The 288,358-nt window shown below is 37.3% G+C and overlaps 4 protein-coding genes and 1 long non-coding RNA gene across 18 annotated transcripts; 2 read left to right on the forward strand and 3 right to left on the reverse strand.

The window, feature by feature from the left end:
• The first annotated feature begins 1,458 nt into the window (after positions 1–1,458).
• Positions 1,459–10,829, forward strand: LOC307153792 (putative ferric-chelate reductase 1). Its single transcript, XM_079863467.1, has 16 exons — positions 1,459–1,546; positions 1,655–1,838; positions 2,427–2,563; positions 2,725–2,822; positions 2,913–3,012; positions 3,118–3,309; positions 3,706–3,807; positions 3,903–4,047; positions 4,872–4,985; positions 5,071–5,186; positions 7,808–7,894; positions 8,444–8,535; positions 8,626–8,684; positions 8,766–8,906; positions 9,645–9,670; positions 9,793–10,829. Exons 2-16 carry the CDS (start codon positions 1,655–1,657, stop codon positions 9,880–9,882), a joined length of 1,683 nt encoding a protein of 560 aa, XP_079719593.1. The 5' UTR covers positions 1,459–1,546; the 3' UTR covers positions 9,883–10,829.
• A 14,076-nt stretch (positions 10,830–24,905) lies between these two features.
• Positions 24,906–92,766, forward strand: vav3 (vav guanine nucleotide exchange factor 3). Of its 2 annotated transcripts, XM_079863529.1 has the most exons (28): positions 24,906–25,305; positions 39,709–39,825; positions 58,281–58,339; positions 58,435–58,500; positions 60,255–60,363; positions 60,439–60,531; positions 61,625–61,693; positions 61,790–61,893; positions 61,977–62,076; positions 62,386–62,481; positions 65,682–65,750; positions 66,666–66,752; positions 69,367–69,452; positions 69,599–69,731; positions 71,134–71,243; positions 73,306–73,407; positions 73,814–73,911; positions 75,307–75,329; positions 75,919–75,952; positions 79,726–79,856; positions 82,963–83,028; positions 83,556–83,590; positions 84,106–84,222; positions 85,376–85,463; positions 85,943–86,045; positions 89,216–89,296; positions 90,271–90,422; positions 92,211–92,379. In XM_079863529.1, the coding sequence occupies exons 1-28, from the start codon at positions 25,102–25,104 to the stop codon at positions 92,253–92,255; spliced, it is 2,577 nt and encodes an 858-aa protein (XP_079719655.1). In that variant the 5' UTR covers positions 24,906–25,101; the 3' UTR covers positions 92,256–92,379. The 2 variants fall into 2 exon arrangements, with proteins under 2 accessions (XP_079719655.1, XP_079719656.1); XM_079863530.1 differs by lacking the exon at positions 89,216–89,296 and having other exon boundaries at positions 92,211–92,766.
• A 22,312-nt stretch (positions 92,767–115,078) lies between these two features.
• On the reverse strand, positions 115,079–204,449 carry ntng1a (netrin g1a). 13 transcript variants are annotated; one of them, XM_079863374.1, is made up of 9 exons: positions 201,731–202,577; positions 194,548–195,275; positions 159,851–160,494; positions 137,252–137,424; positions 128,614–128,640; positions 125,742–125,786; positions 123,049–123,216; positions 120,622–120,756; positions 115,079–116,699 (listed from the first exon to the last, which is right to left on the reverse strand). In XM_079863374.1, exons 2-9 carry the CDS (start codon positions 194,791–194,793, stop codon positions 116,446–116,448), a joined length of 1,692 nt encoding a protein of 563 aa, XP_079719500.1. In that variant the 5' UTR covers positions 194,794–195,275; positions 201,731–202,577; the 3' UTR covers positions 115,079–116,445. The 13 variants fall into 13 exon arrangements, with proteins under 13 accessions (XP_079719500.1, XP_079719501.1, XP_079719508.1 ...); XM_079863375.1 differs by lacking the exons at positions 125,742–125,786; positions 201,731–202,577 and adding an exon at positions 204,159–204,449; XM_079863382.1 differs by lacking the exons at positions 120,622–120,756; positions 123,049–123,216; positions 201,731–202,577 and adding exons at positions 124,739–124,798; positions 204,159–204,449.
• A 3,198-nt stretch (positions 204,450–207,647) lies between these two features.
• On the reverse strand, positions 207,648–209,651 carry prmt6 (protein arginine methyltransferase 6). The gene has a single exon (XM_079863188.1). It carries the CDS (start codon positions 209,614–209,616, stop codon positions 208,549–208,551), a length of 1,068 nt encoding a protein of 355 aa, XP_079719314.1. The 5' UTR covers positions 209,617–209,651; the 3' UTR covers positions 207,648–208,548.
• Positions 209,652–223,154: 13,503 nt separating this feature from the next.
• On the reverse strand, positions 223,155–235,997 carry LOC307153852. Its single transcript, XR_013820218.1, has 3 exons — positions 235,960–235,997; positions 225,383–225,568; positions 223,155–223,185 (listed from the first exon to the last, which is right to left on the reverse strand). It is a non-coding gene; the product is annotated as an uncharacterized lncRNA (long non-coding RNA).
• Between the last annotated feature and the right edge of the window lie 52,361 nt (positions 235,998–288,358).

Consider the following 288,358-nt stretch of genomic DNA (forward strand, 5'->3'; position numbering starts at 1 on the left):
ATTTGTGATAATCTTAGCACTTCATTATTATTGTCTAACCAGTATTATGACTGATATTTGACGAATTGCTTTGTTCCTTTTTTGTAAGTTTTGGACAAAAGCGTCTTCTAAATATGTAGCCTGTAGGCATAATTAAAAATAATAATAATATAATAATAATAATAATTATTATTATTATTATTATTATTTGAGTTTATAACTATAAATGAGTTAACTTAGAAATACAGTAATATGTTTTTCATAAAATAATTGATCAATGCTTTATTTGTATAGGCTATAAACTAACCTTTTACAGTTTTGGATAAAATAGGCCTACATTTTTTGCATAATTTTTGCTTAAAAATAAAGCATTCATAAATTATTTCATGATAAATGTCTGTCTTATTACTGTCTTAAGTGAACTTATTTATAGTTATAAACTCAAATAATAATAGGCTAATAATAATAATAATAATTATTATTATTATTACATTTTAGGCTACATATTTAGAAGACGCTTTTGTCCGAAACTTACAAAAAAAGGAACAAAGCAATTTGACAAATTTCAGTCATATACAGGTTAGACAATAATAATAAAGTGCTTATTATCACAAATAAACAAAATATTTTGATGCACGTCATTCATATAGGCCTACCCACTAAAATTGCGAATCACTTTAAACATGCAGACGCAAGACAATTTGATGTGTTCCACTTAATATTCAATAAAACAATATAAAATATGATTCGTTAACAACGGTCTCCTGGTGTTCTTCTAAAATGAGGGCGAGCCTAAATCCGTGAGTAGGCTACAGATTACAAACCCGTGGGAACGGATTGCGAAAGCGTGGGCACGGTTTATGAATTTGTGGGTACAGATTGCAAAAACTGAAGGCACGGTTTACAAATCTGTGAGCGCGGATTAGAAACTCGTGGGTACGGTTTATTAACCCGTGAGCACGATTTGTTAAACCGAGGGAACAGTTTGAGAATTCGTGAGTATACGGTTTATAAACTGAGCGGACGGATTGCAAAACCGTCGCCACGGATTGTTTTTTTTTACTCACACAGGTGACCGTACTTTCCAGGCTCCGTAGTACGGCGTCTGGCGTGAGAGCAGCGATTAAATATTGCACCAATTTTGTAATTGGCTGTTATGTAATGTGGTGTGGGGCCAAAGTGGGCCAAGCTTCTGATTGGGTGGGCCAGGCCCACTCTGGTCCCCCCGTGGAGCCCCCGAGCCGGACCTGCTGAGGCATGATGCCATGTCTTCCTATGTCTGAGGTCTGAGGATGTCCTGAAATGTACACCGTACTAGCATTGTATATTTATTTATTTATTTAAGTATGATTAAGTGAGTTCATGTCATGAGAAACTCAGGATCTCATGATCGCCCACTGTTGGATTACATCATCATTTACCTCTCCAGGTAAAGCCCTGCCCACAATGACAAACACTATTTGCAGAGAAGTGGTGCCTGGAGTCTTGAGCGCGAGCACACACACAAGCACACACACGGTTTCAGCCAAAACAAAAACTATACCCTCGGCCGCCAAATTTTCCGAAGGTTGTTTTTTTTATCCATTTATTTTATTTCTCTCCTCTCTTCCCCGTCGCTGTTTATTGATACTCTCGACGAATTTATTACTTATAGTGAGTTTTTAAATCTCCTCAGATGTTCCTGTATGTTCTCCTGGCGTGTGTTGGGATCGTGCAGTGTTTTCCTACTGGACTGGTCAGCGGATCGTGTGGATCTTTGATGCCTGTTCACGGGGCTAACGCTCAGACCAGCAATTCTCCGTTCACCGTTAACGTTACTGCTGGCAATACCACCTTTAAAGAGGGAGATGAAATCACAGGTGAGGCTGTTCTTCTGCAACTGCTATGAGTTGTGTAGGACATGCTTTAGCATTTAAACGCTTGTACAGCTTTTAGGGGATTCATATGTTGAGTGTTAATGAACAGTTTATTTTATTTTGTACACCTTAATATGTGTTATAGAAAGTTTTTGTAGTTTGTAGTAGTTTAAAGTAGTTTTGATGAAGTGCACACTGTACTCTTTATAAAATAAAGAAGGAATATATCGTCTACTAGACTACTTACTAAGTATACTATTGTATATTTAGCCTGACATTTAAAAAAATATTATTACAACATTTATAACACTTACACTAACATTTGAATTGTTAACTTTAGTTAACTGCATTACTTAAATCGCCTAATGCATTCACAATGGTTACACTATAATTATACTATACTACACAATACTATACTATACTATTCATTAATTAATGACTGCCAATCAGGTTTTTACAAGGTCAATTTTGAACTATTTTAATAATCAGAATTTTTTTTATTGTATCATAATCATACATCAGTTTATCTATGCTAGTTCAGGGTCTGTCTGTATCTAAAGAAATTCCACTGAACTGTTTCTTCTTTCTCAGTATCTCTAAGCGCACAATCAGGAGATAATTTCAAAGGGTTTATGTTACAAGCAAATCTAGTTGGATCGGTAGATCCCATTGGCACTTTTAATGTGACGGACAGTGAAGCACAGGTCATCTCCTGCAGTAGCGTGGCTGTGAGTTTTTCTACATTGTATTTTTATTACATTACTTGCTTCCATTACTAATGGGATGACATTGATGTATTTTTTGTTTTAAAAATAACAGCATTGACATATATTATATTATATTATATTATATTATATTATATTATATTATATTATATTATATTATCCAGAATGGAGCAGTTTCTCACAAAACAAGCACTGTAAAGACTTCAATGCAAGCTAAATGGACGGCTCCTACATCTGGACAGCTTGGCAATATAGAGTTCAGGTATACATTTTCCTGTGTCATTAAATGTATTGATTTATAATTTGTATGATGGTATTAGTTAGTGTGATTTTTAATGGATTTTTTTTTCAGAGCAACATTTGTTAGAAGTAAAGAAATCTTTTGGGTTGGTGTCAAGAGCTCTACTGTTGTGTATAATGGTACAGGAACAACTGCTACTGTAGCTCCGACTGTACGTTTTACACCTACATCTACAAAAACATGAAATCTAGGAATATGTCGATCTGTTCTCGTATGTTTTTTTTATATTCAGCACAAATTGCTCTGTTCATTTCAGGTTCCATCAAATCTTGATTGTGGGAAAACCAAAGTCTGCTTCAGTCAGCCTAACAACTGTGACCCAACTACCAGCACATCCTGTTACTTCATGGCAGTTCAGACATCATCTAACCAATCTGAAATGACCATCGAAATGTTTGGCCAGTCTGATGGATATGTCGCCATTGGGTTTTCAGATGACCAGAGAATGGTACATGCTCTTATACTTGCTCATGAGATATCAGCAGGCCCAAAGGGAATCTGCTGACCTTTTCTACTTAATTTATCTAAAAACATTTAACAAACAAACCTTCATGAAATGTGGAATGTGTAGAACTTTGGGAGTGATGGGTGTGGGACTGGTATGTGTCCATACACTGTAAACATCCAAGTCGGTGTCACCATTTTGGACATATTATATTTCACCTGAAACATGAGATCTATCTGCTGAATCTTTTCTGGAGGACTACCTCCGTCAGCACTGACTCATTATTGTGCAATTCTCAACAAACATCAGCAAAACCCATGTGTGATTTTGTTTTTCCAGGGACAATGAGACAACATTATGTTTATATGGGTTTAAGAAGTGTTTTGTTTGTATTTCCAGGGCAATGACGACATCTACATTTGTATAAAGAACAGCGTTGGCGTCCTCGAAGTGCAACACGCTTATTCCACAGGAAGACAGACTCCAAATATTCTCGAACTGGTACAGTTCGCTTCCATTCCTCTAGTGTGCCACCATTTCTAACTGTTGTTTCATAAAATATCATCACTCACATACATATTCTACATTGTTTACAGGGGAATGTGACTAATATCAAGACAGAGTTGATGAATGGAAATATCAATTGTTCTTTTACTTCTCGTAATGCCATTAGCACAGCAAGTAGAGCAACGTCCACTAGCCAGTACTTCCTCATGATTGCTTCCGGACCCTCCAATCAAGGTCAGTGGTTTATCCAGCCTGATTTAAAATGTATATCAAATGTAAAATTGTAGATTTTGAACAAAAACTGTCAAATGTAATGCAGTGTTATTTTAGTATAATTCTATACTATTGTAGTATTTATTAATAATTTCACTTTTATTTGATATTTTCCGTTTAATTTTTACATTTATTTTTAATTTTTAATAATGTTATGTGCTTTTGTAATTTTGTTAGTTTTTTAAATGTTTCTTTGGCTTTATTTTTATATGGTAACACTTTAATTTAGGGGTCCAATTTTCACTATTAACTAGTTGCTTATTAGCATGCATATTACTAGGATACTGGCTGTTTATTAGTACTTATAAAGCAGATATTAATGACTTATTCTTCATGACCTTATTCTACATCCCTAATCCTACCCAATACCTAAACGTTACAATAAGCAGCAAAAGTAATAGTTAATAGTTAGTTAATAGTGAGAATTGGACCTTACCCCTAAAGTGTGACCTTTTATTTTATTTATTTGAGTAATTTTCAGTCATTTTAGCTCTTATTTCAGTTGCCAATGCAACATTTCTAATTTTCATTTTTCATCTAATGTTTATATTCTATTTTAGTTCAGCTTTAAAGAAAGGAAAATTATTTTTAAAAATTAATAAACTCCCTTTGCACTTTATACTAGTCAACGTATGCTTTCATTGTATGCATAAGAAGAGTGGCATAAACATCTTCTTTTGTGTTTTCTGGGAGAAAAAAATGTCAGTGGTTTGGAACAGCATGATGGAGAGTAAATGATGAAAGCATCTTATGTCCTTTAACTTAAGAATTACCTTAATTTGTAGGTAACATCCAGTTTCACACAACCCGATACGTCAGCAGCACCAAGGCTGATTTACTGAATCCATCACAGGTCACCACAAACAATGAACAATTCCCAGCAATCGTTAAAGCCCATGGTGAGTACATAATGAAACACATTGGATCCACATTAGAGCCTCACATCAGTGTTACTGTGGTCCTAATGCTACTGATCTGGTTCAGGTGCCCTGATGTTAATCGCCTGGATGACCACGGGCAGTATAGGGATGATGATAGCACGATATTTAAAGGGAGTAGCCAAGGGCCAAGGTTTAGGCGGTAAAGATTTCTGGTTTCTGGTAAGTTTTTATCTGTTTCTACATTGGTTTCCATATTAATCACCTACACAATCATCAACAACGCCAAGAGGCAAAAAACAGAAGTACAGCTCTCAGTGTGTAAAGAGAATAGTAGTAGAAAAAAATGCACATTTTACCCATAATTCAAATCGCATGTATGCATTTGGCTTTTATCCAACTGCATGCAAGGTATCTTTTTTTTAAAGCTCATGCATTCCCTGGGAATCAAACCCATGACCTTGGCGTTGTTAGCACCGTGCCCAACTCTTGGACCTACTGTATTATGCACTTTTTCAAAGTCTTGATTTTGGTGTCTACTAGAACAGGTTTTAATTTCATATTTTAAATTGTTGCAGCAGTGTTCTCTGATTGGTCACCTGGACCAGTGTGTTGTGATTGGTCAACCACATATAGCGTGTTTCGTAAATGTCACACCCATTACCATAACAGCGAGTTTTAAAGGTCCCGTTCTTCGTGATCCCATGTTTCAAACTTTAGTTAGTGTGTAATGTTGTTGTTTGAGTATAAATAATATCTGTAAAATTATAAAGCTCAAAGTTCAATGCCAAGCGAGATATTTTATTTAACAGAAGTTGACTACAACGAACGGCTGGATTGGACTACACCCCTCTACTTCCTTCTTTAATGACGTCACTAGAACCGTGTTTTGACTAACCTCTGCCCACAGGAACACAGGCGTATTGATGGCGAAATGTCAACAGGCGTGGTTGATGTTTATCTATAATCGGATACCGCAAAAGTTTAATTCGAAGTTGTTAGTTTGCTCTGTCCATTTCACCACGGACTGTTTTTCTAACCTGGGATAATATCAAGCAGGCTTCTCTCAGCGTTTCATACTGACGAAGGGGGCAATTTCAACTATATTCCAGCAAGCGGTAAGTAGTGATTTAATATGGAAGTAGCGATCAACTTCACATCGTTTCTCTTAGTAGGATGAAAATAATCTTACTTAAACTGTGATTAATATACAGAAAGCGATCAAAGAACAATCCCTTTCCAATCGCCCAAGCTGTCAATCACACAGCGCGAGTTTATCTGGACACTTGCCAAAACTCATTATGAAATCAATGACGCTGTTACACTGCACAACGAAGCTCTTACTGTATTTATATACCTCATGTTTGCATTGGTGAAATCATTAGTGAGAGTGCAGAAACTGCGTTGCAATGATAAGATCTTTCACGCGATCAACAGGCTGTCATCTGCTCAATGCTCATCACTGCAACCTTTTATGTGATTGAAATAGATCTAAATACTTAAAAAACTTCTCACGATTCGTTAATCCCGATAGCTGTAATAGTAAAAACGTATAATAGCTGTAATAGTAAACGTTTTCCAGATAGTTCTACATGTAATGCCAGATATTTCATATGCAAGGCAAGCATGTCAGCCAATCACAGCAGAGGGCGTTTACACTGAAGTCTCACAGCAGACACGCCCCTTCAAACAGAGTGTTCTATTCAGGGGATGAAATCAGGCTAGGAAATATGCCTTTTATTTCTAAATTATAACAATTTTTGATCTAAAAAACATACTAACATTATAAGGGCACCCTAGGAAACATTATAAAATAATAAAATAATCCATGGAATGGGACCTTTAACACGGTACCTACCAAAACTTGACCAGGCCTCGCCCTTTTTTTTTTGTGACTTGTACATTCCCAGGAGAAAACCCAAGACTACAATCGAGTTGTTTCAGGGAGTTCAGAATCAGTGCGCACTGATGTAGAGAATAACTCCCTTTGGAGTGACTCTGTGCTTTGTGCAGACCTTTTCATCCTCAAACAGCAACATTACACACTAAAGAAAGTTGAAAAGTTGAAAAAGCGTTTTAAAAAATCAGACCTTAATGTCAACTGGATCAAGTTTGTAAAAATATGGATTTTAATTTTTTTGCTGTTTAGACTATACATGCCAAGAAAAAAACCTAAACAAAGCCAGTATCCTGCCCATGTGGGCCCCTTTATCTAACTCGTCATCTCATTTGTAAAGTGAATTACATGTCATGTTGACATATCTGTTTCATCAGCATGACAGTGGGAAAAATTCTTTGATAAATGCTTTGCAGTAATACGTATGTGTGCAGTTAGTGCAAGTAAGATAAGATAAGAAGTTATGGTGTGTGAACATCACTTGCCATTAACAATCTTTATTGCATTATATAACGCTTAACAGTTTATAGCAATTTTACCTTTATACAACCAATCTATAAATGCATAGATAATATTGAGTAACTTGCGTTTCAGCACAATATCAGCACTAGAATAAATGGACTGGATCTAGCTAATGTACATTCAAAACATTTTCATTTTGAATGCTTTCCTGTAGCTCAAACGGTAGAGCGCTGTCGCTTGCAACGCCAAGGTCATGGGTTCGATTCCCAGGGAAAGCAAGAATTGATAAGAACTGATAAGAATGTAAATGTGTACCTTGAAATGCAATGTAAGTCGCTTTGGATAAAAGTGTCTGCCAAATGCATAAATGTAAATGAATGTTCATAGGCTGGTTTTATGCATAATGTAATGCTGTTAAAAACATACAGTAAGTTTAACCAAATGATTAAAAATGACTCAATATGATTTGTTTGTTGATCCACAGGCCCACGTGTCTCTGATGGTCCTGTCGGTCATAGCCACAGCCATTGCATTTATACTGGTGTTTTCTTATGCGCAGGATTGGGCTGGGGTAAATCAAAATAAATTGAATTTTACACACACATACACACACACACGTTCATTTTTTTATGTTTTTGAAAGAAGTGTCTTATGCTCACCAAGGCTGCGTTTATTTGATAAACAATACAGTAAAAACAGCAAAATTGTGAAATATTATTACAATTAAAAACAAAACTATTTTCTATATTAATATTTTTTCAAATGTAATTTATTTCTGTAGTGCAAAGCTGAATTTTCAGCACCGTTTCTCCAGTCTTCAGGGTCACATGATCCTTTAGAAATCACTCTAATATGCTGATTTGCTGCTGAGCCAAATTGTTATAGGAATAGTGGAATATATATATACTATAGCAACACAGCAACATGATGACAGACACTATTGTTCAATGTTCAGTAAATGAAATAATATTCAATTTGAATAATTGGCAGTAAAAACATGCAGTGAAAACACTTCCACACAGTTACAGTATATCCATATATCCATATAAAGACATTGTGTTTTAAATTGATGTTTGAAGTGAAGTGTTTTGTGCTGACGTACTGTGATCTGTGTGTGTAGGGAGCTCATCCTGTCCTGGGCTGTTTGGTGATGATCCTCAGTCTCATTCAGCCCATAGTCGCTGCTTTCCGCTGTGAGCCGCAGGATGAGCGGTGAGAAACTTCACTTCTCTTATGCAGAAAGGACATGGAAAGGCAAGGGGTCACGCATTATTATTATTAATCTAATGGTTTTCTTTGCAGGAGGTTTATTTTCAACTGGGCCCATTCCTTTATTGCTTTAGCTATCAAAGCCCTCGCAGGTATGACAACAACTTTATTATCTTCATCAAAATCTTCCATTTCCTCAGATGAAAACAATATCTCTTTTTATTCTGTGACAGTTGCTGCAATTTTCACTGGTCTGGAGCTGTTTGAAGCATATAAGACGGATGGATGGATGTTGAAAGTTATGGGAGGTTTTATTACCTGGGAGGCCCTGACGTACATTCTTCAAGATCTTAACTTTCGTGCCAAGAAAAAAGGTAACGCTGCATTCACACTGGGAAAGTTACTTGAAAATACCAATGCTGTAATTTGTAAGAAGCATAACACCCTTTTTATTTATTTACTTATTTTTTATGCATTTTATACACTACACTACCTTTTAAAAGTTTGGGGTTGGTAACATTTTTGAAAGAAGTCTCTTCTGCTCACCAAGGCTGCATTTATTTGATCAAAATTACAGTAAAAACAGTAATATTGTGAAAAATTATTACAATTTCAAATAACTGTTTTCTATTTTAATATAGTTTTAAAATGTAATTTATTTCTGTGATGCAAAGCTGAATTTTCAGCATCATTACTTTCAGTCTTCAGTGTCACATGATCCTTCAGAAATCAATCTAATATGCTGATTTGATGCTCAAGAAACATTTCTTATTATTATCAATGTTAAAAACAGTGCAATTCTTTGATGAATAGAAAGTTCAAAATAACTGAAATCTTGAAATTTTGTAACATTATAAATATTTTTACTGCCACTTTTGATAACTTTAATGTATCCTTGCTGAATAAAATTAATTTCTTTAAAAAAAGAAAATCTTACTGACCCCAAACTGTTTGAACAGTAGTGTATATTTATATTTGTATATCATATTATTATTATTATTGATTTCCACTTTTTCTTGGAATTACACTTTTGGAAATTATTATCTGAAAATGTATTATTTAAACAATCCAATGCATAAAAGGTTTATTTCACCCTTGTCATTTTATTTTAGATTCTGATATTTTCAGCTGTGGATCGGTAAGTCCAACTTCAAGACATATGGGTTTAGTCTCATTACAGTATATAGATAATTTAGTAGACTACATAAATAAAAGGCGATTTCATGTTTTAAAGTAATATGTTTGTTTTATTTTTGTTAGGCGAAACCTGAAATAGTCCTGCTTCTGGTGTTTTTGTTGGGAAACCTGGCCTTCTTGATAGCACTTCTTGTTGGAATAGGCACTACTTAAGTACACCCAATATGCATCGGCCTTCCTCACTGGTTGAAGCAACACACTATCATTGTACAAGTATAGTTTATATATATATATATATCATATGATCCCAGAAGTATCTCTACACAATTTTTTTTTTTTTTTCATTTTTAGTTAATATTGCATTCTTTCTGTGCTAATACCAATGATAGATTCACCATTGTGCCTTTGAGTGTAATGAATGTAAGTGCGAGTTGCTGTTGGGAGACCGTTCTTGCAATAACTGTACTGTCAGTTGCTCACTGAGATGGAAGAACAATAGTGTAATCATCTCGGTCTCTAATTACAGAGGTCAGAAAACAAGTCATCCAAATGTGTTTTATTTAAAAACTTTACAAATGTTAATTAAAGCATTTAAGGAGAATATTTTAACTAAGTGTTTTTATAAATTTGTATGTATATAGACATTATACTGTGATTGTAACTTAAGTGTACATGTCAACAGCTTTTATCCACTAGATGGCAGTGTCATGACAGGTATTTTTAAACAACAATGTGACATTTTGTTGTACAGGCTATTGAAGGAATAAATACGAACTCTCTGATATATATTTCGATTAATAAATGAACCATTTTGTTTACTTTTTGGATTAATAATTGCTGATTTGCTCACGCTAAGATGTATGAATGAATGATGAATATTAACTGAATGACTAGTTAAACTGTATGATAGAAATCAGGAAAATATATTTTATAAGTGTTGACAGTTTTTTAATTGTTTTATTGCATGTTTAATTGAATTAAATTAATTAAGTGTCTAAAGAGCACTTAAAATGATTTAAGCCTCTAGTATGTGGAATATTTCTGAGTAAAACAGGATAAGAAAAAAGAAAGAAAAACAACTGAAAAAGATTTGAACCATTAGGAATAAAGTGTTAAAAGTGAGGACTTGATGATGTCTGCAAAAATAAAGATAATTTCAGAGACGGAGAAAGTTGTTACATTTTCATGAAAGATTATGAAAACAATTTAATTTGGAAAAACATGCACAGATAAATGGTTTGCATTAAGAGCGGAAATGTGTGTTGTAAACTGTAAACAGTATCAATTTTGAATACTTCACTTTACCTCCCTGTCTTGATAAAACATTACACAAAGAAGGGAAAGAAAACTCTTAGTTAGGCTACAGTATGTGGGTGTTCATCTAGTCTTTACACACAGAGCGCTGTGGTGTTCTGGTGTTGATTTAGCAGCTTGTGTGAAGTCAGCTGGTTGGCTTTTATCTTTTACAGTGTTGTGCCTCATGGTTCTTGCTGTTTCAGCACAGGCCTCCTGGTGTTTGACTGGTAAACGTGGAGGACAGTCGTGGCACTGAGGAAACACACAGGAAAAAAGCACAATACTAGCAGTCTGCTGTGTGCCCGATTCACAGGCCGACTGAGTCGGGGTCAGGGGCCGTCCTTTCAACTTGCTTTGATTCAGAGTCTCCTCTTTCAAAGTCACCACAACAATATTTCATATTGGTCACTTTCTCAGTTGAAAAAAAGACTATTTTATGACAGTTTTGTCTGAATCAAGAAGTGATATTATTGACTTCTGAATTGTCATTTTCAGGTGGGACGCAGTTGCCAGTGTTATTTTAGTGTTATTTGTATACTTTTATATATATTTTTTAGTAATATTTTAGCTTTAATTTTTACAGTATGTTTTAATTTGTTTAATGTTTAGTAGTTTAATTTTTGTCTTGTTTATTCATTTCCAGTTTTTAGTGCTTCAACTTAAACTTATTAAGTTTAACTTTATTAACTTAATTTAAATTTGACAATTTCCTCGTCTTCTAGCGTTATATTTAACATAACGTGTTTAATGTGCTTTCTGATTTTTTGCGTGATGAAAATCATTTGAAATAATTTATCACTAAACAAAAATAACACATCTCAGCGAGTTAGCCGACTCGTGTTATCATTTTGTTTGCCTGTCTCCCGCCCTTGAAAAGCGGTGGACGTGGTTAAGTTAGGTAAATTTTGAACTTTTGTCCACAATTTTTTTCCGTAAATTTCATTAAAACGATATGACAGAATATTGACTAAATTTAAAGGATATTTTCATCAATAGACAAAACCTGTAAAAAAAAAAACACTGCAAGGAGTGCATATCTTGTTATGAATATAGTGGTATATTGTGAGTTAAAGGAGACATATCATGCTTTTAAATCGTTCCTTTTTACATATAAATCATACATTTGTAGTCTATATAAAGCGGAACTGCAATGCTTGGGTCTGAATTCCTCATTATTATAGCTCCACGGGCCCCTTTTCAACCCCTTTTCTGATGTGCGTCTGAGAGCAACTCGTTTTGGTGCAGTCTCTTTAAATACAATTGAGACACTTCATACCCCGCCCCCTCTCCAGGATGCAGACGTGACACTCGGTTCAACTCCACCCCGTTCGGCCATTTTTGTAGTTTGATAGCAGAGATACGATTATCTAGCGGCACAGAAACTTTTTATTCACACGTTATTAACAAAATGTCAACAACGGAAGACTTGTCCAGCCAGCCTTACATGTTCGAGCCAGAGTCGGAGCCGGAGCGAGATGAAAATGAAGACGACGAACCTGCAGAACAACGTCTTCATATGGATGTATCGCAATGGTGTGTTACTGTATTTACACATGAAACTTTGGTCTTCCGACCTTTTACCACCGTGTCGATTTATTTTGATTAAAATGTGCGAGGGAGAGAGAGCAAGACAGCGTCTAGTTTGGAGACGGTGTCTTGTTTACACTTTCGCCTGGCTCCGAAGAGAGAGAGAGAGTGCGTGCGCGCGACCGGGTCTCTCTCTCTCTGCTCGTTCTTTCAGTTAAACATGCGTCCTGTCACAAGCGCGGCAGTTTATCTACATTAGACGGTGTAATGAAGCGTGTGGGTTACTACATCCAACAACCGAACATTTTAACTTACCCTCTCGTAACTTCTGCATCTTTTAGCTTGGACTACAAAATTGCAGCGAGAAATAAAAATGGTGGATTGCTCGAAGTGTTGGGCTGGAAGTCAATGTCCTTATTTGGCAGTTCCGCTGCAAATACTGTGACGTAATAGTTCACAAAACGTCATAGATAACAGAAAAATCGGAACAGGTTGAAAAATAAGGCCAAAACAGAATATAAAGATATCAACGAAGCACCTGAAGAGAATAATTTCAACTTTTCTGTACTTCTAAACACTCCAAATATACAACAAAATGCTTTTAAGGGCTAAAAAAAGTGGATTTAGCATGATATGCCCCCTTTAAGGTTAGGAAAAGTCAGCTTATCTACACGGACCCAAGATAGACATGTGCTTTGGTTTTTCATTAAATGGGAGCGGGTGACCATGCAGGATCTGGATTTGGAAGCACACAGGCTGGACAGCAGTCAGACAAAGTGGGCGTTTGGTATATTTGGGACGTCGCACCCCAGCCTGAGGTAAAGTTAACAGCCTTGACATCAATTGAAAAACCAGAGCGAAACTTAGGCCCTGCCGCATAAAACAAGACGTCAAAACACCACAAATTCTACAGGTAAATTATTTATCTTTACGCAATGGTTTGTTGGAGTTCCTCAATTCTCATTTGAATCCCTTACTGCTTTGAACTTGCCTTGATGATGCAGTGAACTGCAGAGTGAATCATGGGAGACTGTCTGAATGATGTTCATTAGCATGAAGGGTCAGTGATCCGGAGATGCCCTCAGCAGAACTGCCCCGGGCCCCGGGCCCCGGGCCCCTGGACTTGAATAGAGGCATGTTTCTGAAATGCTCACTATGACTTGTTGGATGTATTTCCCTAAACAGGGGATGTTTTTAAGCTGTTTTGGAGGATTACATCCTGCTGGTTTTCATTCATCCAAATGCAACTTGATGAAAACCATATTAGATTCAATGTATATTTCATCTATGTTCCAAAAGATATTAATTAATAATCACAACATTAATCTGATATGAAATGCACTTCTGTTCAGATATATATATTTCTGGCTTTTAGTGGAAATCATTTTCTGGGCTGCACAGATTAAACCAGTATCTGAAGTTTATCTTTGAAAATGTCTTGTTGGAGACTGGGAAAGTTGAAGCAAAAAATAATCTGTTCTCTACAGGAATTCTGCTTGTAAACACAATTATTTTAGCAAAGAAATTTTCTTCAGGATGTTTCCATCAAAAAAAAAAAAAAAAAAAAAAAAAAAATCAGATATTAGGACATTTAGTTCACCCCTAAAATGTATATTAATTTACCGTTTGAACGTTTATATACAGTTAAATGTTTGATTTTTTTCATACAATGACTGTGAGCAGAGAGATTTAGGCCTACATAACGTATGTGAGGTAATTTTATGATACTTAAATGATGGTTTTTGATCAACAGCTGCGTGAACATAACGTCTGTTTTTGTGTTTGACAGAAGAAAGTTGGAATCAAAATAACAGAAATTTCATTTTGGGGTGAACACTCTCTACAGTTCATTACATTTCTTAATGCGTTTAGTTAATTTTTTTAAACATTTTTTGCCGAATCATTTACTGAAAACCAGTAAGTGTTTTAGACTCACTACAGAATAACTAGAGTATGAGTCTCTGTGTGTCTGTGGTTTCGCGAGAGCCGTTCGTTCTGATGTAATGTCTGTAGCATTAGGTGTGTCTTCCCATTACTGCTGATATATGTAGACACGAGCAGCACAGCTTTCCCCCACTCTGAGATTTCAAAGATTTGGTTTCATCCTTGCTAAAAGAAACAATCTCCTGATACTATTTACAAAGTATCTACATTCAAATCGGTGATCAATTTAGACTGTAAAACTGACCCTATTTTGAATCTATTTTGTTTTCCATCAAACTGTAAATCATTAAACGGTTGTTTTTCGCCATGGCAACTACAGCATACAGTATGTGCCCAAATGAGATGCATGTTGAAACTTCCTCTTGCACAAAATAAGTTTCTGTTCCTTTAACATGATGTTATCTCTCCATATCCTCTTGTTTAGGTGAAGTTATTTAAATTCACATCATTAAACTCGCAGCCCAGTCGAAACTACAGCCGGTCACACGAGTGACTACTTTAAAAGTTAAAACGTTTGGCTTTACAGTGATTAAAATAATTTAATCTTTAAGTGTTTCATTTTTCCTTGACTTATTTTTAATAAATGCTCACATGCAAATACAAGTTCCCTCCCACAAACTTTAAAATGTTCCCGTCAACTGTTCCATTATAGTGGACATTTTAAATACTTTAACATTAAACAAGAGCACCAATGCAATATTCAGCACTCAAGCCATTAATGTTGCTACATGGAAAGTCAATTTGGCCAGACCTTGCTGAGGCTTTACGGATACAATTAAGCTGTCTGCTGATTCACAATCATCTCGCCAAATTAAGCAATAAGGGGTAACCAAATGTACTGCTCCTCCAAGACTCCCGGATTCCTTGCAGTACCATCTAAATCACACTAAATTAGACATTTAACCTGAATTTGAAATAAGGGAGGCACATTAAAGTAATTGTTTATATCACTAATGACCCAGACGCAATCTGGAATATTTAAAACTGACATAATATTTAATTTACACAATTTTGAAAGACTTTCCAAGTTGAGACATAACTCTTTAAGTAACTGTACTTCTAGAGTTACAGGTCTAGACTAGTCTCTCAGCCGCAGAGTTGCACCCACGGACCATTGGCCGAACATTTGATGCATAAGGCATGCGAAATGGGAAACACTTTGGGAATTTCGAAGTCCTCATCTGATTGGTTGGATTCTGCCGGATTTCTGGGAGACGTGTTTGTCGGGTTCTTTAACAGTTCGCCTGGAAACAAAGCTGTCGTGATGCCAAACCCCCTCATGGAAAAAGAGAGTCGTCGTGTTTACAACTGTGGCAATGACGCTTATCAGGATCAGCTCTATGCTGGACTTTCTAAAGCATGTGAAGTTCACGGCATAAACTCTTTAAAAATGTTCAAGAGTTTTTTCTTGAGGCATTTAGGCACTGTCCCAAATGGCACCCTAAAAACTTGTGGTCTTCCAACGAGTCCGTACTTTCGTGACGTAACGTCGCTTTGACTGACTCGAAGAATTCTTTTGAGGAGCTTGCTTCAGTGGCTCAGCAAAAGTGAAAATCATCAATGACAGAATGTTTTTGGCAGAATATTGTGTGTAGAGTGATGAATTACAATGAAACACGAGTTGCATGGTGATGCTCCAGAGCGGTGTCTTGGAAAATCCAGTGAGAACTATAATAATATATGCATCTCTTCCACAGTGAAGCATGGAGGAAGAGGCGCCATTGTGTGGGGAGCCTTTTTAGATCCTGGTATTGGTGAGTTGCTTCACTGTGAAAAGTCATTTAATGCTTTGGAGTACAGGAGAATATTGCCGAATGGCTTACTTCCCACAAATGAAAAGAGAAAATCAGATGTTATTTTTCAACAAGACAATGCTCCTGCCCAAATTACAACGACAACTAAGAAGTGGCTCGAGAACAAGTCCATCAGGCTCGTGTTTTGGCCTGGCCAGAGTCCATATCAGTGAATATTTGTTCTCATATTAAACTCAATCTAACTGGGAGACAGTTAGACTCTACTCATGAACTGTTTGAAGCCATTAACATTGAGTGGAACAACACTGACTCTTTTTCCTGTAAAGTTGTCTGTAAGTTTGGGAAGGCTATTCCGTGCTGTTACTTTATCTACAGCATTTGTGCAATTCTTGCTAATTTCCTGACCAATAATTTCTAGTTAAAATGGTTAAGACCATTAAAAGACAACTAATTATTTTGCCATTTTTGCCCAGGAGTGTATAAGGACACCGACTTTACATTTTCACACCCCTGGTTGACCCCAGGCCACTGGTTCCCCTCATTTTGAACCCTCTGTTATTTTGGCCCCTGCACCCAAAACCTTCAATTTCATCTCAGGTTTAACACATAAACAAGTGTCGTTGTGTTTCTTTCTTCTTCAGAGGATAATAGAGGATTACAGGTGAGGGATCTTCCCTAGAGCCGAGCTGCACTGAGAGGCAGGTGGACCAGGGCTCTCTTCTGGTGGTGAGGAGTTGGCACTCACAGTGATTTTTGCCAAGTAAGAAATGTTCCTGAATCAACATATTTAGTTGATCCTGGAACAACAATCTTGTCTGGAAAATTGAGTCCTAACCCCATTCATAACTTTTCACTAAAATCAGAAGTGAATAACACTGATGTAGAAACACCTAACCCTGGTTGTAAGCCTAAACTTGACATAAACTGTAAACTTGTCCCTCAAATCTAATTGGTTGATTGGAATGTTGTTCCAGGACCAACAAAGATGTCGATCCAGAAACATGTACTTGGTGAAATCACATATACACCGGTGAGAAGTTGGCACTGCGGCCCACCTCATGTGTTTGAGGACACAGCAGGTATCACCTGGAGTGTCTTGGCTAAGTTCTTCTTTTCCTGGTTCAGATGCCCTACAAAAGGAGTATGAAAGAACAACGGTTTGATTGGACACTGGTTTTATGTCTCTGAGGTATTTTTCCCTTAAACAAACTATAGTAACATATGCCAGACAAGCTGTTACACATTTCAGCACATCTGTTTGTTTGATTTCATATTTTACACATAATTTAACACATTAGTGATATTTCCTTTTAAAAATAAGGTTCCAAAATGGGGTTTTCACAATGATGCCGTAAAATAACCATTTTGGGTTCCCCAAAGAACCTTTAAAGGTCCCGTATTATGCCCCTTTTCACAAGATGTAAAATAAGTCTCTGATGTCCCCAGAGTGTGTATGTGAAGTTTCAGCTCAAAATACCCAACAGATAATTTTTTACAGCATGTTTAAATTGTCATTTTTTGGGGCTCAGAAAAACGCGCTGTTTTAGTGTGTGCCCTTTAAATGCAAATAAGCTGCTGCTGCACGGCATAGGGGGCGGAGCTTCATGAGCTCGCGCTCAGTCTCTCAGTCAGACAATTTCATCTCACGGAATGATGATAATATCAGAAACTCTCAGTAACGGTGTTCATTTCGAGTCGGACAATAATGCCTACAGAGTCAGAGTGCTGTATAGAGATGGAACAGGTATAGTTTAGTAGTTTAATTACGGTTATAACGTATTTGTCATCTGCTTGTATGTATCCATTATTAATAGCCTACAAGTCTGCTGTTTTGGACCAGGTCCGAATGATGATCAAACATATACTGATGAGTTTAATAAAGTTTATTGTACATCACACAAAAGATGAAGCGTCAGTTTTACTTCAGAAAATCACCGTAAGAGCTGAGTAAACAGTAAGTTATAAGAAGTGCGCAAGTAGCCAGTAGAGTTGAGGGAGCATTCCTGTGGGCGGAGGTTAGTCAAAAAACTGTTCTACTGACGTCATTAAAGAAGGAAGTAGAGGGATGTAGTCCAAACGGGCCGTTCGATGTAGGCGACTTTCTGTTAAATAAAATATCTCGCTTGGCATTGAACTTTGAGCTTTATAATTTTACAGATATTATTTATGCTCTAACAGCAACATTACACACTAACTAAAGTTTGAAACATGGGATCACGAAGAACGGGACCTTTAAATGGTAGGCAATTTTCAGAGAGGCTAGCAATAGCAAGCTTTGAAAGCATAAGATCCTAACTGGTTTGGAACAAATGAGCGTAAATTCGAGTCACGAACCGCTCAGAGTATTACGTCACGGGTTTCCATTTCCAAATTACAGAAGTTATGGCGTGTATGCGGCACAAGCTCATTGTTTTTGGTTCTGGAGGAACTGTAAAAGGTGGCTGCTGTTCGATGACTGACGTCTGTTTAACTCTGCATAGCATGAATCGCGCTGATGACGTGTGATGTGATCCTACGCCTACTACAGAAGATATATATTCATATAAAATGTACATTTAAACCACTAAACTTAGTGATTGCTATCAGGATGTGAAGAGACATCCACCCAGCATTACAAAAAATGTTTCTGAAATTCTGTATAGTGGATACATTTTTTGTAATGTGTTTTTTTTTTTTTTTTTGAATGTTAAGAACATTTTTAGCATTTAAAGAACCCTTTTTCTACTATAATTTTTTTCTACTAGAGCACTGGCATAAATGCTACTCTAAATGAAGTGCTTTAAGACCCTTAAGAAAATGAGTTACAACGCAGTTTGCATACGACACCAAAAAAAAGTTTTACTGTTTATACTTTGCATTTTAGTTAATGATTTCCTGTCTGTGCAATAAGAGCAGACACCTGAATGATTCTGAGGGTACCCGGCTACAGCAAGAGTTACGGCCACAGACAATGCTGTCTCCTCTCCAATATCTCCCACCTTCCAGTGTACAGCACGACTACTGTACCATAGCCAGTTTAGATCTACATCACATCCTGTTTAAGGTATCCATTTGAGGACATAATTAGGCTTACAGTACATAAATTAGGCTAAAGGCTAGATTCCATGTTCCATATGAAAGCTTTTAGACTTCAAATTCTTTATGGCCTGTTAATTAGGAGTGTGATCTTCAGGGCCTCTGATGCTCAATTTCAGTAAACAGAAACTCAAAATTTGGACTGTAAGTATTTTTAATGAGTAGAACTAAATTGATCAAGGAAGGAAAAATTCGAGTATTGTGGAAAAAGAGATGCAATATGCCACAACATGAAAAAAATGTCATGTTAGGCTGCAGGGAAGCGCACAACACAGGAGATTTGGTGATTTAATAATACAGCAATGGAGAATACTCAGTAGAACACAACCATTAAACATTGACCAGACCGGATAAAAAACGAAGGAAAACTCTGGTTCTATGAAGCAGGGAGATAGTGAGTAGCACAGAAACAGGTGTGGGAACTAATTAACAGCCAGGGGAACTAAAGGGAACACAGGAAAATGGGAAATGATCAAACAGAGTGAAAACAAAACTAAAACAGGACATAACTGAGCAAAACCGTTACAGTGTGTGTAGGCTACTAAAACATCTACACATCCCTGTTAAATTGTAGCTTTTTGAGATGTAAAATCATGTCAGATCTTTCTCCACCTTTAATGTGATATTTAAACCAACAAAATTCAAGTAACAAACAGATAGAAAAAGAAAAAACAGAAAAAAACAGGTTGAAACACATTTTACTTTAACAACAGAAGCCAGTCTTTTTGAAGAAGAATTTTTCAAAGAATTGTTCCCTTGGCACCATGTTAGCCTGTGCTCCCGGGTGCAGGCCATCTGCGACACCAAGACCAAAAACAGACTCTCATAACCTGATTCATCAGATGCATATGCTTTCAGAACACAGACATGATTCATGAGCACAAATTAAAAAAAAATGTCTTACTGTATTTGAATGCATGATAAAATTATACCTCGCTGCGGTCTCTCACACTGTCACCCCACACTCTCTCTCTCCTGTAATATTGCTATTAATGTTGTCATGTCACGTTATCCACACCCCTGACCCCATAGCATGATGTAATGTATGAAATGAATGGTTATTTCCTATCGGTATCAACCATAGTTTACTTGCTGCAGAGACTCAGAACAAAAATTATAATGGATGTTTTTGGCCCTTAATGGTTAGTAAATCATTTTGTAGGTACTCAAGGCTGTGACTGTTTTAGTTGTGAAGTTATATTAATCCGCCAATAGAGGGAGCACCTCTAAACTCTACTTTTTTTTTCTTTTCTTTTTTTACCTGACACCCAAAATTGTGGAGATAAAATTTTCACAGATTCCAACAGTACTATATAAAAATATTTGAAATAAATGCTGTACTTTGAACTTTCTATTCTTGAAAGAATCTTGAAAAATTTATGTTTCCACAAAAAAAATGCAGCACAACTGTTTTCAACATTATAATAAGAAATATTTCTTGAGCAGCAAATCAGAATATTAGAATATTTCTGAAGGATCATGCTCTGCTTTGTCATCACAGGAATAAATTACATTTAAAAATCTAATAAAATAAAATACAATTATTTAAAATTGTAATAGTATTGCAATATTACTGTTTTAGCCTACTGTATTTTTGATCAAATAAATGCAACCTGTGTGAGCATGAGAGACTTCTTTCCAAAACATTTTAAAAAATCCCAAACTTTTGAACGGTGTGTTCAGGGCAGCTCTTTTATTTACTTGCCTTGTGGCTCACGATTACAGACCTGTGACCCTTGTGACTTTAGCTGTCTCTATTATATGCTCCTCTTTGTTTATCGTCCGGTGCTTTGCCCCTGTCCTTGCACAGCTGACAGCTCTATGCCCGAGAAACCCTATCAGATGTCTGGCTCTGTTCCTCCTGGGGTCTCTGGTTATTGATTTCTGCTGTGGACTCTGTGCACTGCACATGGATCAATACTTCTACAAATGGGTTTTAACTAAAATTGTTTCATCTAGATATTAGTAAAGGGCCATTACCTTTTCTCTCAGAATACAATTTGCTGTTAAATTGTGCGTATCATTGAAATATTAACTCTGTCGAAATTATTTGACTTCATAAAAGCCTAAATGTGATGCTTATAATTTTATAAACATTAATATTTTGTTAAAACATTTGTATTATTACATACGTTATACAGCTGTTTAAATAATCATTTATACAGTTGTTTAAATGTTTATTTAAATACTCACCCTCATGTCGTTCTGAACCTTTAGGTGAATTACTTTCTTCTGTGAAAGACAAAAGAAGATATTTTGAAGAATGTTTGAACTAAACAGTTTTGGGTTTCCATTGACTTCCATTGTATGGACAAAATATGTTTCCATTAACTTCCATTGTATGGACAAAAAATACAATGGATGTCAATGTGAATGGAAACTGTTTGGTTATCTTATTTTGTGTTCAGCAGAAGACAGAAATGCATACATGTTTGGAACGACATGAGGGTGAGTAAAGGATGACACAATTTTTATTTTTGGTTGAACTATCCCTTTAACTTATATTGAACCCGTAACATACTTTTACCAATTGTTTTTTTCAAAGTAACTATTGACTGTGTAATCTTAGTTCGTATTCAATTTCGAACACAACCTTGATCTTTGCTTGTGAAATATAATCATGATGCTAGTCATCAGGTATTGTCACCATATGCAGTGTCATTAGCACGCCGCGTCTGGCTATAAATTACCTACACAATGCAGGTCATGCAAGGATGGCAGTTATTGGAATTGCAGCAATGTGGCAGAGCGCTAGTCTCTCTGAGCATTTGGCAAGTGTGTGACGCTTTGATCATCTGTCAGCTCAGAGGGGGCTATCTGCCGTGTGCCAAGTCTCTAAAATTGTGGAGGGAAACAGAGATAGACATTGGCTCCAAACATCCTGCATTCTCCACTTCCTTCCTGCACTGGCCCACATTGTCATGCTTCCTGTTTCTCTTCTCCAGCCAATCACAAAGCATTGCTTTACAGATAAACCCCTCCCACCATGTGGAAACGGTCACAATAAGGCTGATTCGCGTTATTACTCAGTCTGATAGTCTCTCTGGGGATTGATATGTGATTGATGGAGGTGTCCAGCCCTTCCAAACCAGTGTTAAATGGGATAGAAACACAACCTGGGTGATGAGTGAAGCAGCATGGGTTCAGGAAATCTGGTACGCTGTAGCATCCTGCGTCACACCAGCCGAGCTCCCCTCAGTCAACCCTAAAACAGAAGGAAAATAAATAAAGAATTCCACCCAGAGCTTATTAGGCTCCTTACACACCTTGGTTATGACAGACAGATGGTTTAATTTACTGTCACGGCACGCTCAAGACTCCCTGGTCCACCGTCTCTCTCACTGCGGCCTTCTACAACATGTACACATCTTAGCTGGTGTCTGTTGAACATGCAAAGAAGTCAATTCAAACACATTAAAGTCGGCACGAAAAGGAAGTTCTACCAGAAAGATTCGGAAGGCGAGATGATATCACAATGACGTTTATAAGTTAATAGACCAGAAAATGAAAACAGAAATATTGGATGGTAAAGTTCTTCCCGTCCGTAGTTCACATTCGGAGGGAAACGGACTCTGCATATCCTGCCTGAAGATTAAGGCAGGGGCGCAGCCGACCCCCGGGGAGGTATGGACAGGGACCAATCTGGTGGTGGTGGGGAGGATGGAGGTGGATGTTCGCATCATCAAAAGCAAATATTACAAATTTACTGTATCGTAGATTTGATTTTAGTTCTATTGAAACAGCTGACTTGAGTGCCAAAGCGTGACCGTGCATTTTCATTTCATGATTTCTAATGCTGAAGTGAAAATGCACATTCTTAGTTGGCAGTGTTGAATAAAGACCGCCTTGAGTTCATCATGACCGCTAGGAGCAGAGAGACAGATACAGGATATCCATGACTATGCATCATCCTGTTTCACTACTGCTTATCTGGAGAATGCTCTCTTCAGCCAACACTCATTCAAACTTCTTTACTGAATGTAAAAAACTGCAGATGAGGTGAACAAATAGGCCTGTTATTATGATGCAAGTTTGAAAAGGTTAGACTGTGGATATGGACTGATTAAATCATCATACAGTGTCACCCAAAATGTATTTTGACATGCTTAAAGAGATAGTTCACTTAAAAATTCTGTCATCATTTACTCGCCCTCAAATTGTTTCAAACCTGTATGAATTTCTTTCTTCTGCTAAACACAAAAGAAGATATTTTGAAGAATATGTGTAACCAAACATGATGGGCCCCATTGACTTCCATAGTATGGAAAAAAATTCTATGGAAGTCAAGCTGTTTGGTTACCAGCATTCTTAAAAAATAGTTAGTAATAGTTAATGGATTACCTACTATTAACTATCAATGATAAATAGGCCGACATTTGTTACAGTAAAAAACGTTTTAATATGCTTGGGATATGTAAATGTGGAAGTGATATGGTAAATAATGACAGAACTTCGTTATAGGCCTGCCGTCCAATGTACACATCTCAAATGACACACTACGCACTGCACTTTTTCTATGTACTTGTGCACTATGTACTTATCCGTGGAGTGAATGAATTTTATAAGTTTATTTTGTCATTGAACATCTGAGTCTGATGCCCCTCCCTCTCCGCTAAGTGGCGACCTTCGATTGCATGGTGTCCAAAATGTAGGCTGCATCCGAAATTGCATACTCTCTTGAGTAGGTACTTATTTTGAGTAAGTAATTACTTCACTATCGCTAAAAAAGTAAGTTCTATGTAGTATGAAAGTGTGTAATATGTAATCTGGATGTACTACTACATTTGCCATGTTGCCCTTATCACATGACCTACCAGCGTCAGTTGCGTCGCTTCACTGCCTTTCATAAATCCTCTCCCGTGGCCTCATGGGATAGTAAAGTGTCCATCGTATGAACACTTAAGAATCTCGCTGGAAGAAATAGGTCATCTGGGTAGGCTACTTTTTGCCTACTCTTAGGGTAGGCCTACTGTGAATTCATACTTCTTTTGGCACTTACTGTTTTTTCACCTACTATATGGTATGCGATTTCCGATGCAGCCAATGTCTATATTTGTTCAATATTTTTTATACTAGGCCTATATGTTGACTATTGCCATATTTTTTATACTATATGTTGACTATTGTCATTGTTCATTGTTTGTAATGTGACTCACTGGCATCAAAAAAAAAAAAAAATAATACATAAATAAATGAAATGAAGTGTCCAACATTCCACACTTCGTTTGTCCGTTAATTTAGTGCATCATCCGGGTATTGAAAGTGAATTTTTTCTTTTTGGAATTTTCAGTGTGAACACACTAAGCGCACGAAGCGAAGCAACGTAGTTAGTGAACTCTGGCTAGCTTGAAAATCTAGTTTATTGGTCACTGAAATGCTTTTAAAAAACTATTGAAATATATTAACTTATTTGTAAAAGAATAGCCTACTTAGTTGAGAACCCCTCTACTTTTTTGTTTTGATATTCCCCCTCAATTCGCACCCTGACGTAGCTAAAATGCTACATTTTGCGGCCACTATATATTACGTCCTCTGGGTGTTCCGGGTGTCAAGTCAGCAGCGCAACATACGGAACATCTAAAGCAGGAAGACACAGTGAGAGAGAGAGAGAGAGCGAGAGGGAGGGCGCGGGGAGGGGAGAAAGAAGAGGTGAAAGAGCGAATGAGGAGAGCAGCAGCACACGGATCAGTCACTCTCCGCTGGTGCTCCAACCCTGGAAACACCATCCATTCATTATATCGCCCGTGATTCTGCTATGCGCATCGGATGAGGAGACGCCACTTGCGCTTTGGTTTTGGATTTGTGTTTAATCTTGTACTGTGCATCGCTGGACAGGATGGAGCATTGGAGACAGTGTGCGTTATGGCTGATCAATTGTAAGGTGCTGCCACCGAACCATCGGGTGACATGGGAGTCCGCTCAGGTGTTCGACCTGGCGCAGACCCTGCGGGATGGGGTCCTCCTGTGCCAGCTCCTAAACAACCTAAGACCCCAGTCCCTCAACCTGAGGGAGATCAACCTGAGACCACAGATGTCACAGGTAAGGGATGCACGAAGGCAAGAAGTTGTATGTTTACAGTAAGAATAGAATAGACTCAATAATAACAGAGTTAAACGTATTTTTCTTTTGGAAACATACGGTGTCATGTGTATGAAAAAGGCGATGTTACTGCTTTATAGCTACTTGCACGTGAAATATTTTGCAACAAAAAGTTGATATTTTGCCAATGCTTTACCGTTATTTGTGTGCTGAATTCTGTCCCCTATCGGTGAATGTGAGCAACGCAGTAACACTGTGAAGAGAGATTCTGATTTAAGGTGCACTCAGTCATTTTTCTTCATTTGAAACGTTTTACAAAGGAAACAGTACTTTTTAAAATATGATTAAAATAATAATAAAATTCCAATCACATAATAAAATAAAAATGTTAAGTCTGGGCGGCTTCTCATTGACACCAACATGTTGAGGGCACATGACTAGCTGGGTCACGCAATTGCTACAGTTAATAATGACAACAACAACATCAATAATAATAATATGTTTAATATATGTAGTAAGCCTACTTTCAGCCAGGGTTTAAGATGATTTTCAAAACATAACAATACAATTATAAAGTAAAAAACAACAACAACTATTATGTTAGTACAAATAAGAGCTGGCTAAACACAAACAGAAAATTACTGAGTGCACCTTTAACATAAGGAGATTTTTTCCTTTGTAGTCTAAATAGCCGTCTATGAAAGAAAATGTATGTGAAATGATTCCAGCTAGCACAGCATGAAAAAAGTAATAGGGCTGGCATCGATAAATCGCCATTAATCGCATCTCACGTAAAAGTTTGCGTTTATATAATATATAACATATATATGTATGTATCAGGGCTGCCAACTTTTGAGTTTAGCTTGGAGTGAGATTTTTTTTTGGGGGGGGGGGGGGGGGGGGGGCTGGGGTAAAAACAAATATTGCATCACAATAAGTGTAATTGTGATTGTCAAAACATTTGGTAACTAAATAGAATTTTATGAAGTTTAGTGACAACATGTTACAATGTTTACATTGTACAATGACTGGTAGGATACAGTTTTTATTATTGCTTGACAAAAATTTCAGGATTTCAATTCCATTCTTGTGATTCGATTCCAATTTTGATTCAATATTGACTAATTTGGATACATGTTTATTTTAAATTTTATTTAAAAAAATAATCTCACCTAATGCTGTAAACATAGAGGGCCCAATCTGCTGGTATTATTAAAGGTCGAAAATAACAAATTAAATTAAATGTAATGCAGTTTTTGTTATAATAAATTAAAATCATTTAATGACATAAGTAAAAATATAATAAATATGTAATATAGTGCTCAGCAAAATGTCCTCTCTAGCTATTTTTTCTATTCAATTAACATGCTATGGTCATTAAATGGCTTTCCTGAGCTAAATGTAACGTTATGTGTTCTCCTGCTGTTATATTGACCTCTTTCCGTGGTTGAAAAGCACTAATTTCGATATTATGTATACTTTCGGTAAGTTGTACTGCATCTTTAAATAAAAAAGTAACAGATGATCGGTTCACGTGCACTTGAACTGAGGCGCTCAGCGATCTGTCACATCACATTTACAAGCGCCAAACGTATTTTTGTCTGAATTTCGTAATAAAATTGACGGAATCTAAGAGCTGAGAATTAGTTTAATATTAAAAGTAAGTTACCTCTTTGCTCCGCAATTTTTCTGTGCGTGAGAAAATGGATGTGTGGCGTGAGAGTGTGTGAAAAGTGTCAATTGCTTGAGTCTCACGCTCAATGAGTGAGAGTTGGCAGCCCTGATGTATATTATTATATTTATATATAAACATGTGTTTGTTTGTGCATGTCTTGTGTGTGTGTGTGTGTGTGTGTGTATTGTGTAACAGTATATATACACACATATTCATAATAAATACAGGATAAATATAAATATAATAATATACATGCACACATTTATATTATGCAAACACAAACTTTTAAGTTAGATGCGATAAATCGCGATTAATCGATTTGACAGCCCTGAATTGAACCTAATAAGGCATAATGCTTTTTGATGCATTGTTTGACCAAAACCATGAATCTACAGCTTTTTGGTTCCGGTCAGGATCAGGGTCAGATGAAAGCTGTTTTAGTCTGGTCTCGTTCGCTGTACCCTGTCAGGTGAGAGCAGGATTAGTTTCAGTGTCTGCGGGAAGCTGCTTTATTGAAAACAGCGGCCTCTGAAATATGTCTCGTTCTGTGTTTTCTCACACCATCTGCTCAAAGTCTGGACTTGATTTCATGTTGATGAATCATTTCACATGAGGTGAAAGCTGCCATCAACACAGTGACATTTCATAGAACTGATAAATATAGCATTCACAGTCACCTTAAACAAACTTTTTTTTCAAGCATGCGGATGCAGGCACACATACACTTTGCGTTACATTTGTCAATGTGGTGCAGTCACAGTGAGCGGATTCCAAGAAGCATTTACAAAAAGTCAATCGAACTTTAGTCAATAGCTTTTAGTTTTCAAAACACAGGCCTTGTTCGGTTTACTGGTTTACTGACAATTAGAAGAAACACAATGTTATATACATTATATAAATATTCTGTGGAAGTTTGACATCTGATCAAATTGACGTCATTCTGGCTTTGAGGCATCCCCTTGCTTCTGGTTACATCAGATAGGCTGCTTTGTTTTCACTTGGTTTGTTATATCACAGTTTCTTTTTTTGAGTACATGATTTTCATCTGCACTGACATACGTAGATGTGTCTCCATTCACCAAAGGAAGAACTCCACAGAGGACTAACGTATGCAAAAAAGGGACAGAAAATGAGCAAATGGTCTGTGTAAACCAGTGTTTTGAGCGTGGAGGTGAAATTTCCATCTCTAAAGGGCAACATCTGAATCCTTGCATGAATTATTCATGACGTTTTTGGCAGCTATTTTATCAAAGACTCATTACAGCACATGGGACACAGACGCAGCCGTCCCAGGGGAACAGCTCAGACAAAAGCAGTGATGAGACCAAACTAAAAGCTGGAGTCCCCACCTCATCAGAGCACCTCCAGGGGCCCAATGGGCACTTTGGGTTTCCCTTCACCCCACGATAGGCGTGTAATTAAAATATAATGGCGAATTCGTCTCTGAAATTTCTGCATTAATGTTGATATTCGGGGAAAGAAAGGGGATGTTTTTGTGTGGGAAGGAGGGGTTGCACTATTTTACAGTTGCATTTAGACAGGCAATTTTGAGGAAGATACCTTAAAACTAATTAAATATGTACATATATGTAATTGTACTGCCATTCTAAAGTCAGGGGTCGTAAGATTTCTTTTTAGATACTAAATACTTTTTAGACTTAGACTGTTTACATTGTTAAAACAAATATTTTAAATAAATTCTATTCTTTTGAACTTTCTATTCATCAAAGATATATAAAACTGCACAACTGTTTTCAACATTGATAATTTAAGTAATGTTTCTTGAGCAGCAAATCAGCATATTAGAATGATTTCTGAAGGATCATGTGACAATAGCTTTATTGACAAGACTTTAATAGCTGTTCAACTTAAATTTTGCCATCATATATATATATATATATATATATACAGTGAGGAAAATAAGTATTTGAACACCCTGCTATTTTGCAAGTTCTCCCACTTGGAAATCATGGAGGGGTCTGAAATTGTCATCGTAGGTGCATGTCCACTGTGAGAGACATAATAAATAAAAAAAATCCAGAAATCACAATGTATGATTTTTTAACTATTTATTTGTATGATACAGCTGCAAATAAGTATTTGAACACCTGAGAAAATCAATGTTAATATTTGGTACAGTAGCCTTTGTTTGCAATTACAGAGGTCAAACGTTTCCTGTAGTTTTTCACCAGGTTTGCACACACTGCAGGAGGGATTTTGGCCCACTCCTCCACACAGATCTTCTCTAGATCAGTCAGGTTTCTGGGCTGTCGCTGAGAAACACAGAGTTTGAGCTCCCTCCAAAGATTCTCTATTGGGTTTAGGTCTGGAGACTGGCTAGGCCACGCCAGAACCTTGATATGCTTCTTACAGAGCCACTCCTTGGTTATCCTGGCTGTGTGCTTCGGGTCATTGTCATGTTGGAAGACCCAGCTGGCTCTAACTGAGGGAAGGAGGTTGTTCCCCAAAATCTCGCAATACATGGCCCCGGTCATCCTCTCCTTAATACAGTGCAGTCGCCCTGTCCCATGTGCAGAAAAACACCCCCAAAGCATGATGCTACCACCCCCATGCTTCACAGTAGGGATGGTGTTCTTGGGATGGTACTCATCATTCTTCTTCCTCCAAACACGTTTAGTGGAATTATGACCAAAAAGTTATATTTTGGTCTCATCTGACCATATGACTTTCTCCCATGACTCCTCTGGATCATCCAAATGGTCATTGGCAAACTTAAGACGGGCCTTGACATGTGCTGGTTTAAGCAGAGGAACCTTCCGTGCCATGCATGATTTCAAACCATGACGTCTTAGTGTATTACCAACAGTAACCTTGGAAACGGTGGTCCCAGCTCTTTTCAGGTCATTGACCAGCTCCTTCCGTGTAGTTCTGGGCTGATTTCTCACCTTTCTTAGGATCATTGAGACCCCACGAGGTGAGATCTTGCATGGAGCCCCAGTCCGAGGGAGATTGACAGTCATGTTTAGCTTCTTCCATTTTCTAATGATTGCTCCAACAGTGGACCTTTTTTCACCAAGCTGCTTGGCAATTTCCCTGTAGCCCTTTCCAGCCTTGTGGAGGTGTACAATTTTGTCTCTAGTGTCTTTGGACAGCTCTTTGGTCTTGGCCATGTTAGTAGTTGGATTCTTACTGATTGTATGTGGAGGTGGACATTTTAAAGGCAGACTAACAGGTCTTTGAGGGTCAGAATTCTAGCTGATAGACAGGTGTTCAAATACTTATTTGCAGCTGTATCATACAAATAAATAGTTAAAAAATCATATATTGTGATTTCTGGATTTTTTTTTTTGATTATGTCTCTCACAGTGGACATGCACCTACAATGACAATTTCAGACCCCTCCATGATTTCCAAGTGGGAGAACTTGCAAAATAGCCGGGTGTTCAAATACTTATTTTCCTCACTGTATATAATTATATACTGTTGTTCAAATTTTTGGGCTCAGTAAGATTTTGAGTGTACAGTCAAAGTAGTAATATTTATTTTTCTTTTGATTTCTATTTTCATTTATTTTACAATTTATTTATATGATTTATATAATTTAATATATTTAATGAACAATTTATTATTTAATATTATATTATATAGGTAATCAGCATAGAAAATGAAACGGCAGTCTGTGGATTATATCTGGGCCTGCATATATTACAGTTTCAGAACACAGGCATGTTTGAAACGTGGAAGTGCAAGTTTGAGGAAGCCACAAAGCCAAGTGCCTTTCTCACGCACTGCGTTGATCAGACAGTGGCTGGGTTATGGGTTTCTTCCGTTTAACATGCGCACTTTTGTGAAGAGTGGAAGGAAATGGCAACAGGTGTTTGGCAGGCCATCAGAACTTTATTTAGATATCAACAGATGTCAGTGAGAGTAAAGTCTGTAAGGTTTCATCATTAAACATTAAAAGTTATCTACAGTCAGTACATATGCAAATACTGTACGTAACCCCTTTCATTCCCAGTTGTGCAAAACATAGATTAAAAAAAATGCCCGGCGAGTGAGTATTTCACACGGTCATTGTAATGCCGGATAGTCACTGTCTCATCTCTAGGTTGGAGGGGGAAACACGAATGCCGACGCCCACTCGTTGGGCAGATAGTTTCCGAGCATTGACGCTCGCTGGGGAAATGAGGAAATGGGATGGAGGAAGGAAATGAAACTTAACGTCCTCTAAAGACCCTTGACTGAGCCACGGTGAAACATCAGAACCTCTAGTGGCTCAGTTCTGTCTCTTTTTTCACTGAAACAGTTGAGCAACACGCTCCTGTCTGAACACTGTCTCAGTTTTTCAATTTTCGCTGTAATACGATGTGATTTACAAAATGTACATGACAGATTCTGGGCCGTTTTTCAAATATATTCTTTATTTTTTTATGTCTAGTGTCCATGGAGAATCTGCCCTCCTTGAATAACACATATACTGTACTTTACATAGACAGTGTGTTAAAAGCTAAAGGGGTCAGAGACTGGTCAAAGCATCATATGTGTGTGTTTGAATGTTTGAAAAAGCTCCAGGGTTGTTTTAGTAATTCTCAGTGTCAGACTGTGGATTTGTACATTTCAGACGGGGACTAGATGCATTGGTTTCCAGCAAACCAAAGTTTTGATATAGTGTACAATAGGAATAACTAGACATTTACATTTTCTGAAAAAAAAAGAAAAAATGATTGTGGTTGCTCATGCAAAAGTTGCATCATGATGTCAGGGCCTTACTGTGCAGTTTTGGATGTGTGAGTGGTTGTCAGTATCCTGCACAATCTAAATTACAGGCACTCAATGTCCTGTTTGGTTTATGGATGGAAATTGCTTCTGAAAGATAAGAATGTGCTTGATTATTAAGAGAGTTAGAATTTTAAAAATAATTCTGAATTCAACCGGTAGCCAGTTTAGCGAGACGATAATGGGTGTAATCTGCCTGTCAACAACCTTGCAACAGCATTTTGAGGATTGGCTTACACACCATAGTATAAAGAGTTACAGTAGCCTAGACGAGATCAAATAAATAGATGATTGATCTGTTAAAAATGTTTTGCATAGTGAAGCACTGCACTGTGTTCTATTACACAGTCTACACAAACAGTCTTGTGCTCTACACAAATTAATCTCTGCATGTACTGAGTTTGGCGCTTATAATGTGTTATTATTATTATTAATTTGTAGGAATATTGATATATTATCACAGAAGATTTGTTTTAATCCACTCTGCAACTGCAGAAAAATCACAATTCGATTTTTCCCCCCAAATAATGTTGCTCTAAAGGCCCGTTCACACCAAGGATAACGATATAGTTACAAAAATCATTCTAAATATAAAAGAATATAAAGAGTCCACACCACAAGTATAACAACAATGGCACAGATAAATTATATTGTTGGTTAAATCAAAAAAAAATTCCAGCTGATGAATGATAAAAACTTTGACAATCAATCAGAATCCATCCTGCTTTAAAGACCTCAAGCATTTAAAGTGGAAGACGACAAAACTTATCTTAATAAAGTTGGTGTGAACGGGCCTTGTCAGCCCTTTACTGACTGTTGGTTCATTTCTAGGTGGTTTCTAAGGTTCTCTGTGTGGTTATGTACTGGTAAGCGCATTAGTACATTATTTGAAGCCTTATTCGTGTCAGTAGCACAAATAGTGCAGTGTTACATGCCATAATTTAATACATAGGCTTCTAGGTTTGTTCAGATCCCTAGCCTAAAGAATGTTCAGTAGTAACACTGAAAGTCACTACATCACGCTACACGAATAAAACTATGCACAAACAGCATGTCATCATGCATATTAATGCACATTTTCAGAAGGCACAAATCTTTGCAAGGTCTAGTAAGTCCAGTCTATCTCTCTTTCTCTCTCTCTCTTTGAAACTGACCTTTCCTTCTGTCACCAAGGTAACAGGCTCTACTGTAAATGGTTGGGGATCAGGATGAATAAAGATACTCTCCATAGACAGTGTGAATCACACATTTGCAGTTCAGATTGGAACTGCACAAATGGATTTTTGCACAGTAATGTGTGAATTATGCTGGTCACCAAGGGACACATGCACGCATTAGGATTTGTAAATGAAGGCAGACATTTCCATTCTCAGGCAGAGCTCTTTTGTTGCAGAAAATCCATGATTATTATGTTTGGAAAACCTACCCAGCGCTCTTATGAGATTTGAATTGTATTCAGAACATTGTAAAAGCATTTACCGTCTGCGCTGCTGCCATTAAAGTGAACAGAGATGGTCATTAATAAGGAGATTTAATTGTAGTATCCAATTGTGCATCCATTTAAGTGGCCAATAAAACGGCAATATCCTATTTTGTGCTCATATGGCAGAATGACCTTTTTGATGATGACTACATGTAGAAAGTGATCAGTCAGCGGTGCTCACGTAAATGCACGCACACATCCTGCAGCTGTACTGCAACCTTTACTTTAGAGTAGATCCTCAGCGGAGCAATGACATCACAGCGCACAATGAAATGGGCATTATCTTGTCTCAGTCAGGGTAAAAATAGCCCATAAACGGGAGCTGTAAAAATGCAGTGGCACTAGAAGAATTTCACCAGGATGTCAGTGAAGCACTAATATCAAATTTCATTTCAAAGTGCTGATGCATCTGTAAATTGAAGCTCCTGAGATAAAATAAGAGAAATGACATTTTGAGTGCAGTTAAAGTGCATTCAGACACAATCTGCCAAACGTATCACATGGATTGTCATACAGTAGATGACAATTTTAAGCTCTTTGTGAATGGAACAGTCCTACTGCTTCCTTTAGAAGTACAGGCATGTACATAACCTGGCATGTGCCCTACAGCATGGATCAGATTTGTAGTCTGGCTTCTGGAGGAAAAACGCTGTAATTTTTGTTGTTGTAATTTTAGTGGAAAAAGAGGGTGCCACAGTAAAATCAATAAATACTACTACTATTAGCTCCACCAATAATTAGAATTATAATAATTGGCTATCTGTAAATTTACTATGGTAAATTTTATGGGACAATACATTATGTACCTTATATACCAGTTAAATTACTTTGACAATACCTGAACTTTTATAGTAAATATTGTTGAAATAGTAAGTAAACTTAATTTAAATGAAATATAATCAAATATGTATTATATTAAAATTATAGTAATGTATAATTCCATTTACAGTAAAACTATAATTGCTATAATAAAAAATAAAATAATTCATGCATGTATGCGATGCATGTACTTTTACATTAAAATATTGTTGAAAGTTTTCTTTGCAAGTAAAAAAGTCACCTTGAAAATGACGACACCAAATTTGATTATATTTAATTTAGTCTTTTTTACTGTAAATGGAACTACATGCACACACATATCATAGTACATACTCAAAATAAAATAAAAAGCATGTTGTTTGGTTAGACTTTGTTTAATTTAGAGAGTGGTGTCTAGATGTGTCTACTTTGTGTGAAAAAAATTCTTTTCCTGTCTATGTTGTGTGAAATTTCAATTTCTTGTAGTGTGTTCTGTTGTATACATGACATTTTTTGCGCTGTTCTTCTGTTTGTGGTAGCACAGGCTGTGTGATACTGACCATCTCTCACATTGCCCTGACGGTTCACTTCTCCCAGTGTGGTGTGCAGTAACCCGTGTGCACTGCCCTGTGAAGGGCAATTCACCACGGATCTGCCAGTGATGACAATTTAGCCACCAGCCAGTGTTTATCCTCTGCCTCTCCTGTCCGTTTTACAAAATGCGATGCCATGTGCGGTTCAGAGCAAGTATCCATACTTGATACGAACAATCAGTTGTTGCATCGGAAATATGCTAAGAAAATCTATAGGATGGTTGTATCCAAGATCAACATCGATTTCTTAGGGGTTAGAATATTGCTTTGTTAAACACCAAACTGCTATGAGAAAATGCTACGCACAGCTGAAATATTTGATATATAATCCCATAAGATGCTAACAAAAATGTAAGTTAGGTAAATAGATTGTCTGACATAGATGTTTAGCTGAAGCTTTTATCCAAAGTGACAAGTGACTCCAGTTTCCCTGGAGCGCTGAAGGGTATGATGGGATGGTGATAGATCATACAGTCGATCAGTCTGAACCTGTGCCTTTTCAGCTGCTAGTTTAGATCTGTAACCACCAGGGTTGTGCTACATTTTGAACGGAAGAATTGACTCCCTTTGAAATCATGAGTGTGAATTTGAACTGAACTGGCCACACCCCATATAAAGTTTAATTGAAATTTGAATGACAGGGAGAGTATCTATCTATCTATCTATCTATCTATCTATCTATCTATCTATCTATCTATCTATCTATCTATCTATCTATCTATCTATCTATCTATCTATCTATCTATCTATCTATCTATCTATCTATCTATCTGTTTCTTTTCATTTTAATATTTTTGTTTACTTCATTACATTCAAATTCAAAGTGCAATTCTGTATGCTGTTTACTACCTCAGTCCAAATTCATAAATTTAATTACAACATAAAAGGCATTCCCAGTTGAATTCTGAATGGCGCATAACTCTACCACTACACCACACCATTGTTGTTAGCATCGATAGTGCTAAATGGAGATTCTATCATTTGTTAAATGGCTTTGGAGAGCATTTACAGACTACATTTACAATTCATAAAACCATTGCAATCCATATAAAAGATGTCAGATATATAGAGCTCATAAATGTATTGAACAAAGCATATTTTGTTGAGAACATTTCAGTGCTAGAATGCCCTGCTGAGTGTCAAGTTGATGCTCTGGGTCACTTTCTACCCACAGTGCTGTCTTGCACGCAGTTTTAATAAAGCATCTTTGCTGACGGATGCTTCATTGTTTTGACAAGAAAGCTTGTTTAGCTGTCTGCTTGGTTAAACCAAGGGTAAAAGCTGCACACGGCTCACAGCTGGTGCTCTCCACACAGGACGGAACCCTGTAAAAGTGCCCGAAGCAAGTGATTTACAACACCTTTGACTTCCTTATTCTTCTGAATGAGATTTTTTGTGCTGTTGGAACCATCGCTGTTAAGAGGATGTCAGGACTTTTCTAGAATCAATTTCAGTGAATAATTTTAAAGCTTCAGCCTTCATCTGGAAAGCCTTACTGGTGTGAGCACTTCACTCTGCCCTTGGACTTTAAAGGAGCCATATAATCCACGTTTTATTATAAGTTCAGGTTTCTTGCACTAAATGAGTTGCAATGTGCTGTAGTTTCATTGTCTTTCAGACACATGTTGTGTTTGCCACTGTACCTTTAAGACTTCTGCATGTGAAATAGCTCTGTTATGATTAGCTAACCTCTTTGCATTTGGAAACTGCCAGCATAGTTTACACTTCTTTAAATCGAATACTTCCCTACTATTTAGCATGCGAAAAACAGTACGCCAACAGAGTAGTATGTCCGAATGCATAGTATTCGAAAAACAGTATAGGCGAAACGTCCAGGATGACCTGCTACTTCAGGCAAGGGCATTGGGGGCCCGCAGTAAAACAACCGGAACGAGATTTCAACTGAGGGGGTTTGACTTTTTGCTGTCGCAGACAAAACCTCCCTATCGCGGGCAAATCGGCTTGTTGCGGTAACACTGAAAAAAAAAGAAAAAAAGTTGAGCTAACTTTAAACAATAAGGCTACTTATCACATTTTTTTAGTTGGCTCAACTTGTTTTTTTTTGTTGTCTTGACAAGAAGTTTAAAAGAATACCTGGTACTCATGAAGTATTTAAGTTGATTTTAACTGAAGCGAATTAGTTGAGTTAACTTAAAAAGTTGAATGCGATAGGTTGCCTTATTTTTTTAAGTTAACTCAACTTTATTTATTTATTAAACCCCAACCCTAATCGTTAAGTATGAACAGTTCAACAACTTGATCTGAGCCTGTCTCAAGCAGTCATTAGCTTTGCAGAAAACAATATGTCATGCAATACAATTGCAAAATAAGAACCAGCTCTCAATTCCCAAATACTTTTACTTAATCCATACATTTTTTATGGTATGTCCCCTTTAAAACTGAATCGGTATCTTCAAAGCCATCTAGCTTTCTGTTTCACACATGGTATTTATTATGGATGAAATGCTATCCATTTAGTATTAGTCTCAGCGCCCTTCAGGAGAAGTAGGAAAAGACATCTCCTGAGTTTCCTGCAGAGATCTGACTGTGCAGTAGTAGATGGAAGAGCAGTTTTCCACCAGGATAGATTTAAAAGCCATGTTTGGTTGAGCAGGACGGGTCCGAGGCAGCTGTAATGCCGAAAACAGCTATTCATTCAGTTCATAGTTCATTGAAAGTGTCTAGGCACATCATGTGTTAAATGTTTGTCTTTATTTTCCTCTCGCTCTCTTTTCCTCTTCCTCTCTGTTACTATCTAGCTTCCTTCAGACCCTGCAGGACTCCTAAAGACTTCAGGGCAACCACGAGATGTGCCTTTCTGATAATGTGTTGAAACCAAACAAGTGTAAACAGTCAAATAGATTTGCTCGCTGAACACTTGCTTGTCTTATCTGTGCATAAGTGCAGCCCTAGGCCTCTGGTTAAGTCATCTGTAGAGGGGGAATGGGAACTGAGAGGCGGTGCATGTGTCGCTCGCTTTTGATCTGCAAGCTTCTCGCAGATAAGACTTATTAGTTTGTATGCAAGAAAAAGCTTTCCTTATGAATTATTCCAGACTGATGTTTTCTGCACATTAAATGCCAGAGGACGAAGGTTGAGGGTTGAGCGTCATTGCTCTCAGAGGTTATAGTTTTACATAGTAATGTGAGCACTTTGTGTTTCAAGAAATCACAGGTGCAGCTGCCACACAAAACATAGAGACTCTTGATGTATTCACTTCCTCTTTGTTGCTTAAGATAGAAACTTGGCATTGAAGCAAGATGTCAAACTCTTTTACAAGAGCTTGACAGGCGACGCACGGCCAACGGCAGATGGCGGGTGAAAATCTAACTGGTAGAAACAGACACATTCTTGTGAACGTGCCCAGCGAGAGGGTAAAGGTGCTGATCTGCAGACCATGACAGGACATCCATTAAGATTATAATCAGTGTTTTCTGGGTTATTGTGAGGACACATTGCTGCACTCTTGATGAAAATTTCCTGTGTCTGATGTCACTTAGGCATTTTGCATATACTGGGAAAGGAAATTACAGATCATAAATTTACAAAACTGTAAAACTAACTTTTTTTGTGCAATATGTGTGTACTAACTACTGTACCGATTGGTGTGTTGATTTATTAATTATGTTTTTTTTTTTACAAACAAACAAAACTATAAATATTTTTTTAATTATGTATTAAAATTGCATTAAACCGATTAATTGTTTGTTTTGGTAACACTACAATAAGGTTCCATTGGTTAATATTAATGTATTATCTAACGAACAATGAGCAATAGATACGTTACAGTATTTATTACTCTTTGTTAGTTAATAAAAACAGTTAAGTAAATAAAGTTAGTTGATTATATACAACTGTTCATTGGTAGTTCAATTATATTAACAGATACATCTTTTGATTTTAAGAATTTATTAGTAAATGTTGAAGTATTCATCATTGTTAGTTCATGTAGTTAACTAATGATAACAAATGGAACCTTATTGTAAAGTGCTACCTTAGTTTTTTAATTAATGTTTTATTAATACTTCAAAAATATACATTTGATTTTTTATTATTGTTTTTAATAATAAATATAACATTAATAAGGGATCATTTAAATAAATCATTATTAGTTATAAATTAATAACTGGTAAGCAGGTGTGGGTATATCCGATGGTTAATATTTTATATTTTAACTACGTTTTTTTTTAATGCAATAATGAACAATGACAGTATTGCTAACATAATGCAAAAAAATAAAATAAAAATAAAATACTGTAGACTTGTAAGCCAATACTTTCACTAGTAATACTGACTTATATAACATCACTGTAATATTTTTCACTCAAAAGACCACAAGAACTCAAATCTTTAGTATGATTCAGTGAATTAGCCAATGGTTTTTGATAGCTTGCAGTTACCGTGGAGTTTTGTGGTCAGACGATGAGAATCTGGATCTAGAGTTCTGATAAAGTATCCGTTTTGTAACAGAGCTGTGGTCATGAGTCAACACAGGTGTCAGCTTAATGCAACAGCTTGTGTTTGAGACTCATCTCATTTCACTTTATAAATGAATGTGTTTGGATGTTCGCCAGTCATTTGCTGTTTGGTAAACTCATTAGTCATGATTCAGAGCAGGTATCACATGAAATAAAAATGGAGAATTAAATAAAAAAAACTCTGTGGTTAGTCTTGTTCTCCAATGTGGTTTTGTAGTTATAGTTCTCATATGCCTTCATTTTTAATTGAATTTAGGAATGTTTGACAAAAATATGACTTTGATTAAAAAACGAATGTTTTTTATATAAATATGAATAGAATGTATGCATGTAAAAATAGAATATTTAACTTTATAATGGGATAGTTTAAAAAAATCTCAAATTTTCAGTTTGAGATCAGTTTCAGCTATATGATCATGTAAATTCATATTAAAATGTTCATTAACAATATACTATCTTCAAATAATATTTTTGTTAGATTAAGTTCATAATCATTTGAAATAAAAATATAGTTAGAACAGGCTTGTAAAAAAGGCACTTCATCAGATGTTGATGCAAAATGATACTTCAAAACATTAAGGTCATTTAAAAATGAAATATTCCTCTTTAATATAACATATGCCTTTCATTTCTGTCTAGTTTCTCTGCTTGAAGAACATCAGGACATTTTTGCACGCCTGCTCAGAGATATTCGGGATGAAGAAGAGCGAGCTGTTTGAGGCTTTCGATTTGTTCGACGTTCGAGATTTCGGAAAGGTAAGATACAATTTCTCTTTCAAATCTCTTGTTTGAAACACGTAGTCACACAATCATTCTGCACTCGTCCCACAATGCACTGACATATTTGCTTGTTCTGTTTCCAAGCATCATCAAAGTGGCATGATTTACATTTTTCTTGTGCGACAGTCATCCGTCACAGTTTATGATATAGCTTCAGCCTCGGTCACAGATGTGGTAAAGACAGCAGGGTTGTGTTTGATTTTCCTGACATTAGCCTGTGCGTTGGCTGTGTTTTTTGTGGTGTTGTGTCTCAGTTGATTATGTTCTGAGATGCTGGGCTATTGGCTGTCTGCTGTAATAAATAGAGTGTCTGCGTCTCATCCTGCTTCTTATTTAGTCCACTCTTCAGTATGTTAAATTAAAGATCAGTGAATGACGGCAGGGGATGTGGCACGATTGTCTTGATGTATTACATCTTCAGATTAGTTAACATGCTTGTTGGACTGACTGTATGTGTGCATAACCGTGTTCCAGTTTTAACTGTGCATTATTACTGTGTATTAGTGAGCATATTGGCCCTGGCAGATGTTTTGCCCTAAGCTTGTTACTGCACTGATCAATATAGTCAAGAGCCCCTAAACCCCAAAGGGTCTCCTAATGCAAACTCAGCGACCTCTCAGTTCTCTCTCACCTGCTGTGAAACATGAGCAGCAGACTTTAAATGAGTGTTGTGTGATATTGAGAGTAATATTTCTCCTCAGGGAAGTAAACATGTAAACAGCATGCCTTCAGTTATACTGTAGCTGATTTTGATATGGATTTTGTTAAAGGTTAAAGTTTTTAGTTTTTAGTATGAATATGTTAGCCTTAAGGTTATGAATAAGCTGGTGCGTTGCAGAACAATGACAAAATTCGCATTTAGGAGATATAAGCATTCAAAACTTACAGTGTTTCACTTCCGCTAAAATGGATCACGAATTTTTATGACATTACCGCGGACTTCAGCTTCTCATCACATCTTCTGTCCAATCAAATGCTCTCTAGAATCTAAAGCGTCCCTCCCTCTATGCTATATACCACCTGGCCAAAGCGACCGGCATTGACATGTCACAGAGCAGTATGGGTTGGAGATGTGTGTTCGCTCGAGTTTTATTCCATTTTCCAACTGTACGATGGTTAAAGCTACACTGTGTAATTTTTTTAGTTGATTCTTAGCAAAAAACACTTAGTTCTTTCAAAAATATATGTGCTCATTAATGTATATTTACTTATACATTTTATTCTCGTTAGTTTATAATCTGCCATTGAAAGTACATATGGGTGAGGGGTTCGAATGCCAGTCGCCATGTTGCCCCTCCATCTTGAAACTACATTAGCCAAAGAGGGACATACCTGTAAATTCAAGCTTCGCCTTTCACGCTTTACACTGAGTGACACAGAGACGAGTGCGAGGGGGAGATTACTCGCGACTGCCGGCAGATTTGAAAGATTGCTGATGGAGGATCACGCCTATTTTTGAGGACATGTAGCAGAGTCGCCAAGGAAGCGAAAGAGAGAATTAAAACGTCAACGCGACAGGCAAATCAGCAAGACCAAAGTCAATATTGGAGTAACTTTTCCCAGATGGAAAGAGCTCATGAGGAGCAAAGATTTTAAAACGGACGCCGAAGTTGCCTGCTTTCTTCTCGACAGGTAATCCAGCCTATTTGTGTAAATTCAAAGTTTTATAGTTGCTTGTCTAACCATAGCATGGTTGTGCATAACGCCAGAACGACCTCTAGTATAACTTGCGTTACTTTTCCTCACGTCAATGGTGAAAAAGTATTGTTTACCTTGTAACATAAATCTGTGCTGCGACGGATCAAGCCATGTTAATCTTGGAATAATACGGCCACCGTAGGAGTTAAAACGCCCTCGAAATTGAAAGGAACAGAAACTAATATTCACTGGGTAGTCATATACAATTTCACCGCTAGATGGGGGAAATTATCACACAGTGTAGCTTTAAGAATGAAATGGCTAGAATTTATTCACACCTCTACTATTGAATCCAATCAATCATCAAGTACGAATTGAAGTCTGTGAGGTAAACCAAACGCTATTGGCTATTTGAAAAGGGTATTCAATATGTCTTGCCTTAGCTTCCTGTTTCAGTGGAAATTACGTCAACGGATCATACAAAGCTGCGCGTTCCAAGACACTTCAGTGGGCCTTTAAATAAGATGGAAATGGACAAAACTAACCTATTCTATAAAAACAAATCATTGTGCTTTTGTAAAATAAAGAAAACAAACAGGATGCCGCTTTCTGCCGTCCTGGTTTCCTTTCAGTGAAGCTTGTGGAGCGCGTCACAAAAATTAATCGAAACTCAGCTATAGGCTACTACCAAGCTCTTGCGTGCCATCTGAACTCTTGTTTTGGGTTGGTGCATAGATTGTCTCTTCTTCTTCTGTTCTTTTTTCTGTTATGGTGGTTAGCAAGCAGCGTTGCATTACCTCGCGTGCCCCCTTCTGGATTGGAGTGTTGATCGCCTGTGACTGACTGTATTCTTCGTCTGACTGTATGCACCGAACCGTGACATCCGTACTGTGACGGTTTGGGATGAATACGTGTACCGTTACACCCCTAATATATATATATATATATAGCCTAAATATACAGTGGTGTGAAAAAGTGTTTGCCCCCTTGGTAATATGATCAAATATGGCTGTAAAAAATAAATCTGCATTTTTAATCCTTTTGATATTTTATTTAAAAAATGTGCAAAAATCTAACCTTTCATTGAAGTAAAATAATTGAAAGTGGGGGGAAAATCACATTATGAAATAAGTGTTTTTCTCCAAAACACGTTGGGAACAATTGTTTGCCCCCTTTTATTAAATACTTTTTGCAACCTCTTTTTTCCAAGATAACAGCTCTGAGTGTTCTCCTATAATGCCTGATGAGTTTGGAGAACACCTGACAAGAGATCAGAGACCATTCCTCCATACAGAATCTCTCCATCCTGTTCTCCGTTATAAGATTTCTAGCACAGGCTGTCAGGTTTAGATTTTTTATCTGTTGGTATTTGATCGAATCCGTGATGCCATGTATCAGAACAAGATGTCCAGGACCTCTGGCAGAAAATTAGGCCCACAGCATTAAAGATACAGCAGAGTATTTCATTTTACACATGGGGCACTTTTTTATCCCTGTGTGCACCAAACCCATAATAAGTGTTTGAAAAGTAACTGACTCTACTGGAACTTCAAACGGGATGGGTTCTATGGTCAGATGAAACAAAAACATTAGCTTTTTTGGCAGCAAACACTTAAGATGGGTTTATTTTTTAAATAAAATATCAAAAGGATTAAAAATGTAGATTTATTTTTTACAGCCATATTTGTTCATATTTACCAAGGGGGCATACACTTTTTCACACCACTGTATATTGTTGGTGCGATAATTTTTTGAAAGTGCTATAAAATGCAACCCTTGCTGCGTCCGGACTCATTGCAGCTAATGGAGTGACAAAATCGACCATTTGAGTGAACGTCGATCATTTGACATGTTACACCTCCCCATTTATCCTAGTATGCTTTAAAAATAGATGTGGCTTCAAAGTTAAACTAAATGTTTCCAAAAGCTTTTTGCAAAGCTGTAGTTAGAGCTAATGTGTATTTTGGCAAATAAATATTGTTTGTCTTTGTTGTGCATGCAAGGGGCTCATGTACACTTGACCCTGCTATGCAATGTTTAGACGGTTTGACACCATTTAGTTCACTATCAGACATGTACAGTAGTAGAGCTTATGTCATCTGATCTTGTCCACAGCAGCATCCCGTACATGCACATCTATTCTCTTATCTCATATAGTCTCTGTGTATGTATTTATTAGCACAGTCTTCACACACACATTTAGACACTCTGTAAGACATCACCAATTTTTTCCACATGACTGACAAAACATCTGTCTCATTCTTCTGACACTCGCTCTGGGCAAATCTGCCAACACTTGTTTTATCACAAGTGTAGCACAAATATTGTTGGAAATGAAGTTTGTAATAAAGCAACATAGATACAGTACTAGGTCACTGTAAAATAGCTTCTAAAATTACAGAAATAAAAAGGTTAAAAAATAAATATATTTATTCATTAACATTTTTAATGTATTTTTCATTAAATGTTTTTGTAAATATATAAATGTAAATATATTTTAATTTATTAATAAAAATACATATATTAGCCTATGTATTAAATAAATGAGTAAATACTGTAAGGAAACGGTTTATCACAGTAAGCAAGCAGTTTTATTAAATCTGTATCAAGTTTGCATGAGCGAATTAGAATGTTCACTGAAATTTAAATAGATCTCCACTTAAAATTCTTTCACATTTTTTTGTTTTCTTTTAAATCAATTTTTTTTTTCATCTTTGTGCTGTCGGGGTTGCCTGGTGTGATGACGTGTTTTCTCACTGACTGATAGATCGTAGCGATTGATCTCCAGTAATAAGCTTTTGCGCTGCAGGGCTGTAAGCTTGATCGATGTTTGTCTGTATGTTTACAGCCACAGTGACAGCTCGACTAAACTCCTCCTTTCTCATTTATCCATCTGTCTCATCTATTCATCCACTGATTCTTATCCTCCAATCAATTCAATTCAATTCAAATTTATTTGTATAGCGCTTTTCACAATACATATTGTTTCAAAGCAGCTTTACAGAAAGTGCACTTCAGAAATGTACATAGAGAAATACAGTTAGTTAATCATGTATTGATTTAGGGCATAAACATCGCCAGTGTCGAGTCGTCTCTTCACAGGCGCCGAGTCGTCTCTGCACGGGTGTTGGAGAATCTGTAGTTTCCATGAGAGGCTGGATACAAACTGGAGCTGACGATCTGTATTTACCTCGGGACTAGCGTCCCGAGATAACAACAAAAAAGCAGATGGGAAATAATTAGCGTAGCTGCTGTTCGCAATATTAATGCATTCAATATCTGATTCAACTGTAGTATAAAATGTAAGTATTATGTGAATGCCTGGCTGAAGAGATGCGTCTTTAATCTAGTTTTAAACTGGGACAGCGAGTCTGAGCCTCGAACAATATCAGGAAGGCCATTCCACAGTTTAGGAGCTAAATGTGAAAAAGCTCTCCCTCCTTTAGTGGACTTAGATATCCTAGGAACGACCAGAAGCCTCGAATTTAGTGATCTTAAAGAGCGCGATGGATTGTAGGGCGATAGAAGTTCCGTTAAATACACGGGAGCTAAACCATTTAGGGCTTTATAGGTCAGTAGCAATACTTTGTAATTGATACGGAACTTTATAGGTAACCAATGTAGAGACGACAGAATTGGTGTTATATGATCGTATTTTCTTGATCTAGTAAGAACTCTAGCGGCGGCATTTTGGACTAACTGTAGCTTGTTTATTGAGGATGCAGGACAACCAGCTAATAGAGCATTACAGTAATCTAGTCTCAAGGTCATGAATGCATGAACTAACTTTTCTGCATCAGAAACCGATAGCATGTTACGTAGCTTAGCAATGTTTCTAAAGTGGAAAAAGGCTGTTCTTGTAACATATGAAATATGATTTTCGAAAGACAAGTTGCGGTCTAATATAACAGAGCAGAAACAAAAACAATCAGAGCAGAAACGTAATCTCTCTTTGCTAAATGGCTAATTAGGACTCATTATTTCAATGATATGAAATGGATTTGTTGCAAGTACTATTTAGCAGGTGCATTTCATGGAAAGTCCCCCTGGAGCTTCATGGGGAAAAATTGACCTTATTTTTTTAATACATGCTATTTTTTATTATTGTGAACAATTCACTAGACCCATCTTTTTTTTTTCTCTGTAAATGTTCTATTGCGCACAGAAATTCGAATGCAACTAGTGTTTTTTACAGTAGTTTTTATTAAAAATTGTATTTTTATTATTTTAGTTTAATTTGATTTTGCGTTTTATTATTATTGTTTTTAAATAGTCCTATTGAAGTTTTTTTTTAAAAAGGTATTTACTTTTACTTTTATTTCAGATTAAGTTTTAGTCATTTTAGTGCTTAACCAGTTATTTGCCAATACAACATTTATCATTTTTCTTCTAGTATTTATATTTTATTTTATTTCAGCTTTATTTCAATGAACAAAAATGAACTTAATAGTTTCAGTATTAGTTAATAACCCTAATATTATATTACCCATATTACATAATAACCCTAAATGCAACCCATGGTGACTTTAACTATTTTGCTGCTACTGCTACCATTTATTTAGCTCAGAAAAGTTAGAACATTTGTGTTTTATTTCATGAAGAAAATCATTTGGAGTCTTAAACAAGCAGCTGTTTTAGACACTTACATTTGATGTCATAACTGAGAACTTTGCTTACAAGCTTTATGTGACATATCCCATGATGTTATTGAAACATCAGTCATGTGATCCCATCATCAGCACTTCTGTTCTATTCTGAGCCACATGCTGCTGACAAATGAATGGAAATAAGTTCAAATATGACGTATTTGCTTCTGCATTTTCATTGCACTCAGGCTGACTTTGCAAGTTGGAACCGATGAGTACAGATGGGTGAAGTTCTCCTTAATTTCAGTTAGTTCGGTGAACCTTGCGCTGAAATGGTGAAGTCACAGAATTTCCTGAGGAATTGTGTTGAAATTAGTCTCCAGTAAATCTAGTGTGTTCTTGTAAATGCCGTTTCTCAAACTGTCACTGTTGCTGAGTGATCAGGTCTGTGTGTTTGTACATATGTCGAATGCTTGTGGGTTTTGGAGGAGATAGAACAAGAACAGAAGACAAGAAAACCACTCATGCTTTAGAAATGTAACAAATGTAGAGTAAGAGACAAAGTGAGCATCTGTGCTGCTATTGGATTTCCATAGTTAAATATATCACTGCCACCAAGTAGAAAAACTATAATCAATTGCTGCTCTCACTTTGCCAGCTTGCCTCTCTCTTTATTTGTCTCAGTCTTTACTACTTTTAGTCACTATATTATGGACATTGAATGAACAAGTAAGCCTATAAATATGCAGACGTATACTCCTGAGGGTGAAGTGTCCTTCAAGGCTCTTGTTCATGAGCGGATGTGTGGAGCTTATTGAGTATCGAGTGACAAGGTTTTTCAATAATGGATGCAGAGTGGTTGTTGTTGCAGAAAATCATTTGAGGGGGTTTGTGGTGGTCGATCTGTAAAAACCTAGTGAGCTGCCTACCTAGACAGCATGTTTAGGCTACATAGGCACATTTTTGATGTGTAGGATGCTCCAAAAATTGAAAATGTCCTTGCTGTGGAAAAACCTGAGAGAAATGGAGATTATATTATATTTCATTCAATGCTGATAAGTATAAAAAAAACTTGTTCCATCTAATTAAAACAGACTAATACAGTTTAGAGTAACATATTAGCGTAGCAACATATGCTAACAGCAAGCAGTATTTTAAATAGGTGTTATTCAAGTCATGTAATCTCGTTATAGAATGTAAGACACGTTACGCTGGATGATAGTATCCAGGAATCATCGTTTTGTTGAGTGTTAGAAGCAGTTCAGGCCTGAGGGCTACAACGTCTGGATGTGAACTACAGCACCTGACATCTGCTATTAGTCAAGAGTGTGTGGTGAAGTGTTAGGCTCTCAGAATGAGAACACACACCACACACATATGGAGGCGTGTGTGTCAAGTGCTCTGATTGTCCTCGAGGACACGCATTGATGATACCCATGCTCTCACTGAACTGAGCACAGGCGAATTCTAGCAGTTTTCCAATTTCTCCAGCTCTGTTATTATATTTTATCCCTTATTGAGATCCCATAAGGCATTACTTGTTGTTGTACTTGTAGGCTAGTTGTATACCTGTGTGACGTGTGCACACTTATGTATGCAGAAGATTTAAATGTCAGGAGTCGATGATTAGATGCAGGGGTTTCATCAGGCTTCTGGCAGAAGGGTTGCGTGTGTCTCTCTCTCTCTCTCTCTCTCTCTCTCTCTCTCTCTCTCTCTCTGTATGTCTGTCTGTCTGTGCTTCTGTCTGCTTGGCTATCTAACTCCAGTCACAGAGTCACATGCCCTCGAGCAGAAAGCTGTAAACTGCTGGAAAGCATTCACACTTCCTCTTTCCTGACTCGTCGACCTCTTACTACTACGTGGCGTTCCCTGAAGGTTGAGTTGCGAGCTTACTCACGCTTCCTGTGCTCGACTCATGGGGCCCCACGACGGAGGGGGATGGGGTGTGTGTTTAGACGAGGTGTGTGTGTAGACACCAAACCCTTCCTGAGATCAAGACCCTTGAACACATCTGAAGTCATTGGGAGAACTGGGCCCTCAAAAAAATTACATTAGGTTACTCTGTCACTTTGCAACATGCTAACAGTATTGAAATTGTGAACCCTGTAAAGTCTGTCAGTGAGGCATGCAGAGCTGCTGCTTTTGTGTTTGAAATTGGTCATATTTGTGGTTCAATTACAGCAAAAATTGATTAGGATCAGGGTTATTAGTAAACTAAAACTAAAACCATTAAAAAAATGATAATTGAAATGAAATAAACATTAACTGAAATAAAATAACATAAAATAAAATAAAACGTATTTTATTTAATCTAGTTGCCAAAGCAGTAGTTTAGCATTTAGTTTAACTTGTAAGTTAAAATTATAAAAATGTAGACACATGAAAAAAAAAAAAAAAAAAGAATAAAAAATTTCAAAAAATACTAAAACTTCAACTAAAATGAAAATAAAATATAAAATACAAAAAATAATAATAATAAAAATGATAATAGTGTCTCTGTGATACTAAATAACACTGGTTAGGATATAGGCAGCAGTTTTTGAAACAAAGCTTTTATGTATAGGTCATTGTGCCATGTCATATTTTAAGAGGAACTACCTAAATTATCATACATTTCCTGAAATGTATTGAAAAATCAGAACAACTGCTAAAGCTGCTTGCTTCCTCTACAGTGTTTCTCACTGAGAAGATGAAAGGCAGGTGTGTGTTTTGGTGTGCATGGTTCCTTGCTGTGGTCAGTGCCATCACAGATGGGGCTTTTTGCAGAGCCCGTTTAACCCTTCCATCATAACCACTAAGGGTCCTGTGTAAAGAACTGCAAACATCAAACACTCTGTACCACCCGAGTGTCCTATTTACACATCATGTTCAAGCTGCATATCTCTTCAAAGTGGGCTGCAAAGACGGATTTTTTTCAGTCTGTAGTGGGCGCTTGGTGCGAAAACACAAAAGCCGAATCGCGCTTGAATCCGTTATAAGCTGTTTGATCCTTGGAAGCGTGGCATTGCGAGGCTTTATACTGAAGGTGTCATTTTTAAAGCCAATTAGAGATATTTTTGCTTGCAGATTTGAGATTTTTTTGATTCCAGCGCACCCTCAAGCCATCTGTTTGGATCCAAGTCAGCTCCAGCGAAGCTCAAAGCCGTGTGCTTTAGAAAAGATGTCCTTCCAAATGCAGCCAGGAACAGATTTTTAGGAACTGTTTTGAGTCCACAGTACATGGATGATAATACATACACACAATATTTTAGCATAACTTCATCATAAAAATGTCACAGAGGAACTTCAGCCAGACAGTATTGTTTATGTGTTGAGGGGCAGGACATAACCGTAATGTAGTTGCCGGTAATATTTAATAAAATATACACTATAGTGTAAATTACAAGAAATAGTAAAATCAACTTTCAGTCAAATATTGTTTCTGGAGGTTACATCCGTACGTTAGTAGTTGGCGACAAGTCTTTATGAGTGACTCATTGAATCATTAATTCAACAGATTTTTCAAAACGCTGATTCATTCAGGATCGGAAAGTTATAAGTTATTGAATGATTCATTCAATTGATTTGTAAAAAATCGGTGATTCATTCAGGATTGAAACTAGTTATAAATGAGTAGGCTAAGTGAATCATTTATTCAACCAATCATTCATAAATATTCAATAATATGCTTTGCAATAATTTTGTTTATGGGCTTCTCAGCAAAAATGTATATACAGTATGCGATTATTTGTGTTTGATAATCAGCCTAATGTGTTAATTACTTTTTTTAATCAACTGCATATAAAACATGCTTATTATTCGAGAGATAGATATCAGTCAGCGACTGTGGACCAGTAATTCACACTGGCTGAAGAAGTTTAGAGCTAATGTTTATTGAAAGCAGTGATGCCATAAAAACAGAAGTGAAAACATGACAGATTGTACACCACTGTTATGATTCCATCTCGTCATCACGATATTCACTTGAAATTCCACTTGCTCTGCATACTTAAATAATGGTCCTATTTTGTTCCTGAAGGATGATGCCTCAGAGCTGTGTGGGCAGTGTGTGGGTGCGGGAGAAGCTGTGTGGAGTTTCATTTGGTTGTGAAACAGAAATGCAGAAAATGCTGTTTTATCATTTTCATTTTGTGATAAAGATCTTGGGTTCATGAGGTTCCCTATTATATACTGTCTCATATAATAGTGTGCTGTTTAAATTAGATTTATTCACATTACAAGGAAATTATCATTTTTCATAAAAAGAAAGACAGCAATGAGCTGAGATCATTATGTAGGTCATAATAGCAGCTGTTTCCTCTCGAGTCGGATCCACCTGGCTCAGATCAGTGTTAGCGTTGGGGTTTTCAGCGAAATATTACTCAGGACTTGTTGTGAATATGTTGCCACGTGAGCACCGGTTCTGTCTGTGCAGTGTTGTTTTCACCTCCTAGAACATTGGCGTAGAGTTTAGGATGGACTTGCCAAAAATGGTGATATTGCAAACACAGTTGCAAAGGCCAGAAAGTAAATTTCATCCTGTTCATGAAGTTTATGTGTTTGTCCTGCTAAAGAATCGATCTGCAGATGTTCTATTCTGAACTGTTGGGTATAGTATCAGTATGAAAAAGCAGACAAACACCGTTTTTATTTCTTCTGTGGAACAAAAAGTAAAAAAAAAAAAAAAGACTGTTAAGCTGTGACAAAAACAAACCAAAAAAATCTGGATAGAAGTAGTCCACATGATTTGAATGAAAAAATCTAAAGATATTATTCACCAATAATGTTCCCCTTCAGTGACCTAATCATTGAGTCAGTAAGAACTCAAATTTGTGAACATATCAGTCAGATTTGTGAATCATTTGTTCAGTCCAATGTCTGAACTGGATCAACTGGTTCACTGAAAAAAAAAAAAAAGGTTCAAAAGAAGCCAGTGGCTGCACCCGAGATTTCATACTTCCCTACTATATAGTAGGTGAAAAACAGAATGTGAAAAAAGAAGTATGTCTGAATTCACAGTACTCATAAAAGAATAGGAAAAAAGTACCTGGATGAACTACTTCTGGTGAGATACTGAAGTGTGCATATGCATACGATGGACACTTTACTGTCCCATGAGGCCACGGGAGAGGATTTGTGAATGGCAGTGAAGCGACGTAACTGATGCTGGTACAGTATGTCTCATGATAATGTCAACGTGTTGTACGTACAGATTGCATTCATATTACACACACACATACTATATTCAAAGAAATTACCTACTCAAGAGAGTATGCAATTTCAGATGCAGCCAGTGAGTTAAACTAAAGACTATAGAATTACACAAGATGCATCACTCACATTGTTTTGAATGGGGAAAAGAGCAACGCTTGATATGGCGGAATAAGTCCCGCCTTCTAAATAAGAGCCAATCACAGATTGGTAAACTCATCACGTCACTGCAGTTGCCATTAAAGGAGAACTCCGGTCAATTTGAACATTGAGCTCATTTTTTGTAAATTTGGAGTGCTGTCAGTACAGAGAACAACGACAAAAATCGGTGTTGCCTACACCGAGTTATCCTCTTTTTAAAATTTGCACCCTGTTGACTTCAATCGATTGTCGAGTTCACACGCATAGGTTTAGTACGTACGATCATGTGCCCGAACTCGACAATCGACTACTGTGGGTTTCAACCGAAAACTGGATGTAAATACAGGTATGTGCGCTGGCTGAAATAACATCATTTTTATTCATATCTTTCACATCTACTGCAGTCAGATTCACCGTGTTCACTCTGAAGGAATCACTCACATGGCTGGGCACTTGTAATGACACATCAAGGATGTTAAGAGGCTAAAAGCAGGTTTAAAACTTGCCCCATTGAAGTCAACAGGGTGCAAATTTTAAAAAGAGGATAACACGGTATAGGCAACACCGATTTTTGTCGTTGTTCTCTGTACTGACAGCACTCCAAATGTACAAAAAAATGAGCTCAATGTTAAAATTGACCGGAGTTCTCCTTTAAAAGCTCCGGAGTCAGTCAGGCGCGCGCTTCCACTGAGCATGTGCATTAGCTTGATCCAGCCTGAAAGATTTCGTTTTCTGTCATGATTTGAGAATTTAGACACAAAATTTATGAGACAGTTGTCAGATTTCATCTGTGATTTCAAATATGAAATTTAATTGTAGCATGGCGAACAGTTTTGGAGAATTTGATGTTTCCCCATTCAAAAAGATTGCACTTGTCTTGCACACCCGAGAGGCGTTTCAAAGATGGCTGCAGAGTGAAATGACTTGTCTTAAAGGGACTTTGGTTAAACTCTAGTTTGTGAACAAATCAGTCAGATATGTCAATCATATGTCAATCAACTGGTTCAACATATGATAGCTGAATCTGTTTATGGTCTGAAGAGCTACACATGAAAGAGTTAAACAAAGGAGTGTTTTTAAATGTGCAAATGGAAGCTGTTCATTTTAAGTCATCTCTCATTCTGGCTGATCATGTCATTCTTCAGGTTAAAACATCTGTAAGTGTATTCTACTTTCACTTGCTTTCATGGCTGTGGTTTTATTTATAAGGCAGTATTGTACTGTTTCTGAGCTCTGCTTTAATTATAGGGAACATCCATAAAAGCACAGATGAGTAAAATGAATAATTAATCTGCATAAAAATGGAAAAATGTAACTGAATTAAAAATTCATTTCATTGTCATATTAGATACGACCTTGCCAGTCATGGGACCCATTAAACAGCTTCTGTACCAATGTCAGTCACATGCCCTCTGAGATCTGTGAATGACATTATATTAAGCTCCAGTGATCCATAATCACTGATCTGGAATCTGAAAGTAAGGAGCGCTTCAGGAACGTGCCTGCTGGAAAGCCACAAAGAGAGAGATAAGAGAGTGGATATAAATGTCTACAAGCCGTAATGGTCTTTACGAGACAACGCTTGTCTGCTTTTAGACAGAGGTACAGAAATAGACCACACAGGCTTCTGGGGGATTGATGTCTGATTGAGGCTCATAATTAAACATTCACTCTTACTGAGTGCAAAATTACAGTACAGCGTTATTATGGAGAATATCAACAGGGATTAGACAGAGATGTTTTTACAGCACCATTTTTACAATCAGATTGATGTGAGTTTTGGAGACTTCTCTGTGGCCTGTGTCTTATGTGGAAGACAAAACCGTTATGAAAAGCTTTAATACATCATTTTACATCATTAATACAATCATTTGGTGTACTGTAAATGAATACGACTAAGTTGTCATATTTCATAATTCATCATAATTTATGGTGTTGGTTATTGAAGTGTGAAAGTATTGGACTGGATTATGAAATCAGATACTTGTCCCGTAACATGGTGAATGTAGAAACCGGTTGCGGTAAATATTAATGAGGAAAAGCAGAGAATATATCATATATAACATTTCAAGCCTCTGTGAAGTCACAATAACTGCAAAATCCAAGAGTGATTCAAATAATTATGCTTATAAAAATGCATTCTGTAATCATATAAAACTACATTACAAACTGTAAACAGACAGAACATCCTCATGCAGGTCTCTTTCTTTTAGTCTTTTATTTATTGCAAATAAACACGTTTGTCTGTTTGTATATTAATTGTATCACTGTTCTGTTGTAAGTAAAGCATCCACAGTTTTATGCTCACTCAGATGCCCATGTGTGGATGCTTCTTATGCTTTGTAGCTATAAGAAGTTAAACTTTTGTAATATTTGCATATTATTTGAATGTCTAGTAAATATGAAACCGTTTGTACTTGTGAATTCGGTGTGTGCGTGTACACCTGCATTGGTATACGTGTATTTGAATAGATCTTGCCAAAGACCTTGCATGTGCACTGTTGATGCCATCTATCTGATTTATCTGTGTCATGCTCTGTACTTGAGACATTAAAGGACAGCGGATAGATTGAGACAGATAAAGACAAGATGAGACAGCAGGAAACATGCTCTTGCAGTTTGATGATAGATGGGAGATGATATGGGTGGCACTTACCACTAATAGGGTAAAATTTGCATTTGAAATGAAAAACTAGCTAGTTTTAAACATACTAACTTTGTTTTAAATAGATGTTTATTTAATTTTTAAAATAGCAGTCACACAAATCAAACTGTATTTAGACATGTCCCGAATAATGTCCTAATATAATAGCATAACATTTAGACTTTCTAATGTCGACAATCCAAGTTTTCTGAAGGTTAAGCACCTCCTTTCATGGAAAAAGAGGCTGACGTATGTAAGTTTTAATCAGATGGATCCTCCTGAAGTCCCTGGACCTGGTGCCGGTGATTCTACAGCAGAGACTGTATTTCCTTAATGTGCGTTAATTATAGTTGAAATGTTCTTAAACTTTCAGTCCACTTTGTTTAACTTGCATCAGCAAATCTGGCATTGTGAGGAAGATTTTCCAATAACTATTTTCCAACTACTATATATCAGTGGTGTTCTGAAATGAGGAGGCAAAGTCCTCACAGTTTTTTTTTTTTTTTATGATTTTGTTTTTAATAAATCAAATGTAAATTCATGTCCCAGTTGCATAATGTCATCACATGTTCCATCAAAAAAGAGAAACCAAATTCAATTCTAATGTTGTATTTTTACATTAATTAAGTAATTAATGTTCTGTTTATTAAAACCAAGTATAAATCTCATCAATTAGTATATAAATATATATAAATAAATTCATTACATATATAAAATATAATGCGTGTATAGATAATACAAACTGTATTATCTTTATATTTATAACTGATTTTTAATCTATAGTTGTTTTGAGTCGAGCTGAGAAGTCAATGCCTTATTTTTTCTCATTTCACTGTTCTTGTGTAATTTTTATGTGTTAAATTATGAATAGGAGAAAGGCCACAATGTTTTTTGAGAATATGAAACTAGACTCGAGCAGATTCACTGAGCACACTTAAGAGTCATACCGAAATCTTACTGCTGTCACTTCAGTGAATATGCATCTACAAACCAACCTGCAAACTTCTCTGCACACTTTTTTGGAGAAACAGAAACAATTTTCTTCAGAGACAAGCCTCTCAGCATTCACAGAGAGAAACATTCCCATTGTTTTTGGAATCGGAAGCAGTCTAAAGTCACGGATCCACTCAGGTGGTTTTACAGGGGGTCTTTGAAGCACGCTACCTGTTAGAGACGGTTCCCACACTTTCCTCTCCTTCAGCCTGTTATGTAAGCCCTTACGACGCAATCAGATCCTGGAAATAAAGGGGCTTTTCTTACTATGTTTTGTAAATCTTTTTCCAGTTGTCTTTAACTCTCAATGCACCTTCCCTTTTCTAAATGCAATTTTCCCTAGAACACTTAGAAAGGTTTTCATTTTGTGTCATGTATAAAAAGCTCTGTGCTATTTTTGCAGTGATGAGGCATGGCCTGATGGTCTATTACCTCTTGAAAGTGAAAGTAACCTTTGCTTAGTTTGCACTAGCTCCATTTTTGGTCTTCCTGTTCTGTGCTGTGCCGGTTTTTATGAGAGACATCCCTGTACAGAATGAACACTTGCACCTTTGAGATTTTCGTAGTGTACAGCTCCTCGTCTGAACAGGAAGCCAGACAAACCATTCGTCTCTTTTAACTGTATTATAATTTCCAGTGTTTGCATGTGTGTCTTTTATCAGCGCTGATGTGTCTGAATGTTTGAAAAGCATAAAACACTACATTTGCAGCATGTTTACTACCAAACTAGGTGGAACTTACTGTGACAGGCCTGAATACAAATCATGTAATTTCCGTTTGGAAGTGTTACAATAGCGAGGTGGTGATATGAGGGTGGGAGGGTGGAAATCCCAGCTGAGATTTCCCAAACGCAGCGTGTGGTATAATAACCAACAGATAGCCAGCTTCATACTCCGCCAACGTGTACTTTTGGGTTAGTGAGGTTACAGAAAATCAAGAGTTTCTGTTTGAAGAAAAACACATTTATCATTTAATTGTTCAAATCCTGTACGATTTTTACCCAAGTAAACACAAAAAGAAATGTTAGACAGGATGTTCGTGCTGCTCTTTTTCATGCAATGAAACGAGGGGCTGTCATTCACCGAAAATAACAAGAAATCACCATTAAATACCATAAAAGTATAGTCCGTATGACTTAAAAGCTATTGCATGATTTCAGAAGACTTGTGGACTTTTATGGTACTTTTTGTCTTTTTTTTTTAGCTTGAAAGTTTGGTCACCAACTCCCCATTCACTTTCATTCTAAACAAAAGAACAGTTTCTGCATTCTGTTAAACTTCTCCTTTTGTGTTCCACTGAAGAAAGAACATCATACAGGTTTAGAACCTTTAAAACATTGACAATATCATTTAGTGCCTTCCTCTTAGCATCTGCTTATGGGAACCACCGAGTAAGTGCTTACATCAAGGTTTTTAGGTTGCCCCCAAAAAATTGCATACCCAACACATTGATTCACAAAAGGCCAAACTGACTGAACCGTTCTACCTCCAACAATGCAGATGAATTATTTCCCTTCAGCATGTCAGACTGGTTGCATATTAGATGCATTGGATCAGATCTCTTTGCAAGACTGAATCTTAGACAGGATGAGCATCTTTCTCTCTTTCTCTCAGTAAAAGGGGTCAGAGTAGTGTGCATGGATTGACAGTTGCTTGACTCGGTGTGTGCTCTGTATTCATGATGTAATTCGGTTGTCATGCACACAGCAGAGTTCAGCTGAGCTGGTGTGATTGCAATTGATTTCTGAACACGTCTTTCCCAGACGCTACGGGTTCGAAAGCTCAAACCACACATGCGCTCATCATGGAAATCTCCTTAAATACATCTGGAAATTATGCATTAGTTTTACTATTAATTAATTGTGCATATATTTGTTTGACCATGTTTGTGTTTGTTTGCATTTGAATGGACTCCTGTGCAAATATTGTTCATGACTTGACTGTAAAATCTGGCATTGATGTGTTGATTATTCATAAGCAGCTCCGTGGAAGATCAGAGAGGTGAACACTCTTGGTGAACGTGTAGAGCACAAAAGATTATGATGAATCTTTCATACTTTTCATGTCAGAGGCTGATGTGCACGTAAACCTGAACGGCATTGAAATGTTGATGCACACTGACCCCTACTGGTACTAATGTTGCGGTGCTGTTATTTCTGTTTTGAAGATTATGTGTTCTTTGTGGGTAACACTATCTTTCATAAAGAACATTTACAAACATATTTCATTATATAATACTTGACAGGGTTTTAATAATAATAAGGTTTTAAATAAAAGGCCTGTTCACATTAAAGCACACACACACACACACACACACACACACACACACACACACACACACACACACACACACACACGTCTGGTTCACTATCTTTGTGGGGACTCTCCATAGACTTAATGGTTTTTATACAGTACAAACTGTATATTCTGTCCCCTTACCCTAACCCTACCCCTAAACCTACCCATCACAGAACACTTTCTGCATTTTTAAATTTTCAAAAAAATACAATTTAGTATGTTTATTTACCCATTCCCCTCATGGGGACCGCTGACTGGTCCCCACAATGGAGGTGATCTCAGGTTTTACTATCCTTGTGGGGACATTTGGTTCCCACAATGTAATATAAATCAAACGCACACACACACACACACACACACACACACACACACACACACACACACACACACACACACACATTCTTGTACATCTATCTTCATGAGGACTTTCATTGACACAATGCAATCTCTAGCCGCTTACCCTAACCTTACCCATCACAACTAAGTGCCTAACCCGAACCCTTACCCTAAACCGACCCTTAACCTAATTATAACCTTATCCCTAAAACCAAGTCTTGACCTTCAAACAGGCCTTTAAAGGGGTCTCAGAAAGTGAGGACTGGCCAAAATATCTTCACTTTACTCTCTTTGTCTTCACTCCAATGGTCTAAAACTCAAACTGATCCTCACAAAGATAGTTGTACAAGTACACACACACACACACACACACACACACACACACACACACACACACACACACACACACACACACACACACACACACACACACACACACACACACACACACACACACACACACACACACACACACACAATGACCCCTAAACTTTCCTCTCTTGTAATAAAATAATTTAAGCTCAAATCAATAAAATAATTGAAGTTCAAATCAATATTTCATGTTTTTTAGGTAACAGTTATCTTTTTCTTGTATCTTTCTCTTAGGTTATGGACACACTGTCCAAACTCTCTCATACACACATTGCACAGCAGACTGGAATAAGGTACAGTACATTATAAAAAAAAAGAAGAAATGAAAATTTCTATTTTACGAGTGCTGATGAAAATGCATATTTCTCTCTCTCTCTTTCTATTCTAGGCCATTTCCCACAGAAGAGAGTGTTGAGGATGAAGACATTTATAACCATCTAGAGGATCTGATAGAGTGAGTCATTTTTTGGCTTACATTGCTTGTCTTCCTCTGCAGAAACAAGATGATATTTTAACCTTCAGCTCACTGTATGGTATCGGTTAGGAGAGATATAGGAGCCTCAGGCTGGAGCACACAGGAGGTTAATGTTAATATGTTGAGTCATGGCATAATGTGTGCCACACACATACTGTACTCCTGTAGATATCCTGTAAAATATGACTTTTGCCAACTTTTACTAAGTGTTGTCAACACATAAAGAGATCTTTTTTTAGTTAGGATCTTTATCATATATAATTATGGGAGAAAAAAAAAGTTAATTGTGTTTATATCTCACAATTCGGACTTCGTAACTTGCAATTGTGAGTTTATATCTCAAAATTCAGAGAAAAAAAATTCAGAATTGCAAGTTATAAACTCGCAGTTGCAAGAAAAAAATGGTGATATAATTGTGATATAAACTCAAAATTGCATGGAAAAAGTCAGTAAAAAGTCATAAAAGTTTATTTCTCACAATTCTGACTTTTTTCCTCTCAATTCCTAGTTTATATCTCACAAAAAAAAGTCATAATTGCAAGAAATAAAGTCAGATTTGCGAGATACAAACTCGCAATTGCGAGAAAAAAGTCAGAATTGTAAGAAATAAAGTCAGAATATAAACTTAGAATTGCAAGAATAGCCAGAATTGCAAGACACAAATTTGCAATTGCGAGTTATAAAGTTGACATTGTGAGATATAGGCCTAAACTCCCAATTCTGACTTTTTTTGTCGCAATGGCAAGTTTATAATTTGCAATTCTGACTTTTTTTCTCAGAGTTGTGAGATATAAACTCGCAATTGCCAGTTATAAAGTCTGAATTGTGAGATGTAGACATAATTACATTTTATGTTTTATTCAGTGGTGGAAATAAGCTTCAATAATGTAGTCTTTAAATGTCAGATTTGTCAGAAGGTGAAATTATATTCAGTTGTTACCGTAACTATGTATGGGATTTTAGTTTTTTCTAAAAATGTAATCTGTCTGCTAGTTTTAGTTTTAGTTAATGATAACATCACTGCTTCTGACGAAATAACAGATTCCACTGAGTAACGGTGCCGTAGTTTGTCAGGCTGTTGGCAACACGAAGCCTCAGCAGAAACGTCTGCTCTCCTCATACGACATGCTTGAGGATTTGATAGAATGCGTAGCAAATATTGATGTTGCTGTCACTATGTTTTGGCTCCACCTCATCACATCTGCTTCTTAACCACACATTCACACACGAGGCCCTCTAGCAGAGGGTTGTTTTCCTCATGTGATGGTTTGTTCATATGAAACGTGTTTGCTGAGTGCTTTTCCCTGGAGGGCGATGTGCCAGTACGGTTTTGTCCCTGTCAGAAAGAGACTTTTCCTTGAAGGCGTTTCGTAATAGATTCAAACTACAGACATGGTTAGGAAAAGACATCAACACTGTTTTGTGCCCATCTGGAGAACATATCTGAGTGATCTTAAGGCCTGACTCAGCTCTAATGTCTCTTTTGCTGTAGCTGAAAACATGTGTTTCATTTAGACGAGGGAAACATTATGGTTTTAAACCCCTCATGAGCAATTGCGAGAAGAGGTCTTTTTCTCCATACATCGGATATGCGGAAGCATTTGAACACATTGTGCTGTCCTCTTTGTGCTGTCCATCGTCCATCCTCCATGCTTGGTTTGCAGCCTAAAAGTTTATGTACTAAACTAAACCCTTTGGAGAATCACTGAATGTTGATGGTCTGTGTGTCTCAGTGAAAATGGTGTTGAAGATGAGGAAGATCTCTACGACTGCGTGTATGATGATGATGAGGGTGGAGAGGTGTATGAAGACCTGATGAAGGTCGAGTTGGTACAACCACAGGTGAGCTAACAGAAATGGTTTTACAAGTAAACAGGTTTAGGTTTGCGAGTCATAAAATGCCCCGTCTTGTTACAGAAACAGGCCGAGACGGACATCAGGAGCTGCTGTCTAATGGAAATCAAACAGACTGAGGAGAAATACACAGAGACGCTGGACTCCATAGAGAAAGTGAGCACAGTCAGACCCATTAATGTAATGTGTGACATCTGCCAAGTGTCTGCTAAATGAAGTGGAACGCATTATTAGCTTTGGCGTTTTTATTAAGACCATAGTAACCACAGGTAAAACAATGGATGATTTAGTTATTTTATTTTTTTACCACGTTAAGATCAATGTAATTTTTCATGCAAAATTTTAGCTAGTTGCTGCCACTACAGTTATTGTTACAATTTCCCTCTGATGACTTGCTGTAAGCCACCATTATCATCAAATTAAAGACATTAAAATGACTGAAAAATTCTATAACTATAAACTATAACTAATGCTAACATAGTTTAAATAAAAAAGTATTTCATATATTATAAAATGCTATTTATATTATTTATTTATTTATTAAAATATCTGGGGGGAAAAAAAATCTGAAAATAACCTATGCTTTTGAACTATTGGAAATATAGGCAAACACATTTTTACTATTGATCTTATAAACTCTAATAAAACGTTTTTTTTTTTGTTTTTTTTTAAATGTGTAATTTATTTAATTAGTTAAACCATGGTTTTCATTCCATTTATTTCATTTAATTTATTTTACATCTTAGTATGAAAATACGCATTTCAGTTGTAGTTACTATAATAAAACCAATGTAAACTTCCACATTGATTCAAAGAATCATTATGTTCCAATATAGTTTTTTGTTGTTGTTTTATTGATTATTTGATTGATTGATTGATTTTAAATCTTTGTATGAATATACAATATCTCCACTGTAGTTACTGCAGTATAATAAAATCATGGTAAATTTCCAATTATTTTAAATCTCAGTATGAAAATACACATTTCTGTTATATTTAATATAGTAAAACCATGGTAAATTTCCACAATGGTTCAAATAGTCACTATATTGCAATATAGTTTTATTGTTTTTATTTTTTTTATTTACAATGAATATACAACATTTCCATTGTAGTTACTACAGTATAATACAACCATGGTACATTTCCATGATGGGTCAAATATTTATTATATTGCAATATATATTTATTGTGTATTAGCTTTGCCCACTTCAGCTTCTTGATCTTTATATTTGATTATTATTTTCAGTTCTTTATGAAGCCTCTGGGACAGTCGCTGTCTGGTGTGGATATTGAAAAAGTGTTCATCAATATACCAGTGAGTCACAAAACCTTCTCTAATGGAGAACAGATTTGAGCTTGAATCTGTGTGTCATCGCCCCATACTGTATTTTCATGTTCTATATTCCAACAGGATCTTGTGAAAGTGCACACAAGTCTTCTGAGGGAGATTCAGGATTCAGTGCTTATGCATAACGCCAGTAACCTGCACCAGATCTTTATAAAATACAAAGAAAGGTGATCAGTTTATTCTCTTTTGCTGTTTTAGAAACGAAACCCTGCTTCCTCTTCTCACACGTGTCTGTTTTCCTGTGTTTTAGATTAGTCCTGTATGGGAAATACTGCAGTCACGTAGAAACAGCCATTGCGTGTTTGGATGACATCTGTAAGAACAGAGAGGACGTCAGGCAGATGTTAGAGGTATGTTCATGAAACATCTCTCTGGCACTTTCCATGACTACGGTAGCACAAATCTTTGTCAACTATTATCTTATAACTTAAAATTAACTGACTGTATATAACACTCAGTAGGTGACATAATTTAGAGCCTTTGTACAGCATAGTGGGAAGAAATTCATCTGTCATGAAATGATTTATGAAAGTAGTTTTTATTTTACACTACCAAAACTTAACTCGTAGAATGTATTTGCTGCTAGACACTGCCACCTGGTGGTTCAAAATAGTATAAAACATTTTATTTGAATAATTTGTTCTTTTCATTGTTTTCAGTTATGTTCCAAACGAGCCAACAATGGGAAGTTTACTCTGAGAGATCTTCTAGTTGTTCCGATGCAGAGAGTTCTGAAGTATCATCTACTTCTACAGGTTTGAAATGATTTTTGCTGTATTTCTGCTCCTACACCTACATGTTTTACCTGTGTCTCCAATAAGTACTTTAAAGAGAGCATAAAATGCATAATGTCTATACTGTGACATATTTTATTATTATGTAGTAATGCTAATAATGTAGTGTGACTTGATTTTATTCTTTTGCATATGATTAGAACAATTAAACGTTAAGCTATGAAATTATTTACACACACACACACACACACACACACACACACACACACACACGTATAGAGCTGTCATTTTAGTACTTCAAGTAAAATTAAATAAAAATGGGAAAACTAGCTGAAATAAAATAACATAATAAGTAATAAGTTTCAAATAATATATAAATAATAAAATAATAAAATAAAATAAAATAATAAGTTTTTTAATGTATACTTTATTTAATTTCAGTTAATGTATATTTTATTTAAAATATATATAAAACTAAAACCATAAAAACATGTTTGCTGCTTTAATTTATATATAAATACATAAATATAAACAAATTTAATAAAGCTTTAACTAAACTAAAATAAATATGGAAATATATAAATAAAAACTGTATTATTAACAATATAGTTTAATATTTTTATATTTTGGCATAGTTTAAGAATAGTACTATATATAATAATAAATATGTTACTTGTAATAGTTTCTTAGCCCATCAGATATAAGTTTTGATAGAGGGACAGTAATTTCAGAGGTGGAGAAAGATATTAATATTATTGTATTTTGATGAAAGAGTCTAAAACCTTTATCATATGCTCTGATTAATGTGCTCTGATCGAAGACAGGGTCAGATCTTCTTTCATGTTGTCTTTAAATGACTGCATTACTGCTAATGTCCACTAGTGGCAGTGGTGTCTGTCTTCACAGAATAGCTGCATAATCCATGTATGAAATCTACCAGTAGAGGCAGCGCAGGGTAATATATTCCACTGTCCTCCAGTAGAGGCAGTATAATCCACAGAATGGAGAAGCAGCGTGCTTCACCCCAGTCCTGTATGTTTGGTCTGGCCCTATTCCATAAACATCTCACGCACGCACCCTGCCATGAATATTTCATAGTGTGTCTCTGTCCATCACACGTTAGGTCTACTGCATGATCCAGCTATGAGGGGATTTAGAGAGAAATGTGAATAAAAGCGAAAGAGAAAAAGAAAAGTAGAGAGAGAGGTGCATAGCGTGTGTAGACTGGAGCCACCACAATCCTCCTGCTGTTGCAGGAACCTTTTGGCTCTCAGCGGACAGAACAGCGAAGGTGTTTTCTGTGTGTGTGTGTGTAAGCGTCTACTTAGCATGCCTGCATGGCTGTCCACAGCTCAGTTCACCTCCCTGCCCATCTGGCCAGCTGTTGGTTTAGGGAACGTGTGTGTGTGTGTGTGTGTGTGTGCAGATAGAGCGTCTGTCTGTCTGCTGCCCCTCTGGAGAGCAGGCTAGCGTGTGACAGACTGTCTTTCTCTGCTCTTTGCTCTGCTGGAGAAAGCCTTGGTCAATGAGAGAAAGAGCAAACCAGCTTTACAGAATGAGTTATATTAAAAAATAATTCATATATAATCTATTATTAAATATTCTAATATTTAACTATTCAAATTAAATACATAATTATTCTTCATTTACTCCAAATGATTATTTTTTTTTTTTTCAAACTCTAAAATGTTGGCTTCGTAAGATAATTTTTTTTAAAGAAATGAATACTTTTCAACAAGGATGCATTAAATTGATCAAATGTGAGTGTACATTTTTCACATAGCTACAAAAAGATTCTATTTCAAATAAATGCTGTTGAACGTTCTGTTTAAAGTTGATCAAAGAATCCTGAAAAAATATCGACAAATATATAAAGCAGCACAACTGTTTTCAACATTGATATTAATAAAAAGGACCTCTTCCAAAAACATTAAAAATCTTACCAAACCCAAACTTTTAGTTTCACTCTATGTTCAGGTTTAAATTTGATTTAGAAAATCAGATTTTTACTGTAACCGTGTAAAGAAGTCAAAGTAATGTTCATAAATCAGGAAGTAAGAATATGCATATACATTATATTTACATAAAAAGTTAAGATATTTACATATTTTAAAGTGGTAATATTTTTTTGCATTGGTTTACAGAATCAAAGCAACCAGAAGATGGTGATGAGCGAATGTTAGTGATGCGACAAATTTTGCTCATAATTTGGGCAATAGTTTGACATAAAAAGGTGCAAGACTTTACAAAACTGCGATGCTGCTCTGTGAAATCACGTTTGAATGATATTCACCTAGAATTCTGCAAACGTTTGGATAAGAGAATGGCTGCATTTTATTTCTGCTGTAATCTCTGTGTTAGTGTCATACCTCCTTTCTGTCTCTATCTCTCTCTTTCGCTGTGTGAGGGCAGAAGGAAGTGAGAATGAAAAATAAGGTGATGTCCGTCTTTCTGCTGATAATAATGCGCAGGTTCAGCTTGACTGACGCAGGGGATTTGGCTTGTGCTGGATGGCAATATATCTCTTAGGCCAAAAGGAAGCCATTTATCAGACCCGAGTAAAGGACATTCATAGCACCCTCCCTTATCCTACAGACTGGCCCAGATGTCTTGTTTACTTCATCCCGGAGCAGGAAGGCAATTTCAACCCCACAAAAACCTTTTGCTTCTCATTTCAATTCTTGAACCTGCGATGCCGGTTGGGATATTATTTCAGCTTGTGTGTGTGTGTGTGTATGAGGGGGGAAAAGAGAAAGTAAGATAAAAATACACGCCACGCTGTATGTGTTTGGATTATCATTGTATTCTAATGCTTGCCACATAATCACCTTGTATAATCTTGTAATACATTTTTTTTGTTGGTGTCTTTGTATCAGGGTCACCCGCCTTTTTTTTTTTTTTTTTACGGAGCAGGGATTGATGAACACGCACGTAAAATCAAATAATGAAAAAATGAATTCTGCTTCAGTGCCTGAAGTGTTACCGAATGTTGTTACATTTTAGATGACTTATAGCTATATGTTCTTTCTATAATGTTGGTAAACAATTTGCACGGTTATTAAGTAGGAGTTATGAGAGCGTGTGAAAGTGACAGATGTCCTCCGGCTCGGCTTCGCTCCTGTACATCTGACTGTCTGCTGTGTTCATCATCATCTGGTGATAATAAGACACTGAGACACGGGCCGTGAACACAATCTCATATCTCTCTTCCTTCCTGACAGGAACTGGTGAAACACACCCATGACGCCTCAGACAAGAGTAATTTACGGCAAGCGCTGGACGCCATGAAGGTGGGTTGAGTGTATAAATGTCCTTTTCATAAGCCGCCTGTTGCCTTGACTTCTGGGTAGTGGTCCAGTGAGAAGTGTGCACTGCAGCAGTGTGAGAGCTCATTTGAACCATAAAATGACAAATGACAAATGAGGCTTCCTACAGTCTTCACTCAACGGTTAGACCTTGTTATCTGCTCTCATACACGCATTTAGCTCCCCATCATTGCATCATTTACACAAACAGGCTTTTAATCACCTATCTTTCTGTGATATTAGAGGCCTTGTTCAATTTGAAATCACAACAGTGACAAATTTCACTCTCTTAAAGCTATTTATTTTGCATGGGCATACATCAAATTTTTCGTACGAAAAGCTTTGGTTGAAAATCAATGTGGCCCACTTGACTCAGACATGATCAAGATGGTGCCGAATGCATCTTGACAGGTAACCGTCCGTTAATTGAGGCAAATCAAGCTGAGAAGATTGCGCAGATTGCACCGAGGGCTGTGATGATTTCATTTGGATAAATTAGCCACTTAGCATTGATTGGGGTATCGGGCTAACGCGGTTAACCTCCTCAAGTGCTCCCCTTTAAGATCCTCACGGTGGGCGAGCAGCCCCCCCACTCTCTGATTATTCTAGATACGCCATGATGAATGAGTCGCTAAACTCCACTCACGGGAACGGCGGGCACTGTGTTCGCAATGAGATTTGTCAAATAACCCTCGCCTTTCAGACGCTAAATCTTATTTAGCATTTTTAGACAGAAATGAGTGCCTTGAAAACATCACATGGGGTGATGTTGTCAATAAGGAAGCTGGCGAGGAAATGTGGTTATTTTTAGGTCACGGATAGAAAGATTTCCTTGTTTATATGCAGGTCAAAGTCTAAGCATGATGAATGTTAAGGTGTTTTGTTTGCGTTTCTCCTCAGGATCTGGCCCAGTACGTCAACGAGGTGAAGAGAGACATCGAGACTCTACGAGACATCGACCAGTACCAGAAATCTATAGAAAACCTTGTGAGCTAAATAACACACTTCATATAAATCACAGAGTATCATTTAAAAAGCAGTGCTACTGTAGTCAAACTACACTTTTGATAAAGTATCTAGCTACATTATAAGCTTAATAAAAATGTTCCACCTCAGTATTCACTGGGATCAGATAAAGAGAAGAAGATCCCCATTGTATGGCACTGCCTCTGAAACAACATTTTATTTCACTGAGGTTATCTTATTTGCTTTTTTTTAAACAAAAATAATATATTTAACAAAATTAATTCAGATTCCTTTATAGAAGTTTTATCCAAGTTTGATTGAAATTAATCACTTGGATAATTAACTAAGTTATTTCAGACATATTATTTTCACATATATTATTATTCCAAATTGTTTAGTATTACATAATATAATTTATTTAAAATGCATCTACAGTTGAAACCAGACATTTACATACACTTCAGAAAAAAACACAAAAACTTTTATTTCTTTACTGTCATACATTAAATCAGAGTAAACTTTTTCTGTTTTAGATCAATAAATATTAACATATTTTTTGCATTTGTTAAATGTCAGAATCGAGCGAGGGAGAATTTTTATATATATTTTTTTATCACTTTCATCAAAGTCAGAAGTATACATACACTAAGTTTATTGTGTCTTTAAACAAAAAGAAAACTCCAGATGATTCCATTCTGAGCTTAAGAAGCTTCTGATAGGTTAATTGATTCCATTTGAGTTAATTGGTGGCACACCTGTGGATGCATATAAAGGCACACCTCAAACACAGAGCCTCTTTCTTTGACATCATGGGAAAATCAAGAGAAATCAACCAAGACATCAGGAAAAGAATTGTGGACCTCCACAAGTGTGGCTCATCCTTAGGTGCAATTTCCAGATGCTTGAAGGTCCCACGTTCATCTGTTCAGACAATAATACGCAAGTATACAAAACATGGGAATGTACAACCATCATACCGCTCAGGAAGGAGACGGATTCTGAGTCCCAGGGAGGAACGTTTTTTGGTGCGAAATGTGCGAATCAATCCCAGGACAACAGCAAAAGACCTTGTGAAGATGCTAGCTGAAACTGGTAAGACAGTGTCATTATCCACAGTAAAACGAGTCCTGTACCACCATGAGCTAAAAGGTTACTCTGGGAGAAGAAAGCCATTACTTCAAAACCACCATAAAAAAGCCAGACTACAGTTTGCAACTGCACATGGGGACAAAAATCTTAATTTCCGGAGACATGTCCTGTGGTCTGACGAAACAAAAATTGAACTGTTTGGCCATAATGATAAACGGTATATTTGGAGGAAAAAGGGGGAAGCTTTGAAGCCTCAGAACACCATCCCAACTGTGAAGTATGGGGGTGGTAGTATAATGTTGTGGGGCTGCTTTGCTGCAGAAGGGACTGGTGCACTTCACAAAATAGATGGCATCATGAGAAAAGAACATTTTGTGGATATATTGAAGCAACATCTGAAGACATCAGCCAGGAAGTTAAAGCTTGGGTGCAAATGGGTCTTCCAAATGGACAATGACCCCAAGCATACCTCCAAATTAGTTACAAAGTGGCTTAAGGACAACAAAGTCAAGGTATTGGAGTGGCCATCACAAAGCCCTGATCTCAATCCCATAGAAAATTTGTGGGCGGCACTGAAAAGGCGAGTGCGAGCAAGAAGGCCTACAAACCTGACCCAGTTACACCAGTTCTGTCAAGAGGAGTGGGCCAAAATTCCAGCAAACTATTGTAGAAAGCGTGTGGAAGGATACCCAAAACGTTTGGCCCAAGTGAAACCGTTTTGGGGCAATTCTACCAAATACTAAGGAAGTGTATGTATACTTCTGACTTTGATGAAAGTGATAAAAAAAAATATAAAAATTCTCCCTCGCTCGATTCTGACATTTAACAAATGCAAAAAATATGTTAATATTTATTGATCTAAAACAGAAAAAGTTTACTCTGATTTAATGTATGACAGTAAAGAAATAAAAGTTTTTGTGGTTTTTTCTGAAGTGTATGTAAATATCTGGTTTCAACTGTATTTACTATATATATATATATATATAGAATTTATAATAATTAACAATAATTTATAATAAAAAAACAGCTAAATAAACAACACAAAAAATGTATTTATAAAAGCCTTTCACCAATGTAGCAAAGTTGCTATCAAAAAATGCATGAAATGTATGCAATCAATTTCTGGTAACACTATTAAGATCATTCAAATGAATCAGCGAATCCTTAACCATTGAAACAAAACAATTTGCTATCATGATTCACACACTTCTCAATGCAACTTGAGAGTGAGAAGTTTTTAGGAAAGCGCATTGGAATGTTTCTTCAGCTCACTCTGTTGAAAGGCTGTGTGCTTCTTTATTCACGCTACACTAACTTGGTGGAAAAAAAGCTACTGTATGTTACCGGAAAAGCTGAACTATTTTAAAAACAGCAGAGATTGTGTCAGACTAATAAAAACAGCACTGATTTGCATGCTACTTTTAGTAGGTTACTCCCCAGCAGAGACAGTATGAACTGTTTTGTGGAGAAAGAAACATCTAACTCAAAAACATTGACCCCTAGCAGTGTACAAGCATTGAGTTTGCTTCATTTCTGTGTTCTGCAGAATCAGTCTCTCCGTAACTATGGGAGACCTAAAGGTGACAGCGAAGTGCGAGTAGCTTCAGTCGACAAACGAGCTAAACAAGACAGGTGAGATGATTAAAGTGTGGAATACTGCTCAGCCTGAAACTCCACAAGTCCTTACTAAGGCCTAAGGGTTATGAAGGTATCACCGTCAGGCACTACTCTTTTATTTTCTCTTTCTCTTTTTGATGTCTGCCTTTTTTCTGCTGCAGGCACATCTTTCTGTTCGACGCCGCCGTGATCGTATGCAAACGACGAGGAGATAACTATGAGATGAAGGAGGTGATTGACCTCCACTCCTTCAAGATCACCAACAACCCGACCTCAGAAAGAGAAAACCGAAAGGTGTGCAGCCGGTCTCCTAATTGCCTCCAAAGTTCGCTGCTCCAAAGCCGAGGGCAGCAAATGTGCTGTTATGCTGTCGTGCCATGATCAGTTACTGCAGTAGAGCAGCTTTCATTCGCACAGATGGTGTTTTCTATTACAAACTGTCTAGCGAATGCTAACGAACGCAGCCGACACCAGACACGGCTAAATTAGAAAACATGATGTCGTTTGTTACTATACATTACATGCTGCTGTGCCAGGACAATTATTGGTTAGATGATTCTGTAGATATTACATGTACAAGAGTTTCACTGAGAAATGGAGCTGCAGTTTTAAACATGCAATGTAAACATCACTATTACTTTTTCTCATGCTTGCAGTTAGCGATTTAAACAATCTTTGTGCTACAGACATGAGTCATGCCTCAAATTATCTGGGTTTTTAAGGAAAGGTGTTTTTGTTCATTTAAGTTCATTTAATATACATAAATGTTTATTTATTTATGTATATCTATTTCAAATCAACGCTATTCTTTTAAACTTTCTATCCATTAAAGACTTAAGCAGCACAACCGTTTTCAACATTGATAATAATAAGAAATGTTTGTTGAGCAGCAAATCAGCATATTAGAATGATTTCTGAAGGATCATGTGACACTGAAGACTGGAGTAATGATGCTTTACAATCACAGGAATAACTTACATTATAAAATATTATAAAGTCACTCTAAGTTGTTATTTTAATTATAGTAATATATGCAAAATGTAAAAATCTTACCAACCTATCTTTTGAATAGTACTGTACATAATATCTGAATATGAAAAGCATGATAATGCCACACCATAGAGGCTCTTTTTACTTGGGCAATCACCCTAAACACCTTAGCAACGCCCTAGAAACCAAACAGAACACCTTAGCAACCACTTAGCAACACACTAAAAGCCCCCCCCCCCCCCCAAAAAAAAAAACAATTTTTTATTTATTTCATAACACCAAATCAATGAAATAATTGAAGACAGAGAGGCCTAGTGTCCAGATACGTAACTGCTTATTGAACTGCATTATACATGTTCACACTGCAAATAAACAAAAGATTTGTATTTTGAACCTGACTGTCCACACTGTCATTTCTTTCAAGTGATGAAATCTGTTCCATTTGTTCTACATCACTTGCGATATGATGTAATTGTCAGCACAATGCCTGCAGACGATAACAGGATGATCCAGCTAGATTTGACTGTAGTGTTTCGTCAGTCTTGCATAAACAACAGTGACCCCCCTCACACCATCATGCTTTGTACTCTCATCCTTGTTAGAGCACCTTTGATGTTTTGAATCAAACAGCTTTCGCTTTATCTCTGTGTATGTGTGTGTTTTGCATTTATAACATGGATGTTCTTGCATTCTCTGTCTCTTCCAGTGGTGCCACGGATTCTACCTCACACACAACCAGGGTCAGAACGGCTTTGAGTTCTTCTTCAAAACCAAGGAGCTAAAGAAGAAATGGCTGGAGCAGTTTGGCATGGCATTGTGAGTGTGTGTGTGTGTGTTACAGTATGAACTCTGAAGGTCTGCACTGTGCTGTTTTTCAGGTTTGTTATCTGCTTTGACAACAGACACAGAGACATGATTTAGCTATGACAGTATGTCCTGGCCCTGATTCAGGACTAAAACACCATTAGTGTATATTTTTACTACAGAACAAACACAGTAATGAGGACAGACTTGCTTACCCAAGCATTTTTTGCAGTGGTGTACCTTATGAAACATAATGTGACCCAAAGGGTTTTCATTCTCTCAGAGTGGTTGGTTCAGTTTTGCAGATAGGCTGAAGTAATATGCCAGGTATTTTTTCCTTTTCTTTTTGTAAGTTTAGTCTGCATTATTTTAGATATAGTAATATACCAGATATAGCTGGTATTTTAGTGCTTCTTGCATTAAAACCTGTCCTAATTTTGCTTTGCATGACCATTTTTTTCTCTGATGCTTACAGGAATAGCTCACTGACAATATTTCATTCAGTTATTTACTCACTGTCATGTCAACAGCGTCTTCTTGACATGTTGACAACATGAACCAAACTTTTTTAGGCCTCAGCTACAACTACAGTGTTTGAGGGCGGGTCAAAGTAGATGTTGGTCACAGGCAGCCAATGAAGACCATTTTAAACTTGCACTTTAAACAAGCTATTTTTGTTAAAGTACTGTACTTTAAAGGTATAGTTCACCCACAAATGAAAATTCTGACATAATTTCTTTAAGATATTTTAAAGAATGCTGGCAACCAAACAGTTGATGATAGCCATTGACTTCCATAGTATGGAAACAAACTATGGCAGTCAATGGCTATCGTCAACTCTTTTGTTACCCACATTTTTCAAAATATCTTTTGTCTGGGTAATAATGATTCTGTTTTGATATTTAAACATGGGTGGTTTCTGGTGGTTTCCGCCATATTACACATTCGAATATTTCTAGTACATCAAACTGTTTTATTTCAAAGAAGCAAGATAAATCCTGTTTTCTATGAAAAAAAAAAAAACAGAGGCTTTTTATCTTCCTTTACTTTAATTTGATTCCATTCACTATTCTCATGAGAATCAGAGATTCAAGTAAATCTTTGTATTATGAAATACTAAGGCTGTATTATTTTGTATAACTGATCAAACAGCATACCTATGAGAAAAAAAGAGTGAGAGAAAATATATTTATAATCCCTGGCAGATGATCTGTAAAATGCAGATGAAAAACTCAATAAACCATGTGACAAGTGATCTACTGTACCAAATTTCAAACGTCATACTGTACATATCCAAAAAAAAACCCATTTGAATAAGAGAGGAGAAAAAAGTGTAAAGCACCAAAGATAGGAGACAGGGCTCTGATTAATTAGATAACACGTTTTTAACAGATTTATCTGAAGGGCTCATTAATTCTGGCGAACAGTGGTGAGTCAGTGCTCTCTTTCTCTCTGTCATGTGTCATCAGATCAGTCGGCAGCTGAAAGCTGATTGGATATCAGTGCTGTTACATACTCGAGCCTAATGACATGACATCAGCAAGCAAAGACAGCTCTCTCATCTGTCCGTCATCCATTAATGCCTTTATTATGAGGGCACTCACCACTCAAGGGTTATTCAAGATGGATCGAGCGAGAGAAACAGAAAGCGGGTGGCGGGTCTTGGACTATAAAACAGTAATAGAGCCACAGACGACATGATGACTCCTGCCCTGCTGATGCTGTAATTAGTGGTGCACGCTAAGACAGCAACACTATTGCTTTAGCTCATACTACATAATAATATAAAACAGATCATTAGTTAGAATATAATTTTGTTTTGTTTGTCAATATTGTCTGGTTAAAAAGCTTTGTGGTATTGAGTTTTACATGGTCGTCATTAAAAAAACGAATTCTCCTGAAAATACAAATATCTAGTTACCCCTATGTGTTTTAAGAGGCGATCACAGCTGATTGGATGGAGGGAGAAGACTACAGGTGGAAACAAGCAGCTCTGTGTTCACGAGTTACGTTATGCAGTCTCCAGTCTTGTCTTTAACATCCGCTTTATCTCTCTATTTTTCTCTCTCAACAGATCGAACATCTGTCCAGAGAGCGGGAAAAGTAATTTCCATGAGTTCCGCATGCACACCTTTGAGACGACCACATCCTGCAGCTCGTGTGAAATGCTGCTGAGGTGAGCTCACCGTTGAAGCTTTGTGAAATGACACAGTATACCCACAATGCACCTTAATGAGATCGATATCGCACATAGAGTGAGTGAGAGAGGGAAAGACAGCGGTAAATCAAAGGTGTTCGTGGGTAATCATAAATTCGATGATTTCAGAGTTAATGAATTGGCAGATAATGGGCCAATCAGAGCAGAGTATGTGGGCGTGGCCCAATCACATGTAGATCATTCCTGAATAGTTTTGTAATTGAATGGAAATAATGGGAGATGTTAATGCATCTATCTATCTATCTATCTATCTATCTATCTATCTATCTATCTATCTATCTATCTATCTATCTATCTATCTATCTATCTATCTATCTATCTATCTATCTATCTATCTATCTATCTATCTATCTATCTATCTCAGAGGAGTCTTCTATCAAGGCTACCGCTGCTCCAAATGTGGTGCTGGCGCTCATAAGGAGTGTCTTGGCAGGGTGGACGTCTGTGTCAAAAGCAGTGCCGGTGAGCCCCGCATTCAACACAAACAAACACTTTCTAGAAATTTCTGTGCATGCACATTATGAATCATCTATTTACAGAGCTGCGATGGAGCCTCTGGCTCATGTTTCAGTGTTATGTGATGTCGTCTTACCTCGCTGCACACTAATGATTGACCTACAGTACACTGTAGTGTAACTGACAGGGCAATAAAAGCTGTCAACATGCAGAGATTCCTAATAATCGAACCTAGGCCACATAGATAAGCGTGATGTCTGATGACAAACAGACAAACAGGCTTGGTTGGGTTCCTGAACTCGTGATGTATGCATGTGTGTGTGCGCCTGCCAACAGTGCCACTTCTTATTGTTTTAGGCATTAGTCAGGCTTCCATAGAATTTCCTTGTTCACGCTTTTAGGCACAGCTGAGCTCTCTCTAAACTCCCATCAGTTCTGCACATCCCATGTCCTATTAGCTAATTTGATTGTGATTTAAGCTAGCAATAAAAATAAAACAAAATACGCACAGAAAATGAAAAACAAAACAAAAACAAAAAGGATTCTGGTAGATTCACATTTGACTAGGCCACAGATCAGATTATTTTATGTAGAAATGTTCTATCTTTACCACAACAGATATATCATCTTAATTTTTTTATTTTCTATATGATTGGTTGCCGTTTTTTATTAAATCTTTGTTTTTCCACATGCAAGCAGGGATGGTGGAATTTATTCAATTAATTTATTAATTTAGTCAATATATTAAAGCATTTCATACATCCAAGAGTAACACACACAGAGGCGTAGACGCAGGCATGCACATACAAACACGGAGTTGAATCTGGTGGAACAAAACAACAAAGAGGCCAGACTTGACAAACACACACCCTCTGCATGTAACTTTTCAAACTAATTTAATTTTCATTGTCTGGAATTTTCCAGTGAAAATGAATTGTTTATTTTTTACACTCTTAATGTAAACAACTTTTTAGATTTTTGTGGTTGAACAATGTTGAGACTGTAGAATTCTTGAGAACTTAATATGTGTGTTTGTCAAGTCTTGCCTCTTTGTTGTTTTGTACACAAGATTCCACTCTGTGTTTTTATGTGCACACCTGCGTGTCTATGCCTCTGTGTGTGTGTGCAACAGGACAAAGTTCACAATGTACACTCCAAGCACAGGCCCAGCCTCTCCCTCGGGAGCCAATGAGACTTGCTCCTGGTGCATAACTCTGTCTAGTCCGGCCCCTCACGTCAATTTAGCTCGGGCAGCTGTTAAGTACCTGCAGCGTAGCAAAACAAATCGTAAATGCTCACAGCACACCGTGTTCCACACAGCCTAATGACAGCGTCTGTACAGTGTGTTTATCTGAATGTGTAAATTCACTCTAACCATGCCTGTCTTCAACATGCTTGCAGATTCCAGCTCTTTTGGATCACAGGTGAGGTTTTTTGTTCAAATAATTCCTTTGATGTAGTTCTTCCCTGCAGGGCCTCATTTACTCCTATTAGTACTATTAGAAAATTCTCTTTTACAATGCACTTTAGAGTTGCCGCAGCATTATTCATGGAATTGTTATTGAAGTGATATTACTTTATTAAAGTTTGATGCACTAGTTATAGGGAAACTATGCAATTGTGTCTAGCCCAGAGTTCATTGCAGTTTAGAATGATATATATGTTATGGATTGTGCATTTATTTAATTGCACACCAGTTTTATTAATTGTATCGCTTGCAACACAACACCACGGTCATCATTTTGCAATAACAAACCCAATGTAATTTATATAGCATGTAATAAGGATATTGACATGCAATTTGTCCAGAGTGCAGTTCAAAACACTGATGGAAAAATTCTCCATTCTTTGTGCATATGTTACAGGATGAACGTGTTTTGTGCAGTGGTGTGACAAACAGTGTTTACTTGTCCAAATTAATGATGAGATTAATTATTATCAAATCATTAATGCATTGCAATGTCTGTGAGTGGCAACAGTATGAATCATGTGATTTATTTACTGTCATTACAGATCGGAAAAAAACCCTGTCGTGGAGAAGATGCAGGTAAATCACAAACACATACAATAAGTCACATTTTGCATTCTTTAAGGAAAACGTATTTCAACCAAACATGACAAACCAGAATGTTATTATTTCTGTCAGTGGATCACAAAAGGATGTTTTTTGAAGCTATTTTAAATACAAGATGTGGTCACTATGGACACCAAGATTCTTCAAAATTCTCCTTTTGTGATTTACTAAAAAAAAGAGAACAGCATTTAGGTTTGGAATGACACATTAAAGTGATATGTCACCCAAAAATGAAAATTCTGTCATCATTTACTCAATCTCATGTTGTTCCAAACCTGTATGAGTTTCTTTTTTCTGTTGATCACAAAAGAAGATGTTTCGAAGAATATTGGTAACCAGACAGTTGACTGTAGCCATTGACTTCCATTCAATACTATGGAAGTCAATGGCTACCGTCAACTGTCTGGTTACCAATATTCTTCAAAAAATCTTCTTTTGTGTTGACAACACAAAAGAAATGATGACAACATTTTCATTTTTGGGTGAGCTATCCCCTTAAATGTTAATGCATATAATGATTGAATTTTAGGTGAACAGTCACAGTTTGGCATGTCTTGCATTGAAATTTTTAAGTTCGTCATTGCTATGGCTTTGGGGTTTCATAAGCGATCATGCTTACAAAACATGCATAGTCTTGTACATTAATACTTACCTCTTCAATCTGAGCCAGATTGTAGATTCTTAGTGGTCATTGAGCCGTAGTGTTGTCGTTTGTTGTAAAGGCAAGCTCATACACGTAACTAGGGTTTAGTGTCAGTTGTAAATCAGATATAAGCGGGAAAAACAATATGCGAAGACATTTAACCACTGTTGCTCCATTTGCTAGCATAGATAGGCCCAATACTTAACCCACTTCTCCCAGTAAATGTTCACTCAGTTTAATTGTATTATGTAGGCGTCTTAAGCTGTGGAGAGCTTCTTCAGTTCAGAAGTGTGAGCTTCCCTGACCCTCAGTCTAAACTATGTTCGCATAAGTAGTTTAGGCCTAAAGAATCTCTTCTTTTATTCATATGATTTGAGTAACCTCCTCACTCTTTCATGAACTAATAACCGCTCCCAAATACATCATGGTCTGGTGATTGGTTTGGACCATTATAATCTGAATTAACTGACACTTGATAATAGGTGTTTTAACGTTTTTACAGAAACTTTGTTTTTACAAAGCCTTTGCAACATCTTTCATTCACGTCTTTCAAAATAAAAGTCTCGCGTCAGAAAAACATTTTGAAATACGGTTTTGTTGTTGTTGTTTCTTTGACTACACACGCGACCCACTCAAAACGGTCTTGCGACCCGCCAGTTGAGAAGCACTGGGATAGACGACTTTCACCACCTCAACTACATGTTCGATCTCACATCGCTAGTGTTCAGCAGCAGTCGTTCCACCCATTAGTATGCCGTAAAGAGGGCCACATTATCTTTAATTATGTTTTCACAGCATCATTGATAGTTTGATCGATACCCAAGAGGTGATAAATGTCCACCTGGGATACAGGTTCAGATATCAGGGGAGTGACTGCTGATAGAGCGACGTACTTCCCTCGCCCTCATTTTTAATAGCTTCATGAATATTTGAAATAAACGGGTGAAGCTAAATTGCAAGTCGTTGTTTCTCACCCCCACAATCACGATACACCCTCTCCTGAGTTCATTATATCTCTTTAAAGTCACCCTGTCTGCGTGGAGCCGTGAGAGGCCTCCTGATCCCACACAATATTGGGGTCGGTAGATTCATTAAAGTTATGGTGAGAAAAGCTCTCTGTGTAGTATTTGCTGTCATGGGAATCTTTCCGTTTGAATTAAAGTAGTTCCTTCCTGCCTGTTCAGCGCTGCTAGATTTGTCTTCATCAGAAGCAGCCTTCCTAAAAAACAATTCTTTTTCACTTTGGCTGAATTTGTTATTTCATGTGCAGTCATTTCATATCTTTGTGCATAAATGATATTTCGAAATAGTGCTGGTTTTTGAGAAGAGGTGTGTTGTTACTAAGTGAGCTCTTTTGTATTGCAAACACTTTTGTTTTCATTTGGCACATTCAGGCAACCTTTTGTGAGCTGTTTTGATGCAAAAATGCATTTTAGTGTTTATTGGTGCTGACTCTTTGCCCTTGTGCTCAAAGGTTCTTAGCTTAGCATGGCAGCAAGACGCTTCTCTACAGAGAAGCACAAGCTCACGCTGTTCTTTAAAGCGTCTTCAAAGACAGCCCGCCGCGCTTGGAGGCTCAGGGCCTTGGGTGATCTGCTGGGCTGGAAGGCTTCAGCCACAGCTGGTTGCATTAAGAGAGTCTACACTCGCCTCTCATCATCAGAACGGCAGAATATATAGAGCTGCAGCAACCAGCTGAGACCATCACTATTGACCCTTCAGCAAACCAGCCCTGTGCACACAAACACACTCATTCATAGCTCACTGGAGCGTCTGAACGACTGTCCGCTCGGCACAGTTTCCCCGCGGCACACACGAGACCTGTGCGTGCAATTACTTGAACGAATAAAACTGTGTTTTAATGCTAATTAGGGTAATAGCCAGACTGTACAGCTGATGTTTGTGGTCAGCTTCTCTTCGTACACACTCTGGGGGGAATTTGCTAAAGGCTGTGACACACCAAGCCGACGACAAAGAACAAGCGGCGACGAAAGCTGATTATGTTGTCACCTCGCGGCCAACAAGCTGCGCTTGAACACACAGCAAAGACCACAGCTGACTGTTAGGCACCTACCTGTGTGCAGGTATTATAGCTGTCTATATCCGCAAGTATCAATAGTCTATTTTTGTCATTCAAAAAGAGAAACCGAAACTAGGACCGCATATATACAAACCGTAAACAAAGCAGCTTGCTTACCATTTTTGAATATCAATAATGCAGATCACTTTCTTCTTTCGAGGCGGCTTATGTTGTTATGAAAATATTAGCATATTGGAATGCTAAGGTAAGATGGTGTAAAATTAGAACAGCATTCTGAGTGCGCCGTCTTGAGTTCTTTGTTCGTTTTCATCACTTCGCTGTTATTGGACTCGTTCACTAAACTGAACAGCCAATCAGAGCGATCTCTCCAAGACGGCGATTCAACATGCTGAATGCCTGACAACAGCCGACGTGTGGAACACACCAAAACTAGCCTGACAGGCGCTCACAGATGGTGTTTCATGGCCCTAAGAATGAATTGCATCCACTGATAGCACTGTTTATTAACATTTTTGCTTTGGTATTCAATTCACAAAAAAAATCAAAGAATGGCAGAAAAAAGGCCAGCTATGCTTTTAAATGCTAGTTTGTGGAGAGATATTTTATTAACATTTTGAATTAGCTTTTATTTTCAGTGCTTTTTTTATATATTTATATTACACTTTAATTTTATATTTATTTCAGTTTTACTTTTAGTAATATTAATACTTAAATGTTTTTTATTTTGTATCCGACACACTAAAGTGATCAAGGAATAGCATAGACATGACCAGCTACGGTTTTAAATGCATGATGCTACCACACCGCATGCATGACAGCACGAACGCTCGAGACAAAACATTAGCTCACTGACATTTTTATGATGGATTGACTTGATTTTTCTGTCACCTGTTGTGATTTACGATCACCGCGTCACGTAAATAAACCTGTTCTTTATGTGCCGGAATGTCAAAGCATGCAGTAATGACACTCTGTCAAAGTTCAGCATGCTCGTTGGCAATATAGATGAACACACAAATGCATTATTTTAACAATTTTTCTGTTTTTTTTTTTACCCCCCAGATCTACCTAAGATGCAGGTCATCCGTAATTATTTTTGTGTTCCGAGCCCCCCATTTGGCCCACCGCTTAAAATCAACGTTGGTGACGTTGTTGAGGTGATGGAGGCGAACATCCGCAGCTCTTGGTGGAAGGTGAGACAGTTTTACTCACTCATCATAAACTTTTCAAGTCATGCAGCCCTGCAGGAACGGCGCTAGCATGTGTTCAGCTGCTAATTGATTGCCTCTCGTGTTTGTGGCAAAGGCCGAGCGACTGTGTTGTTATGCTTTGCTGAGCATGACTGACTGTGAAATGCTAACTAATCCAACCCTTATTCAACACAAGAAAGCTGTTGTGGGTTAGGTTTCATAGCCGAACAAAAACAAAACAGACCAGCACAACGCCCAGAGAGCAGACACGCGCTTCACAACAGGTTTAATTTGTCATGTTTTAATTGTATAGGTGTTTCTGCACATGCAGTGCTCTGACTTGAGACACACAAAAGAAAATCACACAAATAGATTTAGATTAATGATTAACTCTTTCTTGGAGTGCAATGCTAATCACTTTCCTATGAACCTTTTCCCCTATTGTGCTTTTAAACTTTTAGAAGAAGCCTTGTAAAAGTTGTAACCTTTTATTTTTGTTTTAATAAAAAAAAATTAAAAACGTTTTTTATAGCCAGCAAAACTGGGCTAATGTCACCCCAAATGTCCACACATTGATGACATAATGCTGCATAGACCAAAAAGTGTGAAGCCTAAAATAACAAATGTGAACTTTAAGGGCACATAGTAATCATCGCAAGACTGAAAATGTGCCATTTGGGATGGGGTCCAAGTCTCCTGCTGCTTTTTCTCATGAGAAACAGACCCAGTAAGTCTTGCCAAGTAAGACATGTTCCTGGATCAACATGTTTTGTTGACCCTGGAACAACATTCCTGTCTGAAAATTTAGTCCTAACCCTGTCCCTACCCCTACACCTAACCCTACCCATAACTTATCCCTAAAATCAGATTGAAATGATAGGTGGATAACACTGATGTAGAAGTAATGTTGTAAGCCTAAACTTGACAAACTGTAAACATGTCCCTTAAATCTGAGTGGTTGATTGGAATGTTGTTCCAGGATCAACAAAGATGTCGATCCAGGAACATGTTGTACTTGGTGAAATCACGTTCTCCGTAAGCCTCCAGTGTCACACACTGTGCTCAGATTTGCCAAAATGCCAAAGTCCAGATATTAAAAGTCAGAGATTTGAGCATTTGTTATCTAATTCTATAAAGACCAGTATAAAGTTCTTATATTTCTTAATATATATTATATAAGTTCTTAGAAGTTATTATGTTTTCTTAAACTATGAAAGAGCAACTTTTGAGCAGTAAAATGTTCTTCTGGGATGGGACACAAAAGAACACGCAGTTCATCTTGATGCCCACTCTTCTTGCTCTGGTTATTTATGTGCCAAGGCAATGAGGAAACCAGCCAATGATTGTCTAGAGAGCGAGAGAATTGGCAGAGCCTGGCACACACTCGAATGCCCCTACATCCCTCTCCGTCAGACGGGTCCAGCTGTCCAGGACGCTTCTCCACAGCTCTGTTTTAACATGTTAATCTCGTTCTGCCTCATTCTAAGACCGCCATCCGCTGCAGGCTCCGAACGCCCAGCTGTCCCGTGCACCCGGAAGTTGTTTGATTTATTCAATTTGAGCTCATGCAAAATTACACCGCCCGTGTCACCTGAGACCTCGTAATATCCAGCATCCCGCGGCAGCTCCGGACGGAGCAAAGGACGATCAGAGCCCTCGTAGCTGTGGTAACCCGGAGACAATTATTGCCGCTCTGGTGCCTAGACAAACGCAATCATTCACTGTAATTCCATTTGGGCCTTTGGTTGCCATCTGTTTGATCTAACAGGGTTATGAGTTTAATCATTATTAGGCCCTTATCTGAGCAACAACCAATAGTGGGGCGGCATCATGAGAGTGCTGATAAAATGTCAATGCGCTAAATGCATTGGGGAGGGGAGGGGGTGTGCTTAAGGATCCACTTACAAATCAAATTTGTTCAAGGAAGAAATGCACTTTCTACATCTCCCTGGAAGACTGTCTGAGGAGGAGGAGGAGGAGGAGGAAGGGAAAGATCCGAGCGTTACCGGCAGGAGAACCATCATTTGTGGTTACATCAGCGACAGCTGTATCGGTTGATCATTTTATTTGAGGTCATTCTTGAAGTGTCTGTATATAAATTATTTGTCAATTAGATCAAACTAAACTAAACTAAACTAAACAAAAACTTAAACCATAAAAAAGTTGAAATAAAATAAAATAAAATATTTCATTTAGTTCAACATTTCTCATTTTCATTTAGTTTAAGTTAAGATACTAAATAAATAAAAACATCATTACTCCAGTCTTCAGTGTCACATGATCCTTCAGAAATCATTCTAATATGCTGATTTGCTGTAGTGATGGGAAGTTCAGATCATTTTACTGACTCTCTTGTTCGATCTCGTTCATCAAAATGAACGAATCTTTTTTCGAGTCATTTCGTTCATTTAAGGGGCTTTAAATGTTATACTTTTAACAGGCAAATTCCCCGAACACATCCACCTACGCAATCTTGATCATATTCTGAATTAAGAAATCATTATAATGCAGTCAAAAATAATTTACAGGGAACATAAATAATTACTTTACCTTCCGAGTCTTTCATTCATTTTTCACGTGACAGACGCAATGAACGGATCATGAACGACTCATCACTAATTTGCTGCTTTAAGAGACATTTCTTATTATGTTGAAAACAGTTGTGCTGCTTAACATTTTTTGTAGAAATTGTGATACTTTTCTCAGGATTCTTTGAATATAGTTCAATGAACAGCATTTATTAAAGCATTTATTAAATAGAAATCTTTTGTTGACATTGTAAATGTCTTCACTGTCACTTTTAATCAATTTAATGCATCTTTGTATAAAAATATTAACTTCTCTCTTTTTTTTAAATCTTACCACAAATGTTTGAATGGTATCATTGTTTCCACAAAAAGGTTGAGCAGTGAAAACAGTTTTCAACACTGCTGGATGTATTATACTGTTTGCTCATTCTCCTGGATTCTCCCAAGACTTTTTCAGCTCTGATGAACTCTGCTGTAAATTTGTAGCGTGTCGTGACTCGTGTTAAGTACTAATTGTTACTGAATTATTGAGGAGGAGTTGCCCAGCTGAACGTAATGTAATTATCTTGCCATGGTTTCAGGGTAAAGTCCTGGCAACTAAGGATGTTGGCTTCTTTCCAAGCGACGCAGTGAAGCCTTGCCCATGTGTGAGTACAAATACCAGATTATAGTATAATGCTAAAAACATTTTTTATTCTCTGCCAAACAAAAACAAATGTGATCTAGGCAAGGGAGGCTTGTCCTTGTGTGCATGTTGTGTTCGCATGGTTTAGGTATGCAAGCACCTCTTCATTATTGTTTTTGAATGACAGGTGCATTGTAGGTGATTGTCTGTAATGCTGGTTTGTCATGTAAATAGCAGGAATGTGGACAGAATGCGATAACACTATCAGAAAGATGATTTACAGTCATAATGATGTACAAGTCATATGTTAAGAAAAATATGTCAGGTTATCTTTATGAGTGCATTTAGAAAAGCAATTGTGGTTGTTAAAAGATAGAATAAGTGGGGCAGGTTTTAGCGCTAATACGAGCTGTATTGTCCCAGACTTGAGCTGCAAGTTAAAAATACTGTATGAAAATCAGGTTGAGTGGAATTTCAAGAACAAAAGCGCACATGTGTGCTCTACTTTTTTCTTTCTCACCTCCTTTTTTATCTCTTTATCTTTTTTAGGTACCCAAACCTATTGACTACTCTTCCCAGCCTTGGTACGATCTTTATTCTCACTACCAGAATATAATTTTGTACCCGAATATAAGCATTTAATTTTTGAATTTTTATTATTACCATCTTTAATTTTTTTTTCTTCTATTTATCATGTATTAAAATATTCTGATATTTCATTATTATATAAATAATGTAGTACTTTTTATTCATTATAATAATTAGAATATTTTACAAACTACATTACAGGTATTACAAATAACTGGGAGAATCTCATAAAATATCCATATTATATATTGCCATACATTTTACTATAAAATAAACATTTTGCAAAATGACATTTTATATTACCATAATTTTTTTTTTTTTTTATTTCCTGTAATTTTCGTAATTCTATTTCCCCTCTAATTTTTCATTAATCTAAACAGTAAATACAATTGTTAATTCATGTGACTTTTTTTGCAACTACAGGTCAGCACTATAACTTTTTAATATTGTGTGTTGCCCAGAAGCCCTTCAACTCTGACCTCTGACCTTTGACCTCTGACCTTTGGTTTAGGTTTGCAGGCTCAATTGAGAGGGTGCAGGCTGAGGCTGCGCTGCTCAACCGGAGGAGCAGCACTTACCTGGTCCGTCACAGAAGCCGAGAGTTTCACGAGTACGCCATCAGCATCAAGTGAGTTACTACAGCACACTTAGTTATTTACTGTAAAAAAAAAAAAAAAAATTGTAAAAACTAGCTGAGAAAAAGTTTCATAACTGCAATATTCCACCCACTACGGTATGGAAGCTTGTTTTTTAAAAGTTCTCTTCAGCTTTTTATCTCACAATTCTGACTTTATTTCTTCACAATTTACATTTTAGAATTGCGAAACTTTATCTTGAAATTCTGACTTTATTTCTCAGAATTGCGAGTTTATATCTTGCAATTCTGACTGTATAACACACGATTACAACTGTAGAATTGTAGAATTGTGAGATAAAAAGTCGCAATTACCTGTTTTATTTTTGATTCAGTGGCCAAAACAAGCTTCCAAACTACAGAGCCCGGGACAAAAATATGTATATTAGTGAGTTCAACGTGGCCATGATTTACTAAAACGAGGGAACAAATTAATAAAACATGGGAACGAATTCTTAATTCGTGGCCACGATTTAATAAAATTGAGTAAACTAATTAGTTCAATGTGGCCACGATTTACTAAACGAAGGGAAACGAATTAATAGATTGTGGAAACAAATTCTTAAAGGTATAGCGGAGGATTTTTTACTTCCGGGTGGATCACCTATACTATTGGTCCTCCTAATTGTCAATCATTCTGGTGAATCAATCAAACTTTTCAAAAAGTGGAGAGGGCGGGTCTTATCTAAAATTCGGAAAGATCCTCCACTATACCTTTAATTCATGGCCACAACATTTTTTTTTTGTCTGCATGTCATGTGCGGGGCTCCGTAACCCACAACAATATTAATAATAAAAATAAAATAAAAATTATTATTATTTTTTATTCACACACTCCAACAACGATAGGACAACTCTACGCCGTGTGTGTGTTTGAGTGCGAGGCCGAAAGACAAAAGCTGCCCCATTTTATCAGTATTTCTTGTTTGCAGACAGTCCTGTGCACTTTCGCTCTAAAAAATGTGAGCTCGTAACTTTTAATCCAAGGACTAATGGAGACGCCCCACCCCTCGCTATCGACCCCTTCTCCCTGCATGAAAAGCTCTTTGCCCCATGCATTACTATGGCAGCTTCCCATAGGGGATAGGCAGCATCGATCGCAATGATCACCAGAAAATTACTCTCATCATTTATTCATGGCCCACAGGTACAACAACGACGTGAAACACATCAAGATCTTAACAAAGGAGGGACTCTTCTACATTGCAGAAAACAGGAAGTTCAGAAGCATTTTGGTAAGTGCTAATGTTTTGTACTAGTTTTCAGCAAAGAGTATTATTAAAACGTCTTCATCATATAGAGTGAAAAGTAAATGTTATGCTCATATGTTTTTAAGGTCGGTGGAATCGGTGCAATAAAGATAAATGTTTGCATTATACCAGCTTATTACATTTGAAATCTCTTTGTATCATTTATACAATCCCTTTTGTTTTGTCATCTGTTTGCCTTCTAAAGGGCATTAGGAAATCATGCTGCTTAATGTCTCTATTCTGTAGAAAAATCAAATGTCTTTTGTCAGCTTTTTTTTTTTGAAAGCGCTTTTAGATTCGATCTCGCAAATGCCAGTTAAATAACATTATTGGATTGTGAATGCTGGAGTCATATTGAATCCGTTCATATATTTATTTTTTTATTTTCCCTTTTAATGGCTGTAGATATTTACCCTTTTATGTGAACTGACATCACGTTGAGCGTATGTGTGTGTTTAATGCAGGAGCTGATCGAGTATTACAAACATCACTCTCTGCGGGAAGGATTCAGGACACTTGATACCACACTGCAGTTCCCCTACCGAGAGCCGGAGAACGGAGCCAACAGTACGTCCTGTGCACAAACACACTAGTTCCAGATTCACGCGAACACGACTCACAAATAACAAAATGTACGCTTGTTCTATTTAAAGGGGTCATCGGATGCAAAATTCACTTTTATATGGTGTTTGCATATAAATGTGTCTTTGCAGTGTGTGGACACAACCACCATGCAATGAAAAAAATTCATTCACTCCTTTTTTTTAATCCTCAAAAAGCCTAAACACTCTCAAACAATCAAGTTTGAGTATAAACAATGATTCATTCTTTAATAGTTCAAAACATGTGACATTGTTGTGATGGGCAGGAGCTATGGTCACCAGGGTGGCTGCTATGGCAGCAGTGTTTGAGACCAAATCTTCTCGCGTGTGCCCAGGTGTCTCGATGTTTAAGGATACGTTTCTCTTAGTGTTTGTCATAACCAGAAGGTGCATTTTTATACTACGGTATGTAAGATTATAAAGCATGAAGCATGAATATATAACGAGTATAACGCAAATGCTTCTAACTATAGTAGCTGAATTTCACATTATGTTTGGAAATATCAGAATGCAAATACTGGCACAAGGGACGCTATAATGTGTTTCTCAACCTTGTTTCTATGCCTTATATATGGCATATTTTTTAAATATTTCAATAATTTACTATATTTATTTGTATATATACAATTAAAAATGTTTGGGCCAGTAAGATTCCCCCCCTTAAAATTTTCAGTATGTGACAGTAAAGACTTTTTTAAGAAAGAAATTTACAAAGAAATTATATTTCAAATTGCTGTTCATTTGAATTTTCTATTCATCAAAGAATCAGTCAAAAAATTTGCATTTCCATCTTAGGACTAAATTACATTTTAAAATACTTTAAAATAGTAAACAGTTGTAATCATTTTGTTATAATGTTTTTGTTGTATTTTTGATCAAATAAATAAAGCCTTGGTGAGCATGAGTCTTTAAAAAATTCTTACTGACCCCAAACATTTAAATGGTAGTGTATGTATAATTATTTTTTATATTAAATATTTTAATTTAATTATTTTAATTATAAATAAACATATATATAGCTCATACAAAACGTGTAGGTTCATGCAGGACTCATTTTTTAGTTAAAAACTAGACTCGCATACTTGCAGCATTCACGTCAGCATTTGCATACTTGTTTTTGGCCAAATAAGTTTTAGAGATCTTCTGTCTGTTCATGGCTTTGTGGTTGCAAAAGCTCCTAAGACATCTGTGTTGTTTTCCAGCTGTGGGAGAGGAGCGAGTTAAAAATGTCAAACAGGGGCTGTTACTGAGCTGTGCTTACAGCCTGATCTGAGAGTTTATGGCGCATTGCAATCAACACTTAGATCTGAGAGTTTATTGTAGCTCCATATGTCACAGTGAGGGTTTGCTGCAATTGGGAAATGTTGGCAGATTGAGAAGCTGGGGGATGTCACTCAAACGCTTCACTGCTTTAACAAAGAGGACGAAAGCGATTCGAAAGCGACTCTGACCGAAGAATGGATCTCCCAGCATGCATTGCTGCTGTTTTTCTCTTCTCTTCCCCAAGCTCTATTCCCATGCAGCACAGCTTCTTTTTTTTAGTTTTTTTTCCATCTCAGCGTCTGCTTATGTGCCAATACATGCAAATCATATGCGATTGTTTTTTAGATGTCTGCCAGAGGCGCACAAGTCTTTCATGTAAACAGGACGTAAGGAGCAACAGGGGCATCTACTCTAAGTGGTAACTTGACCCTGTGTAGGCAGCATACAGCAAGAGAGTTTCAACCGGAAAAAATCAGCATTGCAGAATGGAAACAGTTGTACAGGGTTACCTCTATTGTTCGTTTTGGACACCAAAATATTCGTGACTTTAATTCACAAGTGAAGACGGAACAAATTGCTTGATAGTTGCCCTTTCCATCCTCATTTTTATTTATATCCAAGAAGCTCTGGAGATGCTGTCAGCTATGTTGCGTTTCTACTTATATTCCATCGAATGTTAAGCGAGCCATACAGGTTGGACGGCAAATCCATAACCCTGAATATTCACATTATGGGTAACGGCGTGCTGAAGGTTTGAGCCTCGCAGACTTTGCAGAATAGTGGGCGAATGGCCCGGCTTTTCTGGAGTGACGTGGGTGGAATCTCAAGTGCCCATCAGCAGCTGGTCTGAGTGGTCACAGGTTGGATAGTGGTCTGAGACAAGGCCTTTTGGAGACACAGCATGTGCTCCTGCATAAATTCATGAGCTCAGTTAGCCTCAGCTTGGGTTGTCCCTTCAAAACTCTGAACAGATGTTTAAGAAAGACATTAAATGCTTCTGAAACCAGTCAGAGTTGAACTGCTTGCCAGAGAACGGACAGAGTGAGAAATTAAATGAAACGAAGAGAGATATTGAGAGATATTGTCAGGTAATTAGATTTCAAAGAAGTTCAAAAACGGTCAAAACATTTAAAATGGACCCTATTTATATTCTTAGTACATTTCTGGTCTTACTGTGGATGCTCTATCTATCTATCTATCTATCTATCTATCTATCTATCTATCTATCTATCTATCTATCTATCTATCTATCTATCTATTAGATAAATGAAGATGGTTCTGGTGGTGCTGCTTTTAGCCATTATGCTCCAAAAATATGGAACATTTGACCAATTGAGATTAGGCAAGCTCCAAACATTCACATTTATAAAAAAAGTAGGTGAAGACACATCTTTTTAAAAGATATGACACACTCCCACTCATCAGATTGTTCAATGTTTATCGACGTCTCGTTAGTTACGCTTTGTGCAGGATGGCTTTGGCCGCCTTCCACAGAAGAGTGGGTGAGGAAACATATTGTGTTGCTGACACACTGGGGGTCCGAGACGCTCTGGGCCGAGCTGGTCAGATGGAGCATCAGATGGCGAGGGGAACTCGCCTCACTGCCTCAGACGCTCCTGGAGTTTTACTAGTAAACCCAGACCTCGTCGATAGTTCTCGGTGGATTGGGACGTGAATAGAAATATTCCACCGTGTAAAACCGGTTTGAAGAACTTAGAATAAGGCCAAGTGTTTACAATCTGCTCTGTTTGCTTGCAAATGTTACGTTTCAATTAAACATGCTTTTTCTTTTGCTTTTCTTCTCTTTACCCTCGCCGCACCCCTACCTCACCCGCCTCGCCCCACTGCGCCCATGCCTCTACCACACCTCAGCCCCGTTGCTCTGCGGCCTGTCTTTTCTAACTCCCGCCGGCTACAGCTTTGTCCCCCCCTCTACCGCCCCATTCTGGTCAGGTACAGGTACATGTTTTCTTATCCATTGGTGTCATTTTGTCAAGGTCGTACGAGATCTGAGGCTGCCATGCCCTGCGTTTAACCCCGCCTCCCATCTCATTGTGCGTGTCTGTTTATAGGGCATTCCATAGCCACTATCATCTCCTTTAATGCATGCACCATATGTCCTTTGTCAGACTGGGAGACACTATGACTCATCATTATCTCATTTCAGGTAGTTAGCTTATTAGATCCGTCATTACGGGCGGTTTTTGTCAAGGGAGCTGTGATGAAAAGGAAGGAGTCGGCCTAACTTTGTGACATCTCTCTCTCTCTCCCTCCTTTACAAACTTCTCGCTTTGAGCATGGCGGCAGCTAACTGGCAGCCAGTTCTCTGTCTGTACAAGTCTTGCTCACTTTAAAACAGCTGAAGAGAAAGCACCCTGGCACCGAGGCGGATCTCATCAACACACGTCTGGCGGAGGGCCTAGCTTCTCTGGCTGCCGTTCACAAAGTCTTCAGAGCCTCTGAAGTCCGATAAAAACAAAGGCTCATTTGAATCCGCCACCACGTATTTCCCTCGGCCCACCGCATTTAGAGAGAACTGCGAAACAGTCCAACAAAACGTCTAATAGTCAGTGAGCTTTTAGAAGGAACATGATGTGTTTTTGAGGGAAAAGTCGCCTGAAATGTAATTAACCCAGCGGATTATGCTGTTGACACATCTCAAGACATAATCAAAACAGCCACTTCAGCTGTGATTGGACCCGTCCCAGATTCGCGAGAATCATTTATTTAGAGTGGATGTGCTAAGGCAGGCAAACACATGAAGGAGTGCGGTGATTACAAGAGTCCTCAGGGAAACTATACAGCCTGACTCTGCTGCATCCATCCTCTCGCTGTTTGTCTGCATCATTTTGTCTGATTCTCATCTTCATTTTTTTGTCCTGTGATGTTTGCTGCTAAATGTTCACTCTTGTCTCTTGTCTCTACAGTGTTCACTCCCAAGGTGATGGGTGTGGCGATAGCCCGCTATGACTTCAGCTCCCGGGACACGCGGGAACTGTCTCTGCAGGAGGGCGACGTGGTGAGGATCTACAGCAAAACTGGAGCCAATGGCTGGTGGAGAGGCGAAGTCAACGGGCGGGTGAGTGTGTGCGTGTGTAGATGTGTTTGAAAGTATACTAGCTCACTGCATACTTCATATTACACACTGCATAAATGAACATGTGAAACTCATTATGGAACAATAAAAGTTTTAAATAGTTTTAGTTAAAATAGTTAAAAGGTTTTGCGGCACGTTGAATTCTTTGTGTAGTATCAAGTTAACATCATGGAAAAAAGGATTATTTTCATTTGTAAATACAATTTGTAAAATAAAATTTAAAACAAAACAAAACAACCCTTATATATTAAGTAATATAACCTAACGGTCAAAAGGTACAGTTTTTTGTTTTTTTTAAGAAATTAATACTTTTATTCAGCAAGGATGCATTAAATTGATCAAAAGTGACAGTAGACATTTATAATGTTACAAAAGATTTCTATTTCAAATCAATGCTGCTCTTTTGAACGTTTATCAAAAATTCTGTTTGTCAAAAAATCCTGAAAAAAAACTATTTACAAAATTATTAAGCGACTGTTTTCAACATTGATAAAAATTTTTTTTTGCTTGAGCAGCAAATCAGCATATTAAAATGATTTCTGAATGATCATGTGACACTGAAGACTGAAATAATGGCTTCCAGTCCTTATCATTATGGTATACAGTATTTCTTGTAGTATGTTCCAGTTTACACTGGACATTTTGACACATAGTTAATCGCTAAATACAATTTGCTTTATTATATAACAATATAAGCTGGTAAAATATAACAATATAATAATCTCAATTTTAAAATACAAAGTGTGTTTAGTGCAGTCATAGAGCACCTTCATACCCTACATAAATGTGAAAGTATACTGTCTGTTTAAACTGTCTCTTCATAACATGCTTCTCTTCTCTGATCTAAGATGACAGACATCCTTGCTAAGAGCGTCAGAAAACTGAAACCGCACAGAAAATGTGGCCTCGCTATTGAATTAAGCGGCATTATTTCATACTGAGCCAAGAAGCTTATTTGTACTTAAAGCGCATCGAACTGTCAAATGTTTTTTTGAGCCTCTTGAGCTGTCTTATAATGGTTTCATCAGGAAGGCTGTAATTTAGTGAATAAAACGTTCAGGGCTGTTTTATGGATGGCAGTTATAGATTCTGGGATCAGTGCTTTGAACAGTTCCCCTGCCTCCTCCTGAAATGGACAGAACTGCTAGTGTCCCTTTTGTATTCATGTTGTATTCGAGGTGTGACACGATCAAACGTCAACCAACAAATCACATCTCTCCATTGTTTTGTCCTAATCAGCTGTGATTGTCAACAGTGTTTTCCGTGATGTACAGTATTCTACATTGTTGTTGCAAATTATGCCGATTTGTTACCAGTATAAAGTTTATCCAGCTTGCTAAGATACAGTTTTGTTAAGTTTGCAAAATGACCAATGTAGTCTTGGAAGCATCTGTAAGAAGGTTTTTGAAAACGGCTGTCATTGAGTATAGAAAAATTATGTGACACCCAAAGCTTGTTGCATCACAAAATAGCCATAGTAGATGGTCACAGGCACAGCACAGCCATTCCTCTCTCTCCCTCCTTGATTTGGCCAATCAAAAGAAAAAACAGCTGTCATACTGTCCCTTTGGATATTATTGCTCAGGCCTGTGTGCAGCCACCAGAATTGCTTAAACAATCCAGCTCCGACTCTCCTCCTCTCCTCCCCTCCTCTTGCAGCAGGCGCATCCTCAAGGTTATCCAGGCAATGAAGTGACGCAAATCCTCTGTAATACCCCCCGCAACCTTCTCTTCCAATCACTCATTCCTTCTGTTCTGTCTCATCCACAGGTGGGCTGGTTCCCCTCCACGTACGTAGAAGAGGGCGAGGAGTGAACGGCTCAACGAAGGAAATAAAAGGAAAGAAAGCAGATGGACTGCGTTCGACTGGACTACACTGAGCTGAGTCACGGAGTCAGCTGATTGGCTGATGCTCTCGCTCACTCTCTGTCTTATTTGTCTATCCTGGAGGAAGTGCACTGGGTTTGATGGATGAAGGACTGTCTCTCAGGGAGCAGATTATCAAACACAACCCCTAACCCTCAGCCAGATCTTAAAAGACCCTTCCGGGCACCTGGACGGAGTGTCGCGAGTGAATCCGGGCCTGAGATGGAACGCACGGAAACGGACTGAGGTTACACCGTGAGCTAATTCTGTATGTGTCTGTCGGCTCACAGGGAAACATGTTTGTCCTGACCTTGCCCGAGTCCTCCTTTCCTCCACTATTATTGATGATGCCCCCTCCCCGTGTATACACTGCCCTGGAGGTGTTCTCACTCGCGGAAGACCCTCCCACCCTGCTATTCGTCTCAGATTAAGATCATAGCTCCCTGCCATGTATGCCACGGTAATTGATTGCTGTCTCTTCCCTTTTTCCTTCCTACGAAATCTCTCTTATTTTCAGATTTCCACTTAAAGGGAACGACCGGTTGTTTTGTGCGTCGTGTTTCTCGCACGCTTATCTCGAGAGATATATTGTGAGGCTGTCACGGCATGTTTATCTGATCCGCGCAGCGAGACGTTGACAGGAAACAAAAGGGATCGCGGTGACAGGCCTGTAAACAGCTTTTTCAGCAGGGGCCCATGGCCCCGAAAGCATTGTGTCACCTCATGCAGAAAGGATCCTGGTAGATAGTGCAGAGTGCCTTCTCTATCAGCTAATGAGGGGGATTTACATTTACATTTGCAGGAAGAACTGACACATTGAAAAACAATGAGGCAGATCCAGTGAATCAGAACTCTTGAAAGTCTCGATATGTGTAAATTAGTGGTTGACTGATATGGATTTTTCGGAGTCTGACGCCGATATCTAAATTGTAGGGTGGCCAATATAATATATGTATTAAAATATAAAATGATTTATATATATTATAATAAAGGTATTATATGAATTTTTGTGTATGTATATATAAAATGAATATAATAGATTTATTATAATATATATGATTAATATTGATCAATAAAATATAATGCTTATTTCTACTCAGACAGCAACATAGTGTCGGCCCAGATCCGGGTACACAAAATTCCCTAAATTTGTTATTTTTTCCCACAGTTATTTTTCAGATGTCAGTCAATTAGTTTACCATTAGTGTGTTGTTGATAACCTTCTTGGCCAAGGGTTATTAAGTAAGTCTTTTATTCATTAAATCTAAATGTAAATGTACTGTTGGACAGGATACTGGATGTGTTTTCACTTCCTGCAGTATTTCCCTTTGGGACTCTTTCTTCCCAGATTTTCCAGTGTTGTAATGCACTAGATGGATGCTTTACCTGTCTGCAGCTACATGTAGATCTGTGCAATCTGAACTTCCTCTAAACTGTGATGAAATGAAAGTTTTCAGAGTGTTTAGACTGTGTTGAGGTGACAGACTCTATAATCGGAGAAAGGTCATATCAGGAAACACTGCTGGTTTCTCAAATGGTTAGACAGAAGTGCACTCACAAAGTATTATTTATTTATTTGTGATCTAAGAAGAGACTTTGACAGGAAAAGACATTTAAAGGAATACCGTCAAATGACTGAAAAGCTTCAACCGATAAAAAGCCAGTAGAGAGAAACTAAACGCATAAACAGAAATACACTCTTATGTGCCTATAAAAAAGTCCAATGTAAAGCATTTCCATTTCTTCTTCACATTAGTCTTTGATTGAACACAAGGACAGATCTTTTATCATTTTATTTTTGTCTTCCCAAAGAGCTACATAATGTATGTAACAAAAAAAGTTTTTTTTTTCATTCCTGTAAACTGAGAAGACGTGTAGAGTAAAAAGGGTAAATATTTATTGATTTATATATCTTTATCTGTGTTATAAAGATAATGTCTTTTAAATGTATATATGAATAAGGCATTGATCAGTCATCTCATTGTGTGATCTTTGTCTCAATGTAGCACAATGTAACACCACTAAGTGGCGGCATCATTACCAGGTGCTTCTCTTTCTTCATTCTCACCCTCATCTGATGAGCTTATAGTTTCTCCTTCCTCCTCTTTGGTTCTCTCCTTGAATTTTCCCAATCATCATGCCTTGAAGTCCAGGAAAGTCTGTACTTATGAGTTTAAAAGACGTACTTGCATTCAATTGATTTCGTGTTTTTTTTTTTTTTTCACTTTCCAACAAAGAACGCTAAATAAGTAAATAAATAATAATTCATTCCTGTCAAGAATCAAAGATGGCATTGCTGTGAATAAGGTCTATACTAATCAGCTTCCGCCAGGATTCATCCCAGACAGCAACATAGTGTCACTTCTGGTACATGTGGATTCCATGCGTACCAGATGTGGTACGCATTCATGTTTCTTCTCAACTCATAAATACCATCATTCTGACACGATTTAAAGGCAGCATAATGAAGAGATTCATTATTTTTCTGTCATGCTGTATCAGTTCTCTCCTCACTGACAGGAAGTGTTGTTATGTCACAGAGGATTTGAGTAGATTAACTTCTCATTAGGAAAATCACATTTACCAGCTGTTTATGGCACGGCCATACCTCTCTCTCCCTTTATTTCTAAAGGTTAAAGGTCGGTTTTAGAATTGCCAATTTTTTTTTTTCTTTCGGGCTTTGACTGAAAGAGGATTTTTGGTCTGGCACCGAAATCTGGGGCGAAATCCATGCCCGAGGCAGATTATGGTCTTCTCCTGGGTTCGCTGTTCCCTTACACTCCAACTGTGAGCAGTAGAATTGGTTTTTCTAAGCTTTCTCACCGGTAATCTGTTCCCACTCCTCTCTCCCCAGAGATGAACCCTGACAGGACGGATTTAACAGGCTTCCACACATCGTTATATATTTATATACGGCTGTTTCTACACAGAGTTTTGGGCCACTAATCACCCAGCGATCTCTAACCTCGAAGGAAAGGGATTTCTGTCTCTATTTCCACTTTTGCGGCATCTCTCTATGTTTTCTCCACTCACACCCTCATAATCATATTCTCCACTCTTTATCTAGATGTCCTTCAAACTTTTTTATGTAATGCTAAGGGAATCCTACGGGCATAAAATAGAAGTGAACGCAAATTTGAAGGCTGGTTTGTTGTTTTTGTGTGTGTAATAATTGCTATTGTGGCATGCTTCAACAATTTTGGGGGCTATTAACCAAGCAAAAAGCCATATTTACATAAGCAACCTTGAGTAACAACAGAATGATGGTACTATGAGGGGCTCATGGTTAATGATCTGCTGTCCACTGAAGCCAAAGACATACACAAGCCTGGGCGCCATGTAAACCGCCGCAGTGGCCTAACCTGTAGCAGTGCAATGCGAGTGTCCTGCAGCGCCACCTAGCTGCTGTATCACACTTGAACTGTATATATGTTTATAAAGTTACAATAAAAATGTATATTGCTTCTTTTTGCAAACTGCATTGCAGTCTTTTGTGTCTGTTTTTTTTTTTTTGTGGGAAATCTGTTCAATGAAGTGAGAAGCCAGTGCAAGTGGTTGGTTTCAGGGCAGGTTAATCTGACTAATTAAATTATAGAGAAAAAAACAATTAAGTCAAAAACAGAAGGAATTGGGGAAAGAAAATGAGCTGGACAGTTTGCTTTTAATAATATGATCAAAGGTGTCCAGTGATTTCAGTTAAAATCACCCTTAAATATTTTTTTCTATTGATGTACAGAGCGATATACTAAAATTATTTTCTATAACAATTAAAACCAATATTTTATGACTTTCTTTTTTAAATCTTATATAAAACCTCCACATGGGAGCAGTGTTATTGTGTTATATATTTTACATTTTTTATGTTCTTTTGTCATTTTATTAGTATTTCAAATATACGTGAAGTTCGAAATACGTGGGCAGCGGTATTCTGTTAGCGAACATCCAACACCGTCCACACTGCTGAGAACGACATTAGATGAACGTAATTATGTGCAGCACGCTTTCCTCTCAGTAACAAAATAATAACACAACAAAATGAGAAAACGGCAAGCATTTTCTTTTAAAAATAAAGCATTAGAATCTGATCATAGCAAAGAGGACATGTTTGCACAAGTTCTGCAATTCGGTGCTCTAGTGAAGTTTCGTGAAGCCACATTTATCTATATAGCCCTTAATATATTGCTTTAAAGCAAGCAGCTTTACAGTTTTAAAATTTAAAAGCAGTGCCAGTGTCTCATTTCATTAGAATTACAACCTCATTTTCTACTATAAAGCAGCTTTCCAGTGTGTTGTTCATGTTTCACACACGGATGTCTGACCTCGATAGACTAAACAGAAAAAATTAACGCCAAAGAAGGCGGAGCCTCAGAGCGCACCCACCTTATACATAATCGCCATGGACCAATGGTAGTGCGCAGAGGTGGGTAGTAACGAAGTACATTTACTTCGTTACATTTACTTGAGTACTTTTTTAGAAAAATTGTACTTTTAAGAGTAGATTTGAATGTGGGTACTTTTTACTTTAACTCGAGTACATTTCTAATGAAAAAAACTGTACTTTTACTTAGTTACATTGGGCGACGTTCCTCTCGTTACTTTATTTTAATGCAATATGGTGTTAAATGCGTAGTTTATTCCAAGCGTGCTGTATCTTTTTTTCTGGACTTGAGCGATGCTCAATTCACAAATGAATCACTCTTTTGAGTCGATTCTGTTCAAAGACTTCATCAAACAAGTTGGCAGATCTGTCTAAGTCGGTTCGCGAATCAGTTTGAATGATTCAGTTCCTGATTCTGTTCAGTTCCCTGCACGCACTGAATCATCTGAAGCGATTTCAATTCACACTGGACTCGGAGTCGTAACAGGAAGATTTAAGCACAAGAGCGTTAGATGAAGTGGCAGTGGACCTACAGTACAGTCAAGTGAGAGCAAATCTTCAAATGCATCATATTTTTGCCAGCGATGAAGATCTTTATTAGTTGAACTTGAACATCTTCGTAAGCTGTCTGTGAATGAATGATTCCACAGGAGTCAGGACGATTCGATTTCATTTCACTCATTGTTCACAGTTTATGAACACCCGCCATCCCGCGGTAGTTTGTGTGTATTGTTGCGCAGTGGCTTGCGAACTCGACTTGAAAACGAATGCCTTTGCCTGCCTTAGACAGTTAACCAGTTTAAACATGCTTGCAGAAATATACATTTGATTATATTTTGGAGAACAGTCAGAAGAAGATCCGTCGATGTACTTTTATTTGTTCAGATGTTCAGTAGCAGTCATGAGCGCGAGCACATATGTGAAGAGTTTTTAACTCTTCTCTGTCAATACATGCCTTTGAATGCAACACTCTGCAGATTCACTTTATTTCGACATTGTCTAATAATCCAAATGTAGTTGTATAAGTTACTATTATACAAACCAGAGGACAGGCAATGATTTTCGAGCTATACAGATGGCAGAAATAATGCTTACGTCTCTCTTCTGTTTTTGTTGCAAAGATAGCTGATAATAATAGTCATTTAAATAAACAAAATCTAAATATTATCATTTTATATATGACGTTACCATCTGAAATTTTTTTCTAAAAGAGCATTTTTATCAAGCTTGTATGTTTATGTTCACACTTAAATGGCAATGAAAAGTAGCCTACCTATTAATTGTCATTAAAGTGAAATTACTGAACTTAAATACGAGCTTGATACAAATGATTGTTTTAGAAGAAAATTTCAGATGGCACTCAGAGGCTTTTGCATCATGAAGTCTTCATATATATATATATATATATATATAGGCCTATATGATCCGAAGTAACTAGAGTAGTTTTTTCATTGGATACTTTTTTACTCTTACTCAAGTAACTATTAAGATTATTACTTTTACTTTTACTTTGAGTAAATATTTCTATAAGTACCTGTACTTTTACTTGAGTACAGTTTTTGGATACTCTACCCACCTCTGGTAGTGCGAAGGTGTTTACCAGCCGGAGCAAACTTTTCTGTAGTTTCCCAAAAAAAGAACTCCCAAATGAACCGATTTTATGACGTCACATCAGTTAATTCTTCGATTTCGCTTGAAGTATAACATATTCCATTCACAAACAACCAGATTCCCGACTGCGAACACGGGAAATCTCACAAAATCTCTCGCGGTCAAATGTGACTTTAGAGTACACAAACATGGCTGACGACGGGCAAAAAAAAATGGCGATAAAAGTGTTTGGACTGCTTTTTACAGAAAATTTGTGTGGGGGGAGAAAAAAGTTGAACAAAAGTCGTGTTATGCTTCAGTCTTTCGTCAGCTCACTTTCTGATTGGGTATCGTTTGTATTATCGGGGCCTGTTGGATATTTCAATTTGAGATCGGTGTGACCTGGACATTCTTCCAAGCAGATTCGTTCACTCTTAACACACATCACACCACAGGAAAATCTGATAAAATAAACTGTAGAAGCATCTGTAGAAAAATGTTTTCAATAATTTTAGTAAATGATAATAACCCTGCATTGGAGTTTCTAGTTGTAGGTATGCAACTACAGAATAAATCTTTAAATGCAAGAGACTTGTACTTTTCAGTTAACTCAAAAAAATATGTAATTCCTCAAGGTTGGCAGACTTTCGCATTCATGTATGCGGCTGGGAAGAGAACTAGGTTGCAGTCAAATTCTGTAGTCATGTAGAAAAGTGTGCGTGTAAAATGGAGATTAAAACAGTGGCGGTCACCATCTGTTTGAGCGTATGTGGAGAACACGTTTGGAGATGTCTGCTGAGACTCAATCTATCGCCTCAAAGCAACGTCTGCCTATCCACTGGCAGAAGAAAGCTTGCGCAGATGAGGATTGATTTACAGAAAAGTCATGACTGCGGCAGAAGTCTCGAGCCCCTTTATCCCCACTCCCGGCTCCCAAGGTAAACACTCATTTGCTGGTATAAATGTAGAGAAAGCAGACAGAAAACTCATCCCTGAAAGCCTGGAACTAAAGCAAGACGTGTTAAACCACATCAAAAGTGACATCTATCCACAAAACAAACTGCTTTTATGTACCCACCTCTATCCAGATGAAAACATCTGTGACATTTAACAAAACGCACTTTTTTTTTTTTCTCATATCGAGTGAGCCTGTGCCGTGCACCCCTTGGTATTTTGATTAATATACAACGGTCTGCAGAGGATATTGTTTTTAATAACAGAGCACCAAGCTCATAGTATTTGCTTTTTGCCCACAATGTCTGGTAGACGTCTCGGTAAAGATCCGTGTTGAGGAGAATTTGCTGCAGTGGCCATCTGGGACCTGTGAGTGGAAAAGGCAGTAGCCGACGTGTAAATATCAAGTCCTGCGGCCCACATTCACACACCCGCATGCGGTCCCCTAACGTATTAATAGCAACAACGTCACTGATCTTTCAGCTGATCTTTCCGTCTTCCATCCTGTGAGCCATTTCAGAAAAATACAATGGCCCCTAAGTTCCTCAATTGCACGCGTTCACTGCTGTAGCCGACTCTGCTGGTACTACTACAACAACAGCTCTTCTTTTGATATTTTACAATCTTTCTTTTCTCATAGCATGGTTAGGGAACTATCATTGTGTGCTTTTGACGTTCATTTGTAAACGATAGCTGTGAGAACCAATGAGGTTTGTGTGCAGTTGCTTATTCTCCACCTTTTTCTCCTTATATGGTGCAACAGTGACTGAGCTGCATCAATCAACGTTCTTGGGTTTGCACTTTTTCAGGGCTGCCAACTCTCACGCATTGAGCGCGAGACTCACGCAATTGACACTTTTCACACGCTCTCACGCCACACATCCATTTTCTCACGCACAGAAAAATTGCGGAGCAAAGAGGTACTTTTAATATTAAACTAATTCTCAGCTCTTAGATTCCGTCAATTTTATTACGAAATTCAGACAAAAATACGTTTGGCGCTTGTAAATGTGACGTGACAGATCGCTGAGCGCCTCAGTTCAAGTGCACGTGAACCGATCATCTGTTACTTTTTTATTTAAAGATGCAGTACAACTTACCGAAAGTATACATAATATCGACCAATTAGTGTTTTTCAACCACGGAAAGCGGTCAATATAACAGCAGGAGAACAATTATGTCACATAACGTTACATATACCTCACGAAAGCCATTTAATGACCATAGCATGTTAATTGAATAGAAAAAAATAGCTAGAGAGGAGATTTTGCTGAGCACTATATTACATATTTATTATATTTTTACTTATGTCATTAAATAATTGTTATTCTAACAAAAACTGCATTGTATTTAATTTGATTTGTTATTTTTAACCTTTAGTAATACCAGCAGATTGGGCCCTCTATGTTTACAGCATTAGGTGAGATTATTTTTTTTAAATAAAATTTAAAATCAACATGTATCCAAATTAGTCAATATTGAATCAAAATCGGAATCAAATCACAAGAATGGAATTGAAATCTTAAAATGTTTGTCAAGCAATAATAAAAACTGTATCTTGCTGAGCACTATATTACATATTTATTATATTTTTACTTATGTCATTAAATAATTGTTATTCTAACAAAAACTGCATTGTATTTAATTTGATTTGTTATTTTTAACCTTTAGTAATACCAGCAGATTGGGCCCTCTATGTTTACAGCATTAGGTGAGATTATTTTTTTTAAATAAAATTTAAAATCAACATGTATCCAAATTAGTCAATATTGAATCAAAATCGGAATCAAATCACAAGAATGGAATTGAAATCTTAAAATGTTTGTCAAGCAATAATAAAAACTGTATCCTACCAGTCATTGTACAATGTAAACATTGTGACATGTTGTCACTAAACTTCATAAAATTCTATTTAGTTACCAAATGTTTTGACAATCACAATTACACTTATTGTGATGCAATATTTGTTTTTACTTGTTTACTTGATACAATATTTGCCCCCCCCCCCACCCCAAAAAAAATCTCACTCCAAGCTAAACTCAAAAGTTGGCAGCCCTGCTTTTTGTATAAATAAGAAAAAGTCACACACATGAATAAATGGAAAGATTTTTATTGCGAATGATCTCATACTCATATTTCATGTCACATTTTATTTATTCATTTATTTTGGGATAATTTTTAATCGTTATTTATCAGAAGAAAAAAAAAATATAAATCTCAAAGAAAACTACTTCATGTCTTCTGTTATCTGGTTGATAGTGTAGAACTTTTAGCAAGTAAAAGACCTTTTAGTATAATTCTAAAAATGTCCCCCTTCACATGTCTTTGCACAAGTTACTGATTTTTACAAAGTAAATGTAAGGAAAAACCTTTATGTTGTTATATGAACACTAACTGGACTGAAGCAACTTAGGTTTATTTGATAATCCAAACATGTTTTAGTAAAGTCATGTTGAAATCTGAGTATTACATATGATACAACAGGCCTTTAAGGAACATTTATTGTTTATTTATTTATTATACATTTATTATATGTTTATAGGAACATTTAAGAACTTTGATCATAAAACTAAGCATTTCAATGATCTTAAATCATTTACTAAGACATTGTTATTTTGCTCAGTTTGGGCCTCTAAATCAAATTGAGAGTATGCAAACTTTTGAATTTATTATATATATATATATATGTCTAAAGGTTCAATAAACGGTTTCATATGTCAGGATTTACAGGGTTAATGCTTTGCAGTGTCTCAAAGCGTTACTGTATTTCAGCATGACCTGAGCATAAAACTGAACAGGACTGTATGTAATAAGACCCTGAGGTCCACGGGGCGCATTTAATACCGCATCCTCTGAGCTTAGCAACTCATACACGTGGAGTTACAGCATGATAGAATTCATCAGAATCCATCAACAGCAGATCTCTGTCATCACTCTGTGCGTATCACACACCGACAACAGTCTCGCGTCTATCCGGCACTTGAACCCGATAAGATAAGACCATCTCTGCAGTTTTTTAAAAGGAAAGTGCTGTCTGCAGCGAGCAGAATCTTGCCAGTGATCTGCTGAAGCTCTCAGTGGAGGGATGAGGCATCTCTCACCCTGCCTCTTACAATGTCTAGTTTTCATGTATCAGCGGGTGAGAAAAGAGATGCTTTCGGTCTTTTCTGCTACCGGATCCTGACATGTGTTGCTCTGCAGAGTCTAGGAAATCAGATTTAATACATGGATATTGGATCTGCAAAAATGACTGAACATATACTTGCATATAGATATATATATCAGGTTATACATATGTATTTTTCTTCAATATCCTGTTTCACTCAGAAAGCCTCACATTGTGAAAGTGGGTTGCAAAGGACGTTTCATGATTCAAAACACTAAATATGCATACTCAACTGTTCTATGTAGATTTGACAGCTCTATTCATTAGCCATTAAACGTAATGAGTCTAAGTAGTTATATAAATGCTTTAAACCCAAGATTGTCAGCCTAAGCATCTCGATCTAGCAGGTTGTTCTATACACGGCTATTCTATTTGGTTCCTGAAGAACCATCCGCTCTGGCTGTGTCAAATCACTTGCACTCTTCCAGAATGCCTCCAGGTATATTCCACTTTCATTTGTCATCCAGAAATATGATGGCATCAGCTCTTCAACTCCACAGAGAGAGTTTTTCATAACACTGCTGCAAGACATTGACAATAAAATATCCACCAATCACTTCTGGAGACGGGTGAAGTCATTGTGGCCTAGGTAAGCAGATTTACATTTGGATGTTTTTAATGAAATACTTGGTTCAATATAAAATCTCACGTTTTGCTGGTTTACATTCAGTTATATTAGTTTCCTTGCCTACTGTACTGTATATAAAGGGTGTTGCACATGAGGAACACTTTTATTTATAGTTTTCCTATTTTTACCCAATGTCTAACAGCCGACAACTCTGATGTGTGTGTCGAGTTTCATGTCATTTGAAGCATGCTAATAACACTCTCAAAAACACCTGAAAAGAATATTAAAGTTTGATGCCTTGTCATGATAACAACATTTAAATATCGAGAATCCCAGTTTTACATCTGCAGTTATTCTGACCAGCATTTAAAGGGGTGGTTGATTATGATTTCACTTTTCTAACTTTAGTTAGTGTGTAATGTTGCTGTTTGAGCATAAACAACATCTGCAAATTTACAACGCTCAAAGTTCAAAGCAAAGGGAGATATTTGTTTCTGAAGAAATAGCTTTTTAAGGACTACAACAAACGGCTGGTAGGGACTACACAACATTCCTCCCGGGTTAGTGACATCACCAACCCTAAAATTTACATAAACCCCACCCCCGGAACATGATTTATAGATTATCAAGACAGAATATGCTAATCAATGACTAGAAGATAAGTACACATAGGTGACATAAATTCATCAACTAACCATTCAGAAATGTCCTGTTGAATTCTACATGTTGTCACTTCTTCTCGAGTCTCTCCATCATTGTCTGAATCCCGTTTGAACATAAAAGGCTAAAAGTTTTTGAAATTTTCAGTGCATGTCTGTGTGAGTGCAAGCTGTTGTAGCTCCGCCCCCTGTGCCGGAGCAGCAGCTCATTTGCATTTAAAGGAACAGTCACAAAACGGTGTGTTTTTGCTCACCCTCAAAAATGTACAATATTAACATGCTATATAAAAATATCTGTGGGGTATTTTGAGCTAAAACTGCACATACACACTCTGGGGACATCAAAGATTTATTTTACATCTTGTGAAAAGGGCATTATACCACCCCTTTTAAATTTACACACTTTCTGCTGCCAGTTGGTGGCGCTGTAAATTTGACTCACAATAGTCACATTCATGTGATCGGCCTGCTACAACGAACATACAGCTAAAGTTTCATTAAAATTAGTCAATCTATGCAGATGTTATTACACACTTCCTGTTTCATAAATTCATTGTCTCGCCACAGCCAAACCGTTTAAAGGCACACTATGCAAGATTTGTACCTAAATATAATCATTTCGATGGTAAACAAACTCATAGTACAAAGCTCGCGAGAATCACTACTTGCTTTACGGCACAACGTCACATAAATCAATAACATATGAAGCAGACACTAACATGCATTTCAGACGTGAATCATGACAGATTCAGCGAAGAAAACGCGGTCGAAAGAGTCAAGGAAAAGAAAGCGAGAAAGTGAGACACAAGAGTCCCACTCGGTCAGGCTTTCACTCGTTGGCGAGAGCTAAAAAGCAGCAAAGGATGCAACAGCGATGCCAACCTGGCATTCTTGTTGATGGACTAGTAAGTAAATCTCTTATTTGTAAACTTGCTTGCATTCTATGTTGTATTTTGTTGCGCTTGCTTGTTGTATGTTATTTTTAATAAAGTTGTTCATTCATCCATTGTTGATAATAAGACCAGTCCACTAATTTCCACATATATGTCTAGTTTGCTGTCGATTAGCAGAGCTATTAGCAGACTTCATAACAAACACTCGTTTCTCGTGTTTTTGTGTTATGTTTTATTGCCCAGCTTGCCTCACAAGCAAGTTTACCAGCTGAACTCAGGTGTTGTGATGTGCATTTATCACGTAGTCCTTTGTCTGGTTCAGGTTTCGTATGGCATGTGTACTGTGCTTATGCAAACTTTACCTGGCATATTTGTATGAAATCGTGAAACATTACCTTGTCAGTAGACATCTTCGGAGGCTATCTGTGCCTGTTCGATGTCCGACACTTCCATGAACAGGTACCGGTACACAGGGGGGAGGGGATCAGGTTGTGAGTGCAGAGACTGCTCTGCTTGAGTGGTATTTACGACAGTAACGTTAAATACAAGTACTCCACAGCGACTCTAGGGGTCGCTGTTTGACAAAAACGGAAAACTACTAGTGTGCCTTTAAGAAAACTTCGCAATTTTGCATCGTAAAGGCCTTTAGATGAGACTGACCAAATATGATGTTGATCTGATTGATCTGAGTTAGTTAAGTTGCCGGAAAATTGCAAAAACTGCACAAAAATAGAAATAGTGTATAATTTATTGTTTAGAAGATATGAGACTCTTCCTGTTTCCCTTTTTTTGTCATTACATTAATCCCTCACCATGGCAACACTGTTCAAGATACCCAAAATGTGTTTGCAATTTAGTATCCTCAGTGTTTTGTCATCATGTTGTCAAATTTTGGAGTAAATCACATGACTAACATGAAAGGTTTTTGTTTTTTGTTAAAAGAAAAATCCACATTCTTAGATTTTATTGTATTAGGTGTATAAAGGTTTAACACAGGTTACACGTCCACTTTCTCCTGTAATAGTCTCTGTGATTCTTTGTGTTTTGTTTTCAAACTTTATTGTTTTATTGTTTTTATTGTTTTATTTAAGTTTTGATCTTTTATTCTGTATATTTTTCAAGCGGTCTATGTTTTATGGTTATTTTTTGTTATTAATTTGTTGCTTGACAGCTTCAGTTCTTGTTTACTTTGATTATATTGAAAAGCAGAACCAGAATATTTTTCAGAATATTCAATCTTTTGTGTTCCAGAGACAAAAGAAATCAGCAATTCCAAAATTGAAAATTCGTTATTTACTCACCCACACATCATTATGTGTGGGTGAGTATATAATGAATTTTGAATTTTGGGTGAAATTTTCTTTTCACTTTACAACACTGCTGCAATAACAGTTGGGTTCATGAAGTCCTCTCAAAATGTCTTGGCATGGTACTATGAATTTTAAATCCGATATTCACAAAATTATACTAAAGTGTGCAGCTCTGAATCTGTGACCTTTCCAGTATTATTTGTTGCACTGAATAGAAACATTTGTGTGAAAAAACATATGCTTTTAAAATAATGTCCCGGGTTGCACCATATGTTCTTCACAAAAAAATACTAAACCCACTTTTTTTTTCTTGACATATATGTGTGCATAATGCTAAATCCTTCGAGAACAACGGCACGGTTGGGGCTGTTGGCAGTCAGACAAGAAGCACATGAAATTACAGTGTTTGTGTTCCCCATGGCTCGTATTCAGCGCCAAGAGCTATTTTTTTTAGCCAAAAACCTCACGTTGTCATTTGTGAGTAGAATCTGTATCTTTTCAACTTATTCCAAAGGCTGATGCCAGTTTTATTTCCAGTTTGTGATGGAATACACCAATTTCTTGCCAGTTCCACTGGCAGCTCTAGCCTTGGTTCTTGTTTATTTCTTTTTTAAAATCCTTGACTGATTTTTGTCCTAGACAAAGTGATTTTGTCCAGTGATTAAATGGAAAGCAAATTAAGATTTTTGCTGCCCAAAAGTGATCTCATCAATGTCTCAACTGTGACCTGAAATGAAACCAAACCAGCAATGAAAAGTTAGTTTTTAATATGAAGTCAAACATGTTTCAGCTAATTATTCCAAGACCAATTCATTTGAGCTATGCCATCCACATTCATTATATTTCTGCCCTGTTACTTTTTCAACAATTTTTATTTCCCATTTAAGAAAATTTTCAATACACATCCACATGTTGTGTTTTCATGTTTTATGAGGACTTTCTATAGACATAATGATTTTTATACTGTACAAAAACTGTATATTCTATCCTCTTACACTAACCATAACCCTAAACCAACCCATTTTAAGAAGAGTAGCGATTCATTTTAAGAAAAGTATCGATTCACTTTAAGAAAAAGTAGCGATAAAATTTAGGAAAAGTAGCCATTCTTTTTAAGAAAAGTAGCCACTTTTTTAAAGAAATGTATCGATTCATTTAAGAAAAGTATTGATTCGTTTTAAGTATCGATTTGTTTTAAGAAAAGTATCGATTCATTTTGAAAAAGTAGTGATTCATTTTAGGAAAAGTAGCAATTAATTTATAAAAAAGCTATTCTTTTTAAGAAAAGTAGCGATTCATTTTGAAAAAAGTTTCAATTAATTTTAGGAAAAGTATCGATTCATTTTAAGAAAAGTAGCGATTTATTTTTTAGAAAGTAGCAATTCTTTTTGAAAAAGTAGCGATTCATTTTAAGAAATGTAGCGATTCATTTTGAAAAAGTAGTGATTTTTTTAAAGAAAGTAGTGATTCTTTTTGAAAAAGTAGTGAATCATTTTAAGAAAAGTAGCGATTCATTTTGAAAAAGTAGCGATTCATTTTAAGAAAGTAGCTATTCTTTTTGAAAAGGTAGCGATTCTTCAAAAAAAATTGACTCAATTTCAATTCGAAAAGTAGTGATTCTTTTTAAAAAAAATATCGATTCATTTTAAGAAATGTATCAATTAATTTTGAAAAAGTATCGATTAATTTTAAGAAAAGTAGCGTTTCATTTTGAAAAAAGTATCGATTAATTTTAAGAAAAGTAGAGATTCTTTTTTTAAAAGTTGCGATTCAATTTAGGAAAAGTATTGATTCATTTTAGAAAAAGTATTGATTCATTTTAGGAAAAGTATTGATTCTTTTTGAAAAAGTAGCGATTCATTTTGAAAAAGTAGCGATTCTTTAAAAAAAAAGTAGCGATTAATTTAGAAAAAATAGCGATTCATTTTAAGAAAAGTAGCGATTCTTTTTTATAAAAGTAGCGATTCATACTTTTTAAGAAAAGTAGCGATTAATTTTAGGAAAAGTGTAGATTCATTTTAAGAAAAGTATCGATTCATTTTAAGAAAAGTATCGATTCATTTTAAGAAAAGTAGCGATTCTTTTTGAAAAAATTAGCGATTAATTTTAGGAAAAGTATTGATTATTTTTGATAAAGTAGCAATTCATTTTAAGAAAAGTAGCGATTCATTTGGAAAAAGTATCGATTCTTTCATTTTGAAAAAGTAGCGATTCTTTTTTGAAAAAAGTATCGATTCATTTAGAAAAAGTAGCGATTCATTTAAGGAAAAAGTAGTGATTCATTTTGAAAAAGTAGCGATTCATTTTAAGAAAGTAGAGATTCTTTTTGAAAAAGTAGAGATTCTTTTTGAATAAGTAGCGATTCATTTTAAGAAAAGTAGCGATTTATTTTGAAAAAGTATCGATTCTTTTTAGGACAGTAAAGACTTTTTTCAAATAGATGTTGTTCTTCTGAACTTGCTCATTATCAAAGATTCCTGGAAATATTTCCACAAAAATTTTAACCAGCAAAAACTGTTCTCAACATTTTTGAAGGATCATATAACTGAAAACTAACTTATTTTTAATTTTTTCACTGTTTTTTGATCAAATAAATGCAGCCTTGGTGAGCAGAGCACAAATTTTTTAATGGTAATGTTACACATTGTAAGTATTTAAACAAATCAAAAATTAGTCATTTTAAACACTACAAGTGAATTTTTAAAAAATGCAGCCTTGGTGGATAAATAACTTCAAAAACATTTTCAAAACGTACTAACTCCAAACTTTTGAACGGTATGAAAAATTTTGGGCCAGAGGTTTCCACAGTTGTACAGCAGCAGCTCATATAGTTTTAGTCCCATCTCTGATCGTGCTGCACTAGTGAGAGCTGTCATTAGGAGGAATAGCGGGCTAGAAGCAGGGAGGACTACATTAGCCTAATAACAGACATCTGGTGGCCATTCATTAACTTCCATCCTTGATGTCCTCGACCCGGAATGTCATTTCTTTACTTTGTAGAGATTAAACTTTGGTCAAATCAACAAAAGAGAAGGTGGAGAGGAAAGAAGCTTTAAAGGGAGGGCAGATGGACAGTGGTGAGACGTTCATTAACTGAGTGGATGCCTGTCGTGGGACGTCTTAGAACTAGTGATCAGAGGGAAGGACAGGTTGGAGGATGAGAGGCTCTGATCTCAGATGACCTCTGATTAACTGAGGGGATTTTTGTGCTTGAGCAACACAGGATCTTTACATTTTGATTTACCCCCCTTAAGACTGATTTAAGGGCGGTAAAACAAATCAGACTGGGGTGCGCTTCCCGAAAGCATCGTTGGCCAACTATGGTCGCAAGTTCCGTCGTTACCAATAGAGTTCAATGGACATTGCGATGAACTTGCGACCATAGTTGGCCAACGATGCTTTCGGGAAACGCACCCCTGATTAGTTCAGCTATAAACAGAACTGCTCTATCCAACCTAAACCTGTTGAAAGGTCTTATTTTATCCAGAACTGTATATAGATTTTCTGAGCAATATAAATAAATGTTTGAGATGTGCTTGTCTGTACAAAACCCAGTGTTGCTACACTGTTCTTAGTGGTTTTAGTGCATTGCTAAGTGGTTGAGTGAGTGGGCTAAATGGGTGGGTCTTAGAAGTGAAATGAAGTGAAGACCACACATACTCAGAATTTGTCCTCTACATTTAACCCATCCAAGTTAGTGCACACACATTAAGAGCCTGGACCAATAGCGATGCTTTTCTTTAGCAAACACTTATAATTATGAACTCAAACAACCCACATTTCTTTTCTTGCAGCTTAATACAATAAAGGAGTGTCTTGTGGCAGCCCATTCTTTAGCTGTGCAGGTTTACTTTGGCCTTGAGCAAGGGCAAAGTCTGTCTGGCTAATTTATAGTACATAGCTGATAAAAGCCTCAAAATCCAGGATCATCCTTAATTTAAAACCTAAAAATATAACAATGTATTTATTAATTTAATAATAATAAAAAAAGAGAGATGAAAAACTTAAATACTAAATAAAAAAGTTGCCTAAGCAACACATACTATACATACTAAAATTACAAAAACTAAACCCAAAATAAATTAAAGGCAAAATAGATTAATAAAACATAAGCAAAATAATTAAATTAATCAAACTTAAAATTAAAATGAAACCTTAAAATAAAAAAAATAAAAGCCAATTAAAAATATTACCTACTATATATAAATAAACATTTTTTTCACTATATCTCTTTAACAGAAATACTTCTGTAAATTACAAGCATTTGCATGAATTTGAAGTTCAAAAGGGACTGCATAACAGAAATGACCCACATAATACACATTAGAGCCATTGTTTTCATACACCTTGTTCTTTGAATATGGCTGCCAGATTATGAAACAGGAAATAGTCATATTATAATGAGTATGTAACCGTTCGTTTTGACACTTAGCTGCATTGTTGTTCCAAACTATGTGAGTGTGTGTGTGTGTGTATGTACACATCCATCCATTGAAATTACATCCACAATGTCTGGTGTTCACACTTCTTGCTTATCTACTGCTCGAAAGGGCATGCCGTAGGTCTAAATAATGCATTACATCTTTAGTTTATCTTGGCCATACTGCAAAAGAAGTCTATTTCCCCACTGCCAGAGAAAATATGCTTGCAGTGCTCCTAAGGTGTCAGTGTGTGTGTACCTCTGAGACAGAGAGAGAGAGAGAGAGAGAGAGAGAGAGAGAGAGAGAGAGAGAGAGAGAGAGAGAGAGAGAGAGAGAGAGAGAGAGAGAGAGAGAGAGAGAGAGAGAGAGAGAGAGAGAGAGAGAGAGAGAAATGTAGTTCTTGTATATTTGGATCTCTGAGTTTTGTATTCTGGAGAGGTGTGAAAAACTAACTTGGAAAATGGCAAGAATAATCTTCAGTCATACACCTGCCTCTGCCCCAGGGACCCGACCGTGCCAGGAAATATTTTTAAATTTATTTGTATGTATTTGTCACATGAGGTTCGGTGGCTTAATGAAGCTGTGCTGGAGTACGGACTATATTAGTTGATCAAGTTGAGAAACTGTTTTACCCCCAGTTTTTCTCTATGACAGCACTATTTAAATTTGCATTAAGTCATAGTAAGGAATAAGTGACTTAGTGTACCTTTAAATGAAACAGTGTTCCTTATTTCACGTCTCTTGATTGTGATTGGTCAGTCGCTGCATTCAGTGACCAGACATTTCCCAATATCTCATCTGAGTAACTAACCACCACTAGTGGCTCCATGGCTCTCGTATCACACTGGACTCGCGCTGTCTTGTTTCATTCAAACGCTTTTGGAACCATCTTGCGCTATTATTAATTCTAATGAAAATGAACTTCTATTAGCATTGATGGATCCATGAAGAACTGTCACAGATAGACTGTGACCTCTGACTCTTATTTTGAAAGGACTGCTGAAGTGCATGTACACCCATGAACAGTTTACACCAATATACACACACAATCTAGATGCAGACAAAACAACATCAGATATACAAGATGTGTGGTTATTTTTCTGTTTAGGTGGTGTATAGGTCCTCTGCTTAGTTCCATGGTTTTGCTTATATCATTTTCTTTTCTTTTGTTGGTTGCTTGCTTTGTCTCAATGTTTAATGTTTTGTTATATGATGTAACATTCAAAGAAAGCACACCAAACTCTTTTACAAATGTTAACATTTTACAAATATTTATTTCCCCTGCAACAAACATATACATATAAAATACTGTTGTACTCATATTGTGGGTCAAATCTCAACTGGCAAACCCATGTGCAGCGATGGCTGCCATTTGCCAAGTAGAAAGGGCACTTCCATTGTCAGTGACATCACAGGGGGAAATCAGGGAAACTATCATTTCTCAGGCATTTTTCTTTGTTTAGACACCACTTTGTATTAATAGTGTGATGCATAGGTTGCATATTGATGCCATTTGTTTTGAGTATTTGTGTAGTTTTATCTTGCTTTAAAATGATCATTTACCTCTACATGGTATCTTCCAGAAGTGGAGGAGCCTAACTCTATAAAAGGGCTCCTGGTAGCCATCTTAGGAAAGAATTTTAGAGTGTGTTTGCGCGTGGGATTACTTTTTGTATTTTTGTGCCTGGATATTGACATAGCCAGAATGCACACGTGAACGACTTATAAATTTGTATATTTATATTTCTCTTTTTTTCCTTTACTCTATTCCTTTGCCTTAGTTTTTGTCACTGTATATATTTTTGCTTGGTAATCACGACTTTTGCACCAAAATAAACACCCTGGACTGTGAATTTTTCTCCATCGTCATTGATTTTACACCTTCACCCCCAGTACACCCCAACAAGAACCTTTAACATTCATAGATCCTTTCCAATGCACAAAAGGTTCTTTATAATAGAAAAGGGTTCTTAAGATTATTAAAATGTTCTTTACACTAAAAAAATTGTAAGAACTGTTAATTGCACACCCAGACAGTAACATAGTGTCGGCCCAGATCCGGGTCACATCTGGTACATGTGGATTCCAGGCGTACCAGAAGTGGGACAATATGTTACTGTCTGGACACACTTACACCCCAAGCTGTCTTAGTTACTCATTAAACATTTGTGTTTTTAATGTGTTTTCGCTATGGGTGTGTAATTTACGTTGTTATTACGTTGTTGTAGTCAATTTATGTTTACCACATGCTTCATTTTACTCATAAACTGAAAAACCCCATAGGAAACACCAGCAGCGAATTCGACTTCCGTGTTCTGACGTCATACCTGCACCACTCTATAGCCAACTGCATAATTAACTGGACAGCTTTTGGAGTTTGACATTTCTTATTATTGTGAGAAATGAACGCTGTAACAGACTCTAACTGATTTCCATGATTCCTATTTCAGTTTGCTCGCATTTTATCGCCTCTTATGTTTAAAACACTGAAGGTTACGAGTCGTGAAGTTTCCGCTGTACATATTCAGTGCATGCTTGTGGTCAGTAGGGATTCTTGAAACATTTTGAATTCTATTAAAATGTTCTTTGTTTTAATACTTTTCTTTGTGCCGTTGCTACTCACGCACATTCCGGTGGCTTTTTCTTTTTCTCATGAATTTCATGCCAAACAATCTTGAATACCTTTTACATTTCCACAATGGTTTGACCTTCAGGATTCTCCAGCGCTCACACATGTTCTCCAGCACTATACTTCATTCAGGTATTCTACCTTAAGCGTAAAAACATGAACCCATGCACATTGTTGTAGGCTTAGATTCTCTATTCCTTCAAATCTGACAAATGAACATCCTCATGCAGCCAAATACCAAATGCAGTGTGTGTTCTTCTCTTTTGAAAGTGCATGTTGCCAATGTTTTTGCAGAGATATTCCCATTAGCAGCAGAGGGAACAACATCACCATTACTCCTCCAGGAGAAGGACTTAGATGCCAAGCCAAAGTTGGGCTTTTGTTCTGGGAAGAAAAGCGAGATGCTGAATGGTGGATAATGATCTTAGCGAAGCCCGTTGGCTGTCTGAGTTCAGGCGGCGTTCTTTGGGTAACCTTGGTTCACTTCTCCTTTATCATCAACTTCAGATGGGTCTTCCAGAAACATATTCTGTAGTGGTTCACACAAATATCTGAATACTTCCATTAGTATTAGTATGTGATATTAGCTGATAAAAATAAAAGTGTTTGTAAGTTTGAAAGTCTTGCCCTGAGTAGGAAACCATTAATCAAAACCCTGAAATGGTCAACGTTAAATGAATCCTCAGTTTTTAATTCCTGTTATCAATGGAGAAGTTGGATGTGCCTAAAGTAAAAAACCATCATGTTTACTGAAGCTGAACTTCTTAACAAATGGAAAAGCTGATTTAAAAATCAATAGACTGCCTTGTTCAAGGACAGATTAACTCCAGATGCAAGAAAAACTGACACGTAGCTTTAAGGGGAAAAAATGCAGAAATGAAAACATTCACTAGATCTTTTTAGAAAATAATCTGCAATATCTTTCCTCCTATAAATAGGAGTGAACAAATGGAACGATGCAGCTGATTTTGGCTGAGCCTGTTTGTTGGCTTGGTTCAAAGAATTTGTTGAATACACAGTGGATCTGCTGAGTATATAGATACACTGAATTGTTTATTCTCTTTGTCAGTGTTGCATATGTCTGCCATGATAAAGGGAATGTTGCATTTCTGAACCAATATACCACAAATGTACACGAGGTGATGTTGTGAACTCCAGTTTTCTCAGCCAGGGAAGAAATAGAAGAGCGTCTCTGGAGCAATTGATCTGTGTTAGGGTGTACAGTTAAAAATAACTTTGTCAACACTTATATAAATGTACATATATATATTTGGTACTTTACCTGCAGTGATTATACAGTATCATTGTTTAAAATTAATTTCCATTAACTACCCATTTACTCTGAGATTCAACAGTTTCAAATGAACAATATTTCAAATTACATGATTAATCCACCTAAAAAAGGCAATTATGAAAACAAATCGAAGCAAATTCATTTATAAAAAATACTCCTAATAATACTGAATTTTTTGTTTTGAATCAAAACAATTGAATCTTTAAAAAACACAACCATGATTTTTGCAAATATATGCCATCCATTACTTAAAGTAACATTGTAATGTAAGGAAACAGTTGATGGATTATTATAATTTGGTCACAAATTTCCAAACTGAAAATGTTTTGATTATAGTTCATAAAGAACATAAATGTGAATATCACTTAAACGACATTTCTTTTGTTTTCTATAAGCAGACACACAAATACACAACACATGAAGATTCATAAATCAGTATCCAGTGTCTAAAGAATCATTGCAGATAAAGACAAATGTTCCTGAAGCATCTCCTTCAAAATGAATCATTTAGCAGGCCTGCGTTGTCACACACTCTATAATCGTGAAAACGGCTGTAAAACTTTCTGTTTAAAACAAACCTGTACGATAGATGGGCAGTTTAGTCACAGGCAAAACCAACTCCATAAAACAGGCTCTCAAAGAGACATCAATAGCTGTTAATATTTAATTTTGCCCATCCGATAATGCGTTTCTCTGAAACGAATCATTACTGTATTGAATTTGAGATAAATGGTGTGCAGAAAATTCTGAGGCTTAAAGCATTTTCCACTGTTCTGCAAAGTATGCAATTTATATGCATGTTATATAAAGACATATGCGATTATTTATTACGCTTTCATTTCAGGGACAATTTAGATTCTATATTTTGCAATAAAACACATAAAACAATACAACACCACTACATAAAGTCCTTTTAAAATTTTATTCACTTAAACTTTTCAGTGTTAAAGCAACAAGAAAACATTTAGAATGTCCTTTGGTGTGATTTTCTTTTTTTACATCTCAGTATATATACTGTATGTAAACTGATATTCTTTGATGCCAGCACGTTGCCAATATACTTTAGGTAAACTTCACAATCAAACTGAAGGAGAAAAAAAAAGTGTAAATGAAATCAAATTTCAGACAAACGTAATTGAATATTTAATTCTGTTTGCACCTTGATTGAACGCACTAAAATATTGCCCTTAAACATATCAGCAATAATACAAAAAAGTTTATGCTCAACATCATCTTTACTCTGTCAAGAAAATAACTTCTGTTTTAATACAAAAATTAAATACACTGATGACTGTCTAAGCACTTCATCTGTTTGGGTGAAAACACATCTTTGACCGTGGCCTCAGCAAACAGTCTGTCACATTTCAAAGTCATGAGTTTTTAATCATATTTTTTTGGAGGATAGGGGTTGTGCCACATGAGTGTGACTAACATCACACAGACTGAAAGGAAACCAAAAATATATATATGAAAAAAAATATCAAGGGTTACAGAATTACATTCACAAAAGCACATGGTGGAGGAAGGACGGGGCTCTTGACACAAAGGACACTCTAAAGTTTATTTTCGAGGGTGGGGTCGGGGGTGTTGGCGGGACGAGCTCAATTTGAAAGCAGATCAAAAGTGACATTCTCAATAGATTTCCTTGTATCCACAATGCACTGACAGCAAAGAATGCTTGTTTCTTTTCTTAAGTCTTTTTCCATATTATTACTGCTTTATCTTAATTTATTTTTTGTAATGGTCCAGTTCACACAATTCAGTTCAGACAGTTTTCCATCGCTCTGTGTCACAATAGCCGAAAGCAGTCTACAGCCAACATGATACCCAGAATGGCTCAGGTGAGGGGCGGCAGCTGGCTTTACTTGTACATGCCGCTGGCTGAACGCAGCTCCCGTTGCCGTGGTGATAAAGGGAGGAAAGGGATGAGTATTGTCCGCTCCGATCCCTGTCACTCTCTCGTTTTGTTAGGGGAGTGAGTATCTATTATGGCTTGGTTCAAGTCTCTACTTCCTCTTATTTGCTTCATAAAGCATATGCTCAGGTAAATTCTATAAATAACACCTTGATTTTTTTTTTTTTTTACTTTTAGATTTTTGTATTGAATTAACTTTTATAAATGCTATTTTTGTTGATGTATTTATTTATTATATTTTTGTCTGTCATCCTCTGAAATTTCGCTTTGATATTTGGGCACATTCCACATGGCCGGCCGAGTGTCGGTGGGTCTGGTGCGCTGCTCATACAGAAGAAGCTGGATAGTCAGAGATCTGCCTCTCAAAGGACTGTGACCCAGCAGATCTCCATGAGGAGAACGGGACCCAGGACGAACAGCAGCAAAAGCAGGATCGGCGCAGGGGGGCGGAGAGAAGCCTGGCCCGAGTCCGACCCTCCGCATCCGCCCGGCTCGTTCTCACACCGCGGTTTCTCACACAGCAGGCCGGTGTACGCCGGAGGACACTGACAACGGATGTTGTTCACACACACACCACCGTTTTGGCAACGCAGAAGTTCATTGTCACACACCCGGGCTGTGGTATTGAGAGGAAAAGGGTAAGCAGAAGACAAACACACACACAGGCTACACCCAAACAAGTATGAACACTTCTATGATTACATAGAGCTCTATCCTGAGATATCATATATTCATCTATTGCTGAAAATAGACAGAAATAGTCAATACAAAGTGCAGGCAAAGTATTGATTGAAATGAATCACAAGTAGAAAACTTAATATCATTATTAATAGAAAATCATAAGTAAAAAAAAAATTGATAGACATTTGTTTTACAGAAACTCTTCAGCTTTGATTATTATAATTTAGTTTTCCCTCAAAAAGTTTACTTGGCATCCCTGCTCATCGGCCACCTCGAAATTGTTTGAAAAAAGTTGAAGTACTACAATTAGTCTGGTTTCATTTGAAACATGTCGCTCAAGAGACCTCAGCACTGCCATTAACCCAAACCATTAACATGGCATAGGTTTCTACAAATCCCCGACAATAAATTGCATTCTCCATTATGTGCATCGGGCATCAGTACATTTAACAACAGGGACACCAAGGCCAGACCTGCTCCCTTCAGATGCAAGCTGTTGAGCAAGCTTCAGGCAAATAAATTCCAGTGCAAACTAGCAAAACCAACATAGACAAATAAAAACCCATGAACAAGCCATGCCTCTCACATCTTCATCAAAGCTTGAAAAGCACTGTAAACCTGCTGATTGGAAAATAATCATCTAAAACACACAAACATTGACCTCTATCAGCTTGCGAGCAATGGTTCTGAGAGGACTTGTGCGTTGCAGCATCTGTTTAATGGCTGTTACTGAGCTATTTTGGGATGGACTGAGCTGACAGGGAGAGCTGGATGATAGAGAGAGGAGGTGTAACTCTCCCAGTCATAACAGGCTGATTAGGGAGCTGGCAGAACTACATGGTCTCCAGCTTCTCTCTCTCCATCTCCTGTGTGGATACGGGCTTTATGGTTGAGTCAGGGAAAAATGAGCCCCTGTTTGTGTCCATAATTCCCCCTGTTCATCACTGCCGAGTCTTTTTACGATGCAGATCAATCGTTCCCTAGTGAAAACCCACACTCGTACCACAAAACAAGACTCAGACACTGGACCTGCAAGATGAACAAGCTATTTGAATTATCAGTGATTAACACACATATAGATTGAATGCGCTCAATTAGTATTAGTCTCATTAGTATTTGTTAGTAAAAACAAGCAAATCATGCATTTCTTAACGTTTGGATACACACTGATATACGGAACCCCGCGGGTCTCCGTACTGATACAATTTAATTGTAATAGAAATAATTATTATTATTAACACATACAAAATTATCAGTGTTTATTCAAATGTTAAGAAATGATTATGACAATCAATTAAATTGTGCTAAAGTATTAATTCAATTTAGCAAAATTAATGCATTTTCCTAGTTAGACACTACAATAGATTTGATCTTCTCTGTTTGATCTTTAAAGACTTGTTGAAATCAGTGTCCAAAGTTAAAGCAATATATAGGTGTTATAGAACAAACTTAATATACAGTTACCTCTGAATACTGTTGAGCCCTTTCAAAGGTTTGAATGTAATCAAAAATGATCAGGTCAGTAAAAGGGAATGCTATGTGATATGCTTCTTATGTTCTATTGCTCTCTCTTCACATGTTAAAAAAAATTGTTTACATAACAGATCGCAGTAGGTCAATTAGTTCATCTAGGTTTTTTTTTCTTAAAATAATCCAAATATTAATTTAGACCAGTTGTTTTACTTCTGGGGCTCTGATGAAATGACAATCAACTGTCTTTTTCCGAGCACATTTTTAACCTTTCTAGCCTGCCCATAAGAAAAGATAAAGAAATGATGAATCATAAGATGAAAAACAGCTGTTTTAAAAAGAGGCTTGTTTATAAAAGATGCTTTATTGATTCAATCTTTGTAAATCTCCAAGTTGCCCAATGCTCTTTTATAGACAAGATGTTTCCTTTTATAAATTAATCTTATTTTTAAAAGATGTGTAGGACATATTGACTCTTTGCAATTGAGACATCAATGTTGCCTCTTACCAAACTGTACAGAAAGAGGTAAGAGATAATGAGTTGATTGTGTCTGTGGAAAGACTTTTAGAACAACTCCTCTTTGCGGGAAAGAGCAAATTGATCGATTACCTTTTCCACAACTGTGGCCTTTGGCAAAAGTGTTCTTGTGCTTCATCTAAAGAGAGACTTAAAAGAGGCACAGTTTTGTAGATAACGTATCTCTCAAGAGTTTGGGTCTTTTTGGTTCACCCTAAGAGTTCAACTCTTTCTGTCTCCTCAGTTTGATATCCCCTGATGACCAGAAAAAGGTGCTGAGGCAAGAAGAGACCCGTCAGTGATTTATAGCTGGTATGGGCAAACAAATGCCTTTACCTTCCAAAAGAGGGGGGCATGGAAACTATTTACTCTGCTGTTGGTTGAGAATGTATCTCTCATATCCTACAAACAGTTTAACCTCTATATCCTACCCCACGCTCTCTAGAGCCCAGGCACAAGAAGGCGTTTTTATCTAATAAATATGAGAACCTATTTTAAGAGAGCAACAGAAGGTCTGTTTATGTTTAAAGCATGTGCACTCACAACAAGGAAAAATGTGCTCAGCCTCCAATTCTGCATTCATAATTTGCTTGCATGTAAATAAACCGTAATAAGAAAATAAATTGAGCCATTTATTGGGTTTGCTTTTGATAAGAGGGTTAATATTTATTGAGAACAGCAGTAGATTGCATGGTGCGCTGGGAAGAAAAGGCTTATTTGAAGAAAGATTTGAGCTTTAATTGCAAACCGAAACCTGCATACAGATGGACGGGATCAGAAAAACGAGCGTTAGATTACATTTATCACACACATTTTGGCCTTTGGGACTTTTAATGAGACAAATGCAACAAACTTAATCTCTTATCTAGGACATCTAACAAAAAAGCGTCTGTGTTGATGACAACATCAAATTAAAATGGTTATGGTGCTTTACCGTAGTGCATACCATTGACTGAAACAGTCACATGATAATGCATCTTCAAGCTGGTGGGAGATGGATGTGTATAAAGAACATGTCTCTTTATTTCTCTTCGAGTACATCTTCTAGAACAGACAGTAATGGGAGTGCATTTGCCACATGTCACCACTTGTACCAAACTCTCTGGTTTACTTTAATCTTGTGACATGTGATGGTGTGAATTTCTGCTTCTCACACTAAACCATCCTCGTACTGTTACATTCAAAGCCGCTTTGAACTCAGCACACACATTTGCTGGACTGTCCATCTTACATTATTACAGCAAAAATCCCTTTGTGTTATCTGAGGCTTTGGTGAATATTGACCTTTGATGCTAGGAGCCCATTGAAGAACACAAATCAATGCTTGACCTACAGATCGTTTCAAACCGCAACACTTGGAGCCAAGAGAGAAAACCAGCCATCATAATGTGGCCATAACAGCAAACAGCCAGAGAACACAGCGCAGGCGTCAAATGTTCTGCTCACTTCAAATATTAGCTCAGCTGTCTGCGTTCATCTGCATAAATGCACATGCATGGGATTATGCCAAGATTTGTTTGCATGATTTATCTCTGTGCTTGAGAACAATTCTATTTGTATTAATACTATTAATAAAAACAATTCTGATCAATTCTGATAATAATTCCCTCAAAATTAAATCTGTAGTTAAACCACTAACAAGGCAGTATAACAGGTGTGACTGAGCCTCGGATGGAAGTCAGTCCAAGATTTTTTTGTTCCCAAGTGCTGTAAGCAAACCAAGCTGCTCATTCCCGGGTAAGCCAAAAAAGCAGCAGCAAACAGAGAAAATAGAGGGAGAGAAGGGAGAAGGGAGGGGTTGAGAGAGAGAGAGGGAAAAGAAAAGAGAGCAAGGGACTGAAGCTGCAGGTTGGTTGGAGGTTCTACTTACATTTGCAGCCATTGTCCCACAAATATCCTTGTAGACACTCATGGCACTTAGCCCCTGTCGTTCCCTCCTTACATTTACAATATCCTGTGCCATTACAGCGATCAGTGTCTGAGCCAAAGGGATTACAATTACAGTCTGTAGAAACAAGACACACACATACACACAGTGGAGAGATGGGGTCTGTGGTCTTCAGCCTCTCAGATCAGCTCATGAATAAAGTCCCTGTTTTCTACACAAAAAGCATTTTCGCTCAAAATGGGCCTCTGCTGCATCCTTCATGCACATTGCTAGTCTACAAAGGACAGATTTATAACCCATATATCTGAATATTTACCTTACATCTTCCATTTCAAAGGAATAAAATGAGAAGCATCAGCTGGGGAAGGTGAGTGAGGGTGGAAAATGGAAAAAATGGCATTTAGTTTAGTGAGGAAAACGTATGTTTGTGAATGTTTAACGTCTTTGAAGTCCCATTATGCAAAAGTGTAGGGTGATGAAGACTATTACAGACTGATTGCACTGGGCGTTATAAATAATTTTACGCAAATATATTTCTATATTTAGTTTAGCACTAAAATGAGTGGCATGAAGGGAAGGAACATACAAAAGAGAAAAAGAAAGACAGACACATGGTGGAGGGTTCCTGATTAGCCAATTTGTTTTTCAAGTCAAATACTGATAATACTGATAATTTCTTCAAATGATCTCATAATTAAATCCTTTGATACTACAGGAAATGTCCTTGAAGGGGACCATTTTATTAAAGTCAAAATGAAAAAGCATTTGTAACATATTTCACTGCATAGTTTTAAAACAAGATACTAAAAAAAAAAAAAAAAAAAAAAAAACCTGACAAATACAAGTAAATGTTTGGGAATTTCAGTAACTCTCTAGGTCATGGATCACCCCTACTAACATTTGACCTTAAGGCATCTGGCTTAAGACAACTACCCAGGGTCTGATTACTTTCTTGGTGCTGAAGGGCGATTCATAACCTAGATCTCTGGGACATCTATGGAGAAGACAAATATTTCGAGAAGATGTTGAGCTACTGAAGGGTTTTAAAATTGCAAAAGTTTTTAATATTTGCCATTCAAAAGATTAATTCTCTTGTGCTGAAGAACTTGGACATGTAGCCTGAAACTCTGATGTGTGTAATGGCATTTCACAACTCACAACTGCATTTGTTTGTTTTTTGTTTTTGTTTGTTTTGGGAGAAATACTACTTCTTTTCAGTATAAATTCACCAGTATGCCCAGCACAACATAACTCTCTATATGTGTGAATATAGTCTTAAGGTTTTGCTACAGATCAGATACTTGTTTCATTTCTACAGTAAGTAGAATACATTAATGCTTATTAATTATCAATGCTTTGCTAAAACACTAACACAGACCTCTCCCAAGATGCACTTTTCACATATTTTGACAGCTCTGTGGCCCTCCTGTGAGTACAGAATTTGCTGGGTTGAGGTGGAGGTCAGAGTCTGTGACCTGTAACACCTAAAGATGTGTGTGTAAGTCACACAGCCGTGACCTGCTCCCAGACACCTCTCTCGCTCTCTTCTTTCTCTTGCTTCTTCTTTCCCAGAGTGACATATGCAGCACGCAGCACCTTTTTTTGTGGGTGCGAGCCCTCCCAGACACCTCACTGGGGAAGTGTGAAGGCAGACATCACCTCTGTCTCACAATGACATCTCTCTGACTTTATAGTCTGTCTTTTGTTTTATCTTTGTCTTTTCTTGTTCTCGGTTTCACAATATTTTTTGCTTTTCCTTTCTGAGCTTTGTAATAAATATAAAAAATGATGTTTTATTAACAAAGTTTGTGAGGAGCACGTTCAGATAATTAACCTACAGTACGTAATTAACACGGGAGGAGCTCATTCAGTTAATCAACTCAATTAGCATCAGGAGGTATATATACAGCAGACTTACCTCTGTTCTATGACAGTTTTCCAGCATCCCTCCACCACCCCATCTCCTCACTTCTAACTATTCCTATCCCAACCTGGGATGGAGTACTCTAGGTTCGGGCCAAATTCTGAGCTCGGAGCCCTCCCCTCGGACAGCACGCCAAGTACGCATAACCTTTACTCTATTTAATTATATGCAAGTGTGAACTAGTGAAACACTAATAAACATGCCAATTTTTTCCTGACAGTGTCAGGAAATATAATCTGCCATGGATCATTGTCAGATACTTGCTGGTTTTGTGGTCAAATACCAGAGGGATGTGGTTCAACGTGACGTTGCTGACTCACACAAGCATGCGTGAAGAGACTCGGGTGATGACAGAGAGATGGACAGACACAGAGAAGGGAGTGAAGAGATGAAGGATGATGGAGCAATAGAAAGGGAAGGCCATATGGCAGATTTTGGGAGGGTGTGTGATGTGCGTTGGTGGATGGGAGTGCTGGAGGACTGACCTATGCAAACATTCTCATCGTCCAGCTCTGCTGAGGCATTGCGGTAGTATCCAAGCTTGCACAGTTGGCAGTGCTGCCCTCTAGTGTTGTGCTTACAGCTCACGCAAATGACGGTGTTTAGCACCTCGATGTAACTGCAGCGACTGGAGTGACTGAAGCATTCGCAGTCTTGCAAAAAGGGGAGAGAGATGTGGCTGTGTTTAGGGTAAGTGTGTGCGAGTCGCGGCGGCGCTGCAGAGGAGGGACACCATGGCATGCGAGGTTTGGATGGTCTGAAACAGCGGTAGGGTGGCAGGCACTGCCATGGATGCAGCCAGTGGTGTTAGATGTACGATCACCTTAAGATGAATGGAGAAGCGGTGTTGTTATTAGAGTTCGCCTCGAGCACACCACAGCAATGGAGAGGAAAATAAGAATAGGAATGCCACATGGAAATCAAACACGAGTAGATGTAATTTTCAACCTCGACAGAAGGCGAGTGCAATTTGAAATTTACATCTACAGTATTTATATTCTATTGCTCATGGAGAGTTGTCTGAAATAAATGATGGAAGGGTGTAGTGAAGGAGCTGGAACTTTCAAACGTGAGAATAAAACAATGGCTTCTATTTTCTATGCCCCCGAAATAACAAAGCCTCTCAGGTCGAAAACGGGTACACAAACTGTATCCTCTCCACAGAACTACTGCCATAAAAATGAAAGACAAAGCACTTTTTTCAGTATTGATTCTGTCAGCTCCAAAATGAGAAATAGCTCAACCAAATCAGAAATAACTTCCTATCTATTTCCCCACAGCCTCCAAAGAAACCAAACAACGTTTATCCAGGACCCGCAAGGAGTCTGTCCTAGTTTCAAAGTGAAGTTGAATCTCAATGCACGGATGCTGCTCTTGGCATAACATAACAAAGTGGCGCCCTGACCTGCCAGGGACACTTGGTCAACCAACTGGCCAGAACCCTCAATTCAACGGGTCTGACAGATCTTCTCGTTCATAAAGCCTCCATGTCCTTCCCTCCTGAGATGATTCCAGGGCTTTTGGGAGAAATGGAGGGATTCTCATTATCAACATCTGGATTGAGGTCAGGCCTCCTCAGCAGCCTTTTCCCCCGTCCCCCGACTGGAGTCGTCGAGACAGACATATCTCCTGAAAAGCGATCTCTAAAGCTGCCTGGATATGTCAATCATTCTGTCTGAAAAATGTTTTAGACGGCCCACTTTAACAAAAAAAATGTACAGGCTTCTCGTCTGTAAGCCACTGTGGAGTTATATCAGATTCAATGTTCTCATCCAAACTCGGATCAGCAACATTGACTATACACAACACATTAATCCGACAGAGTCAACATGATGCTTCCCCTTCTGATTTATCAAGTAAAATCTTTGCCTCCTCGAATTTCAAAGACTCGTGTCCCAAAAGCATTCGGGACAGAGTTTCCATGCTGATTCAGGATGGAGTTAATTAACAAACTAGTAATATAAACAAATTAATCAATAAAGTAAATACAATAAAATCTTTTTAATGGTACTATTATATTATGCAAAGTGGGAAAAGTAAGGTCAGGGATAGGTGTTCTGCAAGTACAGAAAGTACAGGACTCACTCTGGATTCATTCAGGGGATGGTGGTGGGGGGTAATTCGGATGACATACACTGACACAGTAGTGAGAGGATATGAATCGAGTCCTCCTACCTCTCTTACTGTTTGCAACTTGTACAGAAGGAACGGTTGACAAAGCAACTTGAGGAGCTACTGGACAAAATAAAGACAAAATAAATTAAATGAAAACATTAAATCAACAGAAACTCTACATTTTATTATGAACATTAATGTTCATACCAAAAGAAGAATGAAGTAGAAAGAATGCAGACTATTTAAATCCAGTTTCTCTGTCATAAATGATAAAAATAGACAAAAATGTGCACAGTGCACGTTCCATTCCTTGCAGCTGTTGTGGTTTGGAAGTTTCAACGGCTCTGGAAAACAAAAAGCCTGCATTGCTGGCAGAAACTGCTCAGCTGGCATTAGCGTATTTGAGCTTCCCAGGCTTCTTGTGTGAGAGCACGTAAGGCTTAGATCCCTACGTCCCGCTGCCAGTCCGACACAACAGCAGAACAACAGGGCTCAGAACAATCCCAAAGTTATCAGCTTATCATGCATTCACAAATCAACCCAAGTTTCAATGAGCACTATGTCCTTTACTAACCTCCAACCCCCAATTCAATCAAAACCACTGTTTATACAGGCATGCTGTTTGCATGATGTTTCTCTTTGGCCATCTTTCTGCGCAATGTATTAACTTGAATCAGTATATTTAAACAGCCATGAAAACTCCCTAGTAGGGCTGAGAAAAGATTGAGAGGGCCCAAGAGAGAGCGTCATTCCTAATTAAAATGGAGGGCATAATGCTTTAAATCATCTTCATGTCTTTATGGCTGTTCAGCTTGTTTCTTAGAAATGCTGATTGCTCAAAAATCTCACAGCTTTCAGACATGTCAGAAACTCGTACGCGAAAGAGAAAAAGCAAAAAGAACATGTTTGTCCATCTGGAATGAGTCAGTATACAACAAATGTACAAAAAAGACTAGTTGTCAGCAAACTTCTGCTGGATCTGTTTCACTCTTATAGCAGTCTAAAAATTGTTCTGTGAGTCAGATCAAAGGAAATTTTATCCAAGTTGAAAAATATACCCTACCTTGATTTCGGTTAGCGACACCTAGAGATGAAATGTTCTGCCGAACTGCATGCAAGCAGGAGAAATCAGGTGTTAATTGAATGCACTGGCTGTCGAATGTCAGATGCACTAAGACGGGTCAAGTTTGGACTCATGTACACATAAACAGCTACACACATCTCCAAATGGGTCATTCATAAAGTTGAGCTGATAGGCTCGATGAGGACAAGCAACCAATGGACCAATCACAGGTCATCTCTAGAGATTGTATGTAATTGAGCTGTGTTTTTTGGCTTACTCTATATTAATACATGGGAAAGATGGCTGACAGAGATGAAGGGAAATTGTGTCAGTGTTTCGGATGCACCATGTGAGACTGGATTGTGCGCACGTGTAATCATGGTTGCTTGAGATACTTGTTAAATTCATCAAATTGATTTATTTGAAGTGTGCTTCTGGATGAATAAAAGCTGACAATTGAAATTATGATCTGATGGGAATATCCTTATAATTACATACAATTAATTTCCTTAGATGCGGAAATATTAAGACTGGGAATGGGGCAGTCTCTCAGTCAACCTCAGAGGCAGCACTAAAGCGAAAGGACCAAACCAAACGTTCCTTCCCTCCAACACAAACATGGTTAAGTCCCTTATGTGCTGCTTCACGGTTGACCTCAGTGTGTGGGAAAAGTGTGTAAAACGAGGACAGGGTGCAGGAATTCCAGTGAGGACACGTCTATGAATTTGAATTTTAAAAAAAATTCACCAGGGACATAGCATGGTGTTTGGGGACTCGGAATGCATGCAGGCGCAGGTTACTGACAGAGGAAACCCATCTTGAAGACCCATTATGAAATGGCCTCTATGTCCAATCACATTGGGAGAAAAGACTCTTTTTCCATGTGATTCGGGGAATTCCGTGAAAATAACTATGAGTTTTCAGTTCAAGCTCCAGTAATATTTTATGATAGAAATTAAAGATGAAAAACAAATAAATAATTGTTCTTGTAAGATTAATAAGATAATGTTAGCTGAGGGTGTTTCAACATTGTAAAGTGTTTCTCTTTCTTTAGATTAGTGTTTGGCATTTCAGCATCACCTCATTAGTTGAAGATTTGTTTGTTTTATGATATTCAACCTCATTAAAACACAAACAAGAAAAAAAAAGAATGTTTTTACAATTATTTCAAAATGTGATTAGGCATTAATTTGTAATTAAAAAAAAACCAATTTGGATCCATCAAACTAATCTAATATTTGGAGAAACACTTTTTTCCCACAACTCTTTTCATAGAGGTTTTCTGTCTCTTTATTTTTAATCCAGTTAGACACAAAGAGTGAGAACACAACAATGAACAACCATTGGAGTTACTATCAGTTTGGAAGCTATCAGCCCTCAGAGTGAAGGATGAATCCAGTTGTCCTCTTTCATCACATTACATGACACTCACACATGCAGAAGCCAGTGTCATGATACCCATGGGACAACGTTGAGCACTTTATTATTGATATAAAATGTGTTCTGTATTACCAAGTGATTAGGAGTGATGCTCATCACATCTGCTCTTCATTAATGTTTTTGTTGGTGAAAATTTGGATAAAAATTGGATAAATAAGAAGTGACAGCTTTTAATCAATGACATCCCAGTGATGAAATGCAATCCTGTACAGCCAAAATCTCATCTTAAAATATTAATTTTGCTCTAATGCCTGCATTAGGCAATTCTGGCAGGCTTAATAAACTTGAAATAGAATTGGGAAAAGTCAATAAAGAATTCAATTACCCTCAAGCAACTCGGAGGAAACTGCAGTGTTTTCTTTTTCAGTCTCGGGCAAAACATCTCCGGCCTCAAGGACTCTCTTTACAAGCTCTCTCTCTATAGATTTTATGAAAGGGAGAGAATGGTGTTTATAATTGTTATAGTGATGGTCAGTGGACAGTTTTTATGGCTTCAGCTATGTTTTGGTGCTAAAGTATCATCAAACTGTTCAGGACCCTAGTTGTACTGTGAGTGTCTCATCTTTGTGTCTTTCTGGATGGAGGTGTGTAAATTCACTATGAGGGACAGTGAGTGGATGTTCATGTTGATGATTGCATAAGAAATAATGGAGTGAGCCCATGCAGAAATGGCACAGCACAGGCCATGCTTTACAGCCAAAGACAAAACACACTTGAGGAGAGTGTCCACTTGGTTTAACGTACATTTCTGATTAAAAGTGCAACTTGTAGCGCAAGTTTTTTGTTCACTAATTTCTTCTCAACAAATGTTCATTGGTAACACTATATTGTATGAATAAATCAGTACAATATGAATATTGTAATACATATAAAATCCTTATCAACTCATGTAATAATTCCAATGTTCATTTTTGAATATTTGATTTGTGCAATGTTACCTCATATATCTTTGATATGTTATACCAATCTATCCAAAGAGGAAATGTGTATATTTGTCCTGGACCCAAGAGAAGTGAAGCGTATGGAAATATTCAAGGCTTTACATGCATTCTGACTTGTTCAATATCTCTGTGGCTCCAGTTTTCACATTCAACCTCCCTGCACCTGTAACTCTATCTGTCTGCTGACTTATGAGGCCCCTGGCAGGACCAGATAATACCAGATAGACCTGCATTTCTCATATTAAAATGATATTCTCCCCTTTCTGCTTCTAAGCCCCTATCTTATTATGTGGCAAAACTGCTGTTTGCTAGACACATCTTATCTTAACCCTGTTCTAATTAACTTGCACAGTTGCACAGTTTATAATCAATAGGTCCAGTGAAAATCAGAAATTAACGTTTAACCAGAAGTGTACTTGAGGTAAAGTGAGAAGCAAAGCTGTTCATCTCGCACTTCCTGTTGATTTAGATCTATGAGTTTGTTTACTTACTAACTGGACCAACGCTATTTGGCAGACCTAGAAGAGAAATGAGAGAAGAGATTATATTAGTAACAGTATATATCAATAGCAATGGCAACAAACAGCAATTTTAAAATGTAATAAAAAGTGCAAAAATTATAATTTTTAAAAAAATGAAAAGCAATAATTACATTTTACATTCTATAAATATATATTTCCATAAAAATACTTAAATGAAATAATCATAACACAATAAATATTAATCATACACATAAATAAATATTGATAAAAAACACATACAATGCACATAACATGTAACATGTTCACACTTATAGTTCGGTTCGTTTGGTCCAGACCAAAAAAAAAAAACAAAAAAAAAACCTTTAGTCCTAGTCCGCTTAGCATTCACATTTGCACTTTAACACCATATAGGGATTCATTCACAACCTGATTGGTCAGCTTTTATGACGTTTCGAGACGGAACTTCCCGAACATCCAAACCAATGCTGTGTGCTGGGCTAAATTTGCTCGTTGTATGTGTGTAGCCTACATATGATGGTGTCTACATAAAATGTGTAATGGAGTCAAAACAATGGCAGGAATCCCTGTGTCACACACACAAACGAAGATCTGCTGCGAGGAACCATGTTTCTGATACTTGTACCAAACTGTGATGGGCAACATCATGACTATGACGAGAAAAAACAGGTATGCGTGAGCATTCCGTCCTTTTTAGGGTTGCATCTTGTGACATCATGTCCCGTTTTTGGTTCGTTTACATGCCTATGGTCCGTGTTGCGTTCAAATTTGATTCAAACCACACCAGAGTTTGGACGGAGACATCTTTTCAGCGGTCTCGGCCCACTTGTTTGGTGCGCACCAGGGTTCGCATGGTAGCGTTCACACTTATTAAAATGGACCGCACTAACAGGGCAATCGCACCAGGGTTAATTTTAATTAAACTAAAAATGCCAAGTGTGAACACACCCATAATCTGGTTTTTATGTAATAAAATAGTTTGTAGTGTACTTCTGGACTGTCTCTCACTATACTTGCTACAGAACCTGAAAAAATAAACAACCTTAGTAAAACAACCATTTCAAACAATTGATGACAGCAGAGAACCCCTCTAGGATAATTCATAAAAAAAAACACAAAGCAAATCTAAAAGTAGGAACAGGTTCAAGTATTATATCTGCATTCCTAATAAATAAAAATAAACCCAAAAATGGTGAGGTATAAGATTTGGTGCTACGTTTCAAACAGACCATTTGGAGAGCAGTGAATGAAGATTTTCCTTTGAACGATGGAGAACTCTTGGTGAGCTGAACTCACGCCCCTGCAGTGTGCCATTGATCTAGTGTGCGCCATCTAATCTCTCTCCCTGATCTCTGCTTCATATGGACAGTTAAGAGTCAAATTTATGACCTTTGGAAGGAGGGTTGAGAAATCACTTGGAAAATAGGCACCTCCAGGCACCTCCAACGAACATGTGTGAAGACTGAGACAGAAAGATAGAAGACGGAAAGGAGTAGAGAGGACAACCTGCATAAGGAAACATAAACTATAACATCATGCTTTTGCATTACCATCTATTATGCCAATACCAAAGAGAGATCGGTATCTGCCAATACCTTGATTTCATTGATGATTTCATTGATGAAATCAAGAGAGAAATCTTTCACACTTCACAGAAGACTTAATGTAAGCTCAAATATGCAAACTATAGCACATGGGAGTTTTACTTGCTTACTTTTTGTTAAAAAAAAAAAAATTTTTCACTGACCCCTATAGCACCTCCTTGTGGCCTCATGGGGGTCCCAATACCCCAGTTTGAAAACTCCTGCTTAAGAGTAAATATGTTCTATTTTTTGATATGGCAACAATGCAATAGCACTAAGTTTTTTATTTATTTATTTTAATTCAAAGGAGCGCATCCTAAATGAAGGTCCGGGTAAAAATGTCCCCCTCAGAAAGTCCCTGCTTGCGAGGTACTACTTTTTCAATGTTCAGGAACTTTCGGGGGTGGGACTTGGGCACTGAACATGCTGATTGGTTGAGTTCATGCCGCATTTTGATTGGTTGACTCCACGCAGCATTTCATTTCAACCACCATTTTTAAAAATCTGTTGCGGTGTGTGTAGTCCTACATCACCGGACTAATTTGCCTAATCTTCATGATACTTTAGACTGCAGTGGAAACGCAGAAAGAAACAGGTCTGGGGGGAAAAAATTGGGACAAATTGTTCCGGGTAATTTCGGTGGAAATCTCTATGATATTCTGGTCCATAGATACAGTAAGGCTTGGTTCCCTCTTTCAATGTCTTTTTTTTTTTTCTTGAACTTCATCATGGAAAAATTACAATGATTGATGCTGCATCTGACACCACAGAAACAAATACAGACGTCTCTATATACTCTAAACAGCATCAACAGTGTAACACAGCACCTCTCATAGCACATTGTCCGCTCTCTTTGCTTTAAATACAGTCAGGCTTTTAGTCATGGTTCTCATTCATCCTCACGATTCATGTAAGTGCTATACAACCTCATTTTTATTTTTATTTATTTATTCACCTCTCCTCTTTTGAGTTGGACAGTCGTCTGCCTGAGACGGACACAAAATATCAAGTGTCATATCATTAGATTATCTTTCAATCAGAGCGGTTTTCAGCCCCCCTCACCTGCTGGAACTCTCCATTATGTCAGAGAGCAGGAATCAAATTGTGAAGCCTGATGCAGAAACACATTAGGCTGCTTATGTTTATTGCACACTCCATTGATTTTTACCATCTGAACTTCTGCACTCTGGGGTCACTCGAGTCTCCAGGATCAACTGATAATGGGCAGGAGTGTGTGCTAAATTAATATATATCCAGGAGGATTTTTCCAATTTTCCTGTACCTGATTTATGTTATGTTGTCATCTTTTATGCTATTGTATGTTTAACACACCTAAAATGACTGAATGAACTCTCTACACTGTCAGAAAATGTTTGCAAAAATTGTACCTTTAGTAGCTTGTGTAGCTAACGTGTTAATTTTGACAGCGCTAATATATATATATATAGCGTTCAGCGTCAGTTCAGGCAGGCCGCGTAGTCAAGCTCAGCTATCAGCTGATACCTATTCAGACCTAACAGCTGATCCGATTCCTAAGCACTCAATTGGTCCCTTTCAAACAGGGCGCCGTATTTAAATCCATTTTCAGTCTGTCTGCTTGCCTGCTTCCACTGCATTGCTTGCAACCCACCTCCTCCCCTAGCTCCTCCTTTAACTTCTGTTTAACTTAATCAGTGTCATTCTGTTGTCGTTGATGCATGCTCTGTTCTCAATGGGGGATTTGTTTTTTGCTGCTTTCCCAGTTTAAATGAGAGATGTCCCCAGAAGCTGCTGCTGTTCCCTGACTAGCTTTCATGGAGCTCATGAAAATGATGGGTAACTCAGAACAGAGCCATACCGACAAATGTAACTTTAACAATCATGCAAATAAAATTTGAAAATTTTGACTAAAAGAATTGTCTGTTATTTTTGACTCAAGTGGTCCTGACTGAAATATATACACACATATATACACACACACACACACACACACACACACACACACACACACACACACACACACACACACACACACACACACACACACACACACACACACACACACACACATGTCTGGTTCACTATCTTTGTGGGGACTCTCCATAGACGTAATGGTTTTTATACCGTACAAACTGTACATTCTATCCCCTTACACTGCCCCTGCCCCTAAACCTACCCATCACAGGAAACATTCTGCATTTTTACTTTCTCAAAACAACTCATCCGGTGTGATTTATAAGCCTTTTGAAAAGTGGGGACCGCTGGCTGGTCCCCACAATGTAGGTGATCTCAGGTTTTACTATTCTTATGGGGACATTTGGTCCCCACAATGTAATATAAACAAGGGCACACATACACACACACACACACACACACACACACACACACACACACACACACACACACACACATACATACATACATTATATATATATATAGCAGTGTGTGGGACTTATTCCACATTCCTTCTATTCATATTTTAGACAAATCCTTCCTTGATTTGTGCAAATCCACCTTTCCACAAATTAATAAGACCCTTTTCTCACAATCAAGCAATTATGCCATCAAAATACACCTACGATGTTATATGAACCGGCACAGAATGATAAAGAATAGTCAGTCTCTTGGGGGGAAAATCCATCCACACACACCTAAACACATGTTATACTGACAGTTAATTTTTCAGGCTTCCTCCCAGAGGTTGACGGGACGTAATTAACCCAACCTGGGCAAGATACCAGATCTGTCCTGCCCTACATAACACACTCACACGCCTGCCAAGTCATCCAGCTTGAGGGATTCCCGCTGGACGGCATGGAAATTGTGACGACTTCCTTTTTTCTCATTTGAAAGACAATCTGTTCCTTAACCGCCCACTTCCGTCGCCAGCAAAAGGACAAACCCCTCTATGATGCTTTATTTCATGTTTCATGTTGGAAACGGAGCTAGTTGAATTGCTGGTGGCCTCATTATTGTTGTTCTAGTAGAACAACTTCCTGACCTTCACATAGTCTCATCTGTTTGCTTTTTCCGTCCACCTGGACTTTCCGGCAAAGCTTATCTACAATATTTCTACCCTAGGCAAAGTTTGTAATTACTTTCCCTGGCCACTTACATCTCATGGCCATCCATCATCCATTTTCAACACGGATGTGAGCCGTGACATACACAAGCAACCGTGCGGCTCAAAACGTAAGGAAATGACAATCCACACCGGTAGAACTTGTCGGCCAACCTCTGCTACAGTAACGGCACCTCCATCTGAATGTCTTACAGGGCAGAGTGAATAGATTTGTACGGGAGATGGCAAGTATGAAAAAGTGCCTGCGATGAGTCACAGTCACAGTTAAGATTCTGGGAATGCGACACACGGCGGAAAATCCTGTGATGGAAGAAACAAATATTTGAAAGAGAGATTACCGTTGCGGCAGCACAGAGAAAGATGTGGAAAAGGCAGAGTAAACAACCCAGGTCTCATGGGGGAATAAGGAGAACATAACACAAAATAAAGAAAGAGAAAAAAGACAGAAAGAGAGAGGGAGCGTAATATGCTTTCGGAGTTGACACTACAAGAGTCAAGATGGAAATGGTAACTGTGGTGGTTGTGGAGGATATGCAGCCAGGGTGGAGATGTTAAAATGAATAATTAGATAACACAAATGGTACAAAATAACTCTCCTCTTCTGGGAGAAGACAAGATGGCCACCTGGCCCTTCAGATAACACTAATTAGAGCATCCGTACGGGCAGTGGAATGAGGATCGAGGACACGCTTAATTACACTTCAAGATCGTCCATGTTACAAAACAAGAAAGGCAAACATCTTCTATAGGACTGAGCACGTTCTAAGGCGGGAACTGTCTTCCTCACTTCCTCCTTGAGTGTATGCTTTTCCTATAAGAAAGTTTGCATGTCTGAGGATGGCAGGTGGGGGAGGAAGGGTACAGCTGTTATAGTTTCAGCCCAGGAACGAACCATTTGATTCAAGGACGCCGAACAACGGCAGGCGAACACACTGACATCTGGCAGCCCTTTACTTATGTACACTAATTAAAAAACAAAACCAGCCATCAGTCGTACACTACGGCACCGCTGATAATAATTTACTCTCATTGCGACTGTCATCTCCAGATGTGTTGGGCTGTCTTCGTTAGCTAGGCTGAACAGAAGTAAATGAGGTATTATGAATCTCCTCCCTCGGTGGATCTCGCTCAAGCATGATTTCCATGGCTTCTGTTGTGTGCTGAGTGGAATTTTGTATCCAAAATTAAATGTTAAAAAGCTGTAAAATCAATAAGTCGCATAAAAGCATATATCATGTTCAGCTTTTATCTTCACGGACTGAAGCCGAGGTCAATGAGGAGCGATAAAAACCGTTACTGAAACTGTGTCGGGACACATCTCTCTTTAAGTGCTTTGATCGCGAGTAATTTACAAGGCCAGACCGGTTTGATTTGAAGTTTCATTTGCACAGTTTAATCCTGCCAGGACAAGAGGAATTAGTCAGTTCTCTGTACAGAAGTGCTATATTAAACCACAGAGTATTACTCAGCAGAGACGTGGAAAACAATTAGCATTGCTTGCTAATCCTCCCATTTTTAAACTTTAACAGGGGCTTGCTGATCTTATGTGCGTGAACCATACCAAATGCCATTGCTTCACTTGGGAACCAGCAGGCACAGTGCAGATCAGACCTTATTTTCACTCGTGTCGTGAAACCCTACATCAATCTGACAACCCATAAAACACACAAACATTAGTCAAGTTTAAGAAGGCATTTTAGATTCAGATCAGCACGGGCCAGAACATTGTGTGTGAGTCCCATTGCCGCCTTTTCCAGGAGGGAGAAAATGGGGGCGCCCTCATCACTTCCCCTCTCTTCGAGATCAGAAATGGTCTGTCACTGCTAATTCTCTAACTGATCGCTCACCGACTCGCCGTTCTGATGTGAAGCGAGAACCTAGCTACTTCCCAGAAGTCTGAGCACGCTTTGACGAAGAGTGATATCCAACACTCTTTCATCAATCTCAAGCTCTTTTCTTGATTTGTCTGACCCACTCGGACTAAGAGGAACTACTCTGCCTTCCAACGGACACAAAAAAGGAGAACTAACACTACATACAATAAATGACCAAACTACAAATTACTCATCATTTAAATTAGTAAAACTGCAGTCAAGATACCTGTATCTATTAAAAAACAATGTATCTATATATAATATCTCTCACAAAACAAAAATGTGAATAAAAATAAAAATTAGCTTAAACTAAGAAAAAACAATAAAAATAGAAAATGCAATTTTTTACAAAGTGACAATGAAAAAAAAAAACTTTGTTGAAAGCATTGTGATAAACAGTAGCACTTATTTAAATACATATTTTGCTTCAATAAAAAGAAGACTGAAGCGAGAGAGCAATACACTGTTAGCAGTAAAAAAATTAAAAAAGCACAACAATGCAACCTGTAGTAAAAAAGATGCTATTTGTAATTATTTACGTTTGTCTCCATTGCCCTACCGCATGGTATCAAGCACAAAGAACTGTTGTAAAATCAGCTGCAATTGGTTTTAAATCGACAAACTGCTTTTCTTCTGTTTGAAATATTAATATTATTGTTTAATCTAATTATTTTTAATCCAGAGGGAATGTTCTAAGAGCCTGTCTTTTACCGCATTATTATGTTATGGACTTCTCACTCTCCTCACACAGGACCATAATAAGGGGTTTAAGGTGAGGCTGTGTTTTATAGTGGGTCCAGAGTCTGCACTGTCTTTTTTTTAAAATAATGTCCTGTCAATCTCAGTCCTTCAAAACACTCCACCGGCTCCTAGAGAGTCATGAGGTACAACAGCTGCCAGAAGGCATGCGTTGCTCCCCTTATACACACGGAGGGACACACCTACGGACACACATGCACGGACAGACACACACGGACGGGCGCACGCACGCACGCACACACACACACACACGCACCCCCCCCCCCCCACACACACACCTTCTAACCTGCTGAAGACTGAAAAGAAAGTTTTGGCATGCACACAGTTTCTGTGCATGCTAAGGTCATATCTGTGATATGTGCTGCTGCTTTAGTCCCAGAAGCATATGTTGAGTGCTAGTTTATTTCAGGGCAAACATTCTGTGTGTTGGATTGAAGGCTCTGTCTTCTGTCATTTGAAATAAACTGCAGTGGTGGTGTAGTCCCCAGGCTTACAGACAGCACTGGTTTTATAAAGGCTAACTGTCCTTCTTTATAGTTCTAACATTTGATATGCGCTGTTTTCTGTGAAAGAAAGGTCCTACAAGTGTTCTGCGTCTTTCTGAAGGGTAAACACTCCTTAAAGGGATAGTTCACTCAAAAGTAAATTTCTGCCATCAGAATTTTATTCTTCATTTCAATGGACAAAAACAAATGAAACCTTATTCAAAATATCTCATTTTGTGCCCCACAGAAGAAAGTAAGTCATAAAGGTTTGGAATGACATGATGGTGAGTAAATGATGACAGCTTTTACATTTTTTAGGTAAACTATCCCTGTAACCAATAGCATGGTTGCTTGGGCACTTCCATGCCATTGCTGTCATTAAAGCTAAAGGACATAACAAATAGAAAATAATGTTAACTTTTCACTGAAATGGTAAATGGTGGTAATCTTTTTTTTTTTTTTTTTTTTACTTTGTAACCCATTTTATACTATGGATAAGAATACCATGGTACCACCACAATTTTTGGACTTGGTCACTACATCTGTAGTAAACAATAATGAGCATTTAGTTTGTAATTTAACATAACTAATTCAAATATTAAATATGTCTGATAGCCCTTCTTAAAGTTGAGAAGTTACTGTGATGTGTCAGAGTTCCTGTGAGGACCTGGTTTTAAATTGGAAGTAGGGTAATGGCTTCTGGGGAGACACCATGAGCGCATTGTGAAAGGTAGGACATCAGTAAGAGAGATGGTTTATGGTCAGAGTAAAAGGACATGTGAGCCTTGTTATCCACAAACATAGAGCCCATATTGTTCTTTCCAGTAAGTGGAATGGGAATGTGTGTGTGTGTGTGTATACACTCACAGATATTTGCTGTGCCCTTGGGGATGGGGAGATAGGATCCAGCGCTCCAAGCTCTGGCCTGATAATTCCTCTTACAGCGGCCACAGTCAGGCCCCGTAGTGTTGTGCTCACATTCGCAAGTGAGTTTCTCTTTGTCAAAGATGCAGCTGTTGGCATGAAGGTTGCACTTGCACCTGTCACGGTAAAAAAAAAGGAAATAAAACATATGCCCTTGTGGATTTTCAATTGTGGAGTTCAATTACACCCGAGAGGGGAGAAAAAATTGGAACCAGCACTTAGAGACCAGAGTGACCTTGTAAATCATTTGCATTTCAAGTAAATGTGCATCTGCATGTGGAGGTATTCTGAAGCTTCCAGAAAGTGACTTCAAAACCTTGCACACAGTGTCAAGGATTCTGCTAAATCCACATCATTATTTTTCAGGTTTTTTTTCCCTTCTCGAAAGATAGGTTATTTATAATTATCCCAAAGGAAAAGAAATAGTTACAGACAGGCCACACTTTCAAAGAGAGAAAGAAAACAGTTAAATAATAAAAAAAAATCAATTAAGTGGTGTATATTAGGCGTATATGTTGCAACTTGCACACTTCCTTATTTACATATTCACATATTCATATATATGCTGAATCACTTGTGAATGCTTTAAATCCTCAGAGGCAGTCATTCTTTAAATGTTGGTTATACATTCACTATGGCCACTGAGGACAACCCCCATGCAAGTGTCTCACAGCGAGATTTGCTCTCCCCAGTTTCCTCTCTAAGCACACAAATTGATTTTGTATGCAGAAAGTCAAAAGATGGATATTTCTGTGACACTCATGCAGTACTGATTTAAAGAAATGTGATGCGGTTAAGTGAAACTGTTCTGCAGCTAGAATTGAGTAGCTTAACTTGTTTATGTGTGTGTCTGTGTTTTTCAGTTCACCATGCAATACTGTAAATGAAATTGACCATCACTTGCGCAAATATTTTTTTTATACTCATAAACTGAATAACATAATAAACAATATGTGGTAATAAACAATATGGTCCCACTTTATATTAAGTGTCTTGGTAACACTTTACCAAGGTCTCATTTGTTGACATTAGTTATTGTATTAACTAACATGAACTAACTGAAATTAACATTAACAAAGATTAGTAAATGCTGTAGAAGTGCAGTTCATTATTAGTTCATGTTAACTAATGTAGTTAACTAATGTTAACTATTGAAACATTATTGTGAAGTGTTGCCAGTGTCTTAAACTACTATGTACTAACATTTACATTTATAATTTGATACAATGCACTTATTATGTACATACATGTTTTTACATTGTACTTATAGTATTATAAATACTTGCATGTAATTACATCTGTAATTCTTAAATTCCGTAATTACATCTATAATAACACTGTTGACCCTTCCCTTCCCTTTTAACCCAGCCTCAAACCTACCCATACCACTAAACCTGTCACTAACCTTACCCGTATCCCACCTCAGTAGCAGAAAAGGGTTTTGCAATACAACATCAACACAATACAAACAAAAGTACATTGTACTTATTTTTTGATGTAAGGGCAAATTAGTTAAAGACACCTACTATAAAGTGTGACTAACAATATAAAAGTACAATTTAATATTTGAACACTATAAACCAGTAAGGAATAATCCCCGGCTAGCTGTGCATTAAACTATTTTAATGCATGATGTGGAGGCAAAGACCATCCGATGGGAAGTGGAGGCTGGTTGTCTCCACAAAGTGCATTAAAATTGTTTAATGCACAGCTAGCCGTGAATTATCCTGCTTATACTATGGTCATTTGTCAACATTGACAACTTAAAGATGTTTTCAGTGCAATATTTGACCGGAAGGATAAAATTGCAGGTTATTTTCATCAGTTACGGCTTGTTTGTTCTAGGATTCAGCCTGCTTTCAAATCAGACACAGAGATAAAGCAGTGCGTAAGATTACATTTATTTGAATGAATAAACTATAGGATTCATTTGAATTAATTATTGAGAGAGAGATGAGAGATGGGATGTTCAGCGTATCTCTCTCTATTAACAATGAAGCTGTGAGTTTAATTCCTTCAGAATAGCGATGTAACTCCCTCATGCTGAGAAATATAATGTAGCGATTAAGTAGCGAAGCTATATTATTAATAAAAGTCGCAAGGCAGCGTTGATCACAAGTTTCGCTCCTGAATGTTTCTATGTGTGCTTTTCGCAATCTCTGCCCTCTGCGTGCAAGTGCCGTATGTGTATATGTGCTTCAATGAAAACAGTGCATTACTATAGAACGGTGATTAAACTGACTTGAAACTACCTGTGCATTAAACGGTTTCATTGCAGAATCGAGTATTCAACAGGCCATTGTATAAATATAAATAAGAAAAAAAAAAAAAAATATGGCATGAATGATAATAATAGAAATTCAACGAGAGTAAAGAAGATGAAGAAGGTAGAAAATTATTTTACTTGACTATTCATAAAGCTTGGGTTATATGAAGCAAAGTCCATCCAGAGGTGGAGGTACCCAGAATGTATTCAGATAGCAAAATAAATTAAAATTACTAAAATTACTCTGGCCCACTTGCCTGCTAATATATAAATGTATTAATGTAAATATTTTATGTAATTATTATAGCTGAAACTATTCCTTGTGGTAATATACAGCATGTCACAGATGCTGTCCATAGATATTATGTTAGAAAAAAAAATGTATTCCTTTAAAGTTGCTCAGCATGATTCTAACAGATTAAAGTAACACTGACTGTAAAAAAAAAAAAAAAAAACCTGATCAGTCTCTAGTCTTTGATCTAACTTTTTCCAGACTCATGATGTCTGCCGTCTCTCTTTCTCACAGAGGTTTACGATCTGCCAAGTGTGGGTACAGACTAGCATTATTAAAACCATTGTGTCCGAAGAGATGTACATGCAGGGGCTGATAAATGTGATGCACCGAATCACGTTTGGAAGTGACAAATGACTGCTCAGTCCCTGCACGTATACACGGGTAGAATAAATGAGGGGGCATTATTCTCCAGACACCCTGATTTGCATCTCATTATCTATAGTTTTTATTTATTTATTATTTAACAGAAGGGCATGTCAAATCTCAATATCATAGGACATCCTCTTTAAAACTGGCACCTGTCAGCCAAGCATGAATCTGTTGCTTCTGTGACATGTTAGCAAGCTTGCACACATAAAATCTGCAACCAAATAATGACATATGATGCAAATTAGTTGCTGATATTATGGTGGGTCATTAAACTGCATATAAACAGTGAGTAATAGACTTCTGAGACATATTAAAACCACACAAGAGTAAAAACCATAAAAAAGGGCTGCTTTACAGGGGCATGAAACATTTCCAGTGGGCATAGTTTTTTTCTGAATTATAAAGTACCTCATTTACTTTATTCATAAAAAACTATGCATTGCAATGAACAGCTCGCTAGCTTTAACTAACAAAGCTGGTCCAGCGACCGAGCAAAACAAAGCCATCGAGCTGCAAGGAGTTAAAGGCATGCATGGCATTCTGATTAGGCCTCCTTGTTCAGTTCAGGTGGAGGTCTCAGATTCCATGCACTGCACTTCTTGTAGCTTGACCTTCATATCCTCTTATCACCAGAAACATTTTAATCACGGTGTTGATATGAGGCAGAGCTGTGCTGCTGATGTAATGAAGGGGACACAGCAAGGGCCTGCTGGGTCCCTTTGCCGTCGGCATGGTAGCATCGCTAACAGAGACGAAACATTCTCGTTCCAGTCTGGTCACCAGGGGAGATGAGGTGCAATAGCTGCCTCAAGGAGAAGTGCAGTAAAAAAATATATTTAATTAGACTTTAATGCCAAAGCTGCTCTCCAGGGCTCCACCATAGAAACTGTCTGTCTTAATTTAGCCAGGCTTTGCCATATTCACAAATACTGGCTTGTTCTGGTAAAAGATTACGATGCATGTGCATTTTGCTTGTGTGAGTTTCCACAACAGTCTAAAATGTAGTGCAAAATACACAAAAGAGCACCACAAATGTGGTCCACATGACTTGTGCACTATACTAAGTCTTCTGAAGTCATACAATAGCTTTTGTGTGAAAAACAAAAATGCATTTTGTTATTTACTGGAAATCTTCCCCTCCACCATAGCTCTTAAATTTTGCCCTCGTCTGTGTATATTCAAACTCAGAACCTCAAGATGTGTTAAGCGACAGCTCACACAAAAATCATATATAAATTTGTCATTATTTACTCACACTCATGTCGTTCCAAACCTGTATGACTTTCGTTATTCTGCAGAAGTTTTGATGAATTTCAAAATGTTTAAAGCGTTCTACAAAATTAAGTAATGCATACAGGTTTGGAACAACGTGAGGCTGAGTAAATGATGACAGAATTTTCATTTCTCACTTGTTTCAAATTGTATAGATGCTAACATTACAAAGAAGAATATGAAGGAGGTTTTTGTTCAGTCAGCTTTGAATCTAACAGAAAAGTTTAAAGGCTGAATGTCCTCCTTGAAAGGCAGGAGGCAGAACATGCTTATAGTGATTTCTTTATTTCTTTATCTATCTTTTATTGAAATACTAGCCTGAAGCATATGAGTCTGTGACCTCCAAAATAATAGAAGCTTGATTGACATCGAAAGCACAAACAGCACTGTAGTCTCTCTTTAAATAGTCCCCCTCACAACTGCCCTCTTGAAGAAAAGAGCTCATCTTCATCAATTCATATCTTATCTGCTCTCGTACCAGTTCAGAAAACCGACAGTAAAACAGCCCCCGTTCTCTAGCCGCCTTGCGCCGTACTGACTTATCAGTGGATAATTATTAGCAATTATCTCCAAATGAAGCTTACACATGCATGGCTAGGCATGCTGATCCAACCAAAACAGGCTGAGCAAAGACAGAATGGCCTGTGAGTGAGCAAAGTAAGTGAAGTAATTATGTTCAATTAAATGTGCAGGTGTTATTGTAATAACATGGTCAAATAACATTTTAACATGGTCAAAACTCTCACTAAAATAATTGTTTGCTCCTGTCAGTGTATAAAAACCATTGTGCAAATCATTAAGATACGAGGAGTCAAACAAACTTTAAATAAATAATAAGAGTGTTGCTGAGTAACTGGGGTATTGCACAGCTTCAGAAGACTTGGAATATAGTGCACAAGTCGTATGGATTCATTTGACTTTTTAGATTACCTTTTGTGCTCCACAGAAGAAAGAAAATCATATTGGTTTGGAATGACACAAGATCACTGTTAACCCTTTTCCACCGACACGGTTCTGGTGCGAGTTCCCAGCCTTTGTCTGTTCTCAAACCGTTCTGTGCATTTCCATTGCAGAAAAGGGGGTTTCGGGCCGGAAAGTTCGATTCAACTCCGGCCCTAAAAACTTGCTCGTCTCGAAAGGACCTGGGGAGCGGGGGGCGGAGAAATACTGTTGTATGGGACGCGTTATGCATGTCACATTTGTTGTTTAAACACCTTTAGAATGATCACGTTGGTTAATCTATAAAACACGATGGGAGCCAGATCTGTCAGATTTAAGTCACTTAAGTTCATCTATTTCTCCTGAGATACATAAATGTAAGTGGCTGGTGAACTCGGAAAAGAATAGAGTAAACTTTATAGATACTGTGTACAGTGTGTAGGCTATCTGATATGAATAAAACACAAGGTCAAATTATAATTGAAAGGATTATTATTGCTGCTTCCATTGACATCAGTGTATTTAACAAACTAATTTGTTTGTTTTTTATGTTTTTTTTTTTTTTGTTATTGCCTATATGTCTGAAACCTAAATTAAACATTAGTGTAACACATACGTTGCGGGAGCGGGCGGTAATGGTCTGAAATTCGGCGGGCGCGGGCGGGAGCGGGATGAAGAAAACAGTCCCGCGCAGGGCTCTAGTGTGAATGTTAAAAGGGTTCAAATTTATCGCGTTTCGGGGGGGTGGAGTGGGGACAGATTGTAACTGAGGGGGCAATGTCATCATTAGACTGTCAGCACTGAAGGCAAAGTGCTTTGGTTCTGAAGTGGACTTGAGTCCCCAAATGTCTAAATGCAGAACTCAGGTCTGTAGCCATTCAGGTGTGGTATCTTGGGCTTTTTGAGGAACAATGGCTGCTCTTTTGAAGCAGATGGGAAAACTGCAGTGCTGTGCAGTGCTGCTTTCAAACATCCAGTTACTTTGAAAACGTTCAAACTAACATATCCTGGCCAGCACAGTGTTACATTTCTATCCTTTATCTTTTAACATCCTTCAGTAATTTTGTTCAGCAGCATCTGATCTTGCTTTTCCATTTTTTTGAAGATGTTGGCTAAATTTTGATGATGGGTTTGGTTGACGTAGGGTGCTTTTGGGATTTTGAGTAAGGGCTGACTGTTTCTCGTCTTTGTAGTTCATGCAATCCTGTAGGCTTCCCCTATTTTAGATAGATGGTTCAAAATTGTTTCCTCAAATATTAAAAATAACCATGTTCTGATTCCTCTTTCTAGGATGCCAAGTTCTTAGACACCTTTGTTTCTTTCCGTTCTGATCTACTTGGCCATCTGCTGCCACACTTCTGATAAACAAGCTTCAAACTGGATGTAGACACCAAACAAAATTGAAGAAGTGAATCTCTGAGGTGATTCTCTGCTTTGGTCTACAAATTGCGGCCCCTTTTCTCCATTTTTTTTTTTTTTTTTCATTTTCTGTAAAGTGTTTACTTCTCCATCCACTGTAAAGTGGTTACTTCAGCCAGTTTTGACTCTTTGTGATTGGCTGTGAGCAGTAGTGTGTCATATGCTGACAAGGTGAGGCCTGAGTACCGCACCTCACTCTGAATCTGAGATAAATGAAACAGAGCATCTTGTGCGCTGACTCTAATTGCCTCCTGACAAACACAGACAACTGCTCCGCACCACAGCATAGGAAGTGAGAAGTGGGTGCAACCTCTCCGAGACACATCTGTGCAACTATTGCTTTTTGCTAAACTGCATGTACTTGACAGCAAAGTTAGATTCAGGGACAGCTTAATGCCTTGGGAGCCGAAGATGACCATCTGAGAAACCAACTCCTCTGGGTTCAACTACTAGACACAACAATACTTACTAAAAACAGTTGATAACAACCTGAACCACATTCATCCTCTCACTCAACCGCTAATGAGTGACAAACATGACAATTCAAGTGGCCATGGTGGATATGTAATGGATATTCTGTACTTTGAAAAGAGGACAGTGGATGTTGTCTAAGGCTCTAGGCTCACAATTATCAGACGGCTTCACATTTTCTAAATATAAACAAATGTTAGCAGAATGCAGTGAGGAGCTAAATTGGAATAAATCTGAATGACCCTGAAGCCAAACATTGCCACTGAAATTACAACACTGTATCCACAATTCATTTAACAATTTAAAGAACATTCAGTCGTCCTACTTTTGTTTTTGTGCAGCAGCCACAAGCTATTACAGATTGTTAATGTAAGCCCCAAGACATTCATATTATTCAGGGGTCAGTGAACTAATCACAAGATAAAGAAAAGCTGGAGAAACTGTAGAGGCAAAATATATTCTGGGCTAATGCTGTATTCAATTCAACTTGAAAAGCCTGAATTTCAAAATGACTACTTGAGAAAGTGCAATAGAATGGCAAATGAAGTTGGACTTCCATGGAAACTTTGTCAGAAATCTAGAACATTGCACAGAGGCCAGGTGTATGACATCATGCAAAAAAAAAAAAAAAAAAAAAAAAAAAGGCAAAAGTATGAAGAAGGTTGATAAAAATAAACGAGTTTAATAAAAATGATAGATCAATAGGCTGTATGAAACTTGTGTATTGTACTGGTTATAATAAAGGCACAGTCACAGGGAGGGTTGTGAGATAAATGTCAAGGAGATTCTGCTAAAATGAAGCAAGAATATTCCTTCATTTCTCCTTGAGTGAACCTTTACAGGCACCAAAGTGTGTTTCATTTCTTTCTAGCACCTTCAATCCTAGAATAAGATTGAGAAGCTAAAATCTATCTATCTATCTATCTATCTATCTATCTATCTATCTATCTATCTATCTATCTATCTATCTATCTATGATTCGAATTTGAATTATTTTTGTTACCACAATCAAAATTCAGTTATAGAATTTAAATCTAAATCCATTCTCAATTCAATTCTGTAGTGTGCGATGGGTAAAATGAAAAAAGGACACTGAAATCATTGTAAATCAAAAAAAAAGAAGAGAAAGAAATTCCTATTCATCTGTAGATTTGTGGTTTACAACGAATCTCACAGCGCAGGCACCAGAAAAGCCCTTATAAGCCTGACAGCCGAGCTCACCACACGCCTGCCATGACCATACAGATGACATGGCTCTGTCTGATGGAGTATCGCTGTGGGAATTCGTTTTAAACAAAACTCACGAATCTGGCTTTACACAGCCAATCTGTTGTCTTGTTTCCTGTCCCTTTCACACCACTGCAGCAAACAGCTTGTGTTTCAGTATTATCATTCTGGAAAAACAAGGGTTCGTGACCTTCTTCGATTGCTGAATGTGTAGTGTGGTGGATGAGGGATGTATTTAAATCTTAATGTGTCGGGTCTGAAGGAGGTGGGTAAGAGGAGGTCGGAGGATATCTGTGTTGTAATGATGCATGGCTGTATGGGGCTGGTGAATTGGCCTGGCTCAGATTGCCAAGTTCTCCCCAGACGCTCTGATTAAAGACTCTTAATCCATCATCAGAGGCGGCCTGAACTGCACAGATGTGCCCGGGGTCAGAGGGCAGTTCGCGATTGGAATCCTACAGCGCTTTGCGTCTTAATCTGTCCCATACAACAGGCATCAGCCCAGAGTGAGAGAGAAATATTAGATGTAAGCACCTCATAAATTTTTAGCTAAAACACCTTGAGACATAAAAGATGTTCATAATGCATGTAAAAGCTTCTCACGCATCATGATGAAAAGAAACACCACAGTAATCTAAGCAGGGTGACATCTAAATATTGTGTATATGTGTGGGTGGGTGTGTCAGATGGTGGTGGGGGGGGGGGGGGGGGTGGTGGTGGTTATTAGAGGCAGAGATGTTGAGTGAAGGTGAGGTCAATGAGGGGATTACTCAGATATCCATCAACAATCGTATTATGAGTGATGTGACCCCCCCTTCCCCCCACACCTAGTCATGGCTATGAAAACAGAGTAGGCCATCAACTAAAAAAAGAAAAATGTGGAAATAATTTCAACAATTTCTGCTTTTACGGTCTTTGTGAATGCAGTGGGCCTCACTCATGAAACTTATAAATACAGTAGCCTAAATATTTTGCAAGTAAAATGGACACTTCTTAAACCTCAAAAGAGAATAAAACTAAAATAATTCAATGAAAGTGTTAAACTTGCAGACAAATAGTTTTCCGTACCAAGCTAACATTTTTAAAATACGAACACTGGCATAAATTGGAAAATTATGTCAGTAGTTGTAAGAACGGCTTTACGAATGATTTACAAATTTTTTTTATTCTGCTTGTGTTTCATGAATGAGGCCTAATGGATGACCTCATGTGCCTTAACGTTTAGTATGGACCTTGAATGAAGCAAGACAGTGAATAAAAGCGGCCCAAACTTTCCTCCTCAGACGGAATGACAAAGTTAACCCTGATTTTGACACATTAACATAATAATTCTTGTGTTACAGTGCTAATCTGGAGGTAGGCTAATAGCTTTATTCAGTCAATGGCTTTGAACGGGATAGGGATTTCGCTGGAACCTCTAAATGGGATCAGCCTTTCCGGGGTAACAATATGGCTTTGCACTGTAAAAATCCTCCCATCACCTCAGTATTAGCCCTGCTCATGGAGCTAAGCTGTGTACATTTGTGTGTTTATGCATGTGAATTTGCACATGTCTGTGGCAAGGAACATCTGTCTGCATGTGTTGATTTTTCACACTGTGTTTGTATACAATATGAATTCACTGAGGTTTTCTACCCTGAAACACAATTAATCCATTTGTGTAGTGATTGCACACGTTCCTTTGCGGAACGCTCTGTAAAGGAGGAGGAACAGAATAAGGGCTGTGCCATCTGTGAGTGATCAGGTCAGAGAGAGATAAAGAGAGAGACACAGACAGAGACAGTATGAGTGAGTGGAATGCAAATCAGCTCTGCTTGGGAGGAAGGAGACTTTGTGACAGTGAGAGAAATGTTCATCTTCTAAACAGTGCAGGCACACACACACAACACTAATTGCCAAGGCACTTTCATAAAATATACAGAAATCACTGGTCACATCAGTTGCATTTAATGTGCACATGAAATGACTGATTTCAAAGTGGATATGTGCAACATTTGTGCTTGTAAACACACTGGGCCTCTGATCTGCAGATTGCAGGGGAACACTGAAATATACAGCACCTTTTGCATGTCTTCTTTTTTAATTCATTTTAATATTTGATATAGTCAACACTTCTTTTTAAAACCCATTTTAAATCAAACATTAGCAGGAGGTTTTTGCAAATAAATGTCACCCTCTTGATTTTGAGATATATTTTTAATTACATGTGAAATGACTAGCAGTGCTCCCACTACACTGCATCTGTTTCTAAAACACCTTGTTTCTAGACAGAATTGATATATGTGGAGTTTGCATGTTCTCCCTGTGTCTGCATGGGTTTCCTCCGGGTGCTCTGGTTTCACCCACAATCCAAAAACTTGCCGTATAGGCAATTTTTGGTAAGTGTGAATGTATGTGTGAATGTGTGTGTGAGTCCCAAGCCATGTAATGGGGAGGGTTGGTGAAAGACCTGGCAACCTACCCAGAAAAAAATCATTGCCAAATAAAATCATCTCGCGTGTATGGCGAGAAATGGCCCATAAATTCAGAGTCAGATAAGACTGAAATGGTTATTGATCGAATTAATATATATAAATTAGAGCTGCACAATTCTGGATAAATTGAGAATCATGATTTTTTTTGTTTCAAACAGAGATCACGATTCTCCCACGATTCCGAACAAACAACTAAACAAAATAACGTAATTTATAAGAGGTTCTGACAAAATGTTAATTGCTGCAGTCTATTTAAAATTAAAGTTAAAAAACTGTTTGAATGAATGATTCAATGACATATACATTTTTTAACAGTCACTTGTCACCACCTGGTCGCATAAAGATGTTATCTTTACAATTGTTTTTTAAAGGGCGTGTTACTTTCAAAAGGTGATTTACTCTATTTTGACCGCTACTGTAACATCAGAGTTTATAACCGAACTATAAACTTATCTCAGTACTTATGTGATAATAATAATATTTGTAACAGAAATAATGATACTGTGTGGTTTAAAAGACTGTTTGTGAAGCTGTTTTATTCTTATACATGAGAACTGCTCTTTCTGGCTCAGCGTAGATCTGAATGTTCCTCTGTGATTTTGTCAATGGTCTAACAGGCAAAGGTGGATCGTTCATTTAGGAATGAGATAGCGTGGGTGTTTGAATCGCTTCACAGACAGCATACTCATACAGTTTTGAGTTCTTTTTTTGCATCTTATCATGCTTGAATGTTTTAATAGCACTTGAATGAATGATAGCATCATTATAATGTAACGCTAGCCAAAGGATGCCAGGAAAAAAACAGATGCTGCAATAATTGCATTAAATATTTTTAACACGTTAAACTGAAAAAATTACTCACATGCGTTAACGCGTTAATTCTGACAGCCCTAATATATATGGGCTTGACATTAAGCCTTTTTCATGTGCTTGTCAAGTAAATCTGTCATTAGGCACGTTTCCATTACAGATTTGCACAAAACTTTTGTGATTTTTTCTAAATGTCAAGAAAAAACTATTGCGGAATGACGGCGTTTCCATTAACCAATGTTATGTGACTAAAACTTAATTTTTTCCTCTCGCGATAAGTAAGTAATTCCAAAAATCATGGCAACGGACTTTGTAGGTTTATGTATATCTCAGCCACTGCACTGGACATTAATCGAAGGAGACTTATGTGTGTTTTCCAAGCATTAATGGTAAGAAAAGACCCTTTATACTTATGAGAGGCTCATATGAGGTGTTTCTGGGTGTTTCTCCCTAATTTCTGCTTCGAGGTCTTGATTGTGGCATTTATTTGAGGTTTAGAATCCATTATTCCTGTAATTCTTTTGTCTTTTATGAATTTAATAAAGAACTCTGTCTCGTGTTCTGTCCAAACATACCGCCTCATCTACGTCAGGTGACCTGGAAATGCGCAAAAACTGTTTCCATTGCAGTTTTGCGAAATATTTATTTTTCGAATTGCCTGAAAAACCACCTCATGCGAGTGTTAATTTTTTTTTAGTGTTTTTGCGAAAATGACGTGTTTCCATTGGGTGTATTTTCAATTCGCGCAATTTGAAGGGTAATGGAAATGCCGCTATTCACTTGTCCGAGTAAAAAAAAGTTTTTGTCTGGAATTATTTTTGTGTGTGTGTGTGTGTGTGTGTGTTATATTATTATAGCCTATATAATTTATTCTGAAGCTATATTCTCATCAGTGTTCAATCAGCTTTGATATTTAAATCTGCATCCTGTAATATCTGCATCTTTAAAGGTATTAGAGTATGGCCAGTTGGCCACATAGTACTTCAAACGGTTTTATTTCAAAAGAGCAAGAAAAAGTCTGCTATGATTTGGCCTTCTTTAAAATAAATTGCTGTCTTCAGTCTAAACATAGTATATTGTTTAAGAAGGGTCAAAGAGTTTACAATACAGGGAGACTGGTTTGCTAACACCCTCTAGGCTATGGTCTGTCTCTCTTCTGACTGAATGTGCTGGATCAGGCAATCGCTGGTAATCAGTAAGGGTGTCTAGAGGCATCCAAACGTTCAGCATGTTATCATTAACACAGTTCTCAGTCAGTCAGCAGAGTCCCAAAAGACAACATTCTCTTCACGGAGAAGCGAATGCATTTCTCAGTCTCTGGATGACTGCTGCATTAATGATAAGTCAGAGTGGTTCAGCCGTTCTTCTTACTTAATGTCAAACAGGTGAAATAATTATCAGCATGTTTACTAGGCTTGCTGGTTGCAGGTCTGACAAATCTGGAATGCAACTACAAAATGTTGGGTAGGTTTTTTTTTTTTTTTTTTTTTTTTTAATGAGAACACGCAGTCTCATGAGCTTGGTTTCTTTTTGATGGACTTTCAAATACATATTTTAAATCAGTGGTCTGTGTGTGTGTTCATTTGTGTATTAACCAAAACTTCACCTTCTGTGAAAGAAGTGAAGGAGAAACCACTCGAGCCACAACACTGACAGACTTAACAATAAACACAAATATTCAAATTAATCTACAGATCTCAGAGCAACATGTCATTTTCATTTAATTTGATTAAATCAGCACCGTTCCAAAACCTAGTGAGATATTTACCTATCCAGTATTTTAAGACAGCGGTTTAAGACATCACCCAAATTTTATAATTATAATTATACTTTTTATAATTAACACAAATGCTGCCTTTTAAGATGCCTTGATTTTCCTGAACATTAAATCAGCACTTCAAATATTTGGCAGTCACAAGAATTCACTGTGACATGCTCAGTGAAAAAATCTAAGAGAAATGCTGATTATAAATATGTCATTCAGTACTTGCAAGTATAAATTAGAATATCCCAATATAATTATAAAATGTGTTTTTTTTTGTTTTTGTTTTTTGTGTGTGTGTTTATTAATTGGTGCCTATTTAGAGTGTTCTCAAGCTCACTGGGGTTTGGGACAGGACTAAGATGTTGATCCACTAATACTACTAACACATATTCACTAGGGACGTCAAAAGTACTAGTATGATACAAACTGCCTGCAAATACATATAATTAGATATATAACAATATATATGTGCAGTGTCAGGAGTACTGAATCCATATAGCCTACTGTGTGACTGACAGGCTCCTTTCCGACTTGCTTGTCGGTCAAATGTTGAACAAAAATATTTTTTCAACTAATTTTATATTCATTTGTGACTGTATTGTAGCTTAATATAAATCAAATTAAATTAAATATTAGTTTGATTTTCATTAAAATTTATATTAAAAGTCAACTTCATTGGTATTGGTATTTACTACTAAAATGTTAGTATTGTGACATCCCTAATATGCACTGAATGTAAAAAATAATGTAAAAAATCATCCTTAAATATCACTACAAAATGTGATATTTGATGAAGGTTTACTCTAGAGTGGTGCCTGCATTTAGTTTGCCACCATAAATTGCTCCTTTATAATTCATAAAATCAATTGGCCTGACAAACAAAGAGCACACCAGCTATTTTTTTTAACAGGAGCTAATTAAACATGTGAACTGTGGAGTGATTCACATGGAACAGAGAGAGATTAGCCCTCCCCCTTTCAATTCTGACCAAGCATGGCAGTCACGCATCAGCCCAGCACGACACACACACATGCACACGCGCACACATCTGGGACCTGGCAGCTGGGCTACCCAGATACAGCGCATTCTGCTTCTGTTTTGCCACACAACCCTTCTCCTCTTCTCTCCCTCATTTTTTTCTACCTCTACGGTCTGCAGGTGCACTGCTTGGGGAACTCTCAAAGCAGTGGGTATCTTATTATGGGGAGGCGATGGTGAAGAGAGACAGAACAGTGAGCCCCATGTGCTCAGACAGGAAGTGCTGGGCAATATGTGAAGCTCTTTGTATGAAAGCCGGTGAAAACCACAGGCTGTGAAACACCAACGAGCATATCTGTTATCCGTAAATAAGTTAAAGAGAGTGTACAGGTCAGCTAGATGCAGGAGGAAAAGATCTGAAAGCAAAACAAATGAACTGAGAGATTTTCTGGACTGCAGGAGTGTCAGTGTTTCTGTTTGTGTCTTGTTAAGATGCTTTAAATGAGCTTCTGCGGGTCTAATGGTAACAGGGCTGACAAGCCAGGTGTCACCTTCCATTTCCTTGAGTGATGCTACCTGTCTGTTATTCATTTATTCTGAGATATACAACTGCCTGCTCAAGAACAACTGAGAAGATGAGCCACAAAGAGATGCTGTTAAGTTTGTGCATGAAAAAAACATTTACTCTTTATTGTGATGCTATTCTTGTTTTTATTTTTGGTTTGCTTTCTTTTTCTATATTTTTATATGTTGAGTTTTTGACATTTGAAGTATTTTCAGCTGCTATGAAAGATGCTAAACAAATACTACCACTACTACAAATACATAAATATTATTTTTATAGCATGATCAATATATATATAATATATATAAAAAGATACATAAATATTAAGACAGTTTAAAATCATATATATTCTTAAAATGGTTCTAACAAGCACCTTCTTTAAAACTCTTTAGAAAACGTGTATGAGGACTGCTGAGAAAGGGTCGTGGTCTTCAGAAGATGGACCAAAATCAAGGTCAGGATTTAGAAAGATGTGGACACAGGTAATCAGATGCAGAGAACAGAACGACTCATCAATCATGGGGAGAGCAGAGTTACTCTGAGGAATTGCGAGAATTAATCCATCACCTGCATTTGGTTTAATTCCCAAATCGTTGAAAGGAGAAGTAAGCTAATGCACTCTTATGAGTGAGAGGGAACACAAGAATGCAAGTTAAAACAGCGAGAGATACGACTGATTCAGGCTGTGAATTCTGGGAGACTGAGAATAAGAGCTGAAAATTTCTTGAGTTGGCTCAAGGGATGCAGTGACAATGGCTATGTATCTGCAGGGTCAAGTGTGTATTTTTACACATTAAATTGTTTTCTTAGCTGAGTTGACGCCTGGAAACGGCGTTTGTGAATAACATGATGACTGGGTGATGAACGAGGTGCCAGAATCAATTGGGTGTGTAATTACACTTCATCATTTGTATCTCTTGTGCTCCGATTCTGTTTCTCACAGTAGAAACACGCGCACACACGCGCACACACGCACACACACACACACACACACACACACACACACACACACACACACACACACACACACACACACACACACACACACACACACACACACACACACACACACACACAGTCTCAGATTAACTGCCTGGGCAGCAGCTTCCTGATCTGTCAATGGTGTTAAAAGGTCAAATGGAATTTATCTAAATCGGTGTCCATATCAACAAATATAAAAAGTTGCACTGGAATTCTTCCATCTCTGTAACAATAGCACAAAATCAAACACTTTAAATAAAAATCACAGAAATGCAAATCGGATTGCAATCATTTAATGCCGGGAGGTTATAACATGATTAGATTAAGTTTTGTGGTGAAAGAGCATGTGGAACAGAAGACTGCTGAAACATCAGATGACCGGACCAATGAAATGTGCTGATGTGGAAGAGCTGAAGTGCCGAGCGCAGCACATGAGATGGCAAGAGGAAGATACAGAGTGGAATGACTTATTCTACGAGGGGTGGGGGTGTGGGTAGAATCTCGAAATTAGCACAAATAGATTATCTGTCCTCCGGTTCCTGGCCTCAGCACGGTCTAAGCAGGCTGGAAAAAAAGAAAAACACATCGACTTCTCAGCAAACGACTGCCCATCAGAGCAACCAAGGAGGACCGCAATTAAGCGATCAATCACCGTATCATCGATCCCCAAGGGAGACAACTGTATCCGGGCCTAACTAAATATGCAACGGTTTTGCACAGATAACAGTAAAGCATTTGAAATGGAGTCTAACATTCTTTAACACGACTAAAGGCCTGTTCACACCGGGACGAATTTCGCCACGCGTAAAAGCGTCATTTTTTAAAAAGCCTTGGGTTCGTTTTTTTGGTTTGACGCGCCGCGTCAAAAACTATCCGACCAATGCGATTGACGCTTTTGTTCACGTGTCTGGAGCTTCTGAAGTTACAGTAAAACACAACTTGGGGGCGCTCAAACACAAAACGGTCTTGCCGAGCACACATACGTAACGGCGAAGAAGATATACGCCAAGTAGCGTCTACACTGCCGGGAAGAAATAAGACGAGGAAGATGCAAGGCAATATGAATGTAGAGCTGCCGGTCTCGTTGGTGTCGGAACATAAAGAACTACAGTATATGACAAACGCGACAGCGACTACAATAATCTTGATAAAAGAGAACTGTTATGGAGTGGTATTGCACCTTGTGTACCGGGGTATTTCTGTTTTACATTAAGCGCCATCTAATGTCAGGGAATGAATTTGCATGTTCACTCGGCTCATCGTCAGCGAAAATCGCTTGGGTGTGAACACAAAAAACACGTTGAAAAACGCTGGCGAATAACGCGCGCCGATATTCGTCCCGGTGTGTAGGGTGCTTAATGCATTCATCTTTTAATACCCACTGTTTTTTTGTTTTTTAGATGAATAAGTAACCATTAGGGGTGTGCCATTTCATACCATCCGCGATAACACCGGTATACATATTTACATAATAAAAAAGTGTCATATCGCGATATCAATGATGGCGCATGCGTCTTCTCTCGCTCGTCTCTCAAAATGGGTTGCACAAGCCAAGCGCTACAGGCGGCGATACAACACTCGCGTTTAGGAATCGGACATGACGGAATTGTCACTTGCACAATCGGGCCAGCAGTGCATCGTAACTGAAGTTGATAATTTTCACGTCTTTTTAAGTCTTATCAGATTAAACATTCAAGCGATTTTAAACTATTCAGTAGTCGCGCTCTTTGAAAGATGGTTTTCTCTGCGTGCATAAATACAGTTAAGCCGACTCACAAACAGCTCGCGAGTAACAAAAGTTATTTTTCGCGGATTATATCGCTTTAACGGGAAAAAACCTGCAAAATTGTGTCAAAATTCCAGTATTGGTTAGTATACTCGTAAACACAGTCGGTTATGTCTTAAATAAGCATAAAACGCATGTGACAGTGTGACAGACTGTATAATGAAAACAGTAATGGATCCGTGCACTAGCTCTAAAAGTGACAGCAGTCATGTGACTGTCGTCAAAACAACAAAAGATAGCTTTGATTGTAAGGAATCAGAATTAATAGCCTATGTGTTTAATTTAGTCAGGACTAAAAGACTATCAGTGTTACATTTGATTACTTTTTTCAGTTTCTGTAGTATTTCTGAATACTAGTCTTAGACCTACCAAAAAACTTTTCTCTTTATTTCTCTTTATTTGTATCTTTATTATTTTGTATTATTTTTTGCTACTTTTTTCAATTTAATTCAAAGATTGAAATCAAGCTTCCTTGTGTTGTGTAAACTCTTAACAACAAAATTACACCATTGCAAAAACACAATGAGTAAGCAAACATTTAGGTGAGATAAATGTCATAAAAAAATTGTCTAAAAAAATGGCCTTTTGTTTGCACTAATAAATGCTGCTGCTTGCCAGCTGCAATCACCAATAAAACGTTGTTCCATATATTTCTTTCTATATCGTCAAAAATATCATTATCGCAAATATTCTTGAAATATTGTGATATAATTTTGAGGCTATATTGCCCACCCCTAGTAACCATGTAAAGACGATCAAGTATGGACTGTATATATATACTACTGTGCAAAAGTCTTAGAGACTTTCTGAAAAGAAATGTTCTGTTTCTTCATGTAATCATGAATTGTGTACAGTATATACACACAGACTCCCTCTTTTAGTCAATAGGGAAATGTCAAACGTTGTTAATAAAAGTTAATAAGCCTGTACTGGTCTGCTAAAGACAAAGACCTGCTCAATGCACTAAATGACCCATCTAACCGCACACTACTCAAATCACTTAATAAAAAATTAATGCTTATCTGTAAGATTTGCTAATTCAATTTCTGTCCTGACTGTTTATCATGTGGCACACAACGATGCATTAATCTCAAAAGACAGCATGACAGTTGTAATTCAAAAATTTAAAGTTCGTCTTTTAGACATGGCTGTTCAATGAGACATTTACACCCCTCTTTGTCTTCACTGCAAACTAACAAGGAACAGTAGGAGTCTTCAGTTCTCCTGCAGAGACTATGGTTGAGCTCGAGAGAAGGCTGATGTATAATGCATACATTATACATCAGAATGAGTGAAGGCCAGCAGTGTGTCAGAGGAGACAGAGTCAGACTCAAGCTGTTCCTCCAGGAGCCAGCTTCATCCCTCCTTTAATTACACTCTATTGATCAAACACAGATGGAGGGGGAATGAAGGATGGAGTAAAAGAAAAAAAGAGAAAGACATGGAAGGACAGAAGTGAAGAAAGGGAGAAATGAGTGTTGTGTGTAGTTTTCAGACTGAGAGGGAGAAAAAGAGACTATTTACTATTGCTGCAGTATATAGTATACACTGCACAGTATGCAAATTATGTGTGACCTACTACATTTGCCAAAATGCTTACTACATGAAATAATGTATCTCACAATGCAAAGTGCTTGACTTGAACTACCACTGTGTGATGGATAAACCTAAAGTAATATCAGCCACAAAAACTTAACTGAAAAATAAAAGGGTCACATCAGGGCTTTTCAGCATTACAAAGTCTCTTCAGAAAAGGTCAACCTCAACAAACAAGATGTTACCTTTCAATTTTTATTTCTAATATTACATATCAATCTGCTCTTTCAACACTTACATACTTGACCTTCATAATTAAATATTATATTAACTCATTATTATTCATTCAGAATCTCCATACAACAAACGTTAAGTGTGCGACAAAGGTCTAAAGTGTATATTCTCTTCTTTTCTCTTTCATTTTGCTGACCTACTTAGCTCTCTGTTCCAGGGCTGCATCTTGGCTCCTTTGTTTCATACCGATATAGACTGAATCTCTTCTGAGATCAGGAATTTCTGTGCTTGGGGTCATCCGCCTCCTGCCAGACTCTAGTGGCTCATGCACCGTGAGGCAGAAACACATTTCAGGGGATGAAGGAGTGTATGCTTCCTGTGAGCATGTGGAGGGAGATGAATCATGATTCTCCATGACAGGGAGGCTCGGAGAAAAACCCGCTACAACGAGCATGCTGCTAAACTCTGGATTACCTTTTTAGAAACAAAACGACAAGTCACTGCTCTCATAAATATCTGTCAGAGATGACACTCACCGATCATCATTGTGCACCATTAATGAGAACACAGCCTTGAGGGAGGTATAAAATTTACAGCCTTTTGTGATCAACTGTCATCTTCACCAAGTATGGTTTAGAAACATCCACACACTCAACACACAGCATTGTACACTCTGATGTGAAGTTTACGGATCAGACTTTCTTTTCCTATGCAGTCTAATTTCCCTATAATTCAACAATACTGATTGATTACTTGTTAGTAAATACTGTTCAGCATATCATCATCATAATCATTATTATTATTATTATTATTATTAATAAATTATATTTATTAAATTATTATTGCATAATTGGTATTATAATTATATTTATTTAGCATTTTCGGGTTAATTTGTTGTGGGAGATATTACTTCTGGTGCATCCTTTAAAAAACAGAAAGGTACACCAACATTAGATACATACAATTTTCTGTTACCTGTTAAAGAATTAGCATGTTTAGAAAATAGCAAACTAAAGAAATGGACAAGCAGGGATAGATGCTGAAATAATTAGTTCCTTTTTAAGACCGAAAAAAACTAAAACAAAGAACATTTAAAGGTGAGATGACATGGAGGCAGGTGTGGCCCCTGATATGTGTATAATTAGAGAACGAACTCCTGTTTATAGCCTGGGTGCCAGAACAGTGAATTTCACAGTCTTGAGATTGATCACAGAGCGTCAAGAAAGAAAGTATATTTCAGAATGCTGCAAAAATTCTGACAATGCAAGAGTTTAGCAAAACATAAAAAAGCTTTCTGAATTCAACAAGGTTCTCGTGGAAATGAAAGAGTTAATGAGGATAGTAGTTAACAATGCTTGATTTCCAAGGTACACATTTGCACTTAAATATGTAATTTTTTTCGCCGCTAGGGGTCGCTAACCTCTTACAATAACAAAGTCGTAGGTTTATGACGCATTAGTGGAATTATGGAACTAGACGTTATGCTGATGGATCTAATAATGTTTATGGATGAGTGAATACATTGATGTTTTTAACATGACAGTGGTATGGAGAGACATCAGCGCCACACGCGAGTCCCGCGGATATAAAGGAATAAGGACATTTCACTCTACTGAACTACACGCAAGTGCAGAATTACTACTCACACATGTCAGTTTATTTGACGAATTAAACTTGTGAGGTAACGCAGCACTGTTTCACTTGGGTCTACACTATCACACTAAACTGCATTTGAGTGTGTTGAAAGTTATAATGTTATTCTATGTGTTAGTTTGTTGGCTGTATGAGACTAGCAGTAAGCTAGATCAACATTAGAATAACATACTGATCATATTCTAACATTTCATCATGTTGAGCTATATAACATTGATTAGTTTTATGTACATTTGCTCACCTGTCACCTGTGTACATTTGCTCAGCGGTGTCAAGTCGAAGTTAGTTGCGGACGTGGAGCTCTTGGCATCTAGAAAACGCCTTGCCGATATTAATCCTCGTTTTAGTTCTCCTTTTGTCCTAAAGTCTGCTTGCCATGGTCCATAATGTTTGAACGAAACAACAACAGCATAAGCGTGCCGCTAGACGTAACACAGTTGTCCTTGCTGTCACCATGGTTACTATGGCAGTTCGAGCGGAAACCAGGGATATCGCGGATATTACGTCATTGACAGGCGACAATGACCAGGGACGAGCCATTATTTAAAATTGGAATTTCTCTGAAATTAAAAATCTTTGGGAACTTTTGGGATATTGTAAGTACACAACTGTAGGAAATATATCACACTGTGCAAGTGATTTTTGGATATTTTATTCCAAAAATCTTACATATTGTACCTTTAAACTAAATGTTTCACCCAGAATGTTATCTTTTTTAATGCATTGTTAAAACTAATTGTAAGACAGAAAAGGTGTTATACACTGTAGTTCTGTCTAGCTGTTTATATAAATCAAGCCTACGCATTATGGTGCGTTCAAGTCCTCCTGGGAAGTTCGTGCGTACGAGGTGGGAAGTCGTGTTTACGACGGCATGTGCGTTCAAGTCACTTTCGTCGGAGTAAGATGGCAGAGTACTTTCTCTTAATTAATTACACAAAAATACAGTAAGGTTCTTAAAATCTTGTTCTAGAAAATGAAAAACAAAGAAATGTGCAAACAAAGAAATGTGCATCAGGTATACTTTGTTTTTTTATGTTTTTAATTTATTTATGAAGCCACTGGCGACTTTATCGTTACATGTTGCATTGTTATATTATAATGCCATAATATTCTGTGCCGGGAATTAGCTTACTGCGCTGTAAATAGAAAAGCCTGACAATATCACTAAATACCTTTAAGTATTGTGGTATTCCGCCATGTTTCTCAGTGACACACCCACAACTCGTAAAGATTGGGGCTTAAGAGAAAATCCCGAGCTCCCCACTGGTATTTACGACATTGTGGTGGCGTTCAAGTGCGTTCAACTTGTAAATACGATCTATACGAGATGACTTGAACGCACCATAACACATAACCCCTAAAATATAAAGCAAAGTAAACCTACCCTGCCTTCCAATACACAGAACTACATAATGAGAAACGGATTGTTAGGAAAATAAAAAAAAAGAGCCAATGGCAACAATCTACAACCAAAATTCGACTGCAACAACAAGTAAGCTTACCTGCCATGTACTTTAATGTCAGAGATGGCGTAGAAGTATCTTGAAAGGTTGTTCTCATCCACCATGGTGGCGCCCGTGGCAGGCCTGAGCAGACGTACACGCAGGTCAGTAATGGTGAAAAAGTCTCTCAGGTTCTTGGTGGTGTCGAGTTGTCCATACAGCGAGGCCATATTGTGCAGCTTAGGCCCGGCGAACAGTGCGAAGCGGTCTTTGATTTCGAAGCGTACAGTCTTGTCATTCTTCCACACGTAACCTCTTGAATATTCCTCGGTACAGATAATGTCCAGCAATGTGTGCTGAGTAATGTCTCTCACCGTCTTGGGCTCCATAGTGAAAGCATCAAGGCAGTCAGTAGCGTAGAACTGGTAGGGCTGCCAGCTCCGTCCATAGTCCAGAGACTTCTCCAAAACCATCTGCTCAGGCCGACCTGACTCAAAAGTGATGACAATGTCATCAGTCAGCTCAATAGTCTTGTTCCACGACAGGGTTATGTTGACCGCCAGAGGTTTAGGGTATTTCTTCCAGGAGGTGGACTGCCAGAAGGTGGTGGGGTTACGGCCCTCAAAGTCAAACATGAGCTCAGCAGGGTGGGCCAGCTCATCTGTGGCTGCATCACACTCGTTGTTGCACATATAGGGGTTTTCCTACAAGATAAAGAAACGAAAAAAGACAACAGTTAAATAAGAATCCAAACAAAAGTGTTTTTTATTAAATGTATCACGTTTGCAGAAATGGGGTATAGGTTGGTCTAGGCAAATGAGATGAAGAGTACTCATATTTACGCATAGTATGCACTGGCCTGGGTGGTGGCACAGTACATCAGTGTTATTATGGATAGGATGCAGTGGTCCAATCTATTCTCCAGCTGTTGGCTGAATCTATATAAGGACCGGCCATTAAACGACAAAAGACTCATAGATCTTTTATAGAGCCATTTAAAGTCAAGTTCCCTCATGCACAACCAGTAAAACCAGTCTTGTTTAGCACATAATTTATTATTGCCTGTTTTAAGTTCCACCTATCCATGATAATAAAGAACAAAAGAATTTAGTCTCTAAAGAGCTAAAAATGGACATGGATTCATGTTAAAATGCTCATTAAAAAAGTGAAAAATATGAAGGTCAGACTGACAAAATGTGAATAATACACTCTCCTCAAGTCATTCTTTTGCATACAGGCTACCTTGTTCTGCACCTTGAGGTAAGGACACCCAGAGGTGCACTTTTGTCACAGCCACCACTGGCAGGTGAAAAATATACCAAGGATCTACAATTCAGAAAGAGGCATTGAAATAAGTGTGCTGCTGGCTTGTGTGAAGACTGTTGGTGCCCTCATGTCAACTGCCCTCCTTCACCCTATACCATCCCCCTCTCAAACATTCACACTAATCAGCATACTGGTATGTTCTGCTGCACCACATGCTGGTGTGCGCTAAGCAGGGCTCGTGGGGCTGTGATACTGTAGGGTGGCTGTGGCGTCCTCCAGGAAATACCTCTCAAGAGGAACAAGCTCCAATTTATCTGAACAAGAAACACAGCAGCTGATTAAGTGGGAGATGTCTGTCTCTCTGCGGGAATCCACAGGCCTGGACACTAGGGAAGAGCACAGTGATAAAGGATAGGTGGAGAAAGGGACTGCGGAGAAGAAAATGAGTGACACAGAGGCAGAAAAGTACACAGGGGAAAAAAGGAGCGCTTCTGCTAATAGGCTTTTCCTCTTGCCTTGTCCTCCAAGGCAATGAGACAACAAAGCCCTGACAACCATTGAACCTCTTAATTTTGACAAAGTGGCATTAATATGCTCTCCAGCCAGTCCTCTACAGCTGTGCATATAAGCTTGGAGAATGATCAGACCCACCATTGGAGTCCACATGCCTCTCACTAGACAATCCAGTCAAGAGGCAGAGCTTTTCATGCTGTTCTATCTCAGCATGTGCTTTAGGCACTAGCCCTCTTATGAAGAATTGTGATTGGTGTCTATAGCACTCTATATTTAACTAGCAAGCATCAAAAATACAATTGCTTATACTTGGAATGTAAGTTTAAGGGATTTTAACAAACCCATACCCCTAAGAATTAAGCTTTAGTGCATAATTTTCCTGCAAATTATCTTCGGTTTTTTAACATGAATGATACCACATATTGCACAGCTTGTTAAGGGGAGGTATGCAATTACTCCTGGCAAACAATAAAACAGGCAAACAAATTGCATAGACTTTCATCTATGTCATATCTAGAAGGACTTTAGGATGGGCTCTTTTGACTCTCTAACAGCTGAATAGCAATGGATTAAAAACACTCTTATCACCTTAGTAATCCAGCATTGTGCCATAAAGTTTAAATGTGTGGCGTAAAAATGTATTAAATAAATGTGTGAAAAAAATAAAATAATAAGTAAATAAATAAATATAAATATATATTTGATGTATCATTATCATTGGAACATCTCTGCTCAATGAACATGTTACATTGCACACATACTATGCAAAATATAACTCATCCCATATCTCTGCTCAGCACTCATGTACAAACATACTCTGACTCATAAAATACATTATGAAATTATTATAAAAATTAATAAAGAAAAATAATACTAAAAAATAACATTAAACAGTAACAGTCTTCACTCACATTCATCAAGAGACATCTTTAAAAGGAACCACTGAAAAGCAAACATAAAAAGTTATTTCATGCCACTGAGAGCATGTTAAGGTTTGACTCACATTCGAAAAACTGATATAGCTGTCACACTGACAAAAATCATTAATTACTAAAGATGTGTCTATTAATCCTAAACTGATCAGGACACCCAGGATACTTGGAACGGGGGCTGGGGATTTTGAGGGCTGGGCTCAGTTGGAAAATAAGACAGCTTTCTGTGAATTGGTGTTAATGACAGTGTAAGGCTCCAAACCGTGTAAGGTTAATCCCATCCACAAAGAGCTTGATGAACAAGAAAGAGGTCCAGAGATAGAGAGACAGCAAGGCGAGAGAAAGAAAAATAGAAAGAGAGATGTACTGCACATGCACTCAGCTGCCTGGTTCTAATCCGAGTGAGCCTGTTGTCCCCATTAAATGTGTTCTGGGTAATTTCACACCGACAAACACGCACACAATCATCATGAATCACCTCACTTGCTTACTAAACACAGCCTTAAAAAACCTACAAACGCCGTTTGTCTGTTCAGTGCCTGGCTGAGTGTTTTTCTCACGGCTGATCACACATCTCTGTGGAATGAAGATGTATTATCAATGCAATAATTTGTCTCGAACAAAAGAGTGCAAATGAAAGCCATGTCAAAAGCCTGCCTCTTCACAGCCACAATTAACAGTGTATGCTTACACTCAGTAATGACTCCCATTATTTTCCTGCTGATAATCTCACAAATTGCAGGATCTAGACTGAAGGCTCTTTCACATGACTCATGTGCACTGAACTCTATGGAGCGTCAAGCAACAGCATTACCACTGCCTAGCATGCAGGGCATTGTAGCATGACTCTCAGAGATCAGACAGTATTAACTATGACCTTGTTTGCCGACTGACCACTAAGAGTTGCGCACCACTCAGAATTTAATTGAGAATGCCTTTTAATTTCCTGAACTGTGATTTGAAATTGAATATTAGGAAGTAGAATTAAAGCAAAACAAAATGTAAAGAAATATAACTCATTTTTAACAATAAAAGCAAAGTTTGTCAAGAAAAACATTGAATGTTGCTTTGACAAAGCCTAGTTCTTTAAAGAAAATTTTAAAAGATTTATAGGCCTTTGAAACCTCACAAAACATCCTTAAGTGACGCTGTCTGCAGTACTTTTCATAAGGAGGTCAAAGTGGTGAATGAAGCTTGAATGTATGAAAATGAGAGGTGCATTGAAGCCCTGCCACGAGTCATGTGAAATGGCCTCAAAAGCATCAACTGTAAAGACAAATATTCGTAGTTTAGGACCTATTCTGACCAAGCCACATGAAAAATTATTATTCGGCTGGGAATTTCTTGTCGAGGGCAGAAGTGAATGAGATACGACTGTCCCACTGGCAGGCAAGGCTTCAGATTACCAGATCACCAATGTGACTGAGTATAAATTTACTGTGGCTGACAACAGACTGAGATATATTGGACCAACCAATCAAACAAATCCTTTTGTGTGACAGATGTTTGTGACATGCAATCTGGATCAAAGTTTGCTCTCTCTGTCTCCATTTCTCTCTCTTTTCCCACTCTATGGTCCTTTAACAAAACACATATGTGCAAAATGCATACATACAATCACACTCACACATGCCCACACACCAATATGCGTCACAACTCAGCAAGCGTTTTGTCTGTTCCATCACTCTCTTGCCATGCTTTTCACGTATTTGATTGTGGCTGTTTTGAGCTCTTCAGAAATGACAAATAGATCAATATCGTTTCATTGGAAATGAAATTACTATGCAGCGGCCACACTGAGATCAGTGCTCACGTTGTGAAATCTACTGTGTAATTGTCTCAGCTAAAGGAGACCAGTGTGAAGAGCGATTTCTCCTCAATCATTTCAAATGTTAATGTCTAATCTGTCAGATGCCGTTTTGCCAAACCGTATGACAGGCTCAGGTCAGTCCATTTGCATATCTCTTTTTCTGGTGCTAACATGAAATGATTTAAATCAAACTTGTTCATATGACACGACATTAGCCACTAAATTACAAAGGAGCAAATTTGATTTTACGAGCACGGCTTGCAGGTGTTACAAATAAACATGAGGGTTTGAGCATGTGATTTCTTCTCTTTTTCTCTTTTTGTCTCTCTCCATCTCTCTCTCCCCCCAGACTGCAGTTAAATCCATCACTTGTGCATAAATGAGACCTTGGTGGAGTGATAGATTTCTCCAAGGCCTTCGGTTTGATTGAAGCTCCGACTCCTTTTCAATCTGCCTCTGTGCTCTTGCAAACACCTTTGAGCTCGTCCTGCAGAATAGCCACAAACGCACTTGGGCTTCACCGCTACGCTGCTTGAATACAGGAAACACCGATTACTGTGTGTAATAGAGCCCAGGATAAATCCCACCAAGAGTTACAGTCGCATTTTTGATCTAGAGGTCAGCGGGACGAGATAGCAGACAAAAAGTGACGCCAGTTCAATTCCTACATGCCAAATGCATGGACACATAAACATGCTGCCTAGATTTAAAATATACATTATTCACAACATAAATAAGCTTTAAAAAGGGTCATGAAACCCTAAAGCACATTTTTTGAGATGGTAACAGATATGAATAGGTGATCAATGAAAATAACAATAGCACTTTTATTGTTTATTTTTTTGGAAAAATGGTTATTTTTTTAAATTTTTCTGCGCTATTCCGTTCTTCCAGTTTAATTGGTGATGACGGTTATGACGTGAGTCAAATGTGACGGTTCGTAACATAACCGTCGTCCGAGGGGGGGGGGGGGGGGGTTGCGACGTTCGTCTGTTATAGGACAACTTATTTTGAATAAAATTAATATTTGTGTAGTGTTCAATGTTGTTATCAATAGAGATACGCGGATGGGGTATTATTTCATCCGCAACCGCATCACATAACTCATCATCTGCACCAATGTTTTTTGACCAGATTTCAAAGCCACACCCGCCCGCCATCCGCTGATTGTTTTGCGGTCTATGGACGATGCAATGCTCTGCTGATGCGGGCCGCAAGAAAGCCCTTGTCTGTTCTAGAAAGGATACAGCAAAGATATTTAATGCTAATGTATGAGGCATAGGCCTATGCTGAGTTTCATTCATTTACGATGAGATGCGCTCTAGTTCAACTTCACAATGCAATGCAAGTGAACGCGGCGCATCGGAGCCTCAATGTCACGGTTATTATATTGTCTCCTATATTTGCTTTTTATTTATTAAATACATGCAATTGGTTGATGAAACGTTTATTAAAATTAAGATACAATTTGTACAAAACGAAATTCGCTTTAAAGAAAGGCTTTCTACAAAGCAAAACTTCATGAAGTGGTAAAAATCATGTTACTGACGATTTACAAAACAAAACTTCATTAAGTGGTAAAAACCATGTCTCCCGATTGCAAATGTTCATTGCTAATGTTTATTATTGCAAATGTTTTTCATTTGTTTAATAAATCTCATAATGATGGCACATCACTAGGCAATATCATAGCTTTTATTTCTATCTCAAATGATTGGCGGTCAGTCAAGGGGTACTTGGCAAAGAATCAAATACAGTTGGAAACGACGTAGACCATTAATAACACAGACTGTTAACATTTGTTTTTAATTAGTATTTAAACATTCTCTATGATAAAAAATGTTTGTAAAAATATTTTAATAACACGGTTTTGGCGGTTATAGAGTTCTAATGACGGTGTTCAACTATAACCGTCGGTCTCACGGTTATATACTAACCGTCACACCCCTAGGTATATGCATTAATTCGGAGTTGCTGCTGGAGAGTACGCGTCTACTTCATCAATTTCTGAGCTTTTCGTTTCAGCGGTGTTTGTTCACCTCTGTCTCTTCAGCTTTGCATTCAGACACGTGTTGTAAGTCTCCATTTCCTCAGTACAGTAGCACAAAAGTGTTTTTTGCATTTTCCCCACGATGCGGTCAGAGCTGGAGTTTGACTACCACCAACACAAGGAAAATGACTGTCACAATATTTAATATACCAGAAAATGACAGACAGACAGATAGACAGATAGATAGATAGATAGATAGATAGATAGATAGATAGATAGATAGATAGATAGATGGACAGAGAGACAGACAGACAGATGTAATTTCAAACAATGCTTAGAATACCTTAGTAACACCAAAGCATCATTCCTCTGACGGGTTTTCTGAGGCTTAACACAATCTGCTGCAGACTGTCCCCACTGTGTTTCATTGAAAAGCAACAACATATCATTTTAAATGGCCTGGGCGACTCCCCTATGGACAAACGGCGAGAAGGGGAAAAAAACATCACGATTCAAAAGACACCACTTAAGAGTCTGTATTCACAGATGCAGATCACACCTACTGACTTCCAATATGTCAAGATGATTCCTTGAGGGATAAAAAGTGAACAGCTGCCTGCACCTTTACGAAATGGACTTGGTAACGCATGTAAAAAAATAATTAAACAAAATTAAAAAAACCTTGAGAGCAGAGCTTTGAAGATTAAGCCTCATTCTTATATTAGTTGTTTATCAAAAGCTCACCACTAATTATTGATGGCTTTCTGCTGCCATTTAGCATTTAGAGAGATCACATGTCAGATCTCAAGCTGATGTGTTGTGACAGCAGAACTCTCTCCAGCCTGCAGTTGTCTGTTTGTTGTGCTGGGTCAGCATTATCAGGGCCAGAGCTTCAAGCCCCCTTTGATTGTTCGAAAATGAGAGTACAAATGAAGTCAGGATGAAGTTAGATCTTCCACCCCTAATGTTCTAAGTATTACAGAGAACTTCAAGTGGTAGTAATTATTTCCTCTTTTCAATGAAATAAAGTGTGTCCATTTCTTTTCTTCAAAAAAGCAGCAGCCATTACATGCAGGGAAGCACCTATAGCAAATCTCATTAGACAATCACAAAAGATCAAAAATACCACACAAAGTTGTCTGATGACCTGCCTCGCTCAGTTATTCCTTCTTTTGATCTGCCTGAATTAATCAGCGATATTACCTCAGAGCTCAGACTCACCACACACACATTGCACTTACACATAAAATGAAAAATACTAAACTCTAAGCAAAAGTCTGACATACTAAACATATGTACACACTCCTTTTAAAGGGACCATACAGTATCATGAAAAACAGCATTTTCTTTTTTAAATAAAAGAGTTTAACCCTATGGGGTCAGTGAATGCTCCAGTGCGTTTTGGTGGATTTTTTTCCACGTAGCAGCTAAATCGACTTAACATACTCCATAATTTTTGTCAAACAGAAACGAATAAAGGCTCTAAGAAAGAAAACGTTGTGCTTTTGTAAAATAAAGAAAACAAACAGGGTGCGCTTTCTGCAGTCTCAGTCTCTGTGAACTTCTTTCTGAAACACGTCACAAAGATGAAACAAAACTCTTGCCACACAGACATGAGATATGTCTTTAGAAAGCCTGAACTGTCTACTTTTAAATGAAGGACAGTCCAGGACACACGAGACAGGAACAGGTACAGCAAAACAATGACTGACAAGCCAACCAGAGAAGCACAAGGGTATTTATACAGAGGAGAACAAAAGGCCTAATGAATCACTGTAGTAACTAACAAGGAGGAGGGTGTGGTCAAATAAGCAGCCATGGCACAAACAAGGGGAGCAAAGTAACAGGGAGACATGAAGTGAACATAGCAACAATAGAGACAACACAGAACTAACTTCAAAATAAGAGTCCAAAACTACAGACACCAGAAACACAGGCTGAGATCGTGACAGTACGACACGAGGATGTTTTTATGCTCTATAATATTTAACAAAATATGATATAAAAGTAGTATGAGTATTTACATTGTAACATGGTGAATATTAGAACGTTTAGACCAGTGTTTAAAGGGGGGGTGAAATGCTCATTTTCACTCAATCTCCTGTTAATCTTGAGTACCTATAGAGTAGTATTGCATCCTTCATATCTCCAAAACGTCTTTAGTTTTATTATATTTATAAGTTAAAGATTGGCTGTACCGAGTCTTTCCGGAAAAAACCGAGCGGCTGGGGGCGGGCCGTGTGGGCGGTGTGCTATAGCTGTGCTAACTGATCTAACAACAACACAGAGAGACATTTGAAGTAGTTTACTCACCGTGACTGCTCGATCCTTAAGCATTAGACGATCTGCAAATAAGTTGATCTGGGCTTTGTTTATAAAACAATCATCGTCGAAATGCAGGGAACAAAGAGTCGTGCACAACCTCCGTTGATGCTTCGAAAAAACAAACTCCATCCACTATTCCCTTAACGCTGGGTTCTTTGGGAATCTGTGCAGGGTTGTCTTGCCCTGCCAACCAAAAACCCACTTCTTTGGTGACATTGACTTCCCTAAAGCCGAGCAGAGCGCTTTGAGGTAACGTACTGCTTTCGCTCTCTTCTCTCTCTGGTCTGCGAGTGCGCGCGTGGCCGCGGAGAAGTGCCCTTAGGACCCATATAAGGAAATTCCGCTCTATCTTACGTAAGACAGAGCCATACTCGAAAAAAACTTTCCGAAACTTGTGACAAACCGGAAGGAGTATTTTTGGAACAAAAATACTCCTTCAAACGTACAACTTAACTTTTGAAACTTTGTCCATGTTTAGCATGGGAATCCAACTCTTTAACAGTGTAAAAAACTCAGTATGCATGAAACAGCAATTCACCCCCCCTTTAATTATGATAAGAATTTTAAAAGAAAAATGCGCCAAACATTACATGTTTTTACTCCAAACTCACGTCAGTCGAATGTTTGAAATAACTTTCGATTTGTGATCTGAAGTGGCTTATCAAATGTAATACAAATGGAATGTAATGCAAAAGTGTCAGTTGTTGCCTTGGTAATGCATAAGTTAACAGACAATATGAGATGTAAATAGCGACCGCGTTATTATTATGATGATGTGAATGCACGTCAGATTGTATTGTACGTTGGGACGAAGGCACCAGAACTGACACTATCAGTTGCAGACAGTAGCACTGCAATTTCTTCAAAAGCAGATTGTGGAGACATTTGAATCGTTCACGATCTAAAATCGTGATTTTTCACACCCCTAGAATACCTTCAACACCAGAGGCTGCAGTTTCAGGACCACAGTCCTGTTTTTTGTGACATCTCTGGTGCAAAGACTAGACGCACAACATTTTAATTTTTAAATGTATTAACATTTTGGCAAAATGGTATTTGTTATCATACTATTTTCATTTATCATTGTAATCATAAACACATCACAGTTTTACAGTTTAATGGATTTTGTTAAACCAGTCATACACCAGATGACAAGCACCACGCTGCCTCATGGCTAATGAAATGGAAGGCTCACACATAAAAAAAATCTCACTTCCACTTTGAAAAATAAGGTATTTCGTTCCAAGAAAACTGAATTTAAAACCAGAATACAGGGGCGCATACACTGCAGCCTCCAGTACTGCAGGATCATGCTACTCAGTCGTGGTGAGGTAGTAAGAAAGAAGTAGGAAGTAGATCTTAGTACCCCAAAACACCTGAAAAAGATACTTTTCCAATTAGTTGCTAGTTGTGGGGGACGTTTGCCAAACATGTTGCTATCTTTGTATAGCGTATGTCGTTCCACACATTCTCCCAAGTTTATTTTTGACCATCGCCCCTGATAATTTCACTCTGACCTAACAGTTTGTGCTGCTTATTTCAGCATGGATTGCTTTGAGAAGCTTTCACAATGTAGGCTTTGCAAAGAGGCTGTTATTGAATGATGGGGCAGCGCCACATTTATTGGACCTGACAGCAAATTTGAAACATAAAAATGTGTTACTCATTCACATTCAAAACATTTAGCCTATCACAGCAGAGGTTATTTAAACAGAAGCCTGCTAGCAAAAATAGCCTGTTTAATTCTAAGGGAGTTTTTGAAACAAAATTCAGAATTGGTGCAAGTTGCTAATATATTTGATACTCAGCCAAAGCATAAAGTAGCCAAAAAGATACTTAAGTACAGTAACTAATTACATTTACTCAAATACTTTACACCACGGATTATAAACATTATAAGAGGGTTTGAGAAAAACATGTTAAAAATGCACAGTAAATAAAGCACAGGGACTGGAACAGTTCAGAAACGGATTAAAGCAAATTCATGGCTTTTACAGAATTATTTACACACTCTTTCTTCGTGCCACCCACTGTGATCATTCTCATTTTGAGTCTCTCGGCAGTTAACATAGCATCATTAAATGACCACATGTTGCATGTGTGCATGACCACAATGTTGTAGACCTGATAATCCCGCCTTTGTCTTGAACTGACTGACAGATCATATTTCCTCTTTCTTCAGTCCTTCTTCCTCTTCATCTGTGTTTTTTACCTTCAGTCAGACATACATGTCTGCTTCGCCGCTATGGCTGAATAGCTGAATGAACAAGTGTCTCAGTGTTGACTGCACCCTCCTTTGAGGGCGCCCAGGATAGAAAACTCATTTCACCTAGTAAGGTGTTCAATTTTGGAGCATTTCCAAAAGACTAATATTTTTATGATAATAGTAATGTGCTAGATGCGAGGAGACAAGTGTTGGTTGTAGAGATCCGCAAATAACATTGCTGCAATTCATAATGTCTTATAAGATCTGTGATATGGACCCATATTGTTCCTGCCAGCTACATCTTGCATTTTAAAAGTAATTTCTCAGCCATGTCATTGGTGAATCTCTGTAAATAGCAGCCTGAGGGTTTCATTCAGAATAATTTCATAACAACTCTTCTGGGATTTTCTTTTCTGACAGGGAAATTGTCCCTTGATATGATAAAACATCCTTTGAAATCTTAGGCCCCTAGAACAGCTATTTAACTCATAATGTAGTTTTAATATTTTGTGTCTGCTTAATTAAAAGTCACTGTGCAGACATTAATTACTGTTGGCTGAGAGATCTCCCTTTGTGTTTAATCTGGTTTATATTGCAATTCTGACTATCTCAGAAAAGCAAACGTGGTTTACTGCTGAAGGTGTCAAAAATATTTAGTCAATTTGACACCTTCACCATTCTTGGATATAACAACTCTTTTTGAGGCTCTATTTTGCTCATGTTTTTCTGGGTAATGGAACACTGTGGGATGATTAAACTCAATATGGCTTTGAATGTCGTCTGTTTGTGGCAGACTGCTTTAGTGGTCTTTAAATTCAGCTCCTACCACCCTTGCCGATCAGTGAACCCTTTTTGGACCATCCGCCGGGGATTCTTTTACTCTTTTTCACAGCTGAATGTGAAAAATGATTGACAGATGATTCTAGGGACCAGAGAACAATCCTCTGTACTCTGCTAGACTTATTCATGTGTGCACACAGCACACACACAAGCATCTTTTGTGTTTACAGAGAAAGAAAGGGGTGAGAGAGACAGACACTGGGGACAATGGGAACAAAAAAAAAAGTTTGAAGGTGAATGTGAATTCTAAGCATGGAGATGTTTTTTTTTTCTTCCACGTGTAATGAAACCAGGATGTCTTTCAGTCCAGACGGACTCATTTGCTTCCTGACAAGCTGCTATTAAAAACTTTAAAAGGACCAACTTGGCTGATTAACTCCACTCCTCAGAAATAAAAGATGAATTAAGCTCTCTTAAAGTGACTAATTAAGCCTTGAGACTAATCTAATGAGATAACCCAGAAAATAGCATGAAAAGCCCTACAATTTCATTCTACACTTGTCAGGGCTCAGCGTGGGGGTCCACAAGAGTGTGTGTGTGTGAGTAGAATCAAGTATGGAGAGTTCAGTGTATAACTTTAAATGTACAGTATATGACCTATATGTCCTATAACTTTACAGAAATAGTAATAATACAAAAATATTTAAAAATTCACAAAAAAATAATAAAAAAATAAGGATGAATTCAAATATCTTTAAAAATTTAGTTTTTTTCTACATAAAGTGGATCCTTGCAGGTTTTGAATAGCACCACTCAATGAAAGATTTCCATGAATTTGACTTTCTACAAATTCATGAAAGTTCTGTGTGAAAAACAAGACAGCCTAGAATTCCTCAGTTTAAATGGAAACAACAACAAAAAAAACTTTTTATATCAATAAATAAAAGAGCAAAACAATTCCTTCTCTCATCTGGAACAGTGAGTTCACAACAAACATATTTATCATACTTCGGATACTGGAGCTATAGCATCCTAACAAAACTACCTCATAAACGACTGGCTCAAGGGACTATGAGGAGGCACAAATTTTGTTAAAATCCACTTGTGCACTCTGACTCACACAATAGATAAACCTAACATACGCTACTGATTCTGATGTTAGCATGTGACTGACGATATGAGACCACAGTTGATTAACTGTACGTACACACCGCCGCCGACTTGAGCTGCAAAGAAGCTCTGGCCACCCTGTCAAGGATGCTCGTCAAAAAGTACGGTGCTTTGGTTGATGCTTTGGCCGCTCTGACGTAGCAGCATTCTGTGTTCGATCATGGGAGAAGAGTGTCACACCATGAAATGTAAACAGAAAAAATAAGCAATACATTGACACTAGAAACCTTTTATAATGACAGCATTTTTATAACCGTTTTGGTCACATTAGGTCGGGAAAAAAAGAATAATTAGCTATTATTATTATTATTATTATTAATAGTGAGTGCGCGCGCATGGCCGAGGCTCTCTCTCTCTCTCTCTCTCTCTCTCTCTCTCTCTCTGCTCGTTCTTATATATGCCCTGTCAAGCGCGCCCTGTTAAACTGACAGGACTTAAAAACACATGCAAATGATAAACTTTCACTCTATGATGGTTAAACTGTGCAATTAATCCAATAATGATAGCAAACCCAGCAACGGCGATGATCAGCTTCTCCTCCATTTTCTCGGAACTAATGTTTTGGGAGGAATGACAGTTTACATCGTATTTTTCTCCGGAATCAGCCAGCGCGAAGGACGTCTATATTCCGATTGGTTGCTGAACCGCGTCATAGCTCATTACCATAAAGTTGAGCTACTTTCAACTTTTTGATTGACGCTCTGGTCGCTCAAAACGCCCAAAATGCGACTCCGATGGATTTGACGCTCCTTGCAGCTGAGATAAGCCAGCTTCCATTGAAAATGACTGACTTCCGGTAACTTTGGAAGCTCAAGTCAGCGGCGGTGTGTACGTACAGTAAGCACAACACCCACATCAATGCTGAGAGCCATGAAAAATACACACTACTATGTAAAATTTGGGTTAATTGTTTTTTTTTTTGTTTTTTTTTTTATTGATAATATTCAGCAAGGATGCATTAAATTAATCAATTGTGAGGGTACATTTTTACATGGTTACAAAAAAAAATCTATTTCAAATAAATGCTGTTCTTTTAAACTTTCTGTAAATCAAAGAATCCTGAATGTATCATGGTTTCCACAAAAACAAAGCAGTAATACTGTTAAATTTTTCTAGAGCATCAAATCAGCATATTAGAATGATTTCTAAAGGATCACATGACACTATGGCTGCTGAAAATTCAGCTTTGCAATCACAGGAAGAAATTGCATTTTAAAATATATTTCTAAAGTATATATTACAACAAGTGTCTGTGCTTTCTGTAAGTAAATTTTAACTTTTGGGTGAACAGTCCCCTTTAGGTCAATGTTTTTATATGTAGAGTCGAGTTAGGTGTGTCCCACATGTTTTTTTTTGTTTTTTTTTTACTAATCTAAAGCTCTGGAAGAACTGTGTTTTTATCATTGAACAAACTAAAAAATAAAACTGTATGAGCCTGCGTAACCCTGCAAGCACTTCCACCCCACATTTTTATTAAATTATTTATTTCCATGTTTTAAATCTCTGTCACAGACTGAACATTCTGCCATATCCTCCTCTTTCTGCTTCAACCCTTCTTTCCTTTCTCTGATGTTTATTGTCAAACTTTTTTTCATTATTGATGTTTATTGTCAAACTATTCATATCTCCTTTTCTGCTATTCCATCTGTTTCTCCAACAGGCCCCTTAGCTCCGACTCTCAGCCACTTCTCTCGACTCTGTCTGACACATCTCTCCTTGAGATCGATGCAGCTGACAGCTCCGACTGAAGTTCTGCGCGGGGGCTTGTGATTTTTAGATGCGAAACGGCACAAAAAACCCTCCCTATCCTCTACTAAAACATTTTTCTTGTATTTCTCTCTCACACTCTCTTTATGTCACTTTCTCTAAGAGAGAGAGAAAATAATATATTTCCTTTGGTTTGTATCTGAATTATTTAATTAGTTACGAGTCAGAGCGTAAGGCCAGAGGTAGAAGTGATGCACATGTGTCTTGTATAATGCTGGCCTTACAGTGAGGGAGCTAGACCAGCACTGATGCAGCTATTCACAAGCACATGCTTACACATACACAGAGTGATCTTTCCTTCCCACACTTAGTACACCACAGTAGCACCTGTCTGTAGTATCTGACACTGTATGTCTCAAAGCTGCCCCAGATTTTGCTGCAGACTTTTGGCAACTGGAAAAGAATAAAAAAAAGAAAAAAAAAAAGAAAAGAAAACCCACTTCATTCCATTTCTTGTTTGTTGCCGCAAAGATTTGGATTTAGCAAGCAGATAGTATTCATTTCTCAAAACATGTTCTTGTCTGTAATTGTGGACTTCTGAAGCGTCATCAATCATTGCCCAAGTAAATATAATTCCAAGTAGCACAAGCCAGGAAGTCAAGTCAAGGAATAGTAGAATCTAAAAAATCACTTCCGGCAAGCCTTGACATTACATCTCTCTGAGGTAAATGGTCAGACCCAGCAGCACCTTGAATGACTCAGGGAGATGTCCGAATGAGTTTTATACACCCTTTTGAGTGGAAACATCATCAGCCATCAATTTGAGGCGTTTTCTAAACAACAGCTCACTCTGAAAAGATAGATTTAGAGAGGTACAAGCACAAAACATTTAGCAAAAATCCTTAAAACAATCCCATGACTCTGTAAAAAGCACAAGCTTTAAATGAATTAATCCTGAATTAATTAAATGAATGGTCCTGTTATGCCCTTTTATTAAGTCTTGATTTAGTTTTTGGTGTGTACTAGAATAGGTATTCATGCTTGATTGTTCAAAAAACACATTCTTTTTCACATATTTTACATTACTGCAGCACCTCTCCTCCCAGTCTGACTCAAACACACTGTTTATTTCCTGTTTCGATTAAGCTTCTCCTTCCGAAATATGAAATGTGCTCTGCTTGGTTAGCTGGCCCAGGTTGTAGTGATTGGTGAACCACTTAGAGCGTGTTCCCGAAATGTCATGCCCCTTACAATAACCGTGAGTTGCATCTGCTCAGGTGTAAATATTAACGATGCTGTCAATTTTGCCATACCAATACGAGCCTGATTCAGACCCTGAGAATGTTTACGAACAAAAGGATCGAGCAGAACCTTTGCAAACACAGATTTTACAGGACGTTTCAGAGTGGTAAGTTCCTAAAGATCGGTGAACAGTCTTACAAAAGCGCGAGCTTAACAAACGAAGGGGTGGAAAAAACTGTACCCCTTCGACATGGCAACAACATGCTACTAAAGGTCCTCTTCTTCATCTTCTCTAGCGCAGCTCAACCAGGTCTAACCCCCTTTTTTTTGCGCATTCTGTGAGTGGGAATTATTTAAGAGTGACATTGTGAATTCAAAAGATCTGGGAAAAGTGCATTGTAGCCCCAACAAGCCGTTTATTGTTTAAAAGTGTTTTTTGTTTAAGAGAATATCTCCCTTTGGAGTGGACTTTGAGCTTTGTAACCTTGCAGATCTTTTTTATGCACAGACAGACAGACAGACAGATAGATAGAGCATATGTGAGCATCTATCAAGGCTTCTTCACTGAGAAATTAATACTTCCCTCCAGCGGAGTGTGTGTGGGGCTCTAGCCAGCGGCAGGGGGAGCTTGGCTGTTGGCAGAGAGGTGTGATATCCCTGCCAATCCCCCTCTATCCCTCCGCCCTCTGATGGGAATATGGAGCTCGCTACAAGTAATTAAATCAGGCGCCATTCAGCTGCATAACTGCCTAAATTACAAGAATGACAGTGAAAAGGAAACATCAAAAGAATCACATTGTGGATCTGTAATTAGTTTGGATTTAATTTGGCGTGCTACTGACGTATTTGCAACAGATACCTTCAGGCATTATCTACAGCCCAATCAGTAATTTTGCAACAAAAAAAATATTTAAAGATATCTGGTGCCATAGAATTGTGTTAGCTAACTGCGTGATTTGTATATACATTTCTGAAATACATTACTTGGACACAGTTATCTCTGATAACAGATCACTCTAAATTGTAATGTAGATGCGCATTTTCTGTAAAGCTGCTTTGAAACTATATGTATTGTGAAAAGTGCTTTACAAATAAATGTGAATTCAATTGAATGGCACAACATTTCAACTCAAGAGATCTGATGAACCCTGCAGGACTTATTAACCCACAGGTTCTATCATGCACAAGGGTTTGAATAAGGGTCTCTTTACTCAAACTGTGTTTAGCTGAGGCATGCTGTGAAAGCGATCCTTCATTTAATTTTGGCAGACAGAGAGGAAGAGAGAATGCATGGGCTGAATGTAGACTGGAGTGGTTTTAACTGTACCGTCAGACAACACTAAGGGTGCTTTCTCACTGGGCTTGTTTGCTGCAGTCCGAGCCTGAGCGCGATTGTTCCCGGCGCCCTGCGCAGCGTTGGTCTGGTTTCACACTCAACTTGATTCTATCGAACCCTGGTGCGTTTGCGTGCATCTTACGTCATCGCAAACGTGCACGGCACATGAAATAAAACAGAACGCGGGTCAATATATTGTGTTTTTTATTAATTTTGTGCTATTATGCGCAGCTGAGTTAACAACACAGGTTTACAGTGTGTCGCATAAGGTGGCTTTCTGCTGCTTGCAAACGTACTCTTTTGAGGAGACAGTGGATTTCCATTCATTTGTTGCCCTGATTCCACGCGCTATGTGCGAATACACTGCAGGCTCACTCTCGCTCGTATCCAAGGTAAATCATCAACACTATCATCCCTTACATGTGTTTTATTTAACTAAATACATCATAATCACCTAAAACGGATAAAACAGGTTACTTCCGGAACAAGCGAGCACCCGAGTGTATGTTGCTTTCACATTCACGTGAACCGCGGCACGGTTCGAGTGCCAATTATAAGACTTCCTGGGCATCTTCATGATGGGTGTTTGATCATTACCACATCTATGTTCTGTGCGGGTTTTTTCTCTTTCTCTGTACTCCTCTTATTTTTGTGTTTTTTGTGATTGTGAAGCACTTTGGGCAACAGCTGTTGCATTAAATGTGCTATATAAATAAATACATTTAATGAAATGATCATCTTGATAATATTGCCATTGGCGATATTTCTGGCTATCGTTGAAAACTTTCCATTGATTTGTGACAATCATCTCCTTAATTACAGCAAGAAAACGCAACATATTCAACTACATAATCTGGGTAAGTGAAACACCCCCTGGGAAAACACTGCCTTTATCAAGCTATGTAACAAAACCACACTAAATTAAAAGGCAATGTGGCCACTGTGATAGTCAAAGGAAAGCGCGTTTTGCTTATTCATTTTTAATTGTTGCACTTAACTGAATGGTTTCGTAAGATAATGCAGCACTTTGCTACTTCAGTTCATCTCCCGAGAGTTCGTTTGTAAATGTGAGATAAATCATCCCAGCAAACACAAACTCAAGACTCCTTAGCTCTCGAGGTTTTCAAGAAAGACATTTTTTCACATAGACAGTCAATTTGTGAATGGAGATAATATTTGTTTCCAAATTTGCACTGGTACAGTATAACTACCAGTCCTAAAAATATGTGGGGGTATAAGAAAACAAAGTACACCGACAGAAAAAGAGCTCAAACTGTGTCACTTATTGGTTTTCATGTTACTGCTTGTTTTACTGTTGTTTCGTAACAGCTCTGTAGTGACTCCCGAGTGACTGAGCACACAAAACTATTCTGCATGGAATAGTACGAGCTGCGGCTTTGTGATCATCTAAATTTATCTACAGAAATCAATAGTCCTAATGAGCAAAAGTGAAGAGCATCAAACGGAATAGAATGAGATGATGTGTATCAGAGCTCACTGTATTGGCTGCTTTAACAAGGCTTAGAAGAGATAGATAAATTGATGAAAAAGAGGGAGCGGCAACAAATTCTGATTAGAAACAGAATTACTAATTGCAAGAAAATGAGAGACAGATAGAGCTGCATTTTTTTCTTCTAATCATTCAAACTGGATTTCAACTTCCTGATACTGTTCCTGCCACTACTATATCTAAATGAACCCCCACACCTTTGCCTTCTCACTCTTTTTCTCTCTTGTCTCCCAGGGCTGATTACTTCCCAGGTTGGATGTCATTTATCCCCTTAGCTGTCGAGGTGTGGGCCAGACTCCTCTCAGCTCTCTGTCAGCTCTGAGGGACCAATGTTCTGAGGTTGTGACCGTGGTTAACTGGCTGTCCTTTTTCGCCCACCCCGGGATGGCATGCACTGACACCATGAGTCAGCCTCCTGTCTGCTCCTGCACACCCCCTGGGATCCACTGGCCTGGCTGAGGATATTGAGTCTTATTTTCAAATTGCACCTGATTATAGTATTTTGCTGTCAGGTACATGGACATATTTGACTATAAACTGTGTGCAAAGTCATGATGGTAATGGCCCTGCTGAGATAATGTGTAATTGTTTATAATTCAACGCAGCACTGAATAATATTGAATGTCAACAGATTATGGGTATGTCAAAGTTTTTCCTCAGACCAATGCATACACGGGGGGCAAATGATAGGGCCTATATAGTTTTGAATCCAGTGGACCTAAACCCATCTGCTCTTGAAACCGAAAGCAATACATTTTGATGACTCCCAAAGGTGACACAGAGAAAAATAAATGCATAAAATTCAAATGCACTAATTGAGAAAAATAGAAAACTCAAAATAAATAAACTAAATTTGCCAGTGTTTGTGACAGCTGTCAGCAGTATTATTGAGTGAGTTTGTAATTGCCATGCAGCGGATGGTTCACGGCCGAAAGGGAACGATTGAAGATGTTTTGGTGCTGCCAGTCAGAGACATATCAGCCTTCCAAAATGATCCACTGAATATTCATTAGGTTTAACTCACTGAAAAAGAGGGATGCCTAGGGTTGCTTCATAATAAAAGCTGCAGAAACATTAGATGTGTGTAAGTTAATGAGCGTTGGTGTTCTTTTCTGACCTCCTTTGATAGTGGTAGCATGCCTATGCATTTTCATTACAGCTCAGTTATATGAATGCCGTGTAACAGCAGAAATACAGAATTCTTTCTGAATTATGCATGATGACATTGACAAATTCCAATATTCTGAGCAACCACACAGAAATGTTTGAAATTCTGCAGATAAACACATTGAAAATTTGAATTGAAAAATTAAAAATAGTGCTATTAAAACATGAATGGCACATTTAATTTCATGGAACACAAATGAATGGTAAAATAACCAATTTGTGAAAATTAGTATAAAATGAGTGTGAAATGAAAATGAGTTAGCTATATAAAGAAGCCTATATTTAATACAGAAAAATAAATAATACTAAATTATACATATTAAATGATATACATAATTTTTAAATGTAAAAATATATAATATCAGAAATAGCTTCCAGAAATAGTAATAGGCCGTAAACTTAATAAGTGCTGCATTAAATCGTGCCCTGTGATATCCAGTATTCATTTCAACTTCTTTATACAATCAGTGGCTTTGTGTACAAAATATAAAATGACTGATTAGAGCATGATGCAAGGTTTCATCTGTTGATTTCTTTGTCATGATTTTAGCATTAAAAAGCTCTTTTCCATTTCACTGAAAAACAAGCTTATTGGAAGTTGAGGAACAATTCACCACAGACTTCAAGAAATAAGGCAGACAGAACAGTGTTACAAACAAGATTGGAATGGGATAGTAAAAGCTTTGCTTGTGCTGTCTTTAGTGTACTCATTCTAACCTAACATGGACTTGCAAAATGCAGAGATAAGCCAGTCACACAGACAGCAGCCAGACTACATATCACCATTGCATGCTAAGAAGACCACTTCAACCAAGTCTCGCACCTTAATCCAGATCCTAAAATCTCAGCCTTTATGTTTCCTCTGCCCACATCTGAAACAGTCACACTTGAAGGAATGGTGAATGGGAGGTGAATCCCCCAGTGAAATCACCTGATGCCCAGTGTCAACAGCAAAGCTATTCCTGTTCCACTTTAAGCCTAGATAAGCAACGCAAGTAAACTGATAGACATACAGAGATAATGGTAACATTTTACAATAAGGTTTCATTAGTTAACTACTTTAGCTAACATGAACTAAGAAGGAACAATACTTCTATAGCATTTATCAATCTTAGTTCATTAATTTCAACATTTACTAATTCATTATTAAAATAAAAAGTTGTATTTGTTAACATTAGTTAATGCACCGTGAACTAACATGAACAAATAATGAACTGCTGTATTTTTATTAACTAAAATTAACAAAGATTTATAAATACTGTAACAAATGCATTCCTCATTGTTAGTTCATGTTAGTTAATGTGTTAACTAATGTTAACAAATGAGACCTTATTGTTAAGTGTTCCCGAGATAATATTCTCAACATTTTGGCTTTAAACCCTCAAATCCGATCCTAAAAACACAGCTAGGGATGGGACGGTATGAAAATTTCATATCACGATTATAGTGACCAAAATTATCATGATTATCAATATTACGGTTTTGTTAAAACGAGATGAAAGTGTTCAAAAATAACTGATGCTCACACTGAAAACATTTCAACAAGTTTTATATTTGAAAATCAACAAATAAAACAAGCAGCTCTATGCACTTTTTTAAGCAAGATTCTATTCTGTGGCATTTCCTTCCTTATAATGACCGTCGTCAATAGCAACGCATTATAACACCGCGCACATCCATGTGTGACAACGGCTCTCTCGTTTCAATCAAATACAATTTATCGTCTTCCGTCTCCGTTTTTGATTGTATTGAAAATTAAATCAGAGTTGATTTATTGTTTACAGAGTTTGATAATATTTTTGTGATCATCTTGTCTGGACGATTGTTTTGTACGCTGTACAAAATTAATTTATAAACAGATAAGATTTAAAACATTAATCTCAATTCAATATGTCCCCGTAATTATGTGGTAAAAAAATCTGTGTAATAAGTGTACAATGAAAATACATTATTATCCCTTAAATGTCACTCTTAATAGTCTTGTTTGAACTTGTTTGTTCATCTTTGGCTCAAAGCCACTTGCTGCGAACTTTTCTTCACGGAAGCTTCACGTTTATTTCAAGTGAGTGAGATAAAATATTTTAACTCAAAACAACATTTTGTGCCCAATTATTTCCCAGACGTAATTTTGGTATTGAGGTCAAAGTTAACTTGCCTTGCGTTCGCTATAAAACAGTGGGTGATGGTCACACAAGACGACTCGGCAGATTTGAAGTGTTTCCCCCCTATTGCAGCGACTTTTTTGTGCATGTTCTGCAGATAGGGTGACCATTCTTGATTAAGTTTCCCTCAGGACTTTTGTAAAAGCTAAAATATGACCACACCTCAGATTTGGTCCACGGTCGTTGCCTTCCGCCATTCCTTCTCGAATAAAAGAAAAACAACATTGCGCGCTGCGCCTGCGTCAGACTGTTGCTGGCTGGACAGGATTTATAATGAGTTATTAAAATCGCGATAATCAAACACGGTTTTAATGATAATTAAATTTTAAACAATAATACTAACCGTCAGTACATTTTATCGTGGTTTATAGTGAAACTGGCAATCGTCCCATCCCTAAACACAGCAGCCATTAACCCCAATATGGATGAGAACAAAATGGATTATTTTATAGCAAATAAATCATCGACTAAATGCAAATTTTGATATAATAATAATAATACATTAAATGCACTATAAAAATTTAAAGAACCAAAATTAAGATTTCATTAATGTAAAAAAAAATTGGCAAAAGTCATCAAACTGACAGCTATGCTGCACATAACCTAGAAGCAATATCTTTATCGAAAAGAGTTTACATGAAACGATTATGGCAGAAGACATGCCTAGAATTACAAATTGCCTGTTTAAAAATAGACAGCTGAAATAACTTTGGACAGAGATAATTCCGTGGAAAGGCCTGTCGACTGGGGAGAAGAGCGGCTTATGCTGTGTTCTTATCTACGAGCAGAATAAACCCCGACGCCGTGACACATGGCACGCTGGCACACACCTTTACTTTCATCCATTCTCTGAAAGCAGAACAGGGTTCAAAAGCATTAGAAGAATTCAGTGCCAGTGTAAAGCACCGCTAGAGATCTTTAGTGCTCACATACTATGACATTCTAAATAGGTTTGCTCTCAGCAGCAGAAAAAACACACTCTGATAACATTGACATCCAAGCTAAAGTGCCATTAATTGGCAGAAGGCTATTGCAAAGTTCATAGAGAGAACCATTTAAGCCTGGTTTTGTACCATCCTTGTTTGCCAATCGCAAGAATATGTGCTGTAAAGTTTTTAATTAGAGCTGATCATAGTTAAGAGTAAACCACACCAACAACTTTAAGCAACCATAATAGGCCCTGCACTCATGGCTCACTCTAGAGGAAATGTTTGAGGGGAAATACATTAGGAGGAGTAATTAGGATTATTAGCAGGGTGTAATTTGCTCAAGAGGAATAAAACAAATTGCTGAGGCGTTTCTAAGCTAAATCGAAAATGAATACAAAATGAATGGCATGATGAATAGAGGGATTTTACAACTGTTGACATGAGGGGCCATGGTGTCACCACCAAACCGCCTAATGAGCGGAGAACGCCACAGGGTCCAGGGATATTGTGCCAGATAATGTCAATGCTAACCTGTGCTTTTCATGCAGCCATCCTTTCTGTTTATACAGCTACAAAACATTAAATATTTACCAATCTTTCATATCATGAAGATATCTGTATAATTTCCCTTTTACCATTTTATAGATAAATGTAAGATCCCAAACCCAACTCTCAAACATAAGTGTTATCACAATAATTTATTTATTGCGAAAATGTCAAAAGCGGAACCAAAAGTTGTTCAAATGACGATGTGTTGCAGTCACAGTCCTCTCTGGAGGTATATAATAGTTTTGTATGAGGTACATAGCAGAATTTAGGTTATTAATCCATGAAAATGTTAATCAGGCTTCCCGTCCGTGAAGGCAAGCATTTCCCAATTTCAAATGTACATCGAATTAAACACGGCATGTCGCAAGCTGTGATGAAGTCGGCAAGAGCCAATGAGCCGTGTAACGCTTCTTCAGGCTGCAATTTTTTCATTTGAATTAATCATAACGAGCACGGGATTTGACGTTTAAGGTCGCAGCTGAGAATGGAGATGAAGATTGCTGGATAAAGGTCTGAATTTGGACCTGTTCCTCGCAAACTTGTGGATTCTAAGGATTTGGATTACAGCGAGTGCATAAAATTGATGTATTTTGTGAATTTATATTGTGTTTTGGTTATTATTTTATGGATGTATTGTCAGTTGCTGTAAAGGAAAATTGCCTTTTCTGTCTCACGGCAAACAAACTAAATATTACAAAATGGTTCAACGATTAAAGAAATGTTATCCATTTTAAGGTTTTAAAGTATAGTCTTGTTTAACATTATGTAATCCTCTGAAACGAGTTTGAAGCAGAAGTCATGAGCAGAGCGAAATGTTATTATTTCTTATTAAGTAGGCTAGATGAGTAAACTGTATTTAATAAATGCGACTGAAAACATGCCATTGATATGACAATTGAATATAACAGTGTCAAAACATTTATGCCACGATTTTAATATTCATGAATAGGAATACGTACAAATTTGTACGTCGGTAAAGTTGTTCATATATAAATAATTAATGGTTTTAGTGCTGTCAATACATAAATATTTTACGTTTTAATGCTGTCAATACGACAATATTATATGTTTCAGTGTGTATGAAAATGTAAGTAGAACTACACTTTACATAAAAATACACACGTATTGAGATATTCATTGGCCCGTACGAGTTATTAAATACAAATAAAAGAGTCGTCATCACTTGCATGCATCTGAATTTGGGTTAAATGTCAGATAAAAACAAAAAAATAAATTAATTATATATTTTTTAGCGCAATTTTCCACCGGACAAAATTGCGATTGTTAACTCATGATTTCTGTTCTGTCTGTGCGCACCAATCTTGCACTTCTATCTACTCCTCAACCAGACCACCTAGAGACTTCGGGTTTTCGGCATTATGTTAAGGAAGGTCTAATCTCGGGAACGCACAAAAAAAATCCAGGAAAAGATTTACTATCTCTTAGTGTTGTGATCCCATGACGTGAGAAAATTGCGCTAAAACACTCACTGAGTTTTTATTACTTGTTTAAAATTCAAAGCGAATAGAAAAATCTGTACTTTGTAATCATCTTTTCTGGATAAGGGAAAATGAAGGGAGTTTTTTCCTAAGCAAGCAAGTCAGTCCTCTATACAGGTTTACATTCTCACAAGTTTTTTCCTCATGCATGCAAGGGTTTGTTCTTCTCTCTTTAAGGCTGATTCACTGTGAAATAGCAGCTTGAAACAATAGGAGCTATAAGAAAAGGCTCTAATGAGATTTCTACAAATTCCAGCATACATCAGAGAAAATAGCCCGTAGTATGGCGGCTCTCGTTTTGAGCTATGAAGTTTGGTGGGGTGGGAGAGAACGAACGCATTAAACACCATTAAAGAGCCCCTTAACACGCCCCGAGATGAGCCGTGACTCCCAGAGCAACATCTGAGGCTCAATGTGTGTCACTAAATCACTTCATTTCTATTCTCTAATGTGCAGCGAGAGGATACAATACATTTTAAGCCAAGGCTTTTGAAAACGACGACCCGCTGAAGTTACGAGAGTTTCTCATTACGTTGTCTTCTCTAACTTTGGACAACGATAGCCTACATCCCCCTGTAAAATATACAAGGATATTAGCCACAGAAAACGATGAATAATGCTCTCATTTTCCTCGGTGAGATAATTAAAATGAAAGAAAAGCATATAATAAAAGGCAATGCTACGTTAGACAAGCTGTGTGGTTTGCAGTTAAGACAAGAAAGGAGAAATGGAGGTGAGGAAGAGGAGGGGTCCCTCCCCAGTACATCTAAGCTACTTATGATAACTAAACTGCAAAAATGGGTAATGCTGAAAATGGCATGGTTATGATGTCACAACTAGGGATGGGCGATATGGCAAAAATATCAGAAAAATCACGATTCATATGTCAAATCATATGTCAAATATATCACCAATGAGGCTTATCATATGTTACCAATATTAAACATTGTTTAATATAATCGCTGTTCATATTTTTATTCAAAGTTCAGAATCAAGATAAAGTTATTACCGGTAACTCTTATGTTTCTTATGATAAATGAGATTATGATAATGCTGCTAAATTTATAATTTTTTTACCTTGAATGTTATTGCTCTAATTTATTTTTTATATTTTGATATTTCATATTTTGTTCAAATGTTTAATATATCTGCTGTTCATATGTTCATTTATTAGCGTGTTATATGATTAGAATGTTGTCCCGGTTTTAAAATAAAGCACAGCAATGATATTTGAGTGTTTCTCCCTTTTCAGGAAAAATATCGAAAAAGTATCGAAATCGCAATTCTTGACTTATTTTGGTACACAGTACACACAGGTTAGCCATATTGGTACAGGGGGTAAAATGCTACAAATATGTAGAATGTGTTTGTTTGTTTATTTTTCAAAAAAAGAGTAGATAGGGAAGATGGGAGGGGTTGAAGACAGAAAAGATGTCAGTCTAAATAGAAGGGAGTGAAAAGGGAGAAGTTTAAATGCCAGACATGTGCTGGCTGCTGCCTGCGGGACACAGACTTGCAGACACTGCAGTCCATCCACCAACAGACTCAATTTACAGATTGGAGAGCAGCAATAAAGAGCTAACAATCTCACTACAGACAGCACTTCTGTAACCGTTCTGTGGCACGTCCATTTCTCTTCTTCTCCTCGCCCTCCCAAGAAACTGTAATTTGCTCCTGTTTTTTAATCAGGGTCTCACTAATTAAATGAAAGCTCTTGGGCCTCTCCTAATTTGGTCCTGGGACAGTTTCATTTGCGCAGTAAATACTGATTATATCAAAAGAGTGTATATGCGATATGAAGGTTTTGTCTCTTTAATCAAAGAAAGGGGGATTTTTCTGAAACTGACTGCTCTTCGACAGTAACAGGACTAAAAAGGATAAAAGAAAACAACGTTTACATTTTAAACATGTATTATTTAAGAAAATATTTCTAATTTATTAATAATTATAATCAGAACATATAATTATTTTACCAAGTGATACAGTTTATTCAATCAGAAATCAAAAGGAATCAGAAACATTCTCCTGGACATTTTTACTTACAGACAGAACCCATCCATTAAATGTGAATGAAATTAAGTAAGTGTCATAAATATTTGTATGCAATTTTGAGCTCTTCTGCAGCAGTCACACCTGACTGTGGGCTACTAGCAATAAGCTCAGAAGCACATCAGCAATTCATCAAAAAAAGCAAATGGCATTCTGCAGTAAATGTCTAGGGAAATATTTAGCATTTGATTCTCATTCTGATTGCATTGTCATTGATTTTGAATTTTCTCTGCACTGCCTCGGACAGGCATAACAGATCATTGCATTTTTTTAACTGTCAGTCAGTTGAGGAGCTCTATCTGGGGGCCAGTGAAGACAACCAGTCTCTCTCTCTTTCCTTCTGTCTTCACACGGCTCTCAGAAAGAGAGATCCAGCCCTCGAGGCCTGCAAAGAGCCTCCTCAGCCCTTTTCTCATTGCCTGCTATACCTTGAAAAGACAGCCTTTCCTTTTCTTTCCTAGCCCTATTAATCCATCCTCCACTGACCATTCTGAAAAAGATAGAAAATGAGAGAGACGGCTTGAATTGTGTGTTTGTAAAGTTTTTTTCGTCTTCTTTTTTAATCAATCCCCTTCACCTTGGTCAAGAAACGTTGCTGTTCGTGGTCCACTGCCCATTTAAGGAGATCAATGTTTTTATCGATAAGGTCCTTCCTTTCCTCAGCTGTTTCTGTCAGTCTCCAATTAGTAAATGGCTTGGCTTTGACATCTAGAAACCGCACATTCTTTGTTAATCTCTCTGTCCCTTCACAAACACACACACACACACACACACACACAAACTGCTGGCGGTAGATCCTTCTCCTATTTAGCACCTAAACTTTTGAACAGTCTTCCTAACATTGTCCGGGAAGCAGACACACACTGTCAGTTTAAATCTAGACTAAAAACGCATCTCTTTTACCTGGCATTCATATAGAACATTACATTTCTATTATTCAAATCAGTTAAATGATTTTTAGGCTGCATAGATTAGGTCAGCCGGAACTGTGGACACTTCCTATAACACCTGATGTACTCGTTACATCATAAGAAGAATTGCATCTAAGCTAATGTTGGTCTTTCTGTTTATTACGAGGTTTACTGAAGTCAGCCGGATCCGGGCCGTATCCAGATCAGATGGTGGACCTGTGTCTGGACCCATCCAAGATGCATCCCTGAAGTGCCAGCCTCATCAGCCCTGTGAAGGCCTCATGGACACCTCAACAAAACCGTCTCCATACCGGCGTGATGACTCCGACTTCCAACCAGATGGAACTGGATAATATTCTGAATGTTCTGATCCAATCTTGACTTCTGACCTGTAATGCAGCCTGAATCATAATCGTACACTTTTCGCTCGTTGGCCAGAGGAGAACTGGCCCCCGACTGAGCCTGGGTTCTCCCAAGGTTTTTTTTCTCCATTCTGTCACCTTGATGGAGTTTTGGTTCTTTGCCACTGTTGCCTTGGCTTTTGGCTTGCTTAGTTGGGGACATTTAATATTCAACCATATTATTGATCTGCCTTACTTAAGGTGGACGATGACGCTATTTTCTTCTAGAAAAAAACTGTTGTACTATTGTCATGTTATCACTGTGTAGCTGTTTTGATACAATCTGTATTGTAAAAAGTGCTATATAAATAAAGGTGACTTGACTTGACACACACACACAGTTAATGTGGCTGGAATAGTGGATCCATGTGACCCAGTGCAACACTGTGAATAATACCGGCCTTCATGGATCTAATTCAGCAGTGCCAAAAGCAATCCGTGTCCTCGCCCAGCACACCGGATGATTCATTCAAGAGGGTAAAATATTATAGGTGTCTTAGCAGTTAGTGTGTGATGCATGTGTCTATGGTTAATGTTTTTGGGTAGTAGTTTATTTTTTGCCGCTTATTGAATCATTTTACGTTTCACAGTCTTTTCCGTTTTTGAATGCCAAATAGATTGTGAAAGTCACCATGTCTGCTCAGCCAACACGAGCATGATGGTGCTACAGTAGTAACAGATACTGAGACAGACAATCAAAAAGAAAGAAAGAAAGAAAGAAAGAAAGAAAGAAAGAAAGAAAGAAAGAAAGAAAGAAAGAAAAGAGAGGGAGGAAGGGAGGGAGGGAGGAAGGGAGGGAAATATCTGTAGCCTAAAGGCAGAGACAGCAATTAAAAGTAAATGGATCCCAGGGCCCGTTTCAGATAGGCTACTACAGATTTCTGCCTATTCTTAGAAGCCGTCCTCAGAGAAGGTTTGAGCTGAGAATTTTCCATGCGTGATGAACTGTGGAAACCAACAAAAGCCCCATTACCAGGAGAGGGATTTAGCCTCGTCTTGCATTAAGAGAGGGAGAGAGAAAAGAAGCCCTTAGTCAAATGGAATACATTAAAGAAAATTCCCTGTGTCATAGAAATAAAAACTAGAAGCCAAATGACAGTGCTCTCATTATCTGCAAACTAAGAGCTCCAGTGGGACATTATTCATAGAGCAAATTACAGACCAGACAAAATTATTTCCCAATATTCTAATGTACAGTTTGACAGTGACTCAGAAAAGTTTGCGTTAATTTAAGGTTATAATTTTCAAGTTGAGCAGCATTTGGTAGTTATCTTTTTTGTGCCATTCTGTAGGGGTAAATGTCAGGATAAATGTTTATATGAAAATCATTTTAACTTAAGCTACCTGGGGTGCGTTTCCCGAAAGCATCGTTGGCCAACTATGGTCGCAAGTTCATCGCAATGTCCATTGAACTCTATTGGTAACGACGGAACTTGCGACCATAGTTGGCCAACGATGCTTTCGGGAAACGCACCCCTGTACTTCCTCCAATCTTTACAAGAGAAAGATAAGATGGTACACTGCGTGTGTGTAGGTGCTAGGGTTGTGCCAGTTGACAATAATAACGTGTATCGACAATAGTCAGAGATATCGTCGATGGCTGGTGCCTTTGATGATATCAAGACGATAACTGGCTCATTTTCCCATTGATGTATTAAATTATTACTATTATTATTATAAGGCTAGTATTTTTATTATTGTAATATTAGGACCCACAATTAATTTGCCTTCCCTAATTTCATAACAACATCACCACATAACCACACTTGCAACACCGACACGCATGTATGAGGATTGAGGACTCCTCAATGAAAATGTTTTTTAAAACTGAAAACAAAACAAATTTGAATTGCAAGGTGATCTATTCACAAATTGTCAAGAGTGCTTGTTATAAAAGAGACATCATTCTTATACTGTTGTTATTTAATATGAAAACGGCATCATTGTTCGCCAGCATTTTATTTTGTTTCCATAGCACATTAACTAAACATTTAATGACACTAATAGCAATACAATTACAAATTATTATTAATAATAATAATAATAATAATATCACTAAAATTATATGTGCTTAATAACAGTCTTTAGGTCTGAACACAGCACAAATCAGTCATCTGTGAAAATCAAAAGCAGCTTCAAACATGACTTAAAATACAATAACTTGTTTAAAAAGAAATATTGATACTCCTAATTTTTTCGCTGTCATTAATGTGGTCCACAAGAGGAATATTAAGCCAACAAATTAAGATTGATATAGGCTACAGTTATCAGCTTATGTAGAGGTAGATTAATCTTGTCGTCTCTGAGAGAATGTGGCGTTAATGCAGCGACAGATGCCAAAAGCTCGGTCAGTTTTTTATTTCACTTTTACTTTCAGGGAATAAGTGAGCGTGTTTACATGTACGCTCTAAACCCTATTTTGCTTAATAAGCCGACAATGTTTGTGGTCTTGTAAATGCATTAACCCGTATTCCTTTACCGGAGTAAAGTCATTAATGCTTTTGGAATGCAATGGAATACTCAGAATCAGATACACAAATGATTAGGCTATGTTTTTACCACCTGGGAATAACCTGATTTATTAACACTATTAATAAACACTCCATCTTTACTAGCAAAATAGAAAAATATTGTCATTTTCCATGATTATAATCTGATTTTGAATTAAATAAATGAGTAAAGAAACAAGTAAATAAATTAGCAAATTTATCCCATGATAATATTGTCTATCGACAATCTCACAGGCTGACGATAGGACGATATGACTATTAGGCTATCGCCCAACACTAAAAAGCGAGCAAACTCCTAAACCAAAAAAATTCTAAAATCAAGAATATGAAATATGTTTCTGCTAGACTTTCGAAGAGATGATGTCAACGAATTCTCTCTGAGAATTTGAAATGTCAGACATGCTCTAAGTCTTATATTTTTGTTCTAAAGGTTTGTACTAAAGCCTGACCAAGATAGATAATTCCATCTGATTTGTTAATATTTAGAGTGTTAGGCTCTGATACAGAGCAGCCACTTCAGTTTGTTGCAACCGTAAGCCTTTGATTTCTATCAGCTCTACGACTCGGCTAAAAAGAAAACAAATAAATATATCAATCATGCAGCACAACTCCTCAGATGTTTAACAGCTCTATTGAAAAGTAATTAGTTTTTCAATAGTGTTAAAATGCAAATATTAGCCTCAGTCCATTCATGAAAGTCAGCACTTTTGAAAAGCTGCTTTGTGGCTGGTTTTGTGCAATCTCTCAGCATGAATTCGGCATGAATAAACTATTTGATTAAAGTCGAATGTCACCATTTGTCTGAGACAACACTGTATTGGCAGGAGGCTTTTCCCCTCGGCTTTCATCGAGATGCACATTTAAATATGAGAGGAGGCATATTGTAGCTGACAGCACACTCAAATCTCACTGAAATGTCAATGCTAAGCCACTTGAGGAATGGCACCGCTCTGAGAGAAGGCTGATGAACCAAAATGTCTTCCATCACTTCTTGAGCTCTGCAATATCATGCTGAAATATGCAGGAAAAGGTCAGAATTATATATCAAAACATAAATAAAGTGGTGTCACTTTATAGAATAATGAAAGCTTGAGTAATGCTGCAATGGGACAATCTTCAGATAAAAGCCATTAAGATTTTCAAACCACAATCTAGTTTTCTTTCTGCAACTGTGTAATTGTTTGATTTTCCTTATTAGAAACAGCTCTCTGTCATTCTGTTCTTCTTTTTAGGATGTAAAATATCACATGATGAACGGAAAGGTCCTTTACGGCTGTTGCATTAGTGAGGACGTCTCTCTGAATTAGTGTCATGCCACATCACTAATGAGCAAGCCGTTTGAATTATATCTTTTCTAACTGTAGTCTGTACGTATAAAAACCAATTTCATTTCAATAATCCTTTTAGTGATGCATGAGGTCAATCTTACAAATGTGAGCCTTTTTTTTACCAAAACTGGCTGAATTGAAAGCTAGAGAGTTCAAATCCAATACCGAAGGGCAAGTGTGGTGAAAAAAGCAGACCATAATGAGTGTGAACATGGAGAAATTGAGAAGCAAGGTGACAGAAATGGCTGATAGCAATGACCAGGTTGGAGCCGTTAGATTAAAGTCTAAAGGTAGTGATGGCACAGACCAAAGCACTGTTTTAGGGCTGTCTTAAATTCATTCTAGCAATTACTGGAAGCCAGCACAGAGACCTGAGCAGAAGTGTAATATGAGAAAATTTCAAGGGCCAATTTTTTTTATATGCTCAAGGGACCAAGAGCTTGAGGTGATAAGCATTTATAATGAAATGCTAGAGAGATTTCCTTTAAAATTTTAGATGTTGAGACAGAGAACGAGACAGAGATTTGTGAGCAGTACGTGGTTTTCTGGTGTAAATAGAGAAGAGGGGCCAACTACCACCCCACTAGTGAGTGCACAAAGGGTGAAAAAGTGGATGTCTACAGACGTGGCATTATTTTCCCAACTTTGGACAACAAAGGCACAAAACATTCAGAGACAAATAGCACTCTCTACAGCACATCCTTCAGCTTAAAGAACGGCTGGATAGGCGTTAATGTGGTTTAGGCCACAGAGGGTCAAGTTTTTGCCATAGAGAAGGTCATCACCCATGGCAGTATAAAAGCTTTTCACAAATGGATCTGTCCAGCTTCCTGAACTTCAGATTGCAGGGTAAAGCATCGGTCTCTCCAGTGCTCGGTTCTCTCCAGCCCGCAGCGGGTTTGCTGTCTGTCTGCGATGGCTGTTACGGGTCTAATCAGCCCAACAGCCTCAGAGAGGGAGAGAGAGTGAAGCCCATGGCCAGCCTGAGTAGAAATCAATTACGGAGGATTGAGCTCTTGTATAAAGAACACTAATGGCAATTGCCGGAAATAAAAGAATGATTACAGACATCATAAAAACTGTTATTGGCATAATCAGTATATCTATGTAATGTCTGCTGCCAATTTATGGCTAACAGCTCAGAAATTGATCGGTCTCGATGCACTGGCAGAAAACCGAGTGGGCTTCAAGGCTGGACAATAGCAATTTATGTTGCTTGATAACACGGGGGCCTGATAACCTAACAATAAGAGAAGTTTTACAATAAATATTTTATGTAAATATTGCCTATAACTGTACTCAACTGTTAAATCAGGTATGTTGCAACAAAGAACTATATTTCTATTATAAACACCACAGACATGTTATAAGTATAGAGTAATACTGAAGCCAGGAATGAAGGCAGGTATGACCACAGTGCACGTTGTTTGTCAGTCATCTGTTATTGCAATAATATCTGACTGGTGTACTAGAGTGAAATTATGTGTCAATTTTTTTTTACTCTGGGCCCTTGGGAAACCAAAGAGCGGAGCTATATTGTGACAGTGACCCTCCAAAATGGATAACAGCCCTTGCTATAACCTTGGGAATCTATCAGAGGGAGTCAGCATTTTCAAAAGTGCCTCCCAGATATGGCTCTGAATAATGTATCCTATGAATAAAACACATTAGTGACAAAACATACTGAATAATTCACTTTTCATTCCCTGCACGCCAGATATTAGGTCCTCTGTCACTCAGCGGACTTTCATTGGACTGTCCCACTCCACTCGTTATTTTCACCTCTTAAATACTGTAAACGGCCTCTCGCTGACTCTCTCTGAACCTGAGTCTTGAAAACACATACACACTAGCACAAGTAAAATAATTAACTAATTTCTAATAGTGCAGGCCAGCTGTGAGTTTCAAACAGCCATGTGTAAATGTAGAAATGACATTTTTCTAATTAAACACTTAGTCCTGCCCATTAAAAGACATACAGCTCACCTCCTCAAAGAAAGACAGATTTTTGAAGTGCCTCTTTCAACTGTCTCTCTCCTCTCCTATCTCTTATTCTTTTCTTGTTCTCATTTTCAATGCTAATGACAGACAGCATTTTGTTCACAAAGACCTAATGAAGGCTTCCACCAAAGCTGAACTAGATAATTGAAACAGTCAATGGCCCGGCACAGGAAGTGGACACCACTTACACTGACACAAATTTGACGTTAACTGAGATTTCAGCTGCAATACTTCTTATTAGCAGTTCTAATGACTTTATCAGGTACTTTTGAGCATCTCAGTTCCTAATGGTGGTAGATTTCACAGATCCACCCCACATCCTCAAAACTATTTAACTTCCATTATAGTCTGCATGTGTCACCATGCATATCAAATGTGAAGCACATAAATAAGCGAAATAAAATTAGATGAAGCCACAAGTAGTAAATACACTGTAGGTGAAATCATATGATTCATTCACTCACCAGGGTGCAGTAGGTCTCTGGTGGGTCTCCACAGGTGATGTTGGGTGGGTCAAGAGTGACTTTTAGGAACTTGGTCATGTCCGCGGCTTCGGGCTGACAGGCCATGTAATACCAGGTCGGGCCTTCGTCCGTGTAGCCATGTGACTTGCACAAGTCATAGTGTCCCCAGGTTGTGGGATAGTGTTGCGTGGCCTGACACACAGTCAGCCATAATGCCTGCAGTGTCAAGAGCAGCGGGAAACGCATGGCTGCTTCCTTTATTCGGGCCGCCCCTCTAATAGACTATTCACTGTGATGTAAAGTATCCGTCTGCTCCCTCCTCTCAAAAACGCATCAGAGAAAGAGAGATAGAGAAGGGGGGGTGGAGAGGAAGCTCTAGGTCTGGTTTAGAAAATAATCCAACTTTTGCTGAGCAAAGGCCAGAAGAACTGCGGCAGCATGCCAGCTTCCCTTTGGTCACTGTAAGGTCGTCAAGTCTGATGCTTCAATCTCCACCTCTGGTCTTTATTGTGTCAAACTGGGAAGGGGCAGGATGGCAGGCAGGGTCGGGGGTGCCAGCAGAGATAAGAGAAGTGGAGGCAGAGAAGACAAAATGATCAGTCAGGGTTGGAGAGAGAGTAAGGTATCTGAACCTCTGGTGAATCGACTCTCTGGCTAGATGTTGACTGACAGCCGTCTCAGCTTTGCCTTCTGTCAATCATCCTCTATTGCAGCTTGGCATCTGCACTCTGCACAGAAAAATGAGAGAGGTGATGGTGAATATCAGTTAGGGGATAGAGTTTGACAGCAAGAGAAAATTAGCGCTCTGACTCCTCTGATGTGGTGCCATTCAGGTGTCTGGTGTGCGTCACAGAGAAATATCATATATCTAAACGGTCATCAAAGAAAATGTGATCTTGAGAGCTTTCATCCATTCATTCCTGGCTTTAGCCATAATCCCATGCAGGCCCGTTCACTTCCACCATGCCTACACTTAAAATGTACAGTGTATAGACCAACAGCTACGTGTAACACTCAACGAAATTACAGGATGTAGAGGGTTCAGGTCAGAATTCAGAGAATAAGTGCAAAGCTGATGATTGCTTCTGATGCCTTTTGTATGGGAATTGATTAAATTCTGAATAGGAGGCAGACTCACGAGGTTACTCTCACAAAAGTTACTATAGAAACACGTCATCTTCTGCTCAGCAGCAAGCTGAAGTCACTTCGGATCCCCTAAATGGGGACTGTAAACTGGTTGTGTAGGGAGATAATAATGTGAAACACCTCTCTTACACAACATTAAATGCTTTATCCCTGTTATTATGAAAAGAAGATCAACATCTAAATATTTCACAACATGCATTGCACATAGAAACCAGAACCACCTGGAGAATCCAATGCATTATTGACTGACAGTTTACTCACATAGCTGAAGAAGCAGGGTTGATCTGAACATGAAAATAGCCCTATTAGGATAAACTAATGATTTTTACACCAGCAAGCGAGTTGTACCATTCTAACCATTCTTTACCATACTTTACAAAAGTACAATATTTAGCTTTTAGTGAAGATGAATATGGTTTTTAGCTGACAACGAAATTATTGATGGATTGGTATGGTCCCACGTTGCCTCATCTTCGTCATCTTCACTCATGATCCTACTATAATGATTTCATTGAATATATGTAATCAAAGTTCTCTATTAAATCCAGAATTATCCAGTGACTCATTCACTCAGGCATGTGTGGGGCCTTTGAAATGTAAGTCTGAAAATACAAAGCTGCAACAAGTAATGGAACTTGCAGAAAAACTTCAACAAAATTCTGCTTTTATCTGTTGTGCTTCAGAAGTTCAGAACAATAAAACGATGTACTGAAATAAAACAAAATACAAGCGAAATACTAGAAGGATGAGAAACAAAGCAAGAAAAGAAGCCATGCCTATGGTTGCATGATATCTTTATCTTTGTACAACTGAGCGGTTAAAAAAATATGTATATGAATCTCAAAAAAAGTATCCTAATAGATCATTCACATTTTTGTTTTACTGTATTTGATACTAATACTACAGCAGTGTTGGGAAAGCTACTCTGAAATTGTAGTTTGACAAGATACTATAGCTAATGATAAATGATGAAAGTAGTCAAGATACAGTCAAGGTAACTTAGTTAGAAGTAGCTACACAGCTATCAAAATGTAGCTAGCTACATTGAAACTACATTGATTTGTTTTGTTTTTTACATTGACACTGTATATTACAAATAACTGAATAATTTTTAAAGAACAATGTTTTAGGTAGGCTAAAAGGTAGGCTCACACAATGCGCTTTGCTCTGAAACACGCTGTTACTTCCCATACACTGTACTACAGTACAGTGTATATGTTTACATGCATAATCTTGATTACGATTAATAAACTGACAAAGTTTAAGGTAATTTAAACACCTTAAAGGATTAGTTCACTCCAGAATAAAAATTTCCTGATAATTTATTCACCCCCATGTCATCCACATTTTGGCAAAATATATGTTGCTAGCAAAAAAAAAAAAAAAAGAAAAAATTGGAATATATGGTTGCTGATGAAAAAAAAAGTATTGAAAAAAGTATTGATAGTTAGCAGTGTTTTGTTGTATCCACATCAGAGGATTCCGTTTTTTTAGACAATCAATATGCCTGTCACGCAAAGTCTAACAATTTCTCCAATATTATATTATTGTTTGTTAGATTCAATCAGTTCGTAACCCTTGCTAAGAGCAATCAATATGGAGCAGTTAGAGTCGCCCATGTGGGTTTCGCAAAAGCACGGATTCTGCACAGCACAGCTACAAAATGAAGAGAGAGCAAAGGTTGCCAGTTCCCCCTGATGGAGGCTGGCAGGGGGATAATTGACGACGACTTACCAAACGTTCTAAAAGCGGGGGCCAGGAGCATTTTAGTGCTTGTTAATCAGTCTGTCCAGTCAATACAGATGCTGACCCCACACTCATCCCGTCACCAGTCCCACAGTGATCAATTAACCTTGTGAGCCCCAAACGAGTTGAGGCGGTGAGTCAGATCACAGCGCAGTCTCGCAGTGGACCACCCTCAGATAGGAGCTCTTTCCTCACCAGAGCAGAGCTCATGCACATTGTAGTGCAGAAAGGATCATTTGCACAATCACTGTCACTGTAAAATCACAGAACAGGGAATTGAGTGGGGTGTCTGAAATAGAGACTAATCTCCATTTAGAAAAACATGGAGCATGAAATCACATCTCAATCTGACTGTTGACCAAAGCTGCCTAAATAAAAGGGTGTTTGGTGCCAAAAATCTGGTTCAAAGAGTTCATCATAAATGAACTTCAGCAAATATTTTAGGATCAGAGATGTACTTAAACTTTGAAAATCACAGATTAGTCATATTGGCTGTTATGAAAGCCAGACCAAAACCATGCCTTCAAATATGCATTAGGGAGGAAAAAAGAAAAACAGCTCTGAATGAAAGAACATCTGAATGGGAAACATTTTTTTCCCTGCTTAACTAAAACATTTAACCTAAGGATTAATCGAAATGAATACAAACAGAATTGGAAAAGGTCCGTTTTTTTAATGAATTTTAAAGTATGGCCATGCCTTATTAAAACTCATCACATCCATCACAATGACCATTATTCAGAACTATGGATGGAGGGCGTGATTAGATTCCTCCAGATTTAATGAGGACAGAGTGAGGAGACAGTGAAGGAGAGAAAGAGACAGCAGAGAGAGAGAAAGAGTAGGTGGGATGGACTTCTCAACGGCTGTAACGTTGAGAACAGGGACCAAAAAACGAAGAAAAAAATAAGGCAAACTTGTGGCATGCATCTCTCTATAGGCACAAAATCCAAACGTACAGGAACGAGGCACTGAGGGAGAAAGACGAGGGAGGAAAAGAGGACAGTGTAATGAGCCATAAGAGATACAGGGAGGATAAGTGTCTAGGGCACATTAAAGATCACACAAGCCCGCTTGTTATCACTTTCCATGATCCATATACGAGTCCTCTTAATTATTCTGCGCTGCCTCCGGTGATGTGGCTGGCGCAGAGTGGAGGATGCATTATGACACAGAGCGGGGTGATTTGAGGTAGGTCACCTCATCTAGCATCAATCGTATTTAACACGGGACCCTGATGAGGAGATTCACAAACAATCTCATTGTTTAATCCCACCATTACAGGGCAGTCATATTCATATGCATCATCTGCTGGTTTAGCATGGGAGGGGGAACAAATCCTGGTGACCATATTTACATGTTAAATTTTATGGGGATTGGGGCAGGGGGATGATTTTTTTTAGCCAGTGAAATGATTGAAAGAAGCTAAAAAATACATACTGCTATGAAAACAAGCAATTCAGCAACAATATAAGAGGGCTTTTATAATTTGGAAAAAAAATGTTTTGCAAGAAATATTAATGATTACTGGTGATTTTAGCTTTTCCAACAGGAAGAATGTGACATTAATGTTGATCAAATAATTACATATTATTTAGCAAACCTTGAAATAGTCTAAGTGCATTCTTACAATTCTGAAATTTTTTCAGGCACATCTTTTATTTGATTTTTTACTGTTTACTTATTTAAAAATATGCAGAGAGACTTTTATCATTTTGTCTCTAAATTGCTTATATTCATGCTTTTTCTTTCTTTACTCAGGTTGCAAAAAAAAACAACTTTAGCCAAACTTTCAACAAGACTTGATATAGCAAAATCAAATTTCTCTTCATATCGCACATAGAAATGAATTTGCTTTCCCCCCACAGGTGTAGCAGCAGTCAACAAACCAAGAGTCAAATGGCAAACATGCATCCCTTCACTCAGCTGAATATGTATTTAAGAATGAGAGTTTCACCAGTAAGCTACATGTTAATATTAGATTTAAACTGATAAATCATTCACTGATTTCATATGACCATATGACAGGACTAGAACTAGAAGCTCCATGAACACACCCCTCCTTTTCTTGGTGTCCACTTCGATCTTGTCCCCTGGGCCACTGAAGCATGCCTGCATGTCTAAGCCTCAGAGGTGCTCATAAACAATGGCCTGCTAAACTATACTTGCCAGAACAGACACATGTCTGCTTTTAATTTCATTAAATATCAAATTCTATAAACCAGCCTCCATCTTGTATCTTGTCGCCACATTTCGCTTTCTGCCATTCAAGTCTCGGTCTGTGATAGAGAGGGAGGTTCAGCGCTCGATGAGATCTGCACTCTCGGGATTTCTGCGCCCGCCTGCACGGGATCAGTGATTCTACCATAAACAGCCTGCCAATATGACAGGTCTCATAAATAAACATTCAGTGCAGCAGGGAGTGAGTATGTTTTCCCTAAACATGACAGCCCAACACATACACCCACAGAGTCTGATGATCTCTACTCTAATCCAGACTTAACCACAGCACAACCATCAGCCATGTCACCTCTTCTAATATTCAGGTATCAGAGATATTTCTTTCATCGGAATGTGTGGCAATTGCAAGCAGAAGGCATGATGATGGCTGCATGTGACTCAGCCTGTCAGTAGAAGGCAAAATCAAAGCACAGGTTTGTCTACACTTCATGAGAGCTATTGGACCTGGCAGACGTCCTATCCCATAATGCAATCTGATTTTCTGCAATAGACAGGTCCCTGGCCAAGGAAGAAAGGGATCTCCCTGAGCACAGCTGCTAAGCCTGGCTTGACTTCTCCCACTCTTGCTCTTCATTCTCTCTTTCTTTCGCTGTCCTCGGCATGTTCTGTCACTTTCTGTTCATGTGTGAAGGCGCAGGACGCTTGACAGGGCGACTCTCGACTCTAGCAATGCCATTTGTGTTGTGCAGCTTAGCTTCAGGGGTCTGTTTCTCAAGCTCCGCACACAAAAGCCCCTATAAGGCTTGTGTTGTCACAGACCTTCTCCCCTACAATCCCCCCTCCGCTCAAGACATCAGCCTCCACCGCCAAGCACACACTTTGCTGCGACATCGGAACATGTTATGCATTATTAAATATACTTTTCCTAAAAGGCTGCTGTGGCATTCAGTTTTCGTCGCGATATGTCAGACTGCTCAAAATATCCCACTGGAGAAAGAAGCTTGAAATCATTATCTTGGGATGTTGAGAATAATTTTGCACTGAACTAAAGCTCAATGCTCAAGTGCATGCCATTATTTCCTCATTCCGTATACTTACATGAGTGATTCTGCTAAATCTGAGATGTCATAGATGCCTGATGATGATGATGATTCATACAACAAAGTAAATTAAGACTGAAAAAAAGTATAAAAAAGATTGTAAAGATAACATGCACTGATTATTTAAAAAAAAAAAAAATTTATGTCAGAATCTATCTAGTCATCCATCTATCTATCTGTAGCAACAACATTTTAAATGTATATGAATGTATACACGCAGCATGCATGCAGCATAACACATTTACAATAATTCTGTTTAAATAGGAATGCATGTCACATCAGTCAAGTTGTATTCTGCATTCCATTTCAACTAGTTCAGATTTAATCTATAGCTACACACAGAAACTAACATAAAATCCATAACAAACAACCTAAATCGGTTACGGGTGAACAAGGAAACGCCAATAAAAACTAAAATTTATAATTATTAATTCAGTTTGATGTTTAAAGTCAATTTACAGTAACGTTACATGGACATTATAGGCTACTAATCGCACTCCAGCAGCATTTGCTAACCACTATGGAAACAGTACTGTGTAAATGAGGTCCTGTAGAGTTTTATAAAGTTTTCTATACAACAAAGTTGCTTACTTTGACGAATTAACACAAATTAGGGCTTAGCAGGTAAGAGTTAACCGTGCGTGAAAGCAAGCACTACACATGGACAATAAAAACATGTCGACCGCAAGGGGGCGCTTCCATTCGCATTTTCACAAAGGAAAGTCCACTCTCAAAGGTAATAAAATCATATTCAGTTCGCATACAGTTTCTACTTGTATGTCATAAATAAACGTTTTCAAGGTTACAGTTGAGCTTGCAAGCCAGTATCCGGTTAAAGCAATAGGCAATGAAACACAACTATTCTGAATGAAAGCTGTGAAAAGTTAAGGCTGCAGCGAAACACCATCACTAGATCCCATAAGTAAACTATCAACTAACGTATGGTAACGTACAAATATTCTCACAAGCCAACCTAAACTTAACAAGGAAGGGGAATAACTGTTACTCACGTCATTGAGATTCACTCTCGATATGAAGGGTCCCGCGGAGGACTGGGTGTTCAACAAGTTCATGAATGACCATAGAGGATCCTCTTAAAGACGGCTTGTTAATCTTGATGTGATGAGTTCGGGGAAAAAGGAATCTCCCCCCACCTCCACCCTATCTAAACGGGCTGACTAAACAGCGACTGAAGATGTCAGGCGGCACGTCAATCTTCCCTTAAGACGCGTGCCACATCTTTCTAGTTCGAGACGTTACTGAACTGAAGCATTCATTTCTAAGGTAAACTTCAAAGGAAATGTTATCAGTGCCAACAAAATGACCATAAATTCAACCTCTGCGTGTGTCCCAAACAGTATAAACTCATAAATCCCACATTTTCTCCTCCTTCATCGTGGTTTCTTGTGTGAGCATCATGACAATCACATCAGAGCCAATAACCGTCCTCACTAAACTTTGAATAGCCAAGTGTCCGCTCCTCCTGACGGCTTTTTTCAACCGACCTATGTCCCAAAAAAGAGATTCCCTTCTTGTTTGAGGGGATAACGAAAAACTGTTATTTTCACTATCTCCTCGACGTTTTGGTCGTGAGCGAGACACGAATCGCACCAATTAGACCCGCGCGCACCTAGAAGATCCTCACGCGCATTCCCTTACGCGCATATTCCGCGAGTGTTCGGCGGGAAATGGTGGCTGGGGAAGATTACGCACTTGGACACTCCACACACACTCTCTGCTTTTACACATCCACTCAGCCCTCACTGTTTTCTGCTCAGCCTCTCACTCTCTCTCTCTCCCAGCAGTTTAAAACTCAGATGGGACTTCAGCAAAGACACAAACGGGACAGAAAACAGTCCGCGTTTTTTATTCGAAAAAATTGTGAGGGAGATGGTCTTACAGATAGTTGTATATTTTTTTTTTTGTCTGATGTGGGGATCTCTTCACTGTAAATACTAAGTAGGATATGCCATCCACTGGGTCCTAAAGGTAGCATATACTTAAGACATTATGCCAGAGCTTCCATCTTTGGTGACTGCAATTCATTATCTATTCAACAAAGAAAATGATACTTATACCTAAAATGTAGCAGCTTTTTCTATTAAAAAACTACTGTATAATTTCACATATATTTTGTTAAAAGCCTACTATTGATTGAATGTTAAATTAAATGAACTAACTAAAATGATGAATAGCCTATAGCCTATTACAAATAATATTAAATATAATATAATATAATATAATATAATAATCATTTACTCAAATTATTTTATTCACTTTCCAGAGAAAAGTTAAAAATTTAAAATAAAGTAAAAAAAATAAAATAATAATAATAATAAAAGATAGGCTATATATAAAAAAATCCAATAATTTGCTTTAACTCACATAGACCAGAAATAAATGCGACGAAAAATCACTTGTATTGCAATACTGAGTGGAGAACGATGGCAATACTGAGTAGAGAGCGACTTGGAAATGTTGTAGATTTTAGCTGTAACGTCTACAAAGTAGAAATAAAGTCCAAAAAGAAATAAAATTAGTTAATTCATTATTAGAAACAATAAAAGCTAAAGTTATTACTATTTGGAGAAGCTAAAGTGATGCATTGCAAAACACTGATTCTTTTCAGGCGTATGTTCCAGTCACCAAACTGTTGTAAAAAGCCAAAGTGGCCTCTTTTTTTTTTTTTTAAAGCAACAACTGAATTTCCGCTAGTATTCTAAGTTCAATATGCAATTAACTAATGACATTTAAAACTTGTACTGCATTATATTTATGAAAAGACCATCTTATAAAGTGTGGAAAATAGGCTACTCCAAAAGCTACTGTTGTAGGCTAAGTCAACTGGACCGTCACTGAGCAGTGAGGACTACATAGATAAAAATGAACAGCTAGTGATAATCATTCATCTCATAAAGAGGCAATGAGTTCAAGCTCTGCTCATTTGTGTAGTTGCTGTCAGAAAGCTTTTTATGGAGAGCCAATAAATTAGATTATTGCCAGTGGCAGTGCGAGACATCCTACACAGAAATTGATTGTGCTTTTCGCTTTTATTTTCAACCTATGAGTAATATCTGAAGTAAGGTAACAGCAATTTAGCAACTTACAAAAAAAAAAAAAAAAAAAAAAATTTTTACACCAGCAAGGTCCGCTGCCAAAGCCATAAAAGAGACAGAAGTGCGCAAAAGCGCATGGTAGATTTTACGCACTGCAGGCGAAGGAGAATAAAACCATCCATTTAGGGGAGGGAAATCAGTAAACAATAAGACTCGTATTGTATTAGCGTGTTAAGTAGCCTAAGTTGCATTTAAATTACGCTTTAAGAACGCCGACAAGCCATGGCATTCCCATTAAACACCTTACGCACATCAAAAGTTTGAGCGAGAAGCACCCATTACTCATGCATGCATTGAGATAAAAAGTCTTCATTGGCCTCACCTTCACTCAAAAGCTTCAATCCAAAGCGTCAATCCGAACAGTTCGATGAGATCTCATGTTGCACACCGATATGTGACGGCTTTCAATCGGGACATCTTGGAGACGCGGAGCTGAACTCAAAAGCGACCACTCCTGTCCTCGGCTCCGGGAGAATGGTGGTCTAATCGAAGGCACAAATGGCACTTCAGCGAGTCAAACAACTCAGCAAACAAATTCGACGGCGGGGAAACACTTTTTAGGTTTTAGCTGTTAGGTTTTGGTGAAGCCTTACTTCTTTGAGGTGAATGTGACAGTTGAGATGCCTTGGGAAGGTGGGATTATATTCAACATGTGATGTGGCTGATGGTCGTAGGTGCAACTTGAAAAAGATCATTACACATATTAAACGTAAATCATTACACTAGTGATAAAACTATCACTATTGTGATACTATACTAAATCATATCTAAAAAGTAGCTACTATATATATATATATATATATATATATATATATATATATATATATATAAAAACACACACACACTAGAAGCTTAAATATTCTTCATTCTTCAAACATTCTTCAGGCTTTTAGACCATTGCTAATGTCAAAAGTCATGTCTAGAGACTGAGTCATGTCTAGAGACCTAAAATGTTTTATTGCATGCATGAAATTAGCAGATTTGTCTCTGACTCAAACCTGCACATCTAAATTAGTGATGGAGAAAGAAGATAAACTTTCTGTCATGGACCATTTAACCTAAAAGTGGCCAGTCATTAGCTCGACAGGAAGGTCAAGTCGCTGATATGAAAACCTAAATGCTGCTTGTCTACATAAAAGAAAATTGAAGGTGACTGCAATACTGAATAGAGTAATTCATGCAAAAAATATACTAAACAGCCTTCAGCTTATCATCATGCAAGTGAATAGCAAACAAACAAAAAATCCTATGAACACACTGGTGAGAATAAGGCCATCTATACAAGCAGATAATGTATATCACCAATTGGTGTGCGACTCCTAAACACACTTTAAAAATCAATTGAAATTCTTCCTTCACAGACAGTGCACATCCGCTGTGCGTGTTTACCATTTGATATTCCGCACAGCCATGCATCTTAAAATCTATCATAAAGTTCAATAGCTCACTGGTGCTGCAATTGACTTGGACAGGCAATCACGTGACTGCATCAGCCAGTAGGAGATGACGCCTGCGTTTCCTTCAGTGCTGTCGTACCTTTCAGTTATTTTAGAATTGATGACTGTCTCTCATGTGGCTCATCACTGTCTCTCACATCTGAGGAGAGTATTGAGTTTCATCTGTTCTGTCCAGCGCACATATGTCACATGGTAAGAAATATGAAGAGAGATCACTATGAAATGAGATGTTTCCACCGATGGTTCATCCCTTAAATAAACAATAACATGTTAAAATTTAGACTAATTCCTCTTCTGATTATCCAATAAGATGGTTACACTTTGATTTATTGTGACCTATAAAAGACTTTACAGTGAAAGTTGAATAAAAGTCAAACAAGTTTTGATCTTTGCTAATCAAAATACTATATTAAGCATTTGCTATGTTAAACCTTTTTTTTTTCAACAAAAGAAATGCTGGTTGGTAACAACACAAGGATGAGCAAAATTATAATAAAAATTTTGGGGTGAAAAAGTACGTTTAGGAAAAATATGTGGCATGTAATCATATATCTCTGCTAAAAATGATTAGCACTGCAAAGAAAATGTGTCACATAACTGATTTTCTAAAATAAAGCCATATATTCGACAAAGCCTTATTCACATGTTTTAAGCCTGGCACTTTTCAACACATTTAAAACTGAGCACCAAAATCATGAATTTTTATATTTAAGCTCTAGCCTCTTCTTAAGTTTACTGACATGGAAAGGTAATATTCAGCAGCAGATGATGTTCCTCCAAAACTGATCTCATCAAACACACAATCATACACTCATACTCATGACTCATACAGTCAACACAATAATCCCTCAAAATTCTAATTTGTTTTTTAGCTGCTGTTCATTAAATCTATTGCCTTGAGGGCAGATATCACACCATGAGAGACCTTGTCACCATTGTTAATGAAAGCAAACTGGCCTGCTAATGATGATAATGACAAATTGAAGATCCGCCTTTAGTGCCTTGGGATCTGGTCTTCTAAATTAGGATTTGTCAATAACATGCTTCCAATTTGTCTTCTCGCGAATCAAAAATATTGGTTACTGTAACTGGCAGGCGGCAAATGATTTCTCCTGGTTTATTTACAGTAACATCATTAGCATACCAGGGGGATGTATTGGATAAAATGATATGCCTTTGTGGATGAAACTCATTGAGGCTGTCTAGGAGACAGAGACAGCTTTGATTTAATTTGCTCCTACTGTCTAAAGAGCTATTAATAGCAGGATTCAATTAGATGCATTTCATTCTTAAATATGGTAAGATATTTTGATCTATTGGTATTAAATGGAATACATCAGATCAAGCGTGGCTCTGAAAACATGTTAATGACAGATTGTTCCAATTGATCGTAACATAACATCACATAAATACAAAGAAAATGAATTTACTTTGCAACAAATCACTCTCTGCGAATTTGAGGATTAGTAACTTCTTGCATCCAAAATGCATTCAATGGTAATCCGAATCACAGCTAAAAACTGATGATGATTGCGTCATAGCAGGTCATTGAGCTTAAGCTAATACAACAAATGAGAAATTTGTTCTGAATGGATTCCACAGCCACAAATGTCCCTCAGATCATCACTTTGAATGGCCTGTACACATTTCACTAAATACCTTGGGCTGGATCCGAAATCGCATTCAAATTAAGTACCCCAAGAGTGTATGCGATTTCAGACACAGCCAACGTTTGTCAATAGTATTCTTTGTGCCAAGGCCACTGTAAATATAAGTTATGCCAAATTTAGTACCCATTGGTCATGAAATGTGTTTATTGGGTAACTTGAATATCAATTGGCTAAGGCCTGTTCCAAAAGGGATTATTTTGCTAAATGAAAGTATTAAATTCAGATAATCATATAATGCATTGTTAAACATACAAATCATTGTACATATAGGTTCATCACCCTTTAAAATGTAGAATAAAATGCATACAATATAATGTTGTTATGTTAAAGGATGTGCATCCAATTAAACTTAAGAGAGGTCACCTGATAATAGAACAAAAAAATGGGTTCTTTGCTGGCTAAAGGGGCTTTCAATAAAACTTCACTGCCTATACAGTAAAAAGGTGAAGAAAAACGTTGAAATAAATGCCGTTTTCTTCCCTTTTGCCAAGAAAACTTCAACACCCATAATGCACCAAGCATGTTGGCGTATGAGGCCACTCCCACCAGTCTGCTATGGATACGCTTATCAGAGTCAAACACCGCCTTGCTTTAGCAGAAAATACTTCTTAGCAAACTTTTAGACATAATGGTGTCGATATTGTTCCCGTGTTCAATAATTCAAAGAGTAAACATTTAGCAGGGGTGAGTTATTTCCAGTAAAGGATCCAGCGCATTGTAGGCAGTGGCTAAAGGCTGTAAAGAATTGTAATTACGGAGAGAATGCTGAGATGGAAAATCGGACATTTTTAAATCATCTGTTTTTGAAGCCTACATTTCAAACTGGATGACCACAAACACAGTGTTTTAGGCCGAACAGAAGGTACTTTTTTTTCCCCCTTGTCGTTTATACATTTCCAAGTGTCAATTCTCATATTCCGCTTATGTTGTGGCATTTAATTTGCCAGTAAAAATATTTTTGAACAAAAATGCATAAAGGGTCCCCAGCAAATCCAAAACCAATGTTCTAACCTAACCTCACTGACTTGCAAATACTTTCCTAAACTTTATCTTGAAACTGAATGGTTAGATTATAGCCAGTTGTTCCTGATGAGGCCAAACAAAAGTGGAATGATTGTTCCATTTTTCTTTTTTACACAATAAGCAACATTACAGAGCTCAGGCAAGCATTGTTTATTTTGTATAACTTTGCACATGTGCTGTCCAAACCGGATTTTCCCCCCAGGACACTTAACATACAATTTCAAGGAATAATTCATAATGAAAAGTAGGTCATGTGTGAAATCAAGTGGGGGGAAAAACAAAAACAAACAAACCAAAAACAACCAAAAGGAATGCTAATGGAATTTATCATTATTTATTACCATAATTTGAAGCTAATCACAGAATATCCTACTCTGGATAAACTTCAATTCTAGGGGTGAAAATAGGAATTTCAGTGCATCCAGAAGGATTCTTTATGACTCTTTTTATTGTTTATTTGATTAAAAATACATCAATTCAAAATTACCAAAAAAACCATTAGCATTCCTTATTTTTTTGACTAGGTAAATAACTACAATTAGGCTATATAATGGCCGAACTTCTATTTAACTTCTAAATACTGATCAGGGATAGTAAAGGTTTTGGAGTGTTTTTTCTGTTCACCAATCACATAGTCCACATGGATGCATATGTGTCTAGAATTCTCCTCGGAGGGATACAAGCTGATCTCCCCCTCAACTTTAGTGTCCTGCATCACATCCACAGCATCATCCAGATACAGCACAGCCTGCTTCCAGTGCGTCTCTGGTTTGAATGGAGATGTGGAGAGCACCAGGGCCTTCTCCTCAGCGGGGAAAGTCACGGTGAACCACACGCACAAGGCGTGGATGGAGGACGAGCCGAAACACTGGCAGTGAAACACTCCCCTCACATCTCTGAGCTGCTCGAGTGTGACTGTGTTCAAATCCAACTCAGCAAACTTGCACGGGTGGGAGAGCACATCCTCCACCGTCACCGGATTCACAGTGATGTCTTTGTTCATGATGCACTTCCTGGCAAAGTCGTTCATGCAGGACATGTCCACGCCGTACTGTCCTTTAACGGTGCTCCAAAAATTCAATCTGCCCTCCACCACCAGATCGTTTATGGGAGCGATGTAAAGATCCGCCCGGGACGGTAATATGAGGCCACCGGGTTTGAGCCACTTATCCCGGGCGAAAATCACAGAGTTCAGCATGGATTCGTGGAGGAGCGCGTAGCCCATCCACTCGCTGACAATCACATCCACCTGTTCGGTTAGTTCGATCGTCTCTAGTGTAGCTTTAATGATTTCTATTCTGTCCTCCATCTGATTCAGTTTTACTATTCTCACAGCCTGATCGGCAATCGAGCTCGCTTCGACTGCATAAACCTTCCTGGCACCCGCTTGCGCACAGAATAAGCTCAAGACGCCGGTTCCGGCTCCCACATCAAGCACCACTTTCCCCTCTATTGACTTACTGTTTTTAAAAATGCCCATTCTGTACGTGTTCGTGCGCACAGTGTCTGCAATCATCTCTTCGTGAATGGTGACATCGGAGTAGCTGTCAAAGTACATGTAATCCTCTGTACTCCGGTCTAGTTTTCTTTTCTTAGTACCGTGCTGTGACATTTTCCCCAAGTTTGCCATGCGTATTTTATTTTCTCCCAAGTAGCTTCCGTTTCTGAAACGCAGCTCGAAAGGCATCATGGGACATGTAGTTTTTAAACACGAACTTGTTCCTAGGAAAGAACGTCAATTAGTTTAGAAATGAACTACACTTCCCATGAGTAGACAGACATTCTTAATAAAAACGCATTTTTTCCCTATTAAAAATAAATGTAGTGAATGATATTATAACATGTTCCTATATACATTTTTGGGAGCTTTCTTTGCTATAATTTAAAAAAAGTTATAATGTGACACCTAAATGTGTCACAGCTAAATGTGACACCTCGCTTCAAAACAACCACATAGAAAGAGACAATCCCATAATTCATAAATAAACTAAATAATGATGTTTGTTAGGTGTTGAGTTAGTCTGTTAAATGGACAAGAATTATTGTTATCTATAAACAATATTGAGAGGGAGAGAGGGAGGAAACATTTTATAGGCTACTTAAAGAGACAAAGTAGCCTACGTCAGGTATAATCTATCAGAAATTCCTGATACGCAAGATGAATGTACTAGCCTAGCACTTGTTTGTCACAATATATCCATGGGGTTATTTAAGTTAATACTGCATGCTGGCCCACACAAATAAGTGGATTAAGCATGATAAATTTTTTACAGTGAATGTTAGCATTGCTGTCTGCCTGTTTGGCAGAAGTTCTGGGACAGCTGTTTAAACTGACTGTGCCCAGCTGTAGCCGTACTAACATAACACCAGGGCTCTGTCTGAGCCAAACTGCATTTTCCACCATGACGGATAGCATGATCTGCTTTTAACCTTAATAAAATAGCTCTGCCTCACCCTGGGCCGTCACTCTCTCAGTGCACGCTAAAGGCTACACACTGACAGCAGGCTATTCCTCTTAAATACAGTGTGTTTTATGATTTCTTCTGCTTTATCTATGGTGATAAATGTTCATGGTTGGATTATAAGATCTGCCCTTTTTTTCAGCATTGTCCTTAGATTGAACTCATGGAGTAGGAAGTTATAGGCCATGGATGCACATTTGTTATCTATCTTTTTAATAAATGATACCTACACAGATTTCTTTTAACAGAAAATTTAAATATACATGCAAGGCTGGCAACTTTTCAGTTTAGCTTGGAGTGAAAATTATGGAGTAGAGTGTCACTAAACTTAATTTCATTAAGTTTAGTGACTACACAATGTTTACATGGTACAATGACTACTGTACAGCCTCCGTTTTTGAGTGCAACACCCACATCTGAAAATCCAATCAATAACCGATACATAGAACCAAGTCCCCACTCTACATTTTATATATATATATATATATATATATATATAAAAATGTGCATAACAACAGAGGAAAATGTCTGTCACTTTGGATTCATTGCGACTTTAAAGTGAATATGAAATCAAAATTGACCCTATTTACTTTGTTAATGCACATTAATGGTCCTATTGTGAACAATGCATCTATGCAAAAGGTCATACAGGCTATTAGGTAGTTAAAGGGGTGGTTCAGGATTTTCGACATCGGACCTCATTTCCAAGTGAGCCTGGTTGTTATTCATCAGTGGAGACAGTTTTCAAAAAAATTCATCCAGTCCTTACTTTTGGATAGTTCGCCTATGCTAGGCTAGCGCGAGTCAACGGTGCACGTTAGCCTGCCATTAAAAACAGTTTTACCCACTCCACAGTACACCAAAAGCAAATAAATTATAACGCCAGACTATCGATGTAAATGTCTGTTGAGAGAATAATGTTAGAAATCAAACTACCCTTTCATCACATTGCATTAGTTATAATTTGTTCCCTGTATTTATAAGCAGTCTACAGCAAGGGCGGAGTTATATTTGGTTACCTAGGAAACCGAGAGAGCCGGTCCACATAACAATCACGCAGGTGTATTACCTGCCGCAGATAATTGAGATACAAGAGTACTTTGATTTCTAACATTATTCTCTCAATAGACATTTACATCGATAGTGTGGCGTTATAATTTATTTGCTTTTGGTGTACTGTGGAGTGGGTAAAACTGTTTTTAATGAGAGGCTAACGTGCACCGTTGACTCGCGCTAGCCTAGCATAGGCGAACTATCCAAAAGTAAGGACTGGATGAATTTTTTTGAAAACTGTCTCCACTGATGAATAACAACCAGGCTCACTTGAAAATGAGGTCCGATGTCAACCGTCAACTAGCTATTTAGGTATTGGTTTAGCAAACTAGCATTTAGTCTGGCTCCATTCTGGTACGTAATGCTCAATTTCCCTGTCCAATCATTTCCTGACAACTTTGAATATTTATTTTACTTGCAAATATGTCACATAGAAGTAAAACATTATAGATATCTTCAAAAGATATTGGAAACATTTTCTCATCCTTTTAAAAAGTTGAAAAAGGTATTTCCTTTAGCTATTTCGCATTGTTTTTTTTTTTTGTTTTTTTTCACCTGCTGTCCGTGAGCCTATCTGCGACTCACTTTTAGGTATCACCCGTTGAGGAAAAGTGTATTAAAATGTGCTGTTTTGCAAATTTCCTTCCACTGTTTCTCTCTTTCCATATCTCCATTGGGTAGTTTTGAGTCCTTGCAATGATAACACAGAATTTCCACATCCTGTGAATGTTGATTGGGGGGGAAAAACTGTGTTTGCACAGACATTGGCACCTGATCTCGTTTTAATTAAAATTGCACATCACTGTTTGCCCATCTAAAGCACAGACTCTGGGCTGATTGGAAGGGGATGGACTGGCAATGAAGGAAGAGACTTTGCTCAGTGGTCCTGAAACATGTCTGGAAAACCTGAGATAATTTCAGAGCAGAAAGATGGTGGCTTCTGCGAAGGGAAGAGACTGGTTGTTCAAGCATGAGTGTAACAGCGGGAAACCAAATCACTTTGGACAATGAAGGATGTCCTGAAAACATTTGATAACACAGCTCAAGCAGATTTTTCCTGGGTGGCTCATGTTGTTTCCAATCCGCCTGCTGAATCTTGTTTGGTTGGATCAGTTAAGGGTGAGGACATGTGATAAGTCTGCTGTAAGGATGAAACTAGAAGGGGAAGTTGCAATCACTGCAGCATATTGGTGGTTTGATTCAGTTGTAGCAGTGCCAGCCTTCCGGCACGAATTTGATTCCAATCTGAAACAGCAAGCACATTAAAATCTTTGGAAGCAACCTGTCGAACAGTCAGTCAAAATGTTTCTTTCAGTTAAATAAAACAATAATGTTTTCTGCTTTTGTTTTGGCCTCTTTTGAGAGGATAATGCGCTGTTGTACATATTGTACAAATGCAGTATTTTTAACAACCTATGCTTATAAGGAAAAATAGGCCTCTACTTATATTTTTGCAAAACTCCACAAATTTTTTTTTACATTTAGGCCTACATATAATTCCCTGCAGTTTCAAGCTAAAACATATATTAGTTGTAATAAAAAAACACCAATTTTTATTAGGGTCTGTTTATCTATTAATAAAGACTTATTTTTGTGCAGCTTGCATAATACTATGACCTCAAAACACATTTACCATAGTGCGTGATTTGTAAACTAATACATTTTGATATTTGCATCACATAACCAGCTCCATTTGTCTGGCTTATCTGACATTGTAAACTTACACATTAGCTCACCTGGTCTTGCATTGCATTTGCATTGTGCTCTGAGCGTTTTGGTTCAGAGGAACTTGGTTCAGACTTTCTTCTTTAGTTTTTCTCACTACAAAGAATAGGGTTAATTGCCCTAATGTGGGACACCTAAAGTCTAGTGTTTGTAGGTCCCCCATAAATACATGAATGACAGTGAAACTATGGGTTAGACAAAGCTGTGGTATCATGTGATCAAAATCACATGACCTATCAAATGTCCAATCATATTTTAGGGTGGAGCAATCATCAAACAGGAGGCACCTTGTGTGAAGACCATCCGAAGACCAGTGACATAGAGTTTCAACAAATTTGATATTAAGGAGTTAAATACATTTTAAACAAAGCAATCCTGCTACTTTTTAGCCTAATATGCTTATGAAATGTTTGTCCATCAAAAAATAGTCTAACTTTGTGTGTATAAACTATATATTTTATATTTTTATCAAATTTCCTAGTGTCCCACATTAGTTTCCAAATCCGGGACGGCATGATCAGCCTAATGTGGGACAGTACTTGAATGAGTCAAAAATGTGTGGTGGGGCATGGTTTGTGGGACAAACATGGTTATTTACATGGTTTTAGTCTTGTAATGCAATATTACAATACTGTTAATGCAGATTTTTACAGATTTTTATTCTTGGAGGGTGGTTTGAAGGCTCTTTTTTTGTGTGTGTGTGTGTATGTGTGCGTGTGCATGGGTACATACGTGTGTGTGTGTGTGTGTGTGTGTGTGTGTGTGTGTGTGTGTGTGTGTGTGTGTGTGTGTAAAAGGTGGGTAGTTGACTTAAAATGAAAAATAGCTCTGAATTTTAAAACGCAGTAGAAAACCAATAAAGCCATTCCACTTTATTGTATGCATCTGATTAATTCAATGAAATGTATTTCAGATCACAATGGCAAAGGTGAGAAAGACAGGGACAGATTGTCAGACGCAGAAAGAGAGGCAGAAACAGGGAAAGGATAAGAGAAAGAAACTTAATCAGTGGAGGCAGGACAGGATGAAAAGAGCCATAGAGCAGTATAGGCAGATTGTTGAGGATGGTGGGGTCCCTCAGCTGAGACTGTTGGCCAGGGCATGGAATGTCCCTAAATCTACTCTCCAGTGAATCTAAAATAAAATAAGAGTTTACTATTCCACATGTATCAATGTGATTTTTGGTCTTTTATCATAGATTTCTCAGTGTCCCACATTGGGGACACAACTGTCCCACATTAGGAAGCTGCAGATTTTCTCAGACGACTTTCAATAAGAGCACTAATATGTCTATAATTTCTCTTATGAATGGGTTATTTGATTTGATTAGGACACATCCTATGTTTTTTTTAAATGGTATTGGGTGTGGATTTAATGTTTTGGTTACACATCGCAATATGTCACAGAAATCTGAAGTGCAAAAAATGTCCCACATTAGGGCAATTCACCCTACGTATTGATACAGAAAGTTGGCGTGACAGTATCCATTTTGTTTACATCCGCTTCCCCATGAGATCACGTGAGGTGCTAAATCTGGCAATCTTAAATCTTATTGTCTGTGATGCTCCATGATTTTAAAATCTTGTGTGTGCAGGTTTGAGATTTAAAAGAAGAAAATCTGTGAAAATTCTCCTTATGTGTGTGATGCAACCAGTTTCACAATCGGTAACGATTTAAAAACTCCTGTAGTCTGAGCCCGGCTTAAGTCGCCTCCGGAGGTGACCCTAGAAATCCGTTCAAACCAAAGAAGACTGTTAAAGTTTTATGAAATCACACTCTCATACAAGTGTATTTCAAAATGTGTGCATGTGTGTGTGTGTGTGTCTCACTTCTCTTGCCAGTTGCTGTCGGAATTCGTGTGCCTATGGGGAAATCATAAGTGCTGACAGCAGGACTGAACCTGTCACCTGCCTGACCATCGTGTGTGGCTCTCCATCAGCGTCAGGCCTGCGGGCAGTACCGCCTGCCAATCTGCCCACTGTCGCGCTGGCCTATTCAAACATAAAACCCTTCTGAGAAATTAATATGTGATGCTCTGGCTGAAGATCGATTCCAGCTGGATCAATATGGAAGTGCCTTGATATTTTACTCTCGTAGAGAGGCGCATATTAGACAACAGCAGTTTGTTGAAATCTGCGTTTTACTGAACATTGATTATGACTGCAATCTCTTTCCAACTGACAAATAGGTTGATAAATAAGAAAGAGATTAGTTGGCTTTGTAAGCTAAACAAAAGGCCTGTTACAGATGTAAGGCACGTTGCATTCCTTATTATCCTATAGCAACTGTTTTTATTTAGAAGTGAAAAGAAAGAATTTTCCAATCTTACCCCTTAAGATTGGAAAATATAATAATTTAATCTAGTATTTTACAATAACGACAAGACATAAATAGATATTAATAAGAATAATACCAAAAGTCTGTAAAAGTTTACCCATCGGGGCTTCTTGCTCTAAACAGGAGGCCATATTAGCCCATGTAGTGGGGTTAGATTGGCTCTTTGAATATTTGTGCTATGACAACTAATTTAGCAAATGTTTTACTTATTTTATTTTTATTTATTTTTTAACACATTGGCTAATGAATCATCATCCTGCAGACAAAAGAAAGATCAGTAGAGTTTTTCCCCCACAGTGTTGCTTCATGTTTAGAAGGTATTTACAGAAGAGATCTCCCCCACTGGGCTCTAATCAGCATGGAAGGACGACACACTGACACTGCCGAGCACAAAAAATCAGTTCCACAGCATCATACGAGACTCTCAGAACAACTGATATGTATTCTGAGCCTGATTCTATTCTATTCTATTCTATTCTATTATTTACACAAATATCATGTTTTAAGCATAAATAATATAAAGCTTTATGCTTAAAACAAGAAATAATTTGCCAGTGTGGTAAGCAAATAAACTTGATGTAAGATTGTCTCTGAAAACAAGTCTTCTCATCTAAGGCAATTTAGCTTCTCAAGTAAATGCTTTAATGATGTTAAAAATTTGTGGTAAAATACTGATTAAGATTTTTTTTTTTTCAGTGTAAAAACCTGATTACCCAGAAGGGAGGTAAAAACGCAGTAAGAGCAGCGTTGTGGAGTGCCAATTAAGCATCAGATAATTTTGTGGTGTTTGGTCTACGGTTTGCCAGCATGAGGTGAAATCTGTGCATCTATTTTTACTTCCAAAGGCTTGCATCCTACTGTGTTCATACTGGACACTATCAGAACATCACCAATTAACAGGCAGGTGCTAATAAGGTAGACAAAAGCCAGATGGAGCAGAAGATGAAAAAAGACTGGCTACAAGACGTTGCTTGTTCTTTTCATGATCAGAAATTAAAATATATTCCTACATGCACATTTAAGTGTAACTAGAGGAAATCGTTGCACAGCACATCTCACAAGGAATCTCCAACTGAGAGGAAATTATTTATATATTTATTTTAACCTTTTTTTTCTCCTTGTCTGAATTTGGATGTGGATTATTCATACTGTAGTCTACTCACATGGACAGACATCAAGGCATTCAATGGGATTGGTGTCATGGAGCATGATTAGGTATATTTAAAACAAAGCACAATAATCGTTAAAAAAAGAAGGGATGAATGATTTTAACCTTGAAATAATAGAACAGCTTAAAGACATTGGGTGAAATGCAAAGTTATTCCAACTACTGAGGTCTTTAAAAGCCTTATATGAATCTCTGGTTCTGTCTGGCACCATGCACTACCAGACCATAGAGTGAGCCAGACCTCTCTCAAGGAAAGACTGAAATTAAACTCCTTGAAATTGCTCTCCACAAACCTGACCTTGAAGTTCGGATAAACAAAATCAGTGACCCTCAGATGGCTTTGCAAAGAACACGACTCTCTTGAGTGAACGATAGCTGAGAGGGTTCTTATGAGACGGTTCCTTATACAGACCTGGGCCCACTCTCTAAACAGAACGCCATATTTCATAAGCAGCCAGACTGAGCCTGTGAAGAAAACGTGAAGAAATAAAAGGAATCCATTTAGTACATTAGCAGGAGGTATAATTGGTAAGATCCGTTTATGTAATTGCACATATTGATTTTAGCTGTGATGATCAAAGTTAAAATTAAATTAAAGCAATGATGAAACATTGGGAATTTATATTTTTGAAACCCATCTCCAGTGTAGTTAGCAATGAAACAGATAGATAGATAGATAGATAGATAGATAGATAGATAGATAGATAGATAGATAGATAGATAGATAGATAGATAGATAGATAGATAGATAGATAGATAGATAGATAGATAGATAGATAGATCGATAGATAGATAGAGCTTTGGTTTATTTACACACTCCCAATCACCGTTGCAGATCTGAACAAGAACATGTTAGCTTTCTTATTCTCTGTGGTCTGTGGACTTTTCCCACATGCATCTCTGACTCACAGATTCTGCTCCAGGTGTTGAGATATCAGCAAACACTCCTGGGTATCTCCATTCTTGGCCACTGAATTGTTTGTGTAAGCTGTGTCTTTGTGAGGTGGAAGACTCCCAAGGCGTTTAATCTTCCAATACACACGCTCTTAAATAAATCACAAGTGTGAGTGATTGGGCGTTGGACACAGTGGACGTTCAACAGGACTGTTCCTGACAGAAATCACTATTTATCTCAGGTATGCAAGGCATGTTCAAGGTTCCAACAAACCACTGAAATATTAACACTGCCCACCTGCACTTTTTCTCCTTGCTGTGAATTATACAAGACGGTCACAAAGTTTTAGCCATTTGCTATGCTAGCTAACTTACAGCTCTCAGCACATCCCTTCCCTCATTCTCGCTGGTTTCTGCTATCTATCTATCTATCTATCTATCTATCTATCTATCTATCTATCTATCTATCTATCTATCTATCTATCTATCTATCTATCTATCTATCTATCTATCTATCTATCTATCCATCATCTATCTATCTATCTATCTATCTATCTATCTATCTATCTATCTATCTATCTATCTATCTATCTATCTATCTATCTATCTATCCACAATACAGACAGTCAGATAGATAGATAGATAGATAGATAGATAGATAGATAGATAGATAGATAGATAGATAGATAGATAGATAGATAGAGATTATCTGCACTTTGCTTGTTTGGAATTCTGAATCCTAGAACATTCTATCGATAAAAAGCATATTAAACTTGGCAGTAAAGTTGTAGCTGGCTGTTAATGTTTTGCTGCGGTGTACGACACAGCTGGTGAAATTTAGCCTGGGGGAGCGAGTGATGGCCCTACACAACCCTCAACTGATGGCTGTGGGCATGTGCCCGCGGGGCACCAGAGTGAGTGGCCACAGTGAGGACAAATAGACTGCTGGATCGCACAGACACTGGCCTTTATCTAAAACAAAAAGAGGATTTTCATCCTCATATAACTAACACAAACGCCCCTATGAATGTGCTAAGTGTGCCTTTCATTTACCATATTATTCCATTAAATCAAACAAGCACACAGTGTTTTGAAAGTTACTGCTGAATAGCCTGCAGAAGTCTTAAATAATTGCAGTCCTAATTGGTGCCTTGTGTCACCACTGAAATTTAAAAACAAGCCACTGGCGCCATCACAATTTTTTCTCCCCATCTTTATAGCATGGGTAGAATCCATTCCTCCATTTTTTTTTCTTGGGAAAAGTACAAACACAGTGAGGGAAAACATTTGTGATGATAGAATTATCCAGTGAGGTATGGGGACACAGGCAGGACGGTGGAGAGCACAGCATGTCATTCCGTAACACCCCACTGCATTCAGTTAATAAGCCCTAAATAATATCCTGTGACCAGCTTGGCCCTTTATCACTGGGATTTGCCCTGTGTAATAAAGTCAAATTAAGCTGGATCAACCATTTTAAACTGCCTTCACAGTGCACACTCAATGAGTCTCTGGACACAATGGACTGTGCCGGTTGTTAGCTGACTGTTCATAAACCATTGGGAATTATGCACACATAAGCATTTCCACTGACATCAGCCGCTCTCAAATGAATGCAGATGGTTCCTATTTCAGAATTATTTTCTCCCAATTAATGTGACATTGCTCTGAATATTTGGTGTTGTAAGGGAATACACAATGCACAAGTGTTATGTATTGATAAAAAGTCTTGTTCTCTTGATGTTCTGTTATGTAGTCAAAGTCTTTAAAGGGACAGTTCACACAAATTGCAAAGTCTGACATCATTTATTCACTTACTTTTTGTAAATAAAATGAAAGTCATTGAGGTCTAAAACAACATTAGACTACATTGACTTCCATTGTATGGACGAAAAATGTCTCATATTCTGCAAAAAAACAAAAATGAATCAACATGAGGGTGAGTCGGCTACATTATGACAAAATTTTCATTGTTTTCTTTTAACTGTATAAAGTGAGTGTGAACGTTTCCTCTTTACTTTTATGTACTTCTCTTGTACGTTCATTTTAACATAAGGATCATTCATTTTCAGTGTTCATTTATTTTTACAAACATTCATTCATTTGGATTCATTCATGTGTTGGTGGGAATCTCAAGTGATCAGACTGACTGAGAACATAGATAAAAGATGCTGACGTATATAAAAATCTAAAAAACAATCTTCATAAGAATTTCCTTGTTATATTTTCGATGACTATGCACTTGTATCTTCATAAAATTACATGAATTGATTAAAAAGAGGAAGACGAGAGGAAACTTGCATAACTCTTCCCTCCAGAATTCATGCAAACCAAATGAGACGTAATAATGTAACATGATAGATTACGCACATCGGTCACCATTCTTTGCATAATTTAAACCACATAATGATCTATATTTAACTCTTCAGAATCTCCTCTCAGAGTCTATAAATACAGTGGGAAGCTACAGCGACGCTGACATTTGTATGGCCACGCTAATGACCAAATGAAGAAAATGTAATACTTTTGCTAAAAAAGGCTGAACTAAAGTTTCCTACAATAGAAGCGCATTAGATGATGAAAACCACTCCCATCTTTCTTATGACATAATATATTGATGAACTAAATACTTTCAAAGGACAATGTGCAGGTTTAGAAAGAAAGAAAGAAAGAAAGAATAAGAAAGACCTTTCAACTTAAACCCATTTAGTCATTGTTGCAGAAACACAAGAGTGCCAGACATTCAACTTTCAGGTAATGGGCTCTCTGAGTTACTTTTGTCAGGGTTGTTTCATTCGCCGTCAGAAACATGCTTGAATTACTGTATTGATTTGTTTAGGTGTCAAGCAGGCTGAAGTATAAGATCTTGACCCAGTCCGTCCATGCATTACCAGGTTTCTTTATCTGTGGCATTACAACTGGCAGCAGTTTCAGCCACGTTCAGCTCTGCCATTGGCCACGAATGAGACGTCACACTTCAGTTACGTCCAGCACTATCTATATAAAGTGGGCAGAATCCAGTTAGTAACAGAAAGGGTTTGTAAAAAGGATTTTTCAGGGCATCTTAACCTGACTTCCCTCCGCTGCACAAGGTCCCACTGCTCTTCAAGGTGACTAATTTCATTTCCCTGATTTAAATGACCTTTGGCAGAGATGTTTTGACTGTAATGATTTCCTGTCCCTTCTGCTCAGCCAGTGGAGCGTTCTGAGTGGACAGGAGTTCTGCTTTATGTCCTGGTGGCTCAGATAAAATGTGTAATGAGTTGTGCAAAGATGTTCGTGCGACAGAGGTAGTGACTGCCAGGTTTGGCACTTCAACACACAGTCTCAACTACTGTACCATTCACCTCATCAATCTCAATTTACACTTTGATGCTGCGGCAGAGGGCCTGGCAAAAGATTTTTGGGTTGGTTTACTGGTGGAGTTTAGTGATTATCAGCTATATTAATACTAAGTTCTGTCATGAAACTCTAGACGGCAAAGACTGATAGGTCCTTAACTCAGTCTGCTTGCAATCCCATCGTTCTCTATAGGACACAGCTGATTGGTTCCTGTTGTATCAGTAGCCAATGAGCTTTCTATGGAAGCTTGTTTCCGCCACAAAATAAAACACTTTATTTCTCAGAATTGGGAGATATAAAGTCAGAATTGCGTGAAATAAAGTCGCAATTGCGTGTTATAAAGTCAGAATTGCGAGATATAAAGTCAGAATTGCGTGTTATAAAGTCAGAATTCTGACTTTTTTTCTCGCAATTGCGACTTTATATCACGCAATTCTGACTTTATAACACGCAATTGCGAGTTTATATCCTCCAATTCTGACATCTTTTCTCAGAATTGTGAGATATAAACTCACAATTATGAGATATAAAGTCCAATTCTAAGAAAAAAAAGACAGAGTTTTTCAGACCTGTTTTTTTTTTTTACCTCAGAATAGTTTATATCTCACAATTCTGACTTTATAACACGCAATTGCGACTTTATATCGTGCAATTCTGACTTTATATCTCCCAATTGCGACTTTATTTCTCAGAATTGCGACTTTATATCTCGCAATTGTGACTTTATTTCTCAGAATTGCGACTTTATATCCCGCAATTGCGACTTTATTTCTCAGAATTGCGACTTTATAACACGCAATTCTGACTTTATATCTCGCAATTGCGACTTTATTTCTCAGAATTGCAACTTTATTTCTCACAATTCTGACTTGATATATCGCAATTGTGAGAAAAAAAGTCAGAATTGTGAGATAAAAAGTCGCAATTATTATTATTTATTTATTATTCATTGGCAGAAACAAGCTTCCATAGCTTTCTGCTCAACTTTCAAATACTTTTTCAGAGGAACCCTCCACATTCCCCAGCTCCACCTGCATAGATCTGCTTTGGGTAATTCGTGTATGCTTTGTTCAGCAGCAGCATATCTTACTTGCTCACAGCAGCAGTCTGTGTATGTATTGGCAGCAAGCAGCAGCAGGAATATCCAACAGTAGCAGCAGCGCAGCAGATCTATTCCGCCAAGACCAAACATATTAACATTGTCATATCCATTACCATGCCAAACCCTTCAAGAGTTGTCATGACAGAAATGTTTTCAGACGTGTTTTCAGAGCTCTGCTTTTTTGCCAAGGGGATTTTCTGTTGCTAAATTTGATCAGTAAAGTTGCACCTGCACAAATGTCAAAACATCTCCAGGAATTAAAAAAAAAAAAAAACTCAAACCCCAGAGGGTTAAACTGAAAATGTTGTCATCATCTACCTACCCTCACTTATTCTATACAACAAAAATGCATAATGATTTTCAGGGTTTATTAAAAACCATATATTAGTTTGGGATTTAAACCCTGGTCCCTTTGCTTGCTAAACAAAAACTGGAACCACCTGAGTAACACATCTTTCATGTATCACATATACATTTAGCTTCTCAAGGCACTTTACATAAAAAGAAAATATAGCCTATAAAAGTTTCTGGAATATTTCCAATAGAAATATTTACAATACAATAAAAAGTGTACTATATATATATATATAGCTATATATAGCATAACATAATAAACACTTAGATCCTCGCCTCACCTCTTTCTTACACATTTGCAACACACTGGATGTTTTCCACACTTTACACTGTAAGCATGTATTAGCTAGTTCAGTATATTTTTGTGTCAACTCTGCAAACATCTGTAGGGCACCGAACTTTCCAGTGATTTCCGCACGACACAGATGTCCTTCAGAATTCTGCATAAAGGCACAAGAAGAGATGGAAAGTTTATGATTTATAAAATGTGAGAAAGGAGGGAAAAGATGGATAAATTGTTGAGTCGTTTGAAAATGTATTCATATCCCGCTCTCCCATACCACACAAATTTTTCATTTGTGCGGAAATGACTCTGTAGTAGACTTTTGATTTTTTTGACAATATTGAACATTAAAGTTATGGCAAAGTCGTCCCCTGTAGCCAAGCTTTTCTCATAACGCATGAACACGTCAATGCAAAATGAGCATTTTGCAGTACCTGATAGACAAATGGGTTGGCCTAGCTCTCTGGAGGCACTGCTCTCTGGAGAGGAGAGAAATATTTGATGTCAGGTTGCTAGGGCTCTTTACGTGTGTATTAATACAGGCAGTATGAAATATGAACACACATTTTAATATGGTTAACATTGAGTTCTCCATACTGCCTTGTGCAGTCTTGGAAGCATGACCTGGGGAAAGAGTGGCTCTTTAACGTATGAAAATGCACTCTTTAAGTGCTTTGTTCCACTTTATATAAGGGAGGGGAATCCGGAGGCAGTGAGCAGCCTGGAAGCCCTGGGAATATCATCTTTAACAAAGAGTCTGTCTTAGACAGACGCCCAGCAACCAAAGAGCTCATCTCAACATTTCAAAAGTGTTCCATCACGTTTCATATCCAGTGGCTGCTCTCGGAGTGTGGAGCTGAATTCAGAAGTCACATTTCTTTGTTTTCTCTTTTTTTAACCTGTTACGAAAAGCCACAGAAGTAACTCCAGTGTTAGTAGCCTACTGTTAAAAGTTTCCATAATATCATTCTCACTTCTTTTTGAATTAAAAGCCCATTCAAACATTCTCCCTTGGGTTTTTGATCCAAGTGGAAATTGTAATGTAACCTCCAAAATAAACTTACTAACTAAAGATTGTTTACTTGAAACAATTATGTGAAAAAATAATATTTATATTTTCTTTTAGTTCATATAGTAATATCAAAATGTCAAAGTTGATCTTCATACAGTAGAAATTAATGCTGATAACTGGATGTCAAGTTCAAATGGGATTTTGATTTGGTTTGTTAGTTTGTTTTTGGATTATTAAAAAAAAAAAAAAAAAAAAAAAAATCTGTTAGACCACAGGATTTGAACCTATGCCTATATAGTAAAATTTTGACTTTATTTTTGGGTCATGTCTTATATTATTCATAATAAAATTAAGTGAACCAGGACTTTGATATGCGGCCCATATAAAATAAATAAAATAAAATCAAATCTAATCAAATGAAATAAAAAAAAGATTGTGTGTTTGACAAACACTTGAACAGACATTGCCGCTTTTCGGTTCAGGCAAGCCGTTTAAGGCCAGAGTGCTGACTCAGTAGCCCTGGAGGCTAGAAAGAGACTGGACCATATAAAGCTCTGCTGCTTTCATGGGATATAGTCACACCTGCTTCCCACGGTAGCCTACTGTCTTCCAATCATAAAGCTGCATTTAGGAAAGAACAGATGAGCTGTTGGACTGCTTGAACACTTCCTCTGTAAGCACATCGAGCTGCTCGGATGAGTCGCTGTCACAGAGAACAGAACAATTCCCTTTGGTTAAAATCATACTGTGGGAAAAACATTTAATCGCCCATTTTTTTCTAAATGTTATTTGCTTTTCAGAAATAGATACACCTTTCAGAAGCACTGTACTTTTCTTCAGCGAGCATCATATCCAAAAACACTCATTTAGGTGACTTAAACATCTATTCAATGTGTACACTACTGTGCAAAAGTTTAGGGTCAGTAAGATTAATACTTTTACTCAGAAAGGACCCATTAATTAAATTGATCAAAAGTGGCAGTACATTTTTGACACTGTTATAAAAAATATATATTTTAAATAAATGCTGTTCTTTTGAGCTTTCTAATCATCAAAGAATTCTGGAAAAAAATGTAACACGGTTTCCAAAAAAATATTGACAGCATTAATAAGAGCATAAGAGCACTAAATCCGCATTTTAGAATGATTTCTGAAGGAACTTTGTCTAGATAATTTGAGAATTTGATGAGAAATGGTCATAAGTTCATATTAAAATCCCTGACCTGAGCACAATTTGAGACATTGTTGAGATCTTTGCTTAAAAACACGAAAATACATGGGGTCTTTTCTTGGCACAAACATTTAAGCTAATTCTCCAGTTAATCTCATTGCTGTCTAAAAAAGAAACAACTGAGATCTTGAATCCATATGAATCTGCTCCTTTTTATTTAAATATTAATCATGTGTTTGTACAAAAATACAATGTTTTAAGTGCTTTCCACATTATCAACTCTTTCACAAATGGCGACATTCCCTCTGCTAATAAACCCAGTTATCAAAAATATGTTCTAGAATGCTTCGCTAATGTTCCCATTAAGTTATAAAACCTTAATTTTTGAATGTTCTCTGAACAAGGTCTCAGGTTATGGCATCATTGCCGTAATTAAACACAAATGGCTCTTAAATCAGGTCAAGCAACCGTTCTTAAAGACGACTTACAAAACTCCGCTCTTTTTGTGTGACTTGCTGCGGTCCCTCGGTGCCTGTGATTGACAGGGCCTTCTGAGGACTCAGGAAGGGCTGACAGTGTTCTCCACACCTCTTCCCACATGTCTTTGAAGCCCAGGAGCTGAGCAGCATGCCAGAGCTATCGAATGATAAGGGCTTGAATTAAGGTTCAGCATGAGTTTCTGGCAGGGAGAAGGAGAGAGAGAGCACAAATTAACATAGAAAGGGCTTGTTCAGCATGGCCCCCTGCATCCCGGTAAGGTCCCACCGCCTGTCGGCGTTGCCAAAGCTTTGTGATCAGAGTTTCTAACTTGCTCGACCACTCTACACATTCCAATGAGCTCATATAATCACAAATATTTAAATTTGTTGTTCTGATATATTCTGAGTGAGAGCTTGTCACATAAACATCTCATTAAATAAAGTGATTTCTTATGTTTCATAAGTGGAACAGACCTCTGAAGACCCCTAATGTTTTAGATAATTTATCCAAAACACACTTTCAAACACTAAGCAAATATATTTTCTTATGTAAGTCCAAACACTCAAGCTACTTTGGAAATGAGGTACACAAGTCTTCAGGTACAACACAGTAACCTACTGTAGGTTATGCTGTAACCGAATTACACAAATATACAGTAAGATTGGCCTCATGATGTTCGTTCAATAGTAGGCTACATTCAGACTAAGATGGATTGGACAGCAAATAAAATGGTCAAAACATTTTATCCAAAGCGACTTACGAATGAGAGATACGACAAAGTGATTCAATCTAAGGCAATAACATGAGCAAAAAAGTTTTAAAAAATTGGTCTGAAAGAGTACAGTCTAGAAAAACTTTTTTTAATGTAACTGAGTCAACATCAAAACATGCTTCAAATCAAACTGTAAAATGATAAGACTACACTGACACTACATTTTTTTATGATGGATGGATGGATGGATTATGGATGGATGGATGGATGAATGGAAGAACAAAGTACATTAAATACTGGATGGATGGATGGATGGATTTATGGATGGATGGATGGATGGATGGATGGATGGATGGATGGAAGAACAAAGTACATTAAATACTGGATGGATGGATGGATGGATGGATGGATGGATGGATTTATGGATGGATGGATGGATGGATGAATGGATGGATGGATGGATGGATGGATGGATGGATGGATGGATTATGGATGGATGGATGGATTATGGATGGATGGATGGATGAATGGAAGAACAAAGTACATTAAATACTGGATGGATGGATGGATGGATGGATGGATGGATTGATGGATGGATGGATGGATGGATGGATGGATGGATGGATGGATGGATGGATGGATGGATGGATTTATGGATGGATGATGGATGGAAGAACAAAGTACATTATATATTGAATGGATGGATGGAAGGAAGAACAAAGTACATTATATACTGGATGGATGGATGGAAGAACAAAGTACATAATATATTGGATGGATGGGTGGGTGGATGGATGGATGGATGGATGGATGGAAGCACAAAGTACATTATATGATCGATAGATCGATAGATAGATAGATAGATAGATAGATAGATAGATAGATAGATAGATAGATAGATAGATAGATAGATAGATAGATAGATAGATAACTTATGATTAGCACAGGCCATGAATATGGTGACAAAGTACACATCTCTATGGCATTGCCTTATGGATATTCCACAATAAAGCTCATAACAATATGTATTTATGACAAAGACTTTAGTTTAACAGCGTGGAGTTGATAAACTTTTCACCATTCAGTGGTATTACTAAAGAGTCTCACTAGGGAGATATTGAGATGTCCCTCTCATAATGTGCAGGGTTCAGGTAATTTCCCTGCAGGATTTGTATTCTTCCTCTTTGATGGATAGACAGGCTATCCAGGAGGATTAAGGGGGGCTCTCTGTGATTTCTTTTTCATTTCTTTTTAATGCCAGTGGTCTGTAATCTGTCATCCAACATCCGACTGCTGTGACACAGAATTTGGGGCTATTTCTGTTTTGCTGCTATGCCACTATTATAAATTTGACTGTTTTCCAGTTTGTTGCATGCAAACTGATCCAGAAGATTGCAACGATCTTGTTTGCTTGTGAAATGCAAACTGTGAATATGAATAAAATGATTGGAAGAGACAAAACTGTTGTCTTGTATTCAGTAATTAAATAACACATCCTTAAGATGATCTGTTAACATGACCATATAGCTTATGAGTTAAGCAATTTAAAGAATATTAAATAGCAGCATTTACCCATTCTGTCCCATTGCACAATCAAACCTGAATTACAAAAATTTACTGAACCTGTAAAGACTGCAAGAGGAGAAATAACTCACGTAACGGATTAAGGGATAATGGATTTGCAAGAGCTTTGTTTGAAAGACTTTATTATGAGTTTATTTGGAGGAATGGGGATTTAAAGGTGTAAATGCTGTCTGGACTCTTAGACTTCTGTCATTGAGCTGCATGTTCATTTTGTCACTAGTGTGATTTAATAGGGCACAAGCTAATCTGGCTCAAAACAGAACTCTTGACTCTATGCTGAAAGATTTCAGACAGATTCAAATGCCTGTGCAGAGACAACTTTAAGGACAACTTTCGTAGGTCGATTTATTGGTAACATTTTATTTCGATAGTCTACTTTAGACAATTTAATAACTATATGTATCTTTGCAACTACAAATGAAATCTGTGAAATTTCGTTCCTCCATTGACAGCTACGCAACTACCATTTTGAAGCTTCAAAACTCTCATGGTAAATGGACTGCATTTATATAGCGCTTTCACAGACCTATGGCCACCAAAGCTCTTTACATAGCCTCACATTCACCCATTCACTCACTCATTCATACACCGACGGCGGTGTCAGCCATGCAAGGCGCCATCCAGCTCGTCGGGAGCAGCTGGGGTTAGGTGTCTTGCTCATGGACACCTCGACACTTGGTCAGGTGGAACCGGGGGAATGAACCACCAACCTTTCGGTTTGTAGGCAACCTACATGAAGCACTGAGCCACTGCCGCCCCTGGATGGAGATCATAAAACGAATCCATATGAATTGAATCACATTAAACATTCATCAACACATCAGTTGTGGTAAATGGAAGCTCAAACATGTTCACTTGACATGCGAGAACCAATGAGGTTTATTCTTGTGTTACGCAGCACGTTTGAGTTTCCACAAGAACCAATGAGGTTCATTTTTGTGTGCTAAAGCAAGTAAGGTTGAGCTTCTGTTTATGTTTGCTGATCAATGTTTAAATGTGAATAAAAGCCTAAATTCAATCTGTTATTTCCAATAAAGCAATCAAGTCTCTTTAGAAAATTTGGACTAAATTCATATGGATTAGTTTTAAGATTACTCTCTGAACTTTTTGAAGGGTCAAAGTGGTGGTTGCATAGCTGTCAATGGAGGGACACAAATCTCTCAGATTTAATTTTAAATATCTTAATTTGTGTTCCAAAGATGAACGAAAGACTTTAGGGTTTGGAACGACACGAGGGTGAGTAATTGATAACAGAATTTTCATTTTTGGGTGAACTATCCCTTTAAGCTGCTTTTCCACAAGAGTTTGAGTTTGCAATGAGATAAATACATTTCGTAATCGTAAATAGCGACCGTATTTTGGAAGATGATCAGATATTTATTTTAATTCTATAATTAACTTGGTCTCATTGACTTAAAGGTCATGTCAACCTTGATTCTTACCTATAAAAACACCTGTTAGTCTCATATGAAAGAGCAAGTGAAAGAAAAAAGTGCCAAAAAAAAAAGAACAAAAAAGAGCATTCTGACACTTAATGCAGACTCACATAATATTGAGCTTTTTCCAGATTACAGAAGTTCGGGATATTAATCAGTAGTGTGGTAGATTTTTAATAGATAAGATAGTAAACTGTATATTAAACTAACCATGTCTCTAACATCTAACCTTACTTCCTTTTTCAGGCCTAACATTATAACACTTTGAAACACAATGTACTAAAACGTTCTGTCCTGTGTTTTTGAATGCTGTATGTTGTGTTGCCATACCCCTTTTACTTTGGTAGTGTGAGTGTAAAAATAACACATTTGGGAATTGAAACTAGACAGATGACTCAATTTGAACCTTGTGATTAACAATGAAGTAATCATTAAAACAAAGTTTGCTTTACCTGGTAACAGAACGGTTTGTCTATGAAAACCAATCAGATTGTGGGGAAATTATGTAATGCAGTATGGCAATTTTGCCATACCTGGTAACACTTTATAATAACTGCACGCTATTAATCATTAGTTAAGCATTAGTAAACAGTTAATTTGTCATTTATAAAGCATTAATAGACATTAATAAGCAGTTTATAAATACAGTTATAAATGTTTTTTTCTTGATTTATAAGCATATATATAATGTGTTTAATAATTGTATTTTCATACTTTATTTATGATCAATTTATCATTTCTAAATGAAGTATTGCATTATTTACAATCCGGTTATTTAGGAGTTGTCAGTGGTTCATAAGATCACTTAGAAAGTGTAAGTAAAATATTAATAAATGGTTTAAATACATATTATTATTCAGACATATAGTAATAGTTACTTAGTGTGTTAGTAAATGCTTTATTAACATGTATTTCTACTGTAATTCAGGGTTAATTCAGGTAGTTATAAAGCATTTAGTAGTGGTCAGTGAACTATGTTTGTGAGCTCATCTAAAGTGAGGACTAGTTATGCCTTGTAAAGCATTTATAAAGGAGATTTAAAGGCTGTTAAATATTTATATGTTCTGTATCACTGTGTTGTGTTTGTTTCCTTTTTCTGTTTAGAAGATAACTGAGTCTTTACATCTCCTTTATAAATGATTTACAAAGCATAACTAGTCCTCACTTTAGATGAGCTTACAGAAATAGTTAACTGACCACTACTAAATGCTTTATAACTACCTGCATTTACAACACATTCTCATACCCAAGAAGTCACTTTTTGTCACTTTCAACCATGCTTCAATATCTGACGCTCAAAGCACCCTTTAGCGTCCATATGTGACGCTTCGGTTATGGGTAGGTTTAGGCGTCATGTAACTGACGCTTTCGAAAGCGTCAATATCCGACGCACAAAGCACCCTTAGCGTCAATATGAGACGCTTCGGTTGGGTAGGTTTAGGTCTGTGGTAGGGTTATGCGTCTCATATGGACGCTAAAGGGTGCTTTGAGCGTCAGATATTGAAGCATGGTTGAAAGTGACGTCTTGGGTATGAGAACGGGCTGGCATTTACTACATTTACTTACACTTTATAAGTGATCTTATTAATCACTTATAAACACCTAGTTTGTAAATAATGGTAAATAATGTAACTGGTTTGTAAATAATGCAATACTTCATTTAGAAATGATAAATTGATCATTAATAAAGTATCAAAATACAATTATTAAACACATTATAGATATGCTTATAAATCAAGAATAAAGCGTTTATAGCAGTATTTATAAACTGCTTATTAATGTCTATTAATGCTTTATAAATGACAAATTAACTGTTTACTAATGCTTAACTAATGATTAATAGCGTGCAGTTAATATAAAGTGTTACCCATACCTCCTTATTCTATAAAAACTGTTGTATTCGTGTTAGCTGGTGGGATTCTCAATGGAATTTGTCTGAGATCCTCCGGCCTTGCTTCTTGGGGGAGATTCTCTGAGAACTGCCCGAGAGATCCTCCGGCCGTGATTAAAGCATTTAAAGGACATTTGCTAAGGTCTGTTTGTCAATTTTTCCTGCGCAGGAAGTAAGCTAGATACGGGAACAGGTATTAGTACCCAGCCAACGCCGATGTGTAGACGCGCTAGGGTATAGAATTAGACTCAGCCAACGTCGATGTGTAGAAGCACTAGAGTATAGGATTAGCACCCAGCCAACGTCGATGTGTAGGCGCGCTAGGGTATAGGGTTGTACTCAGCCGACGTCGATGTGTATAAGCGCTAGAGTATAGGATTAGCACCCAGCCGCCGTCGATGTGTAGACGCGCTAGGGTATAGGATTAGCACCCAGCCGCCGTCGATGTGTAGACGCGCTAGGGTATAGGGTTGTACTCACCCGACGTCGATGTGTAGAAGCGCTAGAGTATAGGATTAGCACCCAGCCGCCGTCGATGTGTAGACGCGCTAGGGTATAGGGTTGTACTCACCCGACGTCGATGTGTAGAAGCGCTAGAGTATAGGATTAGCACCCAGCCGCCGTCGATGTGTAGACGCGCTAGGGTATAGGATTAGACTCAGCCGACGTCGATGTGTAGACGCGCTAGAGTATAGGATTAGCACCCAGCCAACGTCGATGTGTAGACGCGCTAGGGTATAGGGTTGTACTCAGCCGACGTCGATGTGTATAAGCGCTAGAGTATAGGATTAGCACCCAGCCGACGTCAATGTGTAGACGCGCTAGGGTATAGGGTTGTACTCAGCCGACGTCGATGTGTATAAGCGCTAGAGTATTAGCACCCAGCCGACGTCAATGTGTAGACGCGCTAGGGTATAGGGTTGTACTCAGCCGACGTCGATGTGTAGAAGCGCTAGAGTATAGGATTAGCACCCAGCCAACGTCAATGTGTAGACGCGCTAGGGTATAGGGTTGTACTCAGCCGACATCGATGTGTAGACGCGCTAGAGTATAAATATTCCAGGCCCAGGTAGGCTTAGGTCAGATGAGATAGGACTTAGTTAGGTTTAGGGAAAAATTTACGACAGTAGTCATAAGACGCTGAGATGACAAAAATTCAGAAATGTCCTTCTTAAGGAACAAGAAGAAACCATGACGTTCACATTAAATGTGTAACACTTTGGAGCACAAGTTGGGTTAAGCACGACTACAATGTTTCTTAAATGAACTGGGATACAAGACACAGCAACATAAATGAAACATACAGATCACCGATCCAGAGATATGGAGTCTGGCTAACAAAGGTTTCCAATCTTGGAGAGTTTTTTAGTTGTTTTAGTTCAATTGACAGATGCGTTTGTCCAAAAAGAACCTAATTGCATCCGTAATTTTAAACAATTCATGCATTCATGGGTGTCAAACCAAGACTTTGATGTTGCTAGCATCATGCTGTTGTTTCTGAGATACAATTATATGCAAATTGAATGCTAAACGCACAGCATAGAGTAAAAAAAATAACTGTATGTAATATTTAGCTTCTACATTTTGTGTTCCTGGAGATATCGAAATCTGTGTGAACAACACATTCCTTTATTTTGAATATATTTGCAATATGTAATGCCTCAAAAACACAATAAACATAGCATGATATCAGTGGGAAAACAACAGAATTGAGTATATTTGATGAGCGCTGGAAACTGATGTCAGACCAGGTTGGATGTGTCATGGGAGAGTTTTAGGGCACAGATCAATGGTGTATGCCCAGTCCTCACTCATGACATTTTGAACCTGTGTACAAGGTTTCAACCACAACTATTCAATGCAACTTAATATATCACAGCTCCTACTGTTTTGACAGAGATTACAACCCCCCCGTGATCTAGTGTACAATTGATTTCGCATTGGTTTTTACAAATAAACCAAAGGGCAAAGAGGGGCAAATAAACAGACAACAAATATTCCTTTAGTTATTTAGTGTGGAAAAACAACACAGCGCAGAGTTAGCATTAGGAGGATTATCAATATCCGAACAGACAAGTAAAACCTCATTGACATAATCAACAACAACAAATCAGGGATGTTAGTACAAATTGGCCAGATTAAGGATGGAAAAGCCTGTGCACCTCCAAATTGCTTTGTACAAGTTTCACCGGTAATGTCTAAAGTTCTGCGACTGCCATCATTTAATTTCATTTTGTGTAAAGCTGGACATGTGGAAAACAAGATAATAATGCTTGAATACTGTATAAACCTGACATTTTTACACATTTAACAAGACGTTTTATTGATCCGATTTTCTTTTGTCTAAGAGCACTTCACTTGAAGAAAGATGAATTAATTGTGACTTGTTTACATAACAAATGTATCTATCTATCTAGACTCTAGTTACACAGACTCTCACAGTTGAATTTCTTTGAATTTCCATAATTTTAATTAGACTTCCTTACATTCCAAATTTCAAATCTGCATCTTGTTTGGTACATCAACTTGCATTTAGGAATTTAATTGGAATTTACAGCATTAATTGAATGTTTGGGGGCAGTAATATTTATTTGTTGTTAATAATATTTGTTTGCAAGAATTTTTTTTTTTTCAGGATGCATTAAATGTATCAAAAGGGACAGTAAAGACATTTATAATGTTATAAAATATTTTATTTCAAATAAATGCTTTTATTTATCAAAGAATCCTGAAAATTTTTTATAAATATTTTATATTATTAATTAATTTATTAATTTATATAATAAAGAAAGGTTTATTGCATGAGCAACAAATCATCATAGCCTTTTAGAAACATTTCTGAAGGATCATGTGATCATGATCCATTACAGAAATAAATTACTTTTTAGAATATGTTTAAACAGAAAGCAGTTATTTTAAAATTGCAATTGTTTTTACAATTTTTTGTTGTATCAAATAAATGCAGCCTTGGTGAGCATACTTATTCATAAACATGAAAAAAATCTTACCAACCCCAAACTTTTGAATGGTAGAGTAAAAGGCACTTTCAATTTAATTCTGAAAAGCACAAACTAACCTTTCTTTCTACACTTTATTGCTCTCTATCTTTCATGTCCCAATAGACAGGAGGAGTACTTTACAGAGAGCAGTGTGGTGACGCCTACAGACTTGATTCCAGTCAATACAGAGCCACTTCATTGATCAAACATGCATCTGAATGAACTGCAGGCTGAGGTGTTCGCTTTCAAGTCCCAGACGGCCGGTGCTGCCTTACCTAAACCTGTAGAACCACAGCCTTAAACAAAAGTTCAACTCCAACAGGAGAAGCCCAGAGCAGTATGAGAGAGGTCCTAGAAAATAAAAAACTTCTTTCTCCCATGTACCCGTTCGTTATGAGCCACATAAATATTTAGTTCAGTCATGACACTCTAGAGGGCGCATGTTGATAGGTCACATCATTAACACATGGCACAAGCTGATTGGCCTTTGCTGATCCTGAAGCAAATGAGATTACTTGCTCAATCTGGTTCATTGTTTGCTATAAACTAGTCCTGCAGTACACTATCAGAGTTTCTTTGAAACCCTCCACCTTCCCCAGCTCCACCTGCCTAGATCTGCTACGGAATTTATGTGTGTCTATTTATGCAGAAGCAGCATCTTACATGCTCACATCAGCGTGTCTGTGTATCTATTAGCAGTAGCAAGACCATACTTATTCTGCAGCAGCAGCAGTGATAATCCACAGCAGCAGCTTAGCAGATCTAGTCGGCCAAGACCAAGTAAAGTCTCTTTCTCTTTCGGCTCGCTCCCTTGTTTGTCAGGGGGCGCCACAGCGTAATAATCCACGTTTTACGCCGAATGCCCTTCCTGCCACAACCCAGCACTGAGAGTGCATTAACTCAGCGCTGGGACACAAGACCAAATACAGTAACATTGCCATATTTAATAACATGAAAACTATTCTGAGAGTTGTCATGATTGAAATCTACCGCTGTTTGGCCACCATCTGACTTTATCCAAATACTCTTCCAACTCAAACTGAAAAGTCCTGCAGTCTTAGAAGAAAAGTTTCTAAATAAGGGTTCTGTCAGGCGCTTTATTTAGGGTTCCCATTAGGGGATCATTTCATGGATTTAGTTTTAATCAATTAATTTGGTTTAAATCATTTTTAGTTTTAATTCAATTTCATGAATTAAGCGGCACATAAACATATTTTATTACTTGAAAAAATGGAAATGACCTGTTAAACATGAATGTATTATGAAATCATTTAAGACATTTCTCCATTTTTTAGAACATTTTTGGCATAAATGGTTATAACCTTTTTTGAGAATGTGTGCTTTTCTCCATTGCTTGTCTCGAGTTCCTATTTACCAAGGGACATTGAGACACTATTCTGAGCCCCTTCTGTAAATAACTAAAATGACTTCAAAAAATGGGTCAGCGAAATGTTATTTGACCTTAGATTTTTAAGTCTGGACACGCTCATGTGAATTAAACATTTCTTTCCCTGTCTTTATGACAGATTTCCCGAATCATTAATTTCTGCCCCTTTTCCCAGAATTAAGAATTCAGAGGCCCCTGTGTGAACCAAGCCCCGAGCCATATGCTAAAATTAGCACCTTCAGAGAGGAGACTTTAGTTACCTTAAACTGCCTGCACACACCCCCCCTCTCTCTCTCTCTCTCTCTCTCTCTCTCTCTCTCTCTCTCTCTCTCTCTCTCTCTCTCTCTCTCTCTCTCTCTCTCTCTCTCTCTCTCTCTCTCTCTCTCTCTCTCTCTCTCTCTCTCTCTCTCTCTCTCTCTCTCTCTCTGAAAGAAAAAGCACTGGATGTCATGCTCCAGTTTGTACTAGATTGGCCTTAACTATACAATCAGAAAACAACTTACCGTAATCAAGTTATTTTATGCTAAGCATTTTCAATTGGTAGTGTTTAAGAATTAGATTATGTAAATGGTATTACTCACCCATGATGAGGAGTTCAGGAGACCTAATGGAGTTGTTACATTTATGTATCAACTTTGTTTAACGTGTTTCTGTGGAAGCTTGTTTTCACTTTAGAGTAAAAAAAAAAAAAGAAAATTTTAAGACGAATTTGTAAGATAATGTTTAAAAAAGAAATAAAGTCACATTGTGAGATACAAAGTTGCAGCTGTACAACAATAAAGTCACAATTATGAGAAATCATTATGAGAAATAGTCACTCTGTGAGAAATAAAGTCACTTTGTAAGAAATTATATTGAGTATAATGTTTTGGTAAAAATGTATTGAGTAAAAAGTCTCTTATGCTCACCAAGGCTGCATTTATTTGATCAAAAATACGGTAAAACAGTAGTATTGTGAAACATTAATACAGTTTAAAACCACCGTTTTTTATTTGAATATATTTTAAAACATTGTTTTTTTTTCCTGTGATGCAAAGCTGATTTTTCAGCATCAATACTCCAGTCTTCAGTGTCACATGATCCTTCAGAAATCATTCTAAAATGATCTGATTTGCTGCTCAAGAAACATTTCTTATTATTATCAATGTTGAAATCAGCTGTGCTGCTTAATATTTTTGTGGATTTTTTTAGAATTCAAAAGAGCATCATTTATTTGCAATAGAAATATTTTGTTTTGTATGCATCCTAAAATAATAAAATTATTTCTTACTTAAAGGGGTGGTATAATGCCCTTTTCACAAGATGTAAAATAAGTCTTTGATGTCCCCAGAGTGTGTATGTGAAGTTTTAGCTCAAAATACCCCACAGCTATTTTTATATAGCATGTTAAAGTTGTCACTTTTTTAGGGTGAGCAAAAACGCACTGTTTTTGTGTCTGTCCCTTTAAATGCAAATGAGCTGCTGCTCCCGGCACAGGGGGCGGAGCTTCAACAGCTTGTGTCCTTTTACCTCACACAGACATGCACTGGACATTTCAAAAACTTTTAGCCTTTTATGTTCAAACCGAAGTCAGAAAGATGGAGAGACTCAAGAAGAAGTGACAACATGTAGACAATCTTTCTGAATGGTTAGTTGGTGAATTTATGTAACTTATGTGTAGTTATCTTCTAGTCATTGATTAGCATACTCTGTCTTGATAATCTATAAATCATGTTCTCGGGGGTGGGGTTTATGTAAATTTTAAGGTTAGTGATGTCACTAACCCGGGAGGAATGTCGTGTAGTCCTTACCAGCCGTTTGTTGTAGTCCTTAACAAGCGATTTCTTTAAAAGCAAATATCTCCCTTTGCTTTGAACTTTGAGCGTTGTAACTTTGCAGGTAACACTTTAAAATACGGATCCTTCGTTAATGAATAACTACACAGGAACAAATGAGTAACACAATATTAACAATCTAGTAACTACAATTAACTAACAAGTAACTCTGATTAACGAATTAGTAAGTAATAGCACACAGATTTAAGTGGTAGTTCACTATTAACTAATCAATAACTACTATTTTTTAATACTTCACAGAGAACTACTGAATTTTTTTTACAGATTTAAGTGGTAGTTCACTAATAACTAATCAATAACTACTATTTTTCAATACTTCCCAGAGAAATAATGAAAAAAATTCACAATTCATGCAAAACTAATATCTTCACTTTAGAATACGGATCCAAATTATTTGTAATTACTATAGAAGTATGTAGTAACACTTGAGTCATTACTAGTTAGTTAACATGATCTTCACTTTAGAATACGGATCCAAATAATTAGTAGTTCCGATAGAAGTATGTAGTAACACTTGAGTAATTACTATTTATCGTGATTCCATGCTGTAGTTACGGTAAGCCAACCCGAAAGGGTAGAATCATCTAATCATTCACAGGATATACACACACACACACACACACACACACACACACACACACACACACACACACACACACACACACACACACACACACACACACACACACACATATATTATATATATATATATATATATATATACATATATATATATATATATATATATATATATATATATATATATATATATATATATATATATATATATATAAATATATACATACATATCTACATATGAGCAAAGAGACATACATAAAAACCATTTTGAGAGGTAGGTTAAATAATAAAATAACTGGTATTTGGATGGCTGATGACTCAGTATGTTCCAGTACTCACCATGATGAGTCTAGTTATTCAAAGCCAGTCCAGAGGAATGCTGGAAAATCGGCCACAGGGTAAGTGTTCCAGACAAGTGCATTTATAAAAACAATTCTTAACAATTATTTAGTTTATGAATAGTTCTCTAAAAGACAGCAGTGCATAGGCTAATTATTGACAGCTTTCCCAAATCATAAGTCTGCTACGCTATTACATATTTATAATTAGTGTACAGTATCTAGCAGTAATGTTAATCTAGTGCTAGTAATTTGTCCTGCATTAGTTATTAATTAGTTTTGCATGAATTGTGAATTTTTTTCATTATTTCTCTGGGAAGTATTGAAAAATAGTAGTTATTGATTAGTTATTAGTGAACTACCACTTAAATCTGTAAAAAAATTCAGTAGTTCTCTGTGAAGTATTAAAAAATAGTAGTTATTGATTAGTTAGTAGTGAACTACCACTTAAATCTGTGTGCTATTACTTACTAATTCGTTAATCAGAGTTACTTGTTAGTTAATTGTAGTTACTAGATTGTTAATATTGTGTTACTCATTTGTTCCTGTGTAGTTATTCATTAACGAAGGATCCGTATTTTAAAGTGTTACCACTTTGCAGATGTTGTTTATGCTCAAACAGCAACATTACACACTAACTAAAGTTAGAAAAGTGAAATCATATTTAACCACCCCTTTAAAAAAAACAAAACACAATTACTATTATCTTCTTATTTTTATTCAGAAATGGAAATGAGTTTCCATGTTTCTCTTTAAATTTCTTAGGAGAAAAACCAACAGAAAAATACAATTATTGACATGCAGTAAGAATATAAATTAAAAATAAATAAAAAAGTCTATAAAATTAACATGGATTACAGACTTTAGTGACGCTAAATGTGTAACTCAAATCTTTTTCTCTCACCAAGAACATGCAGCAGCCATATTATTTCCCTGTTACTGTTTAAAAGAAAAAAATGGAGAAAGACAGAAGGGGAGAGAATGTTAGAACAGAAGACAGAATCCCAGGAGCATGACGAATGAAAAATTAAAGCTGAAGTATATTCCTCACGACACATTGTAAAGGCTGTCAAAGCGATGACGACACTCCCAGCCTAAGAGCAGGAAGTGTGGAACAGGACAAGAGAAAATGGGCTCAAATGTGAGACGTTGGCTGCCAGGGTGAAGGGACAAAACGCAATCAGAGCTCATGGGCCGGTCTCAGATGGGAGGTGGCGTGCTGGAAGAGCGGAAAAGAATTGTATCGACATTCAGCGCTGTACAGGGCCCAGCTGAAACCGTCTGTGTGGCTTCAGAGTCAACAAGCAAGACTTGGGAATTGAAGAGTTTACCCAAGGCTAGGTATTGATTTCTGTTGAGGGAGGCAAAAAGTGTCTGAGGTATAGGAACTGAGAGAGAGAGAGAGAGGCTGTCTTTCCTGCTTTTTATCTGATGGCATTTGCGGCTGTTCTTGAGGTGACCCGAGGTTCACTCTATAGCCTAAAAGGGCTTCCAATTTGCACATTTTCAAGGGGAAAAAAACTCTCTGATTGTTAGTATTCATATTAAACTTACATGAGGTGACTGACAAATATATCCAACACATTATAGTCTCAAAAAAGGCCTGTTTGTGCTCATATACATGTAACATACATATAATATATTTCACATTTTCACAAAAACGTTAAGCATCTCAAATTTTTTCAACATTGATAATAATAAGAAATATTAATTGAGTACCAAATCAGCATATTAGAAGTTCCATCACAGTCATACAATTAAAATATATATACTGTATATATATATATATATATATATATATATATATATATATATATATATATATATATATATATATATATATATATATATTCAAATAGAAAACAGCTGTTAGTAGTAACAATATTTCACAATATTACTTTTTACTGTATATTTGATTAAATAAATGCAGACTTTTTTTTCAAAAACTAGAATTAAGAATTAAGATTTTTTAATGTTCTAAATTTAATGTTCACACACACACACACACACACACACACACACACACACACACACACACACACACACACACACACACACACACACACACACACACACACACACACACACACACACACACACACACATAGTACATATTACTACTATTTGTGCAATTAATGACATGTACCCATATTTCTGTGTGGTTAAATTGTCAGATATAAAGCCACAATTATAAGAAATAATTAAAGTCCCAATTGTGATGTGTAAAATTGCTAACAACTGTGAGATATAAGGTAAAATACTGTCACAATTGCAATATATAAAGTCACAGTGTTAGATATAAAATCACATTGTAAGAAATAGAGCCACAGTTATTATTAGATTTAAGGTCACATTGTAAGTTTGCAATTACATTTTAATTTTTTTTTTTTTTACTATGAGATGGAAACAGACTTAAAAAAACAAACTTTTAATTATTTTAGAATTTTTCCAGCTGAAGTTCACAAAACATCTAAATCAGCCAAATACAACAGTGTGTTGAAATATTTTTGGCAACTTGTTATAAAAAAGTCTTTCCCCACTTTGGAACAATATTGTGTTTTTTCCCAGAGAGATCAGTAGCTGTGTCCTAAACACACGCATGGGAATGCGATAACGGCCTCATCAAACACTCTCTGCGCAAATAGTCCTGTGTGCCACCACACACTCTAAACACCAGCACACACATCTCTCATCTGCAAACCTGGACACGAAACAAATATGAAATCACCCGGACGATGTTCATTTCTCCTGTGACTGAGTTTCATGCGAGATGCATCATCTGTGCTATTTTCTTCCATATGATAATGCAGCGCATTATTATATCATATTCCAAAAATGACAAGCGCTAGCAGACTGTGGCGCTCTTATCTCTGAGCTATGAAAGCAGGAAACACATTAATCTTAGAGGTTGTTGGTCTGTCTATATCTGTGGTTGAGTTTCTTCAGCTTCCAAAAGGGCCTATGATCCTGTACCGGGCTCATGTTCCTTTCTGTAAAGATTTTCTGCAACCGTATAGCCTTGCAATCTGTCATTCATAAATATTTGCCATCAGAATGTGTTCAAGTCTAAGATTTCCTCCCACATTTCCCAATAGCTACATCGTGGTTATCCAAGTACAAGCCTGGAAGTTGGTGATGTAGGTAAGTATCATTGGAAATATTCTATTACAATAATTAAGGCCTCCGGTTCTAAAGTTAACATTTGGTTGAATGACTAACAGGGGCAAAGTAGTGCAAAACCACTAAAAGTCCTTCACAACACATTCTATGATATAGACTTACATATACAGTTTGGTTCATTAAACTTTGGTTAATGAACAAATGTTCTTCCAGTAATGTTAATAGTTATTTGGTCTTAATAATTAATAATGTTCTAAAAATGTTAGCACAAAACATTATTCATTTTTTTCTGAAATGCTTTAGTTTGATGTTCATTCAACATTTTTTAATTGTAACTACTTCAAAGAACATTCAAAAGTATTCCGTAATGTGATCAAATGGAATGTTTCCTTAACATTTGCATAATGAAGAAAAATGTTTTTAAAATATTTTGAACTTTCAGAGAACATTCAGAAATAACATTTTCATAACTGAATATGTAAAGAAAATGTTCTTCGAACATATTTTTGGTAGCTGGGACTAAACTAAATCAAAGTAGCAAAACTAAAAACTAAAAGTGTAAGGATAGCAGTTTTCAAAATAGTCTAAAAATACAAGCCAACAAGTAACAGTGTAGCATGAGAAGCTGTTGCTTTGTCACATTATATTCCATATGCAGGCATCAAAAATGTAATATATATATATATATATATATGTGTGTGTGTGTGTGTGTGTGTGTGTGTGTGTGTGTGTTACATATACACACAAACACACACATGTTTGGTTTCTGTGTTTTCGTGGGGACTTTCCATAGACATAATGATTTTTATACTGTACAAACTGTATATTCTATGCCCTAACCCTGCTCCTAAACCTACCCATCACAGAAAAAAATTCTGCATTTTTAAATTTTCTAAAAAGCATCATTATGTTTATTAATCCATTTGGACCACTGGCTTGTCTCCACAATGTAGGTGATCTCAGGTTTTATCCTTGTGTGGTCCTCACAATGTAGGTTAAACAAGTACACACACACACACACACACACACACACACACACACACACACACACACACACACACACACACACACACACACACACACACACACACACACACACACACACACACTGTTGTTTAAGTGTTCTGATCCACCCGAGTTTCCTTTGATTTTCTTTCTCACATGGTTGGTTTGCTGCTCTCGGTTGCCTGTAACACAATATTGAGGAATACATGGGATAACATGAGTGACCATGTTGATTGTTGTGACAGCCAGTATATCACTGCAGCAAAATGCAATTTTAGTCTATAGTCCCTTTAGCCTGTAGATCTTATTAGCTGACCATGAGAGAGGAGAAGAACAGCACAACATATAGGCCCACTATCACACGATAAGGTGTGTGTAGACAGGCGGAGAGGAAGAAAAGGCCCTATATCTTAATACCAAGATCACTGAAGATTTTTCCCCTCCAAATTTGCAAGCAGTTGTCCTTATAAAGTGACAGAAAATCAGAATCGCAATTTCATTAGCATCACTTTAGCATGCAGTATTTCTGCCCAAAACCTGCACCTTATTCACTATTAACTACCCACAATGAAGTTGAACTAATAAATATATATCATGGTTTCCACAAACATATTAGGTAGTACAATCAGTTTTCAACAATTGTAATAATAAATGTTTCTTAAGCACCAAATCAGCGTAATAGAAACATTTCTGAAGGATCATGTGACACTGTAATAATACTGAAAATTCAGCTTTGCCATCACAGGAATAAATTACATTTTAATATATAATAAAATGAAAATTAGTTATTTCAAATTGTAATAATATTTCACAATATTACTGTATTTTTTATCAAATAAATGCCATGGTGCACATATTTCTTTCAGAAACATAAAAAAATCATGCTACTCCAAAATGTTGAATGGTATTTCTTCCAAATACTTTATAAACTTATCTATATTTCACAACTGCAACTTGATTTCTCAAAAAGTGACATATCACACGATGAAGTTTACGTACTCTGAAAAAGAAGGTTACTTCTAACATCTAATTAGTCGAAAATATCATTTAATATTGCTGAATCAACCTAAATACATTGATTTATTCGAATAATTCGACAACATTAATTTGCAGTTTACCACATTTTACGATGTAGCAGCTAAATGCTGAAAAAGTGCATTCTTCAAATCATTGTCTTTTCACTAAACATGCCCCTTCATAGGCTTGTAGAAATGATGAAGTATGTGATTTTTGGCACCATTAAACCTTTGAACAAACTGATGGTAACACATTTGAAGTGGTCATGGACTAAATGTTGGCACAATGCAATCAAAGCTGCTGTGGTATCATCTAAATCATATGAGTGAGTTAAAATTCATTATCAATAATCAGACTCTTATGAGACCACCAGTGTAGTGATTTACCCCAAATCCATCTCTGCCGCAAGATGAGGTCTTAAAAGCTAAGAGAGGAAAAGACTGCTCCTGATAGTCAGCTTGATGCTTTGACATTTGGACAGGACTGACAAATAGAAAAATTGCGGGGATGAAGGACACGTACTAACCCGTGGCAGCTGTGGTGGAAGAGGGAAGACATCTGTCGGACTCTGGTTTCATCTCGGTTTAGGCTGCCAGACAGGGTATTTGATACGAGACATTTTGAATAAGACATGGTGGACTGATGCTCTTGAAAGATGTGACTAGAACGCTGAGTTTGATGGCGATCCATTATAGCTGATAACAGGCCATGTAACATTTCAAAAGCCTGACCTCACTCAGAAACCCAGTAGCACTGAAAACATCACAGCATCCGACTTTGTCATTCTCCAAACCCAATTACTCATCAAAAAATTTGTTTTCTTATTTTGACATTTTTAGTTTACATTTTTTTTTTCTAGTTAATTATGTATGAATTCGGTAACACTTCGGTCTCATTTGTTAACGTTGCTTAATGCATTAGCTAACATGGACTAACAATGAGCAATATATTTTTTAGAGCATTTATCAATTTATGTTGATTAATAAAAATATAATTTTTCTCATGTGAGTTCACAGCAGATTTTAATAATGTACAGTAAATGTTGAGATTAAAAGTAACAAGAATTGTTAGTTCATGTTAACTCAACTAATGTTAACTAATGAAACCTTGTTGTAAAATGTTACTATGAATTCTAAAGCATACCTGGATCAAAGGATAATGCTGATGTCAATGATTTCTTAAAATAGGTCTCATGTATTTTTTTTAGCAGATGTGTATCCATAATATGTTAATGCAGTGTTATTCACACTCACTGTAAAATGCTAATTAGATAGAATTATACTTCAACCCAAAAGCATCTGCACCATGTCAATGGCATTCCCTAGGGGGAAAAGAGCATCTTAGGTTTGTGGGGGAAAATAATCAATACATGTCAATCAAAAGTTCAAATTGTCTCATCAACAGTTTTTAGAAAGCACACTAGAGAAAAAACAACAACAATAATAATGATAATAGTCAATACTAATGGTTGCTTATTAGTACGTTGCCTTTTAAAAAAAATGCTGTACAGCACTACTCTGTTAATGGATTTTTCAATTATAAGCACTTTTCTGGTCCTTTTGGCCGTTCATTTAGCCTACACAACAATGTTTTGGTAGCCTGGAAATCCAGACCTAAATCTAAAAGATTAATGGTCTGTCGTCGACTAATGAAAATCGCCCAGCTCGAGGGGCGGCACCAAGCATGCATTTGAAAATCTCACTGCACGCAATTGGATAACACTACGACCAATCACAACAATAAACCCCATACGCTTAGCTACCAGTGGAGCTAACTGGTAGATTAGACTCTTGCTGTATCCGGTCGGCAAAACAGCAAAAACGCCCTTCTTGCAAAGAAACGATTCGAGCGGCGTCTTCTGTTCCTGTTTTAGATAAAAAGCCAAGTCTAACTCGTTCATTGTAGCGGCCAAAGCCGTTTCAAACAACTGGTGTTCATCCATAGCCATCTTGGAATGTTTACTAATGACTTGGACGTCACAGCGCTGTCGTCATCTCGCCTCTGGCCCGCCTATATCAGATAACCCGATGTGATTGGTGCAGCTCGGATACAAGGGCATATTTAATGAGCATCATTACTTGACACCAGAGTAACTCGCTGAGCAAATTCAACTTGTGCTCTCGCGAGAACTCTGGATTACCAGGGTAATGTTTTGGGGGCCTGAAAACGCAAACTTTGAAAATGGTGACGTCAAGCACGTGTATTATGTGTTCAGTATATAGGCGCATAGTGTCTTTTTCTTTACAAAGTGACATCGCGAACTACTGGCCTGGCAGCATAATATAGCGTTTTTAGATGCTTTTTGTGGATCCGTATGAACGGGGAACGTGTTGACAACGTTATATTCTGTACGCTAAAAAGGCAACGAAAAAACGTGTAAACGTACACTTAAGGCCCGTTCACACCAAGGACGATAACTATAAAGATAACGATAAAGATATAATTCTAAAAATCGTTCTCCATATTAAAGAATAACAGAGTTCACACCACAACTATAACGATAAAGATATGAGGAACGATATCGTTGGGATCACTTTCAGAACGATTTTTTTCCAGCTGTCGAACGATAAAACACTGACAGCCAATCAGAATCCATTCTAATTTAAAGGTCTCGCGCATTTAAAATGGATCTGGATCATCCGGGCGCGCGCGTGCTTAGAATAGAAAGAACGTTATCGGTCGTTGGTGTGGACGCATATAGTTATCTTTATCGTTATCTTTATAGTTATCGTGCTTGGTGTGAACGGGCCTTTAGTCTTTAATCAAAACCATTCATCTCCCCTAGTCTCGGGACTAAATAAATGTTTCAATTCCTAATAATGTTACTGCCTGTTTGTGACACTGGATCACAAAACCAGTCACAAGTCGCACGGGTATATTTGTGGCAATAGCCAAAAATATTGTATGGGTCAAAATCATCGATTTTTCTTTTATGCCAAAAATCATTAGGATATTAAGTAAAGATCATGTTCCATAAAGATATTTAGTAAATTTCCTACCGTAAAGATATAAAACATTTATTTTTGTGAGTGAATGCAGCACAATCGCCAACATAAATTGACAAATTTAAAGGCGATTTTCTCAATGTATCGATTTTTTTGCACCCTCAGATTCCAGATTTTCAATAGTTGTTTCTCGGCCGAATATTGTCATATCCTATAAACCATAGCATCAACGGAAAACTTATTTATTCAGCTTTCAAAATTGACCCATGTGACTGGTTTTGTGGTCCAGGGTCACATTATTTGCTCACCAAAATTAAATTTGACTTGCATTTGGTGATTATTAATTGTAGATCCCGTTAAGTGTGATCGTCCTGAACTTTAAAGCTGGATTTATAAAGTACTGTGAGCTTGCTCTGAACACTGCACACTCCCAGTCATTTTTTTTTTCTACCTGAAAAAAAAAAAAAAAAAAAATTGTGTCCCCAGACAACCGCAAACAAAATATTAATGCAAATAATTTTACTCTGTCCTTTTGCCTGAGTGACAGTGAAGTTTTGCACGAGTGGGAGATTCATTGGGAATTATAAATCTGATCAGTGACAGGTCCATAGACACATCTACTGGCAGATTAATGAGCCGGATCTCCGTGTGGGCTTCTGGTGCTGTTCTGACAGGCTTTGCTTCAATGATCATGCATTACTGAGGCACGAGGACCCCACCTCAAGTGTGTCTAAAGGGAATATCAGGGTCAGCTTGTGTTTATTTGCATTTGAAGATTTCTCCCGTGATGATGGGGAACTTGGATGATTTGATTGTGAGAGAGTCCTTGGTGAGGCAGGAGCCATTTCTTTCCTACATTCACAGTAATTTGCCTGTCACGTCGTCCCAGTGTCTGCAAACCGCAACCCCACAATTTCATCAGATGAAATTTCATCTGTTCTCTGCCTATTATTTGCAAAAATTTAATAACAGTTGCCAGACTAAGAATGAGCGTAAACAGAATCATATCACTGCTCGTTCTGAAACGACCTGGATTTTACTTTTGATGTAAAGCTCCTTCTCCTGATTATAAAACAATCTCTCTCTTTCTGTTAAAAGTCCATTATGCTCATTGCCATTGTAAATACGGAATCTGAAAATGACATGGTGATCCCATGATGCTTTGGTTAAAGTACCTATTCTCAAACACAATAATTTCATTCAAAAAGTGTATATAAATATATAAATGATATGCCAATCAATTAAAAATAATAATAAAATGAATTACATGACATGTTTAATAAAAAATATAATATCAAAATCTCTGGAATGAAGAATATATTAAAACATTACATTAACATATATACAGTATATGTGTGTGTTAATATAATTTAATAATTTTGTTAATTCATTCATTAAAATTATTATTAATTAATTAATGTAAATAATCTTAATATATTTAATTATAACAATTACAAATTAATACAATTATTATATAAATCATTATGTAATATAATTGATTTTTAATTGATGTGTTTCATAAAAATATTATATAACTGAGAAAACTGGGTGCGTTTACACGACATTGATATACTAAAACTTTTTCCTTTGCGTTTTTTTTGCGTACAGACAACAACTTTGTCAAAACAATCCATGCTCACACTATTCCGCGAAAACGACTGAAAATGCTGTATTAAGCTGCCAGGCCAGTAGTTGGTGATGTATACTTTGTAAAGAAACACTACACACCATTAGACTGAACACATAATATGCATGTGCATGATGTTACCGTTTTCACAAATTCAATAACAGTTGAATTTGTAATTTAGACAATAACGGTATCAATTTCAAAAGCTTGCGTTTTCAGGCCCCTAAAATGCTGTTGTCGTGTAAATGAACGGTCAAAACTCATATAAAGTTTTCCATTTTTAGTTGAAAATGGTGTCGTGTAAACGGCCCCTAAGGGCTTAAATACACAGTGAATGATAGGCTGAATTCAGAACCGCATACTACTCTTACTATTTCTGCCATAGAAAGATGTGGTAAAAGAATGAGTAGTATACTAGTATGCGCTTCCGAATCCAGCAGTAATCAACAGAGCAGGGAACAGGTGTGTAACTTAATTAGAAACCATGGAAACAAACGAGGAACGAGAACTCAAGCAAAAAGGAGCAGGGAAAACCAAACTAAGGGGCCGTTTACACGACAAACACGAATTTGTGAATACGGAGACGTCATGTGAATGTGTATTACCTGTTCATTCTATACGCACATAGTGTTTCTTTACAAAGTGACATTGCCAACTACTGGCCTGGCATGAATATACAGCATTTTTTGTTGTTTTCGCAGATCCCTGTGAACGAGGATAGTTTTGACAACATTGTCGCCTGTATGGAATATATAGTGGTATCAACGTGATACAGGACAGTCAATAACTCTTGCCTAGATAGGTCATCATGTCAAGGTCACCACTTGCAATAAAAACTAACCCGCATGCTCCTCTAAATTACACAGTGAAACGACGTCACAGAAACCCAGACTGGTTGTGAGATTTGTTACGATGTGATATAGATGTGTTGAATGAGCCCTTCTGTCTCCTGAGGCATGAACTGCGCTTCATTTGCACTAGAAAGCTGTTCTACGATGACAATACCACCACGCGCGAATCAGGAACGGCACTACGGAGACGACGGCGGGGAATCTGAATGCTAGACCATCATTTCCAGCATCCTTCTCTCCTGACAGGGCATCAAGAATAATAAACAGTGATCCCGAGGGAAGACACGGCTCAGACCTTTGATGGAAATGAGGGTTCAGCATTTGGCAGCTAAAAAGATGTGATAAACGCCTCAGTCATGGGTCAGAGAGGCGGTCAGAGCGAGAGAGAATCTCTTGTTGATTGCATTCTCAAAAGCTGCTTTGTTTGTCGTCTGCTCGAAAACGGCCTCTGGACGTCTCTGCTCTGACAAATGAATCTGCTTCATTTAGAGGAATATTTTGCACAGCAGGTTCACACACTGATGACTTGTTTGCGCAAATGTGCTTTTGGTTGTGACAAGTCTAATGAGAGTGGCTGGATGGCAGATTGAATGCAAACATTGTTTCAGCACAAAAACTTGCATTTCATTCACTTACCACATCATGATCTGTGCATAAAGTTTGGTTCTAGCACATTTTTGAATGATTGCTTTGACACTGAAATGTGTATTATTAAAATATTGACTGACCGCATTGAAAATATAAGCACTACCTTTCAAAAGTTTTGGGCTGGGTTTCCCGAAACCTTCTTAACGCTACGTCGTTCATAAGTTACACCTTAAGCTGTACCTTATCGTTAATACGTGTTTCCAGAAACATTCTTAGTTAAGTATACTTTCTGTAAGTCATACGTTCGGAAGGTTTGTCTGGGCTGGGTTTCCCGATAACGTTGTCTCTTAGCGCGCTACAAAGACTCTTAAGGTATAACTTAACTAAAGGTATACCATTACTAGGCGTGTTCCCCGAACTATACCTTAGAAAGCTGCTTAAGATAAACCTTCTTACGTGCGACGTTACCCGGTGCTGTCCGTGGCGATGGTGCTGAATTGGTTGATATCGATGGCTCGAGAATCAATTATTCTCTCGTGCAGGGGCTGCTTCACTGTTATGTGAGAAAGCGGTGTTTATAAAAGAAGCACTTCAGAAATAGTTGAAATTGCATAGGATTCATGGAATATTATAAAAAAGAATCCAAACTATAATAGCCTATAATAGCTTAGCCTACATATTTTAAAATTGTATCATATATTGCTGCCACAATGACCATTTCAAAAAATGTAAGTGCTTTCATCTCTTTCCCATTTTTGTTCGCTGAGGTGGAGCTGCGATGAAATAGTGTTCTTGTAAATACTTTCCAGCATTTCAGTAATAAAAGTGTGCATCTTACATACTGTGCTCGGTAATCAAACAGGATTTAAACAGTGAATTTTGAATCTCTTCTTGTAAACTTAGAGATGTGGATTCAGACGGCAATTAAATTCCCATTTCCCACACGACCTGTTTGTCAAAAAAACTATTTGGCCAGGGATTTTTACGCGGGTTGGGTGAGGATTCGGACGGCAATAAAATCGCTTACCCCTGTAAATGTTTAAAATACAGTACGAGCCCATAATAAACAATTAGCGTCCGAATAGGACTTAACTGGCAGTAGTCTATGCTTTCACTGGCCTTTAAAAGCGCTCCGCGGACGGCGCCGTCTTTTAGAACAACTATTCGCTGTATCGCTGCCATAGTTTGAGCAAACTCCCCACCACAATCATTCCCTTTAAATAGACTATTAAGCCTTTAATGGTTCGCCAGCTGATGTACCTTTTGATTAATATAATTAAAATCTTACAACAATCCGTATAATGACAATGATTGGTAGCCTATAATGGTATAAAGGTATAATGATTTGTATGAAAACACTTGAGTGGTCTGCGTGTATTAAAACTTCAGAATTATATTCGTGTAGACCTGCAACAGTTATAAGGTAAAGCTAAGAGTGGCCCAGACCAACCTTCCGAACATATAACTTACAGAAGGTAGACTTAACTAAGAATGTTTCGGGAAACACGTATTATCGATAATGTACAGCTTAAGGTGTAACTTAAGAACGACGTAGCATTAAGAAGGTTCCGTACGCTGTCCGAATCTATAATATCAGTGTTTTTTCTCACCCAACCCGTGTAAAAATCCCTGGCCAAATTGTTTTTTGACAAACAGGTCGTGTGGGAATTTAATTGGCGTCTGAATCCACTACATCCATTGCCGTCTGAATCCACTGCGTTTACAAGAAGAGATTCAAAATTCACAGTTTAAATCCTTTTTTGATCACTACCGAGTACCGTATGTAAGATGTACACTTTTATTACTGAAATGTTGGAAAGTATTTACAAGAACACTATTTCATCGCAGCTCCACCTCAGCGAACAAAAATGGGAAAGAGAAGAAAGCACGTACATTTTTTTAAATGGTCATTGTGGCAGCAATATATGATACAATTTAAAAATATGTAGGCTAGGCTATTATAGGAGTTTGGATTATTTTTTATAATATCCCATGAGTCCTAATAAATGCAGTTTCAACTATTTCTGAAGTGCTTCTTTTATAAACACCGCTTTCTCACATAACAGTGAAGCAGACCCTGCACGAGGGAATAATTGATTCTCGATCCATCAATATCAACCAATTCAGCACCATCGCCACGGACAGCACCGGGTAACGTCGCACGTAAGAAGGTTTATCTTAAGCAGCTTTCTAAGGTATAGTTCGGGGAACACGCCTAGTAATGGTATACCTTTAGTTAAGTTATATCTTAAGAGTCTTCGTAGCGTGCTAAGAGACAACGTTATCGGGAAACCCAGCCTTGGGTAAGTACGATTTTCTTTTTAAAGAAATAATCAGCAAGGATGCATTCAATTGATCAAAAATTACTTTTATAATGCTACAAAAATGATATTTCAAATAAATGCTGATCTTTTGAACTTTCTGTTCATCAATTTTTTTTTTCAGTTTCCACAAAAATATTAAGCAGCATAACTATTTTCAACATTGATTATTAGAAAAGTTTCTTGAGCATGAAGTCAAGATCATGAGACATTGAAGACTGGAGTAATGATGCTGAAAATTCAGCTTTGCCATCACAGAATAAATTACATTTTAAATATATAGAATTAAAGAACAGGTGGTTTAAATTGTAATAATATTTCACAATATTACTGTTTTTACCATATTTTTGATCAAATAAATGCAGAGGCAAATAATAATAAAAAAATCTCACTGACCCCAAATATTTTAATGGTGGTATTTCTTGTGCCGTATTGAACAAAAATAAGATATTATTCAATGAAAATATTACAAATAAATTTAATAATAATATTATAACATTTTAATAAATGCTAATAAATATGAATAATAAAATACAACAATATCTATATGATAGTAAAATGTGGCATATTTGTTTTACTATATATATATATATACTAGAATATAACATTTCTGAATACTTATATGAATACTTTTACATTTTATATGCTGTCAACATGATACCCGTTTCAACATGTATTCAAACATGATGTACATGCAAATGTAATCTACAAATACTATATGGGATCAAGGGTGCGTTTCCCAAAAGCATCGCTGGCCAACTATGATCGCAATTTCCATTGAACTCTATTGGTAATGACGGAACTTGCGACCATGGGCTTTTGGAAATGCACCCCTGGCTGGTAATTCAGAAATAGACCTGCGTTTTGGGTCTACAAAACCTACAAAACCACATTTTGATGTAGCAATGGACAGCAAACCAAAAAAAAAAAAAAAAAAAAAACACATACACACACAAACTGTTCCTGAGGAACTTTACATTTCTGGAAACAAATATTTGGAAGGGGTCCTTTCATAGATTAGCTAGGCAGTTGCCAAGAAAACCTCTGCAAATGAACAGAAAATACACAAATGACATTTACAATCAAAACCCAGATAAACAGGGAGACTGGGCTGTGGAGTCGGGCCAGAGAGAGGAGTGTTTGGTTTGTGAAGACTCAAATGAGCCAGTTATGCATCTGATTTATTGATTGTGTGGTAAGATGTTGCAGTTCAGTTCATAGTGAACCCCACTCAATCAACCTGACAGCTGCGACTCCGCTTCGACTCAAGCTGTCTTCAGCGTGGAAAAGGAACGTAGAGTTTGACTTCAGTCACTCCCATGGGGGCCTACATTCTTAAACATTAATGCAAATTGCTTAGCATTCAGACCATCAGCACTAGAATATGCTGATAAATGACACAAAAGATAATGCAACATGATCTTATTGGCTTTCATAGGTACGTACTGTGCATTTTCGACACTGAAACACACTATAAATGGCTTAATCTACAATGTAAATGCTTTTTCATTTACAATGTATGAACAACTTTAGAAATGTAAAGTTTTTTTTTTCTTTGAGGTACAATTCAATTCTTGATTTTGTTGAAACACTAACACAATTTAACACATTTATTATAACAGTTTACTAATGTTCTGTCTGATTTCTACACTGCACAAAATGACTTCTTAATATGTTTTTAATTAGTTTTTTTTATTTTACAGTTTAAATATCTACAAATACTTTGAAAGGTCAATTAGGTTGGGAAGCAACACTGTATATTACCGCACTTGCACTTGTTTTAAGTGAAAGAAATATTAAATATGTTTTCTGAAAAATATCTTATGCAGTTTTGCTTCTCAAGTAAATGTATCTTGTCATAAGGATATTTAAACTGGAAATAATAATTATGAATGTGATTTTTACAGTGTAAAGACTGATCAGTAAATGATCCACTGGAAAGCATAACATTAAGTTTATTTTATCTCATTGATATTTTTAATTGTTTTAAGCATAAACTAAAATTTTTGATAAAACAAAACTTAATATCTTTATTAATTTTTCATCTCAAGTGAATGTAGCTTTATTTAAGAATGTTTAGATATTTGTACTGGAAAACAATACTAAGATTTTTTTTTTTTTTTTGATTTTTTTTGCAGTATTATGCATATTTCATATATTTAATGATAAATAAGATAGATACCATAGAGTGCATATGATTTAATTTACAGCATTTAATTTACAAATAAACTTTCTCAATAATTTACTGATGAATAAGAGGCCTGCTATTGTGCTTGAGAATCAGAGATGCTGTCATTATGTTGATATTGTACATTTCATCTGAAAGTACAACATGTATTCACTGTACAAACAAAAATCTATGAAGACAAATGAGCTAAGCTAAGCTATGTAACTACAGATAGTCAAGGTCTCAGTTATCTCAAAGGTCTCAAAAGCGCTAGGGAGGAAAACAAAATGTCCCATTATACAGTGCATTCTGTTACTAAACTGCTCTGTTGTGCAGTAACAGTCCCATAGAGGAGATGTTTGTGATGGCTAAGAGCTCGGTCAGCAATCTTCTCTCTTAGCCATCACCTGCAGGTGTTAGAAGCTCAGTCCTGCCACTGAGCCAGCATTCTTGAAGCTATCAAGTCTTCTCGCAAACCTTGTCATGAAGCTCTTGAGTGTAAATGTTACAAAAAAATACCTCAAAATTAGTTAAACATTAGTAGTCGTTTGAAGTCATATGATAAGTATGAGAAATATTTTATTCATAATTCACCAAAAAATTGACACAGCGCTCAAATGACATTAATAGTTCTGTATAATCAAATTCAGTTTCAAAAAACTATATTTTGATACCCTATTTTTGTTCCCCTGAAAAACTTTTTTCAGAGAACGCATGTGCGTGGTTGCCAGATTGTAGAGATTAAGTAAAACACCTGACAGAAAATGAATCCTTTTAACAGAAAAGCTCTGACTGGAAGCTTTAAAATCTTGGCATCTGGTAACCGCAAGCATGAAAGCTCGTAGACTGGAGGCTTACAGCAGTTTGTAATATAGAGAATACGAACCTACGTCACGCCACTGATGTCCAAGCGTGACGTAGTGACGTAGTACAGCGTGACGTAGGTTCGTATTCTCTATATTACATACTGGGGCGGTGCCGCCATCTTGGCAGGATACGCTATCCGTTGCCATGGTTACTTCGACAGTGAGACCGAGAGAAATAGTGGCAGAGAGAGAAAGAGAGCAGCTTGATATTTGTTTGCTTTTTTGCGATACGGCACAGTTTCTCTAAATAACGCTGCCTGGTGTTGTTATTTAGTCTCTCCCAATAGAGCCCCTTTCCTTTCGCTTCCTCTTTCTCCATTTATTCCTGCGCTGTATCGCAAAAAAGTGAACAAATATCTAGCTGCTCTCTCTCTCTCTCTCAGCCGCTATTTCTCTCGGTCTCACTGACGAAGTAACCATGGCAACGGATAGCGTATCCTGCCAAGATGGCGGCGCCTTCCTGAAATGCAACACAGAGTTTTTTTGTAAAGTTTGTGTTTTTTAACTACATTTTAACGTCACTTTTTTACTTTTTTCGTCAACGATATTGCAAGTTGATATAGACACAGTTAAATTGCGTTTCCCTGAGAAGCTTTGCATTCTCTTTTTGTATTTTCTCAAAAAAGTTAGCTTTCCCCGAGATGGTTTGTGTTCACTTGCGAAACATTTGTGATCCCTCAAAGTTTTGCGTTCTCTATCACAAAAGTGTTGCGTTCCATCCCGAGAAGCCTTCTGGAAGGTTATGTAACGATCGGCAGAGCTTCCCAGTCGTTTCTTGAGCACCTCGTGTCTAAGGCCGCATTTGCATTACATTGTTCAAGTGACGCAATTCCGGAAAAAAAAAGAAGTTTTCCTCCCATGTGGCACAGATCATTTATGACCCATGAATGTGTAAGCAGGATCGGTTTCAGGATAAAAAAGGATCGGTTTCAGGTCAGATCATGTATGTGGATATAAATCTATGAATCAAATACTTGCATTTACATCTGCCATGTAAGTGGACAGATCAGATATTCCGTCAATGCAAGTTGAACGTCATTGAAAAAGAGATGGTGGCGAATGACATCAACTCAGGTGGACAACAACCACGATCACATGACTCTTTTCAATGGTGCAATGGAGGACGAAGCTTAAACCAATGTTTTGCTGACCTTGGATTCTGCGGAAAGCAAAAGCTTATATCATCATTTAATCTGTGTCCATTGCAAATCGAGTCATTTTTACTTCCACTTTGGCATTAGCTTTTCCGGGTCAGTCATGACTATGTAATATATGATCAATAAGTTATGACAATTTATGCTTTTACATTGCTTTAACTAATTTAAGCAATTTTCAACCTTTTTTATGTTAGGCTGTATAAAAGATTCAACTAATTTAAGTCAGTTTAATGTAGGCCTAATTTAAGTTGCAAGGACTTAAACATTCAAGTTGATTGTACTTAAAAATGAAGGCAGCAATTTTATTTATTTTTTATTATAGTGTATCGGATATGGGTCACTGTTAAAAGAATCTGGTCATCAAAAATAAATCGGATATAGTGAACAAATCAGAATTGGGAATCAAGACCTGCAGTGTAAAAGCCCAAGACTCTCTGTCTACATGTCTGAGATGGTCTCAAAATGTCCTTGAACAGAGATAGATGGCTCTGTGTTCTCTGGACTCAAGCTCGTTCTGAGTGTGATCTTTCATGTAGTTACACAGCAGACATTCATCATACCAGCGATATATCGTGGGCGCCCTGTCACCAAATATGCAGTTTTGATGTAAAGTGGGGAAAAAATCAATAGACGCAGATGTTAGAGTAGCTTTTATACTGTGATTAAATACAGTGCGCATTACACACTAAACAAGGGTTAAAAGCTCTCCTGTCCACGAACCTGCGATTGAGGTCATGTATTTGGGAGCATTCACTGTCTTTTTTCCTGTCAGTATTCAGACACCATGGCTCCAACCAAAGCGGCTCACAGTCTCCATGGAAGAGGGAGCAATCCTATATATTTCCTATTATGAATCTATTTTTGAATAGGAATGAACATACGCAAGGGTTCCACACTGCAAAATATCATTTTCTTATCATTTTCCCTTGCCTATACGGACAAGACTAGTTTTCCCTGGGGAGGTCAGGCAAATTTGTGTTTCATCAATGTACTTTCTGATTTTATTCCCGTCCAAATCCAACTTGTCTAAATCACAGAGCAAATTACCAATTGTTTTTTTCAGCTAACTCAAGAGTCCTAAGAGAAATGTAGGATAGGAATGTCTGTGATTGCGGTGTGCAATTTCTCCACAATGCTTCACGTCATTTATTTGACCTTCATCGAACACCGTAACTAAAGCTACATTTTCCATACCTTTTTGCCAGCATTCTGGGTAAAGAACTGCTGGCTTCTTGGTGGACAATAATAAAATACAATTCAGTTAATAAGGATCAGAGACTGATCAGAACCGCCACAGACGAAGCAAGTATTGCTCATTCCATAAACACCATTTATTAGTATTTTAATAACACTGTTACAAATAATCTTTAGCATAAATCATACTGCACTTTTTTTGTTCTGTGTTTTATGTTTTTTAATTCACTTGTAGCATTTTTGTTAGTGTTTTTAATAAAATAATTTTAATATGAGGCTTGTTTAAAAGCAGTTAAACCTAAAAATAAAAATAATTTCATCATTTACTACTCACCTCATGTCATTCCAAACCTATATGACCTACTTTCTTCTGTGGAACACAAATTACGATATCTTGAAGAATATTTTTTTGTGTCCAAGTACATTTATTGTGTTTTAAGCATATCGGAAAACAAGACAAAATCCTTTTTTTTTTCTGTATTGCAATAACATAACAAAAAGCATTCATCACAAAGAGACACCAATAATCAGTTGTACCCCTGATGGGGGTTCTAAGTTTTGTTGATTAATATCGAATTTGATTAATGTGAGTGTCTAAAAATGGCACTGAGAAAGAGCACCAGAGAGAGGGGGAGAGAAATCCTTAAAATTCTAAAGCAGTTTGATTCAGATCTCATTCCCAGCCTCTCCGTCTCCTATCGGTGCTCAGGCGAACTTATTATCTGCTCAGCATGTGAGACGCGTCAGGTCTCCCGTTGATCTGCTTTGCCCTGAGGCAGTTATAATGATGAAGTCTGTATCAGCCATGTCACAGGAACACTGATTCCATATGTAAGTGAACTAAGCAATGACTATCAGTGTTCCAGCCAACCATCAAAATCTTTATCATCACGCCTGGACCGTTACTGTATTTTCAGATGATTTCAGATAAAACAACAGCCCTTTAATTGTGTGTGTGTCATATAGACCATGCCAATAGTGATGTATAAAACCAGTTCAAATGTTGGATCAAGTAAAGAGACATTAAGCAGACAGATACATACTACTAAATACAAGTCTTGTTAGCACTATTTTATGCCCTTTAAATTCAGTCTCTCTCACCTCTGGGAAAGAGCATGTTAATTGTTTTCCGTCTGGCACATTAATCATGATGTGACGATAATTGCCTGTTTTTATCTGTCACTGACATATGACTACTCAACTCATTCTTCACAAAGATGGGTTAAGAATATAATGCCTTTATATTTACTATGTTAAACAATGTGTCATACTGAAGTTTTTGTTCAAGCCATTGTATTATCAGTTCTTTGTTATTAGATAAACTACAAGGAAGAAGGTTCTTTTCAAATTAATCTTGGAATTACATTAGATCATCAATTATTTTTCCACTAAGCAATTAACTATAGGCAGTTTAAAGGGATAGTTCACCCAACAATTTAAATTCTGTCATTAATTACTCAACCTCATGTCGTTCCCAACTCGTAAGACTTTCGTTCATCTTCGGAAACACAAATGACGATCTTTTTAATGAAATCTGAGAGCTTTCCGTCCCTCCATTGACAGCTACGCAACACAACTACCACTTTGACAATTCAAAAAATTCATAAAGAGATCGTAAAACTAATTCATATGAATTGAGCGGTTCAGTCCAAATTTTCTGAAGAGAGACGATCGCTTTATATGATGAACAGATTGAATTTAGGCTTTTATAGATTCGTGAAAATGAACGAAGGTCTTACGGGTTTGAAATGTAATTAATGACAGAATTTTCATTTTTGGGTGAACTATCCCTTTAAGGCTTATGCATGCAGAATACTTTAACTGAATATGAGCAACAGGAAGTGATGTCATGCTCTAGGACTCCATTTGAAATAAGTTACCATTAACAAATAATAAAAAAAAATGTTCAAAATGTACTATTATATATACTTTCCAAAAAACAAACATGATTTTTGTATCAAACAAAAAGGTCTTTCTGTGATTTTTAAATCATGTGTTCGTCAAACCACTGTTTGCTAAATTAATTTAACCATAAACTCTGCAACATGTTGTAATTATAATATAATACATTTTGTCATTATATAACAAAATTGTGCTTGCGCGGTCTCTTTCAAATAAATGCCACATTGGTCTGTTTTTTTGTTATCTATGCGAAGGCATTCATACATGTTTAAGTATGGATTAAGTACTATTTGGATTGAATACTTTTTGAGGCCTTTGTAGATCAGCTTAAACACACACAAATATTGAAATCTAATGATCACCATGTGATCTGTAATAATTTGTTCCCAGCGCATCTGGCCTTATTATTCCAGATGTCTATACAGTCAACTGCATCATGGCAGGCAGAAAATCTTTGCCCCACGCTTTAATTTGGTTGGAGTCGAGGGAGATTAGGGGTCTTCTGTGCTCGCTGTCATTGAGAGTGTGGCTTGGCAGGTGAGTCAGAAAAGCATGCTGATAAGGGCACCTGCTCTCTGCAGATTTCCCAGGAGAAGGAAGACGACGAGGTGGCCGGGGCAAGGTGCTACGCAGGGAAGCACGGGTCGGTCAGAGCACACCAGGCACAGCTGAAGCCCTCCATTTACTGATAGACAACTTACACGCTGGGAGACCGTAAAGCCGTGTTGGCAGAATCAAAGGGTTTACGGGGTCATAACATAATTGGATTCAATAACCTGGTTAAAAAAACATGCACGCATGCACAAACTAATGAATTAAAAGCAGGGCTGTCAATTCATTACAAATTATAAATTACATTTAATTAATTATTGCAATTAATCACACTATACACACTCTTAAAAACAAAGGTTTCAAAAGGAGGTTTTCACAGCGATGCCATAGAAGAATCTTTTTTGGGTTGCCCAAATAACCTTTCAGTGAAAAGTTCTTAAAAATACAACTTTTTTCTTAGAACTTTTTATAAAAGTTATCAAATCGAATCATAATATCTACAGAACCCTTTTCCGCTATAAAGACCTTTTTATGGAACGAAAAGGTTCTGTGGATGTTAAATATGTGGAAGTGTATATCCGTAGTAAACACCACTGACTGTTTTGTGTCACAAAATAATACAAATTTCCCAGGTTCTCAACTTCAGATTCAACATTCTGGACAGCTTTTATCAAACTCAGTTTAACTATTTGGAGAACAATACATCTGAATTTGTTTTAGAAAGCAGACCCTTGGGTGTTCAAACCTTCAGAGCTCATGTACCATCAAGCCTCCTGTTTACTCTTCATCAAAAGAGCTTGAAACCATTTCCATAAAACAGTGGGAGCGCCAGTTGCCTGGGAGCATAAATATTCCCTTTCATTGCGAGGAGCAAGTCAGTCATGTGACAGTGGGTCTGAAGCTTCTGTGATGGGATCCAACAGCTTCTCAAAGACAGAAGTATTGGAGTTCGTCTGCTTTGATGGCATCTCTAGAATATTCCTCATGGCTGTTGTGCCCCAGCAGGAGTCTAGCTGACCCTATGGGGAATTAAACACCTTAAGGATGAGGATATTGAGATTAGATTTGTGTATTGTGTCATGAATTACATTTCCAAGCTTCCCCATGGGAGAATAGTCATATTAATAATACAGCTTTCTCGATAATATCCTTCATATTACTGACTGATTTTTCTGAACCTTACCCCTATAAAAAAAAGCTTAAATATTTCCACATTTTAAAATATGTTCTCTGATCACCCACTTGTTTTTAAACTGAATGGCCTGCATGAACCGATCTTCTGTTTTCCACGTTTAACCATCTGAGGAGTTTATCTCAAGAAGTTGATCAAAAGGCATTCCTTATTTAGTCTGTGTATATGTACATAAGAATAACATCTGGCAAAACAGCCAACGCACATAAGAGTGAAGTATGTCTACAGTACTAATCCACACATTAATGACCTGCGGCTTGGAACACTCTTAGGGACACAAATGATACCATTTTCCATAATCTTGCAAATACAGTCACGTCCTTGCATTAGCGTCGTCATGCATGCATTAGCATGTGTTTTGGTTCCACTTGGTCAATTTAGACATGCAACATCTGACCAACTATAAGTTCATTTTTATTTTCTCTCCCAGTATGTGACTTCTTTGCCCTAAAGCACAAATGAGTCAGACAGGAAACACATCATCCACACCAGATCAGAGGAAAAGCCTGGACTCACCAGATACAATTAACCTCAGAGACCATGCAGGCTTGATTAGATTAACTCCAGCGGGTCGAGTTAAGGAACATAGTCAACTGGGTCACAGGCATGATGATTGAGAGAGAGAGAAAAAAAAAAAAAAAACTCCAGAGCCTTACTGGAGGGAATTGTTATTGCTCATGTTGCTCTTGAGTATCAGCTTCTTCTCAGATGTTTCTCCTAAAATTCCTTAGGAGAAATAATAACAAACAAATCAGACAATCGTTGAAATACAGCAAAATTATATTGTTATACAATCGATGTGGATAGCATGGTTCAGATAATTTGGTCTAAAAGAATGAAAAATATTAGAGTTCATATTAAAATATTATACTTTTGATTTCAGATTTTGAGCACACTTTAAGGCATTGTTGAAATCTCTTCTGAAACTCTACAGCAGATATAGATGTGAGATCTACAGTAATATGAGAAATCTTCTATCAGCATAAGTCTCCATTGCTCTCTTTTAATGGGTGTTTAGTCCTGCTCACGAAGGTTCAACGTCCTGCAGAATTTAGCCCCAACCCAATTAACTGGACGTTTCTGTTCATGAAGACCTTGGCTATGACTGAAATCCTCCCTCATTCACTATTCCCTACATTATATCATCATATAAGGGTATGCGCCGAGAAACAGCCCTTGATTAGCTGGTTCAAGTGTGTTTTATTAGGATTGGAGCTAAATGTTGCAGGACAGTGGCCCTCTAAGAGCAAGACTGGAGTCGCCTGGTCTAAGAGATTAAATTGACATACAGTATTATTGCTGATTATTTCATATGTGACTTTTCTTATATGTTCATAGACATAACATGTCTTAACATGTCTAATAGTCCCAATATACAGTATCCAACATATTGATACTATTTCGGCACCAATATTTGATATATCATTGATATATAACTATGCATGCTTATTTCCCCCAATTTTACATTTAGATTAACTTTGTAAATATCTAACACTTACATTAAAACAAATTATCACCACCAAACATTTAATGTTTAGCAAATCTCAAAATAAGTGTCTAATTAGTTTTGGTCTTTAACTGTGCATTTACATTTAGACTGAATTTGTTGTCATCTAACACTCACTTAAAAACATGAATAATTTAATAAAACAACAAGATGTATGTTTAGCAAATATACAAATAAGCTAATGCTTTATTTTAATGGTCCACTTTAGACATTCTACTAAATATAAGTAACTTTGCAACTATGTCAAGTACCTCTCATTGGAGTATTAGTACACTGTCTGCTTAACATCAGCTTTATTTTCAGCCCGTTCTCATACCCAAGACGTTACTTTCAACCATACTTCAATATCTGACGCTCAAAGCACCCTTTAGCGTCCATATGAGACACATAACCCTACCACAGACCTAAACCTACCCAACCGAAGCGTCTCATATTGACGCTAAGGGTGCTTTGTGCGTCGGATATTGACGCTTTCGAAAGCGTCAGTTACATGACGCCTAAACCTACCCATAACCGAAGCGTCACATATGGACGCTAAAGGGTGCTTTGAGCGTCAGATATTGAAGCCTGGTTGAAAGTGACAAAAAGTGACGTCTTGGGTATGAGAATGTGTTGTTATTTTGATGCTCCACCAACAGACATTTTACTGACTATAAATAACTTTGCAACTACATGTCAACTTATTCTACTAACCTGAACCCTAAAACAGTCAGTCTACTGTCTACTAATATTCTTGACAAGTTAGTAGAACGTCAAAAGTAGACTAAAGTGTAACCAAAAAAGGGTATCCATTTTCTAAATTAACTTCAAATTATTGATTTTAGTTTTCAGTTTTAAAATAACATGAAAATAATTATTGTCTTAGCAGTATTGGCCAGAATATTAATTTTGACGCATGCCTAGTCCAAATTTGCACAGTGTGGATTTCAACAGATTATATAACAAACGAGTCAAACGCACATCAGTATTCCGACAACAAAGATCTCAAGGTCAAATGCTTGCAAATTCATTCCCAATAGGGAGAGGTTTAGAGAATGTTAGCTGTGGTTGGAGGGAAGCAAGCGGTGACATATTGCTGGCTGTGAGCGCATCTTCTCCCTTCCCTTCTTTTCATGCCATATATCAGCTGTAGCCAGAGTCGCTGTGACAGTAGGCTGTCAGAGCTTTGGCGATGAACTCATCTTCAGTATGTGAGGTTATGATCACTCTGCCATGTTACAGCTAGAGGAGATTGTCACACTCTGTCACACAAGGTCTTCTTCTACCGCTTTAGAACCATGGTACAGTTGTAACATGACAATACAAACTGAATCAATCCGTTGTGGTGTCTGGGGGGGAAATGAATCACATTGTTAGTTTCAAAGCATATAGAGTGTACAAAGTGTATACTGGAAAATATAAACAACATTTCAGACTATATGTGTAAATTATTTTGAATGATGCCGCATAGAGATGGAATTACCGTGAGTCATCCAAAGTGTTCAATTTAGAGCGACTTCTCACAGCTTATCACCCTTGTGGATGAAATTGTACCAGTTATTTTTCCACCTTTTAGACACCGATTCCCCAAACCCCCGAGGGCCAGCCGAGACGGTAATTACAGATGTACAAAAACGAGAGCGAGATAAGACAGATTTCTTTACAAAAAGAAATATGAGAGCAGTCCTTGAGTGCCTTTTTGTTTGTTGGCCGGCTCAAAAATATCTGATAGAACACGAAAATGATGTTAAAAATTAATATATAGTTCATTGTGTCTACATATTAGAAAGGACTGTGTAAGATCTCTAAATACTCTATTATGTTCTTAATTCATGATCATGGTCTTACTTTAAACAATTAATCAGTGAATGTTATTACAAAGAAAAAAAGAACTAACATGCTCTGCCTCTGAAACGACTTTCCTTTTTGGCTGACTTCATCAAGTCCTCTTATTTTTTTTAGCCTCTCCCCATCTAACCAGCTGTCATATAGCTTTTTTCTGTCCAAACAATGGATAAAGTGACAATCCAAAAGTAAAATGGATTGCAAACATTTTTTTTTATGTTGATTTCACAGCTGTGTGGATTAAATGAAATGCATGTTGCCCTTTTTTAATTTTTTTTTTGTAAGTGGCCAAGTGGCATTTGTCCCTTGTGTGCTGAACTGAAAAGATGACAGTCATGCTGTCTCTCTGTACTGCAGTTTTCCATTGGTGTGTGTGTGTGTGTGTGTGTGTAAGAGAGGGAATTTAGAGGCACAACAGTCATCCCTAAGTGTATGACCTATCCTTAGAGCACAATGGCATTGCAGTCTCTCTCTTTCTCTCTGTCTGTCAGACTTCTTTCTCTGATATGCCACTTCATCCTGCTATATTCTCTTTATAAAAATGTGATAATCTGATTGCTATCAATAACATACAAACATGTAAAACAGCGTTGTTTTTATTTATTCAAATAAAGCTGAAATAAAATAAAACAAAATAAATAAAAGATGAGAAACTAAAACTTGGCAACTAACTAATATAAGTAAAAAAAAAACTAATAAAAATGACAAAAGCACTAAAATTAAACTAAAAACCAAAAGTAAAATAAAAATAAAAGATAATTCATAATATTAATAAATACTCTTTGGTTTTGTTCAAAAACAACATTTATGTTTAATTATTAAATGTTTATTAAAAAAAATGTTGCATTTACTATGCATAATTAAAGTCACCATGAAATCTAACAATTCTTATTTTTTTATGGAATATTGCAGTTTATTATAAATTATTTATCAGTGCACATAATTATTATTATTTTTGAATTCACGTGCCTTCGTAATCTTTATTCAAAATAACTCTCCCTTGCAGCGACATCTCTTCTCTTCTCTGATGATGTGTTTACTGGCGTGAGGGCGGGACAACCTGTCACTCACATGAGATCGACCAATAGCAAACCACAACCACCCAATCAATTCCCAATCAAGTCCCGGCCTATATTTTTTCTTTTTCAAGAAGCCATTTCACTCAGATATATGTTAGAGAAGACACGATTATTGCAACTTCCATTTCATGTCAACTTTAAACTTCAGCTTATGCACTATGTTATTTTTAAGTATATATATTGAATTTCTTATTTTATTCTGGGAGGGGGGTGACCACCACCGCCTCAATGAATCATCAAACACCAACCATGGTGGTTCATTAGCCTATCAGCATGCAAATGAATGTGTAAATGAGTCATTAGACAGTAAGTGAGACTAAATGCTCATCTATGCAAGGCAAAACAATCATTAAATCTGTTTTTTACAAGACAAACACAGTTAGCCAACTAAACTAGCATGTCGGTCCACTGTACTGATGTAATTTGGTTAAATGAATTCTTTTTGTTGATGGTTTAAGACTTCAAAGAGAAAAACCTCAAAGAAATCTCCTCTTAGAGATAGTCATTACACTCATGTTCCGCCACGGCGCAAATCTTCTTTCAAATCAGACATTTGATTGCATTATACGTTATACTTAAAAGTGCACTGATGCTTACTTGTTGAGACTTTTACTGCATGTTTGGCTTATTTGCATGCACACTGTTAATGAACTGCTAATGAAGATTAAGCCCATGATATATTGATGTGCACTAAGAAGGAAAAGGCTTTAGTGCTTGACGTTCGAGTCGGAATCAGCGGGGAGGATTACAGATTTTGTGGACTCACTGCAGGATACACACAACCCCTATAATCAGAAGACGCTGAATAGAAAGTCCATATGCCTTATTCCCTTGATCAAAGTGAACTCTGTAGATGACTTAAAAGCTTACCAAGAGGAATTGTCTTTGTCCATTCATTTTTATTACAGAACTAAGGCCTGATTGAAGGTCACATCAATGTAGATATGATGACTTCATAATATATTATGCAAAGATGCACATATTAGCACTTTATAAATAATAATAGTACTAAAGATACTAAACATTATGAGGTCTTTGAAATATTGATCATTTTCATGCGTTAGTACTAAATGTAGGCGAAAGCAAAAACCTCTAAATTTCCTTTTGAAATTCGTTGAAAATTTTGACATTTTGAGGTTTGTGATGCAAAGCTGAATTTTCAGCATCATCACCCCAGTCTTCAGTGTCACATGATCCTTCAGAAATCATTCTAATACGCTGATTTTCTGCTCAATCTTTTTTTTTTTTTAATAAACAATGTTTGAATATATAAAATGTAAATAATTGATTGCATTTGAAAAACACTGTTAGCAAAAAAATGTACTTTGCCTGCTCATATTTATGCAGTGTAAATCATCATAAATGCATTGCCAAAGCAATAACAAAGGATTCAATTTCCTTAAAAAAATATCTTGTTCCCTGATACATGACAGCCAAAATCATAAATTTCTCTTAAATGCACAGTCCTCCTGGATTAACTAGAAATGTTTTAACAAAAATACATTTCTGATGTTTTGAATCCAGGGACGTTTGTGTATTATTTGAATCTAAGGACAAGCGTAAAAAATTTTGGATTTGATTTATTTTGAGATCCAATTAAACGTGTGCAAGGAGGTTGAATTAGTTTTCAATTTTGAGTTAATCTCCTTTGTTGAGAGGGAAAGTTCATTGTGTGTGTGTGTGTGTGTGTGTGTGTGTGTGTAATCTGTCTCTTCACACCGTCCTGAGCTTAGCCTTGATCATGGTGTGTTTGATGTGAGATATCTGCAGACCTCATCTGACACCGCCGACTGCTGCACCTGTTCAAAATGATGAGATTTAATAGAAAGAAAACAACTCGACAAGATAATGCACTTCTCAATGCACTCCGTCCCGCCGTCTGCCGCACGTATATGTGCTTTCGAGGGTATCTCTGGGGTGAAATTATAACAGGGGGGTTAATGGCGTGTCTCAGGGACGGTCAGGGGCCGCACTGGATTACGAGGGACCATTCCAGAGGTCATCCTGCCTTGAGAGAATAAATGACATTTTGAGGGACTAATAATCTGCTAATGAAGCAGCGTTTTCCTGAGGCAGCTCAATACCAGTTACGACCTGAGCTCTCGTTCTATGACTCTGTATTCTCGAAGATTTAATCAGTTTCTAAAAAGGCAAAAGAAATAAAGCTACCGGGCTCCAGCGGGCACATCAAATAAAGACTTGCTCAAAATCACTGGATGGATGGATCCTACTGAAACATATGGGTGCAAAATGAACACACACCAAACACAATTATAAATTGACCAGTTAACTTGTAACCCAATTAAGAGCTTTATCATTCTTGCAATTTGATTTAAAGCATTTATAAAGTTAGACTAAGCTTGATGTACTGTAAGTGAAAGAAACTATTCGAATCAGCATATTAGAATGATTTCTAAAGGATCATGTGATACTATAGACTGAAGTAATGTTGCTGAAAATATTACTGTTTTTACTGCAATTTTGATGCAGCCTTGATGAGCATAAGAGACTTCTTTCAAATACATTGAAAAATCATAATTAAGCTTTTGACTGGTAGTGTATATAAAAAAACATGGTCGCACAGTGTCCTTGTTACAAGTTACATGTAACTATAAATATAATAAATATAAATTATGCATAATTACGTGCAACTAACCAACCCGATCTCGCGGCAGTTTGTAAGTATTTTACGAGGTGGCTAATTCATATGAATTCATACAACCCCACTCGTACGATTTTTGCTAAATCGCATATATTTTACGAGTTGCCAAATTCGTATGAATTGGTACGAATGACCATGCTCCTAAACCTACCCATTACTGGGGTTTAGACAAATCGTACGAATTCGTACGAATTGGTCGTAAGATCGCGTTGAACTAACTCTAAAACAAACCCTAATCCTAACCATATAGTAAGTACATGTAGTTAAAAAAGTTGCTGCCTTAAACTTTTAAGTTCAACCAACTTGGATGTTTAAGTCATTTCAACTTAAATTACACTGAACTGAAATGAGTTAAAAAAAAATGTGTTGATTCTTGTATAACTTATAAAAAAAGATGAAAATTGCTTAACTTATTTTGATGAGTTAAAGCAATGTAAAAACATTTGTTGTCATAACTTATTGATTTTTATCATTTTTACAGTGCAGTACTTAAATGCATAATTACACTGAAACACAGGCTCCTTTGAATAAAGTACAACCAAAAACACACAGAAAGACAACATTTGCTTGTGTACAGAATAGTAATAAAGATGTAATAAAGATAAAGGTGTAAAGATGGCATAATATCTTACTATTAGCATCACCAAACAGCAGCAAAAATAATGACTGAACAGGTTTTCCTGAACATCTACTCTGGTCCAATCAACATACAGTTCCACCCTAAACTCACACCATCAATTGGTTGAGTCTATGCTACAGTTCAGATTACTAAACAGAGTAGTGTTTTGATGGGAAATCAACCCTTACTCATCTGACTATGCGGATACTATAAGACAAATTACATCACCTCTAGGGCCACTGTATCATTTATTGTATCCTGGAGCCTCTAAACTGAAATTAGGATGTAAAATGTCACTATTGAGATGTGCCCTGGGCTGGATTCAAGGCACGCGAGGTGATATATTATATATGTGGATATATATATACATCTAGACTAGCGCATTTTCATTTCTCATACCCCCTCAGAACTGAATCTATCTCAGATTGCCTCTGCTGCATTGTGATTCATGGCATACTGGGGAGGAATTTTTCCGCCCAGCTCAGAGACAAGCGTGAATACCTGAGCAGAGGTCAGTCGGGTCACTGGAGGACGAACACCCCCCTCCCCAATACAAAAGAATGAAAAGAGAAAATGAGCTTGGTGCAATATCAGGTGTCATGTACAGCAAAAACCGCCATGCGAGCACACACACACACACACACACACACACACACACACACACACACAAGTGTGTCGAGTGTCAGCAAGGAGTGAGTGTTGGCACAGGCAGCTGAGGTAAGGAAATAACCCTGCCAGTGGCTCAGCCCTTGAATGAATGAAAATTCAACTGGAGCGATTTTCCAATTTGCGTCTGTTTGAGCAGATTGGCGCACTCAGAATGCCAACATTGGACGGCCCCTCACACATTATTCATGTCTCGGGCAGCAGAACGAGGTGCGGAATTACAAATTACCGAGAGAAAACTCAAAACAAAGTGCTCTTGAGCCACAAGTACCGGACGAGAGAGCTGCCATTGATTTCTTTAAGCCTAGAGTTGTATTATGGATGCAGTTTAATATCTGAGAGAAGGGGGATCAGGATTTTCATAATCTTATGATAAGGAAAAGGATTAAGAAGAAAGAAGGGATTAATTCTCCGATCTGCCAATATGGTGGACTAACACGTTTCCAGGGAAATGATATATCCCGCCACTGCGCCACGGCCCACCGTAACCCAATTACTCTTCCCTCGGGATTTAATTTGGTCATGGCATGCTTCAAATGATTGACCTCAGGTAGACTTCCTCTGTGAGATATCTGAAATCTCACCTGTAGGGCTCCCGCTGTATTTATCACTAAGACGAATGTTCCGCGGTGTCTGTTAAGAAACAATATTACTGGAAGTTAATGCTCTGTTGTAAAAACTCTGCACGTTCAGGTGCTCTATGTATAGAGTTACCATTATTTTTGCTGACATAAATATTGGTTGGTATATATATATATATATACAGTATACATATACATATACATATACACCATGGTCTGTCTGAATACAGATTAGCTTGAAGGTGTGCAATAAAACCGTTTAATAGTAGTTCCAGTCAGTTTAATCACTGTTTTATATTAATGTGCTGATTTCATTGAAGCACATGCTATCAAAGTCACACACACACATTATATCACTAGAACACAGAGATCAGAGATTGCGTTGTGCGCACACAGAGAATTCAGCAGCACAGAAACTTGTTGCCAGCGCGGCGCCCTACGACTTTTATTAACAAAATATCTTCGCTACTGAATCGCTCCATTTTATTTCTGAAAACCCGTGGCTTCACTATTAGTAGAGAGACGCTGCAGACGCAGGTAATCACACTCATCTCGATAATGAATTCATATAAATGTAATCGTAATAGTACTTTATCTCTGTGTCTGATTTCAAAGCAGGCTGAATGTTAGATCTAACGAGCCGTAACTGACGAAAATAACCACCAATTTTACCCTTCTGTTCAAATATTGTGTTGCAAATATCAATAACATCTTCAACTAGTCAGTGTTGGCAAATGATCATGTTATAAGCAGGATAATCCATGGCTAGCTGTGCATTAAATGATTTTAATGCACTCTAATTCACATCGGGTGGTTCAATGCACAGCTAGTCATGGATTAACCCACTTACAACATTCCAGCAAACATTCCAGAAATACAGTCTGTGATTTGAATTCTGTCATATTCGTTCCAGGTACAGGTTTTTGAGCCAATCACATGATTTCATTGTCATGTGACTAATCAATCTGGAGCTGCAGAAAATGATGCCATGATAACACTGATTAGCTGATGATTATGTTGACGCTTATTCAGTGTTTAGCCTATTGCCAGAAAATAACAAAAATCACAGAAATCAGGGTTTTGAAATGTATTCAGGCATTCAGTCCCAAAATCTGAGGTTGCAAGAATTTCAAACCCCATAGAACATGTACAGAAAATAAAAAGTATATCATATTTAATGTGACCCCCTAAAAATCACTAGTTTTAGTTTTCAGAGTATAACACCTTGTTCTACTCACACTCTCAGAAAAAAAGTTACAAAAGCTGTCACTTGGGTGGTACCTTTTCCAAAGGTGCTGATATGTAACTTTAAGGTATCAATATGCAACCTTAAGGGGTACAGCCCTAGTATAGAGCCTTTTTCTGAGAGTGTATGTACGGAAAGTGCAAAATAGCTTACTTTTTAATTATTTCCTACTCTTTGAACAATTTTAGTCCAATTAAAGCGTATGTTTTCAGTAATAAAACTGTAAAAATCTTACTCAGCAGGAATGTTTGATGAGTGGAACACTGTAATGTTTCTGTACATGAAGTTCCTGAAGTGCTTATGAAACATCCGGTGACGGACAGGTCAAAATGAAGCTTTACACTTTGTGATTTTCCAGGAGGGAGGCGGCCCACAGGGATGTCTGGGATGGGACATGTTCAATGTCATTAGCGCTTGACATGTTCTGATCGAATGAACTGCGATATAAGAGAAGACAAGCGATTTAACAGATGAGAAATACATACTTGCAAAATAGTTAAATAAACAGCCTAATTATACTATGATAATCAATCGTTCAGGTACAGTTCAAACAAGCTGCAAAACAGTAAAACCAAGTCAAGATGCCTTTAAAGGGATACTTCACCTCTGGGAAGATGAATGTGTATTTAAAATAGGTAATTTAAGTAGAATAAATGTGAAGAAATTTTTTAATTTGGAGCTTTCTAGACTGAGAAAACCCAGAAAATGTATTTTTGGCTTATGTGGATGAAAGACAACAACTCCCAGAATGCACTTGCTTCGCTGCCTTAGGAGGCCACGCCTACCGGTAAGAGAGCACAGTTGAAAACAAACAACAAGGCTAGCCTACGTGATGAGTTTGCCAGGGATTTAGAGATCGCCCAAAATGTCCGGGATTCGGCTTTTGCGTTCTACAGTCGCCATTCATTCATCATGTTTACTGTGGTGAGCAGGACGAGGCTGACGGCCGCGGGAGAACGGCGCGAGGCCGGTGGCGTCATTACTGAGACGCGCCGGGTCTCGCATCTCTCACGGAGGAGCGGGAATTTTCTTAGCAATGGTAAAACGCACATCAACCGATCACTTGTTTAGCGTTCATGTAAACACTGCATTCAGATTCACCAATCGGAATGAATTCAGTTAGATTGAAACAAAAGGTGTGCATGTAAGATATGAATGGCGACCGCAGAACGCAAAAGCTGAATCCCGTACATTTTGAACGATCTCGACGGCCGGACAAGTCCGGGAAAAGGAGGATGGTAACCCCTACTTACTCAGTTTTCTCCTACTATTCAGCTTTCTCCACAGAACAAGAGCATGCTAGCTTAGCTTCCAAAGAAAGACGGCTGACTGTGTGTACATTCTGTGAGTGAGATCCAACCCTCTATGGGCGGGCTGAAAACATGCGGAACTACGCCATCTACTGGCTGTAGTCTTTAGCCTCTGGATAGAAAATCCTCCGATGACGCAAAATGACGATTTTTGCGTCATCGGAGGATTTTTTCCAGACAAAAAAATACATAAATCTCTTGTCTCAGGGGGATATGAGGGTGGAAAGCATGGTAATTCGAAAATACTACAGGTTTTCTACTAATACAAAGCTTAATGCTAAATCCTGAAGTATCCCTTTAACTGAACATATTTGGTATATACTTTACAACAAGGTCTCATTTGTTAGCATTAGTTAACGCATTAACAAACTAACAATGAACAAATTAGTTCACAGTGCATTAACTAATGTTAATGCTGTATTAATAAATGTGTGATGGACCCCGACTCATAACACCATCACACACTTATTAATTCAAGCAGATCCATGTTTCATGCTCATGTACATCAGTGTGCCTCTGCAGTATCTGCTTTTCTCATTCAGCCGCTGTTGTTTTCTGCTTTATTAAGTTTTATATTTGCCTCAGGTGGATACTTGCTCCCTGGAGTTCATTATTTTCCCAGATTAGTCCAGTTTGTGGAATCAAAGATGTAAAAGGCAGCTAAGCTGTGTCTAATAGGCTCGAGTCTAGACGCCCCATTCCAATTACGCACTGTAAATAGATTCCGTTATTCAGCTCCAGGGTTTGTTTATTCAATTTTGTGCTCTTAAAATAATGTTAATTTCATTCCGTATTCTCCAAACCTTTGTTGAGGATTAAACAGCTCTGCGCCTTTGACAGAAAACGTGTCTCGGATCTTGAGCACAACACATGTCCGTGGCATGGAATGCGTTTCTTGTTCAGTCCACAAGGATAAACAAGCCAAGAGTTCCTGGAAACACAGGGAAAACTCTGAACGCCACTTTATACAACATGAAGTCATCAGCAAACTCCACTCTCATCACCACTGACATCAAGTCACAACCTTAAATCTCTATACACAAAGAGCTAAAACATTCATGAATTTAGCATTTTTTATTCATGCAAACACTGTCCTCTTTTCTTTCTTTTTTTGCAGACCGCATGGTGACAATAAACTGTGTCTATGCTTGTCGGCTCTGTCCTGCTTGCTTCCTGTCTGTGAGAGAGGAAGAAAGCCGCACTGACCTTGAACACAATCCAAGGACGAAGTAAGAACTCTGCGTAGAGACAGAACAAGGATCTTCACAGTCTTGCAGACAAGGTTTTCTGATTAGCATGCTGTTACATCAAATGGCTCACAGAAGATTTTTGCATACTGATAAAAAGACCTTTACAGGACTAGTTGACCAAAAATTCAAACTCATGTTCAAAAACTCACATGTTGTTATTTTTTCTATGTAATACACACCAAAAAATTGCTGTAAAACAGAAAAGTATCAGTACAGAAAAGTATTTTTCACACAAACACACACAATAACGTCCAAAAGTTCAGGGCTGATACATTTTTCAATAGTCTCAAGCTCACCAAAGCTACATTTATTTAAACAAAAATACAGTAAAAGTTGTAATATTGTGAAATAGTATCACAATTTAAAGTAACTTATCTACTTTAATATATTTGAAAATGTAACTTTGTGTAATTTGACTGTGATGTCAAATTACTCCAGTCTTCAGTGTCACATGATCCATCAGAAATTATTTTAATATGCTGATATGGTGTTTAAGATACTTTTTTTCAGGATTCTTTTTTTTTAATAGAAAGTTCAACAGAACAGCATATTTGAAATATAACTTTTACTCTCACTTTTGATACAATTTACTGTATCCTTATTGAATAAAAAAATAATTATTCATTTATTTCCAAAAAACTCTTTCTAACTTAAAGGAGAACTCCGGTCATTTTTAACATTGAGCTCATTTTTTTGTAAATTTGGAGTGCTGTCAGTACAGAGAACAACGACAAAAATCGGTGTTGCCTACACCGTGTTATCCTCTTTTTAAAATTTGCACCCTGTTGACTTCAATGGGGCAAGTTTTAAACCTGCTTTTAGCCTCTTAACATCCTTGATGTGTCATTACAAGTGCCCAGCCATGTGAGTGATTCCTTCAGAGTGAACACGGTGAATCTGACTGCAGTAGATGTGAAAGATATTAATAAAAGTGATGTTAATTCAGCCAGCGCACATACCTGTATTTACATCCTGTTTTCGGCTGAAGTCCACAGTAGTCGATTGTCGAGTTCGGGCGCATGATCGTACGTACTAAACCTATGCGCGTGAACTCGACAATCGACTACTGTGGACTTCAGCCGAAAACAGGATGTAAATACAGGTATGTGCGCTGGCTGAAATTTTATCATTTTTATTCATATCTTGCACATCTACTGCAGTCAGATTCACCGTGTTCACTCTGAAGGAATCACTCACATGGCTGTGCACTTGTAATGACACATCAAGGATGTTAAGAGGCTAAAAGCAGGTTTAAAACTTGCCCCATTGAAGTCAACAGGGTGCAAATTTTAAAAAGAGGATAACACGGTGTAGGCAACACCGATTTTTGACGTTTTTCTCTGTACTGACAGCACTCCAAATTTACAAAAAAATGAGCTCAATGTTAAAATTGACCGGAGTTCTCCTTTAAAGCATTTGAACAGTTGTGTATGTACATATTTAAATAAACTGCCTTTTTATTTTAATAAACAATTTCAGAAGACTTGGATTACAGTGCTGTGAATACTTTTCATGATACTTTAACATTAATTTATCATTTTAATTGAAAAATTATCAATTACAATTATTCATATAACTACAAATTAACAATAATAAAATAAATTAAAAAGAATAAATGATTTATTAATTAAATTTTCAAAGAAAAGAAAAACCTCCAAGCACTATATTCCAAGTCTTCTGAAGTCATAAAATCGCATAATACCTCTCATGCTGAGATCAGTTTGAAATATAGCGAACTACATATATAAAACATTCATATCCAAAGCGACTTACAAAAGAGGAACACAAAAACATGAGAGATTCATCGAAGGCAAGAAATACCTTTTTCAAAATTTTCAAAAGTACAGGCCGGGCTAGAACTGAGCTGACACAGTGAAACAACAGTGAATAAGAATAGTTTGAGAATGGAAGAGATGCTTCTTTAGTCCTTACTTGTAGGTAGCAAGGGACTTCGGCAGAGTTTGGAAGGTAATATCTATCCTTAATATGGTTTGTGTTGAAAATTCACGTCAGAACCAAGCAGCAACAGATCCCGAGGCAAAAGTGTCTATTCAGCACACATTCTGTTCTTCACAGCCTCACCTTGGCTCAAAGCTACAGTCACTTTGAGTCAGTCTTTGCAGTTATAGCCCTCTGTGGACACCTTCTTTTACAGAAGTGAACAGTCATAAAGCTGCCTCAACAGTTGAGACCAGGGTCGCCATTCTCTCTGAACCATAATGAGCGCACACACACACCATCATATCCGCAGTTTGCCGAGGCTCTTGGCCACTCTCAAACTCTCATAAGGAAAAGCCACTGTAGGGACTTCAATCCTGCACCACCAACTGTGACTCCTGCACCGTATTCAACTCATTTACTTCACTACTGAACACAAACTGTATTATTTCTGTCATGGAACTGGAAGAAGTTGTTATTATTTTTAAATGTTAAAACTGTGTGTAATTCCATTTAACTATCATAATTATTGGCAGCTAATCATCCTTTCCACTCAAATCTCACACTCATTTAGACATTCAAAGTGTGACGTCAAATGCCATTGGCTCTTGTGTGTCATGTGACCTATTGCTACATGCTAAATGTATCATTTTATATCATTTCAATGTATCATTCTTTCAAGAGCCATAATGGAAGAGAAGTCTAATAGACTCTTTTAAAGTGTTTTTTGTCATGTTTAGTGTCAATTGATACTTTGCACGTGACGTCAGTTGTACTGGCTGGCGGGCAAGAACGTCATTCTCTAGCAACGAAAACCAGTAAACTAATCAAGGATCTTGCCAGAACATTGCCAGTTTTAATATACAAAAGTTGGTGTTTTGAGGTGTACATGACATGCCAGATAGTTGTTGTGCGATTGGATGCACTAACCGCGTTTGTTGCCCGCCAGATATCACGTGACTGCAAAGTATCAATAGGTAATGGCAATAGCGAGCATAACGATATAAACTAGCAATTGTGTGTTATAAAGTTTATATCTTGCAATTCCGACTTTATTTCTCGCAACTACATTTATATCCAGCAGTTCTGACTTTATAACTAGCAGTTGTGAGTTTACATCTTGAAATTCGGAGAAAAAAAAAGTCAGAATTGCAATATGTAAACCCTGTGGCGGAAACAAGCTTCCATAAAAACATGTATTTCAAAGGGAATGTGCAAAATGCTAACAGTCTTTAAAATCATTCTGAAGTGACTGAAGAGAATTGACCACCCTTGTGTTTGATCAGGGACGCTCTGAAAGTAAAAGGACGTTTTTTTTTTTAGATCAGAAATAGGTATGAGGTAAGCTGTTTCTGCAGCACGACTTCCTTCCTGAACTAAGTGACAGATCGTAAGTGACAGAAGTTACCTGGGGAAAACCTCTGGGACCGGAGAAAGAGACTAGTGTCGAGTGGGTGGTCCATCTTCAGGTGCCAGCGATGGAAGATAACGGAACTCTCTCTCTTCTTATGCCTCTTCCTCTCTATATTTCTATGGCTTTTCTTTCTTTCTCCATGACACGTGTCAGTGGAGGAGACTCAGAGGACGTCTGGGTGGAGACAGCGCCTCGGGCTTCTGCCTCCAGCGGAGGATTGAAGACCAAGCTGGAGACCTTGGAACAGTTCAGCCCGTTCACTCATGGTTGACTCTTTTCTCCTGTGTCTCCATTCTCTGTCCTGAAAATGAAAGGTCAGATCATTCCGCTGTAGATTCCTTTATTTACTTTACCTTACCCACCTTATAAATTAGTCATTTCAGCTGATTTATCTCACTGCATATTTAGAGAGATTTTATTCAATATCCGATCTCAAAATCTATAAAATGGTCTTTGTTTTGGAAGGTTCTGTGGTAACAAAAAATTCCATTCTCTACAGAAATTGGTATTATATTTATATATATATAAAAAAAATAAAAATAAAAAAAAAAAAAATATATATATATATATATATATATAGTAATAAAGTAATTGTTATTAAAATTGTTTTATTAAAATGAATTCATGTTATATATATATAATTTTTAACATTTATTCAATTTAAATTCATATACGTAAATCATTTGTGGTAAACACACACACACACACACACACACACACACACACACACACACACACACACACATATATAGTTATTAGAATATATATTATTTTAACATGTATTCAATTTAAAACGAGTACAGAAAATACAGAAACTTTTTTGGAGAAACTTCATAGGCTTAGGTTAGTGTGTATATATGTATCTATCTATCTATCTATCTATCTATCTATCTATCTATCTATCTATCTATCTATCTATCTATCTATCTATCTATATATATATATATATATATATATATATATATATATATATATATATATATATATATATACATACATATATACACACTAACCTAAGCCTATGAAGTTTCTCCAAAATGACACCTTCAAGACATTCATTAAGTCCGACACAAAGCTCAGAGTTAGCATGCCAAGGCTTAGTCTAGCCAGGAGGAACACTACAAATAAACACACAATATTATTTCACACCTTCTATTTATTACTGAAACCTTCTGGCTAGTAAATCATTTGTGGTAAACATTCATTTCTCTGAGAGCGGTTTCCCCAGATTAAAAGCATACAGAAGAGAAAAATTAACTCATTAATTCAGTCTTTAACACTCTAGCATCCATTTAATGTTGTTGTAATGAATATAATTCATTTTAAAAGCCCTATCGACAAAATGTGCATGCATCCATAATAAAAGTGAATTGCCCCAGTGAGAGCAGAAAAGATCTTTACACACCTTGCCTATTTGTGTGTTAGAGGCAAAAGAACCCAGTTCACAGTGAAGACACCTGAGAGAAGAGAAAGAAGAAAATTAATTATGAAGATGAATGTCAATTAGTTCAGGAAATACACCATCTTGTCTCCAGATCTACATTTAGGCCTATAGATCAAATATTATTTTAAACTGTACATATACACTACTGTTCAAAAGTTTGGGGTCAGCAAGATTTGTTATGTTTTTGAAAGAAGTCTGTTATGCTGCATTTATTTGACCAAAAACGTGAAATATTATTACAATTTAAAATAATTTTCTATTGTAATATATTTTAAAATTGTATTTATTCCTGTGATGCAAAGCTGAATTTTCAGCATCATTACTCAAATCTTCAGTCTCACATGATCATTCAGAAATCATGCTGATTTGCAGCAAAAGAGCTCAAAAGAACATCATTTATTTTAAATATTTTTTTATAAAGGGTTTTACAAATTTTTTTTCCATACTAAATAAAAAATATGAATTCCTAATAAAAAAAAAAATATTAAGACATTGAGAATTGTATTGGTTGTTTTATTCATATTTGTTGCGCCATTATGAAATGAACTCTTACAGTCCAATTAACTCTTAAGTTAACTGTAATTAACAATTTCAAAAAATAAATAAATCACAGACAGAAAATGGCCCAACTTGATAGGAAAATAGATTGCTGTGTCCAGTGATAGAATAACAAATGAATAATGAAAAAAAAAAAGAACAAAACATTGTTAAGGCGGATTTGTGTATTTTTATGCTTTTGTCTGCCACATTAAACTGTCTTCGAATAACCTTCATTTAAATAATTTGATTAAATAATCAGCATATCGTTTAATAAATTCGATTAAAAACTTCACTAATATTTACATATAGAACAGGTATGGTGGTATGTTTTAAATCTAAGGCTCAGGTGGAAAATATCCAATAGTTTTTTTTTTTGCAAATGACCCTTACTCACACTATAACTACAGTGGGAAATAAACTAGCCACTTTTGATTTTAGTTGAGATTTGACAGAAGCGCTGTTTCTTACGAGGTTTATTTTAGTATTTTCCAAAACACATATAAACACAGCCGAGCCAGGCTGCTCCATGTCAGACATAAGGGCCAAATCTTCACAAAGCACTTAGTCTGTGTTTATTTCAAAGTAAAGCATCAGGGAGGTAAACTTCAATACAAAGCCAAATCCAGACTGCGGTAAATCCAGACCATTACCTGAGCTTTTACTGTGTTGTGTGCTCTCTGTTCACGCACTAATGTCATTTCATCCCCCTTCAGCATTGGTAATAGCCTCAGGAGATCACTTCTCTGCATTGCAAACATTGATATTAAATGTAAATGTATTTCTGACTTGTGTGTCAGAAAACACAAATACACAAATCAACAGCAGTAGCTGCTGCTCTACAGCTATTTTAAGATAATGCATAATAACAAATAAGTAAAGTGCATTTTATTCTTATTTTGCTACTTCAGCGTCTGAAATGTACGGCTTAGAGAAACACAGTTATAGGTTTGGGCTTGCTGCGACTGGTTCCAATAACACCAATGTCATTTCTGTCTGCCGTATATTAGGAGGAAGAACCAAACAAAGTTTGTGTTGCGGTGTTCAGCTGCTCCTGAGGTAATCTGCTTTATCACCAGAATATGATGTACGAGCATCTGGTTTGGAAATGAGTTTACAAAAAATAATGAGTAGTTGATATCTCTGGGTAAGACAATTCTTCTGTCTGCAAGCCTTGGCACTAGAACCTGAGGAAAAGGGGACTGCGAGAGGAGAGGCAGGAGGGAAAAACAAACAAAACTAAAAAAAAAAGTAGACTCAAAATAATCTTCCAGTCACGTTTCCCCCCAACAGCCTTCAATAGAATATCATTACCGGGGTCTGCATGCAGGCGGCATGCTGAGGAATGGTGGAAGTCAACCTTTTTTTCCCTCTCACAATCAGTGTGCAAGCATTCCCACCGGACAGTGATACAGCACAATGAAGGAAACAGCAGGGAAGGGTAGAAAGAAAAAGAGGAAGAGCTTTGTTTCAATTCAACTGTTGCTATGATACCAATATGAAAATGATGAGGTCATACTCTGTTCATTTTCTAAAAAATACATTCAAAACCATTACTTGCATACTCCGATTTTGACTTCAGATATACTTGTGAGGTTTTCTGTGGAGACCGGGAGTGCTGTAACACCATCATCATTCACTCGTCCTCATGTTGGTCCAAACCTTTGACTTTCTTTCTTCTGAGGAACACAAAAGAAGATATTTTAAAAGAGTCTGTTATGATATGTTTTGTTCTTTATTATTTTACCATTTTATTTGTTATACTTAAACTTTATAATAATATTTCCGTTAGCACTTTATTTTACAGTCCTGTTCCGGATGTACCTACTATGTTCTTATTATTGTAATTATAATAACTGGGTAATAACCCTGAACCTAACCTTAACACATGTAGTTACCTCATATTACCCAGTACTTTCCTAGGTAAGTACACTGTAAGTCCACATAAGATTACAAACTGTAAAATAAAGTCCAACGTATTTCCATATTTACCTGCTTCAAATTAAAGTTTAGAATTCTACTTATCCATAAACTGTGTATATTACTGTCAAATACAAAAGAGTGCTGATATTACAAAACTAAAATGTTTTCCACAGAATATGGTTTCCATTTTTAATTTTTCAAATTAAACAATGACATTTTTTTATTGAAAATGTTATGATTACCAAAAATAAATTTGGTTACCACAATAAAATCATGCACAAAATTTTACTGTTAGTTGTTACAGACAACATGGACATGGAGATGAAGGGAAAAAAAAGAGATGGGAAGGAAAAAAATTGTCGCAAAAGTTTTGAGTTCCCCCGAGAAACTTTGCGTTCCCTCACAAAACTTTAGCATTCCCCTAAGAAACTTTTAATTTGCTTGCAAAGAACTCAAACATTTCTTAGGGGAATGCAAAATATTTGCGAGAGAACGCAAAAGCATTGAAATATACACTCACCTAAAGGATTATTAGGAACACCTGTTCAATTTCTCATTAATGCAATTATCTAATCAACCAATCACATGGCAGTTGCTTCAATGCATTTAGGGGTGTGGTCCTGGTCAAGACAATCTCCTGAACTCCAAACTGAATGTCAGAATGGGAAAGAAAGGTGATTTAAGCAATTTTGAGCGTGGCATGGTTGTTGGTGCCAGACGGGCCGGTCTGAGTATTTCACAATCTGCTCAGTTACTGGGATTTTCACGCACAACCATTTCTAGGGTTTACAAAGAATGGTGTGAAAAGGGAAAAACATCCAGTATGCGGCAGTCCTGTGAGCGAAAATGCCTTGTTGATGCTAGAGGTCAGAGGAGAATGGGCCGACTGATTCAAGCTGATAGAAGAGCAACTTTGACTGAAATAACCACTCGTTACAACCGAGGTATGCAGCAAAGCATTTGTGAAGCCACAACACGCACAACCTTGACGCGGATGGGCTACAACAGCAGAAGACCCCACCGGGTACCACTCATCTCCACTACAAATAGGAAAAAGAGGCTACAATTTGCACGAGCTCACCAAAATTGGACAGTTGAAGACTGGAAAAATGTTGCCTGGTCTGATGAGTCTCAATTTCTGTTGAGACATTCAGATGGTAGAGTCAGAATTTGGCGTAAACAGAATGAGAACATGGATCCATCATGCCTTGTTACCACTGTGCAGGCTGGTGGTGGTGGTGTAATGGTGTGGGGGATGTTTTCTTGGCACACTTTAGGCCCCTTAGTGCCAATTGGGCATTGTTTAAATGCCACGGCCTACCTGAGCATTGTTTCTGACCATGTCCATCCCTTTATGACCACCATGTACCCATCCTCTGATGGCTACTTCCAGCAGGATAATGCACCATGTCACAAAGCTCGAATCATTTCAAATTGGTTTCTTGAACATGACAATGAGTTCACTGTACTAAAATGGCCCCCACAGTCACCAGATCTCAACCCAATAGAGCATCTTTGGGATGTGGTGGAACGGGAGCTTCGTGCCCTGGATGTGCATCCCACAAATCTCCATCAACTGCAAGATGCTTTCCTATCAATATGGGCCAACATTTCTAAAGAATGCTTTCAGCACCTTGTTGAATCAATGCCACGTAGAATTAAGGCAGTTCTGAAGGCGAAAGGGGGTCAAACACAGTATTATATGGTGTTCCTAATAATCCTTTAGGTGAGTGTACATTTTCCTCCCGTTTCATACTTTTTTCCCCCCATTATGACCCTGTAACATCGGCACTCTTTGTACTTGACATTAATATACACAATTTAAGGGCATGTAGTATTTTATAGAAACAATTTTATAGATACACTTATTGTTCAAAAGTTTTTTGATTAATAAAGCAAGGACGCATTACATTTATCAAAAGAGACAGTAAAGACATTTATAATGTTAGAAAAGATTTCTATTTTAAAAAACTGCTGTTGTTTTGAAGTTTTTATTCAACGAAGAATCCTGAAGTAAAAGTATCATGGTTTCCACAAAAACATAAGCAGCACAACACTGATAATAAGATAATAAACAGCAAATCAGTATCTTGGAATGATTTCTGAAGGATCATGTGACACTGAAGATTGGAGTAATGATGGTGAAAATTCAGCTCTGATCACAGGATCAAATTATATTTAAAAAAATGAAATAGTTATTTTAAATTGCAATAAGATTTCACAATATTACTGTTTTACTGCATTTCTGATCATATAAATGCAGCCTTGGTGAGCAGAAGACTACTTTCAAAAACATTTTTAAAAAATCGTACTGACCCCAAACATTTGAACGATAGTGTAAGTACTGTATGTGAATATTAAAATATGAGACACACACAAAAAATAGTTAAACAAAATTTGTTGCTACACATGATCTTCTTTATTTTTCTCTTTTTGTTCCCGAAGAACCGAAAGTTTCCTAAGAGCTGTTTTTGTCAGAAACATTTTACGATGCATTACTGCATGTGTCCTATGCATTCTCATGCTCTCACAGGGATTGCATGTTTCTGAGCTCCTGAATGCTGCATTAAAACGAACATCTGAGCAGCTCAGTCAAGGGAAGGACATTGCATTAAATGTGGTTAACAGATGAAATAAGCTATCCCATGGTTCCCCGTGTGAGACCAAATCAATGATTAAACCGCGTGCTTCACATAGGCCATTCTCACGCAATGACAAGACCTCTGGATTCTCTCCAACGACACTTGATTAATAGGAAAAAAAGAAAAACTCCTGAAAGCATCATATTGGGAATATGCTTTTCCTGATTCCCCCTGAAAATAATTCCCCTTGACTGAAAGGAAGGTTGTGCTCTCACTGATCTGTACTTTTGATGCTTTTTGCTTAAATCCCTATTCTATACAAGGAGATGAGAGGCTGCATAAAAATTTCATTAAAGAGATTGTTTTTAGATTGTTCTAATGTATCTGCAAGCTGCAGGGAGTAAATCTTCCTATAAGCCGCCAACATGCACCTGAGTTATTTCTTCACAAAATAAATCTGATTAAATCTGGACCGACGGACATGTATCATCCTCTTCCATCATGTACAAATCAGAATGAGTAACGTCATCAAAACGGGTACAATTTTGCCACCATATTGTTGTGATGCCCAACTAATCTCTAATCTGTCAAATAGTCAATAATATACAAGCTAAATAAAATTGGTCCCAGAATCGATCCCTGTGGGACTCCAGTACTACAATCAAGAAATGATGAGCGTATATAATTGATTCTTATACATAGTTCCCTTAAGATTAAATATGATTCCATCCATGATAGTGTTTGTATTAACTATAAATAGCCCCACAATAGAATTCTCTTGCATTATACATCTAATGTTGATTAATAAGATTAATTAGAATTAGTACAAGCTCTAGTCAAGGCTTATTGCTGCTTTATGGTCTTTATCTGTCAGATGTGTCACCTTTATTTATAAATTTCTATGACCCGAGGTTGTTTTGTCACTCTTTTTCTTGTCACCCTGGCTGTGAAGCAAGCACCAGACGAAAGCTATCTTGAGTGTGTAGAAACCCTGGGAGGTATTCTGCCTCGTTCTTAATTATGGCTGATTAAAGTGACATTTTGTCACCCTTGTGTCTGCTGACATCAGACAGCATGATTGTGAACAAGATCAGGGCTTTTCACTTTGCATTCTCTCTCATTCAGGGCGAGTCAGAATAAAAGCACCGATGCTCACAACACGAGACGGCTCGACGTTAACTGTGAATGTGGCATCTCTGAACTCCGGTTCAGCATATGGCAAGGTCTACTCCTTTAGTTGGAGTAAATGCAGATTTGTGCAAAAAGAAAAACTTGCCTAGGAGCGAAGCAAGCTGTGCATCACTTTTTTAAAGATTTAAGTCATGAGTCTGAAATAGAAATAAAAAACAATTAAAATGTGTTTAATTGGAAATTAGTCACTCATCCTTTGAATTCAAATGTCGATCATTAGCTAAACATTATTAGCTAAACATATTTACAAAAAAAAAAAAAAAAAATATATATATATATATATATATTTATGTTATGTAATGTCTTAATGTTATTAATATTATAAAATATTAAATAAATGCAATTTAAATATTTTTAGTTGATCAAAATTGATGGTTAAACACCTTTCACTGACCATTTGTTGAAAAAAAAAATATATAGAAATGATTTTCTGACATAAAAAAAATCTAAAGTGGAACAGATGGACATAATGCTAGTTTTTTAAGAGATCTATATGCTTTTTTTCTGTTAAAAGTTAAATAGGGATTCACAGACGACTTGGATTCCCACATAATTATCCACTTGTCAGCGCATGAGTGTCATTTGACTCTAATTGGACCAGTCACTTCAATTGTCAGAGACGTTAATGTGGCTGTAGATTGTCAAAGAACCAAACGGTCATATATTCCCATTACATTTCTGACTGAGAGACCTCACTGAGCCTTTGGCCGCAAAAGAGAAGTTACACTTTAAAAAAAGGTACAAAAAAAACCTAGAAACTTTGACCTGAGTTCAAATACCATTTCGCTAGTGGAACTCAATGAAAAATGATAAGCACTTTGCATATTGGAGTGTTTGTTTCCTGGGATGCTGTTTGCTGTGGGGATATCAGACTGTGAGCGTGACCTCCAAACTCTCTCTCTCTGCCCTTCACACGCCAGCACATCGGGAGACTGGCCGAGGCCAGACTAATCAAAAATGCATGATATCAAAGCAAACTCATCCTCTGCTGCTAAGCAGGGTCCCATTTGAAGATTTGATTTTATGAGGCACAGAATGGCTTTTACATATGAATTTCCACTCTCATGTCTGTCGTGGATTAGATCATCTCTTAGAGTGTTTTTAAAGCTTTAAGCTCTGGTTAGATTGAATGTGATTTACACACAGTTGGATGGTAATGCCAAGTATTCATTCAATTTCATACTTTAACACATTATTGTCAATGCTCAAAGTTGACAGATAGATTGATTGATTTCCATAATGACTCCAAGATTTCCAAGAGTCTGTTTAAGAGCAAATTAGAGTGTGGTTTAAGACTCGTTTTTTGGGGAGTTAAATAACGGCCCAAATACCAGTAAACTGACTAGCGCAAACCTTAGTAAATCACCTTGCATGATCCCATACATTTTGTGTCTGAAAGGGAAACTCCTACAAATGCATTTGCAATAAGCTCAGCCACAAAAATAACCACGTCTTTTCAGCGCTAATTTAGTTTTTTAACACCAAAAGAGAGATTGCGCTGGCGTAAATCAGTTAGTAAAATTAGTAAAGCTGTTAGTAAATCTGGCCCTAGAGCTCATAATATATTAAAGAAACTACTGTTCCATACCATACGTCGTCGTCTTCATTCTTTTCTGGTTTGTGAAAATTCCTTCATTATTTTAAGAATGGAATAGATGAATATGGTTAATTTTAGATTTCAAAACAAATCTATGAGAAACCACTTCTCTAATAATGGATTATAATGTCATCATGATGTTCTTCTTTTTAAGCGACAGTTTTGCAGGCATAAAATGAGAGTCATTCTCACAGAATTCCCATTTGTTCATTTTATGACATAAAAGTCAAGGACGTGCTGATTTGTGCATTTTCATGATGTACATTTCCCCTGCATGTGCACTTCCATTTGGAAACACTACAAGTTCTCTTAAAAGAAAACACAACCCATTTTGCAAACCGTGTGCGAGGAGAAGTACGGACGGAAAAGCAAGTAACAGGGAATCTCATTATTTTACGTGGACTTTTATGGGGCAAGTCAAAATGCTTCGCCCCGCTTGCCTGTATGTGACATTTCCCTCTCTCATTAATGAGACGTTCCGTCAGAGCCGAGCCTGTGCTGAGAGCAGCAGACCTGGCAGAGTTTGGCCCGAGGGTTCCTTACTGTTCACATACTTACCAACGTGAAATATTCCAGCGCTGTTTCATTCGATAAGGCCAAACCTGTGCTCAGCGCTCCCGGCCAGTAAAAGCCATCGCTGCGGAGAAACAAAACAGCTTTGAGTCACAGCAATTTGAACCACAAAACCGTGCAGATGTGCTTATGACGAAGCTGAGCTGCTAATGTGAGCTAATTTGTGGGGTCAGCTGATTAAAATAGTTTAGGATTGTACTTTTGCCATTAGGATGCACAGATAAAATGAACAGCCTTTTATTTCAGCCATTGTCACTGCAAAACTCAATATTAGCCACTTCCTACTCAGTATTTTTGTCCTGTTTTCCAGTGCAAATATCTAAACATTCTTAAATCAAGATCCATCTACTTGAGATGCTAAATTATGCAATATTAAGTTTTGTTTTCTGAAAAAAATTATGGAAATTAAGTGAGTTTTTGCTGAAAACAAGAACAAGTTTCTTTTTCTGAACCCATTGGCAGATATTTTTTTCTTGTTTAAAGCATAAACTCACTTCATTTTGATACATTATTCACAAAACAAGACTTATCTTATTTTTCAAATTTTGCTTCTCAAGTAAATGTGACTTGATTTAAGAATGCGTAATGAGTGTGTGTTTTTCCCTCAATGGACACGTTGTAAATAAAAATCACAGGCACATTTTTCAAAAAGAGAAAATTAACTTATCAAACACTTGAAAACAACACTCAAATTGTTGTCTGTTGCAAAAGGGAAGATAATTGGTTAATTAAATTAGCTTGCTTCATAAGTACAGCTAAACGAACGCAAACTGCAAAGTCAAGCACAGCCACAATATCTAATTACTCTGAGACAGCAATGCATTTTACTCTCTTTACATTAACAGACTGAGCGATGGGATATTACAAATATACTGATTACATTGCAAAGCATGTTTAGTTAAAGCTCATTTAAATAATATATTTATCACAAGCTGTAATGAAATCACTCAATTTATGAGCGTGTAGGCGAGCAAGAGAGGTTGAAAGAGAGAGAGAGAGAGAGACTGAGAGGGAAGGTTCTCATGGGATAAACACAGACAGCAGTTTTCCGTATGGCTTTAACGGAGATTTCTGACTTTCATAATTTAAGCAACATTCACCGGCATTTCCCTCAAACAGCAAACCTCAATTTCAGGCTATACATATATGTTTCATTATTTGACTCTCTGTGGCCTCAGTTGCTCTGCTATGCAATAATGCACTGGAGCTGATATATTGTATTGTGTGGCTCATCTGGCTCATGCCGTCTTGCACATTCACTCCTCGCACCAATGAAACGCAGCGTGGGTGTGTGAATGAATGATGGTCTAGAACCACAAACATGAATGAGGCCGCCAGCAAAAGGAAGACATCTGAGGTTTTGGAGTCAAAGCAAAGTTGTGTTCGAAACACCCATGCAGTCCATTTATTTACTCACCCTCATGTTGTTCAAATGACTTTCTTTCTTTTGCAGAACTTTAACTTTTTCATAGAATAGTGAATATTTTGTTTGTGAATCATTCTGTTGCTGTGTTATTGGTTTATCTACTTTGAATCATGACAACTCTCTGAATAGTTTTAGCATGTCATTGAATATGGCAATGTTAATGTGTTTGGTCTTGGCGAACTAGATCTGCTACGCTGATTGACTTGCTACTGCTAACAGATAGACAGACATGCTGATAAATAGACACATAAATCCTGTAACAGATCTAGGCAGGTGGAGCTGGGGAAGTTGGAGGGTTTCAGAGGAACTCTGATAGCATGTTGCAGGGCTAGCTTACAGCAAACAATGAACCTGA

Source organism: Squalius cephalus (genome assembly GCF_949319135.1).
Source record: "Squalius cephalus genome assembly, chromosome: 25".
NCBI classification, from domain to species: Eukaryota; Metazoa; Chordata; class Actinopteri; order Cypriniformes; family Leuciscidae; genus Squalius; species Squalius cephalus.

What these genes read in the sequence shown, in the direction of transcription:
- LOC307153792 (XM_079863467.1), top strand. Translation starts at nt 1,655, where the DNA reads ATGTTCCTGTATGTTCTCCTGGCGTGTGTTGGGATCGTGCAGTGTTTT. An exon ending in CTCCAAATATTCTCGAACTG is followed by an intron (nt 3,808 to 3,902) that starts GTACAGTTCGCT and finishes CATTGTTTACAG; the next exon opens with GGGAATGTGACTAATATCAA. An exon ending in ATATTTTCAGCTGTGGATCG is followed by an intron (nt 9,671 to 9,792) that starts GTAAGTCCAACT and finishes TATTTTTGTTAG; the next exon opens with GCGAAACCTGAAATAGTCCT.
- vav3 (XM_079863529.1), top strand. Translation starts at nt 25,102, where the DNA reads ATGGAGCATTGGAGACAGTGTGCGTTATGGCTGATCAATTGTAAGGTG. An exon ending in GCACAGCAGACTGGAATAAG is followed by an intron (nt 58,340 to 58,434) that starts GTACAGTACATT and finishes TTTCTATTCTAG; the next exon opens with GCCATTTCCCACAGAAGAGA. An exon ending in TCCGCAGCTCTTGGTGGAAG is followed by an intron (nt 79,857 to 82,962) that starts GTGAGACAGTTT and finishes CCATGGTTTCAG; the next exon opens with GGTAAAGTCCTGGCAACTAA.
- ntng1a (XM_079863374.1), bottom strand. Translation starts at nt 194,793, where the DNA reads ATGCGTTTCCCGCTGCTCTTGACACTGCAGGCATTATGGCTGACTGTG. An exon ending in CAGAGACCTACTGCACCCTG is followed by an intron (nt 160,495 to 194,547) that starts GTGAGTGAATGA and finishes TTTATCTTGTAG; the next exon opens with GAAAACCCCTATATGTGCAA. An exon ending in CGATGAGAATGTTTGCATAG is followed by an intron (nt 120,757 to 123,048) that starts GTCAGTCCTCCA and finishes TTGTTTCTACAG; the next exon opens with ACTGTAATTGTAATCCCTTT.
- prmt6 (XM_079863188.1), bottom strand. Translation starts at nt 209,616, where the DNA reads ATGGCAAACTTGGGGAAAATGTCACAGCACGGTACTAAGAAAAGAAAA.